The 288,358-nt window shown below is 39.0% G+C and overlaps 1 protein-coding gene across 2 annotated transcripts; it reads right to left on the bottom strand.

Moving 5' to 3' along the window:
- Nucleotides 1-73,667: 73,667 nt before the first annotated feature.
- On the bottom strand, nucleotides 73,668-234,105 carry EPC2 (enhancer of polycomb homolog 2). Of its 2 annotated transcripts, none has more exons than XM_049887166.1 (14): nucleotides 233,658-234,105; nucleotides 186,276-186,435; nucleotides 120,252-120,397; nucleotides 104,047-104,253; nucleotides 100,346-100,494; nucleotides 99,453-99,585; nucleotides 97,096-97,263; nucleotides 91,239-91,328; nucleotides 89,309-89,454; nucleotides 88,852-89,195; nucleotides 79,608-79,744; nucleotides 77,939-78,098; nucleotides 76,608-76,941; nucleotides 73,668-75,668 (listed from the first exon to the last, which is right to left on the bottom strand). In XM_049887166.1, exons 1-14 carry the CDS (start codon nucleotides 233,808-233,810, stop codon nucleotides 75,596-75,598), a joined length of 2,400 nt encoding a protein of 799 aa, XP_049743123.1. In that variant the 5' UTR covers nucleotides 233,811-234,105; the 3' UTR covers nucleotides 73,668-75,595. The 2 variants fall into 2 exon arrangements, with proteins under 2 accessions (XP_049743123.1, XP_049743121.1); XM_049887164.1 differs by having other exon boundaries at nucleotides 73,669-75,668; nucleotides 97,096-97,287.
- Nucleotides 234,106-288,358: the final 54,253 nt, after the last annotated feature.

The raw sequence follows: 288,358 nt of genomic DNA, 5'->3' as shown, positions 1-288,358 counted from the left end.
TAATCAATAAAACACAGGTGAACATCTGTCTGGTATTCCCTGCTTTCAGCCAGGATCCATCCGACATCAGCAATAATATCCCTGGTTCCACATCCTCAACGGAACCAGGCCTGAATTTCTGGCAGTTCCCTGTTGATATACTGCTGCAGCCACTTTTGAATGATCTTCAGCAAAATTTTGCTTGCATGTGATATTGATGATACGGTTTGATAATTTCTGCATCCGGTTGGATCATCTTTTTTGGGAATAGGCATAAATATGGATCTCTTCCAGTCAGTTGGCCAGGTAGTTGTCTTCCAAATTTCTTGGCATAGACAAGTGAGCACTTCGAGTGTTGCAGCCGTTTGTTCAATCATCTCAACTGGTACTCTGTCAATTCCTGGAGCCTTGTTTTTCACCAATGCCTTCAGTGCAGCTTGGACTTCTTCCTTCAATACCATCAGTTCCTGATCATATGTTACCTCCTGAAATGGTTGAACATCGGCCAATTCTTTTTGGTATAGTGACTTTGTGTATTTCTTCCATCTTCTTTTGATGCTTCCTGTGTCACTTAATATTTTCCCCTTAGAATCCTTCAGTATTGCAACTCGAGGCTTGAATTTTTTCTTTAGTTCTTTCAGCTTGAGAAATGCTGAGCATGTGCTTCCCTTTTGGTTTTTTATCTCCAGGTCCTTGCTAATGTCATCATAATACTTTGTCTTCTCAAGCTGCCCTTTGAACTCTTCTGTTCAGCTCTTTGACCTCATTTTTTCCTTTTGCTTTAGCTACTTGATGTTCAAGAGCAAGTTTCAGAGTCTCTTTTGCCATCCATTTTGGTCTTTTCTTTCTCTCCTGTCTCTTTAATGACCTCTTGCTTTCTTCATGCAAAATGTCCTTAATGTCATTCCACAACTCGTCTGGTCTTTGGTCATTAGTGTTCAATGCGTTAAATCTACTCTTGAGGTGGTCTCAATTCAGGTGGTATATATTCAAGGTTGTACTTTGCCTCTCGTCCATTTGTTCTAATATTCTCCAGTTTCAACTTGAACTTGCATATGAGTAATTGATGGTCTGATCCACAATCCCCCCCAGCCTTGTTCTCACTGATGATATTGAGCTTTCCCATCATCTCTTTCCACAGATGTAGTCAATTTGATTCCTGTGTATTCTACCTGGTGAAGTCTATAGATGCCATTTATGTTGGTGAAAAAAGGTATTTGCAGTGAAGAAGTTGTTGGTCTTGCGAAATTCTATCATGCAATCTCTGGCATTGTTTCTGTCACCAAGGCCATATTTTCCAGCTACCAATCCTTCTTAGCTTCCAACTTTCACAGTAATTATCAATGCATCTTGATTGCACATTTGATCAATTTCAGACTGCAGAAGCTGGTAAAAATCTTTAATTTCTTCATCTTTGGCATTAGTGGCTGGTGCATAAATTTGAATAATATTCATATTAACTGGTCTTCCTTGTAGGCATATGGATATTATCCTATCACTGACGGCATTGTACTTCAGGATAGATCTTGAAATGTTCTTTTTGACAATGAATGAAATGCCATTCCTTTTCAACTTGCTGTTCCCGGCATAGTAGACCAAATGATTGTCTGATTCAAAATGACCAATACCAGTCCATTTCAGCTCACTAATGCCTAGGATATTAATGTTTATGTGTTCCATTTCATTTTTCAAGATTTCCAATTTTCCTAGATTCATACTTTGTACATTCCAGGGTCCGATTATTAATGGATGTTTGCAGCTGTTTCTTCTCATTTTGAGTCGTGCTACATTAGCAGGATCCAAAAGCTTGACTCCATCCACATCGTTAAGGTCAACTCTATTTTGAGGAGGCATCTCTTCCCCAGTTGTATTTTGAGTGCCTTCCAAACTGAGGGGCTCATCTTCCGGCACTACATCAGACGATGTTCCACAAGGTTTTCACTGGCTAATTCTTTTCAGAATTAGACCGCCAGGTCCTTCTTCCTAGTGTGTCTTAGTCTGGAAGCTCAGCTGAAACATGTTTGCCATGGGTGACCCTACTGGTATTTGAGTATTGGTGGCATTGCTTCCAGAATCACAGCAACACACAAACCCCCACAGTACAACAAACTGACAGATGCATGGGGCAATCGATCTTAATTAGTTAAATTTAATTTGACCTGGATCATTGACTACATGATCAAGTCACTGTTAATTAATATTTAACTACATTTCAAAATTATTTGAAAACTTTTATGTTCACTTGGAATGGCTTGGGTATGTGAATCTACTTTTTTCAACTGTAATTTTATGAAATCTAAATACAGATTATTTCTGATGAAAATTTATTGTTCAAAACCAGATGTGCTGAGTGTAAAATACAAACAGAATTTTGAAGGCTTAGTATTAAAAAAAAAAGATATGTCGTTAATAATTCTTTTATACTGATTACATGTTGAAATGAAAATACTTTGGATATATTGAGTATATAAGATATGCTAAAAGGTTAAGTAAAATTAACATCACCTTTTTTTGGGGGGGGGTCTTACTTTTTTTTAATTGACTGCTGGAAAATTTCCACCACGTATCTGCCAATTCGTTGTGCTATGGTGTCTTGTGTGTTGCTGTGATTCTGCAAGCTATGCCACAGGCATGTCAAATATCAGCAGGGTCACCCTTGGTGGATGGGTTTCAGTGAAGATTGCCAACTAAGACAGGCTAGGAAGAAAGACCTGCAGATTTACTCCCAAAAATTAGTCAATAGAACCTTATGGGTCACAACAGAACATTGTCCAACTCACTTGCCTTGGACAAGTCATCAGAAGGGATCAATCACTGGAGAAGGACATCATATTTGGTAAAGCAGGGGGCCAGCAAAGGCAAGGGCAACTCTCAGTGAAGATACAGTGGGACAGTCACTACAACGATAGACTTGAACATGCTGGCAGTCATGACAATGACGAAGGACCAGGCAAGATTTTGTTCTGTTGTATGTAAGGTCTCCACGATTCAGGGTCGACATGACCGCAGCTACCTATCCAGTAGAAAATTTTTAATTATATATGTAGCTTGGATTATATTTTTATAATACAGCACAGGTCTAGATGCTACTGCCAGTTCAACTTGGTCAGTAAATCATATTCAGAACATGTACTGATGGAGATTATTGTGTCCTATGGATGGGCGTGGTCTCTTGGACTCTGGGAACAAAGTCGAATCTAGTTTTAAGGATTATCTCCATCAGAGAAGTCTCTGCATCCAGCAGTCTTGTGTCAATTGTGCTAGGGGGAATTACTGTGGGGAAGGGGAAGCAGAAAGGGACGAGAAGGGCCACCTGCCCCTCTGCTGAGGTCCCCGTGGCAGCAATATGTTGTAAGAAGTCAGGAATCCTGGAGGTGCAGGCCGTAATCAGAACAGAGAGAATGGAGACTCCACCACTGAGCTGAGGGGGGTTTAGGAGCCACAATCACTGAGAAGAGGTGGCCATCCCTCAGGGGAGGGTGTGAGTACGATATCCCTTTCCCCAAATATATCAGTGAAAAGTGACCTTGAAAGGGATTGGGAAGGATCAAGCCTGCTGTTGTACAAAGAAGATCCACGCGGTCACCCAACCTTACTGCTCAGTGCTTTCCTTCACAGACCCTCCACTCCTCACTACTGTCCTAACTCTCTGTATTCATAGTGTCAACTCTGACCCTTTACACATGCGTAATGGACTTCTTGTCTCCTGTCTGTCTCTCTAAATCATAAGCATCCCAACAAGTTTCTATAAAACCTTCCTGAACAGCGCTAGCTCATAGGGCTCTCTTGCTTCTCAAGCCTTCTGTCCATCTGACTTGGCATCTGATCACTCACTGCCTTGGAATAACTTTCGTATTGCTGTCTGGTCCTATTATTCACTTCTTTCTACTTCACAGCATTTTTCTTCATGTTAAGTGTCTTGCATGTACTTCTTCGTCCTTTATCTGTGTTGTGGAGATCATGTGTTGTTTACATGCTTGGTAAGTATTTTCTGAATGAGTAATCCATGTCCATAGTGATCTGATGATGGCAGGGACAAATGAGCAAAAACACGACCTGAAACTAATGATGCTGTATCATAGATGGAGTCTTGGACCCAGGAGCCTACATTTTTCTTTCTAGGCCTACTGTTAACAAGTTCTGTGATTCTGGAAAATTTATTCAACTATGTTGTTTTTGTTTTTGTTTTGGTACTAAAAATATGATCTGTCCTGAATAAGTGAAAACTGGAAGAGAAATATGTGAGAAAATGTTTTGGAAATAAAGGCTGGGAGAGGCTATGAAGAGATTAGAGGAATCACCCCTCCCAAGAAATTACAAGAAAAGCAAAGAAATGCCTGTATGAATATAAAGCTACATTATTATTTCAACGCTTAGCCCAAAATAGCAACTATAATGCCAGGCACAAAGTAGCAACTCAAGAAATGTCTTTCATTCATTCATTCATTTATTCAACAAATAGTGATTTTCAGTTACAGAAACGAATCCCAAGTTTCCATTTTATAAATGAACCCATTTGTTGTAGGAAATAATCGGTCCTGCTGCTCTGATTTTTGTTCCTGGTTAAATGAACTAGTGTAGTATGTTTTTCCAGAACAGCGCCTACCCTGCTGCTCTCCTTGCTGACTCAGCAAGGCCTTCTCCCAGCAAGGACTTACAGATCCTTGAAGGGACATTGGTGGTTCAGTGCTATAGTTCCAGCCTTCCATGTGGGAGGCATGGGTTCTATTCCAGCCAATGCACCAATCTGCAGCCACCACCCATCTGTCACTGGAGAACCGAGTATTGCTATAGTGCTACATGGAAACCCTGGTGGCGTAGTGGTTAAAGTGCTACGGCTGCTAACCAAAAGGTCAGCAGTTCAAATCCACCAGGCGCTCCTTGGAAACTCTGTGGGGCAGTTCCACTCTGTCCTATAGGGTCGCTATGAGTTGGAATCAACTCGACAGCAATGAGTTTTTTGGGTTTTTTATAATGCTGAACAGCATTCAGCAAAACTTGCAGACTAAGATGGACTAGGAAGAAAGGCCTGGCAATCTTTCTGAAAATCACCAATGAAAACCCAGTGGATCACAGCAGTCTGATCCACAGGACCAGGCAGCATTTAGTTCTATTGTGCATGGGGTCGCCATGAATCAGGGCCTATTTGGTGGCAGCTAACAACAATAATAAATGAACTGAGGAATCCACACCCCGGTACAGGGTAAGGGCCTCAAGCCAACTTGAAGTTCCTCAGCAGCAATCTCTTCCAACACCTCCACCAGTAACACTTTTGAGATGAAGCTTCACTGTTGAAATAAAACCAAAAAATGGGGAATTATCTGTGTCATTCAGGCAAAAAGAAGCAATCTCGCTTGGACTTGCTTGAACCTGGTAGAAATCAAGGCCAAAGCATGTGAAGTTTTTACCATCCTCTTCTCTCCCCTTAGTTATCAGAGTCGTGTTCTGAGCACTCTGTTTCTCTCTGTATCCAGCCCACTCCTAGAGAGCAGCTTCTGCCCAGGACTCCACTGCCAGTAAGAAGTGTAAATTGAAGCAATTATCTGGATTGTTCAAGGAAAAAAAGCCTCAGAAGTTCTTCTGCCTGAATGATCTAGATAATTGCTTCAATTTTCATGTCATCTCCCAGTCTTCAGCAGTCAGTGAGATAGCCATTTAACTCACACCCTGGTGTCTGCAGGTTACCGTGCGGTTTCATCATCTCTGGTTGCCTAGACCCAGCTCTATTCCTGCAAGTACAAAGGATATCTGGCCCTGAAGATTAAAAACCAAAAGAACAGTTGAAAATATTTTTAAAGAAGTTAAAAGTTTCCATTGAAATTTGCAAAATTAATCAATTGCCACAGGGTAGGAAATCTGGATATCTTTTAAAATGTATTGCCTCAGTTCAAGATGGTCAGATAGTCCAGCTCAGTGGGGAAGAAGCAAAGATGATCACACACCTTTAAAGTGGCGTCACTTGCTCTGAAGGAGAAAAGCCCTTTCTTTTCTAGGAGAGTTGACACCTTGACTGAGATTAATTTTACTAGATTGCACCTTTAGTGCAGAGTCCTGGGTGGTGTCAATGGTTAATGCTGTCAGCTGCTAACCAAAAGGTTGGAGGTTTGAGTCCACCCAGAGGCTCCTCAGAAGAAAGGCCTGGTTGAAAACCCTATGGAGCACAGTTCTACTCTGACACACATGGAGTTACCATGATTTGGAATTGTCTCCATGGCAACTAGTAGTAGAACACCTTTACTGCTAATCCTTATGGACAGGGTTTCAGGACTCTGGAAGAATAGGGCAAGGAACCATTGAATCTGAGGAGGGAAGTGAGAAAAAAGAGAAAGCCAAACTCTTGTGTCCTGCCCAGAGGGGAGACTTGTGAATGAGGATTGGGCAATCACAGGGCAGCCTGCAGCTACTAGGCACCTGGCCAGGTTAGGAGCCAAGGTGCAGGAAGTAAGGGAATGCCAAAGCCCCCTATCCTTTGCAGAGCTGACTCAGCACAAACCCACTGTCTTCTTTTCCTGGAATACCATAACAAAATCCCACAAACTGGGTGACTTACAAGAACAGAAATTAGTTTTCTCACATTTCTGGAGGCTAGAAGTCTAAATCAGGGTCTACTCAATGTCGATTCCCTCTGGCGGCTTTGAGAGAGGAACTGTTCCATGCCTGTCTCCTAGTTTCTGGTGGCTGAGGACAATCCTTTGCTTGATATAGATGCATCTGTCTCCACCGTCAAATGGTGTCTATCTTTCCCCTGTGTGTGACTCTCTTTCTTTGTTCTTCTCATTTATAAAATGCCACTCAGAAGGGATTAGGGTTAGGACTCGCCCTACTGTGGTATGAGTTTGTTAATTGAGCTGATAACATCTGCAAAGAAAAACCCCACTTCCCCCAAAAAGATCATATTCATCAATGCAGGGGTTAGGCCTTCCATATATCTTTGGGGTGGGGGACACAATTCAATCCATAGTACCCACTGTGACCTGGATGTCAGCTGTTCCACCATGTTCCAGTCCATGTGTCTAAATACATTCAGGCCCCACTTACATACAGACTCAGCATGGGTTGTTTTTGTTATTGTTGTTAGGTGCCATTGAGTCAGGAAGCAACCCTACGTACATCAGAAGAAAATACTGCCCGATACTGTGCCATCTTCACAATTATTGGTATGCTTGAGCCCATCATTGCAGACACTATGTCTTCCTCTTTTCTTCCTCTTATTCACTGACCCTCTACTTTACCAAGCATGATGTCCTTCTCCAGGGACTGCTCTCTCCTGATATTATGTCCAAAGTACATGAGATGAACTCTCACTATCCTTGTTTCTAAAGAGCATTCTGGCTGTACTTCTTCCAAAACAGATTTGCTCCTTCTGTCAGTCCATGCTATATCCAATATTCTTTACCAAAACCATAATAAAATGTCAATTATGGTGTGGAAAAGCAAATAGCCAACATTATACTTAATCGAGAAAGAATGAGAGCTTTCCGCCTAAAATTGGGAATAAGACAAGGGTGCCTGCTCTTGCCACTTCTAATTCAATATTGTGTTAGAAGTCCTAGCTGCAGCAACAAGACAAGGAAAAGAAATGAAAGGTATCCAGGTTGGAAGAGAAGAAATAAAATTATCTCTGTTCACAGATGATGTGATCCTATATATAGAAAATCCCAAAGAGTCCACAAGAAAAATTCTAGAGCTTATAGAGGAATTTAGCAAAGTTTTAGGGTACAAGGTCAACAAGCAAAAATCAGCTGTGTTTCTCTACACCTGCAATGAAAAACCTGAAGGGGAAATTAGAGAAACAATTTCATTTACAATAGCATCTAAGAGAATAAAATACCTGGAAATAAATCTAACCAGGGATGTGAAAGACTTATACAATGGAAACTATAAAACACTGCCGAAAGAGCCGAAAGAGACTAAAGAAGACAGAAATAAACGGAAAGCTGTTCCATGTTCATGAACTGGAAGACAATATTGTTAAGATGTCAGTACTACCCAAAGTGATCTATAGATTCAATGCAATCCTGATCAAAATTCTGGCAGCCTTCTTTACAAAAGTAGAAAAATGAATCCTCAACTTTATATGGAATGGCCACAGGTGCCGAATAGCTAAAGTGATGTTCAAAGAGATGAACAAAGTAGGAAGACTCACACCTCCTGATTTTAAAACACACTATACGGCTATAGTAATCAAAACAGCCTGGTACTGGCATAACAAGAGACATATAAACCAATGGAGTAGACTTGAGAGTCCACAAATAAACCCACACATGTATGGTTAACTGATTTTTGACAAAGGTACTAAGTCCATTTGATGGGGAAAGAAGAATCTCTTCAATAAATGGTGCTGGGAAAACTGGATTTCCACATGTGGAAAAATAAAACAGGATCCATGCCTTACACCTTCCACAAAAACAAATTCAAAATGGATTAAGGATCGAAATGTGCAAACTAAAACCATAAGAGTCTTGGAAGAACAAGGAAGGGAAATGTTGTCAGGCCTAGCTTTCAAAAATGAATTATCTGATATAATAACAAAAGCACAAACAGCAAAAGACAAAATAAATAAATGGGACCTTATAAAATTAAAAACTTTTGTTCATCAAAAGACTTTATAAAAAAAAACAAGATCCGTCTATACGCTGCCTACAAGGGACACACCTTAGACTTAGAGACACAAACAAACTAAAACTCAAAGGATGGAAAAAAATATATCAAGCAAACAACAATCCAAAAAGAGCAGGAGTAGCAATATTAATTTCTGACAAAATAGACTTCAAAGTTAAATCCATCAGAAAGGATAAGGAAGGGCACTATATAATGATTAAAGGGACAATACACCAAGAAGATATACCCATATTAAATATTTATGCACCCAGTGACAGGGCTGCAAGATACATAAAACACACTCTATCAGCATTGAAAAGTGAGATAGACAGCTCCACAATAATAGTAGGAGACTTCAACACACCACTTTCAGTGAAGGACAGGGCATTCAGAAAGAAGCTCAATAAAGACACGGAAGATCTAAATGCCACAATCAACCAACTTGACCTCATAGACATATACAGAACACTCCGCCCAACAGCAGCCAAGTATACTTTCTTTTCTAGCACACATGGAACATTCTCTAGAATAGACCACATATTAGGTCATAAAGCAAGCCTTAGCAGAATACAAAACATCAAAATATTACAAAAAATCTTCGCTGACCATAAGGCCATAAAAGTGGAAATCAGTAACAGGAAAAGCAGGGAAAAGAAATCAAACACTTGGAAACTGAACAAACAACACCCTGCTCAAAAAAGACTGGATTATAGAAGACATTAAGGATGGAATAAAGAAATTTGGAGAATCCAATGAGAATGAAAACACTTCCTATCAGAACCTTTGGGACACAGCAAAAGCGGTGCTCGGAGGCCAATTTATATCAATAAATGCACACATCCAAAAAGAAGAAAGGGCCAAAATCAAAGAACTATCCCTACAACTTGAATAAATAGAAAGAGAGCAATAAAAGAAACCCACAGGCACCAGGAGAAAACAAATAATAAAAATTAGAGCTGAACTAAATGAAATAGAAAACAGAAAAACAATTGAAAGAATTAACAAGACCAAAAGCTGGTGTTTTGAAAAACTCAACAAAATTGATCAACCATTGGCCAAACTGACAAAAGAAAAACAGGAGAGGAAGCAAATAACCTGAATAAGAAATGAGATGGGTGATATTACAACAGACCTAACTGAAATTAAAAGAATCATATCAGATTACTATGAAAAACTATACTCAAAATTGAAAACCTAGAAGAAATGGATGAATTCCTAGAAACACACTACCTACCTAAACTAACACAAACAGAGGTAGAACAACTAAATAGACCCATAACAAAAGAAGAGATTGAAAAGGTAATCAAAAAACTCCCAACAAAAAAAAGCCCTGGTCCTGATGGCTTCACTACAGAGTTCTACGAAACTTTCAGAGAAGAGTTAACACCACTACTACTAAAGGTATTTCAGAGCATAGAAAAGGATGGAATACTACCAAATTCATTCTATGAAGCCACCATATCCCTGATACCAAAACCAGGTAAAGACACCACAAGAAAAGAAAATTGTAGACCTATATCCCTCATGAATGTAGATGCAAAAATCCTCAGCAAAATTCTAGCCAATAGAATTCAACAACATATCAAAAAAATAATTCACCATGACCAAGTGGGATTCATACCAGCTATGGAGGGATGGTTCAATATTAGAAAAACAATTAATGTAATCCACCACATAAATAAAACAAAAGACAAGAATCACATGATTTTATCAATTGATGCAGAAAAGGCATTTGACAAAGTTCAACACTCATTCATGATAAAAACTCTCAGCAAAATAGGAATAGAAGGAAAATTTCTCAACATAATAAAGGGCATTTATACAAAGCCAACAGCCAACATCACCCTAAATGGAGAGAGCCTGAAAGCATTCCCACTGAGATCAGGAACCAGACAAGGATGCCCTTTATCACCACTTTTATTCAACATTGTGCTGGAAGTCCTAGCCAGAGCAACTACGCTAGATAAAGAAATAAAGGGCATCCAGATTGGCAAGGAAGAAGTAAAAGTATCTCTATTTGCAGATGACATGATCTTATACATGGAAGCCTCCAGAAAACTACTGAAACTAATAGAATAGTTCAGCAGAGTATCGGGATACAAGATAAACATACAAAAATCCGTTGGATTCCTCTACACCAACAAATAGAACATCGAAGAGGAAGTCACTAAATCAATGCCATTTTACAGTAGCCCCCAAGAAGATAAAATACTTAGGAATAAATCTTACCAGAGATGTAAAACACTTATACAAAGAAAACTAAAATACACTTCTGCAAGAAACCAAAAGAGACTTACATAAGTGGAAGAACATACCTTGCTCATGGATAGGAAGACTTAACATTATAAAAATGTCTATTCTAGCAAAAGTGATCTATACATTTAATGCAATTCCGATCCAAATCCCAAGGACATTCTTTAATGAGATGGAGAAACAAATCACCAATTTCATACGGAAGGGAAAGAGGCTCCGGATAAATAAGGCATTACTGAAAAAGAAGAACAAAGTAGGAGGCCTTACTTTACCTGATTTTAGAACCTATTATACCACCACAGAAGTCAAAACAGCCTGGTACTGGTACAACAGATACATGGACCAATGGAACAGAATTGAGAATCCGGACACAAATCCATCCACATATGAGCAGCTGATATTTGACAAAAGGCCCAAAACAGTTAAATGGGGAAAGGACAGTCTTTTTAACAAATGGTGCTGGCATAACTGGATATCCATCTGCAAAAAAATGAAACAAGACCCATACGTCACTCCATGCACAAAAAATAACTCAAAATGGATGAAGGACCTAAATATAAAATCTAAAACAGTAAAGATCATGGAAGAAAAAATAGGGACAATGTTAGGAGCCCTAATACATGGCATAAACAGTATACAAAACATTATAAAGAACATAGAAGAAAAACTAGATAACTGGGAGCTCCTAAAAATCAAACACCTATGCTCAACCAAAGACTTCACCAAAAGAATAAAAAGACTACCTATGGCCTGGGAAAAAGTTTTTAGCTGTGACATTTCTGATGAGCGCCTGATCTCTAAAATCTATATAATACTGCAAAAACTCAACTGCAAAAAGACAAATAACCCAATTAAAAAACGGGCAAAAGATATGAATAGACACTTCACTAAAGAAGACATTCAGGTAGCTAACAGATATATGAGGAATTGTTCACAATCATTAGCCATTAGAGAAATGCAGATCAAAACTACAATGAGATTTCATCTCACTCCAACAAGGCTGGCATTAATCCAAAAAACACAAAATAATGAATGTCGGAGAGGCTGTGGAGAGATTGGAACACTTCTACACTGCTGGTGGAATGTCAAATGGTACAACCACTTTGGAAATTGATTTGGTGCTTCCTTAAAAAGCTAGAAATAGAACTACCATACGATTCAGCAATCCCACTCCTTGGAATGTATCTTAGAGAAATAAGAGCCTTTACACAAACAGATATATGCACACCCATGTTTATTGCAGCACTATTTACAATAGCAAAAACATGGAAGCAACCAAGGTGCCCATCAACGGATGAATGGATAAATAAATTATCGTACAGTCACACAATGGAATACTACGCATCGATAAAGAACAATGAGGCATCTGTGAAACATTTCATAACATGGAGGAACCTGGAAGGCATTATGCTGAGTGAAATTAGTCAGTTGCAAAAGGACAAATATTGTGTAAGACCACTATTATAAGAACTTGAGAAATAGTTTAAACTGAGAAGAATACATTCTTTTGTGGTTATGAAAAGAGGGAGGGAGGGAGGGTGGAAGAGGGGTGTTCACTAATTAGATAGTAGATAAGAACTACTTTAGGTAAAGGGAAAGATAACACACAATACAGGGGAGGTCAGCACAACTGGACTAACCAAAAGCAAAGAAGTTTCCTGAATAAACTGAATGCTTCAAAGGCCAGCATCGCAGGGGCAGGAGTCTGGAGACCATGGTTTCAGGGGACATCTAAGTCAATTGGCATAATAAAATCTATTAAGAAAACATTCTGCATCCCACTCTGAAGAGTGGCGTCTGTGGTCTTAAACGTTAGCAAGCAGCCATCTAAGATGCATCAATTGGTCTCAACCCACCTGGATCAAAAGAGAATGAAGAACACCAAGGACACAAGGTAATTATGAGCCCAAGAGACAGAAAGGGCCACATGAACCAGAGACTACATCATCCTTAGACCAGAAGAACTAGATGGTACTCGACTACAATCAATGACTGCCCTGACAGGGAACACAACAGAGAACCCCTGAGGGAGCAGGAGAGCAGTGGGATGCAGACCCCAAATTCTCATTAAAAAACCATACTTAATGGTCTGACTGAGACTAGAAGGACCCCGGTGGTCATGGCCCCCAGACTTTCTGTTGACCCAGGACAGGAACCATTCCCAAAGTCAACTCTTCAGACATGGGTTGGACTGGACAATGGGTTAGAGAGGGATGCTGGTGGTTAGTGAGCTTCTTGGATTAGGTGGACACTTGAGACTATGTTGGCATCTCCTGCCTGAAGGGGAGATGAGAGGGTGGAGGGGGTTAGAGGCTGGCGAAAAGGACATGAAAAGAGAGAGCGGAGGGAGGGAGAGGGCTGTCTCATTAGGGGGAGAGTAATTGGGAGTGTGTAGCAAGGTGTATATGGGTTTTTCTGTGAGAGACTGACTTGATTTGTAAACTTTCACTTAAAGCAGAATAAAAATTATTAAAAAAAAAAGACTTTATAAAAAATGGAAAAAGACAAGCTACAGACTGGGAGAATATCTTCTGAAACCATATAACCCGACAAGAATCTAATAACCAAAATATATACAAAATTTGACAACTTAACAACAAAAAAGATAAACAATCCAATCACAAAATGGGCAAAGGATTTGAATAGATATTTCACCAATGAAGATATTCAAATGGCCACCAAACACATGAAAAGATGTTCAGCATCATTAGCCATCAGAGATATGCAAATTAAAACCACAGTGGGATACCATTTCACTCCCACTAGATAAAAAAAAAAAAACAGAAAATAACAAACGTTGGCAAGGATGTAGGGAAATTGGAACCCTTATGCATCACTGCTGGGAATGCAAAATGGTAAAACCATTGTGGAAAACGGTGTGGCAGTTCCTTAAAAAACTAAAAATAGAACTACCATATGACCCAGCAATTCCGCTGCTAGGCATATAGGAAAGTAGAGACTCAGAAAGAGACTTGTACACCAATGTTTTTTTTTTTTTTTCACAACAGCCAAAAGGTGGAAACAACCTAAATGTCCATCAACAGATAAATGGATAAATAAAATGTGATAAATACATACAATGGAATAATACTCAGCCAGTGGAAGAAATGAAGTCTTGATGCATGCTACAGTATGGACAGAGCTTGAAGATATTATGCTTGCTAAATAAGCCAATCACAAAAGGACAAATATTCTATGACCTCACTTATAAAAAGACCAGAAAATACAAATGGATAGAGACCAAAGTTTATTAGTGGTTACCAGGGGTGGGAGGGAGGGGAAAGAGAGAGCTTAATGGTGATGGAAAAATTGTATTGATTAAGGGTAAGGTTGCTTGCTCAGTGGATTATTACAATTGCTGTCAATAAGTTGTATATCTGTAAAAAGTTGAACTGGCAGAAGTTGTGTGATAGGCATATTTTATAACAATGACAAAAAAAAAAGCTGCTGAGGCTGCTTATGCACAACTAAACACCTCAGGAGATTTGCTTCTTTGGTTTGGAGGTTTAGGGTCATGGTTTCATGTGACATCTCAGTTAACTGACCTAATAAGAGTTTAGTGCTTCTGTTCTGTGTCCGGCTACATTACTAAACATTTTGATCAAAGATTCCATAGAAGAATCCTAATCAAAAGGGTGGAAACACAAAATGGAACTTCATATTCTCATGGACTACAGCCTTTCTGGAGCCAAAAGGGTGGATGAACCCCTGAATCTATTGCCCTGAGATAATCCTTAGACCTTAAACCTTAAACCAAAAATATCCACTGAAGTCATCTTAAAACTACAGTTTAGATTAACTAGGGAAAAATGTCCGCCTTGAGCATTAAGCTCTTTGAAGACCTGCCTACATGGGATCAAATTGACAGCAGCAACTCAAAAGATAAGAACGTTAGGGGACAGTGAATTTATGTTAATGAAGGAGGAATAACTCAGAAAAGGAGGATGAGAATGGTTGCACAACTCGAAGAATGTAGTCAATGTCACTAAATTGTACACGTAGAAACTTGAATTAGTGTATGTTTTGCTGTATATATTCTCAACAACAACCACAAAATAAATAAAATTTATAGAAAAAGTAAAAGAAGCAAAGTGAATTTTAGTAAAAGTGTACCAGGAAACATGGGCAAAAGATTTCTATTTCACACTCCACAGTAAATGACCTTAAATGCACTAAAGAGACTTCATTCCCCACGTGTCTGTCAGTTTGTCATACTGTGGGGCTTACATGTTGCTGTGATGCTGGAAGCTATGCCACTGGTATTCAGATACCAGCAGGGTCACCCATGACAGAAGGGTTTCAGCTGAGCTTCCAAACTAAGACAGACTAGGAAGAAGAACCCGGCAGTCTATTTCTGAAAAAAATTAGCCAGTGAAAACCTTATGAATAGCAGCAGAACATTGTCTGATATAGTGCTGGAAGATGAGTCCTCCAGGTGGAAGGCACTCAAAATATGAATGGGGAAAAGCTGTCTCCTCGAAGTAGAGCCAACCTTAATGGGATGGATGGAGTCAAGCTTTCGGGACCTTCATTTGCTGATGTGGTATGACTCAAAATGAGAAGAAACAACTGCAAATATCCGTTAATAATTGGAACCTGGAATGTATGAAGTATGACTCTAGGAAAATTGGAAATCATCAAAAATGGGATGCAGAAACATTGATATCCTAAGCATTAGTGAGATGAAATGGACTGGTATTGGTCATTTTGAATCAGACAATCATACAGTCTACTATGCTGGGAAAGACAATTTAAAGAGGAATGGCATTGCATTCATTGTCAAAAAGAACATTTCAAGATCTATCCTGAAGAACAATGTTGTCAGTGATAGGAAAATATCCATACACTTAGAAGGAAGACCAGCTAGTATGACTATCATTCAAATTTATGCACCAACCACTAAGGCCAAAGATAAAGAAATTGAAGAGTTTTACCAGTTTCTGCAGCCTGAAATTGATTGAACATGCAATCAGGATATGTTGATAATTAGTGGTGATTGGAAGGTGAAAGTTGAAACCAACAAGAAGGATCGGTAGTTGGAAAATATGGCCTTTTAGACAGAAATGATGCTGGAGATCTCATGATAGAATTTTGCAGGACCAACAACTTCTTCATTGCACATACGTTTTTTCACCAACATGAATGGTGACTATACACATGGACCTTACCAGATGGAATGCACAAGAATCAAAACAACTATATCTGTGGAAAGAGAAGATGGAAAAGCTCAATATCATCAGTCAGAACAAGGCCAGGGGCCATCTGTAGAACAGACCATCAATTGCTCTTATGCAAGGTCAAGTTGAAACTGAAGAAAACTAGAACAAGTCGATGAGAGCCAAAGTACGACCTTGAGTATATCCCACCTGAATTGAGACCATCTCAAGAATATATTTGAAGCATTGGACACTAATGACCAAAGACCAAACAAGTTGTGGAGTGACATCAAGGACATCATACATGAAGAAAGCAAGAGGTCATTTAAAAAGACAGGAGAGAAAGAAAAGACCAAAATGGACAGCAGAAGAGACTCAGAAACTTGCTCTTGAACCTTGAGCAAAAGAAAGAAGTGATGAAGTATAAGAACTGAACAGAAGATTTCAAAGAGCGGCTCGAGAAGACAAAGTATTATAATGACATGTGCAAAGAGCTGGAAATAGAAAACCAAAGAGAAGAACATGCTCAGCATTTCTCAAGTTGAAAGAACTAAAGAAAAAATTCAAGCCTTCAGTTGCAATAGTGAAGGATTCTACGGAAAAAAATTAAATGACACAGGAAGCATCAAAAAAAGATGGAAGGAATACACAGAGTCATTATACCAAAAAGAATTGGTCGACTTTGAACCATTTTAAGAGCTAGCATATGATCAGGAACCAATGGTACTGAAGGAAGAAGTCCAAGCTGTACTGAAGGCATTGTCAAAAAACAAGGCTCCAGGACTTGACAGAAAATCAATTGAGATGTTTCAACAAACGGATGCAGCTCTGGAAGTGCTCACTTGTCTATGCCAAGAAATTTGGAAGACAGCTACCCAACCAACCAACTGGAAGAGATCCATATTTATGACTATTCCCAAGAAAGGTGATTCAACTGAATGCAGAAATTATAAAGCAGTATCATTAATATCACACACAAGCAAAATTTTGCTAAAGATAATTCAAAAGTGGCTGCAGCAGTATATCAACAAGGAACTTCCAGAAATTCAAGCCAGATTCAGAGGAGGATGTGGAACCAGGGATATCATTGCTGATGTCAGATGGATCCTGGCTGAAAGTAGAGAATAACAGAAGGTTGTTTACCTGTGTTTTATTGACTATGAAAAGGCATTCAGCTTGTGGATCATAACAAATTATGGGTAACCTTACAAAGAATGGGAATTCCAGAACACTTGGTTGTGCTCATGAGGAACCTGTACATAGATCAAGAGGCAGTTGTTTGGACAGAACAAGGGGATACTGCATGGTTTAAAGTCAGGAAAGGTGTATGTCAGGGTTGTATCCTTTCACCATACCTATTCGATCTGTATGCTGAGCAAATAATCTGAGAACCCGGACTATGTGAAGAAGAAGGGGGCTTCAGGTTTGGAGGAAGACTCATTAACAACTTGCATTATGCAGATGACACAACCTTGCTTGCTGAAAGTGAAGAGGACTTGAAGCACTTACTAATGAAGATCAAAGACCACAGCCTTCACTATGGATTACACCTCAATATAAAGAAAACAAAAATCGTCACAACTGGACCAATAAGCAACATTATGATAAATGGAGAAAAGATTGAAGTTGTAAGGGATTTTGCTTTACTTGGATCCACAACCAACACCCATGGATGCAGCAGTCAAGAAATCAAAAGACAGATTGCATTGGACAAATCTGCTGCAAAGGACCTCTATGAAGGGTTGAAAAGCAAAGATGTCCCCTTGAAGACTAAAGTGCGCCTAACCCAAGCCATGGTGTTTTCATTCGCATAACATGCGTGTGAAAACTGGACAACGAATAAGAAGGCCAAAGAAAAATAAACGCCTTTGAATTGTGGTGTTGGTGAAGAATATTGAATATACCGTGGACTGCCAAAAGAATGAATAAATTTGTTTTGGAAGAAGTACAACCAGAATGCTCCTTGGATGCAAGGATGGCGAAACTGTGTCTTACATACTTTGGACATGTGTCAGGAGGGATCAGTCCCCGGAGAAGGACATCATGCGTGGTAATGTACAGGGTCAGCAGAAAAGAGGAACGCCTTCAAGGAGATGGATTGACAGAGTGGCTGCAACAACGGCCTCAAGCATAACAATGATTGTGAGTATGGCACAGGACTGGGCAGTGTTTTGTTCTATGGTACCTTGGGTCGCTATGAGTGAGAGCCGACTTGATGACACCTAACAACAACAGCAACAAAGAGACTTTATGCCTGCAAGTCCCATCTCCATCTCCATCAAGAACAAGGACAGATTAACCAGTAAGCAAAGTATGTACCAGTTTACAGTAAGCAAGGTATGCACAGGCTTAATTGTGTTTACTCACTAATCTGTAGCACACAATTGCAAATGAGTTTTCACCACATCTTTTAGACTCATCCGAAATTTTGCACTACAGATTAGTAAGTAGCGTGTACCTTGCTTATTGGGTAATCAATCCATCCCTGATCATGAAGCCACAAAGCATCCTTCATCCTCCCTGTGCTCCATTGTGACTTCTTTCTCCGTGTCTGGATTTCCTCTGCATGCTTCCTCCCTGAGGTAGCCCCAGGCCATGATGTCGAGACCCAAACCTTTCCCTGTGTTCAGCAAAACAAAGGAAGCATCATCCTTGTCAGAGACTGTGGGAACCAAAAAAAAACCGTTGCCGTCCAGTTGATTCCAGCTCATAGTGACCCTACAGGACAGAGCAGAATTGCCCCATAGAGTTTCCGAGGAACACCTGGTGGATTCAAGCTGCTGACCTTCTGGTTAGCAGCTGTAGCTTTTAACCACTACGCTGCCAGGGCTTCCAACTGTGGGCAGGGAGAGTAAATATAAACATGTTTTCTCTTACCCCACAATGGAGAAATATTGGTGCATCCTCAGCAAATCAGTTACTTGTAAATAATTAAATAAAGGCCTTGGGGAGACTTTCAAGATTGATACAGTTCCTTCTTCTTCTATTTTTTTTAATGATAAAATCAAACTTGTTGCCTTCCAGTCAATTTTGACTCATACTGACCCTTTAGGACAGAGTAGAACTGCCCCATAGGGTTTCCAAGAATATGATCATTAAGGGGAGTCCTGGTCGCACAGTGGTTAAGAGCTACAGCTGCCAACCAAAAGGTTGGCAGTTTGAATCCAACATCTGCTCCATGGAAACCCCATGGGGCAGTTCTACTCTGTCCCTGTGAGTTGCAATCAACTTGACGGCAATGGTTTTAATCTTTAAGGAAGCAGGCTGTCACATCTTCTGTGGAACAGCTGACCTTTTCATCAGTAACCACTTAACCATAAGGCTCTTTCTTTTCTAATAGCATTTTTTAACTCAGATATACAGGCAGTCCCCGACTTACAACAAATTCAAGTTACAACAAACTGCACTGACAACCATCTGGTTTTGTTTTTGTACATATTATCTTAGCAATATGTACTACATACAATGTTGCAGCATGTAATTTGCTGAATGTTATCATTCTCAAGCCAACCCCCAAAGAAAAATAAAGGTTAGATTTATAAAGATACTGATAATTAAAGGTAATAATAATGAGAACTAAAAAAAAATGAGGTATTGGACTTAACTTACATCAGAGCAGATTTACAACAGAGTTGTTGTAATATAATCCCATCATATATCAGGGACTACTTGTACTTAACATAAAATAAACATTTTGCAATGTATACTTCCGTGGTTTTTAGCATGTTAACTGTGTTGCGCAACCATCACTACTATCTAGTTCCAGAACATTTCCATCATGCCCCAAAAGAAAACCCCCCAATTTCCTCCTTCCTTGGCAACCACTAATCTACTTCCTGTCTCTATAGATTTGTCTAGTCTAGACATTTTATATAAATGGAACCATACAATATGTGGCCTTTTCTGTCTGGCTTCTTTCATTTAGTATAATGTTTTCAAGGTTTATCTGTGCCATAGCATGTATCAGAATTTTATTTCTCTTTGCGGCCAAATAATACTCCACCGTACGAGCATACCACATTTTGTCTATCCATCCATCAGTTGATGGACATTTGGGTTGTTTCAACTTTTTGGGCCATTGTGAATAATGCTGCTATGAACATTCCTGTACAAGGTTTTGGGTAGACTTATGTTCTCAGTTCTCTCTGGTACATACCTAGGAGTGGAACTGCTGGGCCATATGATAATTCTATGTTTAATTTTTTCAGAATCTGACAAACTGTTTTTCAAAGCAGCTGCTCCACTTAACATTCCCACTAGCAGTAGAAGAGTGTTCCAATTTCTCCATATTCTCTAACACTTGTTATTGTCCTTAAAAAAAAAATTACTATAACCACCTTAGGGGGTGTGATGTGCTATCTTACTGTGGTTTTGATTTGCCTGTCCCTAATGACTAATGATGTTGACCACTCTCCTTTTTTAAGCAGTAAATGAGATGAGGTTTTCTTCAACAGGTGGTCAAAGAGAAATACCCAAAGGACAGAAGCTTTTTTTTTTTAAACAATTGTGTAAGTTATCGGTTGCTGTATAACAAATGATCCCCAAACTTAGTGACTTAAAACAATAACATTAATTATTTCAGTTTCTGTGGGTCAGGAATATGGACACTGCTTAGCTGGGCACTGTGGTAGAGGTTTTCTTTCATGGCTTCAATCAAGGTACCAGCCAGGGTTGCCGTCATCTCAAGACTAAACTGAGGAAGGATCTCCTTCGCAGCTCATTCGGGTGGCTGTTGTCAAGACTAAGTTCCTTGCTGGTTGTTGGCCAGTGTCTCAGGCTGGGTTCTCTAGAGATGCAAAACCAGTATAAAGTATATGTTATACATACATATATCTATCTATCTCTATCTATATGGAGCCTGGTGGCACAGTGGATAATAGCTGTGGCTGCAAGTCAAAAGGTCAGCAGTTGAAATCCACCAGCCACTCCTTGGAAACCCTATGGGGCAGTTTTACATATAGGGTTACTAACAGTTGGAATTGACTTGACAGCAACGGGTTTGGAGTTTTTGGTTTTCATAGAGAAAAGGAGAGAGATTTATATCAAGGAAATGGCTCACATGGTTGTAGAGTTTGGAAAACCCAAGTCTGTGGGTCAGGTATAAATCTGAAGGCTTGTTCCGACTCGAGTAGCTGCAGGGGCTGATAAACCCAAGATTGTCAGGTCAGACAGGAGGCTGCTGGCTCAAGTCCCAAGAACCTGAGGTCAGATGATGACAAGCTGAATACAAAATCTAGAGCAAATTAAAAGCCGGCATACTTTGCCAGAGAGTCCATGTATATTAGATGCAGACCCTACCCCCAAGGAAATTTCCTTTCAACTGATTGGCTGCTCATGGTAGATCTCATCATGGAGGTGATTACATTATGTCAGATCCCATCATGGAGGTTTTGCCTCCTTACATAACTACCAAACTACATCATAACAGCCAAACCACTAAGAATTCATGGCTCAGCCAAGTTGACACACAACCCTAACCATCATGGCCAGAGATTTCCCTAAGATCTTTGTCACATGGGCCTCACAATAGCAGCTGGCATCTTCGGAGTGAGTGAGAGAGAGAGTGAAAGACAAGGACAAAACAGAAATCACAGTTTTTTAATAACATAATCTCATTTCACCATTTTTGCCATATTTCATTGATTAGAAACAAGTCACTAGATCAAGTGTGCATTCAAAGTGAGGGGATTACAGAAAGGTGTGAATACCAGGACACATGGATCACATCATCTTAGAAGGCTGCCCATCACAATAACAAACAAATTAATTAATAATTACTTAATGCGTGACACACACAGGTTGTCTCAGAGACAGTCCTCAGATCCAAAGTCACCACAAGACTACTAGGATGATGAAGAGTGAGCTACTTGTAACAGGTGGACACTTGAGACTGTGTTGACATCTCCTGTCTGGAGGGGAGATGGGAGGGTAGAGAGAGTTAGAAACTGGCAAAATTGTCATGAAAGGAGAGACTGGAAGGGCTGACTCATTAGGGGGAGAGTAAGTGGGAGTATGGAGTAAGGTGTATATAAGCTTATATGTGACAGACTGACTTGATTTGTAAAAGTTCACTTAAAGCTCAATAAAAATTACTAAAAAAAAAAAAAAAAGACTACTAGGATGAGAACCCCAATCAGTAGCATAAACCCCTCTAAGGGTGCTACATCCATTCTAGTCTGATTGGACCACAGACATGAGACAAAAAGTGTTTTGAAATGAAATGAAATGAAAGCCATTTTAATTACTCATAGACAGCACATAACAGGTATAATTCCATGATAAGCAGTCCCACTAGCTCAAAAAAAAAAAAAAAAAAAAAAAACCTGTCCAGGTGAGATGGAGACTCTTCTATGCATGCCCCAACTTTGTACCATAGGTGAGGAACTAGGAAGTCCCTCCTTCAGCCAGGTTTATATTCTAGGACACGTCACTCATGGCGTGGTACGCAATGTGGATTTTTCCTGACTAACCGCTCCAAGAGGGGGTATGATCAGACAACTGGGTGCCAGGTGGAATTGTATCTCGTTAGTCCTGCCAGTTATCAGGATTGGGGGTGGGAGTGGGGAGGCAGTGGTTCATTCCAAAACCTAAGGATTCTAGTAGGTGGAGGAACAGTGAAGATAATAATCACCGGACTTGCCAGAAGGACTACTTCCTCTCACTTTTTGATCACTTACACCAAAATAGGACAGACAGCAGAGTCAAGAGATACAACTTTAAAAACAAAATGGATGACTGCCTCAAAGAACTTCAGTCTAGTTGGGAGATAAGTTTTACAGAGATTACAAGAGAAGTAACAGCTGTACTAAGCAAATTACACAAGATAGCAACCATCAAAGGGAAATTTTTTTTTAATTTTTATTGTGCTTTAAGTGAAAGTTTACAAGTCAAGTCAGTCTCTCATACAAAAATTTATATACACCTTGCTATATACTCCTCGTCGTTCTCCCCCTAATGAGACAGCACACTCCTTCCTCCACCCTATATTTCTGTGTCATCAAAGGGAAAATTTAAGCTCATAAAAATAAATCCTATACACCAAAAGCCATACATAATAATAAAATAGAAACAATCGGCTAAGGAAGGTTTTTACAACATATATGACAAAGAGTCAGTAACTTTAATAAAGAATTCTTACAGATCAATGCGACAATTGTAAAGGTAAAAAAAAATTGCCTAGAGCATAAAAACACAACTCACAAAAGAATTCCCAATTATACTTAAATGCATGAAAAACTGTTCAGCCTCCATAATAACCAAAGGAATGCCTATTGGCAAAGATTACAAAGAATGATAACACTCAACATTGTAAAGTATACTAGGAAGGCAGGCTTCTCTTATCCTACTAGTGAGAACATAAAAAAGAAAATGTGTATAATTTTTCTTGGAGGACTGTGGTAGCGGGGAAGGTAATATAAATCAAAACCCTGAAAAGTATGCAGGTACAGACTTCCTGATGAAAGTGGCAGAGGTACTGACCATGCAAGCCCTTGCATCTTCAGCAAACAAGACTTGCAAAATTGTGTACGGACATGTGGGGACTAAGACTGGAAAGGCAGATTTATGCCAGGTCATTGGAAACCTTGGACAACAGGTCACGGTGCCTGGGTGGCATTCAAATGTCCATGGGAAACCACAGAAAGTTTTTAAGCTGGAGAGTAATGAGATGAATGAAGTGTTCCTTGCACAGTGAAAAATACCAACGAAATATTGCAAATCCCGGGACAGAATTGGAGAGGCTCGTCACTCTCCCCATAGTATCTCTGACCTTCTGCCTTTGACTTCACTGTCCAGCAGAGCCAAACAGATGGTCTTCCTTAATAAATGGAGATTCAGATGAATAGCTCCAACCCTTTGAGTTCTGTTGATCCCTAACATTTAAGGCTTTTCAACATGTGAATCAAACCTTATGTCCCACAAGGCATGGAAGTGGTCATACCATGGACGGCAGCAATGGAAGTGCATAATCCAGGGTGTGTTAGGGCACTTTAGGATGCACGCAACAGAAACCTCTTGAGCTAGCTCAAGCAAAAGCATAGGGGGTATTAATTACAATACTTGAGAAAATAAGGCTGGACTGAGACTGGGTTCAGAATCAAACTGGAATCAGGGACTTGAACACTGTAAGTTTTCTCTCTTTGTTTTATCTCTACTTCCTTCTCAGCATGTGCTTTCTTCCTTTACTCTCAGCATCTTAGGTTCCTTGGTTTCTCCAGCCCATGTCACAGAATATTCAGCTTCCGCCCACTTGAAAGGGTTTGTATGTCCAACCAGTTGGAGATTATGAAAGCCCTGATTTCAGTTACTGGAGGAGGATTCTGATTGGTCCAGCCCAGGTCAGGTGTACCTATTAGACAAATGAAATCTGACCAAGGGCATCCTCGCATTGAACAATCATAGTTGTCAGAAGTAATCCTTTAACCAACTGGTTGAAGGGGGTGTGGGGGAGGCAGCAAATCCCAGGGAAGGGGAGGCACTGGGAAAGTAACCATGGCATTGATGTCAATGGGACTTGGGGAATAAGGAGGACATGAGAGAGACTCTTATCATAGTCCACTCTCTTCCTATCTTCAGAATGTCAGGCATGCCTTAGGAAGAGATTATCTTTCTTTCTTCCTTTATTTTAAAGATTTCTTCCTATATGATACAGTTTGAGGATACCTATGGGCTTCCCTACACTAAAATATAAATATAAAATTGGCTCTAACTAGCAAACTCACTTGAACGTTCTTAACGCAAATAAGGCATTCCTTCTGTATTTGTTTCCGGCTTCTCTCTCCCCTTGCTAGGCACTCTCACCAGCGCTGCTGTGCCAATCCTCTTCCACATGTTGCTGTAAAAAAGTATTAGCACAGTGGCTTATGAAAATACCTCAAGGGGGTCTCTGCCGGCAAACAAATGCAGAAGATGGCCTTATTTTCATAAAAAGACGGCCATTTTTAAGCTCAAGATCCTATCAGAAAGAAAATACTCACTGATTAACTTGATAAGATTGATCACAAGACTGTTTCCTAAGAAATTGTCCCACGTACCTTCCAATTTAAGAAGAAAAATGTATATTCTTGCTACCATGAAAGCTATAAAGATAAGCAAAACTTGATTCTTGCCTTTCTGAAGTTTACCATCTAATGCAGGAGCAAAGGCTTGGGGGAAAAAAACACTCGTCTGTCAATTTGTCACACTGTGGTGACTTGCATGTTGATGTATGCTAAGCCACTGGTATTTCAAATATGAGCAGGGTCGCCCATGGTTTCAGGCAGGTTTCACCGGAGCTTCCAAACTAGGACAGACTGGAAAGAAGGACCTGGCAATCTACTTCTGAAAAAATTGGCCAGTGAAAACATTATGAATAGCAGTGGAACATTGTCTGATATAGTGCTGGAAGATGAGCCCCTCAGGTTGGAAGACACTCAAAATATGACTGGGAAAGGGCTGCCTCCTCAAAGTAGAGTCAGCATTAATGATGTAGAGTCAAGTCATTTGCTGATGTGGCATGACTCAAAATGAGAAGAAACAGCTGCAAACATCCATTAGTAATTGGAATGTAGAATGTATGAAGTATGAATCTAAGAAAATTGGAAGTTGTCAAAAATGAAATGCTTGAAGATCAACAACCTAGGCATTCATTTAAGAGCTGAAATGGATTGGTATCGGCCATTTTGCATCAGGCAGTCATGGTCTACTATGCTGCGAATGACAAATTGAAGAGGAACGGCATCACTTTCATTGTCAAAAAGAACATCTCAAGACCTATCCTGAAGTACAACACTGTCAGTGATAGGATATCCATACGCCTATAAGGCAGACCAGTTAATATGACTAGTATTCAAATTTACGCACCAGCCACTAATGCCTAAGATGAAGAAAGTGAAGAGTTTTAACAATTTCTGCAGTCTGAAAATTGATTGCACATATGATTGAGATGCATTAATAATTACTGGTGATTTGAATGTGAAAGTTGGAAGCAAAGAAGAATCAGTAGTTGGAAAAAATATGGCCTTGGTGATAGAAATGATGCCTGAGATAGCATGATAGAATTTTCAAGACCAGCAACCTATTCATTGGAAATAGGCTTTTTTGAACAACATAAATGGCAATTATACACGTGGAGTCACCAAGTGGAATGGACAGGAAGTAAATCCACTACATCTGTGGAACGAGACGATGGAGAAGCTCAATATCATCAGTTAGAACTAGGGCAGAATCCAACTAAGGAATAGACCATCAATTGCTTATACGTAAGTTCAAGGTGAAGCTGAAAAAAATTAAAACAAGTCCACAGGAGCCAAAGTACTACCTTCAGTATATTCCGCCTGAATTTTGAGATCATCTCAAGAATAGACTTGATGCATTGAACATTAACAAATGAAGGCCAGACAAGTTGTGGAGTGACATCAAGGACATCACAAATGAAGAAAGCAAAAGGTCATTAAAAAGACAGGAAAGAAAGAAAAGACCAAAATGGGTGTCAGAAGAGACTCTGAAACTTGCTCTTGAGCATAGAGTAGCTAAAGTGAACAGAAGAAATGATGACGTAAAAGAGCTGAACAGAAGATTTCAAAGGACAGCCAAGAAGACAAAATAACGTATTGTAACGATACATGCGCAAAGACCTGGAGTTAGAAAATCAAAAGGGAAGTACATGCTCGGCATTTCTCAAGAGGAAATAACTGAAGAAAAATTCAATCCTCGAATTGCAATATTGAAAGATAAGGATTCTATGAGCAAAATATTGAACAATGCCCAAAGCACCAAAAGAAGATGGAAAGAATACAGAGTCACTGTACCAAAAAGAATTGGTCACTGTTCACCCATTTCAGGAAGTAGCATATGATCAAGAATCAATGGTATTGAAGGAAGAAGTCCAAGCTGCACTGAAGGCATCGGCCAAAAACAAGCCTCCAGGAATTGCCGAAGTACCAGTTGAGAAGTTTCAACAAATGGATGTAATGCTGGAAGTACTCACTTGTCTATGCCAAGAAATTTGGAAAACAGCTACCTGGCCAACCAACTGGAAGAGATTCATATTTGTGCCCAACAGAATGTAGAAATTATCGAACAATATCATTAATACCACAGGAAAGTAAAATTTTGCTGAAGATATTCAAGCTGGACTCAGAAGAAGATGTGGAACCAGGGATATCATTGCTGGTGTCAGATGGATTTGGCCGAAAGCAGGGAATACCAGAAAGATGTTTATCTGTGTTTTATTGACTATGCAAAGGCATTTGATTTTGTGGATCATAACAAATGATGGGTAACTTTGCGAAGAATGGCAACTCCAGAACACTTAATTGAGCTCATAAGGAGCCTGTACAAAGACCAATTAGCTGTTGTCTGAACAGAACAAGGGGATACTGAATGGTTTAAAAAAAAAAAAAATGCGTGCATCAGGATTGTATCCTCCCACCACACTTATTCAATCTGAGCAAATAATCCGTGAAGCTGAACTATATGAAGAAGAACGTTGCATCAGGATCGGAGGAAGACTCGTTAACAACCTGTGATATGCAGATGACACAATCTTGTCTGCTGAAAGCCAAGAGGACTTGAAGCACTTACGGATGAAGATGAAAGACTACAGCCTTCAGTATGGATTACACCTCATTATAAAGAAAACAAAAATCCTCACAACTAGTCCAATAAGCAACCTCATGATAAAAGGAGAAAATACTGAAGTTGTCAAGGATTTCATTTTACTTGGATCTACAATCAACATCCATGGAACCAGCAGCAGTCAAGAAATCAAACGACACATTGCATTGGGCATATTTGCTGCAAAAGACCTCTTTAAAGTGTTAAAAAACAAAGATGTCACTTTGAGGACTAAGATGCACCTAACCCAAGCCATGGTATTTTTAATCACCTCATATGCACGCAAAAGCTGTATAGTGAGTAAGAAAGAGCAGAGAAGAACGCATGCCTTTGAATTATGGTGTTCGCAAAGAATATTGAACATACCATGGACTGCCAGAAGAACAAACTAATCTGTCTTGAAAGAAGTACAGCCAGAAGTTCCTTAGAAGGGAGGATGGCGAGACTTCGTCTCACATTCTTTGGACATGCTATTAGGAGGGACCAGTCCCTGGAGAAGGACATCATGCTTGGTAAAGTAGAGAGGCAATGAAAAAGAGGTCAACCTTCAATGAGATGGATTGACACAGTGGCTGTAACAATGGGCTCAAGAATAACAATGTGAGAATGGTGCAGGACCAGGCATTGTTTTGTTCTGTTGTGCATAGGGTTGCTATGAGTCGGAACTGACTTGACAGCCAAACCAAAAAACCAAACCTGTTGCCACTGAGTCAATTGCGACTCATTGCGACCCTATAGGACAGAGTAGAACTGCCCCATAGAGTTTCCAGGGAGCGCCTGGTGGATTCAAACTGCTGACCTCTCGGTTAGCAGCCATAGCTCTTAACCACTATGCACAGCACCTAAGAACAATAACAACATGTGTGTGTCTTGGAGATGAATTTTGGGCTTTCCTTCTTACATTCAGAGAAGTGGACCTGAGCGTACAGAGGGTAAAGCCATGCCCTTGGGGAAAAGAGGAAGGGTCTCTGCTGTAGGGGGAAGACATGCCTATTGTCAGCTCCATGGAAAAGGGAGGCAGGCTGAGACAGGTGGGAAAATGTTCCAGCTTCTCTCTGGGTCTGTCTGGATGTCAAGGAGTCCAGTAGTGGTGGGACTTGAGACAGTGAGCCCTGTTCTCATAATCCCCTGTGTATAACCCAAAGCCTCCTCTTCTTTCTTTTCCAGCAATAAAAGTGGGAGAAGTGTAGCTAAGGAGTTAGCATTACTTGTCTTTATGAGAGCCAACTCATCAAGGAATGAAGGCAGGTGCCTCAGTGCCTTAAAGAAAAACCAGTCGGAAAGACCAGACTTACAGGACTGACAGAGATTGGAGAAACCCCAAGAGTATGGCCCTCAGACACCCTTTTAGCTCTGTAATGAAGTCACTCCTCAGGTTCACCCTTCAGCCAAAGATTAGACAGGCCCATAAAACAAAAGGAGACTAAATGGGCACACCAGCCCAGGGACAAGGACTAGAAGGCAGGAGGCCACAGGAAAGCTTGTAACAGGGAACCCAAGGTTGAGAAGGGAGAGTGTCGACGTGTCATGGGGTTGGCAACCAATGTCACAGAACAATATATGTACTAATTGTTTGAGAAGATAATTTGTTCTGTAAAACTTCATCTAAAGTACATAAATAAATAAATAAACAGGTGGAGTTAATTCTGACTCACGGCATTTTCAGGGGCTGATTTTTGGAAGTGGATTGCCAGGCCTTTCTTCTGAGGCACTCCTGGGTAAACTTGAATCACCAACATTTCAGTTAGCAGCTGAGCACATTAACCTTTTGCACCATTCAAGGACTCCCCTCAGTCCCTTAGGGAAGCTCATTTCCTGGTTTTCTCAGCCCTGAGGGCTGGCTTGGTGACCACCATAAAGACTCGTCCCATAGAGATTCCTCCACATCTGCCAGTCTGCTGAGACTTACCTGACCTCTAGGGTGCCCTCTTTTTGTGGACTACGCTGTTTGCACTCACCAGTCTTACCCCTCCAGGAAAGAGGAAGGGTTTTCTCTGGTGGAAAAGCTTTGTAGGATGGATAGAAGTTTGTAAGGTGGACAGGCAGTCGTGTCTTATGTTGGGCTTCCTAGAAGCAGAGGCTGAGACTGGATTCTTGTGAAAGTGGTATGGGGAGTGAGGGAAGCAGGGAATGACGTGCAGGGCGGGCAGAAAAGCTAAGCAAGGCTGTGGCTCCCAGGAGATTGGCTTCAACCAGGTCCCATGAGGAAACCCTGGAGCACAAATTGCACCACAGAGTGGGTCCTACCTTGAGGCAAGGAAGTGGCCTTTGTAGCTGTGTCAGTCAGTCCATCCTCGGCTGTGTGCTGCCCCACCCAGGTGAAGCAACTCCATTCTTTGTTCTTCAGAGGAGAGCGATTCTCTAGAGAAGGGAGCATCTGTAAGCTGTTAACAGTCAACACTCCCAGCAGCTGGGAGAGTGTGGTAAGGGGAGTCTGGGTGGGGCACGATGGTGCTTCCACAGCAGGCGCACATGCTCAGCAGAGGGAAGGGCCTGCGTGTCAAAGATGGAGAATCTGAGAAAGCATGTTGTGCTCAGAGCCCTCAGTTCTGCTGGAGGGTGAGTTGCAAGGGCACGAATGAATACTCAGTGAAACGATGCAGGTGAAATATGGCACTACTGTAAGGTGCCAGCTAACTGCTCCCTATCTGTATTTCTTGCATGGTGGATGTGAAGACTCAATAGACATAAAATGTTACTTATAGAAAAGCACTATAAAAAGCAACAACATGGGGTCTTAAAAAGCTTGCCAGCAGCCATCTAAGGTACAACTATTGGCCTCTTACCATCTGGACCAAAGAGAGTAAAGGGGACCAAAGAGAGTAAAAGAAACCAAAGACACAAGAAAGAAATTAGTCCACAGGACTAATGGCCCAGGCAAACCACAGCCTCTTCTAGCCTGAGACCAGAAGAACTAGATGGTACCCAGCTACCACTACCGACTACTCTGACCAGGGACACAATACAAGGCCCTGGTTAGAATGGGAGAAAAACATGGAACAAAACTCAAATTCACAAAAAAAGAACGGATTTATTGGACTGATAGAGACTAGAGGACCCCCTGAGACTATTGTCCTAAGACATCCTTTTAACCTGGAACTGACGCCACTCCAGAGGTCACCTTTCAGGCAAATAATAGATTGGCCTAGAAAATAAACAACGACACCCATGAGGAATGTGCTCCTTTAAAAATCAACTATATGAGACAAACAATCAACATTTACTCAAAAGCAAAGAGATGTAAAGACAAGGAGGGGCAGGAAAACTGGGTGGATGGAAACGGGAAGGTGGGGTAAAAATGGTGAGAGTGCTCACACATTGCGCGGACTGTAACCAATGTCACAGAACAATTTGTATATGAATTGTTGAATGGGAATCTAATTTGCTGTGTAGACTTTCACCTAAAACACAGTAATATATTCAAGAAAAAATAACAACAAGCCAGTTGCTGTCAAATCCATTCCGACTCATGGAGACCCCAGTGTTGCAGAGTATAACTGCCCCATAGGGCTTTTAAGACAGTGGCCTTTCAGAAGCAGATCTTCAGGTCTTTCTTCTGAGGCACCTCTGGATGGGTTCAAACTACCAGTCTTTCAGTTAGTAGCATCCTCTACTCCAGCAATGTCAAACTGTTGGGCTTTGTCATGTCTCTAAAGCATGGAGAAAATACTTTTAGAGTAAAGGAGGGCCTTTTACGGTACAAATTCCCCTCTTACATAATAAAAAGAAAAGTCATAGAACAGACACTCAAATAAGGTGATAAAACTAAGATAAAAATATTTATTAAGTGGAATGGGAGAAGCTATGAAACTAGACCAAATGATAATCCGGGGACTTTAAGATACGATAACATGGTATTTACGAAAATAATGACTCATTGGGATAAGAGGTTGGAGTGAGTTTTTGTTTGTTTTTTCATTTTAAAATATATTCAGTGCCATAGAGGGTAAGCACCAACAACCTATGAGATGCGAAAATATCTAGGAATTGATTATCAACAAGAAACTGGTCCCAGAGTGATAAAAGATGAACCACTAAATAAAAGTGATTAAAGCACAAAAATCCAACTCTTGCAGAATTATAAAGGTCAATAAACTACAAGAAGCTTGGGAACCGCTTGAAAAAAGTCTTGTTGGAAGAACAGGAAAATGCCTGTCAAGGATCTGCAAAAACCCTCGTGCATTCAGAAGAGTTCAGTGTTTCGTTCTGTTGTACATAGGGTCACTCTGAGTTGGAACCGACTCAACAGCACCTAACACAACATGGTTCGTTGGCACCACTGGGAGGGTACTAGGAAAGGGGGGAGGACGAGGCATTATTTTAAGAAAGGAAAAGACAGCCCTGGTGAGGAAAATAGAAAAGCTTACCAAGTGAAGCTGTATATTCATTCATTCACAAAATGCTGGCTGAGATCTGCCGTAATCGACACTCTGTGGATACAGCAGTGCTTGAGAACATACTCTTATGGAACTTTCAGTCCACTAGGGGAAGACAGACACTGGACAGGTACACAAAGCACAAGATAAAACACCACTATAGTGATGAGTGCTATGGAAAATAAAGCCAGTCAATAAAATAAATCAGAGAGATGGTATAAATAAAGTACCTCTGGGTAGGTGGCGTTTGAGTTGAGATTTGGAAGACAACAATGTTTGAACCCTGTGATTATCCAGGGGAAGAGTATTTCAGGTAAAGGGGTTCCTGGAGGCAGCAAAGAGCTTGAGAGTTTGGGAAACAGCAAGAAGACCAATGTAGCTGAAGCACAGTACGCAGAGGGTGAACAGAGCTGGAGCCAAAGAGGTTGGCAGGGGCCAGAGCATCATTAGGGTCTTCTTGTTGTTAACTGCCGTGGAGTTGCCCCCAACTCATGGTGACCTCATGCACAATCCTACTGAACTGTTGTAATCCATAGAATTTTCATTAGCTGATATTTGGAAGTAGATTGCCTGTCTTAGTCTGGAACCCCTTCAGCATCAGAGCAACACGCAGGCCTCTACCAACAGACAGGTGGTGGCTGCACGTGAGCTGCCTTGCCATGAATGGAACCTGGGTCTCCTGCATGGAATGAGGAATTCTACCACCAGTGCCTCACATTAGGGTCTTAGGCCACAGTAAAGATGTGCAGTAAAAGTATGGAGTTTATTTGTATGCAATGGGAAGCCATGGGGAGGTTCTAAACAAGGGAGAGACATGATCTGATTGGCATTATAAAAAGATCTGGGTGGATGGCGAAGTGGTGTTGGGTAAGTATAGAAGCAGGGAAACCAATCAGGTGGTTTTTGCAGAGGCCCAAACAAGAGAAGCAGGTCCTGGGACAGGGAGGTGGCAAGACAGGGTCTGGTTCCTGGTATGTTTTGAAAGCAGAGCTGACAGGAGTTGCGAACACATTGGGTGTTGGAGACAGATGCAAAATAGGAATTAGTTGGCCGGGAACATCCTTGAGAAGCACTTTACAAGGAACTTCAAGACCAAGAAGACATTCGTGAATCTCAAAGGGAAGAGATCAATGGGATCCCTTGTTGGACTCGGGGCTGCACCAGAGAATAAACAACATAGGGATAACCAAGGTCACAAGTTCTTTGCTTCTGTTTCTACGGGGGGCAGCATCAAGAAACAGGTCAGTCTTTAATTTCCATTGAACCAGAGAGGCTGGAATACATTCTAAACCAAACTGACAAATTAGCCACATGGTATAAGGCATCATGCAACAAGTCTTGAAGACACTCAGGAGTACACTAGAGACAGAGTTGGTCAGAGTACAATTGAAGGTGCGGGTTGTTGTCTGACGGCAGCCACCACCCCTGTGCATGAGAGGGCCCCTGGGGGTAGGGAGGATTACTCCCATTAGCGGCATGGCAAGGGGCAACTCTGTCTCATTTTACTCAGGAGAAGGTAGCCCCTGAACCCAACGGGGGCAATTAATCCAAAGAAGCTTCAGGTACAACCTAAGTCTCTGTAGCAGTTCCAAAGATGCAAAGCCACCACCCATGCTGCCACAGCCATTTTCCCCTGAGAAGCTTTAGAAATTAATTAGGTTTTTATTTCTTGTTTTTTTTTGAGGGTGTAGATGTGGACGGGGTTCCAGGAAGGAGAAGCAGTTGGAGCATGTTGACTCTTGAGTACTTGCTACATGTCAACGTTTTGCTACGCATCTTACAAACACTATCTAATTCACCCCTCACCACAACCCACCACGGAGGGTAGTATTACCCCATTTTACAGATGAGGAAACTGAGGTTTGGAGTAGTTACAGAGCCTGTCCAAGATCACACAGTAATAGAGTTGGACTTCAAACCCACGACTATTTAACTAAAAGCCTTGGATCTTCCCACTACGTCAAGCGATGGGATCTTCCTCCTTGCTACTCAAAGAGTAGTCCTTGGACCAGCAGCATCAACATTACCCTGGACCCTTGGAGGTTGTTTGATATGCAGACTCAGAGTGCCCACTCAGACCTACTGGACCAGAATCTGAATTTTAATGAGGCCTCCTGGTGATTCAAATGCACATTATGCATTTGAGAAGCACTGCTCTAGTTAGTTTTTAAAAGTCTTTGACACATGCCTAGTGAGAAGTCCAACTGCCTCATTCTGCAGATGAGAAAACGAAGATTCAGAGAGGATTAGTGAGGTGCCCTCATGTTCTTGGCTCAAGGCCCCTTGTCCTATCCTAAGGACCCTGGCCCAATGTGCTGCGGTGACCAGAAAAGGCAGACACATGATGATGTTGTCAGTCAAGAATGGTATTGAAGTGGAAGGAAAAACACTGTCCCATTTGTCAAATGAGGGCAGGAGTAGGTCAGCTGCAGTGTTCAACTACCACCGGTTGCTGAGTCAACTCTGACTCATGGTGACTCCGTGTATGTCAGAGTTTAACTGTGCTCCATAGGATTTTCAATGGCTGAATTTTTCAGAAGTAGATTGCCAGGATTTTCTTCTGAGGCATCTCTGGGTGGACTCGAACCTGCAGCCTTTGTTAGTACCTGAGCTTGTTAACCATTTACACCACCCAGGGACTCCTGGCCCTGATCTAGGCTCTCTTGTAAGAGTTATATTGACTCCTCTCCTTCCCAGCTGTGCGCCCCTTCAGGGCAGGGCTATTCTCTCGTCTTTCTTTCTCTCCTCAGTGCCGCATCTATGCTTTGGCCACAGTTGTGTTCAGCCCACGTTTGCTGACATCACTGGTCATAGTGGATGGAAGAGATTTGCACAAGAAAGAAAGGCCCTGTAGAGAAAGGAAGAACTGAAGACAAAGCCTGAACATTTATCTGGGGCAGCCCTGCTTCAACTTCCCATTCACCTGCCTTTAAAATGTATTACACATTATTACACTGCTTCAGCAACTCCTGGACTTTTCCAAATTCTTTAGCAGGAGTGCTGATATGTGTGCCAGCACTTTACTTTCTTGCCTTGAGCCCATCTCCTCTTCAATACCATTATTACTGCTGAAACAGCCAAGGCAGTTTGGCTCAGAGTGCTAATGGACATTGGGCAGCTGAGCCCTAGGGGATCAGCAAAAACTTTCTGGAGCACAGCTGAGTGCCAGCTCCCAGCCCTCTCCTGCCTTCCTCCAGGTCTGCTCCCACCTGCTGCTTCCTACCAGCTGCCTTCTCATGAACTCTGCCTATCTCTGGAAAGAGGGTAGCCAACAGTAAGTGACTTTCCCAGGAAGAGCCTTCCCCTGGTAAGGGCTTTAGAAGGCCATACCAAGATGACTTAGTTACCTACTGCTGCTGTAACACAAATACCACGAGTGGGTGGCCTTAAAGAACAGAAATTTATTTTCTGAGTTCTGGAGGCTAGAAGTCCAAATCAGGGTCTCGGCCGTGTCATTCCTTCCTCGTAGGTAATCCTAGGCATTCCTTGGTTTGTAGACTATTCTCCTAATCCCTCCTTCACTCGCCACCATGTGTGGGTATCTCTGTGTCTAATCTGCTCTTTTTAGATTTAGGGTATGATTTAACTAACATAGCAAAGAAAACACTCTTTCCAAACAGAATTACATCCACAGGAATAGGGGTTAGCATTCCAACAGATAGTTCGGGGGTGCCCAAGGAGATGAAGAAGCCAAGAAGACCACAAGAGCTGTAGAGCTTCAGGCCCAGCCCAACCCTCACCTCTGCTGGAGTTGGGAATGTCCCAGAGCTCAGCCTCTGGCTGCCCCTCCACACCCCTCAAAGGAGGAGGAGGTTGGAGGGAGGCTTTGCCCTGGGCCTGGTGTGTACAGCCCCATTCCCTTATGTCATCCATGGTTAGCTGTCTCTGGGGTGCTGTTGGATTCTCAATCCAGCTACCAGTTGGAACCCTTGGTATGTTTCTTTTGCCTCCAGCCTGATCTCAGATTCTGGAATCAGCCCTTTGGACTTATGGAGCTTATAGATCTTTCTCTGGATCTCTGGGCTTTCCTATAGCAACCCTTTGTTTTCTCAGGTCCCTAGTGCTTCCCTTTAGCAACTAACTGCCCAAGGCCAAGCCCAATGGATGGTATAATCCCTGCCTGTTCACCTTGCTGCATGCATCCCCCAACCCACACACACTCACGTCTCACTGCTGGTCAGACTTCGAGGGATGGAAAACAAAAAGCAAATACATGGTCATTCATCTCCAGGAGCTAATAAAATAGATATAGCTTGGAAAAGTACCAAGAAACAGCCATGTCTACAAACTGATATCTAGTCACCTTTATTGAATGAAAATGCCCCCCATCCCTGTGATCCAACTCTGTCCACTCATTTTTTTATCTAACTAAGGAACTTTGCTCGGGTGCAGGATCCATCAGCAAAGCAGCTTTTCCTTTTAAGGTTGGCTGAAGAAAAACCATTAGGCCAAGGCCAGAATAGCCAATGAAGTATTGACACCACAGACAGGTGATCAGGGGTGTGTGTGTGTGGGTGGGTGGGTGGGAGGTAACAATATTAAACCAGTCTGGGAATTGACTAGGTGAGGCTGTGGATGTTCTACATGCAACCGGACTCACCCCAGCCTCTACGACCTATCCCCCAAGACAGGCAAACTGTACGGCATGAGTGGGACTGTCAGATGTTGTTTACTGGCTAGGAGACAGGGCTGGCTAAGGCAGGCTGGGTGCAACAAGGAGTACTTCAGGCACACAGTGTTTCTTTGAGGAGGCTCAAAAGGAAACGGAAGGGAGATAAATGAACCAGGAGGGCCTGTGCCAAGTAAGAAGGGACAGGCCAGGGCACGGGACCAGGGGAAATTACATCAAAGTGAGGGTATTGAATGTAGCCCATAAGGCACAAGTGAGGCCCAGTGTTTTGCTGCTGTTGTATGCCGTCAAGGTGACTCATAGTGACCCTATAGGACAGAGTAGAACTGCCCCATAGGGTTTCTTAGGCTATAATATTTTCGGGAGCATATTGCCAGATCTTTTCTCCTGCAGAACCACTGGTAGGTTCAAACTGCAGACCTTTCAGTTAGCAGCCAAGCGCTTAAACATTGAGCCAGCAGAGCTCCTTCAGCATTGCTTTAAGTGCAGTCAAAACAGTGGACAGACAAGCACATTGGTTAAAGATGTGGGCTGAATTAAAGACACAGCCTAAGTGACAATCTTGGCTGTACAATTTCCTAGCTGTGTGGCCTTAAAAAAAAAACCAGTGCCGTTGAGTTGATTCTGACTCATAGCGACCTCAGTGTGGCCTTAGATAAGTTGATTAAGCTCTCTAAGGTGTGGTTTCTCATTTGTAAAGAGGGATGATGCTGACAGCCCTGTTGTCAATGCGTTGGTACCTGGTTTTGGCCAGCTGAGGGTGGGGGGACAGTTCTGTGGGAGCTCAAGCTCTTTCGGACAGCCTTGAACTTGAGGAGAAGCCTGCCAGGGCTTCTTAGTGAGTAGGCCTTAGTCTTTGTGCCTCAGGGCCCTCTCTGAAGCAGAGGGGTGCCTACTTTGGAGGTACAGGGACGTTAACGCTCCACCAGCAACCCTCATCCAAAGGGGGATGGCACCCTTAGGTCAAAGACCTCCCCAGACTTGGGATGGACAATCTGGGGGGCACTACATTCCTCCTAAGAGGCGTTGGGGAGTCAAGCCTGTCTTTCCTACAGCAACAACCTTTATCACACACTCTGGAGTAACTCTTCCCTGTTCCCAGGTCACCTTCCCAATCAATAAGCTCCAAGCCAAGTCCTGGTTTCAGGCTCTGCCTCTAGGGGAATCAAACCACGACAAATATCTCCCTTACGAGGTGGTTGTAAGGATAAAAGGAGACAATTAAAGTAAAGCTCTTAGAAAAGGAAAAGAGCACCCAAGTGATCAAGAAGGAAAAAACCTGCTTTGACCCTCACGGGCTGACAACCACAACTGGCCTCATGTTAGGAGCTGGCCGATGCTCACAACTAGGGCGCATGATTCTCCTGTCTTACATAGTCTGGCAGGACAGCAGTATCAGATGCAGTCACTCTGAGACCATGATAAACTGAGACAAAAACAAGGTCACTGTGTGACTCCTGCCAACTGCATATGTGTCAGAGTAGGATTGTTCCACAGAGTTTTCAATGGGTGATTACTCAAAAGTGGATGACCAGACCTTTCTTCTGAGGTGCCTCTTGGTGAACTCAAACTTCCAAACTTTTGGTTAAAAGCCAAGCACCTTAACCATTTGTACCATCCAGGGACTCCATTCTCCTTATAGATAAGATTGATTGAGTTTCCCAGTGGTAGAATTGGCCCACTTCCTCACGCATCCAATCCAGAGCAAAGCCCCACTTCCTTAGACCCTCCCCTGAATTACCCATCCAAAGCCCACAGCCTGTCCTAGGTTCTTTCTAGCTCCCCCTTCCCGAGATGGCCCCGCCAGTGAAGATGTGCCTGGCCACGCAGGGAGGAAAGTCCAGGAGGAGGCCTGGCCAAGACACAGGTCCCCCCTCATACCAGACAACTAATTAAGCACTTGCTCAGCTCAGAAGCATGCATTGGTCATCTACTGTTCACAGAGTGCTGAGCTGCCTGGAGTTGGTGCTTGGTACAGATAAATCCTGCAAAGGCGCTGTCCTTGCCCTAGAGGATTTTATGACCTACTCGGGAAGGAGAACTCACATTTGTAGGAAAGAGCTTTATTCCATCTGCCTGATTACGGTGGCACAAATGGTTAAGCGCTCCACTACTAACTTGAGGGCTGGCAGTTCAAACCCACCCAGAGGTACCTTGGAAGGAAGCCCTGGTGATCTACTTCTGAAAGGTCACAGACTTCCAAACCCTGTAGAGGAGGGCTCTACTCGGACACACACAGGGTTTTCATGAGTTGGAATCGACTTGATGGCACTGGGTTTTTGTTGTTGTTGTTGTTATTGTGTCATGAACACAAAGTGTTTACAACTACCTATGATTTAATGGAATATCTTCTTATTACTTTTATCTTCTTGGTAAAACGATACCACTAACAAATATATTTAAGTATCCACCCTGGAAATCATTCAAAAACGGCTGCAGCAGTATATGGACAGGGAACTGCAGAAATTCAGGCCGGTTTCAGAAGAGGACGTGGGACCAGGGATATCATTGCTGATGTCAGATGGATTCTGGCTGAAAGCAGAGAATACCACAAGGATGTTTACCTGTGTTTTATTGACTATGCAAAGGCATTCGACTATGTGGATCATAACAAACTACGGATAACACTGCGAAGAATGGGAATTCCAGAACACTTACTTGTGCTCATGAGGGAACTTTACATAGATCGAGAGACAGTTGTTCGGACAGAACAAGGGGATACTGAGTGGTTTAAAGTTAGGAAAGGTGTGCGTCAAGGTTGTATTCTTTCACCATACCTATTCAATCTGTATGGTGAGCAAATAATCCGAGAAGCTGGACTATATGAAGAAGACCGGGGCATCAGGATTGGAGGAAGACTCATTAACAACCTGCGTTATGCAGATGACACAACCTTGCTTGCTGAAAGTGAAGAGGACTTGAAGCACCTACTAATGAAGATCAAAGACCATAGGCTTCAGTATGGATTGCACCTCAACATAAAGAAAACAAAAATCCTCACAACTGGACCAATGAGCAACATCAAGATAAACGGAGAAAAGATTGAAGTTGCCAAGGATTTCATTTTACTTGGATCCACAATCAACAGCCATGGAAGCAGCAGTCAAGAAATCAAAAGATGCATTGCATTGGGTAAATCTGCTGCAAAGGACCTCTTTAAAGTGTTGAAGAGCAAAGATGTCACCTTGAAGACTAAGATGTGCCTGACCCAAGCCATGGTATTTTCAATCTCATCATATGCATATGAAAGCTGGACAATGAATATAGGAAGGCAGAAGAAGAATTGATGGCTTTGAATTGTGGTGTTTGCGAAGAATATTGAATATACCATGGACTGCCAAAAGGACGAACAAATCTGTCTTGGAAGAAGTACAACCAGAATGCTTCTTGGAAGCAAGGGTGGCGAGACTGCGTCTTACATACTTTGGACATGTTGTCAGGAGGGATCAGTCCCCAGAGAAGGACATCATGCTTGGCAGAGTACAGGGTCAGCAGAAAAGAGGAAGACCCTCAATGAGGTGGATTGACACAGTGGCTGCAACAATGAGCTCAAGCGTAACAACGATTGTAAGGATGGCTCAGGACCGGGCAGTGTTTCATTCTGTTGTGCATAGGGTCACTATGAGTCGGAACCGACTCGACAGCACATAACAACAACAACAACCATATGAAAACATTGTCACGTGTGTACCTTATGAGTGAATGTGTATGTGTGTATGTGAGTGTATGTTTTTTAAAGGAAAATTACTGTACTTCGACTTTTTAAAAAAATCAGCCTAGCTGTGGTGATGGTCTCACAGGTGTACACGAAGCCGAATATCTCAAATTGTATACTTTAAACATGTGCAGTGTATTGTTTGCATATTATACATTGGTAAAGCTAAAAATAAAATTAGTCTAGTCCAAACTTTGATGCCAGAACAAGTAAAAACAGGAGAGCTCAAACTCAATTACTTATCAAAAGTCTTTGACCTAATACCTCAGAATTTATCTTAAAAAAAAGCCTTAGCATGGATCTTTCTCAAGAAAGCCTCGAGTTGGCCATCTAATTCAAGGGGAGTGAGCCTCAAACCCCAAATTATAGGCTTCAGAAAACCTCCCATAATCTTCTCATGTATGCGTGTTTTGTTCATTTTTTTTTTTAATTCCTGTGGTGAAATACATATAACAAAACATTTGCCATTTCAACTATTTTTACATGTACAATTCAGTGATAGTTATATTCACCAAATTGTGCAAACATTACAACTATCCCTCTATCAGTTTCCAAATTTTTTTATCACCCTTAACAGAAACTCAGTGCCCTGTGAGCAATGCCTCCCCACTTTCCATCCCACCCCCCAGTCCCTGGTAATCACTCATAAAGTCTGGGCTCTATTCATTTGCCTATTCTAGATATTTCTTCTAAGGGGGATCTTATAATTATCTGTCCTTTTGTGTCTGACTTCATTTCATTCAGCATAATGTTTTCAAGGTCCATCCATGTCATAGCCCCATAATCTTAATAAGGTCAATCATGGGAAGAATGATCCAAAGTCAGAGGAATTTTGGTTCCTTGTGTCACAGAGAGTTAAGAATTGGCTTCCTCATTCCTCTTTCTAGTCAATCCCCCTACCCCACTCAGAGGCAACCACTGATTTGTGTTCTATCACCGTAGATTAGATTTCTTTGTTTTAGACTTCACATGAATGGAATCATACAGAATAAATTCTTTAGTGTCTGGTTGCTTTCTCACAACATAATGTTTTTGAGATGTATCTGTGGTGTGGTATCAGTAGTTAAATGATTTCTAGTACTAGGTAGTACACTTGAATTTGTTAATCCTTTCACCACTTGATGGACATGATGGATGGAAGTAAAGAAGCTATAAACATTTATGTACAAGCCTCTTTGTAAACAAATGGTTTCATTTCTCCTGGGTTGCGATTGGGGTCATATTGAAAGTGTATGTTTAACTTTATAAGAAAATATCAAACACATTGACAAGATGATTGTACCATTTTACACCCCCACCTGCAATGTAGGAGAGAGAGTTCCAGTTGCTCCACATCCTCACCAACACTCGATATAGTCAATCTTTCTAAATTCCAGCTGTTGCAGTGGATGTGAAGAGACCACTCACTGTGATCTTAATTTGCATGTTCCTAGCAATCAATGATGTTGAGGAGCCCTTGTGGCAGAGTCGTTGAGAGCCCAGCTGCTAACCAAAAGTTCAGAAGTTCGAATCTACCAGCCACTCCTTGAAAACCCTACTCTGTCCTAGAGGGTCGCTATGATTGGAATCAACTCAACAGCAATGGGTTTGTTTTTTTGGTTTGATGTTGAACATATTTTCATGTGCTTCTTGTCCAATCTTATGTCTTGTGAAGTGTCTCTTTAAGTCTTTTGTCTATTTGTTATTGGATTGTTCATCTTTTTATCACTGATCTGTAGGAATTCTTTATACAGTCTAGGTACAAGTCTCTCATCAGATGTATGTATTGTGAATATTTTCTCTTAGTCTGTGGCTTGGGGTTTCATTTCTTCAGATTTTGATTTTAATTTTATTTCCTTACTCTAAGGTCTTCCCTCAATTGCCAACCCAGGCTCAAAAGAGAATATCCCATTTACTGAGCAGTTATTGTGGGCTTTCTACTGTGCTAAACTCTCTATACCCACTGACCTCTCCTGCTACTCACAACTCTGGGAGAGTGGTTAAGAGGTTGGCTGCTAACCAAAAGGTCAGCAGTTCGAATCCACCAGCCACTCCTTGGAAACTCTATAGGATAGTTCTGCTCTGTCCTAGAGGGTCACTATGAGTCAGAATTGACTCCAAGGCAATGGGTCGGGTTGACATTGAATTAATGGGGAAATTGAAGTTAAACAGCCTTCCGATACCACACAACCAGTAAGGGGCAGAGTCAATTTTAAATGGTTTTCAAGACTGGCTGCACATTAGAGTTACCTGGAGTGGGGATGGAAGTAGGGATGAAAAAATACTGATGCCCAGACCTCAACTTCAAGGATCACGATTTAATTGGGCTAGAGAGGAGCCCAGACACAGGTATATTTTTAAAGTTCCTCAGGAGATTCTAATGTTCAGAACCTCTGATTCCAAATGTACCATGGGCTCCTTGCTTCATTGCTGGGGCTTTGGCTCCTGAAGATTGTCCTGCCCACTAGTGCGGAAAGAGTTAAGTGACAGGCCGTCCCTGGGGCCATCTTTCAGCGTCATTTACTGGCTGTGCTTTGAGAAATCACGTCTGGCTGAACAGTTCTCACTGTGCAGACTGGAGATAATTTGGGCTTCAATTTAAGGAGCTCTTTAAAATCTGCCGTCTTCCACCCCCACCTCCCCAGGAGGCAGCATATCCAGACATCAGCTCACAACACCAGGCCCAGTTTTGGAGGCTGCAGCAATCTGGGGAGACATCCAAAGTGTCCTTGCAGACAAGCAGCCCAGCTGCAATTTGGAAATGACTGTTACACAGGGCTTTCAGTGGTGCCTGCAAATCGCCTCTCTCACTGACATTTCTCCACTTGCTGTCATTTAATGAGGTTTCCCCGCTCTCCAAGGAAAGCTGATACCAAGTGGGGGTCCCTGCTTTTCTTTTCAGTGTCCCACTGATGCTGCTTTGGGGCTCAGACATCTGGCTGGAGTTTCTGAAAAGCCAACATCTTTATCAGATAAGAAAGGAGAGAGAGATTTCCTTGAAGTAAGACCCTTCTTGATTTTTTCTCCCTGTGATGTTGACAGTTCATAGCAGTGAGCCTGAAAAATCCTTATTGTTCTAGGATCAGAACACTGGTCTCACTCATTTGGGGGCAGGGGAGAGGAGGAATTTAATGTAATACTTCGGTGGAGCTTTGCAAATTACCATCATTGCTTGAGTGTCAAAAAAAACACACAGTGTGCAAAACAATATTGGATGTTTGTTGCTAGCCAACAAGCTTTCACACTGAGAATATGTGAGACTTGCTGAGGAGAAACAAAATTTTCCACTTCAGGACAGAATCCCTCCCCAGAAAACTCAGGCAACATGCTTTGTAGAACAGGGACTCCTCAGGTTTCAGAAATGGAGGCAAAAGTTAGAGACAGCTCCCATAGCTGCTGATGCATGGAATACTGCATCGTGAACAGTGGTTTTAAAGTGAGGTCCTGGACAAGCAGTATCAGCATCACCTGGAGCTTGGCGGAAATACAGATTCACAGGCCTTCCCCAGACCCACTGAATCAAGAACTCTAGGGGTGCAGCTCCCATCTGGAGAAGAGACGAGAGGGCAGACAGGGTCAGAAGCTGGCCGAATGGACACAAAAATAGAGAGTGGAGGGAAGGAGTATACTGTCTCATTAGCGGGAGAGCAACTAGGAGTATATAGCAAGGTGTATGTAAGTTTTTGTAGGAGAGACTGAGTTGGATTGTAAACTTTCACTTAAAGCACAATAAAAATTAAAAAAAAAAAAAGAACTCCAGGGGTGAAGCCCAGGAACCTATGGTTTAACCAGCTCCCTGGTTGAGAACCAGTGATCTAGCCTAAACTCTAGAGAATAATTCTTGGAAAGTTTGAGCCCTACTAAATTACAGGAAAAACCTCTGTTATGGATTGAATTGTGTCCCCCCTCAAAATATGTATCGGAATCCTAATCTCTATACCTGTGGGTGTATTCCTGTTTGCAAATAGTGTTTTCTTTGTTATATTAGATCATGCCCAAGTAGGGTGGACCCAAAATATAATCACTTCTGAATTATAAAAAGAGCAGAGTAGATATAGAGATAGATACCTACACATGACGGGAAGACAGACGCTGTGTGAGGATTATTTACAAGCCAAAGGATCAAGCGATGCCTGGACAACCTACAAGGGAGGAATGAAACGACCAAGGCCCTGATTTGGACTTTTAGCATCCAGGACTCTGAGAAAATAAATTGATGTTCTTTAAAGCCACACACTTGTGAGATTTGTGTGACAGCAGTACTAGGAAACTAAGAGACCTTGGAAAGGGCCCTAGTGTAAATGGGGGTGGGAATGGAGTTGGCTGGGAGGGAGGTGAGATCTCCACCCCAGCAGCAGAGAGACTGAGAAGGCAGAGGAACATCTTTTCTGATTTCACACTGCAGCTTCAGGCAGCTCAAGTCAGGTGCCTACAGATTTCTCCCCGTGAAAGAAGATGCATTCTAGTGCAATAAAAAAGCAGCTACATGTGTAGGATCCCACCTTCAGTTTCAGGGGCGCAAGGTCTACAAACATATCTGGAAGGGCTACATGATGGTTTGGGGGTGGGGAGGCGGGAAGAGGAAAAGGATTTCAGTAACAGTCTTGCAAGTACATAGAAAAAGGTGTCTCTGGTGGGTATCAGCCCCAGCTGGCTGCTCTGTACAACCTGCGTAACTGTATATGGCGGCCCTGCTCAGAAAACAGGAGCTTAAACAAACAAGGCTTTATCCTCAGAACAAAGAGATGAGAAGGAAGACACCAGGGTTCAGAGATCCTGTGTATGGATGGGGAGGGTACGGGGCCATGAGGACTCTGAAAGCTGGCCTACATAATCAAACTTGCTCTTTGTTACCTACTATTTTTACCTGTGCTGTCCAATACGGTAGCCACTTGCTACATGTAACTTGAACTGAGGCTAGTGTGACTGAGAAACAGAGTTTTACATTTTTATTTAGTTTTACTTAACATTATGTAAAGTTAAAAACTGAAGCAAAGTAAACAGGCATAATAAGAGTATAAAATATCTTATTAACTATTTTTTATTGATTACATGTTGAAATTTATAATATTTTGGGCATATTGAGTTTAAAATACATTGCTAAAATTAATTTCACCTGTCTCCTTTTACATTTTTAATGTGGCTACTAGAAAATTTCAAATTACCTGCATGGTTTGCATTGTATTTTTATTGGACTACGCTGGCCTACATGCTTAGTGATTGAAAGTAAAACCCTTAAACAACAACAACAACAACAACAACAAAAGCAAGATATCCTGAGAGGTGGGTACTAACAATGCAAAGCACAGCCCCAGGCCTTGTCCTTATTGGAAGATGACACTTTTCTTCTCACTGGTGATTGGCATATGCTCATGAGGAGCTAGAAGAAAGGAGAATGGGTAGGCGGGAGATGTTGACATTGCCAAAAAAAATTCAAGTTCTCAAACAATTTCTGGAAAGAGAGAGCTCAACCTAAGTTCCTGAAACCCAGCAACAGTCATGAGACCCAGAAGCAATTTGCAACATTTCAGGGCTGCTGCAGTCCAAGAAAGTTGCACAGGCTGCCCAACACCCCAGGTTCCTCTTCTCTGCCCCAACGCACTGCTCCCTGCATGGAATAGCAAGGAGAAGGATCTAACAGCCTTGCGCCCACCATGCTGGGCACCACTCCCAAGCAGCCATCTTCCCTGGTTGTTCTTGTGGGACTGCCATCCCTGGAGAGTGTGTGATTCACTGACGTTCTCAAGGTTAGGCTTCTTGGGTATTGTGGTTATAAATGAGCACAAGAGGTTTCTTGGTGCCAGATCCTGGAGCCCTGGCCCTGCGTCAGCTATAGGAATGTTTCTCCTCTAACTCTGGGAGCATCAGGGACCAGGGCTCCCCTAGGTCAAAGATAGAGGCAACGCTACTGCCAGGCTCAGCAATGGAAACCTGATAGTCAGGGCAGGGCAGGGGTGGGGACTATGTATGGAAGAGTGGCCTGATGGGGCTCCAAAGGATGAGATGCCATAGCTAGCAGCGTCTCTACCTGAATGATTTTGTCAAGGACATAAGGAACAGTGGCCTCCGTGCAAATATAGCCTGAAATCCTGGGTCATATCCCCTAATGAGCTGAGGCTCGGCTTCCTTAGTGGAGAGTTCTCTTATGATGAGAGAAAGATCCGTCTATAGCATTCATGGCACATACTCTAAAAGCCTGAAGAATGAGTAAGGTGGTGACACTTCTCTCTGGCCCTTGCTTCCCACATTTCACCATTTGCAAAATACAAGTTCTACTTCCATATGGTCTCCTGTCTTGACCTTGTCTCCTCTGCCACTGCCAGCTCAATGTCCCATTAATAAGTGCCAAGACTAGAACAACATTCTAGTTTTAAGTCCTAATTAAAACCAGTGGAGCTCATTAAAACATAAAAATGGAAAAGTAGCACCAGGGCCCTGATGACAGACTGGCTAGTATGGTCACAGGTCAGTGTTGGCAGGATGGATGGTCAGTATGATGAGACGAATGATGTCTGTATCCATTTAGTAGTGGTAGTACACTGGAGGAGTGGGGGAGGGAACGACTTGGAGGTAAGTGCAAGGAGGAGAAAGGGGAGAAAGCAGAGCTCAGGATATTCCATTGATATAATGGAAAAAACAAGCAACTGATTAACATAGAAACCATCATTTTCCAACTAATTTACAATAGCAACAAAAACCATACCCAGCAGTAAGACTAATATGCAAAGATATTTATGGATATATTCCATCCAATTTGTCTAAAATCCAATTCAATTACCTACAGGGTTTTTCTTGGAAACTGATTCTGAAATTCATATGGAAAGAAGCTTCAAGAATAACCAACATTGTTTAGAAAACAATATCTTTGATCTTCTAGATATGAAAACAACAACAAAGCCAAATCCATTGTTTTCCGGTCAATTTTGACTTGTGGTAATCCATGTGTTACAGAGTAGAGCTACTCCATAGGATTTTCTTGGCTGTAATCTTTATTTATTTATTAATCTTTATAGAAGCAGATCGCCAGGCCTTTCTTTCGTGATGCCACTGGGTGGGTTTGAACCACCACCCTTTAGGTTAGTAGTAGACCGTAAACTGTTTGGGGCACCCAGGGACCTTACTAGGTATTAAGAACTTTAAAAAACTATGGTAATTAAAATAAAGATGGGAATAAGGGCTTAATGTTATGTGTTCTAATATTGTGTGTAATTATTTCTACTAGAAAAAATAAAATTAACAAAAATGGAGGAGGAAATGGGAAGCAGAATAAGCACAGTGAAAGCCTCATGTAAAATAGCTGGGAATCAAAGACTATCCCTTACAGTCTTAAGCATTTTTAGAATACAAAGGTAAAAATAATGAAAGTTAATACTATTGACCAAAATTGGATAATGGAAAAGAGCGGGACAATAGGGTTAGGAAGACACAGCTAAGTTGTTGCTTACATAGTTGGGAACCAATTGTTAGCTGCTGTCGCGTCGGCTCCAACTCGTGGTGACCCCATGCACAGCAGATCCAGTCCTGCTCCATTTGCACGATCGCTGGTATTTCTGAGCCCAAGGTTGCAGCAGCTCTGTATGGTGAATGCCTTCCAACCCAGGGGCTCATCATCCAGCACTGAGCCCATGGTTGCAGCCACTGTGTATGGTGAATGCCTTCCAACCCAGGGGCTCATCATCCAGCACTGAGGCCATGGTTGCAGCCGCTCTGTATGGTGAATGCCTTCCAACCCAGGGGCTCATCATCCAGCACTGAGCCCATGGTTGCAGCCGCTCTGTATGTGAATGCCTTCCAACCCGGGGGCTCACCATCCAGCACTGTACAGGGCAATGTTCTATCATAATCTGTGGAGTTTTCCTTTGCTACTTTTTGTGAGTAGATCACCAGCACGCTCTTCCTAGTCTGTCTCAGTTTGGAAGGTCTGCTGAAACCTGTTCACTGTGGCTCACCCTGCTGTTATTTGAAATACTGATGGCGTAGCCTCCAGTATCATAGCAACATACAAGCCACCACAGTACAACAAACTGACAGTAATGGAGGAAACCACTAGATGATGTTTTAAAAAAGAAGGAACTAAAGGTATTATAAAAAAATGTAAGTACAAAAAGAACCACTAAAACATAAACAGATTGTCTTACGCTGAGTTCTCCAGAGAAGCAAAACCACTAAAGCATATAAATATACATAGAGAGAGATTTATATCAAGGAAATGGCTCACATGGTTGTAGAGACTGTAATGTCCCAAGTCCAAGGGTTGGGATAGAGGCTTCTCCTGATTCATGTAGCTGCAGGGGCTGGCGAACCCAAGATCGGCAGGTCAGAGAGCAGGGGCTGTTGCTCACAGGCTGTGAAGATCGACGAATCCCAAGATTGGCAGGCAAGACTGCATGTAAGCTGCTAGCTCAAGTCCCAAGAACTAGAGGTCAGACGAACAGAAGCCAGGTGCAGGATCCAGAATGAGCAAAAGCCCCTGAGCCCGGCTAGAATGTCTGCCCACACTTGATGCAGGCTACACGCCCAAGGGAACTCCCTCTGAACCAACTGGCTACTCACAGCAGGTCCCATCATGGGGTTGATCACATATCGAATTTCAACAGGGAAGTGACCACAACATCACACTACTGCCAAAAGACTGAGAATCACGGTCCAGTAGAGTTGACACAAAATCTTAACCATCACACAGATACCTTCCCAAGTGCAAGGAAGAGAACAATAACATAGACAATGAAAATAGACCACATAATGAAATAAACACTTGTACAAATATACATAAATATTAATATAGATATTAAACATAAGATAACATGAAAGAACTAGACAAAACATATCTTTTATCAAAAAATGTAAATGTGCTTAACTGATCTATTAAAAGCAATACACAACGCTATGTTATATCAAGAGATACACCCAGAAAAATGTGAATCAGAAAGATTGCAAATTAAAAGATGGACCAAAGTGTATCTGGCAAATTCAAACATAAAGAAAGGAGTCCTTGTCTTAACCTTAGGTGGGGTAGTATTTAGACCAAAAATTATTGAACATGACAAAGAAGGACACTCTAAAATGCTAAAGACTACAATTCACAATGAATAGACACAGATATGAAAATCATACACAAAATAATACAACATAGAGTTAATAAATCAGGAAATACAAAAGATACAAGTAGAAATATGTATGAACAATGATAATTGGAGACTAATTCATTTCCACATTCCAAGGCAGATCAAGGAGTCAAAAAATAAAGGTATGGAAGATGTAAACAATATAACCAATTAGGTAGATCTTATGGGTATATATCAAGCATTATATTTTAATAGGAGAATATCCCTTCTATTCAAGTATCTAGAAAATTTACAAAAAATTATCATGTATAGTGTTGTAGAGAACAAAACAACTCAGTCCTTGACCTATGCTTAGGAGGATTTATTCAGGAAAGAAAGAAAAGGTAAATTCGAATGTAGAGAGACACCAGTTGGCATAAGTGAGAACTTATGTATGACTCCAGTGAGATGAGAGGGCTTTTAACAAGAGCAGATATAATCCAAGGAACAAAGAAATTATAACACAATCATCTGATTGATTAGTCTTTGGTTCAGGTCACAAGAAGGTTAGGTTAGGAGGTGGGGGACAGGCTTCTACTGGATAGTTGGGTACAGAGGCTTGCAGTGATTGATTTCAGGGACTAATTATAGAGGTTCTCAATCATGGTTACACATCCTTCAGGAGGAGTCATAGTCACTAGTGGATGTTAAACATCTCTGACCAGACATCTCAAGGATTTGTGATAACCATTTGGCACCAGGACCTCATTTTCCATAAACAGCTTTTTAATACAAAACACTTTTAAGTTGTTTGGGAAACTTTAGATATGGTTGGCTCCAGGACCCTTACAAAACAATTCTTTATTACATCCTTGTAGTAAAGAAACATTTCTTAGGCCATTTTACACAAAAAGACACCTGTGTGAAGATTCTCTTTTTGAGAGCGTATTTCTTTTACATCTTGTCTTGACCATAGAGAGAAAAACTCCCTCCGTTTTCACAACTACTAGCAATTAAGGAGCCAAATAGCAGGTGCCTGCAAAAAGTCTGTGTTGAATCTGCTGAGAGCTACTAGGCAAATAAAGAGTCCTGGGCAGGCATGTAAAAAGGACCAGTTTAATTCAGCAAAAACTGAGCTTAATTCAATCATTTAGTCCTGATCGAAAAGGCTTCATGAACTTCTCTTTTGCAATAGGCTGCAAGGTAACTTCAATACACTTTTTTAAAAGTAGAAGATGATATAGAGGACATTCTCTGAAGTCAATGCAATGTAACTAGAAATTAATAGCAAAATCAGAACACGGAAAGACTCTTCTTCCAACTGTGGAGGGGGAAACCCCAAAACCTCTATTTAACAACTTCCGGGTCAAAGAGGATGTGGGACAAAGAACTTAGTTTGGACTTTTGTCTCTGGTTTCTGAAAATAGCCCTTGGAATTTGCCAGCAGTCATGGGATATTTGTTTTATAAAATAGCCAGGCAACATTTAATGAGAGAGGGGCTCCATAGGCCCTGTCCTAGCAGCAGGTCTCAGGAAGGGAGGGAGACACAAAGAAATCAATCATGCATTTTCATTGATTCATGCATATGCATTAGGTCCCAATGACTACAAGACCCTGGGTCCTGGAGCTTCCTCTTTGGGGCTTCCTGGAGTGGTTAGAACATTTGTGCACAGGAAATGTGGCACGTCCTGGGAACAATGGAAGTCTTGTGCTGTGACCTCTCCCAGGCCTTGCCTGATTGGTCTCTTTACTTGTTTCCTTTCTGGTTATAATAAGTGGGCAACTGTAAATATATCAAAAACTCACTGCTGTTGAGACAATTCTGACTCATAGTGACCCTACAGGACAGGGTAGAACTGCCCCATAGGGTTTCCAAGGCTGTAAATCTTTATGGAAACAGACTGCCACATCCTTTTGCCACGGAGCAGCTGACAGGTCCGAATCACTGACATTTCAGTTAGCAGCCGTATGCTTAACTGCTGTGCCACCAGGGCTCCCTAGCTGTAAGCATAGGTAATAAAAGAAAAAATCCAAACCCACTGCCATTGAGTTGATCCTGATTTGTAGCAACCTTATAAAAAAATAAATAAATAAGGTTTCCAAGCTTTACAAGCGTAGACTGCCATATCTTTTCCTCACAGAGCAGCTGGTGGGTTTGAACCACTGACCTTTTGGTTAGGAGCCAAGCATTTTAACCACTGTGCCACCAGGGCTCCCAGTATGTCACTATGAATTTTGTGAGCTATTATGGAGAATTAATGAACCCAAAGGGGGTAATGAGCCAGCAGGAGCTGACAGGACAGAGCCTTTGACTTGTGACGATACCAGCTCTGTGTGGATGGTGGTCAGGGAAAGGCTTCATGGGCAGATGAAGGCCAGAGGCCTTCTAGCTTGTGACTTGGACCCAGGGGGCTAGGGATAGAGAAAGAATAAAAGGGTGGGGGGCTGGCTGGTCTGAAGTGCAGAGTTGTGCAGACTCCTGAGCCTAAGGCTGGCACCTGATGACCTGGTCCCAAGTGCTCAGGGATGAGATCTGACCTAATTCTGAGTGGTTAGGACCAGAGAGAGGAGGAAGTGCCATGGGAGTGGCTGGCAACAAGGAAGTGATAAAGGTGGGGTTTGCCCACTTTGCCCCTTTACAAAGTGCAGGGGAATATAAAAACGGAAGTTTCTAAAAATAACAACAATGGAACACTACATACTGAAATTTTTAGGCCACAGTTAAAGGAATGTTCAGAGGAAAATTCATAGCCTTAAATACTCTACCAATATAAATAAAATAAAAACAACAAAAAAAATAACTATGTGACTCAAAAAGTTTGCAGAAGAATAACAAAATAAACCAAAGGAAAGTAGAAAGGGGGGGAAGGAAGGAAGAAAAGAGGGAGGGAGGGAGGAAAGGAGGGAGAGAAGGAAAGGAGGAATGAAGGAAGGAGATAAAAGCGGAAATTAATGTCAGAAAACGAGAATTAATAAATTAAAAGCTGGCTTAAAAAGAAATCAATAGAACCTATATATACTACTAGCTAACCTAATAAAGAAAAAAAATAGCACAAATACACAAAATAAGAAATGACAGGGAGTGAAAATCATAGAAACAGAGGGAATTAAAAAAAAAACCATAAAAGACTACTTTGCACCAGTTTATGCAAATAAATTTTAAAAGATGGATGAAATAGAAGTGCTCTTGGAAAACTTAACAAGTGGTGATCCTCCAAAGAGACAGAAAGTCTAGATATATGAATTTCTATAGAATTGTAGAAGTTGTCAAAGATTACTACTCTTATTCAAAGCATTGTTGCTGTTGTTAGGTGCTGTTGAGTCAGTTCCTACTCACAGCAATCCCACGTAAAACAGAACGAAACACTGCCTGGTCCTGCACCATCCTCATAATTGTTCTTATGTTTGAGCCCATTGTTGCAACTACTGTGTCAATCCATCTCATTGAGGGTCCTTCCTCTTCTTCATTGACCCTCTACTTTAGTGAGCATGATGTCCTTCTCCAGCGACTGATCCTTCCTGATAACATGTCCAAAGTCCGTGAGATAATGTCTCACCATGCTAAAGAGCATCCTACCTGTACTTCTTCCAAGACAAATTCAAAGCATTAGGTCAAGACAATTTCGAGGGGAATCCTAAGAAACTTTCAAGGAACAGATAATGCCAATGTTATTTAAACTGCTCCAGCGCATAAACGAAAAATAATTCCAAATTCTTCTTATAGAGAAACATTGATAAAGCATCTGTATTGATAAAGATTGAACTAAAAAACTACAGACCAGTCTCATTTATGAATGAATTTCAATATAAAAACCCTAAATAATATATTATCAAACAGAATCCAGTAGCATATTGAAAGAATAATTTATCAACTTGTGGTATCCTGTGCCGTATTCCCTGGGCCGCCTGTGAATTTCAGCACAGCCACTATGGGCATTTCCTTGCACTTGGTCTGCTTTCTGCCTCTTTGCTTTTCTGCCTCAGGGCTTTCTCTGAGGCTGCAGAAGTCAGCTTAGCACACAGCTATAGCCTGGAAGTGGAGGTGGGGGCTTGAACTTAACATCCATGTGGGCAGCCCTAAACCAAAGGCCGTCAGTGAATAAATTCTCTAGCCTTCTCCATCAGTGGGTGAATTTTGAGACCCCAATGGGAATAAATTCTAGTTACCCACAGCAGTAACCAATGCACCCACATTGGCATTTCTTCTTTGCCTCAGTCTCCCTGCTTCCTCATTTCTGCTTCCTGGGATCACTTCCCAAACAAACTCCCTTCATCCAAGTTTTTTCTCAGCCTCTGTCTTGGAGAGAACCCAAAGTATAACAATTGTCATATGAGTTTATTCCAGGAATACAAGGATGATTCAATAGTCATGTTAATAGATTCAGGAAGAAAAATCATGCAATCATCTCCATAGATGCTTAAAAAACATTTGATAAAAATTTAACACCCATTCTTGATTCAAGAACTCAACAAAATAGGAATTGATATTTATTTCAATCCCAAATCCAGCATCTTATTTAATGGGAAAACATAAGCCATTGTCTCTAAACACAGGTACAATTATGCTACTGCTTATAATTGTATGGAAGATAGTACAGAAAAACTAAGGAAATTAGAGTTATAAAAAATGTGAAAAGAAGAGGTGCTACCAGCATTATTCACAGGTAACATGGTTGTACACTTGGTAACCAAGAGAATCAACTGAAAAACTACTACAAATATAAGGGGACTTAATAAGGTAGCGTAGAAGGTCAGCGGAAACGAGGAAGACGTTCAATGAGATGGATTTGACAAAGTGACTGGAACAACGGGCTCAAGCATAACCACCGTTGTGAGGATGGCGCAGGACTGGGCAGTGTTTCATTCATAGGTCACTATGAGTCGGAACTGACTAAATGTCACCTACCAAAAACAAAAATAAGATAGTAGGATAAAAAATTAATATATAGAAACAAATAGCCTTCATAAATAGAAACCATATGGAAAAAATATAAAGAAAGATAAGACTTCATTTGCAATAGGGACACAATATCTAGGAATAAACTTAAAACAGAAGTGTCAAACCCTATTTAAGGGAAATTTTAACACAAATGTAGAGACATACCAAGTTCTTGGACAGGTAGGCTGAGAAATCATAAAGATGTCAATTCTCCCTGAATTAATTTATAAATTTAATGCAATCTTAATAAAAATATCAACTTGGTTTTTCTAAAACTAGACAAGAGGATCTAAAGTTGATATTAAAAAATGAGATAGAAAAACTCTAAAAAAGAGGAATAATGATGGGAGACTATCTCAGATATTAAAAATAGTATAAAGTCCTATTATTAAAACAATGTGGTATTGGCACATGAATAGATAGCACTAATGGAACAGAATAAGAAATCCAGAAATACGTATATAGGGTTGCTATGAGTTGGAAATGACTCAATGGCACACAAAAACATATATAATCAGTGAAGGAATGATGGATTTATTAATACAAAGTTTTGAGACAACTTTGTATGAAGATAAATTGAATCCATGCCTCATATCATATGCCAGGACAAACTGCAAATGAATCAAAACAAATATAAAAAATGAAATAATGTAATCCTGGAAGACAACAAGGGATATCTCCTTCATGACTTCTGAATTGGAAAAGGCTTTTTAACCATGACTGTATCTATAACCAGAAGGCATAAAAAAATTGGTATATTTGACTACAAAAATATTTAAAGAACCAAATTGTACATGATAAAAAATACAATGAGCAAAGTCAGAAGATATATACTTGCAGCTCATATCATAGAAAAAAGATTAAATTTTCTTATAAATCATTTCTAGAAAATGAGAAGAAAAGATCCAACAATTCAATAGAAAAATTACAAAGAGACATAAAAGTGGCCCTTAAATATATGAAAAGACGCTCAATCTCTTTCATTATAAGAGAAATCTAAATTAAACCTACACCAAGATGCAATTTTTTACCTCACAGATTGATAAAAATCCACAAGTTTAGTCTCTATACCTTTGCCTATTCTAGATATTTCATATAAGTGGGATCATCCAACATTTGTCTTTTTGTGACTGACTTATTTCACTTAGCACAATGCTTTCAAGGTTCATCCACGTTGTAGCATGGGTCAAGACTTCATGTCCCTTTACCTGTGTTTAAAAACGTACTCTGTTGGTGAACCCATAGAGAATGGACACTCAAATACCATTGGTGAGAGTGTAAAATTCCACACCCCTCACCTGGTAAAACCTATCATCACTGCAAGTACATTTATCCTCTAACCCATGAATTCCATTTGGGGACTCTATCTCACAGATATGCATAGATATACATGGGAAGTGATAACTTGTTGTTCTTAAACTGGGGTTGGCAAATTACAGACCATGGGCCAGATTTGGGCTTGCTCCCTGCTTCTGTCTGGCCTGAAAGTTAAGAATGGTTTTTACATTTTTAAATGTTCAAAAAAAAAAACAACATCCAAATAAGAATATTTTGTGACATATGAGAATTACATGAAATTTAAACTTCAGCCTCCATAAATTTCATCAATAAAAAACTTGTGTAAATGTGTTTTCTCTGTTGTATAGTCAAAGCCCTAAAGGTCAGCGGTTCAAATCTGCCAGCCCTCCTTGGAAAACCCATAGGGCAGTTCTACACTGTTGTATAGGGTCGTTACAAGTCGGAATCGACTTGATGGCACCCAGCAACAACAACTTGTTATATAAGATAAGAATTATGTAAAATATCAAGATATCTATATTATCTACGTAATGTTGTTGTTGTTAGGTGCTGTCGAGTCGGTTCCGACTCATAGTGACCCCATGCACAATAGGACGAAACACTGCCTGGTCCTGCACCATCCTCACAATCGTTATTATGTTTGAGCCCATTGTTGCAGCCACATTGAGAACAATGATGGCTATTGGTTTTGTGTAGATGCCCTTTATTATGATGAGGAATTTCCCTTCTATTCCTATTTTGTTGGACATTTTTATCAGGAATAGGTGTTGGACTTTAACAAATACCATTTCTATGTCAATTGATATGATCCTGTGATTCTTTTCTTTTATTCTATTTATGTGGTGATTGATTGGTTTTCTAATGAATCATCCTTGCATACCTGATATGAATCCCACTTGGTTGTGGTGTATCGTTTTTATTAATCAACGTACCATGATGCTGAATTCCATTGGCTAGAATTTTGTTGAGGATCTTTCCGTCTTTTTTTTTTTTATTATTCATGAGAGATATTGGTCTGTAATTTTCTTTTTTTGTGGTGTCTTTTTGTTTGATATCAGGGTTATTCTGGCTTCACAGGATGAATTTGGGAGCATTCCTTCCTTTTCTGTGTTCTGAAATCATTTGACTAGTACTGGTGTAAGCTCTCCTCTGAATGTTTGATAGAATTCTCCAGTGAAGCCAACCAGGCCAAACTATTTTGTTGGAAGTTTTTTTTTTTTTCTTAAATTATCTCCTCAATCTCTTCTCTTGTAATGGGTCTGTTCAGATTTTCTATCTAAGTTTGTGTTACTTTAGGTAGGTAGTGTGTTTCTAGAAATTTGTCCATTTCCTCTAGGTTCTCAAATTTATTGGAGTACAAGTCTTTATCGTATTCTGTTATGATCCTTTTTATTTCAGTTAGGTCTGTTGTAATGTCCCCCATCATATTTCTTATTTGGGTTATTTGCTTCCTCTCCTGTTTTTCTTTTGTCAGTTTGGCCAATAGTTAGTAGATCTTTTCAAAGAACCGACTTTTGGTCTTATTGATTCTTTCTATTGTTTTTCTGTTCTCTATTTCATTCATTTCTGCTCTAATCTTTATTATTTCCTTTTTTCTGGTGGCTATGGGCTTCTTTTGCTGTTCTCTTTCTATTGGTCCAAGTTGTAGTGCTAAACTTTTTATTTTGGCCCATTCTTTTTTGATGTGTGTATTTGTTGCTATAAATTAACCTCTGAGCATTCCATTTGCTATGCCCCAAAAGTTTTGGTACAACGTGCTTTCTTTCTCATTTGATTCTGGGAATTTTTAAATTTCCTCTTTGATTTCTTCTATTATCCAGTTGTTTTTAAGCCAAGTGTTTTTGGGTATGATGTATTTGACTTTTTTTTCCCCCTTACTCTTTCTTTTATTCATTTCTACTTTTATGGCATTGTGATCATAGGGAATGCTTTGTATTTCAATGCTTTGGATTTTATCAAGGATTGCTTTGTGGTCTAAAATGTGGTCTATTCTGGAGAATGTTCCACATGCATGGGAGAAGAATGTATAGTCTTTTGCTCTTGGGTGGAGTGTTCTATATATGTCAATGAGGTCAAGTTAGTTGATTGTGGTCTTAGATCTTCTGTATCTTTGTTGATTTTCTTTCTAGCTGTTCTGTCCTTTACTGACAGTGGTGTGTTATTGTGGAACTGTCTATTTGCCTTTTCAGTGCTGTTAGAGCTTATGTATTTTGGAGCCCTGTCATTGAGTTCATAGATATTTAACGTTATGTCTTCTTTAATCATTATATAATGTTTTTCCTTGCCTTTTATGGTTGATTTTGCCATAAAGTCTGTTTTATCTGAGATTAGCATTGCCTCTTCTGGTGTTTTTTGGTTACTGTTTGCTTGATATTTTTTTTTTTAATTTTTTATTAAGCTTCAAGTGAACATTTACCATTCCAATCAGTCTGTCACATGTAGGTTTACATACATCTTACTCCCTTCTCCCACTTGCTCTCCCCCTATTGAGTCAGCCCCTACAGTCTCTCGTTTCGTGCCAATTTTGCCATCTTCCCTCTCTCTCTATCTTCCCATCCCCCCTCCAGTCAAGAGTTGCCAACACACTCTCCCGTGTCCACCTGATTTAATTAGCTCACTCTTCATCAGCATCTCTCTTCCCCCCACTGACCAGTCCTTTTCATGCCTGATGATTTGTCTTCGGGGATGGTTTCTGTCCTGTGCCATCAGAACTTCTGGGGAGCATTGTCTCTGGGATTCCTCTAGTCGCAATCATACCATTAGGTGTGTTCTTTTCATGAGAATTTGGGGTCTGTATCCCATTGGTCTCCTGCTCCCTCAGGAGTTGTCTGTTGTGCTCCCTGACAGGGCAGATATCGATTGTGGCCGGGCACCAACTAGTTCTTCTGGTCTCAGGATAATGTAGGTCTCTGGTTCATGTGGCCCTTTCTGTCTCTTGGGTTCTTAGTTGTCGTGTGACCTTGGTGTTCTTCCTTTGCCTTTGCTCCAGGTGGGTTGAGACCAATTGATGCATCTTAGATGGCTGCTTGTTGGCATTTAGGACCCCAGGCGCCACAATTCAAAGTGGGATACAGAGTGTTTTCATAATAGAATTATTTTGCCCATTGACTTAGAAGTCCCCTCAAACCAAGTTCCCCAGACCCCAGCCCCTGCTCCGCTGACCTTTGAAGCTTTCATTTTATCCCGGAAACCTCTTTGCTTTTAATCCAGTCCAATTAGGCTGACCTTCCTTGTATTGAGTGTTGTCTTTCCCTTCACCCAAAGCAGTTCTTATCTACAGATTGATCAATAAAAAGCCCTCTCCCTCCCTCCCTCCCTCCCCCCTTTGTAACCACATAAGTAAGTGTTCTTCTCCGTTTTTTCTATTTCTCAAGATCTTATAATAGTGGACTTATACAATATTTGTCCTTTTGCAACTGACTCATTTCGCTCAGCATAATGCCTTCCAGATTCCTCCATGTTATGAAATGTTTCAGAGATTCGTCACTGTTCTTTATCGATGTGTAGTATTCCATTGTGTGAATATACCACAATTTATTTACCCATTCATCCGTTGACGGACATCTTGGTTGCTTCCAACTTTTTGCTATTGTAAACAGAGCTGCAATAAACATGGGTGTGCATATATCTGTTTGTGTGAAGGCTCTTGTATCTCTAGGGTACATTCCGAGGAGTGGGATTTCTGGGTTGTATGGTAGTTCTATTTCTAACTGTTTAAGATAACGCCAGATGGATTTCCAAAGTGGTTGTACCATTTTACAATCCCACCAGCAGTGTATGAGAGTTCCAATCTCTCCGCAGCCTCTCCAACATTTATTATTTTGTGTTTTTTGGATTAATGCCAGTCTAGTTGGTGTGAGATGGAATCTCATCGTAGTTTTAATTTGCATTTCTCTAATGGCTAATGATCGAGAGCATTTTCTCATGTATCTGTTGGCTGCCTGAATATCTTCTTTAGTGAAATGTGTGTTCATATCCTTTGCCCACTTCTTGATTGGGTTGTTTGTCTTTTTGTGGTTGAGTTTTGACAGAATCATGTAGATTTTAGAGATCAGGCGCTGGTCTGAGATGTCATAGCTGAATATTCTTTCCCAGTCTGTAGGTCATCCTTTGATTTTTAATATGTCTTTGTTTCTAAAGTGTCTCTTTTAAACAGCATGTTGATGGGTCGTGCTTTGTCCATTCTGCCACTCTCTGTCTCTTTACAGGTGCATTTAAATTATTTACATTCAGTGTGATTATTGATAGGTAGGAGTTTATTGCTATCATATTGTTGTACTTTTTTTTTGTGTGTGGTGCTGATGTTTTCTTTGTTCCTCTTACTTTCCTGTGCTGTTTTCCTTTTGTTTGTGAAGTTTCTTTTTTTCTTTATTATAGATTTTGTGTTTAATGAGACTTTATGTTTTTCTTCTTTTTTATTCTGATGAGTGGGTTTGTTAGTTTTCTTTGCAGTTACCTTAAAACATACCCTTATCTTCCTAAGTTTGAACCAGTCTTACATCACTTGATATTGCCTTGACTTCACCGCTTAAAAATTCTATACCTACACTGTTTATTCCTCCTTTTATTGTTTTGATGTCATCTTTTACAGATTGATGTCTCTGCTTCCCTGTTTCAAGTCTTTAGTTTTGTTTTATTATTGAGAGTTCTTTACCTAGGTGGTATCTGGCTGATGCTGTCCTGTGTCCTAGACTCCAGTTTCTGTCTGATGTTGTTGGTTTTCTAACTGAAAGGCTCCTTTTAATATTTCTTATAAGTTTGGTTTGGTTTTTACAAATTCCCTTAGTTTCTGTTTATCTGGAAATGCCCTAAATATTAGTCTTTTGAATTCTATATCAGGTAGTTCTACTGACTTCTCTTCTACCAGAAGGTCATTGGATTTCTTTATTTTAATCACTTGCTCGAAATATCTTATCCTCCTTTTTAATTTTTTTCATATTGTTTGCTGTCTCTGAGACATTAAGGTATTATTTTCTGTATTTCTTGATTGTGTGTTCATTTGCTTTGTCTTGTTTCTTTGTTTTGTTTTGATATGTCAGGGTGGGCAGGCCAGACCTGCTTTGCTGATTGCTCATCTGTGGGCATGATAGCTTTGAACACCTTGTTTAGGTGGGCAGGGGACCAGCAGTCAGGGAGAGCCCGCTTTGCTGCACACTGGTTTGGTGAGGTGGCTGAGAGTGGACTGGGTGGGCACTGTCTGCTTCCTGATATTTGTCCAGCAGTATGGGAGGATTCACAGCCCCTCACCAGATAGGCAGGGGGTCTCGGACAGGGAGTTGTATGGGTTCGCATCCCTCTATCCAGCAGGGAGGGGAGGGTAGTGTGGGCTTAGTGTGGCAGCGGGCCTGAGGACTGTCTAGCCACGGCAGCATGGTGAGAGCCCGCGGGAAGGGGATGGGGTGGCATATGGGGCTAGGTAAGGGGAATTAAAAAAGAGAAAGAAAGAAAGAAAAAAAAAGGTGGCTGGCCAGTGGATGGGGTGGGGCAGAACTGGGTGCCGATCAGCAGGAGGGGGAGGTGGTAAAAGGGGGTAGATGGAAGGTAGAAAGCAGCAGGCTGGTGGCACTCTAGCTGTGGCAGTTTGGCATGGCCCAGTGGGAAGTTGAAGAGGTGGCATACAGGGCTAGATGGGAAGGAGAAAGAAAAGGAAGAAAGGGGGGAAAAATAACATGGTGGGAGCTGGTGGGTAGGGGTGGGAGAGACCCAGGTTGGTGATGGTTTGGTGGCTTTCTAGCCACCGTTGTGTAGCACGGCCTGGCAGAAAGGGGTAGAGGTGGCATACGGGGATAGGTGGGAGAAAGAAAAGGAAAAACAGAGGAAAAAGGAAAAGAAAAAAATGGCATGGTGGGAGGTGGCGAGTGGGGGCAGGGCAGGCCCAGGGTGGCAGTAGGCTGGTGGCTTTGTAGCTGAGTGGCACAGCATGGCATCTCAGGAAGGGGTGGGGATGTTGTATGAGGCAGAATGGTAAGGGGTGGGAAAGTGTGTTTTTCTGTTACTGGGTGCTCTGTCTCCTACTAGGAGCTCCATGAAGTTATCTGTCCATACTCCCTTCCTGGGTTGTTGCTGGCTATGCTCCAAGATGGTGATTCTGTGCTGCGTTAGTTGGCGAGGGACATCTACTCCATATCTGTCCTCATTCTCTGTTTTCCTTCAGTTTCTTCTATTCAGTGTTTGATTTAGTTCTTCATCCCTTCATTTGATGCTTAGGGTTCTAGGGTTGATGGTTGTATGTTTTACTTAGTTTTTCAGGTCTTTGCTGAGGGACAGCATGATGCATCTGTCTGTGGCAACAAGTTAGATCTGCCTCTGCCTGCTTTTTCTTTTTTAAAGCTTCTCAAGTAATTCTGATGTAATCAGCCTAGTACTATTCATTCATTTCTTTATTAGCAACTATTTGCTGAACCCCTATGCTATGCCAGGCTATTCTGCTAGATGATGAGGATACAGTCAAAAATAAGACAGGCAAAGTTGCTGCTTTAATGAGACCGGCAGTCTAGAGGGAGGAGAAACAGTCAACAAATAAGTAAATGAACAAATATACAAGATAATTTCAGTTAGTATTATATGATGTATGAGGCACTGATGGTTCAGTGGCAGAATTCTTGCCTTCCATGAGGGGGCCTGGTTTGATTTCTGGCCAAGGCACCTCATGCACAGCCACCACCTGTCAGTGGAGGCCTGTGTGTTGCTATGATGCTGAACAGGTTTCAGTGGAGCTTCCAGACTAAGACTAGGAAGAAAGGTATGATGATCTATTTCCAAATAATCAGCCAGTGAAGCCCTATGGATCACAATGGTCTGTTATCAGCCGATACTGTGGATGGTGCAGGACCAGGTAGCATTTGGTTCCATCGTGCGTGGGGTCACAGCTGACTTTATGGCAGCTAACAACATGGGGAAAATATTAAATGACGCAGGAAGCATCAAAAGAAGATGGAAGGAATACGCCGAGTCATTAGACCAAAAAGAATTAGTCGATATTCAACCACTTCAAGAGGTGGCATATGATCAGGAACCGATGGTACTGAAGGAAGAAGACCAAGCTGCTCCGAAAGCATTGGCGAAAACCAAGGCTCCAGGAATTGATGGAATATCAATTGAGATGTGTCGACAAACAGATGCAGTGCTGGAGGTGCTCACTCGTCTATGCCAAGAAATATGGAAGACAGCTTCCTAGCCAACTGACTGGAAGAGATCCATATTTATGCCTATTCCCAAGACAGGTGATCCAACTGAATATGGAAACTATAGAACATCATTAATATCACACACAAGCAAAATTTTGCTGAAGATGATTCAAAAATGGCTGCAGCAGTGTATGGACAGGGAACTGCCAGAAATTCAGGCCGGTTTCAGAAGAGGACATGGAACCAGGGATATCATTGCTGATGTCAGATGGATTCTGGCTGAAAGCAGAGAATACCACAAGGATGTTTACCTGTGTTTTATTGACTATGCAAAGGTATTCAACTGTGTGGATCATAACAAACTATGGATAATACTACGGAGAACGGGAATTCCAGAACACTTAATTGTGCTCATGAGGAACCTTTACATGGATCAAGAGGCAGTTGTTCGGACAGAACAAGGGGATACTGATTGGTTTAAAGTCAGGGAAGGTGTGCGCCAGGGTTGTATTCTTCCACCATGCCTATTTAATCTGTATGCTGAACAAATAATACAAGAAGCTGGACTATATGAAGAAGAATGGGGCATCAGGATTAGAGGAAGACTCATTAACAACCTGGATTATGCAGATGACACAACCTTGCTTGCTGAAAGTGAAGAAGATTTGAAGCACTTACTAATGAAGATCAAAAACCACAGCCTTCAGTATGGATTACACCTCAACAAAAAGAACATAAAAATCGTCACAACTGGCCCAATGAGCAACATCATGATAAACGGAGAAAAGATTGAATTTGTCAAGGATTTCATTTTACTTGGATCCACAATCAACAGCCATGGAAGCAGCAGTCAAGAAATCAAAAGACGCATTGCATTGGGTAAATCTGCTGCAAAGGACCTCTTTAAAGTGTTGAAGAGCAAAGATGTCACCCTGAAGACTAAGGTGCGCCTGACCCAAGCCATGGTACTTTCAATTGCATCATATGCATGTGAAAGCTGGACAATGAATAAAGAGGACCGAAGAAGAGTTGACGCCTTTGAATTGTGGTGTTGGTGAAGAATATTGAATATACCATGGACTGCCAAAAGAATGAACAAATCTGTCTTGGAAGAAGTGAAGCCAGAATGCTCCTTAGAAGCAAGGATGGCCAGACTGCTTCTTACATACGTTGGACATGTTGTCAGGAGGGATCAGTCCCTGGAGAAGGACATCATGCTTGGCAGAATACAGGGTCAGCGGAAAAGAGGAAGACCCTCAATGAGGTGGACTGACACAGTGGCTGCAGCAATGAGCTCAAGTGTAACGACGATTGTAATGATGGCACAGCACCAGGCAGTGTTTCGTTCTGTTGTGCATAGGGTCACTATGAGTCAGAACCGACTCCATGGCACCCAACAGCAACAACAACAAAGACAATAAAACAGGATGCAGTGATAGTTTACCTGGAAATTTTAGAAAAGGAGGTTGGGGAAGGTCCCCTGAGGAGGTATTTAAGCTGGGAACTGTATATTTTTTAGTCATGTGAAGATGTGAAGAGTGCTCCAGACAGAAGAAACAGCTGGTGCAAATGCTCTGTGGTAGGACAAAATTGGTGGGGAACAGGTAGATCAAGAAGGTCAATGGGGCCACTGGAGAGGAACAGAGATAATTTAGATCTAAGAGGTGGGCATGGACCAGGTTAAGAAGGTGTAAGTCAGAGTAGAAGTTTGGTTTTTATTTTAACAATAATATGAAGCCCTGGAGTTTGGGAACCGCCTTAAGGGGATTCAAACATTATGTCTGGCAGAAGCAGGGGTTGGGAGGAGGCTCCAGGTCAGCTGATTTCTATTCCCGTTCTCTTCTTTGGTATGTGTGTCTTTTTCCCAGAGGGTAAAAGGGTCTTAAATTTTTATCTCCAATAGTACATAACCAGGTTTCTTACGCACAGTGAGTGCTTGATAGATACTTGCTGTATAACAAGGTAATTGAGATATTTTGAAAACTCATTAAATAAAATCAGCAAAAGAAGACATCTGGTCCAAATTTCCATACAGTCTCTTTAAAGATTTCTTGAGGGTCATTAATGGGAGCTCCCTACTCCAGAGTTTAATGATTTCCACTTTCTAGTGAAATTTCCAGAAACCCTGGTAGCATAGTGGTTAAGAGCTACAGCTGCTAACCAAAAGGTTGGCAGTTTGAATCCACCAGGTGCTTCTTGGAAACTGTATGGGGCAGCTCTACTCTGTCCTGTAGGGTCGCTATGAGTCGGAATCGACTTGATGGCAATGGGTTTACAGGTTAGTGAAATTTCCAGTTTGAAAGATATATTTAATATGCTGCTGTTGTTGTTAGGTGCCATCGAGTTGGTTCTGATTCATAGCAACCATATGTACAAAAGAATGAAACACTGCCCGGTCCTGCACCATCCTCACAATGATTGTTATGCTTCAGACCATTGTTGCAGCCACTGTGTCAATCCATCTCATTGAGGGTATTCCTCATTTTCACTGACCCTCCACTTTACCAAGCATGATGTCTTTCTCCAGGTACAGGTCCCTCCTGATAGCATGTCCAGAGTACATGAGACAAAGTCTTGCCATCCTCGTTGCTTCTAAGGAGCATTCTGGCTGTATTTCTTCCAAGATAGATTTGTTCCTTCTTCTGGCAGTTCATAGTATATTCAGTATTCTTCACCAACACCATAATTCAAAGGCATCAATTCTTCTTTGGTCTTCTTTTTTCATTGTCCAGCTTTCACATGCACATGAGGTGATTGAAAATATCATTGCTCGGGTCAGGCGCACTTTTGTCCTCAAAGTGACATCTTTGCTTTTTAACACTTGAAAGAGGCCTTTTGCAGCAGATTTGTCCAATGCAATGTGTTGTTTGATTTCTTGACTGCTGCTTCCATGGGCATTAATTGTGGATTCAAGTAAAATGAAATCCTTGACAATTTCAATCTTTTCTTGCTTATCATGATGTTGCTTATTGGTCCAGTTGCGAGGATTTTTGCTTACTTTGTGTTAAGGTGTAATCCATACTGAAGGCTGTAGTGTTTAATCTTCATCCATAAGTGCTTTAAGCCTTCTTCACTTTCAGCAAGCAAGGTTGTGTCATCTGCATATCCTAGAATGTTAATGTGTCTTCCTCCAATCTCGATGCCATGCTCTTCTTCATATAGTCCAGCCTCTCAGATTATTTTCTCAGTATACAGATTGAATAAGTATGGTGAAAGGATACAACCCTGACGCACACTTTTCCTGATTTTATACCACGAGGTATCCCTTCTGTTTCAACGACTGCCTCTAGGTCTATTTACAGGTTCTACATGAGCACAATTAAGTGTTCTGGAACTCTCATTCTTTGCAATGTTATCCATAATTTGTTATGATCCACACAGTCAAATGCCTCTGTATAGTCAATAGATCACAGGTAAACATCTTTCTGGTATTTTCTGCTTTCAGCCAAGGTCCATTTGACATCAGTAATGATAGCTCTCATTCCAAGTCCTCTTCTGAATCTGGGCTGAATTTCTGGCAGATCCCTGTCAATGTACCGCTGCAACTGCTCTTGAATGCACTTCAGTTAATTTTACTTGTGTGTGATATTAATGATATTGTTCGATAATTTCCACATTCTATTGGGTCTCCTTTCTTTTAACGGGCACAAATACAGGTCTCTTCCAGTCGGTTGGCCAGATAGTTGTTTTCCAAATTTCTTGGCATAGATGAGTGAGCGCTTCCAGCGCTGCATCCATTTGTTGAAACATCTCAGTTGGTATTCGGTCAATTCCTGGGGCCTTTTCACTAATGTCTTCAGGGCAGCTTGAACCTCTTCCTTCAGTACGATCGGTTCTCGATCATATGCTACCTCTTGAAATGGTTGAACGTCAACTAATTCTTTTCGGTACACTGATTCTGTGCATTTCTTCCATCTTCTTTTGATGTTTCCTGCATCATTTAGTATTTACCCTGTAGAATTCTTCAATATTGCAACTTGAGGCTTGAATTTTCTCTTTTCTTTCAGCTTGAGAAATGCCAATTGTGTTCTTCCCTTCTGGTTTTCTAACTCAAGGTCTTTGCACATGTCATTACAGTACTTTGTCTTCTCGAGTTGCCCTTTGAAGTCTTCTGTTTGGTTCTTTTACTTCATCATTTCTTCCTTTTCGTTTTAGCCACTCTATGTACAAGAGCAAATTTCAGAGTCTCTTCTGGTATCCATCTTTTCTTTCTTTCCTGTCTTTTTAATGACCTCTTGCTTTTTTCATTTATCATGTCTTTGGTGTCATTCCACAACTCGTCTGGTCTTTAGTCATTAGTGTTTAATAAGCTAAATCTATTCTTGAGATGGTCTCTAAATTAGGTGGAATATACTCAAGGTCATACTTTGGCTCTTGTGGACTTGTTCTAATTTTCTTCAGCTTTAACTTGAACTTGCATATGAGCAATTGATGCTCTGTTCCACAGTTGGCCCCTGGCCTTGTTTTGACTAATGATATCGAGCTTTTCCATTATCTCTTTCCACAGATGTGTTCACTTTGATTCCTGTGTATTCCATCTGGGGAGGTTCACATATATAGTCACCGTTTACATTGTTGAAAAAAGGTATCTGCAATGAAGAAGTCGTTGGTCTTGCAAAATTCTATCATACCACCTCCAGCATCATTTCTATCAGCAAGGTCATATTTTCCAATTATTGTTTTTCTCTTTGTTTCCAACTTTTGCATCCCAATTATCAGTAATTATCAGTGCATCTTGATTGCATATTTGATCAATTTCAGACTGCAGAAGTTGGTAAAAATCTTCAATATCCTCATCTTTGGCCTAAGTGGTTGGTGTGCAAATTTGAAAAATAGTCATATTAACTAGCCTTCATTGCAGGTGTATGGTTATCATACAACCTTGACCACCGTATTATCCTATCGCTAACAGCATCATACTTCAGGATAGATCTTGAAATGTTCTTTTTGTTGAGAGAATGCAGCACCATTCCTTCAATTTGTTATTCCCAGCAAAATAGACCACGTGATTGTCTGATTCAAAATAGCCAGTACCAATCCATTTCAGATCACTAATGCTTAAGATATAGATGTTCGTGTATTCTATTTCATTTTTGATAATTTCCAATTTTCTTATATTCATACTTCCTACATTCCATGTTCATATTATTAATGGATGTTTGCAGCTGCTTTTTCTCATTTTGAGTCGTGCCACATCAACAAATGAAGTCAAGCCTGAAAGCTTGACCTTATCCATGTCATTAAGGCCGACTCTACTTTGAGTACTCTACTCTTCCCCACTTGCATTTTGAGTGCCTTCCAACACGAGGGGCTCATCTTCCAGCACTACATCAGGCAACGTTCTGCTACTATTTATAAGATTTTCACTGGCTAATATTTTCAATAGTAGACCACCAGCTCCTTCTTCCTATAGATACAAATAAGTATCTGTAATCTAATGAAATTAGGCTGAATTAATGAATACATACAAAATTTATGAACAGTTGGCTTGCAGTTTTTTTTAAGAATTGTATAATCTGATGAACCTCTATTTATATATAATAATCTTAAATATCACCCTTAATGCAAGTGGACGCTTAAAATACTAATTTCAAGGCACAGAGTATTTTACTTAAGAAGCGTCCCCAAAATATGCCTAATCTGAATATTAATTAGTAACTTCTCAGCTGACACTTTCAAAATTAGAATTTATAACTAAGAGCTGAAAACACTTAATCTACCATTGGCTGGACCAATGTCACATAATGGAAGCATATGGGAATTGGTATCCCTCTAGGATCAGTCCCAGATCAGGCACCATCCAGCTGTGAGTCTGGACAAGCTCCTTCACTCTCTGGGTCTTGGTTTCTTAACATGTAAAATGAGAAAGTTATACTAGATCATAAGTAGGGCTCCTTTTTTAGTTATAAAAAATTCCAAACAATGTGTTTTCCAGGATAGAATTGAGAAGGACGAAAGCCTTTGAGAAAGGAGTTGTTCCTCATTCATAAGCACCGAAGCAAATTCTACCCCCAGTGCTGGAGGTGGGATGAACAGCACTCTCCAAAGCAGTCAGGACAGAATTGTTTACGAATGAAAAACTAAACACACGCAAGATGCATCTTGGAGGAGAACTGATGTCAAACATTGACAGCCGCATGCAGATATCATTTGCATTTTTTTGTAAACATTTGATGTGGCTTTTGGTGTGAGAGTCATCAAACCTCCAAAACAGCTTACGTGGAAAGCTTTGCTAATTCACTTAACTGTGAGAACTGTGCTGAAATCCGATTTTTAAAAACAAAAACAGACCCTAAAAGCACAATGCAGAAGTAAGCAATGATCAGCCAGATGAGTCTTACAATAGTCATTGATAAAGAACTATCCCTAGCAGCTATCCAACCTGCTCCCAGGTTTCCTCACGCTTGAGGGCAACTGCTAATTCTGTCTCAGTATAAGCAGAAAAATAGCTTTTGGGAATCTTAAAACAAGGTATTTTCTGCCACTATACATCCACAACCACCTGTTAGGTTATGTATTAAAGTCATATATAGGATAATAACCACCTCATAAGGAAGCTTCACAAGGAAAAGCAATTTCTTAAGCTATAGGTCAAAAATTTGAAGCATAATTAAACCATTCTAGACCTCCAAACTTTTTTGCTAAGAAGTCCAAAAGAAATGAAACTATGTCCAGTGACCACATTTTTGCTTAAAATAAAAGAGGAATAAAATAAAAAGGAAATATCTTGACCCTGTTTAATAACACTAATTGTTATTCATTTATCCAACAAATATTTGAACAACTACCATGTACTAGGCTCTGTGTCAGGTACAAGGAATACAGCAGAGAGTAACTCCTTACCCTTATGAAGCCAGAGACAGATGAAATAATCAGTGAACAGACAAGTAATACAAATTATTTCCTTCACAGCACTCACAGACAAGGGACTGGGGCAGAGTGACAGAAGACTTTCTTTAGCTAGGATGGCCAAAGAGCATCTGTCTGATGAGGTGACCCTCATGCCTAGAAGATGAGAAGGAGCTGATAGAAAGAGGAGTGATTATCCTGTGCAATTGCATGTACAAAGGCACTGAGGCAGGAAATAGTTTGCTGATGTCAAGGACCAGGTAAACCAGTGGGCTCAAGTGTGGTGAGAGGCGGGAAACGGCATGGGATGAATTTGGAGAGGAAGACAGAGCAAGACCAAATGAGATCTTACAGTTATAGTAGAAACTCATTTTATGTGCAGTGGAAACCACTGGAGGGCTTCCATAAAGACCACAGCCTTGGCAGCTCTATGGGACAGTTCTATCCTGTCTTATAGGGTCACTATGAGTTGGGATCGACTTGACGGCAACGGGTTTGGGTTTGGTTGTACCTGACTTAATCAGGTGAGCCCTTTAAGAGGGTCCCAAGGCTTCCCTACGAGCACCAAGTAAGCACTCGGCTGCTAACTGAAAGGTCAGCGGTTGGAATCCACCAGCCACTCCATGAGAGAAAAAACCCGATGATCCGCTCCAGTAAAGATACCAGCCTAGGAACCTTCTGGGGCAGTTCTACTCTGTCCTACAGAGTCGCTACGAGTCGGGATCTATTCGACGGCATACAACAACTGGACTTCTCCCAAGTAAGAGACTCTAAGCAGCAGAAACTATCCACTGCTGGCTTTGAAGAAGTTTGCTGGCTGTGAATTCTACATCCTTGAGGAAATGAATTCTGCCAACCTGAGGGAGCTTGCAAGTGCAGCCTTATCTACTTGCACCTCCAGACAACAACACAGCCCAGCACAGACACCCTGATTTCAGCCTTCTGCCACAGAAACTGAGACAGTGTAATTATCGGGCTGCTATTTGTAGTAGTTTGTGACTCAACAACAGCTAATTAGATGCCCTTTCTGAATCTCAGTATGTTAAAAGCTGAAGTCCTGCACCTTGGCTATCCTTAATCTGGGCTCATGTGGCCACTGACCAAAACCTACCACATCAGAGAGAAAAGGACCCAAGAGACAAGCTTTATTAAGATCAGAACTGTGTGTGCCAGTGACCCCTGGAGGCCCTGAGACTGAGCAGAGGACGAACGCAGTGTCCTTCCACAATGTCTAAGTTTTCAACATCGGTAAGTGGAACATGTCATTGCTTTAAAACGCTCTTCCTCAACTGATAGTTTGTACACGAAGGTTTGTGTGTGTGTGTGTGTGTGTGTGTGTGACTGGAGTTAGCCTCTTTTGTTCTAGCATGAAAGATAACTGCAGAGTCCTAGGCTCTTCTGAGGATAACAGGCATTCATTCTGAGGGAAGGGTCAGTGTTGAGAGATATTTTATCATTTTTTTTGCCCTGCAATGTTACTGTGTCAGCCAGAGTACTAGGGATTTTATTTGAATATGCAGTAACGTTACAAGGGAGCATTCACGAGAATTTAACACGTCATCTTTAAATACAGAGAGGACTTCTAATTTTGATATGATGTAAGAGACCCCATTTTGAGGCGGCCCAAGCCTGAAATTCTGCACCAAATAAATCATTGCTGGGTAAGTACGTGGCCCAGTGTTACCTTCTTCTTCCCTATGTTAAAGTTTCTAGCTGTGCAGTAAGTCACAAACATCTTGAGCCCATGTTTGAAATAGTAATTGTCCTCCCTTCAGACAACAGGAAAAGGAGTGGTAGGAGGATATATAGGGTGTGACTTGTTACACTGATTTCTTTTCAATTGTGCTGGTAAGTCAGTGGACACTGACAATAGCAGGGAAGGTGATTTTTCTGGAAAGCTAAGAGAGCCACCTGGGCAATGGGGCGGGGTGGGGGGCAGGGTAGATTCTTATAGCATGAGAACTGGCCAAAAAAAGAAAAAGTTAATCTAATTCCACCCATTCATTCATTGTACACGTTCAGAGTACCAGGATGATGAAATCACCAACCAGTTAAACAGCAGAGATTAAAACCTTGCTTCCTCCAAATTCTCTGTATTGCTTCTTGCTTATTCCCCTCATTGTCCCTTCCTCTGGAAAATATGTGGTTCTGGTGCCCTTTTATAACTTGTAGTCACTGAAGTTGCTTAGCATTGTATATACTCAGTATAAGCTCATTACAATATGTCATAGAACTGTCCATACTTGATTCGGCCTTGACGACACTGACTTAAAGACCTCTAGACTAACTCAGCCTGAGACCACACATCATTTACTTCCTTGCTAAGAAGCCAGTGACACGTGGGCTATATGTACGCCCCCACCAAGACATACTTCAAGTAGTTTCAGGAACATGCTTAAACCAAGGTTCAGAGACAGGCCAACTCAGGCAGATCCTGGCTCACACCCAGGTAGCTCCCTTTGCCTTGTGCTGAGTGAGAGCTTTAACTTAGTGGCAAGGTGGGGCAGAGAGAGGATAAACTGATTGGTTTGGGTTTGCTTGGCAGATGGCTAAAAACCACAATCGGCTCTAACGGGCAAAGTTTGGGAATAAAGAAAACAACAAAAAACAAATATCAATTGCCTGGTGGTATAAGAGTAGGGGTGGTTGCTTTCTAAATGAAATTTAAAACCCTGCTATGGATGCTGCCAGTAAACGGACTGAGATGCATAATTACTTCTTTGAGGAGTAGTACTTTCATACTGAAGATGGAAGCAGTGGATACAAGTATGGTGGCTGGCTAGGTTTAACTCCTGGATTAGTAATTTATGTTACTATGTGACACAGGGCTAGTAACTTAATGTTCCTAAGCTTCGCTTTCCTGGTCTGTAACATGGTGGCATAGTGGTTGAATGCCACGGCTGCTAACCAAGAGGTCAGCAGTTCCAATCCACCAGGCGCTCCTTGGGCAGTTCTACTCTGTCCTATAGGGTCGCTATGAGTCTGAATCGACTCAATGCAGTGGGTTTGGTTTGGGTTTTTTGGTAACATGGGAAAAATAACAGTACTTTACAGAAGTGCTGTTAGGACTAAATGAAAAAGACAACTTCACATGTTCCATGATGTTAGCTATTTTTATGGTGCTTATTTTTTGCTGGTGACGGAAAATCATCTCTTGTCTTACGGGTTATAATATTCAGAATTACTTGAGACACCCTTATCTTTTCAAATGCAGTCATTTGCCAGGCTGCTTAAGGGAAAACAAAACGCTTGAGTTAAAAGTGTATTACTGATCAACAACATTTGTCTGAAGGTGTAGCATTACATTCAAATACTATGAGAGGCTTCTGAAATGTTAGTCCTCTTTACCACCATCCCTCTGTCCCCCCTCCCCCCACCAAAAAGCTTGATAATAAAAAAAACACTTAGGCACAGTTGAAAATACTGTATTCCTTATTTTTAAAAGACAGAAAAAATGTTATCTATATATCTCTGTGTTTTTATTCTTTTTAAATGTGCCCTCCAAACATTTTTATTTTTCCCTTGGTCTTTTGCAAAGAAAAGACTACGTATTACAACCTCTAATATACTTAGAGCTATGTCACAATAACTGGTCATAATGATGACCTGCAATTTCTGGGACAGGAAGGAGTACTCTCTTTAATACGAGTTACCCTGTTATTACACTCACACACACACCCTTACTACACTCACTCCCCCAAAAACCATTCTCCAAGGATTCTAGAAGCTTATTGGCTTACAAGTACAAATACTAGTTTCCTCAGAAAACCAAGAGATGGTACTTGTCAGTGTAGGGACAGTGCAAAATATTCAATTTAATAAGGTGAAAAGGATCTGCCCCTTAAGATGTTGAAAAACACTGGAAAAGCGTGCATGCAAGTAACTGAAATGCCATCTATGAAACAGTTACAACCACCAAAATAAGGAAGGCTTCTCTTTCTATTTTACTTCAAAAGGAACAAATAAATTAGTCACCAGTCTTTGGTAAGTTCTGAGTTTGCCACCACCTCCAGAAACTGTACAGAAGGATAATTCTTTTGTTTTACTTAAATTATTTAAAACATGTTTATCACATAAAGGCAAATTCACTTCATGCTTTACTTCAATAAAATGGAAAAAAAAAAATCTTTCTCCAAAATTGGCACTAAAGTTGTTTTGAGTTCTTAATAGCAAGAAGATACATCCAACTATAAGCAGAATGAACACATAATACATATCAAATCAAAATTATTTCCTTTATATAATCAGCAATGAGTAACTCCAGAGGTAGTATGGCAGAAACGAGCATGGATCCTATCAGGTCACAACCACTGAAGAAATTAAATTTATTATTTTTCCTATGGTTTTGGCCATAAATTGTTTTACACATCAGGACCTGAATAAAACCCCTCTCAGCAGAAATCTTGGCCCATTAATTCAACTGACATATCAATTTACAACTTTCAGGACTGCAGATATAAAAATGTAAAGTATAAAATTATGTAAGTTTGAAATGGTTTTAACTGTATTCATTAAAAATATTTACATTTCCCAGTACTTACTTGACAAAACCCCCTTGCAATATAATTCTACTCTAAACTTTTATTTATAAAATGAGGCTCATTTATGAGAGTTCAATGAATGTTATACTGCAAATTACATTCTGTAAAATATTTTAAGAGCTATTCATACCAAAGGTAGTTTATATTGGATTATCTGAAACCCAATAATGCCCATAGATGAGCTTCTTATAGTTCTTTTCATTAATGCTTGGAAAGCACTGTGAAAATGAAAAGTGCTGTTAAGTGCTATCATCTCCCTTAAATTTTCACTTACACTGTGTGCACATTGTGAAATAAACACATATGCAGCATGTCCATGTTTTGATATGTATTTTTATTTCCCTGCAGTTTTCACTTATCAAGAACAAGTAACAGGGAAAGTTGTCTGAACTAGTGCATAAACAAACATTCTGAAACACCACTACACGTATCTAATTTACAAGAACCGTATAAAAAAAGTCACTAAAACACTACACTATGAAGGTGTCCAACGCTTACAGTCAGACTTTTTCCAACCCGTTACTTGCCTTGTAGCCACAGGAAAACTCTCCAAAATTGAAAAGACAATCTTGCCACAACCCTCCCCCCCCCCAACACCTGGGATGGCTCGATATCTAGACTTCCAATAATTATTGCAATGATATAAAGCAATACATACCTGGTAAAATATTCTTTATGTGGTGTGTTACTGTTTTAAAGCCAGTTAAAATATGCAGTCTTCAGATAAAATGTAATCCTTGAAAAATTTTCATATCTGCACAGTTTAAATGTGCCAGATGCATAATTTTTCCTAGTCCGTTTTTTCTGTGTAATTACTTTTTTATAAACTGGTATTATAAATAGAAATATACATTCAAAATATATGGAAAAGTGAGTTACTACATTAAATTTGCATGTATCGATCCATCCCTTCCCCCTGCACAGTAATAGAAAATACTATTTTGCCTTGAACTTCATATTTGACAGTGAAATGCCACTAAAGTATTTACCAAAAAGTCCATCTAGTCAAATTGTGAAACAAAATGAACCAAGTGAAAACTTTACAGTTCCTTTAGAAAAAAATTACAAGAATTTCATTTCCTAGCTATGAATCTTTAAGTTTTTAGACACAAAGTTGGATTTTATTTTTTACAAGATACAAAATGTAAACATGGCAAAATAAATAGTTAAAACAAGTGATGCAGGATCCCATTTCATGCTCATGATCCCATTAAAGAATTATTTTTTTAAAATCCATTCAGTTGCAAATTCAAGTGCAAAAGCATGATGATGAATATCTACTATTCAAGTAACAGAAATAATATTGATGATACAAATAAACTATTTTACAAGGTAGTGATTTTCCCAATTTTACAAAATATACATTATATATCGACTTAACATCCGATATACTGTAGTCCATTTAGGTCCACTGTAACGCTCTGTGATCCACAGAGTGTCGCCTTTTGCATTCGGCTGGAATATGAATGACTGCATACCATCAGCACAGGTCAAAGCCACACAGTTTTAAGTTATGTCACTTCCATGGCTACTGTGGTCTCTGTTATTCCATTTAAACCCAATCTTTCTGGTTCATGGTTCTCTCTATAATAAGGCAAAGAGTAAAAGAAGCATTAACACTCTCTAGAACGTGAGATTTTCATTTAGTATTTACATAGATGTTTTTACGTAATTACAACTTAACATGTACTTCTCAAAAATATTTCCCATTTTTACAATTTCTAAACAGGGATGAGGAGGTTTTCGTCAGCTTAGAAATCCCATCAATTCCTCACGGCTTGACTGTAACTGTTTATTTAGGACAGATAATAATTTAATATAGCATTTCGGTAGAAGCCAATGATAATTATTTATTAAGTATTTAAGAGAGTAAGTTTTTTTGTTTTTTTACAATAGATGGAGCATAAGATACTCAAAAAGAATAATCATTAGGAGCATAATATTACTTAAATTCCTTCATGATTTAATTTTTATGGTTTTAAGGTCACGTACTTAGTAACACATACAAATTTTTTTTTCCTGATTCACTGTTCTCCTTGTATTAGTACCATGGAAAAAAAGTATAAAACCACACTTCAAAATACTTTAATCTCAGAAAATTCTCAACATTAATCTATTTATAGAATAATTTCTTTTAAATACTCCTTGTGTATAATGCTGAAGAAAACATAAATCTAACCCATGGCACAGAATTTAGTGATAATTCTAAACCTTTGAGACTGTCCAAACTAAACTACAAAAAAGCAATATAAAAGCTTCTAAAAAATAAGACTTTTTGATACGTTTATCAAAACTGATGTCTTTTTTTTTTTTTTACAATTCTGATTGGCACTTAAACACGCTACTAGCTACCTCAAGTAATCAGTCACAGAGCTTTACACTAAGAAGATCCTCAGTATCTGTCAACAGATGCCTATTACTTGAGCAGTGAACGACAACAACAAATGTCTTTTTCCTCCCACAGGGAAGCCACAATAAAGGGACAGAATAATACCTGAAACACACACACCCATACACACACACCTTGCTATGCTGCTGATGGCACTGCTGGGAGTAACCTTTGGCACTCTGTCCATACTGGCAGCCACTGTGGCAAGTTTTAAGGCTGTTGGCGATGGTGCTGAAGTCCTTGTGTTGATATGCACATTGACTGGAGAAACAACACTGACGTTATTGAGGTGCACTGCATTTGTCAGGCAGGAATTGTTCATGGGAAGTGTTTGAGGACTGCTTGTGCACAATGCTGGGATTAAGTGGTTTGTAGTGGTGTGGCCAACTGTCCTTACAAGTTGTACAGCTGAAATCCCTGGGCTGGATGATAAAGCCATATTGGTAGAGTATAATGTTTTAGAGGCTCCTGGAAAAAATAAAAAAATATCATTCAATTCATGCCATGGGACATTGATACAGCTCTTAAAATGTCAGAAGTTTAATAATAAAAACAAATATAAGCATTTTCATTCTAATTAAATACCAAGTTAAAATTTTCACACAATGGCCTCTCAAAAGAGAGCTTCTGCTCTGTAGGTATGATGTACTGATCTGTTACAACCCCAAAGACACCCTCCTTCTATTGGCCTGCACAAAACGGATTTGTAAATATTCTGCTACCTCCATTCCTGGGGAACTCTGGAGGCAAATATAATAGGCAGGGAAGCCCTGAAGTCAGAGTTTGTTTATGGAGGTTGAGGGCACATACAAGTGATAGGTGTATTTCCCAAAGAATCTGGAAGCTGCATAGACATTAGTAAGGGTGGGAAATTAGGATTACATGTGTATGTTAAAGGAACTGGGGAACTCTAGGGTCTGTGAGGTAGTTGAAAGATGACAGAAACAGCTATAGTCTTTGAGGACCCAGGGTGGCAAACAGCAGACATGGTTCCACAGCAACACTGTATCTGAAGAGCAAGAAGTCAGGGGCAGTATGCCTATTAATATTTAAGAGTGGGAAGGTAAATCCTGTTGCAAATTTATCAATAGACCATCTGGATTATATTTCACTATCTTCTCACTGCATGGATGATTCAGTGGTGATGGTTATTGATTAGCTCAATGAGTTTCCTAAGGTGTGAGGTAACTGACAGAATATGGACGACACTGGGAAGGGTGGAGAGTTACCCATGTAGGTATCAGTGGGTACAAGAGTAAACAGGGAGGAACAGGCTACATGTGAATTCTAGAAAAGACCTAGCCATTCCCCATACCTTCCAAAAGAAATTCCAAAGAGTATCAATTGATCTCTTTTGTTATATTTTCTTCTTGAATTTAAGAGAATTAAATGAACAAAAACCATACCCCAAATCAGTGAGTTACAACTTCAAGCTAGTAAGTGCCATGTGAAACCACGGCCTTACCTGAAGGCTGGACAACACCATTTATGTTGTTGTGACCAGTGTTCTGTTCCTTGGCTACCTCACTGCGACTTGGAACAGGTGCACTGACCACTGCAGATGCAGCAAAGTGGGCGCTGGCTGAGTCAAGTGTTTTAGACATACAGTCAGAGGTGCTTGAGCCCTACACAATGAACAAAGGGAAACTCTCAATTTTCTAGATGTGATTTCGGGAACATACTAATGAATGTGGCCAATGCAAGAGACTATTACTGCCTCTCTAATTTTTTTTTAGTGGTAACTTGAACAGTTGCAAGTGCTTAGATAAAGAGACCCAGGACTTCACAGACTCTTTCTGGCATATGAAGCACAGAAGTGACTAAAAACTGCGCAGCTACTATTTCTGAGAAAGAACTAGAAGATTTAAAAAACCCAAACCTTTAACGCTCTATAAATTTTTCCAGTGAGCGCTACTGAATGATTTTAAACGTACCTGACAATTTAGATACTCTGGGCTAACTGAAATCACACAGAGATAACGAACAGTCATTTTTGCCACAATGTAAAAATGCATCTTGGCCTAATCTTGCAGTAGCCTGAAAATACTTTAGGCTAACTAACCAAGAGACTCAGAAAAAGCAAACAGGTTGATTCTAATATAAAACAGGTTAACTGTTAACTAACAACCGATAGCCCTAGATTGTATAGGCCAGTCCAGATCCAGCTGGGTGTCACAGGAATGTCTGATGTATCCTAGGGTCCCTGAGATTTTCTTATTGCTGGACTCAATCTTTAAGGTCAGTGTTACGTCCTCCAAAGAAGTAACTGTGCTCAGATTTTTAGGCTTGTGGGGACAGAGATCAACCCTCTGAGGATGAGCTGAACAACTATGGGCGGATCCTGGCCTGACAGCTCATGGGACACAGCCACGATTGAGTTAATCTCAATTATTACTTTAGAATCTGATCAACCAATGTAGTGATAAACTGAGAATCAAAGTGAGAACATTTATATCAAAACATTTACAGAGCAACAACTTAAGACCTAAAATGCCAATTTTTCCAGCTACCGCAAATTTGAAATATACTTCCCAACTACAGTTTTATGAAGTTTTTTTTTTTTTTTTTCTTATCTCCAGTGCCTTCTCTTATGGTATCCATGGGAAAACTCTCCCAGTGGCAAGGTTTTCCTACAGGGAAAAGTGATTCAAAGAAGCAAGGGGCTATGTTATTTAGATTTATTGCATAATTCAAGAGAATTATCTTTCAGCACATGAGACATACCCACATGGCACTTAAACACACAGTTTAGAAAGGAGTTAGAAAATTACATCCCTGAAAAAAAACTTTTCAGGGGGCTGTGGGAGGGGGACAACGGCTCTAAGACTATATAACTACTTCTATGAATTCTCAATAGCCCACTCCCCAAAATGTAGCTACTTCTCTCCTAAATTAAAAATACATTTGACTCTAATGCTCTTCTTATAAAATATTATAAAACTCATAAAAGATTAAGTGACTAGTTTGTAAACTAGTCACTTAAGAAAATTAACTGGAAAGAAACTTAAGTGATATCCTCAAAATCAAAAGTGGCAACAGCAAGGTTATCTTCTGTGACTTGACTAAAACTGAACAAAAGTACATAATTATGGAACAAAGGAAGAGGCCTAACCACGGCTAAAAGACAGGTTTACCTGCGCTTTCGGATGCGTCTGCTGCGAGGAATGCTGGGACTGCTGTTTCTGCTGAAGCTGAGCAAGCTGCTGCCTTTGCATTTGAACTAACTGCTGCTGATGTGTCTGAAACTGCTCTTCTGTAATACCCCCTGTCACTGGGAGAGGGAATGCATTTCAGAAGTAAGGACATGTTCAAATATTTTTAGTAACATAAGTAGAATGCAGTATAAACTTATTTCACAATTAAGATGGAAAGCAATTATAAATCGCAATATACATCATCAGTAAAGAACCCAATACAAATGATAAAGTCTTTCAGCTGAAGTGCTTTATACCGATATCCAGGACATCCCTAATATCACAGCACAAAAACATTCCTAGATGGAGTTTTCCTGCATAACACAGTTTTAATATTCGGATTATTTTATTCAGACTTAGTATCTTTGAGATCACTCTTAAGACTCTCATGCTAACTATGTAATGAGAAAAACTTTGATTCACTGATGCAAATAATAATGATGACTAAGATATACCCTTAATAAGAAAACAGGACTATCTGCAAGACTAAATGATTCTTACTGTTGGTTTTCATACATGACAGTGAAGTGAATATACTTTTCCGATTACAAATCAGAGTAAAAGACAAAGGTATTCATCTAACAAAACCATTCATCATCGTTTAAGCCAGTATGTTCACTGTCTAAAATAAGTTCTACCTATAAAAACACCAGCTAAGAACTACAAAAGTGTTCTAGAAATTAAAGATATCTGTACATGTAATCAATTATGTTGTGTCCAAAAACAAGACATCTAGAACTTTTGCTTAAAAGACAAGCTAAAACTCTCCTGAGGTCACCTTTTAGTAAAATAACTGATTGGCACACAAAATAAAGGATATTATCCATGAGTAAAGGGTTCCATTAAAAAACCATCCATATGAGATCGATGGTTTTTATATGAGATCAAAAGGTCAACAATCACTCTGGAGCAAAGAGAGAGGGGAGATAAAGGGACAGCGAAGCTACAGTACTGGAAACCAAACAACCAGAACATAATTAAAGACAATGTTGACATATTATGAAAAATGTAACATGTCACTGAACAATTTGTATAGAAATTGTCAAATGGGAACCTAATTTGTTGTGTAAGTTTTCACCACAAACATAATAAAATATTATTTAAAAAAAAAGCAAGTTATATTAGGAAATACTTTTGTTGAAAAAATATAAACTTTCATTCACTGATATCTTAGTAGATCACTGATAAACTGATTTAGAGGACAGAAAGCTATTTCCATAGAAGTCAGTACATTATTAGAGTAAGGCAATACTAAATCACATCAGAATATATGCACTACTACAGTAATTTTTGCTTTATTTTTCTTTATTACCTTCTTACCTCTCTCCAGATTATTTTAGCCAACAAGTATTTACTAAATATCCACTATGGCACAGAGTGCTGCACCAACAGTTACAGTGGATACAGGGAAAATAAATGAGGTAGAGGGTCCCTGCCATAAAATCATATAGTATTAATTGGGAAGAAAAGACGACATACTAACATGAGCCAACCTTTACATGCAGCTGAGCAATCTATTCAATATTACCCGAAGGAGTTTAAAGTAGATTATACTCTCATCCTGGGGTACTTAACACCCCCAAAGTTTTCTACACAGAAGGGCCACAAATAAGAAACTTAAGAAAAAATATTTTTTATGAAATTAGACTTGTAACAAGTTATATGTTTAAAAAAAAAAAAATTCCATTGCAGTTGATTCCGACTCATGGCAAACTCATGTGTTACAGAGAGTTGCTCCACAGGATTTTCTTGACTGTAATCTTTGGAAGCATATTGCCAGCTCTTTCTTCTGTGGCACTGCTGGGTGGGGTAAACTGCCAAACTCTAGGTTAGCAGCGGATTGCAAACTGCTCGCACCGCCCATAACCAGTTACGCGTGGTATAATTTATATACTATGAAAAGGGAGCTGTGAGGCCCCAGGAATGGGCAAATCTTTACATTCTCTGTTCTGTTTCATTACCATTAAAATGTGAATTAAACTATGAGGGGAAACCTGTTCTCAGACAAGACAGTAATTTTATTTTTAGAAGATTCAAAAACTTGGGACATTACAATGCTCACTTGGAAGGTGCAGTATTACCTGTATTTGTGAAGTATACATTAGTTATCTTACTGAATTACCAACAAAATCAAATGTCTTTCTTTGCACATGTTAAATTCACTGAAAGTGTTCTATTTTTAAATGAAAAAAAGTTTTAATTCTAAATTTACGATCTTCAAAATCAAATAAAAATGTAAAGTGTTCATCAATTTCCAGCTGTTTGAAAACCTTGGGTCAAGAAAGAGATGAAAAAATAGTTTACTACATACAAAGGCAGGAAGAAAAATCTTAAATTAAACCCAAATAAAACTGTCTAAGTCCTATATATACAGAGTATACCGATTCAAAAGAAACGGACTTGGACTCTGGTGGTAGCAGTGCGTGCTCCCTAAAATCCAGTGCTAAGTTAGTCCAGGGTTAACGTTTACATTGAAGTGAAAAGGTGAGTAGTAACAGCCTTAAGTGAAAACCAAACCAAGTAAAGAGAACGCACCTTTAGTGCTTTTTTCAAAATTAAGAAAGAAATGATAATGAGAACCTTTTATCTTTCCAATACCTTTTAAGTCAGACAGGCAATAAAATCTTACTAATTCAGAATAAAGTACATATCTGAATTAGTGGAAAGATGAAATGCGTATTTTTGTCGTTGGTGGTGGTCCATGGCTGAGAAGTACTGTCAACATTCCAAAACCAAACCCATTGCTGATGAGTTGATTCTGACACATAACAACCCTATAAAGCAGGGTAGAACTTGCCCCATAGGGTTTCCAAGGAATGGCTGGTGAATGTGAGCTGCCAAGAGCGGCTGGTGGATTCTAATTGCCAACCTTTGGGTTAGCAGCTGAGCTCTTAACCATTGCGTAACTAGGGCTCCAAAGGCCCCAATTAGCGTCAAAGGAGTAGAGGTGTTCTACCTGCTTTTATGAACAGAAGATCATTTATATTATATGAAAAAAGGGATGATGATAAAGTTGCCTGTTTTTTAATATGTCTACATTTATTGGCCTGTCTTGTCAAGACCATTACTTTCTCCATAAAAAACTCATAATATTCTATACAGACTTAATCCACACTGTTCAAATCAATGAATCATAGTTCTCAACCTAAATTTAAGCTGATTTTGATACCAAAAATCTCACCAATGATCTCATTCCTGCTCGCGTTATCAATGATGCAGATATAACTTAATCAGATGGATACGCTTTGAAAAATTACATTCATTTTCTCTCTTCCCCTTCACCTCATGCCATCTAGCTCTTTAATGAGGTGTTTTGTGCTTGAAACAAGCTGATGTTCCTCTTCTGGAATATTCTAGAGCACTGTTTAGTATCACCTCAACTCTTTAGACAAAAACAGGGAACAGTAGTTGTGACACAAAATTGGAACACATTAAAAAAAACACCCTTTTCATTTGACCACTTTCACTATATTGGGGTGACGGGAAAGGAGTAAGAAGGTTGATTTTAATGACCTGGACATCAGTATTTAATTGCCATTTTCAGGGTTCTCAGGGTTGACATACTAGAAGGTGAAGGGTGGTATTTGACTGAAAGTAACTTCTCTGCTAATTATTTTTCCTTTCATCAGTTACCGAAAAAGTTCCATGAGATGATTTATTTCTTCACTGTTTTTTCATCAAAAGGCATGTATTAACACATATATCAGGAAAAGCCTGTAGTGATACAGTAAACAAATCTTTCCAGAAACGAAATCCATAATAGAGGCCCAGCTTTGTGTAGGGTACCAAAACCCGCTGCTGCTGAGTCAATTCTGACTCACAGAGACCCCATCTGTGTCAGAGTAGAACTGTGCTTCACGGGGTTTTCAATGGCTGATTTTTCGAAAGTAGATCGCCAGGCCTTTCTTCCAAGGTGTGCCTCTGGATGGACTCAAATCACCAACCTTTCAGTTAGCAGCTGAGTGTGTTAACCATTTGCACCATTCAGGGACTCCCCCATTCTGCTATAGGCACACAGAAATGCTAGATGAAATATTTTTAAAATTATAAGAGTTAATATTTAAACCCTTCTAAGTCCTACCAGTTTAAACATAACCATAAAACTGGCTCTTTTGTGAAGGTGGCAATATTTCACTATTCCAGATAGATGGGAAGTATCCCTATTCCTAACTTAGAAGTTCTGCAAATTTCTCTGGGTAAGCACATTCTAACAAATGGATATAACTAGCATGAAATTTTTCCTTTCATATAACACAAATACGTCATTCTGAACACCAGTAACATTACTGCATTTCTAAATACAGAAATACATAAACGACAGTCTGGTTTTGACTACAACCCCTAACTTTTCTGGCTATTTTCTAAATATCTGGCTCATTACTTATCCTGGATTTAACGGTCTGCTTTTACTCCAGAGATAAATTCATACACTTTTTCTTAGAACACGTCACCATCCTTGGAATGTTAAACTTGTTTCCAAAGATCCCTCATTTCATCCTTTAGCTTTCAGGTATGTGATTCCCAGTTGACCCTGGTAGTCTGCCCAGGCTGACCTCTTATCACCTTTCCCTCTCATATTCTGACAGCAAGCCACCAGACACATACATTTTACAAATTCAATAATTAAAAGCCCCAAATCACTGTTTCTTAAACTTAGCCCCACAAGTGTCCTCAGGTAAAGATTTCATTCCTGGGTAAAATATTTATTAACTTTGTATTTGTTTCATTTATAAACTAAAAAGAGAAATCGAATAGAAACACATCCTGGACCTTCTGGATGATCATCCTGTAACAGAGTACTGAGATATAATTTTTGTTTGTACCTGCCTTTATTTTTCATAATCTTTTAACTTTTAATGTTGTGTCTTTCAAACTGGGCTAAAAAGACGTATTTTTGGGAAGTTGGGAATTTTTCAAATTTGAGAAATGCTGGCCTAGACCATGTTTTCAGAGTTTAATGAAGAGCATCCAATGTGGTGATCACAAAGTTAAAATGAATATATTATCCAGCACTTCTCCATCTACTAGGTAGGTCTTTGTTATAAGAGTTTTAATATATGCTTTTACTGAAGTAATGCTGATTATATGCAAATTTGTTTGAAAGGACAGATATGGGGCTTTATCTTTTGGGGGGACGGAGATCCAACCATCAGTGGGATTCCAAACCATCAGCTGAAAGGGAATCAGATGAAAGTTCACATACAACCACTGGAGCTATTCTGAAGACAAATCTAATTCTTGAAAATTGGCACTATCTGCCCAGGACTGTATAAACATAACTCTCATAGCTAAGGACAAACTAAGGAATAAACTGTGATAATGAGGTGAGGAGATGAGGAACAAACGGGATGAGAGGATAATGAAAACAGACTAAGGACCCATTTAAACTTCTGACACACAAACTTAATAGTTACAACTGAAATTTCATTATTATGTCCTTCAGCAGCCAAACAAATTGTTTAATCCCTGAAATCTGAATTCATTTCTCACCTTTGGAAGCAACTCTAAACCAAAAATAATTGTGAGTACCTTAGCTGGTTGCCTATCATAAGTGACACGCACAGTGTTGCCTCTCATAAAACTTTTATGCTTGTAAACATTTACGGCAATTTAATAAGGAACAGGAAAAGGAAATGGATAAATTAAAAATCAGAAATTTCTCTTGAAACATTGTACAAAATATTAATGACTTTATAAACTGGCGATATTAAGATATTTGGAGCTGGTTAAAAAGGTACTGTATCTATGCAATATATCAAGAGAGTCAGAAAAGGAAAAAGACACTGTATTAATTTGCAACCACGCATTAGTCAAAACCAAGATACATGTGAAAGAACCTGGCCCTTCAAGTCTGAATAAGGAAAGCTATTTTTAGATGTGAAACACATTTTCTTGAGTTTTGAATTTAAGAACATCATCTCAAGAATAAGTAATATTGCACTTTCAAAGGACTAAAAACTTTATCTTCTATTTACATAAAGATGTAATATTTGCCATGGACTAGAAACTCTTTGAAGGTAAGGATTATTGTCTTGTGAAACTTTTAAACACTTAGCACAGCGCTTTTCATATAAAAGATCCCAAGTAATCATGTATGGAATTAATTTTTCCTGGTCATTCACTTGCCATGGTCAACACAATCTTTCCTTTCTCTGTCTTCCCTTATTTTACTTAAAAGTTAACATCTTGTTAGAATGAAAAGCCTTTAGCTGTAGCTAATTCTAATGCCTAGGAACACAGATTTCAATTTTAGTTTTAAGTCCTTTGAGTATGATATAGAAAATAATACACTTAGGATACAGGAATTATGGCCTGATTTACTAAAATTTTATTTATTTAAAAATACTTAAAAAAATAAATTTAAAATATAATTTATTTTATTTAAATTTAATAAAATTTAATTTATTAAAATTACCACATAAAAGAAAGGAAATTCTTAACCTTCAAGTTCACATAAGATGCAGTCCCCATTCCCTCTCTTTCTAAAGAAATAAGGAATTTGTGATATAAATAAACATTACTCCCAAGTGCATAGGGCTTCTATTTCTGATTAAGCCCTTCATTTGTTTAGTATCATCAATTTTGCAGCTATGAAACAGAAGTCAGTATTTATAACTTGTCTAACTGGGTAATCTCAGCTGGTAAATACGTAGTTGTCTATGTCAGTATTGTTACTTTTAAAGAAACACATACTCTAATCACCAAGCCCACTAAGAAGGCAAAAACATTAAACTAAAAAAGACAAAAACACAGACTAAAAGAAATACACATATAGAAGGATTTAATTATTTTGCATATGTTCATCAAATTTAAAAATACAACTTTCTAAAAACACCTAAATCCTTCTCTTTAGGTAGCTGAAGGAAATTTCTCGGTACTTACTAAACCGTAACAGAATCCACATAAAACTATCTAACCAAAGCTTAGAAAATGATTTAAAAAATATAATTAGTATAATGGATACTCAAAACTTCATACAAAATTCTTCATTCTAATAAGTGATTAAAATACATTAAATAAGTGATTAAATATATATATATACATATATATATATATAGAAAGACTTGATTAAAAATATTGCCTTCTAATACAGCTCAGCTGTTGCTTATGCATTAAGTTTTTTCAAAGGAAGAAAGATATGGTACTATGTTGAGGATATTAAAATATGTAAGACAGGAAGTTATACAGACCAAGCAGACTACTTTTCTGATGGGGGGAAAGCAAAAAATAAAAATTTATAGTCTATGTTATCAGATTTAAAAAAAAGGTAACATTGTATGTTTGCGATTTAAGTCCTTTGAGAAATGCATGCATACCTCAAGATAATACTTTAAATTCTTATTTTATGTTGATCTATGGCAGAATCACAGAATTCTGGAGCTGATTATTATACATGTATTTAAGTTACATCGTTGCTGTTGACAGGTGCCCTCACGTTGATTTTTAACTCATAGCAACCCCATACAACAAAGAAGAACTGCTCCATAGGTTTTTTAGGCTATAATCTTTATGGAAGTAGATCACCAGATGTTTCTCTGGTGGGAGCCTCTGGGTGCATTCAAATTGCCAACCTTTGGATTAGCAGCTGAGTGCTTAACCATTGTGCCACCAGGGCATTAAGTTGTATCAAAATAAACATAGTGTTGATGACACAATAACATACACATAAATACATTTTCTGGAAAACAGAAAAGTTAACTTAAGAACATCATCTCAAAGAAGAGTTGATCAGAACTTTATAGCAGAAAGCTGCAAATATCTGGTCATGTCTAAGTTGAGTAGGAACATATTAAAATCATTCTTTGATACAGAATATACATTGATAGAGATGAAGTTCAGCCTAATCAATCAAATATAATCATAAGTGGCTGTATGGCTCATTTTAAAACTCACTGTCCAAAATTATTTTGAGTAATGTTTGGCACAGGACTTCTTAGTTCAGCTGAACAAACGAAACAATTTCTTGGAGTTGGCTGAAAAACATCTGACCTAGTATTTGTCAACTTTCTACTATCTTCAGATTTCTAAGAATCTTGCCGCCTTAAATCATATTAGGTGTTCATCCATTTCAGCTTCAAAACCTCATTAAACTTCACAGACTCATAATGGATGCCATTTTCCTTACCTAAGTTCATTTAGGAGAAAATTAACCAACTAATTTGGAGAAATGCTATGCCAACTTCCAATCATTCAAACAAATCCAGTTTTCCATTACAACCTTCAAATAAACGTCTAAGTCAAGTCTGAAAATAAGCAGTTCAGTAACTAAGAAAGACTGAACACTACTGAGGCCAAATTTCAAGCTGGAATGATTCAGAACCACTTTAAAATGGTTTAATATAATTTTGCATATTAAAATGCAACATTCAGGACATAATTTAGAAATGCACACATTTTACTGAAAGAAAGGATATAAACAGTGTAAGTCACATTGCCTGTATTTTTGTCTCTGAATACCATGCATTTACAATGTTTATATTATAAGGATATTTACAAAGCATAAATACTTGTACACATGTCATAAAGACTGTCCACAGAAGTCAAATCAAAATGACATTTTAGGTTCTCTAGATATTACACATTATTTACAATGTACAGATCATAAAAATATTAAATGAACACGGGCACAATGACTCTTAAAATGAAAAAAAATCTTTCGGGTTTCAACTCGAGAGAGAAACTATCAGACAAAGCTTACAACTCTTCATAGTGAACCTCCTAACAAATCATGTTTGAGAAGGGGTTTTCAATGGTGCTCTCAAAGAGCAATGGTTACATTCAAGCAAAGTTAGTAAACAAAAATAAAAAATTTCTTTACTAAAAGCAGCAGTGGACAGTATAGTGCTATGCTGATCTGGTGGCAGCTTATAACCAGTTTTCCCATTAGGGCTCCTTACCCACTCTGCCTCCATAATCACCATACCAGGCAGACACACTGAAAACGCATGTTGGTGGTTTATAGATATTAGGACATTTTGGTTAAAAAGTGAAACGTAATAATAAAACTCTTAAGTTAGGAAAAAAAATGAAGCAAATATAAAATTCCTTTCCTGAGTGGAATTAGGAAAATAAACCCTCAAAATTTATCCTGAGAGTTAATTTAGTGGATAAGGAAATGAAAATTAAGAGGAAAAAAAAAAAAAAAAAAACAGCACGACACACTCTTAACAAAGTGTTAGCCTACCTGATATGCCATTCTTGCTGGTGTTCAATAACGCTACAGATGCTGCAGAAATTCTTTTGTTGTTCACAGTCTGCCCTGGTTTCCTTGAGGTACGTTCTTCACTATCACTGTCCTGTAAATTCAGTAGCCTTGGCTGGAAACACTGTAGTCGACATGATCTAATATTGCTTAGTATTTCAGAAAGGGACAGTCTATTTTCACAATGTTTACTGGAAGCATTGGTCCGAGAGAAATTAGAAGAAAAGTCTACAGTTTGAGAAGGGCTTGAAAAACCATTCAGCATTTCAGGGTCTATCTGTTTCAGGACTGGGTCATGTTCTGTGGCTATTCGGTCCATTATAACTCTGAAAAAGAACATAAAACCAAATACTAACTGAAGGAATTTTCCCCCAATTTTCCTACCCATTCATTCCCTTCCAGCTTGTAAAGAAAACCCAGCTCAAAACAAATAGTTTACCTGCCACCTCTGCCAACTCGTCTCCTTGCAAATCCTATACATCTGCTTGGAACTGTAAGCGTTGTAAGGCAATGCCTATACCTCAGCTTATCCAAATCTGCCAACTCCGAATTTTCAAATGAATGGTTAGTTTGGTCCAAACGAGGCTGCGAAGAAAAAAGACCAAAACAAAAAAACTCATAGATTAAAGGTGAAATGAAAACCAAACCCACTGCCATCCAGTCGATTCTGACTCACAGCGACCCTATAGGACAGAGTAGAACTGCCCGATAGATTTTCAAGGCAGCGCCTGGTAGATTCGAACTGCCGACCTCTTGGTTAGCAGCCATAGCACTTAACCACTACACCACCAGGGTTTCCAAAATCTGAAATGAAGAAAAGTTAAATCATAATAAAGTGACTACAGCATTAGCAGAACAATTAAAACCTAAATCCCCTTGTAAAACTGGGATTTAAAATATACAACTGTAAAATTTTGCAAAATCAAATCAAAAGTTCACTTCACTTCAAAAGGAAGTATTTTAAAATAAACATATCTTTAAAGAATAACATGGCTTTTAATAGGTATATAGAAAAGCAGAGATAGTGAAGTTAGTAATTCATAGGCTTCCTATTGAGATAAACCAGAAGGAATTTTTTTTTGGAACTAAAAACTGTTCAAGTTGAAGCTTTCTCTTTACTTTTAAGAAACATACAGCCCATTTCTTTGCCTTCTCATTCCATCATCCTATTGTTCTATGCCTTACTACCTCTGACCCTTTCATAATTTTCTCTTCTCTCCTTTGCATAGCTCATAAACAGCTCTATACTTCTTCCACATTAAACATATACATACACACACCCCCAAAAAAGCTGCCAGTTTATGTTTACGATAATTCAACAAGACAGTCTCTACAAACCTTTCATGAAATCCAGTCTCATTACTCTATAGTTACTCTGAGCATTTGAAAGTGAGTGTCATTCCTTGATGTAATGTTCCACCAAAACTTGACTTAATAGCATAAAGCAATTTCTAAGTATGTCAAAAAGTTATAATTATTAGGCAAAATACTGCCATGAGGGAAGTTAAAAAAAAAAATTATGACTTTACATTTGATACTTACTGGGTATGTATGCACAAGATGGACTTGAATAACAAGGTATTTCAATAAACACTCAGCAGCCACTTAAGGAGATTCTGGGCTTACTTAACTTTAGCAAGGACACAACGAATGATTTTCAGCACCCGCGGAAGCTATAGGTAAGCCCAAAATTAAACTAGATCTCTAAAAAGTGAGGAAATATCAATTTCTTAATAAAGAATTTTGAAACCTTTTGGAGGACTTCAGTATCTTTTTGCATCTTTTATTGGTATCAATGTAAAAAAAAAAAAAAAAACCAGTTGCTATCAAATTGATTCTGACTCATGACTACTCCATGTATGTCAGAACAGAACTGTGCTCCACAGGATTTTCAAGGGCTGATTTTTCAGATGTAAACTGCCAGGCCTTTCTTCCAAGGTGCCTCTGAGCTGACTCGAGCCACCGAATGTTTAGTTAGCTGCCAAGCATGTTAATCATTTACACCAACCAGGGACTCCAGTATTTACATCTAAACCAAACCAAACCAAACCGGCTGCTGTTGTGTTGATTCGACTCACAGCTACCTTATGTGACAGAGTAGACCTGCCCCATAGGGTTTCCAAGGCTGTAAATCTTTACAGCAGCAGACTGCCACATCTTTCTTCTGCGGAGGGGCTGGGGGGTTCAAACCACTGGGCAGTTTGGTTAGCAGCCAAGTGTATTAATCATTTGCACCAACCACGGACTCCAGTATCCACATATGGGAAGTCTGATGGGCTTCCCACTTTTAGATCAACGCTAAGGCATCTTTACTTGAGTTACCTATTTATTCCAGTTAACAAAAACATCACAAAAAATAGAGTCCTTACAGCATAATACTGGCATCCTGCCCGCCTTCTGAAAGCACAGGGACCATCAGGATCATTTTCTTCTTCCGGTTCTGATACTGGGGACGGTACCTAGACAAAAGAGGCATTCCATTTATGGGTTATCAAAAGTCCATAGATCAATCCTTATAATGATCTAAAATTAAAATCCTGATGACAAACAGTAAATCACTCCTACCTTATACATACCCAAACCTACCAATCCCAATGCCATCAAATTGATTCGGACTCATAGCAACCCTACTAGACAGAGTAGAACTGCCCCATAGTGTTTCCAGGGCCATAAATGTTTACGAAAGCAGGCTGCCACATCTTTCTCCTGTAGAATAACCGGCGGGTTCAAACCACTGACTTTTCAGTTAGCAACTGAATGCTTAACCACCATGCCACCAGGGTGCCTACATTACACATACTATGCAGTAAATTTCCAAAAGCATTTAAAGACTAGTAAAATTTTTTTAAATATGTTAAAAATAATTAATTTCAATGGACTAATTCTTGCAGGTAAGTATACATGGTATTGCTTAACTGCTTCTGAACATGTGTTACGGACTTAAAAAGAATTATATATACGCTTTTTATATATACCATTTATATTTTGTAAATAATGTGGCCATACTTGATTATGACAGTTATACTTCATCTATAGGTAGGTGTGTTTATATCCAGTAACTCTCTCTGTGTAATAAAGCTGAAAATGAAATAAAAAAAGCTTATGAATAGCCAAAAAAAAAAAAAAAAAAAAGCCATACAGACCATGCATCTTACTCAAAGGGAAACCCCTTACTTCCTACTCATTTATTTTTAAATCGTTTTTCAAACTTAGCAGATCAGAAGCAGAAAATTAGAAAAAGAGAGAAGACTTGCTAAAGGTAAGGAGACTGGGCTCCAGAAAGAACAGCGAAGCCCACAATCTGACAGCAAAAGAATTAAAAGCACTTTAAAAAGCTATCACATGTTAAAAAGCATTCTGTTTAGCTTACTAGTAAAGAATGTCTGCCTTGAGCATTGTGCTCTTTTAAGATCTATCTATATGGGATCAAACTGACAACAACATGAAAGATTAGATAAGAAACTTAGAGCGTACTGAGTTTATGTTAATAGGGGAGGAACGATCAGAAAAGGAGGGTGAGAATGATTGTACAACTCAAAGAACGCAATCAATGTCACTGAACTGTGTATGTAGAAAATGTTGAATTGGTGTATAGTCTGCTGTGTGTGCTATCAACCACAACAAAAATAAATTTTACATATATATGTGTGTGTGTGTATATATGTAAACCCTGGTGGCAGAGTGGTTAAGTGCCACCGCTGTTAACCAAAAAGTTGGCAGTTCAAATCTGCCGGGTGCTCCCTGGAAACTCTATGGGGCAGTTCTACTCTGTCCTATAGGGTCGCTATGAGTCGGAATAGACTCAACGGCAGTGGGTTTGGTTTTGGTTTTTTATATACACATATGTTGTTGTTAGGTACTATGAGGTTGGTTCTGACTCATAGTGACCCTATGTACAACAGAACGAAACAATGCCTGGTCCTGTGACATCCTCACAATCATTGTTATACTTGAGCCCACTGTCGTAGCCACTGTGTCAAACCATCTCATTGATGGGTCTTCTTCTTTTTCACCGACCCTCTACTTTTTGAAGCATGATGTCCTTCTCCAGGGATGGGTCCCTTCTGATAAAATGTCCATAGTACATGAGACAAAGTCTTACCACCCTCGCTTCTGAGGAGCATTCTAGCTGTATTTCTTCCAAGACGGATTTGTTCATCCTTCTGGCAGTCCATGGTATATTCGATACTCCTCGCCAACACCATAAAATTCAAATGCATTCATTCGTCTTCGGTCTTCATTATTCATTGTGAAGATTTCACATGTGTATGAGGTAACTGAAAATATCATGGCCTGGGTCAGGCGCACCTTAGTTCTCAAGGTGACATCTTTGCTTTTAAACACTTTAAAGAGGTCTTTTGCAGCATATTTGCCCAACGCAATATGTCATTTGATTTCTTGACTGCTGGTGGATTCATGGGCATTGATTGTGGATCCAAGTAAAATGAAATCATGACAACTTCAATCTTTTCTCCATTTATCACGATGCTGCTTATTGGTCCAGTTGTGAGGATTTTTGTTTTATGTTGAGGTGTAATCCATATTGAAAGCTACAATGCCACCTCTCTTTTGGCAAGCAAGTTGTGTCACCTGCATATCACAGGCTGTTAATCAGTCTTCCTCCAATCCTGATGCCATCTTCTTCACACAGTCTAGCCTCTCAGATTATTTGTTCAGCATACAGACTGAATAAGTATGGTGAAAGGATACAACCCTGATGCATACCTTTCTTGATTTTTAACCACGCAGTATACCTTTGTCCTGTTCGAACAACTGCCTCTTGATCTATGTACAGGTTCCCCATGAACACAATTAAGCATCCTGGAATTCTCATTCTTCACAATGTTATTCATAATTTGTTATGATTCACACAGCCAAATGCATTTGCATAGTCAATAAAACACAGGTAAACATCCTTCTGGTATTCTCTGCTTTCAGCCAGGATCCATCTGACATCAGCAATGATATCCCTCGTTCCATGTCCTCTTCTGAATCCAGATTGGATTTCTGGCACTTCCCTGTCGATGTGCTGCTGCAATCATTTTTAAATTACCTTCAGCATAATTTTACTTGCATGTGATATTAATGATACTGATAATTCCATCAGATCACCCTTCTTTGGAATGGGCATGTATATGGATCTCTTCCATGTACACACACAGACACACAAATAAAGCATTCTGTGTGGGGTCATGTGACAACAGGTCAAATATCCCTATAAAATGAGGGCATTTAAAGGGCACTGATACAACACACTCTAAATGTGCCATCAGAAAGATTAAACGATATTCAAGTATACTCTGATACAGCAGAGAGAGATGCTTTAGTACTTAATTTTCAGTTGTCTCACAATCTCACTCTGTGGTACATCTCATTTTCTAACAATGCTGGCTCAACTATAGTTACTTGCAAAATTTCGAACCTCACAAATTCCTTTCTTCCAATTTTGAGAGGAAAAATGTCTTCTCCACAGTATTTCCAAACTGTGGTAATTACCACTGTGAAGGGTCATCCAGGGGAGAAAGGCATTTGTTTGAGGTTTCAATATACCTCTACCAACCCAACGGAGGAGACATAGAAACAGTAAGCTGGGGCTGCTGCTGCTTCTTGGGGAACCTAGCTCCCAACCTGAAATCTGAAAGGAAATCCCAAATGTGAATTTTACACTTCGGTTCCTTTGCAAATCATCTACTTCTTCTAAAATATACACAAGAAGCATCACAAGGTCTCAGAAATTCTCTGCATAAAGTGTATCATCCCTTCTCCTCCCTACCACCATCCCTGAGAAGCAGATTCCAGGGCTTAGTCTGGGACACAGGAAGAGAGCGCTTATGTTAAAATCAGAAGTATGATGAAGAAGAGACAGTGTTTAGTTCTGCTTTGTTACAAATCAGTTGGATAAATCTAGTTAAAATGTTTGTTCTCTTAAGGCTCCCTATTCTCTTGTTCCTTGTTTATTGGACAAAGAAGAAGTATATAGTTACTTTGACAATGGTTTTGTAAGAGTTACATTCTAAACAGGTGCACTGAATGATACCCAACTATAACCAAAAAAACCCGTTGCCATTGAGTCGATTCCAACTCACAGCGACCCTACCGGACAAAGTAGAACTGCCCCATAAAGTTTCCAAGGAGCACGTGGCAGATTTGAACTGCCGACCTTTAGGTTAGCAGCCCGTAGCACTTAACCACTACGCCACCAGGGTTTCCACCCAACTATAGTACAGGTAAATGTTTACTTACTCTTTAGCAACATGGGGATATCATTATAAAAATTAATGAGGGTTTGCCAAAGGCATACCACAAGGACTCGGAGGAACCTAAAAGTTTCAAAATGCAATTTTCATGTAGGAATGGGGGTTAAGGATATATGAATAAACGTAAGAATTTAGAACAGAAATGAAGATTCCTTAATCTATGAGGAATATATAACTAGCACGTTGAGTCAGCCCTGCTATTAGGTTGGAAGTATTGATTCTAACAAGGGAAAAGTTTCTACGGGTCATGGTTTCCCAAGGCACTATTCTTCAAGGGTTGGGAATGTATAACAAAACATTCCAGGCTCGCATTAGTACTAGCGATGTAAGGCTATTATGCATATGTTTCTCTAACCATGTCACTTTCTTACTTGAATTCTTTAATATTTCCCCGTATGTACAGAGTAGATACAGGCCATTCACCATCTGGCTACTACTCTAGCCAGCATTCCTTTCACTCCCACTTTCCTCTTCTCTTTCTGTGTTATGTGTTTCAGAGGTGCCAAACTGCTAGAGTTCCCTCTACTGTGCTGTTTTCTCTACTAAGAGAAGTCCTTTCCTGTACTTTCTATCTAGAAAACTAGCATTAATTAGGGCACTACTTCCCTCATTTCTTGAAAATGGTTACCTGATTTAATATGCTATGGCTATTCAAAGGCCTGCCAGAGTCAAACTGGATGATACTTTGACAAAAGTAATAAATGATTTTGTTAAGTACTTTTCAAGAGCATAATAAATAAGATACATCTTAGTTACTATGCATATGAGTACCAAAATATTACCTGATTTAGTAAAACTAAATCAGTGAAAAAAGTAAACATAATACGTTGTAGTGTGCTGTCGAACTGATTCCAACTCATAGCAACCCTATGGGACAGTGCAGAACTGCCCCACGGGGTTTCCTAGGCTGTAATCTTTACGGGAGCAGATTGCCATGTCTTTTCACCTGAGGAGCTACTGATGGGGCCAACCTTCAGTGAGCAGCTGAGCTCTTAACCACTGCACCACCAGGGCTCCTTAAAAATAATATAACCTAATTGACGCAACGACACTGGGTTTTTTGTTGGGTTCAGTCAAAAAGGATAGATTTTCTGTAAACTCTAGATTTTAAATAATTACAGCAATAAAGTGTTTTATAAACAGTCCTGCTTCCAAACATAACTGTGCTCTAAAAAAATTTTTTTAAGTAGGTCAAAATGTTAAAATATGTTGAAGGAAGTGGTTGGTACAAGGTCTTCGTTATAGTATTCACTGTAAATTTCCTATACCATACTGAAAAAAAGAAAAATGAAGGTATTGCTACACCAGCTGCTAAACAATATTATTAAAAAAACAATAACAAAAAGATCCTTTTAAATGTAAGACAAAGGTCTTGTTTTAAAAATAGTGCTTATAAAGATAAAACTAAGATTTTTAAATTGCAAACATTTTGGTATAATACTGTTGCAACATAATACAAAGAATTATCTTCACAATTAAAACATGAACAGTCCTTCTAAATTTTAAGATAAGTAGTTATTGCCTCAGTGACAAAATTTACATTAAAAGTTGCAAAAAATACAATGCTGGTGAAATGTTGTGAAAAAGGCAATTATTGTTGGTGGCAATATAAAACTTGTAATTATGTATTAAATGTCTTAGAATATTGATTATCTTTGTTTCAGTAATTCTATTTCTAAAAATCTATTTTAATACAGAGGGAAAAGGTAAAGATGTTTATTTTTATCAAAGGGAAAACCCGAAAACCATGTAAATGCCCCACAATAGAATAAATTCTATCAACTAATGGAAAATATGAAACAGTAAGTACTAATTCAGTGGTTATATAAATAATATGAGAAATATTTATGCTATAACATTAACTGAACAAAGCAGGAATAAAAACTCTAAGATGTCAATTATGTTTTTAAACTATAGCAATATAAAAGACTAGAAGAAAATGTCTTTAAAATAGTTTTAAAACAAGCACCTGTGGAAATTCATCTTCATCTGAGCTGTGAAAGTCATATTGCTTAATGTCACTCTTATTGATCACAGGCAATGCCTCAGGAGTGGGTTGCTGAGATGTAATCAAAGTCTCTGCTTTAGGCTTCTTTGGGTACTTCTTCTTTTGACGAACCACATCAGAAGCCTCTTCCTTCAAAGATAAATGATGAGGGTGCTGTTTACATGAGGATTTTTCCCCCAAAAGGAAGAAATGAAAATCATTTAGAAATCATGAAAACTATACTGCTCTTTGAAAAACATACATCTTTGCCCAGGAAGTGATTTTATGTACTGTTGTTAATATGCAAAAATTATTCTGCCATCCTAAGTTGAAGTGTTTTACTTTCTCCAAGTTATAATGAAAAATAACCATAGTGCTTAAATTTACTTTTTATACTGCTTTAATACTTAAAAGTTAGTGATTTTAAAAATTATTACTTATACAATCCAACATTTAAAAAGTATTTAAATTCAATTCTTATTTTATTTAAATCCACTGTATTAAAGATGAAAATTAATAACCTTTTATTTTTTACATAACTTGAACTGGATTATGAATTCAGTAGTTCATTTATACACTTATTTACCAACTTAGAAAATTTTTCTATGGGTGGTAATTTTTTTGGGAAAAAAAAAAGCTTACAAACTAGAAAAAAAAACCTCCACTTTTTAGAATGCATAATTACTGCCTCAACCAAATAATTATCAAATTGTTCTCAAGTGCCCCAGGGTTCTGTAGAGATTCCTGAACAGCCATCTGGAAAAGGAAAGGGCTGAAGGGGTGGGTTTTCAGCCCTAGTCCCCCTCCCCCATTTAGTAGAGCAGCTGTTTCTATCTGTTTAACATACTGGCATCCCTTATTATAAAAGGGATCTACCACTTTTAAAAGTTTGAAAATGACTGCTCTAAATGCCAAAGTAGAAGAAATATCAAGGTATAAAAATATTTAATAAGTTATATACATTTCCCCACGTAGTCCAGATGTTAAAACTAGAGTGGTACACACAATGAAAATGTTTTTAACTGCCAAATTATTTAGTAAGACACTGTTTCATATAATGGGTACAGACTCTGTATCTTAAAATAAAAAGTTCAACTTCTTAGAAACTATTCATATTTTAAGGTGTGATGTGTGACAAAGCAAATATAGTCAACTATGTGTCAGTGGGGTAGGACAACAGTGCATGCAACCGTATCTCTAAAATTAGTATCTGAATAGGCTGAGCATTTATTCCTATTAAAAAAAAAAAAAAGATCTAAATTAAGAATCACTATAATAAAGGTTGATTGTCATTAATTTTGGGTTAGGATTATCGTATTCTATGCTTACAAATCATAAACCTTGGACAATTAATAATTTATATAAAATGGATTTTAAAAAACAGCTTATAAACTGACACTTTTTGGGCTATAGAGGGAGGTGTGATTTAAAGTAGGTCAGCTAGATGCCTGTGATTAATAAGAACTCTGGTGTTTTGGTGTCTGAATTGACTTGAGTTGAATAAAGGAGGAGTCACCCTGCTCCACATTTTCCTTGACCTTTAAGAATGAATCCATGAAAAATGAGGACTAGTGTACATTTTTAAAAGATGAATTTTCCACAAACACCCTAAGTCACGTTTTAAATTTTACTGCAATTCAAGCTCTATTGTTAAGATGCTTCAGTAAATATGTTCCTTATTTAAACCTACGTTCCTTAAAATTAAATATTATTTTCTTGTATCTCCCAGTTATTTTATATACCAAGTGAGTATGTGTATACAAATATATATATACATATATAACTACTTAGTCTAAGAGACCAAAGTAATCCCTTAGTTTGGCTCTTTATTAGGAAGAAATGGTGGTTCAAAAGTCGGAGGACTTTCTCAAGTCACTCAGCTAGATAGCAGCTGATAAAAATTCTGGTTCTGGCAATGATGATGACAAAAATAACTTTCAATACTCTCAGTGAAGAAAGTTTGCGTTTTAGATTTCAATGCCTGTCACTACAACACAGGGTTTGCTAATAAGGCTAGTGGTAACTAAACTGTAATTATCCTAATCTCTAGGGAAGCAAATAGTATAGTGAAAAATACATGAACTTTGGTGTCAGACCTGGATTCAAACCTTGACTCTACCACTTATTAGCTGTATGATCTAGAAGTCACAGGTAAAGGACTGTAAGGAGTATTATTGGGTCAATACGTACGTAAAAATTCTTAGGAAAGTGCTCGGGAAATAGAAAGAACTAAATCCACATTAACTACTTTCTTCCTTAACCAAACTATATTAACGCAACTGCAGGAATCGATAATTGATCAGTATTACCACACATGCTTCTCCCCAGGGGGTATTCACCTTAGTTTTACATTCTTGGACTTTGTGATGATTTCCATTATGAAGAGTTGCTGGAGTGGCATATAACTCTTTTTCTGATCTACTGATTTTCACTTCATTAAGGATTTCACCACCATAGTCTCCCAAATGGTATCTTAAAAAGGTAAGAATATGTTGCATAGTTTAAGAATAAAGAAGAAAAATCAGTGATGCCTCAATAATTGGAATACAACCAATCCAACAGAGCCTACAATTAATCAGGTCATTTTAAAGAGAAAATTTACAGGAATAATGAAACTCGTTTTTGGAATTAGTAAAGACAAAACACCAAAAACCAAAAAAACTTCTAAGGTACACAGAAGACAAGTTTTCCCTATCTTTTATATTATCAAGCCCTAGGAAATTATGTTGAGAATACTTACCTCACAATTCTGTTAGATTTAGTACAGTTTTACTTAATTATGCAGTAAAATGACTATTACACTTGAGAACACATTTCCAAAACAGTTGAAACAAAAATTGTTTTCTACCTAGTTAGAAAATGAAATCAATTAAACATTCGCTTCTCTCAAATTCTTTTTAAACAGAACTTTGATATAGAGAATTGGGCAAAATGATATTTAGATTTTTTTCTAAATAAAAATCTAGGATTCCACACACACACGTAAAAATTAAGGGTATTACAGCATCTATGCTACACACAAATATAAAAATTTGCAATCCCATGTTGATAACTTAGATTAATCTGATTTTTAAAAGCAGGAACACAAGTAATCTTCATAAACACAAATTCTGTTAGAGAATCAGAATCATCACACAGTTGAGAGAAAAACAAAAAAAAAAAATCTGGTTACATTTTGCCTACCATTTGTATAAAGTAAGCTACCATTAGTATGTAATAGTAGCAATGTTACCTTTTTTCCACAACTTCTAAGGTTAAGTGCAATAATTCTCGTTTTGTTTTCTCTCTTCTCTTAATCATTTCCAAAATGGTTATGGCTCTACTAAACTCTCGTCTCAATTTCAACATCTTTTCATAAGAGGCTTCATCATTCTTACGATTCTATTGAAAACAACATTAGAAGAATAATCAGTGAACCCAATTATCCAGATTTTCACTTTCACTCAACAAAACCTTAATACACCCAAATTCATCCTATATAAGTAAAAATATTAACAAATCATCTAAACAGCAATTACACAAAGAATCTACTTAACTCAAAATATAAGCACATTCTCTCAATAAGTATTCATTAAAAAAATGTTGTCAGTTGTTAGAAAAGATGGAATGGCATAGGAGATATTAATGTCTGTGCACACAAATTTAAAAAAAGTCCACCTGAAATAAAAACCTAGTGTATCAGAAAATGTAGCCCATTCCTATTGCTGCAAGACATTTTCCCAATAACACAGCGGAACAGTTCCGTCAAGATCAAGTACCTAGAAAAAGCCAAATGAGTCTCCATCCATCCATCTCTGTAACTGCAGGTTGGCAGTTTCAATGTACTACAATGCAAACAGTAACAACGGCAAGAGAATCTTCACTTCAGAAACTTGGATATAAACCTGAAAGTGGGTGTCAAGCATCTCAAGAAATGGGGTAATCATGATTCAGTGTCATAACACCCCATTGCAGAGGAGAAAAAGAGATTGAGTGAAAATTCTGAACTTCAGATATCATTAGGAAGTTCTTACTTTCAAGCATAAGAACTAACTTACAAGGTAGAAGTTTTGTTTAATAACTAGAGAAGACTCAGCTGTAATTAGCTGCATCCACTTGTATGTAAAAATTACCATTATTTTATTCAATCATATATATATATATATATACACACACATGCACACATACATAGAGACAGAGAGTAATTAAACATTATATTAGGTACTGAACTATTTAGTTAAAAATATACCATTATTACCCCTCAATCTACGTGTCCAGACAGAACTGCAATTGTTCATCCTTGAGTTAATAAGAATCTGAAGAAAGCCAGCAGTTTCACATTGGAGGATTACAGAAGACAAAATACAAATTGAAAAAGATTCAAAGTTCTACTCTTTTTTCTTTTGTGTACAACTTCTTGCATTTGAAAGTCACTAAATCCAATTTATTCAAACATGCTATATTAAAAAGTCATTCTTTTATCTTCTAAAAAATTAATATTTTTTTTCTCCAGCACTAAGTGACAAAAGGCAAACCTAAAGCATTGTTTAAAATTTTTTTTTTAAGGTAAACAGGCAGCAATACCTCCAAATTAAAAAAAAAAAAAAATTAGATCACCAACAGCAAATATTAAGGTGCCAATTTTGTGCAGGGTATTGCACATGACCCTTACCCTCAAATCACTGTGCCACCAGGGCTCCTTAAAGTACTCAAGCACTCCTGAATGAAACATTAGTGTAGAGAATTGTAATTAAATCCTTGAGTGCCAATCCAATAGTTCAGGAGTCCCTTACCTTTGCATCAGCTATATAAGTATTTTTAAGTTTATGGACATAGAAAAGGAAGCATAGAGTCTTTGTTAGCTGTATTCATTTTTGCATATTCCAGCGACTGCCCACCTCTCAAAGACCTAGGGGGTATACAGTGTCTGCTGTTTTCCTATTGTTCGTACTGTACAACATATAGACATTTCTTACTAGCGACAGCAGGCACAATGGGGAATAGTTTTCAGTCTCACAGCTGAAAACAGAGAGGAATAAAAAGTAAAGAATACTGAAGAAGAAAATGAACCACACTACAGAGGATGATAAAAATAACAGATAAGAAAAAGGGTAGAAATCAAGAGTGTCAGAAAAAAGCCTGGAAACCCTGGTGGTGTAGTGGTTAAGTGCTAACCAAAGGGCCGGCAGTTCGAATCTGCCAGGCACTCCTTGGAAACTCTATGGGGCAGTTCTACTCTGTCCTATAGGGTTGCCATGAGTCGGAATCGACTTGACGGCACTGGGTTTGGTTTTTTTTTATAGTTATTCCACGAAGTCTTGGTGGTGCAGTGGTTAAGAGCTCAGGCTGTTAATCAAAAGGTTGGCAGTCCAAATCCACCTGCTGCTCCTTGGAAACCCTATGCAGCAGTTCTATTCTGTTATATGGGGTAGCTATGAGTTTTTATGAGTAGGAATCGACTTGACAGCAACAGGTTTTGTTTTTGTTTTTATAATTATTGGACAGTGGTGAAGGGCCTAAGCACAGGAATCAGTTATAGTAATTAGCAACATAAGCTGGTCAGGAAACAGTGACTTAACCTATTTAAGACTAAAATATATTTAAACTTTTACAATATTGTCTACATGCCCCCAAACATTGCTAGTTATAAGTACTTCAAACCTATTCATTAGAGGCCCAACTACTTTTATTTACAAAGACATTGCTAAGAATCTATGTTTCACTTTTTTTAAAAAGCACTTGGTAATTCAGATTTTTCAATGGTTCAAACGTCTTCCTTATGCTCAACAGTGCACATTTGTAAAGTTTTACTGCATTCACAAGCTTATTTCATGCAAGTCTTTTCTAAGCAAGGCTCTAAGCTGTCATGAAGTATCCCAGATTTCCTTAGCTGAGAACTAGAACACCATATTGAAAATTCAGCCAGGGCTAAGGAATGTCATCTATACTCGGGAAATCCATCATATAACGTTTTAAGAAAATCATGCCCGTAAGAAAGAGCTGGAGAAACTCTGGTTACTAACCATTGGGAAAGTTTTTCCTAAAATATACTGTCTCTGGCAGCTGTTCTGCTTCACAGCTGTTCTACTAACAGCTGACAAGGACAATCTTTCCATGTTTGGAGATAAAAGAATCCATGGAAAATGTCTTGCCTCCAATTATAATTCCTCATGGTTTTAACACTTATAATTTTTCCTGATACTTTGCAATGTTAGAGGCCGTGTCACCGTGTGTAGTGTTTACTCTTAATTATGAGAAACAGAAGGCAGTGATGGTGTGATTTTTCTAACCCCTCTGAAATAATGTACTCCTCTATACTACATCATTTCACAGCATGAGACCTATTTCTCTTACTTAAAATTTTGCCTCACATTGCATCTGAAAGCCAGGGTTCATCGACTTGAAATCTGACACAACTGACAACTTAGAAAAGGAGAGAAAAGATTCCACTGAGTTGCTTTGGATTATTGGTAGAACAGGCTTAAAAATGAACCTTTCATTACTTCCCATGGCTCCACAGAAGCTAGAAGCAGCAGGGTCCATTTTTACCTGCAAGAATTAGAATCTCATCCAAGGCAACTGTGAGCTCTTAAGCATCCAACAAAGAAAAGTAGTAGTGTTTCAAACTATCAGCTTCCCAAAAAGGGCAGAGGCACAAGAGTAAGGTGTACTTTACTGAAGAACTCAAAACTTCAAGGACACTTAATTCCTCATATCACTTCAGTGGCCACGTCTAAAACTGTATGATCGGTAGATTTATAAAGGGTGTGGGTATTAAATAAACACTGTAAACAACTGCCAACAGAAGCTACTGAACAGCAGGATTTCTAACATGAAGTTAATCAATGTCAGTAAGCCCCCCACTGTGTTCAGATTATTTAAATTATCAGCAGAAAAACTATTGGTCTTAAATACTATCAAGCTACATTCCAATTAAATCAGTTTGCACATTACCTTTCGAGTTTGCATTTTCTCTGTTCTCCTCCGAAAGGCAACATAGGGGTCATTGTTTGTAGAGCCATCCCTTTTCTCTTGTTTGATCTGAGGAATGAGCGATGGCCCCCTGCAGTTTTTACGTTTTCTCACCCAGTAGTCATATACAGCTTTAATAAGGTAATCATCCTCATTTAGCAGCAGTTTTGCTTCCTGAAGTGTTACAAGCTAGATGAAAAATACAAAATGTTATCAACCAAAATACTTGAAAAAGTTAAACTGCAGCTATAGGAAACAGTGTGAACAGTTCCAACACTTATGATCAGGTATGACGATAGTAGAAGACACATTTCAATTCTACCTAACAAAGGACTTACAAGGAGACTTAGCCAAAAATGTAATATTTTGTCCTGAGAGGTAGTGAATTCTACACTGAAAATATTTAAGAAGCCTGGATGAACAACAGTTTGGAAGACAATAGATCTATGCCTCAGTAAGACCTGCATGAGAAAGACATCCAGGATCCTTCCCAATTCTGAATTCCTATGATTCTACACATTTGTATATCTACTAGTTTTTAATTCTCTACTACTTCTATGTTTTTCTGTCAACAAAAAACAGGAGATACAGAAGTATCTTTTCACCTGCCTCCAAAAGAAAAGATGAAGAGATACTCTCTTATAACGCATGGCAACTTAACACAGCATGCCTCTTTCGGAACTAACAAAGGAAAGGACAAACTTGGCATGTTTCCAGAAGTTTCAACACTATGCAATTTTGCATTCCTTGTATCAATTACATATAAAAGTAATTCCTCTACTCAAGCTGATACAGTGTTAGGAATGAATGTTCCCATGACTCACTCTGCTAATGCCACTGTCACGTCTGGGTGCAGTAGTCTTAGGATGATTCCCCTAGAAGCTCTGACATTGGTATCTCAGGGTACCTACTGCTCCTTTTATCGATACAGCCAGCATAATGTTGACCTATCGCAAACTGAGGTTCATAAAATTTTGTCACATCTGTTACCCTGTTTCTTTTGAAGATCAGGTAGGCCAATCAGACATGAAATAGGGGTTAAACATTTATTCACAGTGAACTTCAGAAAAAGGTCATGTAGTTTTAGGGCTGGAAAGCCTTGTAGAAGTGATGTTACTGCAATCTTTTTACATTTTCCATTTTAGAGATGAAGACTGATTTTCAAAAGAAGTTGAGAAACATTTCTCTAGAACATGAAAATAAAGGGAGAAACTTTCTCTCCTTGAAACTAAGATCAACATATAAATTGATCTGTTTGTTAGTTGAAGTCATCTGAAACAGACATGGACTTAACCAAATAATTTCTGATTATGATTTGCCTTCTCACGTTGGGATAACTGCACTGATCACTGGATTTCAAGCCACGTGAGGGTGATTTCTAGGGTTAATTAGTTGGTTTACTGTAATTTAATTGTCCAGATAACTGGACCACTGGACAAGAATACCCTGACAATGCCAATTCAAGTATTCTAGTCCATCTGACTGGTTTACCCAATGTCTCAGCAGAGTCAGCTTTACTGCATATGAGAGACTGAGTAACTTAGTCTTTAAAGTAGAGGGCAAGAGTCTGGAACATGAAACCAAACCAAAAGAACCAGTACTTTCAAATATCACCTTGAAATGGATGCCTTCCTACTCTTAGATGAAGTTCTTTCAGAATGATGAGATATAGCCCAAAGTCCACAAGGACAGTGGTGGAACAGAATTGAGCTTTCTGGATCTGTAAAAGTCTACCTCATGCTGACAGCATCACTGGCAGCTCTCAGGTACTCTAGGGCCGAAAGAAACAATGCTGTGATATGTACTAAAACTCTGTTTGGTTGTTCTGCTTCTGATAACATTTTGTACCCTTCACTAATTAAATTGAGAACTTAATCTAACCTTAGAATCTGCAGGAAGGGAAGATCTCTTTCCACCAATCAGCAAAGCAGTAGTGAGTTTCTTACGTACCAATACTATCAAATCAACACTGCTTCTTAATCTCCTGCATGACCTATCAGAGGATTAAAACACCTGCTCAGATATCTTTCCATGGTGCTTCTTGCTCCTGCTTGCAATGCCCTTCTACTTTGCTGTTAAGCATCCTCTTTCTATCTCAGGTAATGAGAATTCAATCCACAGTTTATAGTTAAACATGATGACATGTCTTTCTAGTGCTAACTGTATTTTCTCAGTTAACTGCTGTTTTTATGTTGCTATGCAGCAAATTTTTATTTTACGGGATAATCTTGGTTTCAATCCATTCTGTAAAAAATTATATTTAGCTTTTTATACTAAGGCAACTAGTATCAATGGATCTCTGTTATCAGGGTGATGGCATTAATTTAAGTGTGCAGAACTATTTGCACATAAGTAGTCATAAATTCACATGATTAAAAATCCAGATAGCCAGAATCCTACTACATTTACACCCCACAAAACAATGTTCGGCCATTCAGCACTTTAGCCACTTAAAAATCCTAGAAACCAGTATTTAACTGGCAAAAGAGTCTGTGGTAGACTTATTATTTCCAAGTCAGCTGAGTTGGTCGAATTACCTCATTTAATTATTTTGGGGACTTGAAGAAGGGGAGATAAAAATTATTCTACCATAAGAACTCTTCTTATAGACTGCTATTTGCTCCTCAAAGACAAGGACCATTTAGTCTACTATAATAACCATATCTCATAGTCTAGCCATTTCAATAAATATAAATATATTTGAATACACAAATGAATAAATTACACGTAAAAATCAATGTTTTTAATTTATAAAGTCAATGAATCAATAAATATTTATCGACTACTACATGCCATCATTTCCCATGTGGAGAAAATAAGAAAACAACTTTAAGATGAATTTACTATCTAAACAAACATACAATATGGCAATAAAGGTAAGACAAATACAAATTGAATAATAAATGAATATGAGAATGTTAGTACTGAGTATTAGTGCAATAAGACACAGGACAGAGTCAGAAAAAACTCCATTTACGAGTGCCTGCATTTGTTTTCCATGTCAGTAAGTCATCTCCTCTTTGCCGTACACCTTCCTTTTACACTTTTTTCAAAACAAACAAACAAAAAAAAACAAACAAACCCATTGCCGCTGAGCCGATTCTGACTCGTAGCAACCCTACAGCAGAGAGCAGAGCTGCCCCGTACAGTTTCTAAGGAATGCCTCGTGGATTCAAACTGCTGACCTTTCAGTTAGCAGCTGCAGCTCTTCACCACTATGCCACCAGGGTTTCCACTTCTTTCAAACCTGATGTTTTTATTATTTGTGTAATAGACCAAATATTACTGAAGTCAGGTTTCCAAATAACTACAACCATTTACATAAATTCAAAAGGGGTCAAAATAATCATTTTTCACCTTCTTTCTCCAGGAACAAGTGACTACAGTTCAAAATCAATACAGTGAAATAGTGCTACGATTCTAAGTATATAACACTGAAAACATTCTAACTTATCATGACCCCTAATTTATGCAATGCCACAAAATTATGGAAAAGCTAATCTGAGAAGAAATATCAGCACTTCAGTGATGTCAAAATTTAGTTATACACTGAGTATCCTATAAAGACCTAAGTTAAGGAAATGCATTATCTTCACCAAAGATCCAGAAAAAGGAAAAAGTCTTCCACTACAACCACAAACATTTAGAAAACTATAAAGCCCTTGTCTAAACACAAGCACCTGAATACAAACCACGTAACAATTTTTCAAGGGACAGCTCACCGCCCAAAAGAAAAACAAAAAACTAAGACTGCTAAATAAAATCAAACCCATGGCTGTCCACTTGATTCTGACTCATAGCGACCCTACAAGACACAGTAGAGCTGACCCATTGTCTGCTACAGCTAAATAAAATAGTACACCAATGCACGCCAACTTCACTGCAGCATTTTTCATAGTAGCCAAAAGGTGGAAACAATGTAATGTCCATCAACAGATGAATGGATAAACAAAATGTAGTACACACATACAATGAAATATTACTCGGCCATAAAGAGAAATGATGTACTGATACACACTACGACATGGATGAACCTTGAAAACATGTGAGTGAAATAAGTCAGCTACAGACAACTATTGTATCACACTTCTATGAAATATCTAGAACATGCAAATGCATAGAGACAAAGTTTATTAGTGGTTACCAGAAGCTGGGGGAGGGGGTAGAGGAAATGGGGAGTTGTTATTTAAGGGCAGTTGAGTTTCTGTTTAGGGTGAGGGAAACATTTGAAAATGGATAGTGGTGATGATTGCACAACATGGTGAATGCATGTAATTATCACTGAACTGTACACCTACCTAAAAATGGTTAAAATAATGTTTTGTTAAATATATTTTATTGCAATACAAAAAAAAAGGCTTTGGATAGCTCAAAATTGTCAGGAGAGCTGCAGGCCTGGAGCCCACAATTCCTAAAATCAGGTCACAGAACTGATTCAGTGAGGAAACCAGTGCTGCTTACACTAGAAACACCACTGGCATGAGACTGCAGCTAAAACAGAAGCTATCTCCGTCTGGGCTCTTAAGAGCTAGCAAGAGGCTACCTAAGATCTAACAATGGGTCTCCACCCACCTGGAGCAAAGGAGAATGAAGAACAGCAAAAGACACGAGGAAAATATGAGCCCAAGAGACAGAAAGGGCCACATAAACCAGAGACTTCATCAGCCAGAGACTGGAAGAACTAGGTGGTGCCCGGCTACCACCAATGACTGCCCTGACGGAGCAGGAGGAAAGTGGGATGCAGAACTCAAATTCTAGTAAAAAGACCAGACTTAATGGTCTGATTGAGACTGGAGAGACCCCAGAGGACATGCCCCCCAAATGCTCTGTTACCCAAAACTATACATTCCTGAAGCCAACTCTTCAGACTAAGGTTAGACTGGACTATAAGACATAAAATAATACTGGTATGGAGTGTGCTCCTTAGCTCAAGTAGGCACGTGAGACTATGTGGCAGCTCCTGTCTGGAGGCGAGACGAGAAGGCAGAAGGGGACAGGAGCCAGCTGAATGGACACGAGAAATACAGGATGGAGAGGACTGTACAGTCACATCATAGGGAGAACTAGGGTCACATAATAATGTGTGTATAAGAACACATTGTATGAGAAACGCACTTGAACTGTAAACTTTCACTTAAAGCAGATGCCATCTCTACTTCCAACACAGACTTCCCCATGGTCCCTGCTTCTTTGCCTTATTACCTCTTTATTCAAATTCAGGAAGTTTAGATGGCAGAGCCTAAGCCATGTGACAATGCCCCGGAAGCAAAAGGACTGGAAAGAATATTTAGCATTTTTTGTTCTTATGGAAACAGAGAGGTAGCCTCTCCTTTTACCAAGATTAAGTGGGGGGTTCTCCAAATACAGAATGGGGTCTCAAGTGAAGGGCAGCCTAAAAGAATATTAAATATCTATCTTTTTGGCTGTCCAATATCACCCTATATCCTTCTACCCAAAGGAACTGTTTAAGTGTCAGAATGCCTCAGGAGCCCTCCTGCTCTCTTAGATGCTCTCCTAAGAAGAATCCGCAGACTTGGCTTCCCATCTACTTCCAGTCTCCAAGGCTCTAGCAGGAATATGGCACCGAGAGACAGAAGTGCTGGAAGTCAAAGGGTCATAGGCCCTGAAATATGTAGAAAACTTGGCTGAGTAGAAGAAGCAGGGTAGAGGGTATTAAGAACCTCCCGTTTTAGTCTGGAAGACTCTTTCAGTGTGAAAGCCTACTAGAAGAATGTGAAATATTTAGTAAAATTGTCACCCGTGGGGTCTTGCAGGAGCCCTGGAGATACTGTGGTTAAAGCAATCTACTGGTAACCGAAAGGCTGGTGGCTCGAAACTACCAGTCACTCTGCAGGACAAAGATGCAGCAATCTGCTTCCGCAGAGTATTTACAGCCTTGGAAACCATATAGGGCTGCTTGCTATGAGTCGGAATCCACTCAATGGCGGTGGGTTTGGTTTTTGGTTTGATGGGGCCTTGGGATGTAGACTACATGTTTACTAAGACCACAGTATTAGAAAAAATGTAGGACTTGGTGTTCTAGGCAGAACAAACAGCACAGAGCTATAAATAGGCATGGCACATAACAGGGTAAGTTCAGTATGGCTGTAGTGCAGGGGATATAATGCAGAGTAAAATATGGCATAACTGCAAAGGTAGGCTGAGGTTAGGTGGAATAAAGGTTTTATTTTATAGGTATTTTAATAAGGAGATGACTAATTTAAAAAAAAGGTGGTGGTAGAATAGCTATTTAGGTGACAGATAATAAAAATGGGATAGAGGGTACAGGCAACAAAGATAAGATATTTTTGAACGAAAAATTGGTTTGACTTATTGATTTTTAGATATGGAAAGTTAGAAAAAAAGTCAAATGTTAAAGTGCCAAGTTTGATCAACAGAGTAGAAAATGATGTGATTAACTGAGATAAAAGTAAAAGCAAATCTGGTAGATGAGAAAGGGGTCTGAATATGCTGAATTTGAAATACTTGCAGGATACTCAGGTGGAAAGGTTCCATATGAAACAAAGTTCTGGAGCTTAGGTGGAAGAGGCATGGATTTGGGAAACAGCAGCAAATTGTCGTTAGCTTTAAGATACAAGAATAGATGCCAAGGACTGAAACCAAAGGAAATGTCAACATATAAGATCCTGAAGAGCAATGGAAGGGGAGATGAAGTAAGAAGAATTAGGAAAATGTGGTAGTCAACAACATCCAACACTACAGGGATATTAAGTAGGATAAAGACTGAAAAAAGGCCCCTGGAAAACAATTAAGAGGCCACTGGTGACCTCTAACAGTGCAGTCTCAGTAAGCCAAAATGGACTGTAGTGTGAGTAAAAGTTAAAAGCACCGAGTATGACTTTCAAAAGGTTCACTGTGGAAAAAAAGGAGAGACAAAGTGGTAGTCTGGTGAGAAAGACAGGGTCAACAGAGAGGGTTCTTTTGGAAGTAGTGGCCCCTGGGCATATTTTTAGACAAAGAGAGAATGAAGATATAAGAAACAATTAAAGATGAAATGTTCAAGGAATATATAAATACATAAGAAGAGATAGAATTGGAAAGGATTTAGTATTACCCTTTCTGTTAAGAGGAAAAAAGATGGCATAGAGGAATGGGGAAGAAAAATGATGAAAATCATGGCTGATGCTGGAGACAAGGGGTGTTCTGTTTTGGGCAGGCATAGTAGAAGGCAGGAAGTAATGACAAAGTCTAGTTCTACGGAATGTGTACTTTAAGTGGTGGGCAGTGCAAAGTCAATGAAGTGAGAAGGTTAAATAACTGAAAATAGGGTGATGCCTATTTTAGGAAGGAGATAAGGGTTTATAAAACATTGAGGGTTTTATAAAGAAAACTTTAAAAAATTATTTCTTGGGAAGTGTTTTATTATTTATTTTAGAGGAAATTCTATGAAAGAAAATATCATTTAAGGTAGTTTGTGACTGTCAAAAAAATTAAACTTTTTATTTAAATGTAATCTCAAAATGCAGAAAATTTGCCAGAATAAAACATTTCAAAGAATACCTGTACAACCAAAAAAATACATGCAGGAATACATGTGTGTATATATATGTGTATTTATATGCATGCATGTGTGCACACATATAAATCCATATATGTAACAAAGCACATAGGGGCACAATTACAGGTATTTCTTGTTTGTTAAGACACCGTCGAGTCGGTTCCAAAGTACAACAGAAGAAAACACTGCCCCGTCCTGTACCATCCTCACAATTGTTATGTTTGAGCCCATTGTTGCAGCCACTGTGTCAGTCCATCTCCTTGAGGGTCTTCCTCTTGTTGTTTGTTAAGATACTGTCGAGTCAGTTCCAACTCACAGCAACCCAAAGTACAACACAACAGCCACTGTGTCAGTTCATCTTCTTGAGGGTCTTCCTCTTTTTCGCTGACCCTCTACTTTACCTTGCATGATATCCTTCTTCAGGTAACGGTCCTTCCTGAAAACATGTCCAAAGTACACGAGATCAAGTCTTGCCATCCTCGTCTCTAAGGAGTGCTCTGGCTATACTTCTTCCAATACAGATTTGTTCATTCTTCTGGCAGTCCACAGTATAGGCAATATTCTTTAACATCACCATAATTCAAAGGCATTGATTCTTCTTCAGTCTTCCTTATTCATTGCCAGCTTTTGTTTGCATATGAGGTGACCGAAAATACCATGGCTTGGGTCAGGTGTTCCTCAGTCCTCAAAGTGACATCTCTGCTTTTTAACACTTTCAAGAGGTCTTTTGCAGCAGATCTGCTGAATGTAATATGTCATTTAATTGACTGATTCCATGGGTTGTTGACTGTAAAGTAAAATGAAATCCTTGACAACTTGAATCTTTTCTCCGTTTATCATGATGTTACTTACTGGTCCAGTTGTGAGGATTTTGTTTTCTTAAGGTTGAGGTATAATCCATACTTTATTTCATCATTTCTTATGTTTACTTTAGCTGCTCTACATTCAAGAGCAAGTTTCAGAGTCTCTTCTGACATCCATTTTGGTCTTTTCTTTCTTTCCTTTTTTTTTTTTTAATTAACTTTTACTGAGCTTCAAGTGAACGTTTACAAATCAAGTCAGACTGTCACATGTAAGTTTATATACACCTTACTCCATACTCCCATTTGCTCTCCCCCTAATGAGTCTGCCCTTCCAGTCTCTCCTTTCGGGACAATTTTGCCAGCTTCCAACTCTCTCTATCCTCCCATCCCCCCTCCAGACAGGAGATACCAACGCAGTCTCAAGTGTCCACCTGATATAATTAGCTCACTCTTCATTCAGCATCTCTCTCCTACCCACTGTCCAGTCCCTTCCATGTCTGATGAGTTGTCTTCGGGAATGGTTCCTGTCCTGGGCCAACAGAAGGTTTGGGGACCATGACCGCCAGGATTCCTCTAGTCTCAGTCAGACCATTAAGTATGGTCTTTTTGTGAGAATTTGGGGTCTGTATCCCACTGATCTCCTGCTCCCTCAGGGGTTCTCTGTTGTGCTCCCTGTCAGGGCAGTCATCGATTGTGGCCGGGCACCAACTAGTTCTTCTGGTCTCAGGATGATGTAGGTCTCTGGTTCATGTGGCCCTTTCTGTCTCTTGGGCTCTTAGTTATCGTGTGACCTTGGTGTTCTTCATTCTCCTTTGACCCAGGTGGGTTGAGACCAACTGATGCATCTTAGATGGCCGCTTGTTAGCATTTAAGACCCCAGATGCCACATTTCAAAGTGGGATGCAGAATATTTTCATAATAGAATTATTTTGCCAATTGACTTAGAAGTCCCCTTAAACCATGGTCCCCAAAGCCCCGCCCTTGCTCCGCTGACCTTTGAAGCATTCAGTTTATCCCGGAAACTTCTTCTTTCCTATCTTTTTAATGACCTTTTGCTTTCTTCATGTACGATGCCCTTGATGTCATCCCACAACCTGTCTCGTCTTCGGTCAATGGTGTTCAATGCATCAAATCTATTCTTGTGGTGGTTTCTAAATTCAAGTGGGATATACTCAAGGTTGTATTTTGGCTCTTGTGGGCTTGCTCTAGTTTTCTTCAGTTTCAACTTGAACTTATATATGAGCAACTGATGGTCTGGTTCCACAGCTGGCCCCTCACCTTGTTCTGACTGATGATATTGAGCTTCTCACTTGTCTCCATAAATGTAGTCTCTTTGAATCCTGTGTATTCCATCTGGTGAGGTCCATGTACATAGTGGCTGTTTATGTTGTTGAAAAAAGGTGTTTACAATGAAGAATTTGTTGGTCTTGCAAAATTCTATTGGGTGATCTCCAGGTCCTCTCTATCATATTGTCCAACTACTCATCCTTCTTGTTTCCAACTTTCAGATTTCAATCAATAGTAAAGATATATGCATTCCCAGAAAAATGCTCACTGAGGCAATGATATCACCTAAAAATACTTGGATAACAACCCTAGGAACAGATTTGAGTGAAACTCTGATGTTCACATGATTTGAATGAAAAGGAACCAGCAAAGGAAAGTGAGAAGATATAAGTCATGAGAATAAGAAAACCAGTGGGGAATGAACTGTATTCAAGAAAGCAAAGGTGAAGACCCACAGTTTCAAGAAATAAAGAACACTCAAATAAAATAAACAGATGGCGACTGAAAATAATCATGGATGGCATTTGGCAGAGGTTTTCAATAATGACTTCACTGCAATAGTCTCCACAGGCTGATGGGGGCAGAAGCTTTGCCTCACTCTATCTTTTATGTCTTTCTATATCAACTTGATAAGTACCAGTTAAACCACAACTTCATTCCTTTCCCTGTGAATGCTGGCCCCGAAACAAGAAAAATAAGAGATCTGTCAGTCCACAGATTAGACACTTGAATAAGGAGAGCCCCTTGGTGTCTTTAACCCTTGGTTCTAATAATAGGACCATTATCTTATTCCCATGACCAGGGACTGAGTACCCAATAAGCAAGATATGCAAGGGCTTACCTGCGCTTACTTACTAACCTGTAGTGCACAATTTCACCATAGCCCATGTATGTATTACTTGCTAATCTGCCCATCTAGGACAAAACTTCCAACTTTATTGCTCAAAGTGGGTGCTATATTGCTGAGTCTAACCAGTTGTTTTAGGGCCTAGGAATTTGTCCCTGAGCAAACAGAACTAAAATTAAAAAAAAAAAAATTTTTTTTTTTTTTTAAATAGGAAGGCTAAAACTGGATGGTGCTTGTTATGGACTTAATTGTATCCCCCAAAATATGTGTCAACTTGGCTAAGTGTGACTGTCCACCATTTTGTCATCTGATGTGATTTTCCTACGTGTTGTAAATTCCACCTCTATGATGTTAATGAGGCAGGATTAGAGGCAATTATGTTAATGAGGCAGAACTCAATCTACAAGATTAGGCTGTATCTTGAGTCAATGTCTTTTGAGATATGAGAGAGCATAGAGACAGGGGGACCTCATACCAAGAAAGAAGCTGCATGAGCACAGCAAGTCCTTTGGACCTGGGATCCCTGTGCTGAGAAGCTCCTAGACCAGAAGAAGATTGAAGACAAGGACATTCCCCCAGAACCCACAAAGAAAGCCTTCCCCTGGAGCTGGTATCCTGAATTCAGACTTTTAGCATCCTAGGTTATGAGAGAATAAAATTTCTGTTTGCTAAAGCCGTCCACTTGTGGTATTTCTGTTATAGCAGCACTAGATAAGTAGTGCCGATTATATGTAAAATATTAACTGTATTGTTTATATTTTATGTTGCTCTTGAACATAGAGTAGCTAAAGCTAATAGAAAAAAATGATGAAGTAAAAGACCTGAACAGAAGATTTCAAAGGGCAGCTCAAGAAGACAAAGTAAAGTATTATAATGAAATGTGCAAGGTCCCGGAGTTAGAAAACCAAAAGGGAAGAACATGCTCGACATTTCTCAAGTTGAAAAAAAATTTCAAGAGAATTGAAGAGAAAATTCAAGCCTCAAGTTGCAATACTGAAGGATTCTATGGCCAAGATATTGAATGATGCAGGAGGAATCAAAAGATGATGAAAGGAATATACAGAGTCACTGTACCAAAAAGAATTGGTTGATGCTCACCCATTTCAGGAGGTAGCATATGATCAACAGATGATACTGAAGGAAGAAGTCCAGGCTGCACTGAATGTACTGGTGAAAGACAACGCTTCAGGAACTGACAGAATACCAATTGAGATATTTCAACAAATGGATGCAATGCTGGGAGTGCTTACTCATCTATGCAAAGAAATTTGGAAAACAGCTACCTGGCCAAATGACTGAAACAGATCCATATCTGTGCCCATTCCAAAGGAAGGTGATTCAACAGAATGTGGAAATTATCGAACAGTATCATTAATGTCACACGCAAGTAAAATTTTGCTGAAGGTTAATCCAAAAATGATTGCAGCAGTACATCGACAGGGAACTGCCAGAAATTCACAAGCTGGAATCAGAAGAGGATGTGGAAATAGGGAAAGATGTGATATATGTCAGGGTTGTATCCTTTCACCCTATTTATTCAATCTGTATGCTGAGCAAATAATCAGAGAAGCTGGACTATATGAAGAAGAATGCAGCATCAGGACTGGAAGCAGACTGATTAACAACCAGCAATATGCAGATGACACAACCTTGCCTGCTAAAAGTGAACAGGACTTGAAGCACTTACTGATGAAGATCACTTACAGCCTTCAGTATGGATTACACTGAAACATAAAGAAAACAAAAGTCCTCACAATTGAACCAATAAGTAACATCATTATAAATGTAGAAAATATTAAAGTTGTCATGGATTTCACTTTACATGGATCCACAACCAATGCCCATGGAATCAGCAGTCAAAAAATCAAATGACATACTGCACTGGGCAAATCTGCTGCAAAAGACCTCTTTAAAGTGTTAAAAAAGCAAAGATGTCACTTTGAGGACTAAGGCGCGCCAGACTCAAGCCATGGTATTTTCAATCACCTCATATGCAAGCGAAAGCTGACAATGAATAAGGAAGACTGAAGAAGAATGGATGTCTTTGAATTATGGTGTTATTGAAGGATACTGCCTATACCATGGACTGCCAGAAGAACAAATAAATCTATCTTGGAAAAAGCACAGCCAGAATGCTCCTTAGAAGTGAGGATGGCAAGGCTTAGTACCTTGGACATGTCATCAGGTGGGACCATTACCTGTAGAAGGACATCATGCAAGGTAAACTAGAGAGTCAGCAAAAAAGAAGACCCTCAAGGAGATGGACTGACACAGAGGCTGCAACAATGGGCTCAAACATAACAATGATCGTGAGGATGGTGCAGGACGGGGCTGTATTTTATTCTGTTGTATGCAGGGTCACTTTGTGTTGGAACTGACTCGAAGGTACTTAACAACCACAAACCCAAACCAGACCCATTGCCGTTGAGTTGAATCCGACTTCATAGAAATCCTATAGGACAGAGTATAACCATCTCATAGGGTTTGCAAGGAGCGGCTGGTAGGTTCGAACTGATTCAAACCGCCAACCTTTTGGTTAGCAGCCATAGCTCTTAACCATTGTGCCACGAGGGCTCTCACCTAATAACTACATGTTTATCCTGCCCCCACTTAGATAATAAGCTCCATAAGGGCATGACATTTTGTCACCTGTGTTTTCACCTGGACACTGAACAGATAATACTGACTGAATGAAAAGAAAGTAAACTGCAGAAAATAGAGCTGAAGGCTTTTGATGATGTACTAATCTCAGTCATCATGGTTAATTTCTAAGCCATCATGGAAAATAGTAAAATACTAGAAGATTGAAAACAGCAAATAAATATCCCAGTTTCCCCTCAACGAACATGCATAAACACAGTAATGTGGGAAGAGAGAGAGGAAAAAAGGTGGATCCTACAAAGTAAAGACTTACAAGTTAAGGTCATCTCCTCTTAATATTATTAAAATAGAACATTAAACAGACTCACGATGTTTAGTAGGAAGAAATCACTACAGGTTCACATGGCTCTGTCATTACCAAGTCAAGAGGAACAAGGTATCACTTACTATGGGAGCTATTAAATAGGGGGAGCAAGAAAATTCTGTAAACTAACGCAGCTTGATTTCTTATCACAAAGTGTACATATCCTTATGGCTGAGAGAATGACATGTGGGTTAAACACTGTTGCTGAAAGCATTTGAAAACATACCTAAAACTGCTGATTAACAATTCTTTGTCCACCAGGAAAGGAGTCTCTAGTAGAAGGTCGTAAGACTCTGACTTGGAGCCTTGTTTCTTTGACATAACCAATGACTTCCAAGGTATACTTATGAAATGATGATAAAATCATAGTAGGCAGAGAATCACAGATGATAAAATTTAAGAATCAAAGCTATCTCAATAGTTTGATACTAGTTCAAAACAAAGAGTGGAATTTTATGAAGAAAAAGAAAAGCTTATTCACTATTCAGCCTAAAAAAAAATTACAAAAATATAGTTTATTTTAGGTGAATACAAACCTAGTGTGAATCAATATAGTGAGGTGGCTGGTTACCAAAATACCACATTAACCATAAGGAGATTCTACAAAATAAGAGTATACAAACCCAGAAAAACCCAGTGCCCTCAAGTATACGACATTTGGGAACAACAGTTCCATTGTACTCTGCATATATCAGACTGTATCAGAAGTTCTGTATTAAATTCTAAGCATCATTATTGAAGTAGAAATAACAACAAACTAGGTTTTCAGGAAGGTAACTGGGATCAGAAGAGAACAGGAAACTAGTGGCGCAGTGGTCAAAAGTTCAGCTGATAACAAAAGGTCAGCAATTCAAACCCACCAGCCCCTCCTTAGAAACCCTGAGGCGCAGTTCTGTTCTGCCCTCTGGGGTCGCTATGAGTTGGAATTGACTCAATGGCAATGAGTTAAGAAGGTGCGCTTTATTTTTCACTAAATGGGCTTTGTGACCCAGTCACATTTTACTTAACATGTTTAAAATGTTTTTGTGACTGATATTAATTAACATGTTTTTCATCTGCTTTAATATTTAAATACTTAATCTAGTACTTAAATCTATTAAATCTTCCTATGGAATAGGAAACCAGAGGCAAAAGGAGAAGGAAGGAATTATTCTCTAGGCTGAAGCAGTAGTGATCAGAATAATATTCCCACGGAACAATATTCCCTGGTTGGATCCAATGTAGGATTACTAGGAAAATTTGCATCTAAAAAAGAAAAACTGAAACTCTATGAAAACTATGAGCACTCATTACAATGAATATCATATCAAATTTGAGAATCAAAACTAATTTCCAATAAATAAAAACAAGACAATCAATCAAAAAACCAATAGGTTGTATATTACAAAACTCAGTTTTCAATGTATTTCTTTCAATAGTACATTGGATATTATCTTCCATCAAAAGAGGGAGTAGGAAGGGAAGACTGAGAGTAAAGCTAAATATGCAGCAAAATCATTCTACAGTGGAAAAGTCTGGGACATTTTCCAAAGAGCTGGTAATACATCAGAGATTTAAAGGACTTCAATTGGGGGATGAGGGAAAATAACAGATGGGCATGGGTAAAGTCGAAAATTTTAACAGTCGAGTGTAAAAAGGTTATTTGCAACTCTATTACATCTGTAACTTCTTAGTACATTAATAATAATTGGCATCTTAATATTATTACACAGTACATTAATAATAATTAACATATTAATATTCTACACAGTTAAACTATTTTTACTTTTTAAAAATCTGATTAAAAATATCAACATATGATCATTATAATAAATTTGGAAAACAAAGCAAAAAGAATAAAAATCACCAATATTCCCAGTACCCAACTAGAACCATTGTTGGCATTTTGTTGCACTCTCTTGGTCTTTTTTTCTAGGCACATATATAAATATAAGTGTTTTAAACAAACCTCTTATGTTTCTACATAAATAATTCTGTGCTCTTGTTTTTGAAATCTAACATTATATAGCAAGCAATTTCCCATGGCATTAGATAGTCTGCAAAATAATGATTTTTAATGGCTACGTGATATTCCATGCTACAGATAACTTAAAATTTATTCTGAACATCCCTGTTCAAAGGCTTTTGACATTGTCACTAATTACTTTTTTCTTAAGAACAATTCCTAGAGGTGAGATTACTAGATCAAAGGTTATAAACATTTTAAGGCTCCTGTCATATACTGCCTAAATGTTTTCCATAAAGTCTGTACCATTTTAAATTTCCAATACCATGTATGAGAACACCCCACTAAAGAAAATTCATCAGTATATTTTTTTCTTCACTTGAAAATATAAATTCTATATAAATAATAAAAACTAAAATCCATTTCAAGTGATAGTAAGAGTACCTTAATATAAACTTGAGCAATTGAGCATATCTGATTTGATATGGCTGTTGTAGGGAGCCAACCAAGCAAGTTTAATTACTAAAGCACCAAAAAGACAGTCCTAAGAAAAGAACCAAGGAGTTATCATAACATTGTACCTAGTATTGCTTATATGAAAAAGTCAGAACAGTACTACTCTTCATACTCCAATTCAAAGAAATTATGCTTAAGTATACAGTTTAATGGATGTTGTAAACAGAAATTCTAGGGTAGCCCAAAAAAATTCAAGAGACAGTAAGTACTATGTACTCAGGTCTAAAGAAAATGAAATACATAAATAAATAAAGTTGTTAATTGCATTAATTGTAAGGCAAGAGGCATTTTATGTGGTACAGTACCTGATTAGAACTGGCTTTTTCAAGTCTGTCGATCATAATTTCAAATTGCAAAGGCTTAATTTCCATCTTTCTGTTAAGTCTGTTTAATAAAGTCTCATCTTCTGAATCCATATCATAATCTGGTTGCTCGTTGTCTAGATTAAAGGCTAGAAAAGAAAAAAAAAATTTCTTCAAACTGAGAAAAATTATGAAGTTAGTGTTTTTCATATTTAACCATAGAATACTTCTAAATTATAATGCAATGACCAAAGAGGAACACATACGCAGACATCTAAAGACTGGTTTCAGAGTTAATTTCACAGTGGAAGATGTAATAAAACTCGAATTCATATATAATTTAAAGTTTAATACAACAGTAAAAATAATTAAAAATTAATCTTTATTTTAAAAATAAAGCATAAATTTATGATAAAATGTAAAATATAAAGTAGCAATTATTAAGGAGCTGATATATACCAATGTGGTGGTTTGGTACCACAATGAGAATATACGGAACAAAACCAAGAATTCAGAAATAAATTCATCTACACAGTAGATGATGTAAGTGGCATTTTAAATCAGATTATTAAAAAAAAAAAAAAAAGAAAAAAAAATGGCAGGGGGTTTGCTGGTACAAGACTAGACATCCAAATACAACTGGATTCCTACCTCACTCCTAATACCAAGAAACGATGTATTCGACAAAATTTCGTAATAAAAATATAAAACCCACAAAAGTACTAGAAGAAAATACAGGGTAAAATTTTTTGTATAGGTAGATACAAACTCAGAAGGCATAAACCTGATCAAAAATATATTAATTTGGCTATATAAAAATTAACAAATTCTATACAGAAAATTTAATAAACGAGGTCAAAAGACAAGAAACTGAGAAAAAAAAGTAACTCATAAAAAAAGTAGCTCAGAAACAAAAGACTGATTTTCTTAAAGATCTCTTATAAATTATTAAGGAAAAAACCCAGTAACTCAACTGAAAAATTGGCTAAGGATATAAACAGGAATTTTATGGGAGAAGAAATACCAATGACTTTTAAACATTAATAAAATGCTTAAGCTCATTCATAATTAAATAAATGCAAATATAATAATGAGATCTGTTTCTTCCATCAGCTCAACAAAGGTCAAAATATGGTAATATGCTATTTTCGAACAAATAGGGGAAGGAAGTCCTCCCAAACACTGGAGCAGGAGGTTATAAACTGGTATTTAGTTTAATTAAAAATACATGCTTTTCAACTATCTATATGGGATCAAACTGACAACAGCAACTCCAAAGATCACAGTTGCCCTTAGGTGGAAGTGAGTTTATGTTAACGGTGTGGGGGCAGGGGGAACAATTTGGAAAAGGTGAGAATGGCTGTACAACTGGAAGAATGTACTTAATGTCACTAGATGGTACATGTAGAAACTGTTGAATTGCTATGTATATTCTCAACTACAACAAAAAAATACAATTAAAAATATATATATGCTCTTCGATTTGGCAATTCTAATTCTAGGAATTTATTCTACAGACATACAGAGACAAAGATACACGCAAGGATAATTTTTGTGACATTGTTTAAAGAAGCAAAAAAATGTTAAATAAGCAATGTATGGGGGATTAATTAAATAAATGAGGTTTATACATAAACGGAATACACTGAAGCCCTGAAAAAGAATGACATCATACTGATAATGTAATGAAACCTATCCCAAAGAATATTAAGTGCAAAAAGCTCAAGTGCAGAACAGTGTATATAGTGCACTAAGACTTGTTTTTAAAAAGGGCAAAGATTACATACACATACATGTAAGTGCACAGAATATTTTAGAAGAATACACAAGGAACCGGCAATAGTTGTCCACTTCAGGATAAGGGGACCGTGTTCCTTTAATAATTAATTCTTAAAATATAAATAAAAATGGGGGAAAAAATACTGCAATTTATGTGCTGAAATCACATGATGAGATCTAGTGCCAGGCAATCAAAGAGGTAGCAGTTACTAACAGGATGGTTATTTAATTTTTGTCTATCAAAGTGTAAATGAATAGTCTATATTCATGTCTTGTAAAATGTCCTGTTATTCTCAGATTCAGCACGACATTCTTAAAGGTAGTTCATAACACACTAATGAGCTGTGTATATCTGTACCATTTTAGTAAAATCAGCCCCCTACTACAGACATAATGATGGACTTAAAATATTTAAAGGCAAAAATAACTGATTATAAAGCCAATGATTATATCTCAAAAATCTGTACTCCGGTTGATTAAAAAAACTACACCACTGTATAAGAATAACAAAAATAATACATTATTAACACTTATACACTTATATAGCATTTATGGGCCAGGCACTGCTCACTTACTATGGACCAGGCAGTGTCCCAAGTGCTTTATACATACTAATTTTCACAAGCACCCTATGTGGTAGGTAGTATTTTATCTCTCAACAAATTTTAAATTTGAAGGCTTAAATTTTTTAAATCGCATTTAACTTGTATCACATACTACACAATAAAGTTAATCGAAGGAGTTATAGCTATATGTGAACTAATCACACAAATTTTAAAAAGCTGATTCTTTTAAATTATTACTGAAAATAATTTATTTCTTCCTTATTTGTATGCATTGTTTTTATCACATGATTATTAATAATTCACAATTAATCTTTTAAAAAGTCAATCAAATCTGTATCAAACTCAATTAAGAAATGATGTAGATCCCAAAACTCTACTGATTTCTAAAATTTACTCTTCCTTCCACAAAGGATGTTGTATTTGTAAAAGCACATAAACGACAGTGCGACGATCTGCCTTTAGTCACAGTCTAACAACAGACAGTCAATAAAACCAGGTAGTTCATACAACTAAAAGACTTTTCAGAGAAAGAGAGACTTTAAAAGTATTGAGTTAGCCCAATATATGAATTTCTATGTTAATAAGTTTCAAAAGTTCAAGGGCAAGGTATAAGTTTTACATGACCATCTTTCACACACCTACATAATCTTACTCACCTCTCGTTCCTCCATCTCCTATCTGCTCTATCTTCTTATTCTATTCTTATAAAAGCCAGCACCCCAGCTTGTGAGGCAGGGGAAGGGGCAAGAAAAGCTGGGAAATAGTTTAGAAAAATTAACAGTGAGAATTTATAGGAGATGTGACAATGTGTTAAATCAGAACCAGGGCAAAGACTTGCACTACAACTGTAAGTATTCTACTATTACCATTTCTCTTTTCATTCAAGAACTATACAAAGAGTATCATTATAAATTTAATGACCCTTAAATCATTATAGATTCCCTCCAACCCCTAAAGTGTTTTATCTGTACCTCTTTTTACCTCATATTATAATTATCATCTCTTCTGCCAGACAAAAAAGACAAATCCCTTAAAAGCAGTGATCATTTTACTCGTACTTGTATACCCCCTGCACAGCACTTAAGGAAAAGAGAGTGGATACTAAAAGCTGAGTAAAAATAGCATTAAAAAACATATACATACATGAATAGATTCTCTGAAGCTACAAACAGAATGCTTTCTGTAAGTTTACTGGCACTTCATTTTTGAAATCCAGAAAGCTTTTTTCTATTAAAAAAAAAAAATCTTACACGGAGTGGGTTATTTCACAGGCAGTACACCAAATAAAACATCCTCTTCTCCCCAAAAAAGAGGGGAAGAGGCAGGCAGTAGAGATGACAATGACTTGGTGTAGCTGATCAACAGAATGAACAAGTTATTAAGGACATGTGTCTGTGTGTATGTGTAGATGATTTCCTGTGGTAAGGTTAACTGAGCAATAAAAGAGAAACAATGAGGGAACTTAAGAGTGTGCATGATTAATATGAGAAAGAAAAAGGAAACAGAAGGAAAGTAGAATATAAAGTTCTCTCTACTAGCCTCCAGGCAGCCAACATTGCACAGATGCACCAGCTTCTGTGTAGGTAGGAAAGTGAGTATAACCTACAGTTTGCATACATAGTGACATTCACAAATTGACTGGTAATAAAAAACAAACCCGCTACTGTTGAGTTGATTCCAACTCATAGTGACCCTATAGGACAGAGGAGCACTAACTGCCCCACAGGATTTCCAAGGAACGCCTGGTGGTTTCGAACTGCCGACCTTTTGGTTAGCAGGCATAGCTCTTCACCATTACACCACCAGCTTAGAAAATATACAGTCCATCTAAAATTAGCTATTAAAGCAATATTAATTCTAGTTAAAAGTACCCTTCGAAGTTCCTTAAAGTCCCTACAGTGCCATTTACTTGGCCACATTCACATACGACTAATAGGCACAGCCAACTAATAGAAGGAAAAAACACAGAATCCAGCAGAAGAAATAATAAAAGAAAATTTCCCACAACCAAAAAATGGGAAGAAGTTTTTGGATTAAAAAGGGTTTACAAAGTGCGGTGCAAAATGAGTGGCAAACAATTCAAAGCTGCACATATGCACGGACTGGCTGCTGAGACTTTGATATTATGCCTATTACATAATGTATGTTAAGGGGAAACATTTACTACCCACGTTTCCACTCCACTCTCCAGGAGGGAAAAGTATAAGAAAAACACCTTCACCTTCTCTCCATCCCTTCGTTCTCTCCTCAGCCAAAGAAGTGAATTGAACTGACTGGTGAACTTTAGAGGAGGACCTGATTGATCCAATACCTTTGGGGTGCATATTTTCTCTTGGATCTTCCTTCCTTTGGATGGGCTGTATTTTATCTGTCCTCTACTGTGTGGTAAGCACAGGGACAGAATCTGCTCCTGTAGGATGAGATCTGCTCTGTCAATGACTAGCCAACAGAAAGTAAGTGTGTTTAATTTAGGGGTTAAATATTAGAAAGTCCTTCTAATACCACTTTTATTAGTAATAAATCTGAAATTTTGTATGTCTATTTCTCAATTAGTTTCAAAATAGAAAAGGAGAAAGAATCTTATTTTTTGGTCACCTACAGCCCCAACATTGTAAACTATACTTAACAATTTATTTTATAAGTGGCTATACTTTTTAGACTCCAGAATATTCAACTTTTATACATTGGTCTCCATCAGATAGCTCCTAGGACTATATATATTCAACACTCAGAGTTTATTTCATTCATCCTCTTTCTCCAGTTATTTATAAAACTGGGATGCAACAGCACATGTGGCACAAGCATTATCTAACACTGAATGTAAACCAATTGAAAGATTCTCTAAATTCAAGGCTTTGCAATAATAAAAATTATTAATTACTGTGCCTGCCTGTTCCTGGGCCCTGCTCAGCCATATCTGACATCATGTGATATTCCATCCCACAAGGAACTATATCAGAGATGAGCAACTGACCCTCGAACAGTCAAACCACAGGTGAGCAGTGACCTATGAAATGGTCCAGTGCTTAAAGCATATCTGGGTCAGATTCCCTATCAGAAATTTGAACAGAGAGACAACCTTAGTTAAATAAGGCAGAATAAATAAGTATTTATTTCTCCTCCTGGAATCCCATTACAACAAAGCAAAGGAATTCTATCAGGCTCCCGCCAAATGGCAAAAATCCTCAGAGGTAAAGAGAATGAGCAGATGGAAATTATCAATCAAATATTCAGATTAGCAGACAAGAGAAAGCTGAAATGTAAAATGTCTTGGGGTTGAGGGTGAAGACAACAAGCAACAGGAAACTCCTTCTTCCCATCCTAAGTGCTGAGAAATAAACAGGTACTCTCTGGAAAGGTGAAGAGGGGCACTTCTGGAAATAGGAAGCCAGGTTGAAAACCTTTACGTGGATAATTAGCCCCTTACCTCATCCAGGGTAGCTAGGCAACTACCTTTCTCAAGAAATGGTAAAAGACTGAAGGGCTAACGTGGAAAGGTTGATCCACAGCCTACAGACTCTGGAGCAGTAGGTATGCAGAGGGCAAGTATAAGGCTCAGTACCAAAGAAGCAAGTACATTATGTGAAAGTTTACATATTGAACCATAAAACCTCCCACCACTGCCATTCCCTACCCAGTCCCCATTCTCCAGTTTAACTGTAACAACCATCAGCAATGAGATGGAAGAATTTCTCTGTGGAAAAAAATCTCCAAAAAAATACCAACCGATAACTATCACAGCTCAAATATAAACGGGCCGTAAAGTAATCCAGATATTTGAGAAAAGACAGAGAATAAAACAAAACAAAAAGAACTCACAGGAAACAAAAACAATGCAAGAGGAAGACAAAAAAAATTTCCTGAGAGACAGGTATTGAATCGATGAAACAAGAACAGAAACAGGATAACATATAAAAGGAATACACGGATGACAAAAAATTAACTGTTTAAGAGCAAAATATAAAGAATAACATTAGAAGCAACACTGAACATCAGAAGACAATGTTCAAAATCCTGAAGGATGAAGATTTCCAACCTGAAATCCTTTACTCAAATTATCAATCAAGTATGAAGTTAGAATAAAAATTTCAGACACGGAAGACCTCAAAAAAAAATCCACCTTCTGTGCGCCCTTTCTGAGGAAGCCACTAGAAGGCGTGCTCCACTAGAATGAAGGAGTGAATTCAAAGGAAGAAAGCATGGAATCCAGGAAACTGGCCAACATGAAAGGAGCATGGTAATTCCCAAGACGACGGGCGACAACCACACAGCAAACACATGAGCGACCAGTCCAGAGTACCGCAGAAAAATGAATGGCTCCAGAAAAAATGTCCAAGAAGAAATGAAACTGATAAATCAGTTGAATGATTGAACATATTAAGAGAGTTATACTTCTGCTGGAGAGTTTGGGTGAATTAATGAAAGGTAGTTTTTTAGCAAATATAAAGAAAATTATCTCCTTTGAAAATGAATACCTAAATAAGAAAATGTAATCACGTAACACTGGCTCAGCTGTTAATATTTACATAATGATAATATACACTGAAAGCTGATTTAACAAAATAAGTATAGTAGAAAAATGGGGCAGGGAAAGTGTGTTGAGTAGAGAAGAAAAAGAAGTGAGAAAATAAAATTATCTCAAACAGTAAAAAGTCCAGAGAAAACATTTAAAAAGTTCTTAAAAAGTAATAAAAGCCCATTATTTAGAAATATAAAGATAAAAAAAAAAAGTAAAGGATTTGAATTTGAAGTTGCAGGCTCTGGGAGTGTGGAGACTGCCCTTTTTAGGAAAAAAAAATTAAACCTAATGATATAGGTATTTATTTGATAAAAATATAATGAGCAAAATAAAAACTAAAAAACAAAACACTATGACAGTAAGAAAGTTAATGATGGTAGCAGAGATGACAAGACGCCATTTATTACAACATGGCCATGGAAGACCACAGCTGAATAGCAGGAACTAGGAAGAAAAATGAAATGTTAAGAATTCCAGTTCACAAGTATCCTAACAATTTTAAATCCTTATAGTAAGTCTACTTTTTTTTTTTTTAAACTTTAGTTATTGAGTGATATCCAACACTGAAATCAAAAGTGCCTATTTAAAACATGTCACCCTTTGCAAGTAAGTTTCCATGAGGGTCAATAATGTTTATTTCAAGGTTTTTATGGGTTCTCTAACACAGAACTTCCTTTTTTCTTTGATTTGTTTGCAGCCCTAAACATTTCCAGTTAGTTTTAAGAAGCTTAATAAAATCTTAATAAAAGGCAGCTGTTGCTTGTAAGTACTATAAATTACTATTATTTATTTATAACAATGGTTACTATTTATACAGTTCCTACTATTCCTAAATGTATGTTTTACATACATTTCCTCTAAACCTCACAAAACCATGAAATTAACGTATTTGTATCTTCATTTTGCGTACACAGAAATGTAATTAATTTGCATCAGGTCACGTTAAACAGAATTGGAACCTAGGTTTGTTGGATCCAAAGCCCATACTATTTTCCCTGTACTCCACATTGCCTAAAAGGAGTACACGTTCATATCTCCTCCTACGCTCTCTGTTGTTTTTGTTTGTCTTTTGTTGTATACCAAAACAAAAAACCCATTGCTGTAGAGTCGATTACAAGTCACAGCGACCCTACAAGACAGAGTAGAACGGCCCACAAAGTTACCAGGGAGCAGCCGGTGGATTCAAACTGCTGGCCTTTTTGGTTAGCTGCGGCAGCACTTGACCACTACGCCGCAAGGGTTCTGCTGTATAGAAATTTTAAATTTTAATAAATCTCTTTTATAGTTTCTGCTTTTTGACTGAACAATTGTTCACCTTTAGGTCATAAAGGTATCTTCACGTATTTTCTTATAAAAAGATAAAGATTTGCTATTCATATTTATTCTTTTTTTTCCATATGGATAACAACTGCCTTGCACTATTTATTAAATATTTCTATCCTTTCCCCACTGATCTGTAATGCCTCTTTGATCATATATTAAATTTCCATAAGCATGTGTTTTTAGCCTTTTTTTCCTGTTCCATTGGTTTATTTATTGATTTTTGACTAAAGGATTATATTCCAAGTCACAAATTTTAAGAAAGAGTTAACTATAAAGGAGAAGGAAAGAACAGAATGGGAGGGGCCGGGGATAGCAACTAGGCTTCTTTGACTATACCTCATTTTATAGATATGACTTTGGAACCATGTAAATATTTTACATAATTATGAAGCAAAATAAAATTCTGAAAAGAAACTCCTAAAAATAAAAGCTAAATAGAACAAACAAACTCATTTATTCATTTGGCTTCTATTTCAAGTATCTTTAAAATACAGTAAAGTGACTATACGTTTCTAGTAGAATATAGCCTAAAGATAAAAAGCAGAAACTAATCAATCAACAAACAATAAAACCTTAGCCTGTTTTCGGTAATTATATTGTTGGTGGAAGTGTCGGCATAATGATTGTAAGATTGTTGTGTATGTCATGTGGGATAACACATATGGCCATTATGTGTATGTTGCTGAGAACTAATAAGTTAGACGTGGAAGACAGCTGTAGGTATATTACGTTAACTTAAACCTTGTTAATCTTGAACTTGAGTAAGAAATGTTAGTATGAACTCATATTTTCTTTAAAGATTTAAAAGTAGGTATTTCCCATCTCAGGACCATGAAAAAAACTCGGAAACAAACGGTCAACCCATTAATAATGAGTACCCCTAGTGCCCAAATGGTAGTCTCTAAATATGATTTCCCACTAAAAGGAATTAGGGTTTGCTGGAAAATGACTGATTTCAGATCTGGGGCAGAAAATGTACAATGTGAGCATGGAACATCTCACCTTCCTTGCTTTCTGGTAGAGTCATGTCAAAAGGACTCAGGAGTTAACCAGAAAAATGAGTGAATCTGAGTATCAATAATAATGCAACGCATTGAAACACAAGAAAAATATATGTAAACCCATGATTCATAATGATTCTAAAACAAATACCCTCATACTCACTCACCTTTGGAGGGTACTAAGAAACTAATCCCCATCAGACATAAAGTACATAATTTTTGGTTGTCTTTCCTTTTGTGATGTTAGCAACTATTAATGATCACTGCCTTGCTTGATCCTATTCACTAGGGATTGCAAAATAGTGACATTTTTTCATTCCTTCTTCATTTGCTTTAGCTGAACTACTTCAATAAAGAGAAGCTTCCCCCCGGCCCCAACTATTTAGAGACCCTGGCGTACAGTTCCTAGAAAAGGCAGAATAAGTGCTTGATTCCTGATTAATTAAGAGTCTTAAGAAACTTACTAACCAACTGCAACATACTAAGTTTTCCGGATCCCAGTTCAAAACAATTCTGAGTTCTTGTGTGAGTCAAACTGCTCTATTTCCTCGATCTCAATTCAAAACAACCAACACTTTTTTTTTTTTTTAAAAAGAAGAGCTAAAAGAGTTCACATTTATAGGACAGACAAGAAATGTGTACATGGACTAAATACTTGATATTAAAGAAATGCTGTTTTTTCTTTTAAAGAGTGGTTATGATAACGGTATTGTGATTATGTTGAAAAAGGGAGGTCCTCGTCCTTTAGAGCTATACAATGAAATATTCCCAGAGAAAATGATGTTGGATTGACCACAAAATCACGGGGGTGGGAGAAATAGGTGCACGTATAAAGGAAGAATATTGGTCATGTGTTTGTAATTACTGAAATTGAGTAATGAGTACATGGGATTTCATTACATTATTCTTTCTGCTTTTTTTATTGTGGTAAAATATACCAGCTGTTGAACTGATTCCAACTCAGCAATCCCATGTGTGTCAGAGTAGAACTGTGCTACATAGGGTTATATTTTTCTTTTTTAAATTGTTGTAAATATATATAACAACACAACACTTGCCAGTTCAACACTTTTCAGGTATACAATTTGCACAGGGTTTTCAAAGACTGATTTTTCAGATGTAGATTGCCAGGCCTTTCTTCCAAGGCACCTCTAAGTGAACCTGGACCTCCAACCTTTTGGTCAGTAGTTAAGCACATTAACTGTTCGCACCACTCAGGGAATCCATGGTAAAACATACTTTTAATAATTTTTAAGTGCACAATTCACGGCATTAAGTACATTCACAATGTTCAATAACCACCACTATTGTCTATTTCCAGAACACTTTCATTATCCCAAACAAACTATACCCATTAAGCAGTAACTCCCCATTCTCCCTGCCCTGTAGCCCCTAGTAACCACTATTCTACTTTCTCTATAAATTTGCCAATTCTAGACATCTAAGTGAAATCATATATTTGTCACTTGTCCTTTTTGTTTGACTTCTTTCACTTAGCATGTTTTAAAGGTTCATCCCAGTTGTGACATGTATCAGAATTTCATTCCTTTTTATGGCTGGATAATATTCTACTTTGTATGTGTACCACATTTTGCTTATCCATTCATCTGTTGATGGGCACGTGGGTTGTTTCCACCTTTTAGCTACTATGAACAGTGGCATACTACTATGACCATAGCTACTATGAGTCCCAGCTTTTGGAAATGTTCCAAAACAAAAGTTTTTAAAAAGTAAGTATCTAGAATATATAAAGAACCTCTTCAAAAAAATCACTAAGAAAATCGCTCAAAGAAAAATGAACGAAAGCCTGAGGCAGCTCACATAAAAAGGTATTTAACCTCATTTGTTATCTGTAAAAGATAAATCAACAACTATCATTTTATACAATCAGATTGAGAAAAATCATAAAGTTTAACAATTACAAGTGTTGGTAAAAACATGAGAAAACAAGAACTCTGGAGGCGGGGCCAAGATGGCAGAGTAGCCAAACGCTTCCGGTGACCCTTCGTAAAACAAAGACCCAAAAAACAAGTGAAATGATTATATTTATGACAAGCTACGAGCCCTGAACATCAAAGGCAAAGTAAGAAAACGGACTGAGTGGCAGGGGGAGGGAGAGATGGTTCAGAAGCAGAGAGGGGTTGCAGGGCCTAAATTGCGGGCATCCCTCAGTCACCATTCCTGGGAATGGCTGCGGCAGGATGGTGGTAGCTTTCAGCCGCAGTTTCCTCAGGGAGACACGGCCAGCCACACAGCCTACTCACACCTCCGGAACCAGAGAAGATCGGCGCTCTCAGCAAAAGCTAAGTACTTGCATGTATTTTACCGCACCCCCTGCCAAGCCAGCTTCAGTGGCTGTTGATTTCCCCGGGCCTGAGATAGGTCCTGCTGAGTGCCCTGAGCCATTCTCTCCGCCTTGGAGAAGGAATAAATTTACAATTGGGGAAAAGATAATTTGTAGCTCCACTAACCTGGGGACAGGACAGAAGTGGCTCTTGTCCAAGCATAAATGGTCATGGACTCTAAATAACTTTCCCTCCTGCACAGACCTGTGTCAAACTATTTCAGAAGAACAGGACCTGGTTGGCAGACTGCAACTGTTTCACCACTGCAGTGGAGAGATGGGTATTTGATGGTTGACACTGCTTTGCCTATTAAACAGGGTCCTCACTTAACCACATCAGGAGCTGAAGAACTGGTGGTGCCACTCAGGTCACCCAGCCACCCATGACAGAGGTCCAAGGATAACTGATAACTCCCAGTCCTTACAATCAAAAGCATTGGGTGCCCATGGTCCATCTGGTGAACCCACCCACCAGTGCGCTCTAGGGAAAAGGGACATGCTTTCCTCACAGGCACTTGGGGGATGGTTGTCAGCCCCGTGCCTTGTTCAGAGCGTGACACCCTGCTGCAACCAGAAACCTGTACCTACACTAATCACCCCTGCCTCTCTAAGACTGTAGGACAGAGCCTGTATCACACACTTGATGACCAGCTACCTGGACACTTGAGCTGAATCCAAACAAGTGAATGGACTCCTAGGTTGATATACCTGATAATAGCTCTAGCCATCCGGTGACAGGACGTCAAAGCTTCAAAGCCAAAAATAATCAAGCTAGCCTACTCAAGCCACCTATGGGCATATCAAAACCAAACAAAGCAAGAAGCTAGGATACAGTAAGCAAACATAAAATAAATTACTACAATAATTTATAGATGGCTGGGGGACAACAATCAATATCAAATCACATAAAGCAGCAGACCACGATCACGTCAACGAGCTCTCAAAACAAAGAAGCAAGGGATCTTCTGGATGAAGTTGCCTTCCTGGAATTACCAGATGCAGACTACAAAAGATTAATATACAGAACTCTTCAGGACATCAGAAGGAGATCAGGCAGTATGCAGAACAAGCCAAGGAATATACAAATAAAGCAGTTCAAAAAATTAAAAAGGTTATTCAAGAACATAATGAAAAATTCCAAAAGCTGCAAGAATCCATAAAGAGACAGCAATCAGAAATTCAGAAGATTGATAATAAAATCACAGAATCAGACAACTCCATAGATACTCAGAGGAGCAGAACTGAGGAAGTGGAAGGCAGAATTGGTGACTCTGAAGATAAAGCACTTGGTACCAATATATTTGAAGAAAAATAAGATAGAAGAATTAAAAAAAAGGAAGAAACCCTAAGAATCATGTGGGACTATATCAAGAGAAATAACCTATGAGTGATTGGAGTACTAGGACAGGGAGGGATAACAGAAAATACAGAGAGAATCGTTGAAGATTTGTTGGCAGAAAACTTCCCTGACATCGTGAAACATGAGAAGATATCTATCAAGGTGCTCATCAAATTCCACATAAGGTAGATCTTAAAAGAAAGTCACCAAGACACTTTATAATCAAACTTGCCAAACCAGAGATAAAGAGAATTTTAAGAGCAGCTAGGGATAAATTTTTATTTTTTTTAGGGATAAATAAAAAGTCACCTACAGAGTAGAGTAAATAAGAATGAACTCAGAGTACTCAGCAGAAACCATGCAGGCAAAAAGGCAATGGGATGATTTTACATAAAATTGCCAGCCAAGAATCATACATCCAGCAAAACTGTCTCTCAAATATGAAGGCAAAATTAGCACATTTCCAGATAAAGAGAAGCTTAGGGAATTTGTAAAAACCGAACCAAAACTAACCGAAATACTAAAGGGAGCTCTCTGGTTAGAAAATCAATAACATCAGATATCAACCCAAGACTAGAACGCTGGACAGAACAATCAGATGTCAACCCAGATAGAGAAATCACAAAAATAAATCAAGATTAAAAAACACTCAAAACAGGGAACAGCGATGTTATTACGTAAAAGAAGACAACATTAAAATAATAAACAGGGAATAAGAAATGTAGTACAGATCTTTCACATGGAGAGGAAGACAAGGCAATATAAAGAAATAAAAGTTAGGTTTAAACTTAGAAAAATAGGGGTAAATACTAAGGTAACCACAAAGGAGACTAACAATCCTACTTATGAAAATAAAATACAAGAAAACAAGAGAGACTCCCAGAAACAAAATCAACAATGAATAAGAGGAAAAGACAATATATAAACAACTTGGCACAAAAAATTAAGCGGGAAAAAGAAACTGTCAACAACACACATAAAAAGACATCAAAACTCATACCTGCCCGTCATACCTGCCCGTAATTATGCTGAATGCAAATAGACTAAATATACCAATAAAGAGACAGGGAGTTGCAGAATGGATTAAAAAACACGATCCATCTATACGCTGCCCGTAAGAGACACACACAAACTAAAACTCAAAGGATGGAAAAAAATAAATCAAGCAAACAACAATCAGAAAAGAGCAGGGGTGACAATATTAATTTCTGCAAAAATAGACTTTGAAGTTAAATCCACCACAAAGGATAAGGAAGGACATTATATAATAATTAAAGGGACAATATACCTTGAGCATAAAATCATATTATATATTTATGCACCCAATGACAGGGCTGCAAGATACATGAAACAAACTAATAGCATTGAAAAGTGACATCGAGTGTCACAATTACAGTAGGAGACTTCAACACACCACTTTCAGTGAAGGACAGAACATCCACAAAGAAGCTCAATAAAGAGATGGAAGGTCTAAATGCCACAATCAATCAACCAACTTTACCTCATAGACATATACAACACTGTACCCAATACCAGCCAAGTATACTTTCTTTTCTGGTGCACATGGAACATTCTCCATAATAGATCACATATTAGGTCATAAAGCAAGCCTTAGCAGAATCCAAAACATCAAAATATTACAAAGCATCTTCTCTGACCATAAGGCCATAACAATAGAAATCAGTAACAGAAAAAGTAGGGCAAAGAAATCAAACACTTGGAAACGGAACAATACCATGCTTGAAAATGACTGGGTAACTGAAGACATTAAGGATGGAATAAAGAAATTCATAAACTCCAATGAGAATGAAAACACTTCCTATCAGAACCTTTGGGACACAGCAAAAGCAGTGCTCAGAGGTCAATATATATCCATAAATGCACACACACAAAAAGAAGGGCCAGAGGCGGAGCCAAGATGGCGGACTAGGCAGACGCTACCTCGGATCCCTCTTACAACAAAGACACGGAAAAACAAGTGAATCGATCACATACATAACAATCTACGAACCCTGAACAACAAACACAGATTTAGAGACGGAGAACGAACTAATACGGGGAAGCAGCGATTGTTTCCAGAGCCTGGAGCCAGCATACCAGTCAGGTACGGCACAAGCACAGAGACCTGCTCCACCCCCCTGAACTAACCCCGGGAGGGGGACTAGCCGGTTCCACGGGCGGCGTGGGACGCAGCCGTTAGGAGAAGTCCCCGGGAGGCAGTGACTGATCTTGGAGCAGAAAGAGTAGCATCCGAGCCGGGGAACCGTCCCACAGGGATTTGGACTGCACGCAGGTACGCCATAAACACGGAGAGTTGCTCCACCCCCTGAACTAACCCCGGGAAGGTGACCATCCGGGTCGTGCGGGCGGCGTGGGACGCAGCCGGTAGGAGAAGTCCCCGGGAGGCAGCGACTGGTATTGGAGCGGGGAGAACAGCGTTCCAGCCGGGACACTCGGTCGCGGCACAAGCACGGGGAGCTACTCCACCCATCTGAACTAACCCCGGGAGGGGGCCCACCTGGTTCACGGGGGCGGCACGGCCACGCGGCTGGAGGGACGAGAAGTCCCCGGGAGGCAGCGACTGATTTTGGAGTCGAGAGTGCACCGTCCCAGTAGGGGAGCCTTGACGCTGGGCGTGGGGCTGGAAGCGGAGGATCTGACCGTGACTCCAGCGGGCCAGACCCCCCGGGGGCAATCTCCACACAGACAGCACACATAGGCGACGCGCCCGCGGGAATCTCAGATATAAGAGTCATTCCAAGCAAGACAAGCAACTCTGGCTATATTCTGAGGTGCTACTCTCCTATCTCTCTGTTCCCTCCCCCACCCTCCCCAGGCGGCTTCATTAACATCTGAATAGCCTGAGCCAGAGGGAGAACTCTGATAGGGATCTGACTGCAGTTTTTTTTTAGCGGATTTTCTGGAAAAACTAGTTTCCCAGTGATGGCTCGGAGACAACAATCCATATCAAACCACTTAAAGAAGCAGACCGTGACAGCTTCTCCAACTCCCCAAACAAAAGAATCAAAATCTTTCCCAAATGAAGATACAATTTTGGAATTATCAGATACAGAATATAAAAAACTAATTTACAGAATGCTTAATGATATCACAAATGAAATTAGGATATCTGCAGAAAAAGCCAAGGAACACACTGATAAAACTGTTGAAGAACTCAAAAAGATTATTCAAGAACATAGTGGAAAAATTAATAAGTTGCAAGAATCCATAGAGAGACAACATGTAGAAATCCAAAAGATTAACAATAAAATAACAGAATTAGACAACACACTAGGAAGTCAGAGGAGCAGACTCGAGCAATTAGAATGCAGACTGGGACATCTGGAGGACCAGGGAATCAACACCAACATAGCTGAAAAAAAATCAGATAAAAGAATTAAAAAAAATGAAGAAACCCTAAGAATTATGTGGGACTCTATCAAGAAGGATAACCTGCGGGTGATTGGAGTCCCAGAACAGGGAGGGGGGACAGAAAACACAGAGAAAATAGTTGAAGAACTTCTGACAGAAAACTTCCCTGACATCATGAAAGACGAAAGGATATCTATCCAAGATGCTCATCGAACCCCATTTAAGATTGATCCAAAAAGAAAAACACCAAGACATATTATCATCAAACTCACCAAAACCAAAGATAAACAGAAAATTTTAAAAGCAGCCAGGGAGAAAAGAAAGGTTTCCTTCAAGGGAGAATCAATAAGAATATGTTCTGACTACTCAGCAGAAACCATGCAGGCAAGAAGGGAATGGGACGACATATACAGAACACTGAAGGAGAAGAACTGCCAACCAAGGATCATATATCCAGCAAAACTCTCTCTGAAATATGAAGGCGAAATTAAGATATTTACAGACAAACACAAGTTTAGAGAATTTGCAAAAACCAAACCAAAGCTACAAGAAATACTAAAGGATATTGTTTGGTCAGAGAACCAATAATATCAGATATCAGCACAACACAAGGTCACAAAACAGAACGTCCTGATATCAACTCAAATAGGGAAATCACAAAAACAAACAAATTAAGATTAATTAAAAAAAAAATACACATAACAGGGAATCATGGAAGTCAATAGGTAAAAGATCACAATAATCAAAAAGAGGGACTAAATACAGGAGGCATTGAACTGCCATATGGAGAGTGATACAAGGCGATATAGAACAATACAAGTTAGGTTTTTACTTAGAAAAATAGGGGTATATAATGAGGTAACCACAAAAAGGTATAACAACTCTATAACTCAAGACAAAAACCAAGAAAAACGTAACGACTCAACTAACATAAAGTCAAACACTATGAAAGTGAGGATCTCACAATTTACTAAGAAAAACGCCTCAGCACAAAAAAGTATGTGGAAAAATGAAATTGTCAACAACACACATAAAAAGGCATGAAAATGACAGCACTAAAAACTTATTTATCTATAATTACCCTGAATGTAAATGGACTAAATGCACCAATAAAGAGACAGAGAGTCACAGACTGGATAAAGAAACACGATCCATCTATATGCTGCCTACAAGAGACACACCTTAGACTTAGAGACACAAACAAACTAAAACTCAAAGGATGGAAAAAAGTATATCAAGCAAACAATAAGCAAAAAAGAAGAGGAGTAGCAATATTAATTTCTGACAAAATAGACTTTAGACTTAAATCCACCACAAAGGATAAAGAAGGACACTATATAATGATAAAAGGGACAATTGATCAGGAAGACATAACCATATTAAATATTTACGCACCCAATGACAGGGCTGCAAGATTTATAAATCAAATTTTAACAGAACTGAAAAGCGAGATAGATACCTCCACAATTATAGTAGGAGACTTCAACACACCCCTTTCGGAGAAGGACAGGACATCCAGTAAGAAGCTCAACAGAGACACGGAAGATCTAATTACAACAATCAACCAACTTGACCTCATTGACTTATACAGAACTCTCCACCCAACTGCTGCAAAATATACTTTTTTTTCTAGCGCACATGGAACATTCTCTAGAATAGACCACATATTAGGTCATAAAACAAACCTTTGCAGAGTCCAAAACATCGAAATATTACAAAGCATCTTCTCAGACCACAAGGCAATAAAACTAGAGATCAATAACAGAAGAACGAGGGAAAAGAAATCAAATACTTGGAAAATGAACAATACCCTCCTGAAAAAAGACTGGGTTATAGAAGACATCAAGGAGGGAATAAGAAAATTCATAGAAAGCAACGAGAATGAAAATACTTCCTATCAAAACCTCTGGGACACAGCAAAAGCAGTGCTCAGAGGTCAATTTATATCAATAAATGCACACATACAAAAAGAAGAAAGAGCCAAAATCAGAGAACTGTCCCTACAACTTGAACAAATAGAAAGTGAGCAACAAAAGAATCCATCAGGCACCCGAAGAAAACAAATAATAAAAATTAGAGCTGAACTAAATGAATTAGAGAACAGAAAAACAATTGAAAGAATTAACAAAGCCAAAAGCTGGTTCTTTGAAAAAATTAACAAAATTGATAAACCATTGGCTAGACTGACTAAAGAAATACAGGAAAGGAAACAAATAACCCGAATAAGAAATGAGAAGGACCACATCACAACAGAACCAAATGAAATTAAAAGAATCATTTCAGATTATTATGAAAAATTGTACTCTAACAAATTTGAAAACCTAGAAGAAATGGATGAATTCCTTGAAAAACACTACCTACCTAAACTAACACATTCAGAAGCAGAACAACTAAATAGACCCATAACAAAAAAAGAGATTGAAACGGTAATCAAAAAACTCCCAACAAAAAAAAGTCCTGGCCCGGACGGCTTCACTGCAGAGTTCTACCAAATTTTCAGAGAAGAGTTAACACCACTACTACTAAAGGTATTCCAAAGCATAGAAAATGACGGAATACTACCCAACTCATTCTATGAAGCCACCATCTCCCTGATACCAAAACCAGGTAAAGACATTACAAAAAAAGAAAATTATAGACCTATATCCCTCATGAACATTGATGCAAAAATCCTCAACAAAATTCTAGCCAATAGAATCCAACAACACATCAAAAAAATAATTCACCCTGATCAAGTGGGATTTATACCAGGTATGCAAGGCTGGTTTAATATCAGAAAAACCATTAATGTAATCCATCACATAAATAAAACAAAAGACAAAAACCACATGATCTTATCAATTGATGCAGAAAAGGCATTTGACAAAGTCCAACACCCATTTATGATAAAAACTCTTACCAAAATAGGAATTGAAGGAAAATTCCTCAACATAATAAAGGGCATCTATGCAAAGCCAACAGCCAATATCACTCTAAATGGAGAGAACCTGAAAGCATTTCCCTTGAGAACGGGAACCAGACAAGGATGCCCTTTATCACCGCTCTTATTCAACATCGTGTTGGAAGTCTTAGCCAGGGCAATCAGGCTAGACAAAGAAATAAAAGGTATCCGGATTGGCAAGGAAGAAGTAAAGTTATCACTATTTGCAGATGACATGATTATATACACAGAAAACCCTAAGGAATCCTCCAGAAAACTACTGAAACTAATAGAAGAGTTTGGCAGAGTCTCAGGTTATAAAATAAACATACAAAAATCACTTGGATTCCTCTACATCAACAAAAAGAACACCGAAGAGGAAATAACCAAATCAATACCATTCACGGTAGCCCCCAAGAAGATAAGATACTTAGGAATAAATCTTACCAAGGATGTAAAAGACCTATACAAAGAAAACTACAAAGCTCTACTACAAGAAATTCAAAAGGACATACTTAAGTGGAAAAACATACCTTGCTCATGGATAGGAAGACTTAACATAGTAAAAATGTCTATTCTACCAAAAGCCATCTATACATTTAACGCACTTCCGATCCAAATTCCAATGTCATATTTTAAGGGGATAGAGAAACAAATCACCAATTTCATATGGAAGGGAAAGAAGCCCCGGATAAGCAAAGCACTACTGAAAAAGAAGAAGAAAGTGGGAGGCCTCACCTTACCTGACTTCAGAACCTATTATACAGCCACAGTAGTCAAAACAGCCTGGTATTGGTACAACAACAGACTCATAGACCAATGGAACAGAATTGAGAACCCAGACATAGATCCATCCACGTATGAGCAGCTGATATTTGACAAAGGACCAGTGTCAATTAACTGGGGAAAAGACAGCCTTTTTAACAAATGGTGCTGGCATAACTGGATATCCATTTGCAAAAAAATGAAACAGGACCCATACCTCACACCATGCACAAAAACTAACTCCAAGTGGATCAAAGACCTAAACATAAAGACTAAAACGATAAAGATCATGGAAGAAAAAATTGGGACAACCCTAGGAGCCCTAATACAAGGTATAAACAGAATACAAAACATTACCAAAAATGATGAAGAGAAACCCGATAACTGGGAGCTCCTAAAAATCAAACACCTATGCTCATCTAAAGACTTCACCAAAAGAGTAAAAAGACCACCTACAGATTGGGAAAGAATTTTCAGCTATGACATCTCCGACCAGCGCCTGATCTCTAAAATCTACATGATTCTGTCAAAACTCAACCACAAAAAGACAAACAACCCAATCAAGAAGTGGGCAAAGGATATGAACACACATTTCTCTAAAGAAGATATTCAGGCAGCCAACAGATACATGAGAAAATGCTCTCGATCATTAGCCATTAGAGAAATGCAAATTAAAACTACGATGAGATTCCATCTCACACCAGCAAGGCTGGCATTAATCCAAAAAACACAAAATAATAAATGTTGGAGAGGCTGCGGAGAGATTGGAACTCTCATACACTGCTGGTGGGAATGTAAAATGGTACAACCACTTTGGAAATCTATCTGGCGTTATCTTAAACAGTTAGAAATAGAACTACCATACAACCCAGAAATCCCACTCCTAGGAATATACCCTAGAGATACAAGAGCCTTCATACAAACAGATATATGCACACCCATGTTTATTGCAGCTCTGTTTACAATAGCAAAAAGTTGGAAGCAACCAAGGTGTCCATCAACGGATGAATGGGTAAATAAATTGTGGTATATTCACACAATGGAATACTACGCATCGATAAAGAACAGTGACGAATCTCTGAAACATTTCATAACATGGAGGAACCTGGAAGGCATTATGCTGAGCGAAATGAGTCAGAGGCAAAAGGACAAATACTGTATAAGACCACTATTATAAGATCTTGAGAAATAGTAAACCTGAGAAGAACACATACTTTTGTGGTTACGAGGGGGGGAGGGAGGGAGGGTGGGAGAGGGTTTTTTATTGATTAATCAGTAGATAAGAACTGCTTTAGGTGAAGGGAAAGACAACACTCAATACATGGAAGGTCAGCTCAATTGGACTGGACCAAAAGCAAAGAAGTTTCCGGGATAAAATGAATGCTTCAAAGGTCAGCGGAGCAAGCGCGGGGGTCTGGGGAACATGGTTTGCGGGGACTTCTAAGTCAATTGGCAAAATAATTCTATTATGAAATCATTCTGCATCCCACTTTGAAATGTGGCGTCTGGGGTCTTAAATGCTAACAAGCAGCCATCTAAGATGCAGCAATTGGTCTCAACCCACCTGGAGCAAAGGAAAATGAAGAACACCAAGCCCACATGACAACTAAGAGCCCAAGAGACAGAAAGGGCCACATGAACAAGAGACCTACATCATCCTGAGACCAGAAGAACTAGTTGGTGCCCGGCCACAATCGATGACTGCCCTGACAGGGAGCTCAGCAGAGGACCCCAGAGGGAGCAGGAGAGCAGTGGGATGCAGACCCCAAATTCTCATAAGAAGACCAAACTTAATGGTCTGACTGAGACTGGAGGAATCCCGGCGGCCATGCTCTCCAGACCTTCTGTTGACACAGGACAGGAACCATCCCTGAAGACAACTCATCAGACATGAAAGGGACTGGTCAGCGGGTGGGAGAGAGACGCTGATGAAGAGTGAGCTAATTATATCAGGTGTACACTTGAGATTGTGTTGGCAACTCTTGTCTGGAGGGGGGATGGGAGGATAGAGAGAGAGGGAAGCCGGCAAAATTGTCAAGAAAGGAGAGACTGAAAGGGCTGACTCAAGACAGGGAGAGTAAGTGGGAGTAGGGAGTGAGATGTATGTAAACTTATATGTGACAGACTGATTGGATTTGTAAACGTTCACTTGAAGCTTAATAAAAGTTATTATAAAAAAAAAAAAAAAAAAAAAAGAAGGGCCAAAATCAAAGAATTATTCCAACAACTTGAATAGAAAGAGAGCAACAAAAGAAATCCTCAGGCACCAGAAGAAAGCAAATAATAATACCCAGAGCAGAACTAAATGAAATAGAAAACAGAAAAACAACTGAAAGAATTAACAAGACTAAAAGCTGGTTCTTTGAAAAAATTAACAAAATTGATAAACCATTGGCAAAACTGACCAAAAAAAAAAAAAAAAGAGGGAGAGGAAGCAAATAACCTGAATAAGAAATGAGATGGGCGATACTACAACAGGCCCAAATGAAATTAAAAGAATCATATCAGATTACTATGAAAATTCTACTCTAACAAATTTGAAAACCTAGAAGAAATGGATAAATTCCTAAAAACACACTACCTAGTTAAACTAACACAAACAGAGGTAGAACAACTAAATTAACCTGTAACGAAAGAAGAGACTGAAAAGGTAATCAAAATAGTCCAAACAAAAAAAAAACCTCTGGCCCGGATGGCTTCATTGCAGAGCTCTACCAAGCTTTTAGGGAAGAGTTAACACCAATACTACTAAAGGTATTTTGGAGCATAGAAAAGGGCAGAATACGCCCAAATTCATTCTGTGAAGCCAGCATATCCCTGATACCAAAAGCAGGTAAAGGCACCACACACACAAAAAAGAAAATCACAGACCTATATCCCTCATGAACTTAGATGCAAAAATCCTCAACAAAATTCTAGCCAATAGAATTTGACAACATAGCGAAAAAAAAAAAAACTCATTCACCGTGACTAAGCGGGATTCATACTAGGTACGCACGGATGGGAAACCCTGGTGGTATACTGGTTCTGTGCTACAGCTGCTAACCAAGAGGTCAGCAGTTCAAATCTGCCAGGCGCTCCTTGGAAACTCCATGGGACAGCTCTACTCTGTCCTATAGGGTTGCTATGAGTCGGAATCGACTGGACGGCAGTGGGTGGTGGTGGGATGCAGGGTAGTTCAACATTAGAAAAACAATGTAATCCACCACATAAATAAAACAAAAGACAAGAATCACATGATTTTATCAATTGATGCAGAAAACCCATTTGACAAAGTTCAACACCTATTCATGATAAAAACTTTCAGCAAAATAGGAATAGAAGGAAAATTTCTCAACATAATAAAAGCCAACAGCCAACATCACCCTAAATGGAGAGAGCCTGAATGCATTCCCATTGAGATCGGGAACCAGATAAGGATGCCCTTTATCACTGCTCTTATTCAATATTGTGTTGAAGGTCCTAGCCAGAGCAATTAGGCTAGATAAAGAAAAAAAGCCCATCCAGATTGGCAAGGAAAAAGTAAAAGTATCTTTATTTGCAGATGACATGATCATATACACAGAAAACCCTAAGGAATCCTCCAGAAAACTACTGAAACTAATAGAAGAGTTCAGCAGAGTATTGGGAAACAAGAAAAACATACAAAAATCAGCTGGGATCCTCCACAGCAACAAAAAGAATATCGAAGAGGAAATCACCAAATCAATGCCAATTACATTTGCCTCCAAGAAGACAAAATACATAGGAATAAATCTTACCAGAGATGTAAAACACTTATACAAAGAAAATTACAGTACACTTCTGCAAGAAACCAAAAAAGACTTACTTAAGTGGAAAAACGTACCTTGCTCACGGATAGGAAGACTTAACATTATAAAAATGTTTAATCTATCAAAAGCAATCTATACATTTAATGCAATTCCGATCCAACTTCTAAAGACATTCTTTAATGAGATGGAGAAACAAATCACCAACTTCATATGGAAGGGAAAGAGGCCCTGGATAAATAAGGCATTACTGAAAAAGAAGAACAAAGTGGGAGGCCTTACTCTACCTGATTTTAGAACCTATTACACTGCCACAGTAGTCAAAACAGCCTGATACTGGTATAACAACAGATAAATAGACCAATGGAACAGAATTGAGAATCCATACATAAATCCATCCACATATGAGCAGCTGGTATTTGACAAAGGCCCCAAAACTGTTAAATGGGGGAAAAGACAGTCTTTTTAACAAATGGTGCCATCTGCAAAAAAATGAAACAAGACCCGTACTTCACTCCATGCACAAAAATGAGCTCAAAATGGATCAAAGGCCTAAATATAAAATCTAAAACGATAAAGATCATGGAAGAAAAAACAGGGACAACGTTAGGAGCCCTAATACATGGCATATACAGTATACAAAACATTATCAAGAATGCAGAAGAAAAACTAGATAACTGGGAGCTCCTAAAAATCAAAAGCCTATGCTCATCCAAAGACTTCACCAAAAGACTAAAAAGACTACCTACAGACTGGAAAAAAGTTTTTAGCTATGACATTTTCGATCAGCGCCCGATCTCTAAAATCTACATGATACTACAAAAACTCAACTACAAAAAGATAAATAACCCAATTAAAAAATGGGCAAACAATATGAACAGACACGTCACTAAAGAAGGCATTCAGGTAGCTAAGAGATATATGAGGAAATGTTCACGATCATTAGTCATTAGAGAAATGCAGATCAAAACTACAATGAGATTTCATCTCACTCCAACAAGGCTGGCATTCGCCCAAAAAAACACAAAATAATAAATGTTGGAGAGGCTGTGTAGAGATTGGAACACTTCTATACTGCTGGTGGGAATGTCAAATGGTACAACCCCTCTGAAATTGATCTGCTGCTTCCTTAAAAAGCTAGAAATAGAACTACCGTACGATCCAGCAATCCCACTCCTGGGAATATATCCTAGAGAAATAAGAGCCTTTACATGAACAGATATATGCACACCCATGTTTATTGCAGCACTGTTTACAATAGCAAAAAGATGGAAGCAACCAAGGTGCCCATCAACGGATGAATGGATAAATAAATTATGGTATATTCACACATTGGAATACTACGCATCGATAAAGAACCGTGAGGAATCTGTGAAACATTTCATAGCATGAAGGAACCTGGAAGGCATTACACCGAGTGAAATTCGTCAGTTGCAAAAGGACAAATATTGTATAAGACCACTATTATAAGAACTTGAGAAACAGTTTAAACTGAGAAGAAAACATTCTTTTGTGGTTACGAGAGGGGAGACAGAGGGAGGGAGGGTGGGAGAGGGGTATTCACTAATTAGATAGCAGATAAGAACTACTTTAGGTGAAGGGAAAGATAAGAGACAATACAGGGGAGGTCAGCACAGCTGGACTAAACCAAAAGCAAAGAAGTTTCCTGAATAAACTGAATGCTTCGAAGGCCAGTGTAGCAGGGGCAGGGGTTTGGGGACCATGATTTCAGGGGACATCTAAGTCAACTGGCATAATAAAATCTATTAAGAAAACTTTCTGCATCCCACTTTGAAGAGTGGTGTCTCGGGTCTTAAATGCTAGCAAGCAGCCATCTAAGATGCATCAATTGGTCTGAACCCACCTGGATCAAAGGAAAATGAAGAACATCAAGGACACAAGGTGATTACGAGCCCAAGAGACAGAACAGGCCACATGAAACAGCGACTACATCATCCGGAGACCAGAAGAACTAGATGGTGCCCGGCTACAATCGATGACTGCCCTGACAGGGAACACAACAGGGAGCAGGAGAGCAGTGGGATGCAGACCCCAAATTCTTTTAAAAAGACCAGACTTAATAGTCTGACTGAGACTAGAAGGACCCCAGTAGTCAGGGCCCCCAGACCCTCTGTTGGCCCAGGACAGGAACCATTTCTGAAGCCAACTCTCCAGACATGGATTGGACTGGACAATGGGTTGTAGAGGGATGCTGGTGAGGAGTGAGCTTCTTGGATCAGGTGGACACTTGAGACTATGCTGGCACCTCCTGCATGGTGGGTAGATGAGAGGGTAGAGGGGGTTGGAGCTGACGAAATGGATATAAAAAGAGAGAGTGGAGGGAGAGAGCAGACTGTCTCATTAGGGGGAGAGTAATTGGGAGTATATAGCAAGGTGTACATAAGTTTTTATGTGAGAGACTGACTTGATTTGTAAACTTTCACTTAAAGCACAATAAAAATTACATATATATATATATATATATAAAAGAACATCAAACAGGAAATCACCAAATTCATACCATTTACAATAGCCCGCAGGAAGAGAAAACACTTAGGAATAAATCTCACCAGGGACGTAAAAGACCTATACAAAGAATACTACAAGACACTACCGCAAGAAACCAAGGGACCTACATAAGCGGAAAAACATATCTTGCTCATGGATAGGAAGACTTAACATTGTAAAAACATCTATTCTGCCAAAAGCCATCTGTAGGTAGAATGCAATTCCGATTTGAATTCCAAAGATATTTTTTAATGAGATGCAGAATTAAATCACCAACTTCTTATGGAAGAGAAAGAGGCCCGGATAAGTAAAGCATTACTGAAAAAGAAGAACAAAGTGGGAGGCCTCGCTCTACCTGATTTTATAACCTGTTATATCGCTACAGTAGTTAAAACAGCCTGGTACTGATAAAACAACAGATACATAGACCGATGGAACAGAATTGAGAATCCATGCATAAATCCATCCACATATGAGCAGCTGATATTTGACAAAGTCCCAAAGTCAGTTAAATGGGGAAAAGGCAGTCTCTTTAAAAAATGGTGCTGGTATAACTGGATAGTCATCTGCAAAAAAATGAAATAAGACCCATACCTCACACCATGCATAAAAACTAACTCAAAATGGATCAAAGACCTAATTATAAAATCTAAAACAATAAAGACCATGGAAGAAAAAATAGGGACAATGCTTAGAGCCCCAATACATGGCACAAACAGTATATAAAACATTACTGACAATGCAGAAGAGAAACTAGACAACTCAGAGCTCCTAAAAATCAAACACCTATGCTCATCCAAAGACTTCACCAAAAGATTAAAAAGATGACCTACAGACTGGGAAAAAGTTTTTAGCTATGACATTTCCATCAGCATCTGATCTCTAAAATCTACGTGACACTGCAAACACTCAACTACAAAAAGATAAATAACCCAGTTAAAACATGGGCAAAGGATATGAACAGACACTCCACTAAAGAAGATGTTCAGGTAGCTAACAGATAACATGAGGAAACGCTCACGATCATTAGCCATTAGAGAAACATAAATCAAAACTTCAACGAGATTCCACCTCACTCCAACAAGGCTGACATTAATCCAAAAAACACAAAATAATAAATGTTGGAGAGGTTGTAGAGAGACTGGAACACTTATATGCTGCTGGGGGGAATGTAAAATGGTACATCCACTTTGGAAATTGATTTAGCGCTACCTTAAAAAGCTAGAAATAGAACTACCATACAATCCAGCAATTCCACTCCTGGGAATATATCCTAGAGAAATAAGAGCCTTTACACAAACAGATATATGCACACCCATGTTCATTGCAGCAATGTTTACAATAAAATGGAAGCAACCAAGGTGCCCATCAATGGAGGAATGAATAAATTATGGTATATTTATACAATGGACTACTACATGTCAATAAAGAACAATGATGAATCCATGAAACATTTCATAACATGGAGGAATCTGGAAGGCATTATGCTGAGTGAAATTAGTCAGCTGCAAAAGGACAAATATTGCATAAGACCACTATTGTAAGAACTTCAAAAACAGTTTAAACCAAGAAGAAAAATATTCTTTGATGGTTATGAGACTGTGGAGGGAGGGAGGGAGGGAGGGAGGGAGGGAGGGAGGGAGGGAGGGAGGGGGGGAGGGAGGGAGGGAGAGGGGTTTTCACTAATTAGACAATAGATAAGTACTATTTTAGGTGAAGGGAAAGGTAACAGATAATACAGGAGAGGTCAGCACAGCTGGACTAAACCAAAAGCAAAGCAGTTTCCTGAATAAACTGAATGCTTCAAAGGCCAGTGTAGCAGGGGCAGGGGTCTGGGGACCATGGTTTTAGAAGACATCTAAGTCAATTGGCATAATAAAATCTATTAAGAAAACATTCTGCATCCCACTTTGGAGAATGGTGTCTGGGGTCTTAAACGCTAGCGAGTGGCTATCTAAGATGCATTAACTGGTCTCATCCCACCTGGACCAAAGGAGAATGAAGAACACCAAAGATGCAAGGTAATTACGAGCCCAAGAGACAGTAAGGGCCACATACATCAGAGACTACATCAGCATGAGACCAGAAGAACTAGATGGTGCCCGGCTACAACCCATGACTGCCCTGACAGAGAACACAACAGAGAACCCCTGAGGGAGCAGGAGAGCAGCGGGACGCAGATCCTAAATTCTCATAAAAAGACCATACTTGGTCATGGTTCCCAGATCTTCTGTTAGCCCAAGACAGGAGCTATTCCCAAAGCCAATTCTTGGGATTGGACTGGACTATGGGATTGAAAATGATCCTGGTGAAGAGTGAGCTTCTTGGATCAAGTAAACACATGAGACTATGTGGGCAGCTCCTGTCTGGAGGGGAGATGAGAGGGCAGAGGTGGTCAGAAGCTGGCCAAATGGACACAAAAATAGAGAGTGGAAGGAAGGCGTGTGCTGTCTTATTAGGGGGAGAGCAACTAGGAATATATAGCAAGGTGTATATAAATTTTTGTATGAGAGACTGAATTGATTTGTAAACTTCCACCTAAATTACAATAAAAATTAAAAAAAAAAAAACAAAACTCTCACACACTCCTGGTGAAAATATGAACTGTCAAAATTAGTCTGGAGAGAAATTCTGTAATATCTAGTAAAGTTAAACATGCACCTTCTATGAGACTGAGCAATTCTACTTTAATGCCTATATCACAGAGAAGTTTTCACACGTGTGGGCAAGGAGACATGTATAAGGCCATTCATCGTAGCATTATTCATAAAAGCAAAAAATTAGAACACCAAATATCCATCTATAAACTGACATATAGTTACACAAAATCATATATATGAAACACAAACATCGAAAACACGCACCAAAATGTTCAAAACAGCTTATTCATAATAAAAAACCCAGAAACAACCTAAATGTCCTTTAACAGACGAATGGTTAAAGAAACTGGAGTCCATCCACGCCACGGAATATTCGTCTCAGCAATAAAAAGAATCAGACTATCGAAATACGTAATAACATGAACAGACCCCAAGGGAATTATGCTAAGTGAAAAAATGTTAATCCCAAAGATGACACGCTATAGATTCCAGTTATATAAATAACATTCTTGAAAAGACAAAATTACAGAGTAAGTGATGGATAAAGGTAGGCTGTTATTGTTCAACTCTACTCCATTAGTTGATTGAGAATATTCTGTAATTTAGCGGAAGTAAAAGTAAAGTACAATGCAACTTCACAGCTCTTTTTAGAATTAATGCCCTTAATAATCGGAGTATATAGCAATCACAGTTTTTATTTAACTAAAGAAGTATGAACAAACAAGTAGAAACTGTAACAGTATATTGCCAAAAAATAAATAAATAAATAAATAAAGTGCTTTTTTCTGTCTTTCTCTGAAGGCTAACACATCCCATTTAGGAGATGCCACATTGTATTTCTTAGGACTGATTTGTACCCAATGTGCCTTTGATTTATAAAACTTGAAGTCACAAAGGTTTCACTGAAATCTAGGGAAACCTTTCAAATTACTCATAGTAAAAAAAAAAAAGCAATAACCATAATCCAGTCACAGTTATACTTAGAAATAATTATTTCTATTATTCCACGGGTCGATACATATGCAATTCTAATTTAAACCAAAAAAGTTATAAACGGCAGGGGAGAGGTGCTTGTTAAATAACAATGATGTCAAGAATGATTTCTTTTCCTATATGTCTTATCCACCTGAGAAAAGAAAATTATTCTAAGCAAGCCACCAATGGATTGTTTAGTTAAAATAGCCTGCAGCTTGTTTCTGGTAAGGTTCGTAAAAATGTAAAAAATCATTTTTTACAATTTTCAGGGTTATAAAAAACAAAACACAGAAGAAGAGGAGGAAGATGGAGAAGAATATGTGATAGAGACCACGTATAGTCCCCAGAGCCTAAAATATTTACTATCTGGCCCACAGAAAAAATTTACTGGCCTCTGGTCTACATTAAGAAAAAAAGAAGCGCAAACCTGTTGCCATCTAGCGACCCTATAGGACAAGGCAGAACTGCCCCAGAGGGTTTCCAAGGACCACCTGGTAGATTCAAACTGCCAACCTTTTAGTTAGCAGCCGTACCTCTTTATTACTACGCCACTAAGGAAAAAAGGATTGTTTCTGAAAAATTGAGAGTATGAAAGGTAAATGAAGACTGGTAGAAACCACCACTTCAAAATTTCCCTCTTGGCTACATCACCTATTCACGAAGAAAACAATCTACAAGGCAGGTTATCAAGAGATACTGTCTGAAATACATTTAGGGATGTGGGCTAAGGCCAAAAGATTCACTGTTGTTTTTTTGAAAATGAAACCATCCTTAATGATTGTCCAGTTCTGAAAACCTCAGGTCTGAATGTGGCCGGAAATCCATTTCTGGGCTTCTGAAGCCACTTATGTGTTTTATGAATTGAATTAAAAATTAAAAAGAACTACTCACTGATATTTAAAATTGATCACTATAATTTGACTTGTATTAATATCATCAGAAAGTACAGATGTTTCTGCTCTAACATATGAATTCCTAAAAAAATCCTTTATATGCAAAAGTGTAATAAAAAATAACAGGCTTATTAGAGAAAAATAAGTGACCAAAATCTATGTAACTTTGTTATCAGAGACCAAACAAACCAAAAATGCTATCTAAGATGGCTCAGAACGGCTGCCTTACTACCTGAGGAGATACTAACATGCACACAAATAACAGAATAGAATTGCTAGCTTGTAGGCCCTGAGACTACAAAGACTGTAATAGAGCTCTGGGGCTGCTGTTAAGGCGGGCCCAGGCAGAATGCAACCTGCCACTAGTTAAGAGCTGTCCACTATACCACCAGGGTTTCCAGAGCTAGGTACTATAAATGAAAAGCAGAATCCTTGGCCTGGAGGCCTCACAGTCGCTCATTTTGAGGATAATAGTATTTACCCTTACTTACAAAACACACTTGGATAGAATTTTGTGTCCATCAAGGTTTTTCTCACACTGGCATACCTTGTGGTCACTGGACTTACAACACTTTTTGTTCATCTTCCAACAAAGTGTTATACTGTATTCTTTTAATTACTTGACCGTACTCAGTTTTTACTCAGTTTAGGTTTCTCCTGTCTCCTGATTTAGAGGAGCAGTCTGGCTACGTATGTCACCCTTCTTTGGGTTATCTGCAGTAAAGAGGTTAACTTGGATACACAGGTTACAGTCTTTCTGAATTTTAGTTATTCGAAAGGAAACTTTACTACTGATGGACACTGTGTGCTACTGATGAGTACAATTCAAACTCCCTTCCAAAAGAACAAACCCCTTTAAAACAATCCCGGCAATAATCCCTGATGTTCTTTCTTTCCTAACAGGTCCCAGGCAAAATGGCTTAGCAAAGGAAGAGAAAAAGAAAGGCCATTCTGCCATCAAAAAGAGAATGAGTAGAGAATATACTACCAATATCCACAAACACATCCATGGAATATGCACCTTACATACCGAAAGATCTGAAAAACTGACCACAAAGGAGATGGAAATACCAGATGTCTAGATTGCTAACAGGCTCTACGCTGTCTGGAACAAAGGGTAGGAATGCTCCTACCATATTTGGGTATGGTTGTTCAGAAAACATAATTAGTATCAACATACGGTGAGAAAGCTCTATACATTGGTCATCTATGTACGTATCCTGATTTTTAAAAACGTGCGGAGGGACAGCACAACAGATTACAAATTCAAAGACCATGGGGCTTTGTATTTCCTCTTTCCACCAAGCATAGAGTGAGAGGCATCTTTTAAAACAATGGGCAAAGCTAGGGTCATCAGTGTGACCTGTAATGCATCTAGTAATGAGCTGGCTACAACAAGATCCTAGTGAAAAACTGCATCATGCCCATCAACAACATACAAAACACAGCAGTGGTACAAGTCACACTATGTACTGTTTCCAAGTCACAAGGGCAAAGCTTACTTCTGAGGAAGAAATTTTCAACAAAGAGTAGTCAAAAAAAATTAAAAAAAAAAAAAAGATTAAAAATAAAAATTTCTGGAGGTGGTGCTCTAGGAGTACAGCAAGCTTCTTGAGAGCACAGCTTCAAGGCCTGGCCTGTGTGGCCAAGTGGCCAAGCGGCCAAGCAGAGAGCAAGAAGTTAGAGTCGCATAAAATGAAGATCATAGGGGCAAATCTTCCTCCCTCCCATCTTAGGTCATGCAATAAAGTTGTCTATTGCTTTTTTAAAAACAACCAAACAAAAACCTAACAGTCAATACAATAAAAAAAGGCTGGCAGATCCAGCTTGAGTACTTCTAGTTAAGGAAGGCTGACAGCTGTATTGTTTGACAGCTGTTTCTTACACTGAGACAAAATCTGCCTCAAATACTTTCTTTTCCCACATCTCTCTTTAATAATTATGTTCACTCTGAAATTAAGAAAAGTAAACCAAAAAACCTGCCCTTACGCACATCCCACCTCCAAATACGAAATGGCAACACAACAGAAAGCAAAACTGAGACATTTAAAAATTTCACAATTGGATAAACGAAACTGACAACTTCTGATCTTAAATGTTTTTATTATATATATAAAAAAAAACAAACTATTTTCAGTTTTTGTTAACCCCAAACTAAACTCATTGCCATCAAGTTGATTCCAACTCATGGTGACCCTATAGGACAGAGCAGAACTGCACCACTGAGTTTCCAAGGCTGTTATCCTTACGGATAGAGCCCTAGTGGTGTAGTGGTTAAGAGCTCAGCTGCTAACCAAAAGAATGGCTGTTCAAATCTACCAGCTGCTTCTCAGAAATCCTATGGGTCAGTTCTACTCTGTCCTGTAGAGTCGCTATGAGTCAGAACTGACATATAAATTAAAGAGGCTCTAAACAATAAACCCTGGTGGGGCACTGGTTAAGAGCTACGTATGCTAACCAAAAAGGTCAGCGGTTCAAATCCACCAGGCACACCTTGGAAACTATGGGGCAGTTCTACTCTGTCCTATAGGGTCGCTATGAGTCAGAATAGACTCATGGCAATGAGTCTGGTTTTGGGTTTCTAACAATAAAGGCAGTAAGGATGAAGATGATATTTACTACTATACTTTCAGGGTCCTTCCCTCATAAGTGAATTTTTCTCTTAAGTTCAAAATACATCATTGAGAGTCTATAATACATTAAACCTTATGCGGCAGTTCTACTTTGTCCTACAGGGTCTCTATGAGTCAGAATTGACTCAACAGCAATGGGCTTGGGTTTTTTTTTTTTTTAAATAATATGATAGGTACTAGCGAAAGAAGGATGAAGAGGGTAGGGGGAATGTATCCAGAATAAGAGCTTCCTGGGTCTTTAAAGACATTTCGAATGTATGTACAACTTGTCAAGAAGACTAGAATAAACAAAGATGTGCTGGGAGATCTAGACTCAATTAGCTTTACCCAAATTACGTAACAGTTACTCTTCCCTAGAAAACGAGAGGGGGCACAGGGGTTAAAAAAAACTTTTAATTCCCTTTCCTCATGTTTTGGTGGAAAAAACAGCAGGTACAGGGGAAAATTACATAATCAAATATGGTTACTCAAGCAATATTTAAAAGTCAAAGCCTATGTCATAAAATAAAATTTGGATAGTTCTCATTTTTAGGAAGTATTTCCTTACTCTTGGCATCCATTTTTATATTTTCCTCATCTTTCAAATATCCTTCTCTCCTTCCCCCTCCCCCCTTTCCTCTTTCTAGTACACTACCACTGGAATCACATTAAAAAAAAAAAAAGGCAAGTTAGGGTGAAGATCAAACGTTAATTTACATATTAATACAAATAATCAAAAGTTACATAATTTAGAGCTAGAAACACCTTATCTTACAGTTAGGCAACTGAAAGGTTAAGAACCTTGACAGCTTTCAGGATCTTGACTCACAGAGATCAGTACTTTTCCCACTACACCTGACGGGAGCTGAATTAAACACTTCTAACCATGACAGCAGTAATGAAAAATTCTTTGCACTGTCAAAGGGAGCAAAGGTATACATAAATAAAAGATTGTTTTTGTTTGACTTTGGACTTACATATTTAAGATTATAATTTACATTTAATAACCAAAGATAATAAAAATGATTAATCTACAAATCAAAGGAATAATTACAAATTGACTAAAACGCATCTAAAAACAAGATACCACATGCCTGGTGCATCAGACATTCAAGGATTTGTTTTTAAAAAATTATAAGAGAGAACAAACTCTAACGTATTTTCCCACTTAAAGTTATTTCAGATCAAGAAGGTTTCTACCATTTAGCTATGAATTACCAGTGGTAATTTTTTTTTTTTAAATGTAAAAAGAAACCACATCTATCTTTATACAAAAGCCCCTAATTCCATGTATCTTTAAATTTCTTAAATGTTTACTTCTGGAAACTATATGCCAATATCCAGTCCCTTTGATTGCAGGCAATAAAGAAGAGAGAAGTATATGCACAACTTGTTTCTAAAGGCTCTTCTTTCAAAGTATTAATAATAGCACTTTCTAAGAGTGACACTTAAAAACTCGCTGTTCTATCCCCTCTTCCAACTCTGTATTTCCTCTCTTATACAACCTTCCAAAACTATGTTTGCTACTCCAGTGAACCCAGTAACAACAAACACTGGCTGTACCTCAAGTACAACATGTTTAATAGACTCTGTTCTAAATTAGGCTATGTATCAATACCACGAACTTTTCTCAAAATTACACAAGTATGCTGGACTGTTTTTCCCCTCATTTTCCACTGAATTTTGCCTACCAACTCTTAATTAACCCACAGGTATATGTGCTCTACAATATTGGTTGGCTTTTTTAAGCTACAAGGTCGCTATGAGTTGGAATCGACTCAATGGCACGGTTTTTTTTTTTTTTTCCTAAGAAACAAAGGATAATAATCACTGAGTAAAACTAAGACCTTAAAATTCATTACTAGGTCCCAGATACCTAAGGGGTTTTGATCCCTCACCCCATATCTACTTCATCACAGGGGGAGGCTCCCACTTGGCTATAGGTGATTAATTTACAAACAAGCATTGACTCAAGCTGCGCAATAGTCTCTCTCTTTCCTTTCTTGATTTGGGACTAAATTTGAGGTGATCTCTTCACCATGGGAGATGTAAAAACACACTTGGAACTGTGGCTTCAGCTGTGTTTCCCACCTTGTAGTACAGGGCTAAAAAAAGAAAGCTGGGGAAAAGAGAAGGGGACAGAGGACAGAGAAAAACAGAATAGAGAAAACTGCCTGGGTTTCCAGTTCCTGCTTCCATCCCTTCCTGAAGGCCTCCTGCATTCTTCTCAGGTTCCATGAAATATTTCTGTAACCTTTCAATAAGTCCCCCATCCCTTTTTTTCCTTAGGGTAGCTCAAATAGGTAACTGTTACTTACAAGTAAGATTCCTGATATATTTTCACCCCTATCTCAAAAACTATGGCAATTCACTACTCAGTGATAAAGAAAAATGAATTCCTGGAACATCTGACAACATGGATGAACCTGGAGGACATTATATTGAGTGAAGTAAGTCAATCACACAAAAAACACTGTATGTTCTCACTTTTGTACAATCACGTGAATAAGTAAATATACAGAAACTAATATTCATTAGCAGTTACCAGAGGTAAGTGTTGGGAGGAAGAGGATGAAGCACTCCTCAGGTAGTAGTAACTTTTTTTTTTTTTTTCCTGGTGGAAGTACAGATAGCAAGTTAAGTTCACATTTGACAATTTCCACACAAATTGTTCATGGACACATTCTCTTTGTGTTCAGTTTGTTCCCTTTCCAGTACTCTAGTTTCCCTGCCCTCTTATCTTCTCATCTTTGCTGCTGAGTAAATGTTGACCTTTTGGTCTGATTTTGATGGTTTTTATGCAGTCACCCTTGGTTTACAGAAACAGGAAAGGTGGCAACAAATATGGATGAAGTTTGTGCAGCATAACCAAAATAACTGATGTCAATAAACCATACATACAGAAAAGGGATGAATGGACAAATGCTACGTTGCATAGGGTTTTGCAACAATAACAACCAAAAAGAAAACCAAAAAAGTGTGTGTGGGTGTGGGTGTTGGGTGCTGTCTACAGATGCTAATACTAATCAGACATAACCAGTCGCCTCATGGGAATTAGTTCTCTTGGTTTGGGGGCTTAGGGCTGTAGTCTTACAGGACAATCCAGTCAATCCGCATAATATAGTTCTTAAAGTTTACGTTCTACCACCCAATATGGTAAGTAGCGTCCAGGGTCTTAAAGATTACAAGTGGCCATCTAAGATACAACTGGTCTTTACTCATCTGGAACAAAAGAGAATGAGGAAAACCCAAACATCAGAGAAAGAACTGGACTACAGTATTAACTGTTTACATGAACCATTGCCTCCTCCACCTTGACATGAGAAGAACTAGATGGTACCTGGCTATCACTACTGAACATCCTGGTCAGGAACATAATAGAAAAATTCTGATAAAAAAAGAGAAAAATGTGGAAAAGAACTTCAAATTCTTAAAGAATCCAGCTTACTGGACCTACTGAAGCTGGAGAAGTCCCAAGAATATGGCCCTGAGTTCCTCTTCAAATCTTGAATTGAAACTATCCCCTGAAGTCACTTTTAAACTAAGTAGCAGTTTATCCCAAGAGTAAATGATTGTTATTCTTGAGTACTGTGTTAAAAAAAAAAAAAAAAAATCACTCTTTATAAGACCAAAGAGTCAACAACTATTTTAAAGCAAAAATGAAAAGGCTGGGAAGCAGAGAGATTAAGTAAATGGGAGTCAAACAACTAGAACAGAAATAATTAGAATACTGACACTCTGTGCAGAATATAACCAGCATCACTGATCATTATGTCTAGAAATTATGGAATGGGAGTGGATTTTACTGTGCATATTTACACCAAAAATAAAATTAAAAAACAACTACGGCAATCCAGTTCCTCCAGGCTTAGATGACTCTCAGTAACCTCATCTTATTCTACATTTCTAATCATATATCCTAGTATTTCCTAGCATATACCAAAATTCTAACCAAAACCCATTGCCATCGGGCTGATTCTGACTCATACTGACCCTATAAGACAAAGCAAAACTACCCTATAGGATTTCCCAGGCTGTAAATCTTTACAGAAGCAGACTGTCACATTTTTCTCCTGCAGAGCAGTTGGTGGGTTCAAATCAACGATCTTTTGGTTAGCAGCCAAGTGCTTAACCACTGCGCCACCAGGTTCCTTTCCCAACATATACCCATTACTTAATGAGACTATTTCCTTTCTGATCTATGAATAGTTACTCATTCAGGCTCCCATGCCTTTACTTACTTATGCTCTTTCCCACATGGAGACTGCTTTTCCCCTTCTTTTCCACCCTTATAAGCCCTCCAAGGCCTACCTAGCTCAAGTCCCAAGAGTCTAAGGAAGCCTTTCCTAAATACTTCACTCAACTTTTAGTATTTACAAGCTAGATAACCTATAAAATGTATTACTTAACTGAGCACTCAATTACATACTCACCTGTACTACATATCATGTTGCTTCATGTATGTTAAACCTGTAGCCCCTAACTACATGATAAGCTGCTTTTTCCAACATCTCTTCCCACACCCATTCCACCACCCAGGTGCCTTGTATGGCTTGAGGCCCTTATTTTAATTCAGAGTGAGCTATTATAGGATGCTGATATCTTACTTTTTTGTACTTAAAGCTCACAACATAAATCATTTGTGCTCCTAGTGGTTAAGAGCAATGTCTGCTAACCAAAAGGTCAGCAGTTTGAATCCACCAGGAGTTCCTTGGAAACCCTATGGGGCAATTCCACCTTGTCCTATAGGGTTGCTATGAGTGGATGGCAACGGGTTTGGTTTTTTTTGTTTTTAAAACATGGAGTAGAAAAGTTGTCTAAGCAACAAGTAAAATAAGAATAAAATATTAAGACTGAGCTGAATACTAACAACAACTTTATTAACTGAGAATGGATCCTAATGAAAGACTGATTTGCCATTTAAACAAAGAGAATAAAAAAGGTGGCATATGGCTAGCTGGATGACAAAACATGAGATAAAAGAAGTATAAAAAAAGTTTTAGTAATAACAATATAAAATCCATTTATCAAAAAATATAGAACAAAATTCAAATTCACAAAAAAAGACCAGACTTACTAGTCTGACAGAGACTGGAGGAACCCTGAGACTGTGGCCCCTGAATACCCTGCTTACTTAGAACTGAAGCAACTCCTGAAGTCCACCTTTCAGCCGAGGATTAGACAGGGCTGTAAGATAAACAATAATACACACAAGGAATGTTTTTTTTAAAAAAATCCAATCAAGTATACAAAACCAAATGGGCAACACCTGCCCAAAAGCAAAGACTCTCAAGAAGGCAGGAAGGGACAGGAAAACTAGATGAAGGGACACAGGGAACCTAGGGTGGAAACAGAAAGGGGGAGAGTACTGACATTGCGGGGATTGCAACCAATGTCACAAAACAACCTGTGTATAAATTTTTGAATGAAAAACTAATTTGTATTGTAAGCTTTCTTTCACCTAAAACACAATAAAATTAAATAATATTTTAGACATTTAAAAAATCCATTTAACAGAAAATGTATTAGATGACATGAGGCAGGTTGTGGGTGGGTAGGGAGTTGAGAAGGAGACAGCAATTAAGATAACATTAGGGACTGCATTACAAACTACAAAATATTGCAGAGAGGATTTAAAGATGAACAATATATCAAGTTCACGGACTGAAAAACTCAGTGATGTTAAGATGTCAATTCTATTCAAATTATAGATTCAGTGCAATTCTGATGAAAATCCCAGCAGGTTTTGTTTGTTTGTTTGTTTGTTTGAGAAAATGATAAGCTAACTCTGAAATTTGTACAGCAGAGGAAAGGAAAACAATCTTGTACAAGAATAAAGTTAGAAGCCTTACACTATTTGATTTTAAGACTTTTTTTGGTATCTTGGTTTGGGTTACATCCTAAATCTGGGCTAATCTCTTCGACAAAGGAGATGTAAAAGCTCTGGAACTGTGGCTTTTACAGTCATAAAGATAACGTGGTATTGGCATGTAGATAGATCAAAGGAACACAAGAGTCCAAAATTAGATTCATACATTTACAGTCAGAAAGAGCAATAGGAACAAAGACAGGAAAGCGGAGGAGATACGCTTAATTATGAGAGAGATAAATTACCAACCATGAGAATGTGTAGGAGGCTATATGATTCAGATCTGTCTTTGAACAGTAGAATATTCATAATCATTAAACCACTGAAGTTGTATGCACAAATCTCTCTTATTTTTAAAATGCAGAGCTACATAGTTTGAATAAGTCTAGCATCAATAAAGCTACTGCCTACCTAAATCTCAGTTAAAGGGAACCTAGTGAATACTAAAATGAACTCTGACTAGGCAGACCTATAGACTAGAATCGCCTGGTGGGCTTGTTAAAACACAGATTATTGCGCTTGATCTCCCAGAGTTTCTGATTCAGGAAGTCTGCGGGTGATCCTTGTGAATCTGCATTTCTGGCAAGTTCCCAAGTGATGCAGGACCATATTTTGAGAACCTTTGTGAGTTTAGAGCAAAGAACAGGCACTAAACTCACAATGTTTGCTCTAAAATATTATAAACTCTACTTGTGCCTAATGTGAAATACACTGAACTTTTAAAATTTAAATAATTTTAAGATCCTCAAACTTCAAATACCTTTCAAAGATGGCTAATGACAAGCTAACCCCCACAAAAAACCCAGTGCCGTCGAGTCAATTCCAACTCATAGCGACCCTATAGGACAGATGACAAGCTAAGGTACCTCAAAGTTCAGAGGCAACCCAGGCACCATCCCCTGGTCTGCTTGGAGCTCTCCAAGGTTCTGACTTAGCCTCTAAGCCTAGCAGTTCTCAACGTTGCACCAAGAGTCCCTGAATTTTGATTCTCCTAGATTTCCTAGAATCCTAAGATTTGGCCAGTGACCTTGTTCAGAGCCACCCCCCTCCCCCCATTTTACAAATAAAGAAAGTGAGGTGCAGAACAGTTCAAAGCTATCTTCTACAAGGTCATGTAGTGATCTAATAAGTCCCTCTAACTACTAACTTCCAAAAAAGCTCAAGGTTTATACCATAGACAAGAGTACTCCTTCTCTTTTTTACTCACTAGCCAAATAATTACATTCCTCTCCCGCCTTGAAAAATTCACATTTTTATATAAATAACAATTAATACTGGCCAAAATTAGTGACAATGATGACAACTATGGAAACCACACACCATGAGAATGGGCAAATGGGTTCTTGTAATCTTTTAGGTGGAAATTTTCATAATTAAAGAGAAGACAGAGTCTAATAATATTACAGGACTTCGGGGATTCAATAAACCAAACCAAACCAAACCTACTGCTGTGGAGTTGATCCTGAGTCATAGCAACCCCATAGGGTTCCAAGGCTGTAAATGTCTATGGAAGCACACCACCTCATCTTTCGTCTGTGGAGCAGCTGGTGGTTTCAAACCACCAGGATTCAATAGTGATCAAAAAAGTGAGATGAATAAATAGTCCTATTATTCTCCCTCTATTTATGCTTTTTCTTAGTTTTCTCTCTCCTCCAGAACCACCCCCCACCCCCATTTTCTTCCTAACAAGCAAAAAAAAAAAAAAAACAAAAAAACACCTGGGCAAAAAGAGCAGTAACAGACATTTCAAGGATATAAAATACAAATGGTGCTCAACATATGAAAAGATACTCAACTTCATTTATAATAAAAAATCCAAATTAAAACTACACTGAGAGGAATCTGAGTTAATATCTGGGGTTTAGTTAATAGCAAACCAATGTTGGTTTCCTAGTTTTGACAAAGGAACCACACTAATGTAAGGTGGTAACACCAGGGTTAACTTAAACTAGGTGATATACAGGAACTCTCTGTATTACCTTTGCAACTTTTCTATAAATCTAAAATTATTCCAAAATAAAAAGTTTATTAAAAAAAAAAGTACTATACCAAAGTGCCTAATTTCTCACCTATCGGAATGACAAAATCCCCAAAATGCAAAAAATACTCTTTTGATCAAGCTGTAGGGAAATGGCACTCTCACATAGTCCTAGTGGAAGTAGAAAATGGCGTAATTCCTATACAGTGCAGTCTCTATCAGAAATACAAATCATTTGACTGGAAATCCACACTTGTGGAATTTATCCTACAGATATAGTAACTACACCTTTTATGAAACTGCATATGCTTATGGTTATTCACTGAAGCACTACTTATAATCACAAAAGACTAAAAAAATCCAAGTTTCCTTCTATCAGAAAATGGATAACTGGCACATCTACAAAATGGAATATTATGCAGCAGTAAAAAAGTATGAACACACGCTCTACATGCTAGTATGCAATGATTTCCAGAATATATTATTAAGCAAAAAAAAAAAAAAAAAAAAGGGCAAGATGCAGAAAAGAACATAGAGTATGCTACTTTTTGTGAAAGAGGGTGAGGTATAAACATAAATTCCTATGTGTTGGAATTTACATAATAAAACTCAGAGTACGTGAACTGATAAAAATGGTATAAGTAGAGTAAGTGTAAGAGGAGGGTGGTTGAAGTGGAGGCTATATAAGGATAAGGTTTTTTAATACAATTCTTATTTTGGAATCATTTGGAGGCATATTTATTTAAAAATAAAATAATCTGTTACTCTGTGGATCTAAAAACAACTTCGTGTTTTAAAAAGATATTCTGGGTCAGTGGTTGGTATGTACCACATGAGACTCTCACATACTTTCCGTTCAAACCTAGTATCTTTCTTGTTTAACTCTCAACCAGTATAGAATAGAATGAAGGCAAAAAGCTTTACCTAGACACCAGGTTTTAGGCAGTACCTTAGTTTAATTAACACAAACTAATTTAAAATAATTTATTTACATATGAATATAAATTCTATTAGGAATATCTAATAGCATAAATATCTAATAGCATAAAATAATAAATATATCATAGAAAAAAACACAGCCCTGCAGACTACTAAATGGTCAGGAACTTGAGAAGTTAAAATAGCAGTATTCTTTCGAACAGATTTGTTGTTTTAATGGTAGCAACATAATGAATGAGCAAGGAAATAAACTCTGTATACAGATGATAGCAGAATGACTTGAAACAGAAGTCTTAATAGATCTGAAAAACCCCAAATTTATAAAATATAAATCAAGGGCAATGAATAATTTCCTTTACTATAGTGACTCTTTGGTAAGGAAGATTCTACCAAATGTTCTTTTCACCAGATCATCTTTTATGCCCTACTGGGGATATAAAGAAACCCTGGTGGAACAGTGATTAAGAGCTCAGGCTACTAACCAAAAGGTTGGCAGTTCAAATCCACTATCTGCTCTGAGTCGGAATGGACTTGATGGCAACAGGTTTTTTTTGGGGGGCGGGGGTTGGATATAAAACATCTCATTTAAAAACAAATATTTTAACCTGTATCAAGTCATGAGGGAACATCAGGCAAACTCAAATTGAGGTAGATTCTCCAAAGTAACTGACCTGTACTCTGCAAAAATGAAAAACATCAGTGGCAAGAAGCATAAAAAGACTACAGTTAGTCTAAAGAGACACGACAACTGAATGCAATGAATGATCTGGGATTTTCCTTTGCTGTAATGATATTTTTGGGACAAATATTAAAACCTGAATGAGGTCAAGAGATTAGATAACTGTATTTTGTCAATGCTAATTTCCTGATTTTGACAACTGTGCTCTGATTAAGAGAATGTCTGTAGTTTTAAGAAACACACACTGAGTATTCAGAGGTAAAAGACCATGGTGTCTGTAACTTACTCTTACAGAATCAGAACAAAGATAATGTGAGAGAGCAGGAGGGAGAGCATGGAGAGACAAAGCGTGAAAGAGAAAGCAAATATTGTTAAACGGTAACATTTAGTGAATCATGGAGAAGGATATAAGAGAATTCTTTGTACCACCGCAACTTTTCTCTAAATTGGAAATTAGGTCGAATTAAAAAATTCAGAATTATATCAAAATAAAAAATGCATAAATGCTTAATTAAGTCTCCTCAGAACCCATCCTGTATTCTAATATAAATCCAAACCAGTTCTAAAACACAGGTACTCCTAATGTACGTAGCTGTTTCATTAGAGATTAAATTCTATACTCCTGAAAATTAGAAAAGTTCATGAATATTTGTTTCTTTTGCTTAACACTATATATTAGGCACTACTAACACGCTGCCATAATAATCAAAGAGGAAAGTAACTGTCTAATAAAGTAATATAGTTAACTAACAAACTCAGTGCTTAGGAAGAAGGGATGAATTCGGAGCTAGCTTCTCACTCATTAACTCTGCTCTCACTCTCCCGTACCATCCACATTCTCTTCAAAACAACCTATCTGACATCACAATTCCAGATCCTTCAGAAATGGTTCCAACAGTCAGCAATAAGATTCCTGAATTCCTAACATAACACCCTGGTCAACAGTTCTGTTTCAGTATCTTCATATCTTCAATGCCTAAAAATTTACTACCGATACCACTAGAAAGAGCAGCCAAATGACTAGTTACCACACAGAAACGGACATTCTCGCCTGGGGGTGGAATAAAAAATTGACTTTCTTTGTATATTCAAAAGTGGGCCTATACATAGTGGTCCAATCAACACTGATAAATGAATTATAAAATAAGCTGCAACAAAATATTCTCCAATTCTGTAAACTATTATCTTAAAATTACTACATTTCAGAGCACAGTATAAAACCTCAGATATTTTGCTTTGAGGTAGAGATAAAATAAAACTAGACTTTTTTCGTAAAAAGAGGTTTGATGACTCACAAATCAGGATCCTCAAGATAGGAACCCTGGTAGCACAGCGGTTAAGCACTAGCTGCTAACTGAAAGGTTGGAGATTTGTACCCACCCAGCAGCTCTGCAGGAGAAAAGACCTGGCGATCTGCTCCCATAAATATTAGACTAGGAAACCCTATGTAACAGTTCTACTCTGTCCTATAGGGTCGCTGTGAGTTGGAATTGACTCAAGAGCACACAACAACAACAACAACCCTTAAGGGGCATAAATTCTAACAGAAATTAAAAAAAAAACAAAACCATTTGGGGAACTCTTCTCTGAAACTGCCTTTAAAACTATGAGAAAAAAACAGTCTAACATCTTTACACTCAAAAATCTCTTTTAAACCAAACTATTGTCAAAATTATTGACCAGACTTGGCTCAGAATGGGCTTTCCAAAATTAAATAAAGTCCATTCTATCAAAACTTCAGATATTTTACCTTACTGGAGGTAAAGATAAAATAAAATTACGCCTTTTCAAATATTTACGACTATTGAAAGATGTAAAACAAGAATGGGCCATAAAAAAATTCCAAAGAGCAATAGATTTTTAAAGCTTTTAAAAAGACAAAATCGCAGATGCAAGTAGTGTTAGCAATAATAAAAACCAGTCCAAGAAAAAAAAAATCATTGCCAATGAGTAAATCCCATGGCAACCTCATGTGTGTCAGCGTAGAGCTGTGATCCACAGTGCTTTTCATGACTGATTTTTCAGAAGCAGATCAACAGGTCTTTCTTCCTAGGTGCTTCCGGGTGGACTCGAACGTCTCATCTCTTGATTAGTAGCGAAGTGTATAATCTGTACCACCTAACTGTTTCAGTTAGATGAAATTTGCTACTGTATATCAACACCAAAAAATAAATAACCAATAAAAAATTATGAGGACTATGTCATGGAAAGAAGTCTAAGCACTAAGTGAAAAAAAGCTGAAAACAGAATTACACGCACACTTTGACAATACCCAAAAACCAAACCCACTGCCATCAAGTCAATTCTGAGTCATAGCGACCCTAAAGGACAGAGTAGAACTGTTGCCCCACAGTTTCCAAGGAGCACCTGGTGGATCTGAACTGCCGACCTTTTGGTTAGCAGCCATAGCTCTTAACCACTATGCCACCAAGGTTTGACAATAAGTATATATAAATGAATGTATTTGGGCAAAAAATGCAAATTTTGAAAATTTTAATCTTTTAAATTAAAAAAATTAAAAAATATCCTGATAACGAAGGTAAATTAGAACGAAAAAATTTCCATCGTTTGACTAAGTATATATCTTTCGTAAGACATTACTTTTACAATGCTTTTCAACCCAGAAGCTCAGTGATACTACTTTGAAAGAAATAACACTCACCTGAAGAAACAACATCTGAGATATGTCTTATAAAATATCAGCTCTGAAATCTCATTGTTAACTTTGATACTGTAACTTCATATATTAGTATAACAAACCAAAAACCCAAACCTATTGCCATCAAATCAATTCCGACTCATAGCGACTCTACAGGACAGAGCAGAACTGCCCCATAGGGTTTCCAAGGAGCAGCTAGTGGATTAGAACTGCCAACCTTTCGGTTAGAAGCCAAGCTCTTAACCACTGCACCCCCAGGGCTCTGTATTAGTATAGTTCAGTACAATTAACATAATTAGTTTAAACCGCAGTCTTTTTTTTAAAACATGATTTCTGGTTGAAGCTACTTTCAGGGGCCAGGCAGGCTCTAGGTTGGTAAATATTAACAAGGTAAACTCATTAATGATTGATCACCTTTGCTACATTCCTATCTTCAGGAAGACACTTGAGTTTTATTTATCCAAAACTTGTCATTACTAAACTACTGCTTGTAGGGAAGTGCTTTGAGAGTTTTTAAATGATAACTAAACCAAAAAAGAAAATGAAACCCATTGCTGTCAGGTCGATTCCAAGTCATAGCGACCCTACAGGACAGAGTAGAACTGCCCCATGGAGTTTCCAAGGAGTGCTTGGTAGATGCGAGCTGCCGACCTTTTGGTTAGCAGCCAAGCTCTTAACCACTACACCACCAGGGTTTCCAAATGACAACCATTGCGTGGGAAATCTATATAGAGTACCAACCTACTTGAGGATTAGTATCTAAGCTAGAAATTGTATTTGGTCAAAAGAGCCCCTATGTTAGAAGATGTAAAAAACATTAATTCTGTTGTTATAATGGTATTGTGATTATGCTTGTTTCTTTAAAAAGAAACAAGTCCTTTTCTCTTAGAGATGCACACCACAGTATTAATGGGTAAAATTAAATGATATCTGAGATTTGTTTTAAAATACACTTTTTTTTTTCTTAAAGGTGTGGGGGACAAAAAAAACAAGTTGGTTGAGACTACATTATGGGTACAAGTGTTCCTTATATAGTCTCTTCATCTTGAGAAAAAGAAAACTATGAAGCAAAATAAAACAACAAGGGAAAACACATTAAAAATTCTTAAGAACACTTAGAAGCCTATGGCTAAGTTCAGAAGTTTAAGGCTTTCCCTGGCCACAACGTGCAATTCTGGGCTTAATTACAGCACCTACTCCAGTTCCTGAAAGTGGCCAAACACCAATTCTACAGGTGGTTATGAGAACAAACAAACAACAAACACCAAACCCATTGCCTTCGAGTCAATTCTGACTCATAGCGACTGTACAGGACAGAGGAGAACTGCTCCACAGGGTTTCCAAGGCTGTAAATCTTTACAGAAGCAGACTGCCACATCTTTCTCTCGCGGAGTGCCTGGTAGGTTTGAACCGCCGGATTTGCAGCCAAGCACTTAACCACTGCACCACAATGGCTCCTCACAGGAGGTTAGAAAAGCCCATTGCCGTTGAGTCGATTCCGACTCATAGCAACCCTAAAGGACAGAGTAGAACTGCCTCATAGAATTTCCAAGGAGTGCCCAGTGGATCTGAACTACCAACCTTTTGGTGAGAAGCCGTAGCACTTACCACTACGCCACCAGGGTTTCCTCTATATGAGGTTAGAGCTGTCACATAATCATTGTGATTCATTAGGAACAGGGATTCTCAAATTTGAGTGAATACCTATGATATATGTTTTAAAAGCTAGCTGAGCAAGAATCAACTGGAGAGCAGCTAACAACCTCCACAGACAAGAATCTCGAATCTTCTTTAAAAACGAACAAAACCATAACTGTAACTCCAATGCAATACAGCCAAGAATAAGGCTTTGAGAATTTGCGCCACCATCCCAGAGAGTATCAAGGTGACCAGAGCTCCCCAAAAGATACTTTAAAAGACAATGCTCTGTAATCTAACAAACTGACATTAACTGACAGAAATGGAAGGAAAACATGTTGCTGAGAGAAAACCGGGACAGGCTTTCCATGACTAAAGATCAATCTCTAATTAAAACTTTAGGAAACATTGAGGGCTCACAATTAATACAGCCACCACAGACACTGTTCTAAAAACAGATAACAAGTAAAATGTATTTTCAGTTTCTTAAAAATAGGGACTGTGCTTAATAAATGTGCCACACACAGGGTCTTGCACCATTAACTGATTAAATGCATGGGAAGTATGCTATAGTGGGAAGACTTCAAGAAATCAGCAAACTTGGGGTAGTTAAAAATTCAGATTACTGAGCTCTAATTCCAGAGATGCTGAATCATTAGCTCTCAGATCGGGGTGGAGGAGCCCTGTACATGACCCCTTAATTTTGAGTTTGGGTTAGACTAGACAATTTCTAAGGTCTCTACCAGCTTTGAAATTTCCTGAATCTTGGACGAAAACAGGGCAAGAAAAAAAATGAAATCTTCTTCTTCTTCTCACCCCAAGAAAAAGCTATTTTTATATTAGATAATAGCACAAGGGTTTGATTTTCTACTTTGCTGCAGTAATGATAAAACTTTAAGAGCAGTTAGGATGGTACAATTTTAACACTCTAAAAATGAAGTTAAGGTTGGAATGCACTGAACACATTCCCTCTCATTACCAAAGCAAAAATTCTTCTATAGCTTTCAAATTTCTAAAATAATACAATTAACCAAGCAAAAACCAAACCCAGAGCCATCGAGTCGATTCCGACTCACAGCGACCCTAAAGGACAGAGTAGAACTGCCCCATAGAGTTTCCAAGGAGCACCTGACAGATTTGAACTGCTGACCCTTTGGTTAGCAGCTGTAGCCACTTAACCACTATACCACCAGGGTTTCCAATAATACGATAGTTTATAAAAATAAGTCAGCTGGTTCTTTGAAAGAAAAAAATCAATATAATTGATAAACATCTAGCCAGGCTAACCAAGAAAAAAAGAGAGAAGATACAAATTACTAATATCAGAAATGAAAGAGGGGTCATCTCATGGACATTAAAAGGATAATAAAGTAATATGAACAACTCTATACCCACAAATTTGACAACTTAGGTAAAACAGACAAATTCCTACAAACTACCGAAACTGACAAAAAAAAGAAATAGAAAAGATGAATAGACCTATAACAAGTAAAAGAACGAATCAATAAAAAGAAATCTCAGAGGATTTCACTAGTAGACTCTACCAAACGTGTAAAGAAGAAATAATATCAATTCTGTACAATCTCTCCCAGAAAACAGAAATAGAGGAAACACTTCCTAATTCATTGTATGAGGCCAGAATAAATAAGTAGGATTTATTCCAGGGATGCAAGGCTGGTTCATCATTCAAAAATTAATTAATGTAATCCACCATGGCAACAGGCTAAGGAATGGAAATCATATATTATCAACAGACGCAGAAAATGCATTTGACAAAATCCAACACCCATTCATGATAAAAACTCTCAGCAACAGAGCAACTTCCTCAGCTTGATAACATCTACAAAAAACCTACAGGTAACCTCATACTTAATTGTGAGAAGCTAGATGCTTTCCCTCTATGATGGGGAACAAGGTAAGGTTGGGCCTCTCTCACTATTCCTCAACAACATTGTACTGGAAGTTCTATGTAATGCAATATGGAAAAAAAAATGCAAGGTTTACAGGTTGGGAAGGAAGAAATAAAACTCTCTGTTCACAGATGATATGACTGTCTGGTATGTAGACAATCCCCAAGAATTCACCAAAGGCGGGGGGGAACCCTCTTGGAACTACTGATTACCATAAAGTTACAGTATGCAAGGTTAATATACAAAAGTTAATTGTTCGCCAATATACCAGCAATGAACAACTGGAATTTGAAATAAAAAACACAACACCATTTACATTAGCACCAAAATAAACAAAACCCTTAAGGATAAATCTCACAAAATACGTACAAAATCTATTTGAAGAAAAATACAGAACTGTGATGAAAAAAATGAAAGATCCAAATAAACAAAGAGATATGCTGTGTTCACTGACAGAAAGACAGTATTATTAAGATGTCAATTCTTTCCAACTCGATATATAGATTCAGTGCAACTCCTGTCAAAATCACAAAAAGTTATTGTGTGAATATTGACAAACTGCTTCCAAAGTTTATATGGAAAGGCGAAAGATCCAGACTGCTGTTGTACATAAGGTTACTGTGAGTCGGAACAGACTCAACGACACCTAACAACAACAGTCAACACAATACTGAAGAAGAATAAAGTTGAATGACTGACACTATCTGACTTCCAAACTTACCATACCAGACTGGAACTGGAGGGACCCCCAAGGCCATGGTCCCCAGACCTTCTGTTAGCCCAGAACAGGAACCATTACCAAAGCTAACTCTTCAGACAGGGATTAGACTGGAAGAGGGGATGGAAAATGATACTGGTGAAGAATGAGCTTCTTGGATTAAGAGGACACATGAGGCTATGCTGGCATCTCCTGTGTGGAGGGGGGATGAGGGGGCAGAGAGGGCCAGAAGCTACCCGAATGGACAAGAGGAGAGAGAGTGGAGGAAGAACTCTGCTGTCTCATTGGAGGGAGAGCAATCAGGAGTGTATGGCAAGGTGTATGTAAATTTTTATATGAGAGACTGACCTAATTTGTAAACTTTCACTTAAAGCACAATAAAAATTGATTAAAAAAAAAAAAAAGACTTACCATAAAGACAGTGTGGTACTGGCAAAAGATAAGACTAATAGATCAATGGAACAGAATAGACAGCCCAGAAATAGACCCACACAAACACAATCAATTGATCTGACAAAAGTGCAAAAGCAATTTCAATGGAGAAAGGACAGTCTTTTCAACAAAAGGTGCTGGACATCCACAGGCAACAAAAATGAATCTACACACAGACGTGACATCTTTCACAAAAATTAACTCAAAATGGATCATAAACCTAAATGTAAAACGCAAAACTATAAAGCTTCTAAAAGAAGACAGCATAGGAAAAAATCTAGGTGGTATTCAGTTTGGCAATGAGTTTTCAGATAAATACCAAAACCATGATCCATGAAAAAAATACAGATGATTTGAACTTTCTTACAATTAAAAACTTCTGTTCTGTGAAAGACACTGTTAAGAGAATGAAGAGAAGCCACAGACTGGGAAAAAATATTTGCTAAATACATGTCTGATAAAGGACTTGTATCCAAAATGTACAAAGAACTCCTAAAATACTCAACAATAAAAAAGTAAACAACCCAATTAGAAAATGGGCAAAAGATCTGAACAGACACATCACCAAAGAAGATATACAGATGGCAAATAATCATATGAAAAGATGCTCAACGTCATATGTCATTCGGGAACTACAAATTAAAACAACGAGATACCACACTACACATAAGAGAATGGCTAAAATCCAAAAAAACGGGCAATATACCAAGAACCAGTGAGGATGTGGAGCAACAGTAACTCATCCTTATCACTGCGAGGAATGCAAAACAGAAGTCAATTTGCGCAAGACTGGGAATTTCTTACAAAGCGAAACAGTCTTATCATACGATCCAGCAATCTAGTGCTCCCTAGATACCTACTCAAGTAAGTTGAAAACTCATGTCCACACAAAAACCTGCAAACAAATGCTTATAGCAGCTTTATTCATAATCATCAAAACCTGGAAACCATGTCCTACAATAGGTGTATGGATAAACAAAATTCAGTATACCCATACCAAACCAGAAACCAAACCCATTGCCCTCAAGTTGATTCCGACTCATGGTGACCCTATAGGACAGAATAGAACTGCCCCACAGGGTTTCCAAGGAGTGGCTGGTAGATTTGAACTGCCTATCTTTTGGTTAGCAGCTAAGTAAGCTCTTAACCACTGCACCACAGGGCTCCACAACGGTCTGTTATTCAGCAAGAAAAGGAAATGTGCTATCAAGGCATATAAAAACAGGAAGGAACCTTAAATGCACACTGCTAAGGGAAAGAAGCCAGTCTGAAAAGACTACATACTGTCATGACATTCTGGAAAAGACAAAACTACAGCAAGTATAAAAAGACCAGTGATGGCCAAGGGCTTGAGGGAGGGACCAAGGGAAGGATGAAGAGGTAAATCACAGGGGATTTTTTAGATGGTGAAATTCCTGTTTGATACTGTAATGGTGGAAACATGACACTACACATTAGTTAAAATCCATGAACTTATATATAGTTCATTCACTGAGAGTGAATGTTAATGTAAACTATGGATGTTAGTTAATAGTAAGATACAGAGCACCAATGTTGGTTCATCAATTGTAACAAATGTTATCACACTAATGCAAGATGTTAGTAACTTGGGAAACTGTGTGTGTATGGGGGGAGGGGATATCTGGGAATTCTCTGCACTGTCTACTCAGTTTTTCTGTAAACATACAACTGTTTTAAAAAATAAGTCAACTAATTAAAAAAAAAAAAAGCCCAAAATCCTTTTTTATTCCCTTAAAATGCGAATTCATATTTTAGTAACGTAGCAAAATCATAAATAATCTGGGTCTAAAACTCCCTCTTAAATGAAAATAACAAAAATCTTCAGTACTGGCTTTCCTTCTTATATATTCTCGCCAACTACGGAGGGACACAAAACTAATTTCTTGTTTTATGTGAAAACTTTCAAAAATTATATAATGACATGGGAAATGCTGAGCAAAACAAGCAAAAGCCATGAATACACATACACACACACACAGATATATACAGCATAACTGTAAATCTATAAATGCACATGCACGGAAAAAGAGGAAACAACTTTTATCTCTGTTGCTTATCTTTGTGAGATGAAATTATTAAAAATTTTTTTTTGCAGTGAGCGTTTCGCTTTTCTTTATAATCTGAATATAAATACCAACTTCTTCAAAAAAAAAAAACCTACTTTCTTAATTTCTATCAGAGAAAGACAACAGAGATTTTTTTTGGGGGGAGGGGGACATTTTATTGTCCTTTAGGTGAAAGTTTATATAGTAAATTAGTTTCCCGTTCAGTAATTCACACACAAGCTGTTCATGACATTAGCTGCAATCCCTACCATGTGTCAGCACTCTCCCCATTTTCACCCTTGGTTCTCCATTTCTAACAGTCCCCTTTCCCTGCCCCTCCATCTTCTCATCTTTGCTTTTGGGCAGTGTTGCTCTTTGGGTCTCATATAGTTGACTGTTCTAAGGAGCACTTGTCACATGGGTGTCACTGTTTATTTTATAGGCCTGTTTATTATTTGGCTGAAAAATGATCTCCCAGAGTGTCTTCAGTTCCATGTTAGAAGGGTCTCTTAAGGCTATAGTCTCAGTGGTTCCTCTGGTAAGTATGGTCTTTTTTACGAATCTTGATTTTGTTCTACATTTTTCTTCCAGTCTAACCAGGACCTTTTATTGTGTTCCTGGTCAGAGCGGTAGGTAGTGGCTACCAGACACCATCTAGTCTTTCTGGTCTCAGTCTAGTACAAAGGAGATTCTTAAGCCAGCGATGAGAAACAAGTAATTTTGAACAATGCCCATTTTAAGAAAAAAGTGGCTTCACTCAACCACGTTGGGTTGTTATTGTATCATTAGGTGCCATCAAGTTACCTTCAACTCATAGTGATCCTACGTACTACAGAACGAAACACTGCTGAGTCCTGCACCATCCTCACAATGATTGCTATTTTTGAGCCCAAAATTGCAGCCACTGTGTTAATTCATCTCCTTGAGAGAAGTCTTCTTTTTCACTGACCTTCTACTTTACCTTGTATGATGTCTTTCTCCAGGGACTTGTCCCTCCTGATAAGATGTCCAAAGCACGTGAGATGAAGTCTTGCCATCCTCACTTCTAAGGAGCATTCTGGCTGTATTTCTTCCAAGACAGGCTTGTTCATTCTCTGGTAGTCCATGGTGTAGTCAATATTCTTCAACAACACCATAATTCAAAGGCATCAAATCCTCTTCAGTCTTCCTTATTCCTTGTCCAGTTTTTCCGTGCACGGGACACTTGAAAATATCATGGCTTGGGTCAGGCTTGCCTTAGTCCTCAAAGTGACATCTTTGCTTTTGAACACGTTAAAAGAAGTCTTTTGTGGATCTGCTGAATGTAATACATTGTTTGATTTCCTGACTGCTGCTTCCATGGGTGTCGATTGTGGGTCTGAATAAAATGAAATCCTTGGCAACTTCAATATTTCTCCATTTTCATCATGTTGCTTATCACTCCAGCTGTGAGGATTTTTGTTTTCTTTATGTTGAGGTGCAATCCATACTGAAGGCTATAGTCTCTGATCTTCATCAGTGTTTCAAGTCCTCTTCGTTTTCAGCAAGCAAGGTTGTGCCAGCTGCATATCACAGGTTGTTAATGAGTCTTCTTCCAGCATCGATGCCACGTTTTTTCATATAGTCCAGCTTCTTGGATTATATGCTGAGCATATAAGATTGAATAAGTACGATAAAAGGACACAACCCTGACACACACTTTTCCTGATTTTAAACCACACTATCTCCTGGTTCTGTCCCAACGACTGCCTCTTGGTCTATGTACAGGTTCCGCATGAGTACAATTAAAGTGTTCTGGAATTTCCACTCTTCACAATGTTATGATCCACAGTCGAATGCCCCTGCATAGTCAATAAAACACAGGTAAACATCTTTCTGGTATTCTCTGCACTCAGCCAAGATTCATTTGACATCAGTGATGACATCCCTCATTCCACATCCTTTTCTGAATCTGGCTTGAACTTCTGGCAGTTCTCTGTCAATGTACCGCTGCAACTATTTCTGAATTATCTTCTGCAAAATTTTACTTGCACGTGCTGCCCATGGATAGGTAGACTCAACACTGTGAAAATGACAATTCTACCCAAAGCAATCTACGAATACAATGCAATTCTGATCCAAATACCAACAACATTCTTTAAAGAGATGGAAAAACTAATCATTAACTTTATATGGAAAGGGGAGAGGCCCTGGATAAGTAAAGCACTACTGAAGAAAAATAAAGTAGGGGCTTGCACTACCTGACCACAGAACCTCCTATACAGCTACAGTAGTCAAAACAGCCTGGTACTGGTATGATGACAAATACTTGACCAATGGAACAGAATTGAGAACCCAGGTGTAAATCCATCCACCTACAGTCACCCGATCTTTGACAAGGGCCCAAAGTCCATCAAATGGGGAAAAGACAGTCTTTTTAACAAATGGTGCTGGCAAAACTGCATGTCCATCTGCAAAAAAAAATGAAGCAGGAGCCATACTTCACACCATACACACAAACTAATTCAAAATGAATCAAAGACCTAAATATAAAACCAAAAACTATAAAGAACATAGAAGAAAAAACAGAACGAATGCTAGAGGTCCCTGATACACAGCATTAACAGGATAAAACCATAACTAACAACTGTCTAGAAGATAAGCTAGATAACCGGGATCTTTCAAAAATTAAACACTTAAGGTCATCCAAAGACTTCACAAAAGGGGTAAAAAGAGAACCTACAGACTGGGAAAAAACTTTTGGCTAAGACAAAATCCAACAAAGGTCTAATCTCTAAAATCTACAGGAAAATCCAACACCTCTACCACAAAAACACAAATAATTCAATTACAAAATGGGCAAAGGAAATGAACAGACATTTCACTAAAGACAACATTCAAGCAGTTAACAGGCGCAGGAGGAAATGCTCATGTTCACTAGCCATTAAAGAAATTCAAATCAAAACTCAATGAGATACCATCTTACCCTGGCATTACTGGCACGAGTCAAAAAAACAGGAAATAACAAATGTTGGAGAGGCTACAGGGAGACTAGAGCACTTATGCACTGCTGGTGGGAATACAAAATGGTACAACCATTTTGGAAAGCGATATGGTGCTTCCTTAGAAAGCTAGAAATAGAAATACCCTTTGATCCAGCAATCCCACTTCTAGGAATATATCCTAGAGAAAGAAGAGCCATCACAGGAATAGACATATGCATACCCACGTTCACTGTAGCATTGCCCACAGTGGCAAAAAGATGGAAACAACCTAGATGCCCATTAATAGATGAATGGATGAACAAACTATGGTACATACACACAACAGAGTACTATGCAACAATACAGAACAATGATGAATCTATGAAGCATCTCACAACATGAATCAATCTGGAGGGGATTATGCTGAGTGAAAGGACAAATATTGCACGAGACCACTACTAGAAAAACTCATGAAAAGGTTTACACACAACAAGAAATAATCTTTGATGGTTATGAAGGAGGGGAGGGGTGGGGACAGAAAAACACTAAACACACAGTAGACAAGTGGTAACTTTGGTGAAGGGTAAGACAGTACACACTGCTGGGGAAGCCAGCACAACTTGTACAAGGCAGGGTCATGGACGCTCCATAGATACAACCAGACTCCCTAAAAGCCTGAATTGCTGGACTGGGTGCTATGGGGCCCATGGTCTCGAGGAACATCTAGCTCAGTTGGTGTAACATAGTTGATAAAGAAAATGTTCTACATTCCACTTTGGTGAGTAGTGTCCGGGGTCTAAAAATCTTGTAAGTGGCCAGCCACTGGTTTCATCCTGTAGGAAGGGAGAATGAAGAAAACAAAAGACACAAGGGAAAGACTGGTCCAAAGGATTAATGGACCACAACTACCACAGCCTCCACCAGACTGAGTCCAGTACAACTAGATGGTGGCTGGCTACCACTGACAACTGCTCTGATCTCGTGGTGCAGTGTTCTGGACAGAGCTGGAGAAAAATGTGGAAAAAATTCTAACTCACAAAAAAAAGACCAGACTTAACTCGCCTGACAGAGACTGGAGAAGCTTCGAGAGTATGGCCCCCAGAACCCTTTTAGCTCGGCAAAGAAGTCACTCCCGGGGTTCACCCTTCAGCCGAAGATTAGACAGGCTCAAAAACCAAAACAAGGCTACAGGGGCACACCAGCCCAGGGATAAGGACTAGAAGGCAGGAGGGAACAGGAAAGTTGGTAATAGGGAACCCAAGGTTGAGAAGGAAGCGTGTTGTCATGTTGTGGAGTTGGTAACCAACGTCCCAGAACAATATATGTACTGTTTATGGGGCGCTAAAGTACAAAAAAAAATTTTTTACTTGCATGTAATATTATATTGTTTGATAATTTCTGCATTCTATTGAATCACCTTTCTTTGGAATGGGCACTATATAGATTTCTTCCAGTCAGTTGGCCAGCTAGCTGTATCCCAAATTTCATGGCATAGGTGGGTGAGTGCTCCCAATATTACATCCATTTGTTGAAACATTTCATTTGGTGTTCTGTCAATCCCCGGAGCTTTGTTTTTTTGTCAACACCTTCAGTGCAGCTTGGACTTCTTTCTCAATCAGTTCTTGATCCTATTTTAGCTCCTGAAATGGCTGAACATCGACCAATTCTTTTTGGTACAGTAACTGTGTATTCCATCTTCTTTGTGTGTGTGTGTGCAGTGTTGTAGCAAAAATTTATTATTTTTTTTATAAAAATATCCCTGTAGTTTCAACCAAAAAATTTTTTGTAAGCCCAGCTTACATGTAACAATATACCTACAAGGCTAACACTACACAATTTTTTCTAAATTTATTTTGTTGTTGATAATATATACAGCAAAATATACACCAATTTAACATTTTCTACGTGTATGATCTAGTGACACTAATTACACTGAGTTCATTCTATCCAAAGCAAACTTTATTCTCACCCTTCTTTTCTGAGTTGTTCCTCCTTTACTAACATAAACCCGCTGCCACCGAAGGTCTGTAACTACTTCCGTTTTCTTTTGATGCTTCCTGAGTCATTCAATATTTTGCTCCTAGAATCCTTTAATATTGCAACTCGGGCTTGAATTTTTCTTTAGTTCTTTCAGCCTGAGAAATGCCGAGTGTGTTCTTCCCTTCTGGTTTTCTAACTCCAGGTCTCTGCACATTTCATTATAATACTTTACAGTTTGTCTTCTCAAGCCACTCTGAAATCTTCTATTCACATTGGGTGGGAGGTTGTATTTTCCTGTGGCTTTGGTTATTTTACTCACAGTGAGAATACCAATGAGAAAACAATTATCAAAGCACTATAATCACCAAAATATTATTTTGGACTATTTGGGAACACCACAAAGGCTGCCTTTTAATCTTTCATCGCTTAAACCACTTCTATTATCCATTTTAGTCTCTTCTAGATAGCCATGAGAGGTTTTGTAACCATGTCTTTTAAAACAAAAAAAGATGGAGAATATGAAGCCACTTGACCAAGGTCCTACACAGTCCAATTCATTCCATCCAAAGCAAACTTTACTATGTGCCAAGCATAGCGCTTCGGTTGGGGTTTTAGAAATGAATGCCACACAGCCCTTTATCAACTCGGGCCTCCTTTTATTAGGGTTGCAAGATTATCTTCAAAGATGGGTTGGACTTGGAGTAAGCCAGGGCACCCACACTAGAAGGGGTTCTCTAATTGTGCCCTGTTACTTCCAAGAATCCAAAGGTCCTGGATGATCTTATTTCATGTGTGTTTGAGCAAGCAGCAGCCATTTTTTTTTTTTTTTTTTTTCAGAAAGCTCAGCCTACATTGTTGCCTTAGTGGCTTTTCCCCTAATGTCTTTAATTTGTAAAACTTAAAAGGCTCTTTTAAAAACTGGCCTTGGACCTTTCCCAAAGCTAGACTTGACCCCCTTTCAACAGAGCTCCTCACTTCTCTAAGCAAAATCATGAAATGTTAAGCACTTCTTTTTATTACTCTCATGGTTCCAAGTTTTTCTCTCTTCCTTGGTAACTGCCTTCATCCCCATGCATACTGTCCTTTTATTTATTACTCCTCTGCCAGGCTAAACCAGAAAAGTATCTCATAACAGTCGTTTGCCTCTGCCTTTTACTTGCAGGAGTCCCTTTTCTGTCAGCCAGCAGCCTACCCTCTACTCTGAGAAATTCCATCAAAAAAAAAAAAAGACAAACATTTACCCCATTGTTGATTTTATTATCAACCACATTTGAATGGTAATGGATTTCTATCAACGTATAATGTGCATCAAACGTACACCAGTATTTCCATTTTATACTGAGCCATGACCTAGAGACAGTATAATACAGGTTAGGGGGGCAGACTCTGGAGCCAGAAGAGTCTGCATTCGAATTCTGAATCTTCCACTTACTAGCTGTATTACCTTGGGCTATTTACTTAATCTATTATCTTTAAAATGAGGATAAACACATTAGTTGCCCCATAGGGTTCCTCTGAAGAGTAACTGACCTAAAATATGCAAAGCACTAACAGAATCTGGGCACAGAGACCAGTAAATGTTAGCTACTTACTTTATTATGCCTTTACCCATCACTGTGGAAGGAAATTTCACTCTTCTATTAAAATTTTCAAAAAATAAGCATATGAAAAAAATATTTTTTTATGTAGATGGGTCCACGAAATTACTGGGGTAAGATGGGAAGGCAAATTTCCTGTAGTCCGTTATGGTCCACAGGGAGACAGACAAGACGCTGAAAGGTGCCAACTCTCAGAAAGATGCAGAATTTTCCAAACGGATGCTAGCTGCTTGGTGAATATGCTGAAGACCTATTCCTATTAACTCCTACTAGTACAATCAGGTGTGCGGGGTTACATCACAGATCTTTTTGATGAAGCTGCACAGGAGAGAGTTCTAAAAGCATCAGGGTCATATGCACCTGCAAGATATGCACCTATGACCCATCCTGCTTTTTTGCTTTGTCTATTCATTATACTGCACCTAAATATGCACACCTATGCTCAAATTTACCTCTTACTTTTTTTTTATGGTGTCTTTATCTTCTCCCTGATTTCTTTAACCCTGGTCTTTTGTTTTTTGTTTGTTTGTTTATTTATGGTGTCTTTATCTTCTTCCTGATTTCTTTAACCCTGGTCTTCTACGTGCTGCATTTTATTCCAAGTTATCTCAAATGGTAACTTTTTTCTTTTAAATAGTGAACATAAGTAAATGCACACAGGCCCAAGGGGCACTCCTTTAACTCAGACTTCTCTTTCGTCTCTGACCCAGACTGCTAAATAATTATTTTGCTTTTCCCCCAAAACACCTGGCATTACTTTAATATTTAGTATCTTCTGGGTTTTAGGCCTCCTCCTCCTTCCTGGAGTAGCAGCCACCCATACTGTTCCAACCTCTCCAGCCCCAGACTGACAGCTTTAACCAAGGATAGAGGCAGTTAGATTGGCACAATCTTGAGAGGTGAGACCCTTAAAGCCAGTTGACTTGAATATGGTTAGCCCTCAGGATCTGGCCTTGCTCACTGGACCCTAACCTGAGACCCAACTTTACCTGGAATTTTTTTTTTTTTAATATAAATGTGATACAATCTCTTTCTATAAAGGAGCCTTCAAACGTGCTCATCTAGTTGTGGCACTGTTTTTCCAGTGTTTTAGTTATTTATTTAAATCGGTGATGTCATTTCATGGGATTTGAGCTCAAAATAACATCATACACATCCACGAAAATTTTTTTAAGAAAATGATGGTTCTGAAATGCCTTCTTTTCATCAAGGTTTACTACATAAACAGAACAATGTTCTTTATTTGGGATCTTTTCCAATTCTTTCTAATCAAAACATGTTTGCCCTTACCAAAGAAAAGGGTTAATTATCAACATCTGTTTAATGGGAAAAATATAAAATATTAATGACATTGCAAGGACAGAGACTGGAGTTGGATGTTACGCCAGCATCTATCTCACTCTTGTTGAAAACTTAAGAGGAATACACAGGTCTACTTTATACAGAATAATTTTTCCTGTTTCCAGTGCAGCCTTGACAATAGTCAGCTTTATCGGACTGAGAAGGATCCACCTTAAAGTGTAATGAGGTGTACAGCACTGTAACAAACACAAAGTAATTTTTCCAGTGCTTAAGATCTTGGGAGGAGACACAAATGGCAGAATTCAATCTCCTTTGAGTTCGTTCCTCTCCCTGCCTGACAATAAGGAACTACCACACAGTGGTTAAGCCTCTGCTGCTAACCAAAAGGTCTGTGGTTCAAACCCACCATTTGTTTCATAGGAGAAAGATGTTGCTGTCGGCTTCTGTAAGGATTTACAGCCTTCGAAACCCTAAGGAGAGATTCTACTCTGGCCTATAGAGTCACTATAAGTCAGAATTGACTCGATAGCAATGGTTTTTTTTTTTTTTTAAAGCATACCTACAGGAGTCCTAGAAAACCCTGGTGGCGTAGTGGTTAAATGCTACAGCTGCTAACCAAAAGGTCAGCAGTTCAAATCCACCAACCGCTCCCTGGAAACTCTACAGGGCAGTTCTACTCTGTTCTACAGGGTCACTATTAGTTGGAATTGACTTGAGGGCAACAAGTTTAGTTTTGTTTGGTTATAGGAGTCCTGGTTAAGTGCTTGGCTGCTAACTGAAAGGTCGGTGGTTCGAAGCCACCAACCACTGCTCATGGGAGAAGGATGAGGCAGTCCACTCCCATCAATGATTACAGCCTTGGAAATGCTATGGGGAGGGGGGGATAGTTCTATTCTGTCCTATAGGGTCACTATGAGTCTAAATCAGCTTGACACCAACAGGTCTTTACCATACCTATCCCCTTCTCCTTAACTCTCCTTTCTTTCAGCCAAGAAGCAGGTGAGATGATTTTTGTAGGTGTAATACACTGAGAAGAGGAGCCAAACCTTCACTTCAAAATAAAAAAGAGTCCTGCTTCCAATAACCATTTCACTGAAAACTAAAAAAATAACTGAGTTCACAACTATATACAAACTAACTTCAGAATATTTATGAAACAATATCTCAAAGTCCTTCATGTTCTAAAATTCTGAGATATTTAATGTCAACTGTAAACTACTATCATATTAAATAAATGAGGTAAGAGGAGATCAAATAAAGAATTCATTGCAATATAAACGAAGTTGATCCCTGAAGGAGAAGCATTTAGGTCCTGAATTTAATGATGCTATTGAACTCTAAAAGGAATGGTAACATCTGGGCTGAGGTACCAAAGGAAATGTGTTTTAACAGCAAGTAAAATGGAAGTGGCACTTTCTGCATGTGTTTCACAACTACCAGCATGTAGAATCAGACTAAATGAGGAATAGTTCGAGTATCTTGGATTATCAAAGACTAAATGCCTTCAAGATACTTCTAGCCTGGTAAGAATACTCCAATGCGTTGTGATTAAGTTTTCCAGAATACCAACATGGATGACTGGTACTGCAAGAAACAGGAAGAAACAAGGATGTTTACCTCACATCAATACCAGTCTGCAGTTACTCCACTCTTTGTTGGCAGACACTCTTTGCCCAAAAATGACACTGTTGCTAAATAAAAGAGATCAGCTTTTAATTTCAAACTGGGATGTCACACAGCCATTCTCTTGAATCATTTCATTGTATGCACTAATAATGTGTCTTATATTTGATTCTCTGTAGAATTTTGAATCCTGTAAGACTCATGTCTCAGAAATGCCAATGATCAATGGTGTATGTTTTTATCTTCCATCATTCACTCATCAATTCATTCATTTATTCAGCAAATATTTAACTGCACACCTAACCATATAGTAGGTGCTACACAGGCAGTGAAGTTAAAAAAAAAATGTCTCTGCTCTCACCGAGTTTTATAGCATAGTAAAGCAACAGTAGGCAAGCAATCACAACTGAAGGTGGTCAATGCTACAATAAAGGCATGCATGGTAGGGCTTAAGGCAAACAGCACTAAGAATTTGGCTTACAGGAATCAGAAAAAGTCTCCTAAAGGTAATCCTGGAGGTGAGACTTGGAGAACAAGTTGTATTTTGACAAGCAGAGAAGTAAACGGTTGTGGTATGGAAGCATGAGAAAATTTGGCATATGTCACTGAACTGCAAGAAGCTCATTAATATTGTAGCTTAAAGTGTGAAGGGTTGTAGGAATTCGGGGGAAAAGTTTACTGAGACTGTAGTCTGGGTCTGCACTGGGTAATGAAAACACTACAGTATACCAGATGCAGTGCCTGCTTCTGAGGAACTTACAGTCTGAAGTAGGAAAAAGACCCTTAAGCTGAATTTTAATAAGGTGAGTGTCACAGTAGAAGAACACACAGGAAAACATGGCTCTAGAGGCACAAAGGAAGGCCTTATACTTCATACAAAGGTGTTAAAATTTTATCCTATAAGCAACAGAAAGTCTCTGAAAAATTCTGAAATGGGTAATAATCGCCAATAGTGGCAATGTGAATGACGGACTGGAAGGCATCAAGACTAGAGCACAGAGACCAATAAGGAGGCTCCGCCAAAGTCCAGGCAAGCAAAGTAACAGGCCTGAATTATGCTATTCTACTGTAAAGCCCCATGGCAATTTTACAATCTTTTCCCCAGCCAGGTAAATGGAGATTCTTTCAAATCTATGATTAAAAGGAAAAATTCAGAGTGGTATTTTTCTGAAATTCCTTATATTTAAGGAGTTGGCAATAAGTTATATGTAAGTTTAAAAAGAGAGGGGAAAAAAGAGCCTTCTTGAAAAAAACTCATTAATAACATAAGTTTAAAAATTTAGTACAGACAGCCTTAAGTCCAATAATAGGCATATTAAAAAAAAAAAAAACCATTTCCATCGAGTCAATTCTGACTCATAGTGACCTTACAGGACAGAGCAGAACTGCCCCATAGGGTTTCCAAGGAACGCCTGGTGGATTCGAACTGCCGACCTTTTGGTTAGTAGCCATAGCACTTAACCACTACACCACCAGGGTTTCCAACAGGCATATAGGTATGCAAAACATGGAATATCAATTTGATTAAAAATTATATAATCATTTAAAATGATAATTTGAGACCTGAGAAACTTAAAATGTTAAATAGAAAAGACAGAATAAAAACCTGTTACGTGTAATTACAATACTGTATAGTATAACATGCAGAGTATATGTGTTGACAGCTAAAAGAAATGAAAATAGTTAAAATAATTCTGTATTATTTTTATTCCATTTTTTACAGTAATAAAGTAAAATGAAAAAGCCAACACTAGGTATTTATTGTATCCAGTGGGCCTGACCCCAAAATCTAATTTCTGGTGTTTGGTTTCAAAGAATGGTTTTTTAAATGGTCCTGTTGTCCAGCTATATTGTTATTAAAACATAAAAATATGATTAATTTGGCTAAGAGGAATCATTAAAATTCCTATCATGAACAATTGTTTCCCTCCTAACTGATACAAAAAGGTAAGGCAAATTCAATAAGCTAAAGAAACTCAAAGTCAGAGAACACAGAGGATACAAATCAAAAATAATTATGTGTGTTTTTCTTGAATTCTTCAGGGAAATGAATCCCCGGGAAATGATTCTAACACCTAAGAGCTTTCAAAAAAAGCCATTTAAAAACAATTCAGTCAGTCAACAAACATGCATTTATTAAGCATCTATAGACCAAGTACTTTTCTCTGAAGATACAAAAAAATAAAATACAGTTCCTGCCCTCAAGGAGCTCACAGTCTAAAAGGAGAGAAAGAATGGTTACAAAAATAATTGCAAATAAAGTATGGTGAGTGCAATTAAGTGTGGAATGTGAAATAACAAGGCAAATGTGGCTACTTTTAAGTAGTCTCCATGACACAGAAAGTGAGGAAAGAGCAATAGGAAATGAGGTTAGAGGAGTAGATGGAACAAATCAAGAAGGGCTTTGTAAATCATACTACAGTCATGCATTGCTTAATGTTCACAATGCATTCTGTGAAATAGGAATTAACGTGATCTGGACGTTGTGTGAACACCATGTTACAGAGAAAGGTCCTTTCAGGCATTTGTTTCCAGGATGAGGAGACTTTGTCTGTATTCAAAATTTGCTGGGGCAAAAAATCGCCCTCTACGATTAGTTTATCTAAGGTTTCAAAAAATTCTGCTGCTGCCTTGGCAGCAGTACTCGCAGACTCACCGCTCACTTTCACACTATGCAGTGAAAAATGTTCGAAGCGCCTGAATCACCCATCTAGCACTAAACTCAGTATCGTTCCTGCTTTTCTTTATGCATCTCAAACAAGCTTACTGCCTTAGCAGTGATCACTAACGTGCTGAGCGAGGGATTCGCTTTTGTGTTTGGTCCTCAATCCGTATCATCTGCAATCTCTCCATATCTGATACAGGTTCCTGTCGCGTTTTCGTTAGCCTTTTAGTTTTCAGTGGAGCCAATCCTTTAACAGTTTGGAGAGTTCTTTGTTTTTTGAAGATCGTTGCGATTATCCAGTGCAATGTGACTAAATCCACTACATCTTGTTCTCCATTGGGATTTCTGGACTCTAGTATAACGTTATGGGACCACAGACGTGTATGTGGTGGGATGCTGCCCAAACGGACATTACGCAGTGTGTCACTGCACAGAATTTGGGTGTTACTGAAGTCTATCGAATATAAACTGTCATCAGTTTTGTAATGGATGCACCATTATTTTATGTATACTAAGAAAAGCAGCTTTATGTTGGGGCCTTTTGAAATAGAATACTCCTGAAAGATAAAGAAGAAATAAACCAGCCATGCAGAAAGGGACAGCAAGGGGGGGGAAAAAATCTCCCCATGAGAACTAACCACAAGCAGGTCTGAACCTGAATTAGAGCTACCAGTGTGGTCCAAAAACAAACAAACAAAACAAAATAAGCAATGACTTTAAAGTGGTCTCAGGTTGGTGGTGTCCCCAGATGATGACTGGCAGAAACAAATGCTAATTTTCTTTAAAAGAACTAGACTTCAATCCAGGACCACAGTAATTTAAGGCACAATCTCATTTCAAAGATGAAAAATGTACATCTTAGAATCAATAAAAACAAAAGCAGATCTTACATTCAGTCTCAAATCTGGTGGAAATTCAGAATTACTTAGAGAACTTTTTAAAAAATGCCAGGCTGTATACTCAGACACTCTCAGACAGGAAGGCCTTTATGGGAGCCTTGGTATCTCTACTTTCACAAGCTTCCCAAGTTTTTTTTTATGCCATCAGACAAGATACCAAGATACTAGCACATGTCTGCAGAATCTGCTGAAAACTCCTAACGTAGACAATGAAGAACTACAGGAGGATTTTAAGCAAGAGCATAATCTGAGCAGAACGACACTTAAAGAAGACCACTCTGGTGCTGGTGAACTTTGTGAAGAAGACAGAAGAGAGGAAGCGCAAGAGGTGGGGTGAAGGAGCAGTAAATATAATACGAAGTTACTGAAACAGTAAAAATCTAAAAATCTAAAATAGTTAACAGTGGAATAAAGAAAAGACAGTATTGAGGCGGCAAAATTAGATTTTTATAAAAACTGGATGATGGCAGAGGTGTGGAATCTGATTCTGAAAATTTTCACAAAACTCACTGCTGCTCCTGGCCATTACAACCACTGGGCCTTTAAAAATAAACTCTATTTCGGTATAGTAACATGTGGCCTTTAGCTGTATAATAAAGTATAAGTGCTACAGAAAATTCCATACTACATAAACATCAAATATTCCAAATGTTACTAACACTCAAAATAATCTCCAAGTTCAGACATAAGCATAGAGGGATTTAATTCTTTAATGTTTTACATTTCTATTAATCAGTGTGTATAAATCGAAAAATTAAAATAAAATCTCTTTGTGCAAAAAAAAGATTTTTACTGGTTGAAAAATTCAAATTACAAACAGAAAACAATAAATTAACAAACTTACGCTGAATATGAATGAACTGTTTTGGCTGTTTAAACTCTCCTTTGTACAAGCGATTGTAATAGTTGACGTTGCTCTCTGCCTCAGGAACTGGAATGACCATGCTCTCTTTTTTTTCTCTAAACACTTGCTGTGCTGAAATAGCTCGCTGTAAATGATGTTCCTGGAAAATGTAAAGTAGGCAACATAAGTTGTTGTAACAATACTAATTCAATGCATAATTCTATTTAAAAGTTACCAAAAGACTGCAAGAAAACATTGCCATTGCTCTCCCTTGATAACTTGTGCTTTTATTGCTATCCCCTTAGATGATTATATTTTTAATAAGTAGAATTAAAAAAATTAATATACATATTCACAAATAAGAATTTTAAATCTTGATTAAAAAAGTCAGCCTCATTTTCTAAATTAATTGAAGTGTTCGTCACAACTTCCAGATTAAGTGAAAATGTGCAAATCACAGGAGAAGAATTTCAAGTTCTTCTACATTTATATACTTGAAACTTCAGCACTACAAAATTCTGAATAATTCAAAGAAAGACAAAATGATGTTCAACAGATTATATTATCATAGCAGGATTTTTTTTTTTTTTTAAATAAAGGTTAAACAAACCAAAAAAAAACTCTATAAAATACATGGAAGCTCTAATCACTTTTCATTACCTCCATCATTCACTGTAATTAGTCTCTAAATGTTTTCCCAACTTCTTCCTTTACCTTTTAGAAGGTAAATTAGGTCATGTCACTTCCCTAGTGGATCTGGTATTCAGAATAAAAATTAAAATTGCTCTACAGTCTATAAGGCCCTATACCTCTATGACCTCATCTCCTACCCTTCTCCCCTCCCAACCTTCACTCTAGTCATACTATCTCTCCTTGCTGTTTATAAATATTCAAATGACTTGCTTCCAAACTATCTCCAAGTCTCATCAGAGAGGCCTTCTGTGACTTCCCTATCTAAAAGAGCACCCCCGCTCCAGCACTCTATATGCTCCTTCCCAACTTGACTTTTCTTCATACTATTTAGCACCATATACTAGAGATCTTATTTGTTTATTGCCCATCTCCTCCAAGTCTAACTTAAGTTCCAAGAGGGCAAGGATTTTCGCTGGTTTTGTTTGCTTCTATGTCCCTAGTGCAGGAACTACACTACCTAGTGGTCGAAACACAGAAGCCGCTTAATATACATTAACTATATATATATTATATATGTAATTATTCATTATAATTAATGAATAAATGAAATCTTTATTGAATTCTTACTATATGCCAGACTATGCAAAAGTTTACACATAGAGAAACTGAGGCATAAAGATGTTTAGCAACTTGTTCAAAGTCACACAGGTGTAAGTGACAAAACAGATATGAACACCAGCTATGTGTATACAAAGCCAAAATTCTTAATTCTACCGTATTATACCGATATATTTTTTTGAAGCTCTACAGAGTCTAAGAAATTAAAAGATCTTTAATTTCATTCAAGCCTTTAGGATATGTGAAAAATTACTGTTCAAAATAAATTAGTACAATGATCTAAAAGAATCAGTACAATGATCTAAGAAGAAAAGTTTTGATACAGCAATAAATAAAACTGGGGTTCCATTCTATGAAAAGCACACAGTAGGTCAAAAAAAAAACCAAAAAAACCCAATGCGGTCAAGTCAATTCTGACTTATAGCGACCCTACAGGTCAGTATGACTAAAAGTACGTTCTAAATGGAAGACAGGATGACAGAAGAGGATAGATATCAAACAATGATGGCAAAAGAATGACATTAATTTCACTAACTCCTGACATTCGTTATTAATAAAGCAAGAAGAGAGAGGATATAAAAACAAAGAAAAATTAATGAGTAAATAAATAAACATAACAGGAAGTAAGGAAACAAGTTTCTTATGATACAGACAAGATAACAATAAGCCAGGAGAGCTACTGAGATTCTCACGAGCAGCATCAAGTTTCATCAAAACCAAGGTATACCTACTTCCCCCAAATGTCACAAAAATAATCACCTATACTATCACCATAGTCAGCAATTTTATGGCATTTTGTAAGACTAATTTAAATTTAAAAAGCATAAGCATATTAAAAAAAAATACTCTGAATTTTAAATGAATAAGCAAAAGTCCAGGGATTAAGTCAACCTTTAAAAAGAAATGCAAAATGTGGCATGGGAAAGAAGACCTACCTACTAGAAATTACAGAATATTTATAGAGTCATAGCAATTTTTTAAAAAAGCATCAAAAGAACAAATAGTTTCCATTTATGTATGTATGTGCTTACTGTGTGCTAGGTACTTTAAAACCTTAACTCATTTAATCCTCACAACAACCTTATGAGATACGTAACATTATTCCCATTTTTTAGATGAGGAAACTAAGATACAGAGGCAAAACTAAGTGATTTGACCTTATGCCCACATACAAAAGTGGGTAAAAGATGGATTATATATCTGAATATGGAAGGTAACGCCATAAAGTTAACAGAAGAAAATATCTTTGTGCTGTAGGAGTAGATGACGATTTCTTAAAAAATGTCATAAGTACAAACCATAAGGCAAAAAAAATTGATATTATCAAAGTTAAAGATCTCTGTTCAATGAAGGACAGCACATAGTTATTAATAAATTTCTTAGAACGGCAGAAGGTATTTTCAATGTCTAAAACCTGTAAGTGAGTAATACCTAGAATATATAAGGAACTGGTGCAAATCAACAAGAAAAAGACAGCAACCTGAAGAGAAAAATGGATAAAGGACATAAACAGGCAACTTACAAAAAAGGAAACCCAGTAAGCTAATAAGCACATAAAGAGATGCTCAAATTTATTAGTAATCAGATACATACACATTAAAACAAGATAATTTACATCAGACTGGCAAAAATTAGAAATGAGGGTAATGCCAAGTGTTGGGAAAGATGTGAGGACACAGATTCCACATGCATGACTGTGGAATGCAGACTGTTGCTACTATCATAAAAAGCAACCTGACATTATCAGTCAAATTAAACATGCTACTCTATGACCTGGCAGTCACACAGATTGGTAAGTGGACATATTCAGTGAAATGGCATTTGTTGTGAAGGAAAGAAGCAGTGTGGTTATCTGTCACTGGGAGAGTAAAGAAGTAAAATGTGGTAAGATACACAACATGAATATTATGCAGCAGTTAGTATCAACAGTCCAGATGTTGATACTGCACCATGATGGATCTTAAAAGCAGTGCTGAGTGAAGAAAAGTTGTAAGAAACAGAATATAACATATTTATATAAATTAAAAATAAATGCACACAAAACAGTATACGTTTTGCCAGAAGAGACACATTAAACATATTAGAGTGGTTGCTTAAAGGGGCAGGGAAGGGAATGGGAGTGGGGAACAGGGATAAAAAAGAATAAATAAATGAGAGAGGACTTACAATTCCCTTTAAAATCTTGGCTGCAGTGGAGGTGTGGTGTCAGAGATGAGATAAGACTGGTCACATGTTACCAATTGTAGAAAATGAGTGAATGGGGATTAATTATATTATTTTCTCTACTTCTGTGTATGTCTATTTCCATAATTAAAAAATATATATACACAGAAAGACAGACTGACAAGGGGAGAAGGGAGAGAAGGCCCTTGCAAGAGCCAGAACAATGTACCATAAAGTGAAGCATATGAATAACTCAACCCTTTGCAAATGAGCTTCCCTTCTAAATTAAAAAACAAACAATAAATGGATGAAATGCACCTTTATATGATAACTCTCTGTATTATGGTTGTTGTTGTCATTAGCAACCGCAGATCCTGACTCATGGCAACCCCATGTGCACAGAGTATAACTGCTCCATAGGGTTTTCGAGGTTGTGTAACCTCTTGGAAGCAGGTCACCAGGCCTTTCTTTCAAGGCACCTTTAGGTAGGTGTCAACTGCCAACCTTCTGGCTAGTAGTACTTAACTGTTTGTGCCACCCAGGGACTCCAACTACATGTTACAGACGTCTGTAAAACATATTCAGTTTTAAGGTTGAACAAGGATTAGTTTGCTTGTGCACTTCATGCATTCTAATGACCACAGATTAAAAATAACCCGTTGCCGTCGAGTCGATTCCAACCCATTAGCGTCCCTGTATGGGTGGGAGAGTAGAACTGCACCTTCCACAGGGTTTCCCAGCTGTAATCTTTACGGAAGCAGACTGCCACATCTTTCTCCTGCAGAGCAGCTGGTTGGTTTGAACCCCCGATCTTTTGGTTAGCAGCCAAGGCTTAACCACTGCATTACCAGGGCTCCTAGATCAAAAATACACCTCACTAATTAACCGTGAAGGTAGACTTACGAATACTGGTAATAATTTTATAAACATAACAAGCTGGGCAGTAACCTTTTAGGTCATCTAATCCTATGTTTTTCAAACTGCGGTCATCATCTATTAATAGAGTATAGCCCTTGAATTTTTAAAACGAAAGCATAAAACTGAAAACTATCAGAAGATACTGTGTGTAGTGAGGATAAGTATTATTTTATGAAACATTTATACGTTTCACAGGAAACTTAGGGGACGATGAGTTTATGTTAATGGGGGAGGAACTATTTGGAAAGGGAAGGTGAGAATGGCTGCACAACTTGAAGAATGTGATCCATGTCCCTGAATTGCACATGAAGAAATTGTTGAATTGGTTTATGTTCTCCACAACAAAAATAAAATAAATTATGTCTAAGGCTGCTAACCTAAAGGTCAGCAGTTCAAGTCCACCAGGCGCTCCCTGGAAACTCTATGGGGCAATTCTACTCTGTCCTATAGGGTCGCTATGAGTAGGAATCAACTGGATGGCAACGGGGTTTTTTTTTTTTTTTAATACGTAAAAAAGAAAACCCTATGGCTGTAAAAAAAATTTTTTTAGTGAAACATTTATTTCAGTTACATATGTATAAAATGTACTTTTTACTGTCTGTCCCTGATAAAGTCTTACTGCCTGTAGCAAAATTAAACTAATGTAGCCTTCAAGAGATTTGTAAACTCTGAAATAGTAACATGAATCACTATTCCCCCTGACCAAACCACTCTCCCTACCCCCTGAACAACCGCCTACTTTTAGATTATAACACCTTTCAGGTCCATATTTTAAAAGGTCACTTCCTCAGTAAAACCTTCTCTGGCCATCCTAAGTGTTAAAAAAATAAAAAAACCCTTTTATCCGTTCTCCAAGAACCATATACCTTTCCAATGTAAGGCTTTCCAGACTTGTAGTTTCACGTTTGTTTCTGTACTTCTGACTGATGCTCATTCCCCTACTGGGCTGTAGGCAAAAACTGGATCTGTTTTGTATCCACCACTCTGTCCCCAATGCCTGGCACACAGTGAACTCAAGAGTTTCTAGCTTATACTGGAATAAACACAGGGAGGGTGCCCCTAAGCTGCAGGATGAAGTCCCATTTTTTTGAGCTTGACAAACACGTCTCTTAAGTTGTTTAGGCCCTTACTTATTTTTTGACCAGTTGATTTGTCTTGTGTTGAGAATAGTATATTAGAGTTTATTATCAGTGTGTTTTTATGTATGAGTCCTTGTACATCCTGTAGCTTTTGCTTCCCAAAATGGCTGCTGGATTATTTGATGCACAGATTGCTTATAATATGAAGTGACAGATTCTAGACTAGTTGAGAGAAGACACGTTTGTCAACTGGACAAAAAATATTTTGGGGCCTAAACAACTTAATGAAGTATATCTTATAGATATATATTAAATTTTATACCCAATGCCCCTTTAAGCACCCATAGAACGTTAATAAAAATTCTCCATTTATCAGCTAAAAATTGAAAGAATATGGTCCTGCAAATAAAGTGGAAGGGATTGGGGGAGGTGACAATTCTGAGTACACCCTTTGTATAGTTCTGAATTCTAGAGGCATGCTAATGTTTCACATGCTTAAAAAATAAATGATGGGGGAGGGAGAGGAAGAAGTACTCTCTAGGTTGTTATTTTTGTTTACAAAAATGGGAAAGGTGGTACCAAATATGGGGGAAGTTTACAAAGCATGATTCATGTAACTGATGACAATAAGCTGTACACAGGGAAAAGGGATGGATGGGCAAATGCTAGGTTGTGTATAGTTTTCCAACAATTTCATACCAAAAAATAAAATAAAATAAAAATAAAGAGGGGGAAAGGTTACAGATGCTGATAATAATTAAACATAACCAATCACCTCATGGGATTAATTCTCTTGGTTTGGAGGCTGTCATGGATTGAATTATGATCCCCCAAAAACGTGCATATCAGCTTGGTTAGGCCATGATTCCCAGTCTTCTGTGGTTGTCTTCAATTTTATGATTGTAATTTTGTGTTAAAAGGATTAGGGTGGGATTGTAACACCCTTACCAGGTCACATCCCTGATCCAATGTAACAAGAGTTTCTCTGAAGAGATAAAAAGAAAAGGAAGCAAGCAGGGAGTTGGGGACCTCATGCCACCCAGAAAGCAGCCCTGGAAGCAGAGTGTGTCCTCTGGACCTGAGGTCCCTACACTGAGATGCTCCCAGACCACACAAAGACTGATGCATCCCAAAGACCTTCCTCCAGACCTGAGAGAGAGAGAAAGCCTTCTCCTGGAGCTGATGGCCTAGACTTGGACTTGAAGCCTACTAGACTGTGAGAGAATACATTTTCTTTGTTAAAGTCATCCACTCTGGCATCTCTGTAATTGCAGCACTAGATGACTAGGACAGAGGCTTAGGGCCGTGGATTCACAGGGCAATCCTGTCAACTGGCATAACATATAGCTCTTAAAGTTTATGTTCTTCCTCCCAGGATGGTGAGTAGAGTCTAGGGTCTTAAAAGCTTCCGAGTGCGTATCTAAGATACAACTAATGGTCTTTACTCATCTGGAACAAAAGAGAAAAAAGGAAACCCAAGAATCAGAAGAAATTAGACTATAGAACTAACTGTATACATAAACCACTGCCTCCTCCACCTTGACACCGGAAGAACTAAATGGTGCCCAGCTACCATAATGAATGCTTTGATCTGGAACACAATAGATAAATCCTGATAAAAGAGGAGAAAAACGTGGAACAGAACTTCAAATTCTTAAAGAGTTACTGGATCTACTGATGCTGGAGAAGTCCCGAGACTATGGCTCTTAGTCGCTCTTCGAACCATGAATAACAGTTTAGCTCAGAGAGTAAAGACTGCTACCCCTGAGTACTGCGTTTATATTTATATATACGGAAAGCTCTGGTGGCACAGTAGTTAAGACCGTGGCTGCTAACCAAAAGGTCAGTAGTTCAAATCCACTAGCACTCCTTAGAAACCCTACGGGGCAGTTCTACTCTGTCCTATATAGTCACTATGAGTCAGAATTGACTCAGCAGTAACGGGTTTTGGTTGTGTGTATATGTATACGTGTGTGTGTGTGTATATATATATGCTTCTTTTTTTCCTATAAATAAGACCAAAGGGTTAACAACTATTTTAAAGCATAGATTAGAAAGGGGGGGGGGGGGGCGGCAGGGAAGTTAAGTAAACCGAAGTAAATGGAAGTGAAATAACCAGAACAGAAATAATGAGATGTTGGCACAATGTAAGCAATGTCACTGATCATTATATCTAGACACTGTGGAACGGGAGTGGGTTTTGCTGTGCACATTTTCACCAAAAAAAAAAAAAAAACTAAATAAAGAAATGATTAAATCAACAAAGAATAACAACAACAAATAAACCTAACTTATAACAAATGGGAAACCCTGGTGGCATAGTGGTTAAGTGCTATGGCTGCTAACCAAAAGGTTGGCAGTTCAAATCCACCAAGTGCTCCTTGGAAACTCTATGGGGCAGTTCTACTCTGTCCTGTAGGGTAGCTATGACGCAGAATCGACTCGATGGCAACGGGTTTTGTTTGTTTTTTTTTTTTTTAATAACAAATGAATACAGTCACGTGCTGCTTAACATCCATGATACATTCTCTAAGAGTCACGTCACATCCGTGATACATTCTGTAATAGGACATTATGTAATTTGTACGTTGTGTGAACACCACTATTATATGCTTAGCAGAGCTATATGGGATACCTTTGGTTTCACTTCCAAATCAATACTTCTCCTTTGCTTCCTTCTGCTGCTATCATTAGCATTGGTTTGCTGCGTTTGGGAGCCATGATGCGCTTCACAGTAATATTTTCTCAAGAAAATTAAACAGAGATAATGCTACAACACTCAAGAGACGTGCAATACATGAGATTGGCTGCTGCTGCCTATGAGTTGAAGCATACACCTATATACAGTAAACTTTTTATTTTAAGTAGAGAAACTTCATATTAAAATAATGATAAAAAATACAGTACAATACATACACAAGCCAGTAACGTAGACATTATGACTGTCAAAACATACGTGCTATAGGTTATATGGAGTCCTGGTGGAGCAATGGTTAAGAGTCTGGCTGCTAACCAAAATGTCGGCAGTATGAATCCACCAGCGGCTCCTTGGAAATGCTACGGGGCAATTCTACTCTGTCTTATGTGTTGCAATGAGCCAGAATCAACTCGACGACAATTTTGTTTTGTTTTGCTTACAGGTTATACATATATATTATACCATTATATGCCTGGCAGTGCAATTGCTTTGTATGCAAGAGACATAAGATGCATGTGTTGCTTGCAGGAAGCTGTCGCCTTAAATATGCCCAGTTACAACCTCTACATTCCGTAACATCCACTACCTCCTGTTCTCTGATCAGCATTTCTGAACTCTATTATAACCTTATGGGACCACAGACTTGTATGCATCAGATGTTCACTGAATGAACGCTACGCGTGCAGTGCATAACTGTATTCACATAACCACACTGAAAGAAGCAGGGAAGAAAAGAATTTAAGTTCTTTTGGAAAACAGTGATTTGAGGTTTATCTGTAAAACTTAAATAACATACTTAATAGAGTTGTGATGATTATTTATGTTAATAAAGTATTCGGAATGGCCCGTGGCACATAAGAAGGGATGATTAGTATTATTTTTATTAAAACATAAAGGTACAATAAGCAAAATAGTGAAAATTTAAAAACAAAAGAAAATTCAAAATTGTTATAATTAAAAACCTTCTTTCAACACCCATTCGTAATAAAATAATAGAACTCCCAAAATGCAAGGAATAGAAACTCCATCAACCTGACACAAGGGCAGGCACCTGTAGAAAACCTATAGCTAACATCATACTTAATGGTCAAAAATGGAGCACTTTCCCCATAATGTCAAGAATAAGACTATGAGGTTGGATCTCACTACTTCTAGCCAACATTTTAGTGGAGATCCCAGCCTGTGCAGTAAGGGAAGAGAAAGAAACAAAGGCATGCGTATTGGAAAAGTAAAGGAAAACTGTCATTACTTGCAGATGACATAATCATGTAGAGAGAAAACTGCCAGGCCATTTCTTATAAAATAAATATGTACTTATCACAGGACCCAGCAACTCTACTGCTAGGTATTTACTCAAGAGAAGTGAAATTCATGTCCATAAGCCACTTGTACATAAATGTCAACTGCCATTTTACCTATAATAGCCAAACACTAGAAACAATACACACGTCCATCAACATGTGAGCAGACAAAAATTGTAATACTCATTCAACGGAATACTAATCAGCAAAAACAAAGAAAGGGGGACAAACTACTGATATACACAACATGGATGAATCTCAAAAGTATGCTGAGCAACAGTCAGACACATGCAGCTACATATGGTATGGTTCCCTTTCTATGAGGTTCCAGAAGAGACAAAACTAATCTATAATGATAAAAATTGGATCAGTGGTTACCCAAAATGAGGGTGGGACAACTCACTGCAAAGGGGTAAACTTTTGGGGAAAATGAAAATGTTTTATTCCTTGATGTGGTGGTGGTTACATAGTTGTATTTGTTTACTAAAACACATAGGACTATACATAAAATAAATGTATTGTGTGTATATTTAAATTAAGTCAATTTTTAAAATCTAGAAAAAACAACTTGTGATATAAACAAAAATTTAACTTAAACACGTTGGTAAGGTAGTATTTACAATACTGGTGAGAGCGTGATGAGTAAGACAGGCACTTTCATAAATTAGTGCCAGTGAACACACAAAAGTGTAAAGTGGTACGTTTTAAGCCATAAAAACAAACAAAAATCTTCTAACAGTTAACTTATTACTCATATGCTAATTGTAAGTATTATATAATTATATAATAATTATAATAGGAAAAACTAGAAATGACCTAATTGTCCTCAAATACTAGAGTAATTAAAAAAAATTTTTTTTTTTTTATATCTTACTATATCCATATGACGGAGCCCTTGTGGGGTCAGTAGTGAAACGTTTGGCTGCTAAACAAAAGGTCAGCAGTTCAAATCCACCAGCCACACCTCAGAAACCCTATGGGAGAGTTCTGCTGTCGTATAAGGTCGTTATGAGTTGGAATCGACTGGACGGCAATGGGTTTAGTTTTGTTTTTTTTATATCCATATGATAGACTTTTATAATATCTTCTAAAGCTTCATGAAAAATTGTTTAACAACTCTTGAAAATGCTTAAATATTAAGCAGAAATAGCTTTGTTAGGTGCCGTCGAGTCGGTTCCGACTCATAGCGACCCTATGCACGACAGAACAAAACACTGCCCAGTCCTAAGCCATCATTACAATCGTTGTTATGCTTGAGTTCATTGTTGCAGGGTCTTCCTCTTTTCCACTGACCCTGTCTGTACTCTGCCAAGCATGATGTCCTTCTCCAGGGACTCATCCCTCCTGACAACATGTCCAAAGTATGTAAGACGCAGTCTTGCCATCCTGGCTTCTAAGAAGCATTCTGGTTGTAGTTCTTCTAAGACAGATTTGTTCGTTCTTTTGGCAGTCCATGGTATATTCGATATTCTTCACCAACACCACAATTCAAAGGCATCAATTCTTCTTCGGTCTTCCTTATTCATTGTCCAGCTTTCACATGCACATGATGTGACTGAAAATACCATGGCTTGGGTCAGGCGCACCTTAGTCTTCAAGGTAACCTCTTTGCTCTTCAACACTTTAAAGAGGTCCTTTGCAGCAGATTTACCCAATGCAATGAGTCTTTTCATTTCTTGACTGCTGCTTCTTATTGATTGTGGATTCAAGTAAAATGAAATCCTTGACAACTTCAGTCTTTTCTCCATTTATCATGATGGTGCTCACTAGTACAGTTGTGAGGATTTTTGTTTTCTTTATGCTGAGGTGCGAGCCATACTGAAGGCTATGGTCTTTGATCTTCATTAGTAAGTGCTTCAAGTCCTCTTCACTTTCAGCAAGCAACGCTGTGTCATCTGCATAACGCAGGTTGTTAATGAGTCTTCCTCTAATCCTGATGCCCTATTCTTTTTCATATAGTCCAGCTTCTCAGATTATTTGCTCAGCATACAGATTGAATAGGTATGGTGAAAGAATACAACCCTGACGCACACCTTTCCTGACTTTAAACCAATCAGTATCCCCTCGTTCTGTCCGAACCACCACCTCTTGATCTATGTAAAGGTTCCTCATGAGCACAATTAAGTGTTCTGGAATTCTCATTCTTCGCAGTGTTACCCACAGTTTGTTATGATCCACACAGTCGAATGCCTTTGCATAGTCAATAAAACACAGGTAAACATCCTTCTGGTATTCTCTGCTTTCAGCCGGGATCCATCTGACATCAGCGATGATATCCCTGGTCCCACGTCCTCTTCTGAAACCGGGCTGAATTTCTGGCAGTTCCCTGTCCATATACTGCTGCAGCCGTTTTTGAATGATCTTCAGCAAAATTTTGCTTGCGTGCGATATTAATGATATTGTTCTATAATTTCCACATTCGGTTGGATCACCTTTCTTGGGAATAGGCAGAAATAGCAGGAAACTAAAAATCATACCCATGATAATCTCAAGTACAATGATACATTATAGTATGCACAGATGCAGAATTAAAAAAAAAAACTTCTAAGTTGGAAAGAAATGCACCAAAGTATTAGATAAGAAATCATAGGTTGTTTCTATTTTCTTCTCTACACCATTCTACATTTTCTACAATTTACTCAAAGGAATGTATTACAAAAAAGTCAACCAATGCCAATCTTCAAAGACATTTAAATTGATCTGGTGTCCCTTACAGAATCAATGAAAGGAAAAGGTAGAGAAAGATGGGGGAGGGGAAAAAAATCTTTAGGTAAGTCTCTATTCTAATTAAATCTGCATCCCTTCTAACTTTCTAAATGTTGACTCTCCGCTCTGGCAGCATACTAAGATCACCTGGAGAGGTCAAATATGGACTATACGGAAGACAAAAGTGCGTACCTTGCTTACTAGATCATCTGTAGTGAGAGATTTCACATTTTTTCACCACACTGAAGACTCTGCTTCTAGGTATGGCTGGCCTGTCTCTCCCCCAACCCTACAGCACCCTTCCTGTAGAATCAAAGCCTCTTTTCAAATTTACAATCCTTGACAGGGACGGATGACCCCGTAAGCAACGTAAGCACGGGGTTACTTGTGCTTACTAACCCGTACTGGACAATTTCACATGAGTGTCACCATATCAAACATGGTGACACTGATGTAAAACTGTTCACTACAGATGATATGGTAAGCAAGGTAAGCACCATGCTTACCTTGCCTATTAGATAATCTGCCCCTGATGCTAAGTGAAAGATGCCAGACACAAAAGGCCACATATGGTATGCCTCCACTTACATGAAATGTCTAGAATAGGCAAATCCACAGAGACATGAAGTATATTAGTGGTTGCCAAGGGCTGGGGGAAAAGGGGATGCAAGTGACTGCTAATATGTATGGAGTTTCTTTTTGGGTGACAGAAATGTTCTATAACTAGATAGTGGTGACAGTTGCACATCGTGAATATACTAAAAACCACTGACCTGTAGACTTTAAAATGATGAATTTTATCTCAATTTTTAAAAATTATTAAAAAATAAAAAGGTGAAGTGACAGAGACTAAATTTACCCTTCCGCCTGAAGCAACTAAAAAAACCTACGTAAAAAAAAAAAAAAATGTGAAGCAATGATTTTCAAGACACTGGACATTAGGCAATAAAGAACAATGATCCTGAGAGAAGGAGAATAAGGCAAGCCCTACGACTGCCTCTATTTACTGCCAACCTACTGCCATCAAGTGGATTCCAACTCACAGTGGCCCTGTAAGACAGAGCAGAACCGCCCCCCAGGGTTTCCAAGGAGCAGCTGGTAGATTCAAATTGCTGATCTTTTGGTTAGCAGCTACAGCTCTTCACCACTGTGCCACCGTACAGCAGAAGGGTAAACTGAGACAGAGCCCAGAAGACTTCATGACAGGGCCTCGAGCCTGTTCATTCCAGTTCGAACTCCTGCTGAGAATCTGTATTTCCATCCCAGATATACTGAATCAGAGCCTACATTTTAACAAGATTTCCAGGTTTCTTATTTACCATAAATTTTGAGAACCACTGTTCTACCAATGGTTCTCAGAATTGGTCCCTAACCAGCAGCATTAGCATGGGCTGGGAACTCGTTAGAAAGGCAAATTCTCAGCAGGGGTTCAAACCTGAATGAAGCAGTTCAAAGCCCACATTCATGAGTTGATGAGTCAGAGCTGGGAGTCCAAAGAGACAGAGGCAGTAGAGTCCACTGGACAGAGTACCAGAGAGGAAAGAGCTGAACGGAGAGAGAACACTGAAGATCTGCAGAGGGTTCCCTTAAGTGTTTGGGGGAGTACTGATTAGCACGCGTGCGCAAAGAAACTACCTGAGGCTGGGGAAAGAACCACCTAAAAGGATTAGAAGAACAGTGCCCAGCACACAGCACCAAGGAAGAGTGCCTGTTCCCACCAGACTGGAAAATCTAAAAATTAACACAGCAATGGATAGAGTATTCAAGAAAAGCCTTGATTCAGTAGTGTAATTAACCCCAAACTAACCACTACTTCAGATTATCTAACAAATCATAAAAGCAAGAACCAAAAGGATCAAACTGTTTATAATTAACTGCATCCCAGAACAAAGCTCAAGGGAATTTACAGGCATACAAAAATATCCAGAACCCAAGGAAGTAAAATTCAAAATATTTGGCATCCAACCAAGGATTACCACAGCAGGCATACAAAGGCAGGAAAATACAATCCATCTGAGGAGATTAATCAATCAATAGAATCAACCCAGAACTGACATAGATGTGAGAATTAGCAGAGGAGTTTAAAAGAGTTGTTATAATGCTATTCCGTACGTTCAAAAAGTTAAGTAAACGCATGGGATATAAAAGACCTAAATAGAACTTAAAAAGATGAAAACTACAATGTATGAGATGAAAACTAAATTGGATGAGATTAAAAGCAGATCAGACAGTGCAGAAGATTAATACACTTGAATGCACAGCAATAGAAAGTTTTAAAATGACAAACAGAAAAAAAGAATCCGGGGGGGGGAGGGGAAAGAAGAAAGGAGCGGCGGTGAAATGTGGGAATTCAAGCAGTCTTAAAGAAGGTGGGAGGAAAAAATAATGGCCCCAAATTTTCCAAATGTGATGAAAACTATATACTGACAGAAGAATCCCAAAGAAACCAAGTACAAGAAATAAGAAAACTACACCAAGACACAGCATAACTGAACTGCTCAAAACCAGTGGTAAGAGTACCTAAAAGGGGGGGGAGGGGAGTTGATGTGGGAGGGGGAAGACATGTTATACACAGAACAAAGATAAAGATGACATCAAACTTCTCATCAGAAACAATGCAAATGAAAAGACTGAGGAACGACATCTTTAAAGAACCAAAAAGAAAATGGTAAACCTAGAATTCTACATTCAGCCAAAATATCTTAAAAAAAAACAAAGACAAAATAAAGACACTTCCAGAGATACAAAAGCTAACAGTATTCATCACCTGCAGACCCACACTGTAAAAAATGTTCATGGACGTCCTTCAAGATGGAAAATGCCACACAGGTATCTTGATCTAAGACAAAGTAATGAAGAGCGCCAGTAACAATAACTGTAAAGGTAAATATAACTTTTTTCCTTATTATCTAAAACTATTTGAAAGATAACTGGCAGTTTTAACAAAAATAACCATATACTGTAGCAATTATTACATATGTAAAAGTACAATGTATGAAAGCGGCATAAGGACTGGGCAGGAAAAAATGGAAGCATACTACTGTAAGGTTCTTATACTACACATGAAGTGGTACATCACTTGAAGGTAGAACGTGATGTTTAAAATGCACATTATAGATCCTAAGCAGAGCTTCTCAAATTTATCCATTCTGGGCTGGATAATTCTTTGTTGTGGAAGGCTGTCCTGTGCAATGTAGGGTGTCTAGTAACATCTCTGGTCTCTACCCACTAGATGTCAGCAGCACCCTCCTAGTTGTGAACAGCAAAAATGTTTCCAGACATTGGCAAGTTATCCCTGGGAGAGAGAAATCATTCCCCATTGAGAAACACACCCCTAATCACTGAACTAGCAAAAAAAAAAAAAAAAAGGGGGGGGGTTCATCTAATAAACTAACAACAGAGGTAGAAGAAAAATCATATAAAATACTCAATCCAAAAGTAGGCAGGAAAAGGGACCAAAAAAACAGAAGGAACAGAAAAGAAATAGCAAGGTGACAGAGTCAAATCTAACCATAGCAAAAATCATATTACATGTAAATGGTCTAAATACCACAAGTAAGAGGCAGAGATTTCCTGACCAGGTTAAAAAAAAAAGTGAGACTCAATGATAAGCTGTGCATAATAACTCTACTTTAAATATAAAAACACAATTAGGTTAAAAGTAAAAGGATGGAAAAAGATACACTATACTAACATTAGTCAAAAGAAACTCAGAGTGGTGATATTAATATCAGACATAGATTTCACAGCAAAGAGTATCACCAGGGGTAAAGAAGTTTAGTTCATAATGATTAATGGGATACATAATCAAGAGGATAAAACAATCCAAAACATTCATACACCTACTGACAGAGCTTCAAAATACATGATGTAAAAACTGGTATTACTTAAAGGAGAAATAGTGAAACCTAAAATTATAGTCAAGAGATTTCAAACACTGCTCTCTCAGTAACAGAACAAGTAGACAGAAATTCAGCAAGGATATAGGAGACATTCAACCATTTCACGAGATAGTATATGATCAAGAATCGATGGTAGAGAAGGAAGAAGTCCAAATTGCACTGAATGCATTGACGAAAAGCAAGGCTCCAGGAATTGACAGCAAACAACTGAAATGTTTCAACAAACAGGATGCAATGCTGGAAGCGCAGACTCATCTATGCCAAGAAATCTGGAAGACAGCTACCTGGCCAACCAACTCATACATGTGACTATTCCAATACATGTGACTATTCCATAGAAAGGTGATCCAACAGAATGTGGAAATTATTGAACAATATCATTAATATCACGTTGTTGTTATTGTTAGGTGCCGTTGAGTCGATTCCGACTCATAGCAACCCTACGCACAACAGAACGAAACACTGCCTAGTCCTGAGCCATTCCTACAACCGTTGTTATGCTTGAGCTCGTTGTTGTCACTACTGGGTCAATCCACCTCATTGAGGGTCTTCCTCTTTTCCACTGACCCTGTACTCTGCCAAGCATAATATCCTTCTCCACGGACTGATCCCTCCCGACAACATGTCCAAAGTACGTAAGACACAGTCTCACCATCCTTGCTTCTAAGAAGCATTCTGGTTATACTTCTTCTAAGACAAATTTCTTCCTTCTTTTGGCAGTCCATGGAAACCCTGATGGCATAGTGGTTAATTGCTGCAGCTGCTAACCAAAGGGCCAGCAGTTCGAATACACCAGGCACTCCTTGGAAATTCTGTGGGGCAGTTCTACTCTGTCCTACAAGGTCGCTATGAGTCGGAATCGACTCAACGGCACTGGGTTTGGTGTTTTGGTTTGGCAGTCCATGGTATAGTCAATATTCTTCGCCAACACCACAATTCAAAGGTGTCAACTCTTCTTCGGTCTTCCTTATTCATTGTCCAGCTTTCATATGCATATGATGTGATTGAAAATACCGTGGCTTGAGTCAGGCGCACTTTAGTCTTCAGGGTGACATCTTTGCTCTTCAACACTTTAAAGAGGTCCTTTGCAGCAGATTTACCCAATGCAAAGCGTCTTTTCATTTCTTGACTGCTGCTTCCACAGCTGTTGATTGTGGATCCAGGTAAAATGAAATCCCTGACAACTTCAATCTTTTCTCCGTTTATCACGATGCTGCTCACTGGTCCAGTTGTGAGGATTTTTGTTTTCTTCATGTTGAGGTGCAATCCAAACTGAAGGCTATGGTCTTTGATCTTCATTAGGAAGTGCTTCAAGTCATCTTCACTTTCAGCAAGCAAGGTTGTGTCATCTGCATAACGCAAGTCGTTAATGAGTCTTCCTCCAATCCTGATATTCCGTTCTTCCTCATATAGTCCAGCTTCTCGGATTATTTGCTCAGCATACAGATTGAATAGGTATGAATATCACATCCAAGTAAAATTATGCTGAAGGTAACTCAGAAACGGTTGCAGCAGTACATCCACAGGGGACTGTCAGAAATTCAAGCCAGATTCAGAAGAGGACGTAGAACGACGCATATCACTGCTGATCTAGATAGATCTTCAACCCAGATTCAGAAGAGGACGTGGAACGACGCATATCACTGCTGATGTAGATGGACCTTGGCTGAAAGGAGAGAGTACCAGAAAGACGTTTATCTGTGTTTTATTGACTACGCAAAGGCATTCGACCGTGGATCATAACAAATTGTGGATAACATTGTAAAGAATGGGAATTCCAAAACACTAAATTGTGATCATGCAAAACCTACACATGAGCCAAAAGTCAGTCGTTCGAACACAACATTGGGTTACTGCATGGTTTAAAATCAGGAAAGGTGTGAGTCAGGGTTGTACCATTTCACCCTACTTATTCAATCTATATGCTGAGCAAATAACCCGAGAGGCTGGATTGCATGAAGAAGAACAGGGCATCAGGATTGGAGGGAGGCTCATTAACAACCTGCGATATGCAGATAACACAACTTTGCTTGTTTAAACAGAGAAGGAATTAAGCGCTTACTGATGAAAATCAAAGACTGCAGCCTTCAATATGGATTACACCTCAACATGAAGAAAACGAAAATTCTCACAACTGTATCAATAAGCGACATCACGATAAACAGATAAAAAGACTGAAGTTGTCAAGGTTTTCCTTTTACTTGGAGCCACAATCAACACCTATGGATCCAGTGACAGTGAAGAAATCAAACGATGTATTTACTGCATTAGGCCAATCTGCTGTAAAAGACCTCTTTGAAGTGTTAAAAAGCAAAGATGTCATACTTCCTAGATACAACCAAACACCTCATAGGAGTGGTTTACTGGGTCTGAGGGCTTAGGACCATAGTTTCATGCAGCCACTCAGTCAGTTGGCATAATATAGTCCATAAAGACAATGTCCTACATCCTAGTTTGCGAAGTAGCATCTGAGGTCTTAAAAGCTTGCAAGCAGCTATCTAAGATAAGCTATTGGTCTCTACTCTTCCAGAGCTAAAGAGAAAGAAGAAAACCAAAGACTCAAAGAAGAATCTAGTCTACAGAACCAACAGGCTACATGAACAATGACATCACCTACCTTAAGTCCAGAAGAACTAGATGGTGCCTGGCTACCACTACCGACCATTCTGACCAGAGACTCAATATATGGTCCCAGATAGAATGGGAGAAAAGTGTAGAACAAAACTCAAATTCCTTAAAAAAAAAAAAAAAGGCCAGACTTACTGAACCAGTAGAGACTGGACGAACCCACAAGACTATAGTCCTGAGATACTCTTTAAGCTTGGAACTTAAACCACTCCCAGAGGTCACCTTTCAGTCAAATGAAAGACTGGCCTATGAAATAAATTACATCAGCTGTGAGTTCTGTGCTCCTCAAAATAACTGTCTAGATGAAACCATATGGTAAACGTTTACCCTAGACCAAAGATGAGAAGGCAAAGGGGGACAGGGAAGCTAGATTAATGGAAACAGAACCAAAAGGGAAATTACGAGAATGCTGATATGCTGTAAAGAACATGACCAATGTCACTGAACAATACATATAGAAATTGCTAAATGAGAAGTTAATTTCCTGTGTAAACTTTCACCAAAAACACAGTTAAAAAAAAGATGTCAGCCATGGTACATTCAATTGCCTCACGTGCATGCAAAAGGCGGGCAATGAATAAAGAAGACTGAAGAAGAATTGATGCCTTTCAATTACAGTGTTGTTGAAGAATATTGACTACACCATGGACTGCCAAAAGAACAAATCTGCCTTGGAAGAAGTACAGCTGGAATCCTCCTTAGAAGCGAGGATAGTGAAACTTTGTCTTGCTCACTTTGGACGTGTTATCAGGAAGGACCAGTCCCTTTGAAGAACATCATGCTTTTGTAAAGCAGAGGGTCAGCAAAAAAGAGGAAGACCCTCAAAGACATGTATAGCACAGTGGCTGCAACACTGGGTTCAAACATAGCAATAATTGTGAGGATGGCACAGGACTGGGCAGTGTTTTGTTCTGTTGTACATGGGGTAACTATGAGTCAGAACCAACTTGATGGCATCTAACAACAACATAGTAGACTTTAACAACACTACCACCTACCTTGACCTGAGTGACATTTACAGAATACTCTAAAGCAGTATTCACATTCTTTTCACATGCACACGGAACATTTACCAAGATAGAACATAGTCTGAACCACCACAGAAACCGCCACCTAGTCAATTCTGAGTCACAGCAACCCTATACGACAGAGGAGAACTGTCCCACGGGGTTTCCAAGGAGCAGCTAGTGGATTCAAACTGCTGACCTTTTGGTTAGCAGCCAAGCTCTTAACCACTATGTCACCTGGGCTCCACAGTAAAAGTTTCATTATATTTAAAAGGATTCAAGTCATAGAAAGTATGTTCTTAAACCACAATAGAATCAAATTAGACATCTGTAACAGGAAGATTTCTGTAAGACCACTAAATATCTGGAAACCAAATAGCTTACTTCTAAATAAAAACCAAACAAGTTGCCATCAAATCGATTCTTACTCATGGTAACCTCATGTTTCAGGTTAGAAATGTGCTCCTTAGAATTTTCAATGGCTGTGCTCTTTCAGAAGTAGATCACCTGGCCTGTCTTCTGAGGCACTTCTAGTGGATTCAAACCACCAACCTTTTAGTTAGTAGCTAAGACCTAATCATCTGTGCCACCCAGGGACTCCTACTTCTAAAATAATCCATGGATTAAAGAAAAAGGGAAATTAGAAAGTGTTTTGAGCTGAATAAAAATGAAAATACAAAACACCAGAATTTGTGAGATATTGCTGAAGCAGTATGTATGGAGAAATTTACAGCACTAAACACCTATATTAAAATAGGTCTCAAACCAATAATCTCAGCTTCCCCCCTAAAAAATCAAAAAAAAGAAGAGCAAATTAGAGCCAAAGTAAGTAGAAGAAAGAAAATAATAAAGATCAAAGTAGAAATCAAGGAAACAGAAAATCAATAAAGAAAATCAACGAAACCAAAAGCTGATTCTTTAAGAAGATCCATCAAATTGATAAAGCCAGATTGATCAGGGAAAAAAGTGAGAAGACACAAATGATCAATGTCAGGAACAAGAGAGGTGACATCACCCCAGAGAATATTATGAACAACTTCATAACAATAAATTTGACAACTTAAATGAAGAAGACAAATTCGTTGAAAGAAATAAACTATCAAAACACACTTGGGAAAAACAGATAATCTGAATAACCCTGTATCTATTAAAGAACTTGAACTGTAGTTAAACACCTTCATACAAAGAACACCAAAGGGACAGAGAGCCTCATTGGTGAATTCTACCAAATACTTAAGGAAGAAACAACACCAATTCTATATAAACTCTTCCAAAATACTGAAGAAGAAATGCTGCCCAACTCATTCCATGAGGCCAGCAATACCAAAATTAGAAAAAGACATTATAAGAAAACTACAGGCAAATATTCCTCATGAATATAGACACATATATTCTAAACAAAAATTTAGCAAATGGAATACAACAATATATTAAAAGGATAATAAAATGTGACCAAGTAGCATTTATCCTGGGGAATGCAGAATTGGTTTTACATTCAAAAATCAATGTAATTCACCATATTAACAAATTTTAAAAAATAATAAAACTATTTGATCATGTCTATAGACCCAGAGTGAACCCCGGTGGTGCAGAGGTTAAGAGCTTGGGTGCTAACCAAAAGACTGCCTGTTTGAATCTACCAGCCACTGCTATGGGGCAGTTCTATTCTGTTCTGTAGGGTTGCTATGAGTCAGCAACAGGTTTGGTTTTTCGGTTTAAAGGCCCAGAGGAGGAGCCCAGATGGCTCAGTGGTAAAGTGCATGGCTGCTAACCAAAAGGCCGGCGGTTCGAACCCACTAGCTGCTCCACAGGAGAAAGATGTGGCAGTATGCTTCCATAAAGATTACAGCCAATAAAGCCCTATGGCGCAGTTTTACTCTGTCCTATAGGGTTGCTATGAGTTGGAATCAATGGCACAGAACAACAACATAAACCCCAAAAAAGCACTTGACAAAATCCAACATCAATTCCTGATTAAAACTGTCAGAAAACTAGGAATAAAAGGGAACTTCCCTCAACCTGATATACCGTATCTACCAAAAAAAAAACCCTATAACTGCATCATACTTAATAGTGAAATACTGATTACTTCCCCCCTAAGATCAAGAACAAAAAAGGCAGGCAGGCAGAAAGAAAGACCAAGTAACCACATTGGGAAAGACAGAAGTAAAACTACCTTTATTCACAAATGACATACTCATCTAAGTAGAAAACCTGATGGAATCTACAAAAAACTACTAGAACAAGTGAGTTTAGCAATATTGCAGGGTGCAAGATAAATACACAAAACCAACTGTATTTCTATATACTAGCTACGAGTAACAGGACATTGAAGTTAAAAACAAAAACTATAATCATCAAGACAAATCTCTGAAAAGATCCTATTTCAGTCTCAAGTGGTTTGAAATACAACAGTGTGCTAGTTTCATTTAATGTGTACTGAAACAATCTGCCACACAGTCAACTTAGAGCTGTCTATGAATCAGTTGCTATGGAGCCCCAAGGTGTTGCAACTGTGCAGAGCTTTTTTTTCCCCTCAGGTTTTTTTTTTTTTTTATTATTGTGCTTTAAGTTTTTTTTTAAAGTTGAAGTCTACAAGTCAGTCTCTCATACAAAAATGTATATACACCTGCCATATACTCCTAACTGCTCTCCCCCTAATGAGACAGCACATTTCCCTCCCTCCACTCTCTCCCTTCGTGTCCATTCCGCCAGCCTCTGACCCCCTTGCCCTCTCAACTCCCCTCCAGACAGGAGATGCCAACATAGTCTCATGTGTCTACTCAATCTAAGAAGCTCATTCTTTTTTTTTTTTTTCTTAATAGATTTTATCACGCCAATTGACTTAGATGTCCCCTGAAACCATGGTACCCGAACCCTCACCCCTGCTACGCTGGCCTTCAAAGCAGTTTATTCAGGAAACTTCTTTGCTTTTGGTTTAGTCCAGTTGTGCTGACCTCGTCTGTATTGTGTGTTATCTTTCCTGTCACCTAAAGTAGTTCTTATTTACCATCTAATTAGTGAATACGCCTTTCCCACCTTCCCTCCCTCCCCACTCTCGTAACCATCAAAGAATATTTTCTTCTCTGTTTAAGCTATATTTTGAGTTCTTATAATAGTGGCCTTATACAATATTTGTTCTTTTGCAACTGACTAAATTCACTTAGCATAATGCCTTCCAGATTCCTCCATGTTATGAAATGTTTCAAATTCCTCACTGTTCTTTATCGATGCGTAGTATTCCATTGTGTGAATGTACCATAATTTATTTATCCATTCATCCATTGACGGGCACCCTGGTGGCTTCCATCTTTTCGCTATCGTAAACAGTGCTGCAATGAACATGGGTGTGTACATATCTGTTCGTGTAAAGGCTCTTATTTCCCTAGGATATATTCCCAGGAGTGGGGTTGCTGGATCGTATGGCAGTTCTATTTCTAGCTTTTTAAGGCAGTGCCAAATCGATTTCCAAAGTGGTTGTACCATTTTACATTCCCACCAGCAGTGTAGAAGTGTTCCAGTCTCTCCACAGCCTCTCCAACATTTACTGTTTCATGTTTTTTGGATTAATGGCAGCCTTGTTGGAATGAGATGAAATCTCATTGTAGTTCTGATTTGGATTTTTCTAATGGCTAATGATCATGAGCATTTCCTCATGTATCTGTTAGCTACCTGAATGTCTTCTTTAGTGAAGTGTCTGTTCGTATCTTTTGCCCATTTTTTAACTGGGTTATCTGTCTTTTTGCAGTTGAGTTTTTGCAGTATCATGTAGATTTCAAAGATCAGGTGCTGATCGGAAATGTCATAGTTAAAAACTTCCTTTCAGTCTGTAGGAAGTCTTTTTAATCTTTTGGTGAAGTCTTTGGATGAGCATAGGTGTTTGGTTTTTAGGAGCTCCCACTTATCTAGCTTTTCTTCTGCATTGTTAGTAATGTTTTGTACACTGTTTAAGTCATGTATTAGGACTCCAAGCATTGTCCCTATTTTTTCTTCCGTGAACTTTATCATTTTAGATTTTATATTTAGGTTTTTGATCCATTTTCATCTCGTTTTTGTGCATGGAGGTATGGGTCTTGTTTCATTTTTTTGCAGGTGGATATCCAGTTATGCCAGCACCATTTGTTAAAAAGACTGTCTTTGCACCATTTAACTGTTTTGCTCATATGTGGACGGAGTTACATCTGGATTCTCAATTCTGTTCCATTGGTCTATGTATCTGTTGTTGCCAACAGGCAATTTTGACTACTGTGGCGGTATAACAGGTTCTAAAATCAGGTAAAGTAAGGCCTCCCACTTTGTTCTTCTTTTTCAGCAGTGCTTTACTTATCCGGGCCTCTTTCCCTTCCGTATGAAGTTGGTGATTTGTTTCTCCATCTCAATTAAAGAATGTCATTGGAATTTGGATCGGAATTGCATTAAATGTATAGATCACTTTTGGTAGAATAGACATTTTTATAATGTTAAGTCTTTCCTATCCATGAGCAAGGTATGTTTTTCCACTTACGTAGGTCACTTTTGGTTTCTTGCAGAAGTATATTGTAGTCTTCTTTGCATAAGACTTTTACATCTCTGGTAAGATTTATTCCTAAGTATTTTATCTTCTTGGGGGCTACTGTAAATGGTATTGATTTGGTGATTTCCTCTTCCATGTTCTTTTTGTTGGTGTAGAAGAATTCAACTGATTTTTGTACACTTATCTTGTATTCCAATACTCTGCTGAACTCTTCTATTAGTTTCAGTAGTTTTCTTGATGATTCCTTAGGGTTTTCTCTGTATAAGATCACGTCGTCTGCAAACAGAGATAATTTTACTTCTTCCTTGCCAAGAGAAGCTCATTCTTCAGCAGCATCATTTTCTATCCCACTGTCCAGTCCAACCCATCTGAAGAGTTGGCTTTGGGAATGGTTCCTGTCTTGGGCTAACAGAAGGTCCGGGGACCATGACCACTGGGGTCCCCATAGTCTCAGTCAGACCACCAAGCCTGGTCTTTTTACAAGAATTTGGGGTCCGCATCCCACTGCTCTCCTGCTCCATCAGGGGCTCTCTGCTGCATTCCCCACCAGCGCAGCCATTGGTTGTAGCTGGGCACCATCTAGTTCTTCTGGTCTCAGGCTGATGCAGGCTCTGGTTTATGTGGCCCTTTCTGTCTCTTGGGATCATAATTACCTTGTGTCTTTGGTGTTCTTCATTGTCCTTTGCTCCAGGTGGGCTGAGACCACTTGATGCATCTTAGATGGCCACCTGTCAGCGTCCAAGACCCCAGACACCTCTCTCCAAAGTGGGATGCAGAATGTTTTCTTAACAGATTTTATTATGCCAACTGACTTAGATGTCCCCTGAGACCATGGTACCCAAAACCCCACCCTTGCTACGCTGGCCTCCAAAGAATTCAGTTTATTTGCTTTTGGTTTAGGCAACTGTGAAGGGTTTTGATGGGCAAAGTCTTCACATAGATGACAGCAGTCATGTATCTCAACTCTATCAACAGAATTTTAATTATCTGACCCACACACCTAGTACCTCAATACTTTCCTTTTTCATTTAGCACATGTATTTTCAAACATCTAAATCTTTCCCCTCCATCACATGTATTATTTGCTATTTAACTTTATAAGCAATTATGTCTTTCAGTCTTTCACTTACACAGCTGGCACTCAAAGAGAGTTTAGACTTTACACGAGCTTATACTAAAAAAAGCCCGGATAATAAATACAACATTTTAAAAAGGCTACGGCAGTGGCTCTCAAACTTTACTGTGCATCGAATTACCTGGAGGTCTTGTTTCAACACAGATTGCTGGACCCAACCCCAGGGTTTCTGATTCAGTAGATCTGGGGTAGAATCAGTCAACTCACATTTCTAACAAATTCCTTAGTGATGGCTGATGCTGCTATAACCAGTGGTCTAGTGCAGTGCTACTAAGGCTATGTTCCTCTAGAGGTAAAGTTTCAGAGTAAGCATTTAGAAAGTTTTAAAGCAGTGTGACATTATAATTTCATATCTATTGAACAAATAAAAAAATGTGGACTTGTATTATCTACATTTTCTAAATTTAATTTTTCTAGTAATTCATTTTTACTGTACTTTACAAATTAGTATGCAATAAATTAAAAATTTATAAAACACTTGTCTTTCACCCAGATTATTTGAGAAACACTAAACTGAAGACCATGTTATCCATCCATTTCTCTAATATTCTATGAATACAGTCTCTGCAGGTAAAGTCCCATGTATCTCATTAACTTAATGCCCCAAGGAAGGATGTTGGCTTTAGCTGAAAAATCAACAAAATGAATAGTCACATTATTAAGGTTTCTGCTTTTCTGTAAAACTGAACCTGACAATATTGATCAACTAAACAGATAAGTGATCATTTGCAATAAACTCCTTTTGAGCTTAAAAACAGGGTAAAGATTTTTCTTTCCAGACAAACAGCTATGTTAAATTTTAAATGAGTAAAAACTGAAGAACCCATGTTGTTGTTAGGTTCATCAAGTCGGTTCTGACTCATAATGACCCCATGTACAGCAGAACAAACACACCGCCCAGTCCTGTGCCATTCTCACTGTTGCTATTATGCCTGAGCCCACTATTGCAGCCACTGTGTCAATTCATTTCCTTCAGGGTCTTCCTCTTTTTCACTGACCCTCCACTTTACCAAGCAAGATGTCCTCCAGGGACTGATCTCTACAGATAACATGTCCAAAGTATGTGAGATGTAGTATTGCCATGCTTGCTTCTGCCATCTTTGCTTCTAAAGAGCATTCTGGTTCCACTTCTTCCAACACAGATGTGTTCATTCCTCTGGCAGTCCACGGTACATTCAATATCCGGTATATTCAATATCCTTCGCCAACACCACAATTCAAAGGCATCAACTATTCTTCAGTCTTCTTTACTCACTGTCCAGCTTTCACATGCATATGAGGCAACTGAAAACACTATGGCTTCAGTCAGGCGCACCTTAATCTTCAAGTGACATCTTTGCATTTGAACACTTTAAAAGAGGTCTTTTGCCCAATGCAATGCAATGCAATGCAATGCAATACAATGCAATGATTTCTTGACTGCAGCTTCTATGGGCCTTGGTTGTGGATCCAAGCAAAATGAAATTCTGGACAACATCAATCTTTTCTCCATTTATGAAGATGTTTCTTACTGGTCCAGTTGTGAGGATTTTTGTTTTCTTTATGCTAAAGTATAATCCATACCCAAGGCTGTGGTCTTTGATCTTCATTAGTAAGTGCTTCAAGTCCTCTTCACTTTTAGCAAGCAAGACTGTGTCATTTGCGATCTCCGGTTTGTTCCTCCAATCCTGATGCCGTGTTTTTCTTCATATAGTCCAGCTTTTCAGATTATTTGCTCAGCATACAGGCTGAATAAGTATGGTGAAAGAACACAACCCTGATGTACACCTTTCCTTACTTTAAACCACGCAGTATATCCTCCTTGTTCTGTTTGAACGACTGCCTCTTGATACATGTACAGATTCCTCACGAGCACCATTAAGTGTTCTGGAATTCCCATTCTTCACAATGTTATCCATAATTTCTTATGATCCACATAGTCGAATGCCTTTGCACAGTCAATAAAACACAGGTAAACATCTTTCTGGTATTCTCTGCTTTCAGCCAGGATCCATCTGACATCAGCAATGATGTACCTGATTCCACGTCCTCTTCTGAATCTGGCTTGAATTTCTGGCAGTTCCCTGTCGATATAATGCTGCAATGCACATGGAACCCATATTTCTGTTTCTCTCTTAACTGCCTGTGAGGAATGTGAGAAAGGAATGAGGAGAGGACGTGTGCCTTCTGCACTGGTTTGCCCTCACTCCTCCCCACCCCATTCTAGAAAGTGCTATGCTAACCTCTCTTCACAGCAACATATTAGAAAAAAAAAAAAAACTGGCAAAGCAGTACCGATGGAAATACCTCCAAGGAGAGGGCATAGTCAGTAACTACAGAAGGCACAGTCATTTGCATAAAATACAGTAACTGATAATGTTCTTAAATAGAAATGTAAAAGTGAAAATGATCTTACTATGTAGAATATTGGATCACTAAGTATTATAATTCTGGAATACCACACATACCAATCAACTTCTGGAAAACAACTCTAAGTTGTATAACACGAACTTGTTCCACTGAGCTTGATAAAGTTAATAAATGTTTACTTCTTTGTTCCCATATCTAATGGTTGGACTTTTAGAACTTTGTTCTAAATGAAATTTTTGTGTTTAAGACCACCATCTTCAATATTAACATAACCTACTGATTTAGGAAGGAGATGCTAACATTGATGTGACTCACTCTTAAATATTCACACAACAGTGGAAATGAACAGTAGCAAAGAAAACTCAAAACAGTGGGCAAAATAAATGACTGATATTTGGCATTAAAAAGCATTATTTTGAAATTCTGCTACCTATTGATTTGTAAAATCACTTCTGAAATTATTGCACAGTCCCTGAAAACTAAGGAAGACCTAGATAACCCACTCATATAATACACAAAAATGGTTAAGTGCTTGGCTGATAACCAAAGCATGGCTTATGAGAGAAAAGGCCTGGCAATTGCAAAAAGATTTCAGCCCAGGAAATCCTATGGGGCAGTTCTACTCTGTCCTACAGGGTTGCTATGAGTCAAAAATCAACTCAAGGGCACCTAACAACAACAGTCTACGATGTCAGCAGGTAAGTGTCTGAGAAACAAGGGTGAAGAGTACTTATAAAGTACAATGAGCAAACAAATTTTAAGGGTGATGGATACTGAGTTTATCTTGACTTTCAGAAGTGTACATATACGTAACACTTATCAAACTGCACATTTTAAATATGTGCAGTTTACACATACGCTCACCAGAGTCAGAATCAACTCAACGGCAACCAACGTCTGCCAAATACAGCCCAATAAAACTATTTTTAATCAAAACATATCTTTCAAACACAAAATTCTGGTTGAAATAATATTACCATATGTAACCAAAAAACCAAACCAAACCCGTTGCCATTGATTCCAACTAATAACGATTCTATAGGTAACATATGTGCTAATTCTTTGAGAATTTCATGTAGTACACAACATTATACCCACACAGTCTCATTATACTACTAAGACTTTTTCTGGGAAGCTGTGGCTTTGAGTGATTCAGAGTGCCCTTTCAGGTCTTAGTTCCAATTACCCTGGAAACCCATACTGAGAGGTAGGTAAGGAAGCTGACGGTGATCCAGGTGATAGAACGTCACTTACCAAAAAAAAAATCTGTACAGTAAATCTGGAATTTTGCTAGCTTTAACTGTAAATTCTGTATTATGAAATACAAAAATTAGAATAGATACCTTTTCAGGTATCTGTCCCACTCACACCAATGTCCACTTTCTAAGAACTACCAACCCATTCTCTCCCTCAGGAGTGAGCTGCCATCAACCAAGCTGTCAAATCACCTCACCCTACCCTAAACCACAGTTGCTTGAACCAGGCAAGATACCTGAATACGCCAATCATACTCCGTTGGCTGGAAATCTAGAAATTACAGTGACTCTCACTCAGAGCTGGTTGCTTAAATAAAGACGTAAAGTTAGAAGCTGGGGGTGGCCGCCGTTGGCCAAGAGGAGACCAAAGTTCTGGAAATCCTTTTGAAGGGGAAAAAAAATAACATTAAAAACATTTTTTAAAATAATATCTCATTACAAAATGGAGTTCATTCCAGGCATTTTAGGATGCTTCAATATTACAACATTCATCAATAATGAATATATCTAAAGGGAAAATCACAGATGCAAAAAAAAGCAGTTAAGAAATTTTCACTCATTCATGATAAAACACTGAAGATTTTACACACGCACACACACTCACGTACGCACCAGGTTAAGTTAAAAAGCATTGCTACAAAACCACAAAAACCTTTATTAAACAAAAATATCAAAATGTGAAGCCACTGTCTCTCAATGTATCCTCCATCTAGGTCTATACACCTCCGAAGGCAGTGTTTCCACCTCTCTAACCCTTCCCTGAAGAATTCTGCGCTCTCTGACTTACACCATGTCAAAACAGCAGTTCTGGCATCCTCTAGGGACTCAAATCACATCCCTTTTAAATATTCTTCTGAATTTGAAGAACAAAAAGAAGTCTGAAGGGGCAAGATCGGGGCTGCAGGGTGGATAGGGTAAGGCTTCTCAACAAAATTCTTGGACAGAAGAATGAGCAGGTGCATTGTCGTGATGGAAAAAAATTCCTCAGCACAACTTTCCTGGCCTTTTTCTCACCAATGCAGTTTTTGACTTTCTCAAAACTTCTTCATAATAAGCCCCTGTGATCATTCTGTGGCCTTCAGAAAATTTATCAAGATTACCCCTTTAGAATCCCAAAACACAGCTGCCATAACCTTCTGACTGGTCTTCCCTCTCCTGACTCCTATTTGAAGTCTTCCCGGCCTTCCTTAAACCACTTGATCCATTCTAAAAACTGCTGTTTTATGTGGGGCAGCATTCCCATAAACTTGTTGCAAAGCTTCAATGATTTGGGAAGATGTCCACTTCAGTTTTCTTAAAAATTTGATATTAGCCCTAACCTCAGAATCGTTTTTTTCCATGGCACAAAAAGGATCCTTTTTTTTTCCTTTGAAGGCACCCCAACGAGACTAAGACAAGTGTATTACTGAGAGAAGTTGTCTCTAACCATCCACTGATCACAGAAATGTTTTGTTTGGAATAAACCCATGCATGTATGAACCTATGTATGAACCGAAACCCTAGCAGCAATACTTTCTGATTTACCCTCATGTACATATATTTGTGTGTGTATATACATATACACACACACACATTACAAAAAAGAAAACCAAACCTATTGCTGCTAAGTGGATTCCGACTTATAGCAACCCTACAGTACAGAGCAGAACTGCCCCATAGGGTTTCCAAAGAGCAGCTGGTGGATTCAAACTGCTGACCTTTCAGTTAGTAGCCCAATGCTTAAGCAATGGTGCCACCAGGGCTCCACATACTTACATATACACACAGGCATGTATCTTATTACATATATATGTACTGCTACATTATACATTATTTATTTTCTACATCTATATATCAGTCCCACCACCCAGCTGTCAGTCTGTCATACTGTGGTGGCTTGTGTTTTGCTATGATGCTGAAAGCTATGCCACTGATATTTCAAATACTAGCAGAGTAATCCATGGTGGACAAATTTCAGTGAAGCTTCCAGACTAAGACAGACCAGGGAAAAAAGCCTGGGGATCTACTCCTGAAAACTGAAAACCTTATGGATCACAACAGAACACTGTCCAACTCACTTGCTCTGGACACCTCATCAGAAGGGATCAATCACTACAGAAGGACATCATGTTTGGTGAAGCAGAGGGCTGACAACAGTGTGGGAGACCTTTGGTGAGACTGATTGGCACAGCAGCCACAATAATGGTCCTGAACAAGCTGGCAAGTGTGAGGATGATGCAGGAAGAGCCAGGAGTCCAAGTCAACTCAGAGGCAGCTAATAACAACAACATATAATCAGTCTGAAAAAAATTAAAAATCAACATCTAGAGGCATTAAAGTAAAAAAACAAAACAAAGATACTCGTTATTTCCACTACTATTTAACATGGAGTTAAAGTATTTGTATTTGCTAACAGAATTAGATAGGGGAAGACAATGAGAAACATACTAATGGAAAAGCAGAGGTAAAACTACCTCTATTAACAGATGATATGGTACCTGCCTCAACAGCCCAACAGAATCAATGCAAAAAGTAGAACAAACAATAATTCAGTAAAGATGGAAGACAAAAAAATATACAGAATCAAAAGCTTTAGTAAATATAAACAATAACAAGCTATATGGAAAAATGGAAGAGGAGATGCCATTTATAACCACCACCAAATAAAATTCCTTGTAATAAGCTTAACAGAAAATGTGCAAAACCAATATAAGAAAGATGCTCCAGAAGGATATATAAGTGACTTCAACAAATGAAGAGCCAAACATATATTCTCAGAGAGAAAGTCAACATTATGAAGATGCCATTCTCCAAAATTTAGTTTATAAATGTAAGGTGAATCTCAATAAAAAGACCAACATTTTTTTCTGGGGGTAGATAAAATAATTATAAAGCTCATACAAAAAAAGAAACAAGCAAGAATGGTCAAGAAACACCCTGCTAAGTCAGAACTGAAGCCACTCCCGAAAGTCCACCTTTCACTCAAAAATTATATAAAACAGACAATAACAACACGTGAGGAATGTCCCTCTTAGTTCAATCAAGTATACGAGATCAAATGGGCAACACCTGCCCAAAAGGCAAAGACGAGAAGGCAGAAAAGGATAGGAAACCAGGAGAAACAGACACAGGGAGCCCAGAGTGTAAAAGAGGGAGCGTGCTGACACATTGTGGGGATAACAACCAATGACACAAAACAATTTGTGTCTAAATTTTTGAATGAGAAATTAATTTGCACTATAAGCTTTAACCTAAAACACACACACACACACACACACAAAAAGATACTCAAGGAAACTCTTTTAAAAAAGAGCAATGAGAATGGGAGGAAAGGATCCGCCCCACAAGATATAAACACAAAGAATAAAATAAAAAGACAAAATAATAAAATTAAAAGATCGATGGCTAAAATAATAAAATTTTTGCACAAAAACAGACTGAATGTCAATGAAACAAAATAGAAAGCTAAGAAATAGACCCAATTGTCTAAGGAAGGTGGTATCTCAAACCGGGGAGAAAAGACGACTCTTTAAAAACTGTTTAGATAACTAAATATCCACTTGGATGAGAAAATTGGGTCTATAGAGCAGTGCTAACTAGAATAAACCACAGACGTTCTAGAAGAAAACTTGAGATAATTAGTAACCTAGGACGGGAGAAAAATCTTCCGAACTTTAATTCAGAAGTCAAAAGCATTTTTCATTAAGAACTAAAAACTCTGACTACTTGACAATGTGAATCAACCAGGAGCTAATTAAGTTACAGTAAGTATACACAATAAAATATCACCTAGTTATACTAATAACAAATCAGGATCAATGCCCAGCCCTCAAGAATTTCTCTAATTACCCTATCTATGCTTTACATTCCCTTGTTTTGGGGAATCACTATGTCTTCCTCCCAAGCTCCACTACAGACTGATGATCCAAAGGCAAGCTGCCAGTCTCTTACAATATCCACCTTCCAGGCTACTGTAACAAGGACTAGTCTAATAACTGACTAGATGATGCAAGCTGGGCTAAATAGATTTTTTTCCTAAGATTTTTCAATCTGAAGGAACAGATGACAAAACAAATCACACACACACACACACACACACACACACACACACACACACACACCCCTAAGCCAGTTCCCATCGAGTTGATTCCAACTCATGGTGACCCCACACGTGGTTAGAGTAGAAGTGTGCTACACAGGGTTTTTAATGACTGCTATTTCAGCAGATCATCAGGCCTTTCTTCCGAGGCACCTCTGGTAGACTCGAACAGCCTAATTTTTGGCTAGCAGCCAAGTCTATTAACCATTTGCACCATGTAGGGGCTCCACAAATTTAACAAAACAAAACAAAAAAAACGATTGCTGTAGAGTCAACTTTGACTCATAGTAGCGGCCTTACAGCACATAAAACTGCCCCCAAGGGTTTCCAAGGCTGTAATCTTTACGGAAGCAGACTGCCATATGTTTTTCCTGCAGAGCATGGCTGGTGGGTTCAAACTGCTGATCTTTATATTGGTAGCAAAGCGCTTAACCACTGAACCACCAGGACTCCTTATATATAAATACACAGAAAACAGCATGAAATGATGTACACTTGCTCACCTGAATGTCAACCACGGATATCTTAGTGATAGGACTGAGAATGCTCTGTTTTCTATATAGTTTTCCTGCATATTGTTTTTTTTTTTAGAAAAATAAACATATGATACTATTATAATTGGAGTGAGGGGGTTATTTCCAAAAACAGTGAGTTTGGATGTTTCAACGTTTTGTTCTTCCAAGTTACAGAGAAATTATCTATCTCAAGATATGCTCAGATGGCTGCACACACTTCCAATGATCACTGGGTACTGCTTTACTCATCCTTCTTCCATCCTATATAACCCTTCCACAGACAATGAATATCTATCTTCCTTACGCTATGTTCATATCAGGCAACTTTCAATTATGCTCCTGTTTCTAGATGATTCTACCACAATACAGGAAAGCAATATTTAAATGAATTTACTTTAGTGCTTACAAGGAAGAATCTCCCTTTATACTCCATTTACAATATTTGCACTCTTCAGTGATGTGTTTCCACTTGAAAGAATCTAAGAGTAAATAAAATTCTGTATTTTACAATAGTTTAAACTCAAGAGTCTAAAGTCTAAATATCTCCTTAGACTCTTCGGAAATTTTAGAACTTTGTGATTCATACACAATGAAAATTAACAACAAAAAAGTAAACTATATCATCTACTAAAATGTGATTCTTAACCTCCTCTAAGCCATTTACTCCATTAATAATCTGAAGATTCTGTTGGGGGTGGGGGAGGGAACACATACATATAAAACTGTGTGGGGAAGAAAATCAGGAAATTCAGAGACTCCATTAAGTCTATCTATGCACCAGGGACTCAGTTAAGAAACCCTGATATGCAACGGAGACAACTGATATGTCTTAATCCAGAAGATATCCAAATATTTTTTCTCAGTCATAAATTTGCTGAAAATACACAGCTAGATATCACATTCTTAATGCACCAGCCTCCTAATCTTTTGCCACCACCACCATCCATATACTGCCTCCATGATCAATCCTACAAATAAAAACTTGATGACATACCCTACAGAACCCTAGCTCCCATCAAGATTAAACCCTGTAACTCTAGCGTAAAGGAAATACCTAAACGTACATGGCTTAATATAATTTACTTATCATTGTATATAGTAAATGATGTATTATCCACATTTGCTGAATTAATTAGAGCAGTTGTTTTTCAAACTGTGGGTTAAACCATTAGCCAATCATGAAATCAATTTAGCAGCTTGTGACCAAAATAATTTTTGATAAAACTGAACTGAAAAGGAAAAAAACATGTGTATATAAGTGTGTTTCTGTATGCATGCATATCGAAATGTATTTTGTTTCAGTTACACATACACAATGAGTTAGTCAAAAAGTCTGAATGCCAATGAATTAGAACAAAAAGAAAGAAACCTGGAAAGGAGTGGCAAAATGGTGAGGCAGACAGGCACCTGACATGGGCGCACATGCCAACATTTTTTTTCTACCTAGACAAATCACCCATAAACTATGATTTGGTTGGTAGATGTAGAGTAAAGCCTACTTATGCATTTTATAAAAGCATCTCACCACTATGCTACTTCCTAAACTGGTGGTTCTCCAAGTGGAGTTCCCAAGAAACAGTGTCAGGATCGCCTGGGAACTCGCCAAAAGTGCAAATTCTCTGGTCTCACCCATGACCCACTAAATCAGATACTCTGGGGATGGGGCCCAGTGATCTGGGTTTTAACAAGCCCTCTTCCAGGTGATTCTGATGCACACCAAAGTTTAAGAATCACTGTCTTAAATCTTTTGTATTTCTTTTGCGGATATTTTGAAAAGTTCTTAAGAACTCTGTCAAGGTTCTTGAACTATTTCAAGTAAAACTGAAGAGTAACTGCTACTGACTGAAGCGCCTATAAAGTAGAGACAATCCTATTCCACGTACTTCCTTTATGGAAAGTGGGCCCTGAGCTTTAAGCTAAAGTAAGTAAATCTTATGCATTGCTTGTATAGTAAATAATCAAGCAGCACTCTCTTTGGATCATTCTCCGTAACACAATGGTTCTTTTACTCAGAACTCTTTTGACAGACACTGTTTGTAATAGGATTTTGTTTGTCTTAAAAGGTGCATATGGAGGACAATGGTGGTCCAGTGGTAGAATTCTCACCTTCCGTGTGGGAGACCTGAGTTCAATTCCCAGCTAATGCATCTCATGCCACCATCCCTGCCAATGCAATTCACAGCCACCATCCCTCAGTAAGTGGAGGCCTGAATGTTCAGCAGAGCTTCTAGACCAAAAGGAACTAGGAAGAAAGGCCTGACAATCTACTTCCAAAAATCAGCCAATGAAAACCCTATCAATCACAAAGGTTTGATCTACAAATGATCATGGGATGGTAGAGGACCACGCAGCATTTTGTTGTTGTGCGTGGGGTTGCCAAAAGTCGGGAGCTAACTTGATGACAGTTAACAAAAACAAAAAGGTGGATCTACACTAGACCACAAAAACTGTTTCAATCCTCCAATAACTATAATGGTATATATCGCACACGTCCCTATGACATGTGTCTAATTCATGGCATTCTGGCATAGAGGAGTAATTTCAACACTGATCTGTAAAAATTAATTCAATAATACACTAAACTAACTATTACATGAACTCACACACTGGTTCAAATCATGACACTAATTTCTACAATATCGTTTTTATCTTTCAAATACACTGAACTTCATACTGAATCACCCGTATACTATTCTTTCCTCTCATACTTACAACAGTCATAAGCTGCTTGAAGACAAGTACTACACCTTGTCTCTCTTTTTTTTAATTGTACTTTAGATGAACGTTTACAGAACAAACTAGTTTCTTATTAAACTGTTAGTATACATATTGTATGACATTGGTTAACAACCCCACGACATGTCAACACTCTCCCTTCTCGACCTTGGGTTCCCTATTACCAGCTTTCCTGTCGTCTCCTGCCTGCTAGTCCTTGCCCTCTAGGCTATGCCCCTTTTGTCTCGTTTTGTTTTATGGGCCTGTCTAATCTTTGGCTGAAGGGTGAGCCTCGGGGGTGACTTTATTACTGAGTTAAAATGGTGGCCGGGGGACAGCTAGTCTCTTTCTGTGTCTGAAGCACAAAGCAAGTGTTTTTCATTCAGTCAACAAATGTTTAATGAACAGCTACCACGTGCATTCACTGTGCCAGATGATGGGAGGCACAAAGGTGATACAGACAGTCCTTGTGTTCATGGAGCCATTTACTGAATGAACAGACATCACAAACAAATACAATGAAAAATTGAGAGAGTGCAGTCTGTATGAAAGATCCGGCTTGCCAACATGATACCTGAAATATCTTTCTTCAAAGGGGTACCTTATCATTCCCTCTCTGACCCAAGGCCATAAATGTTAGAAAAAACATATTGGCAAGCCATTTAATCAACAGTTAATCTGATTTTAATATTCTCTATATACAGTAATACAAACAAAAGTCCTATGCATAATGCAAGGCTTTGCATTCCCTCATGGAAATGACAGGTTTGATATCCAAACCCCAAATAGCCAACAGAAAACCTGCAAATTGCCAATTCTCAATTACAGATATTTTATTCTCTGACTTTATGACTGTCGATTAAGAAAGAAACTTTAAAGGCACCTATTACTCACTTGTAAAATGAGTACAGCAAGAGAAGCAACTGCCCACTTTACCAAGTAAAAAGCATTTGTCTAGAAACTTTCTAGAACACACACACAAACTGGTAATAGTAGCTGCCTCTGTACAGTGGGAATCTGGGGACAGAAGGGCACTTATTTTTCAAGTATATCCTTCTGTACTGTTAAATTTTTATTTTTAAATTATGTGGATATATTATTTTTCAATTTTAAAAAGTTAGTATAAAAATAACATAATTCTGTCTACAGTAGCATCTCCTTCATAACAGTGGGAATAAAATCTGTAGCCTGCCTATGTATTTGGGACTAGGATGACACAGGAATGGGAGTGCTGTTTGGGTCACAGAAATGCTCCTGAGGGGTCAGGGAACCCCCAAAACATCCACAGAAAGAACTCAGGAGTCCATGAACTTGGCTAATAATTATTTCTCTAATTTCATTAACTTCTAACTTAAGTTTAACATTTCCTTCAGTTACTAATGCAGGCAACGGTCTACAGCAGTACTAGCATTACCTGCTGTCTTTGTCACCAAAAGAAATCACAGATCTTTTCACATTCTATTACAGTGACTGCAGTTGTCAAAATATTTACACTCATCACTAGTTCAAATTTAAGACAATTAGATTCACCTCTAAATCTTGTCTTTTTACTGTGTTAACAATGTACCTATATATTACATATTTTAATATTTTGATAACTGTATTTCAATATAACTGGTTTCTCTGATTTTATTTTATGCATTTAAAACATCATGCTGAAGAGTTTCACCAGACTACAAAAAGATCTATAGCACAAAAAAGTTAAGAATCCCTGGATAATGATTCTCAAATCAGGTGCGATAATCCCCATTTGGAAATTGAAGGAGGAAGCATTTTCAGGTAATCCCAATTGGAATGCTACAAAAAATTAGTAGGCAGGGGATAGATGTGATAAAATTCCTGTTATGCCTGCAAAAGTTCCATGCAACCAAGTAGAAACTGAATGCTAATAGTGTCCCAGTTTTGATCCTCAAGGATCAAATAAACGGCATGACTGCCCTCATCCATACCATGCTTTCCCAAGTTTCCAAACTTAAGTGTTCATCCTAAAGAGTTCACTGGTATATTAATAATTTCTCTTCTCATTCTCTTCCCTTCCACTGAAGAGATTTGCATCACAAAATCTATTTTTTCCCCAATGACCACCTCAGCTGTCCGATCCAAAAAGAATCATTTCTGAAAAACAAATACAATATTTTACCATCAATTATTCAGGACCCATTTATTACTCTGAGTTTCAGCTAATGATTTAGTTCTCTTGGCTGCTAATTTTCAAAGTTTTTAATTTTTTTAATCAATTTGATTGTTAACTCCTCTGCCGGAAACTGGAGAAGAAAGAAGGAAAATACGCTGATCAATTTGTTAATGCTTGATGGCTATAAAAATATATTTAATTGGCAGGAGAAAAAAAAAGTGAAACTATACCACAGAATAACACATGGGAATACTCTGTATATTTTACTCTTCCATACTCCTCCCTAGTTCTTATTATCGTGTATAAGTGAAAATTGTTAATAAAAAATTGCAGTTGCCTGTACAAGCACTAATTTTAAGCCTACAAAAATTTAATCTTTAAAAGTACTGTTTGTGATGTTTCCCACTGAACAGATGAAGAAATGTAGCTAAATAAAATTAAGTAATTCACCTTACCCAGAGGGAAAGTGGCAGAGGCCGGAATTGAAACCTAAATTACAATTTCAAAGTTCCAACCACTTTATCAAATCAGTAGTACAATTTAGTGTCAACTCTCCAATCAACACTCTCTCATCCTTTGCTCAAAAAGAAAAGAAAGCTGCAAGCAAAGCTAGCAGGCAGGCTGACACTTCCACTTTGCATCCCTCTCACTTCAGTGCAATGCTAGCTGACAGGAAAAAAGTAACATAAAAGCACATATAAGGAAATGGTGCTGAGGAGACTCTAAGTGACCATCAATTTCCTCCACAGTATGAATTCCAGAAGAAACTGTCCTGCATGGTGGAATATGCAAATTTGAAGTTCTGTTCATTAAAGTAATGTAGACAAGCCAAATAATCAAGTGTCAGCTTTAAAATAAAATCAAATAATGATGATGAACATTCTGCTACTTTGGTCTCCTTCAATGGCTCATTCCTACCTTTTCTCATGCTCTCCCCTATGTACCCATTACCGTTTTCTACCTCAACTCTACTTGAAATGAAATGGACTTAAACTGAAATGAAGATACAGAGCTGTATATGTAGTAATACAACCAAACTCAATCCTAGCACCCAGGGTCATGGCCAACAATTATTACAAACTTTCTACTACTTAAGTGCCAAGCTAGGTATCTAGCCTGTCTTTTAAAAAAAACAAAAACTGCTGTCAAGTCAATTCTGGCTCATGGTGACCCCATGTGTGTCAGAATAGAACTGTGCTCCACGGAGTTTTCAACGGCTGATTTTTTGGATGTACACTGCCAGGGCTTTCTTCTGAGGCTTCTCTGGGTGGACTCAAACCTCCAACCTTTCAGTTAGCAGCCCAGTGCACTATTTGCACTACTCAAGGACCCCCACAGCCTGTTTTAGATACTGTACTGAATAAAATACAGTATAAGATGTGATACTTAAGGCATTGAGCTAGTTAGGAGAGTATCTATTTTCTATTCTCTCTGTCTCTCTTACACACACACACACACACACACACTCTCTCTCTCTCAAACCTCAAGTGAGAAACATGAGATATAAAATTAAAATAGACCCAAGTGGTATGGAATAAATGTACTACCAAAATCCAAAAAATTTACAGTGATGACTAAGAGTGGTAAAAATGGTGAAAGAAAATGTCATAAAACCCAGGGAGCTGATCACAACCAAAACATACAGATGTTGTGTTGTTGTTTTTAGTTGCTGTCTAGTCGATTCTGACTCACTGGCAACCCTATGCGTAGATTTTTGTAAGATACATCTTCATATTAGAATGAATTTAAGTCTACGTGAATCATGTGAAGTAGTTTTTGTCTTATTCATCTCGAGGAAAAATCACTACCAGATAATGGAGAAATTAATTAATCCCCATTTAAAAAGAAAAAGAAAAATCTTAAATAAAATTGACAGCATCTCAGTAGTGTTAAGTTTTAATGTATTAATATCTTCCTAATATTAAGTTTCCCGTTTGTTAGTTCTTTTCATCTGATTAACATTCTGGACAATATGCCCAGTAGGCAGACATGTGGGTTCACAAATGCAAGTTAATTTCTAGAGCCAAAAGTACCTTAAAGGTCACTTAGTCCAATTCTATTCCACAAATGAGGAAACTCAGGGCCAGGAAGGTTAAATAATTTCTTTGAGGTCACCTAAAACTCATCCTTTGCTACTTTGAAAATAAGTATGAAGTGCTTTCTTTAAAAGGATTTTGGAGACTTCTTTTATAGTTCTTGATTTAACAAAATATTCTAGTCTCATTAAAACACCTTACAAACTTAAGGTTTGTGAAAAACACACTAAGCATACTAACTCATCTTAGGACAAACTATGGATTAAAATATTTTAACTTCCTAACTTTTGGTCATGATGTAATTTACCCATGAGGAGATCTCTCAGGGCAGCTCCCTGGCTAATGCCTCATTCTCAGGATGGCAGCCCCAACCAGTACATGCATACTAACTTCACTGACCCCCTGACCGACAGACTTAGACACCTGATGCAAGCCAGACCAATCAAACTCTCCATTTTAGGAACCTGGAATTCCGAACCCAAAGAAACATAATAACAATGATGATAATAATGGCTAATATTTATTAAAAGCTAGTGCTGCATGCCACAAACCATTCATGCATGCTGAAATTCATGTAATCCTCCCAACAACCTCAGGAGATTTTACAGATAAGGTTAACCTGTCCAAGGACTCAAACCCGTATAGTCTGACTCCACAACACTGGCACACAGGCACTTTACTGTCTATGCTGCTTCTCAAAAGATTGGGAATTGTTAGCATTGAGTGACATCAGTGTCACCTGCTGCTTAAAGGCCATAGTTGCCCTGGTTCCTGCTCTTCCTAAGCCTTGACTGTTCAACACTTCCCTGGAGTCTGAAAAACATCCTCCAGGATCCTTAAAATAACCAGATTTGGTTCCTTTTACTTGACACCAACCTAACCATTCCACCTATCAAATATTTATAAGCCTCACCTTCAGAAAGCAGATACTGAAGAAATAGAAACATACACCACAGATAAATCATTCCTCTAAATTTTTTTGATAAGAATGTGTTTACAAAAGGATTCGCAAGTTGCTTTCAAAATATCAGTCCCTTAGGCTGAAATCTTTAATGACTCCTCCACGGGATAAGAAGGTACAGAACAAGAGAGCTGTAACTGGACCTTAGCTATCATTTAGTTCCAAATCAGCAAGTTCTCAAAGCACTCACTTCGTGGATGAAGCAGTGCAACCCTGTGTTGACAATCAGACCCTGGAGTCAACTGCCCATTGGGCCTAAATTCAAATCCTGGTTCTACCAAGTTCTAGTCTAAGTAGATAACCTTGAGCAATTCAGTTAATCTCTAAAGCCTTAGGTTCTTTCTCTGGAAGAAATAACAGCACCTACACATCCTAGGGTTTAAAATGAGCTCTAAATCATGTACTGAGTTTTTCAAGTACCTAGCACATGCTCAACACATTCACCAACACACTCTCAATAAATGTTAGCTACAACGGTAGTGATGAACAAACAACCTGAGGCTCAGAGAAGTAGTAACTTTCCTAGATAATATGGGTACTTATGGACAGAACCGGAACTAGAAACAAGGCCCCCAGATTTCACCTCAATGTTCTTTTCTTCTACACCACCCCACAAACTCATAGGGCGTAACATTCAAAACTATCTATCATCTGATATAATACTACCTCTTTCAATCTAATCTCACCCTCAACTTTTATTCATTCATCGGCCAAATATTTCATTGAATGCCTTCATGTTCTGAACAGTCTCTAGTGCTGAAGAAACAAAAGAGAACAAAATCTCTACCCTTGGGAAATTTCTATCAGCTGGGGGAGAAAGAATAGGCAAGGACACACAAACATATAACATGGATGGAGCTTCCTTTAGTTTTTTCTTAAGATCCACAGAACTTGCTTTAAACATTCCTGCACTCTTGTATTTGCTTCAACATGCGCTACATCTGGAAAGCCTCCTGCCTTTTCTCCATACAACCAAAGCTCAAAGCTCAAACTGCTATCTCTCTCTAAGAAGTCTTCTCTGCATATATCCCAGTAACAGTTTTTTCTCACTCCTCTCAACTGCACTGACATTTAACTTTTTCTAGTGCTCTCTTGATGTCTGATGCCCTGGTAGTTTTTGCTGATTTTCCAGATACATGTTTTTCAGCTCAATGACTCATTCAAGCTTGCTAGAGTCAAGGTCTGTATCTTACTGTTCTTTTACTCCTAACAACACTTTAGCACACAGTTTTACGCATACATTTTAACACAGAGACCCTCTCCCCTTTAGTTTCTCAGTGTCTTATTTAGCTAACACCTGGCATTGAGATAATAACTGTCACATAGCATTTTACTTTAATTGAAAGAAAAAATGCTTAATGTTTTCACAATATTTACAAAATTGTATTTTATATCTTTTTTTGAACGCTTGATTATGAAACACGTAGTTATCAGTGCCAACAATAATTCTGAAAGGTAGAAAGACTGAACATATTCCTACCCTATCTTTCAAAACACTGCTTAAAATATTAATGGCAAAAAATTAGACAACATGAAGGCAGAAATGGCAATAAAATCGGTCAGAGTCCCCCCCTTTAAAAAAAAAAAAAAAAAAAAACCTAAAACTAAAGCACATGCTTCATGTTGACTTAGGTTCATTCTAATAAGAAAATATATCTTACAAAAATCTGTACACAGGGTTGCCAATGAGTCACAATCGACTAGACAGCAACTAAAAACAACAACCCAACATCACCACACACACCTATGAGAGAGCTAATTAGCACAAGACAAAGACTAATATTGCAGCCATACCTATGTGTAGAAAATTTCATATTTAAAGAGGTCTCTGGCCAAAGGGGGAAAAAAGATGCAATATTTATGAATATACAGTAATAAAAAGGCAACCAAAAGAATTCCTGGAAATTTTACCAAATTCTGCTAATAAATTATATATTAGTGTCCCATAAAAGCACAGCTCTTGGTATAAAAAAAGAAACAGAAGTTCATTAAACACTCAACAAACATTTATCAAGCATATACTATGTGCTACGCACAGTTCTGGGCAATCGGAAGACAATGAACAAAACAAGAAGATTCTTGAGCTTATAGAGATTACATTCTAGCACGAGAAAATCTAAATAACAAATTAGGATCGTTTCCTACAAATTTCTCATATGCTTAACATAACATAATGGTGCCAATACAGTGAGAAGCAACTACAAAGAAAAAAAAAAAGACAAAATTTGAAAAGCCAAAAGCAAATGTCAGAAACAGTTCAATGATGAAAAAAACTACACTTCCTAACAATTTAATATTCTGACCAAATCAAGATCATCTTTTTAAGTTGCCAAAATTAGAAAAAGCAAAAATATTACATACTAAAACTGTAATAAATTTAATATTTATGTAGTAGTTCAGAAGATAATTCAGGGTTCTGTACAAGGTCAATACGGAAGCATAGTGGTTAGGAGAATGGGATTTTGTGACATTAAAAGCAAGGACTTGAATGCCAGCTCTGCCACTTGCTAGCTGTGAGGCCCTTCAGTTTCTTCATCTATAAAATAGGAATCAAAATACCTCATACGGCTGTGACAAGGATTAAATAATAAAAACTGGAAACAATCCAAATATCCAACAAAAAATAAATGGATGAATATAGTGCATCAGTTCAATGAAATACTACTTAGCAGTAAAACGAATGGATCGACACACACACAACACAGATGACTCTCAAATGCATCATCATGAGCAAAAGATGCCAGACACAAAATAGTATAATTCCATGTATATGAAATTTTTGAAAAGGTAAAACTAATCTATAAAGAAAGAAAATCAGAGGTTGCTTGAACTAGGGTGGAGGGGGACTGACTACAAAGGAACACAAAGGAACTTGCTGGGGTGTTGGAAAAGTTCTGTATCTTGACGGTCGTGAGGTTCCCATGGGTGCATACATCTGTCCAAACTCATCAAAACATATGCTTAAAATGAATACATTTTATTGTATGTAACTTATACCTCAAAGGACTGAATGAGATAATACACATGAAGCCCTTAAAACAGTAACAAGGACATAGAAAGTATTCAATAAATGGTAGCTTTTTCAAAAAAAAAAAAAATTTTTTTTTTTTTTTTTTTTTAATTTAAAACATCAACACTTACAGGGAGGTGGCAAAATGGCTGATCAAAATCTGGTTGTTTAGATTCCAAATAAATAAAAGTTTATAGTATCTGACTGAGGCCAAGTGCCATGACCTAGACTACAAAGACCAAGCTATAGGAAGATCCCAACTGGCAAATGTCAGACAAAAGATGATGAAAATAAGGACAGGGAAGAAAAGAAGTAAAAGATGCCTGCTTGCCAAAAGAAAAGGATCAAAGGAACAATATTCTCAGCAATGATAAGAGTGCCACCAATGTCAAGGAACACCTAGATTACCTCAATCAGGCACTGTCTGAATGTAATTCCAAACCGAGTCAAGGACTTTATAAAGTCTAACGATAGTCCAGAAGCTACGCACAAAGGAGAGAGTCCTTAATTTTATTGTTGGGGGTGGGATGTAAAGGAGGATGAACATCCATGAACGCTAATATTAATCAAAGGATTTTGCCAAGCCAAAGAGAGAAGGGGTCACTTTGTGGACATTTTTTAAAATGCCAAGCAAAAATTAGTACATTCATAAGCCCTCCCCCACCCCCCAATTCTACATGATTTTAAAAAATGCTTATGAAGGTAACTAATTACAACATGTAGATTCTGGAAGTTGGGTTGAAACACAACTCAAGTGAAACACAAAACAAAACATCTGTGAAATTTATATCAAGGCAGAACTTTTTTTGTTTTGTTTTTTGTTTTTAAACAAATAGTGCTGCTTAAAGTCCTGTAAACAAGACCAGAAGAACTAAACGGAATGCCACTCAAAAAAGCGCAAGTCTTCTTACATGTTAATTTAAGAAAAAAAGAAGAGATGGGAAAAAATATCCCAATTGGACACTCTGGGAAGCAAGACTTTCAACTATAAATCTCAACTGTCAGGGTTTGTTTTGATTTTAAGGACCTCCACTTGTCACTTTAAAGAGGCAGAAAAGACAGAGAAAAAGGTTAGAAGCCCTGGGTTTCAACTATGGTTCTATCGGAATTTGGATTTCTTCTTTCTTAAAACTGGGGAGTTGAGGCAGGAGACTGAAAAGAATCCAACTTTGGCACTCATGTTCTAGATTGAAAATCACAAGTTTTACTGAAAAGGTTAATAGTACCGTGCTGTGACAGGAGTTAAGCACTTATTTTCAACACAACATGAAAAAAACTGCAAATTTTCTTCCTAAATTCAGATAAAATACCAAGACAACTAAGGACCAAATTTTGCTGATCATTGTACACATCATACATACCTTCCAGAGTTTAACTCTTCATTCTGGACAGGTTTCTTGACTCTTACCAAACCAAAATAATAAAATCCAAGTAATTACACACCTAATTGATACTTAGATTCCTAAGCTACCTTTTTTTTGGATCAAAACCCATAAAATAACACTAACAGAAATTTAACTTTGTGGAAACCCAAAGCTGTGTTTTTAAGCGTTATTAAAGAAAATTCAACCCATTATGTACACACACTATAATTATTCTATTTTAATTATCCTTTCAACGGAAAACTGAGCGAAGCTGGGAACAAATTTTCTTTAAAAAAAATCAAAATGTCATTCAACATTAAACTTCAGGCATATATGCTGGATTTTCATTTTATTTATTTTAAAAACGTTGAGCGCTCATCCCGCTATTACGGCTATATTCATTTCCCACTGAAAAGGTTGTCTTTCAAAAAATCAAACACCAAAGAAAAATGTGATTAAATCACAGTTGAAAATAGTAATAACGGGGTAATATAATGAGATCAGAACCTGAGTAGCCAATGAAAAGCATAAAAGCATTTCCTTCAATATTAATAGACAAAAGAGAAAACCAATCACAGAAACCTCGTGCCGTTTTTTGACAGTCACAGAAGCAAGAGAACCAATCCACACACGCCCGGGGTTGACAATAAGGCGGGACCGTAGGTTCATTGAAGAAATTCTTGAGGGTGCAGTTACTATTAACTTCGCATGCAAGGAACACCACTAGAGAGTCACAAACACTGTCAAGTCAGACGAAATTTAACTGTATGTAAAATTCAAGCCACTACCATGGGAGGGGGGGAAGCATCATTTCTGCTAAAAGGCATTGTAACATCAAATAAACAACGGCCAATTCATATGCACGAGGTCTTCAACTTCTAAATGACCACCATCCACTACTGACAATTCTCAGGGACAGAGCGTGGGCACCGCGCACGCCGACTGCTCTTCCCAAACATCCGTCGTTCATTCCTAACGCTACGCGCCGAGCGGGCGCCGTCCTAGCGAGGCCGGCAGAGCCGTCCCGCGCGGGGCCGGGGTGCGAGCCCTTCGCGTCTCCCTAACGCTACCTACACCGTGGTAGTCGCGGCCCCCGCCCTCCCCCGCCGCAGTGCTGCACCACTCACCCCGCTGCAACATCCCGGACGAGGGAGCGACGAGCGAACATTACCTTGCTAGGAGAAAAACGATGTTTGTTTTTTAAAGCACTTTACTTTTCATAAGTCATTTCAAAGAGAACCCAATGCAAAAGCAAATTTAAAAGTCGGTAGAAAAAAAAGTCTTTCCTAGCCGAAAGATCCCGCGCTCATTAATCAACCCGGCACCGGGGTGGAAAAAAAAGGTAAACAGAGACCGTACGCCAAGTGCGGCTAAAGCATCCCCTGCGCCATTCCCGGCCGCCGCTTACGGCAAGGCCCCCTTACGGCAGCGTAAGCAGCGCTGCGAGCTAATCACAACACTGGGACGCAACAACATGGCGGCCGCGGGCGGGCGCTGCGCCGGCCGAGAGGGTTTACGCTACTCCGCCGGCGTAAGGTCCCATCCATTGGAGCGGCAGCGGCGCCCTCCAGCGAGCGTAAAGCGCTCTGTGAATGGCGAGGCCCGACTGACAAAGGGGAGGGGGGAGGAGGGAAGGGGGGGTAATAAACACTCGAGTCCCTACCGATTCCTCCTCCTTCTCCATCCCGGTGGGCATCTGGGGCACGGCCCGGTTGATGGAGACGCAGTCGTTGAGATCAGGCATGTCCTTGCCGCGGTAGATAGGCAGCGGTTTGGCGGCGTCCAGCGCCCGCGCTCGGAAGGAGAGTTTACTCATTGTCTCCCCGCCTTACAGGAACAGCCCGGGCGGCGGCGTCGGGGCGGGCGGGGAGGGGGGGAGGACTCCCGCCGCCTCCTCCACCTCCTTCCTCAGTGCAGCGCGGCCGGCCCGCTCCTCCTCCTCCTCCTCACTGGCCCCGGCCACAGCATGGGCGCCCACCCCACCCGAAAACAGCCCCCCGCCGCCCGCGGCCGCTTCCACACACTAGATCCGCCGCTCGCCCGCCCGATCCGCTCCCTGCGCCATGGCCAACATGGCGGACATTACCACAGCGGCGGCGAGCGATCCCGGCAGCCCGCGCGAGAGCGCGCCCCCGCCGCGGGGACGCGCCTCGCCCTCTCCCTCCCTCCTTCCTCTCCCTTCCCCTCCCTTGCCTACCCACCCATTCTCTCCGCGGCGCTGCCGGCCCGCGGGAGCGTGCTCAGCCTCCGGCCGCCGGGAGGAGAGTGGGCGACGGCGCCCCTCCGCTGGCCGGCCGCTGCTGTTGCGGCGTGGCAGGTGCCAGGTGCGCAAGTTAACCCGTGCCCCAGAACCTGCGCCTCTGCCTCCGCGGCCGCAGCATCCCGCTCCTTGGGTGCCCGGGAGGAAGGCGCCGGTCAAAACGCCGCGGCGCCTAACAGCGCGTACGGGCTGAAGTCTGTGAGCGGGAAAGGAAGATGCCGATTACCCGAGCATGTATTTATAAAGCGCCCGTCTCCAAGGCGCGCCTAGGGCAGGCTAACGCATCTTCCAAATCGCACATCCCGGGAAGGTGCAAACGGTCCATTCCGTCTGCCCTGCCACAGGCGAGCCGACCTGCGGGGTCTCACCCACCCCGAAGCGCGCGCTCGCCCCAGCCCACTTCCCCGCGTCCTTTCGTCAGTACCTGACCGGTAGAGCGCTCCCAGATAAGGCACCGTCGCTCATCTTCGCCTTCGCTGGGAGGACGCTAATGGGAGCAGAAGGGGTTAATGGTTTGAGGCTGCTGGATGCAACAAGTGTACTGGAACCTGTCCCTCAAACTTCTGTAGAGTTATTTGGAAGATGGCAGGTATTTCTCAGATTTCAAAAAAAAAATAAGTTTTTAGAAATTAAAATTACAAAATTTGACCAAGACCGCACACATTTCCAAAGAGGCAGATAGATGTGCAAGATATTGGGTGCTGTGGAAGATGCAAAGAAGTTAGAGATAAAGTCTCTGCCCTCCTGCAGCTTTCACATTAATGGAATGACAGAAGAAGTCGGAAAGGTGATAACAGTGAGAGATGTAAATAGATGAACAGCTGGAAAAAATAAATGACAGCAAAAGATAAAAGTACTTGAAGAAAACTTTACAGGAGATGACACAAGGCACATGATTCATTATCAAATGAGTTGTACAGGTAATAAATGCCATGAAAGTTCAGAGAAAGGAGACATTACTTTAACCTGAGCTGGTCAGAGAAAGCCCTAAAAAAAAAAAAAAAAGGAGGGGAAATCAAGTAATTGATATTGCTGACATCAACTTCGCATAGCCAAGAGTTTCTTAGTTAAAGCGTTACAGGTTTCTCACAATATCCCTAGGATGAGTGCACAGATTTTATCAATTCTTAATAATTGGTAAACTCCCTAGCTGAGAGAAGGGTTTGCTGAAGTCTAGCAGGGAAAAAATTGATTCATAGTCATTTGTACGTGACATCGAAATGGTATCTCTCCATCCATTATGGAAACCCTGGTGGTATAGCGGTTAAGAGCTATGGCTGCTAACCGAAAGGTTGGCAGTTTAAATTCATCAGGCGCTCCTTGGAAGCCATATGGGGCAGTTCTACCCTGTCGTATAGCGTTGCTATGAGTCGGAATTGACTGGACCGCAAGGGGTTCGTTTTTTTAGTTTTCCATCCATTATCTCCTTCTTCCTACCCCCACTTCTTTCCCTCTTTTTCTCCCTCTTTCTCCCTCTTTTTCCCCTTCTTTTGAAGGCAGAATGGTGGATAAGGATTTCATAGTAGCTTCTAAACAATTTAACCAGTTTGGCCCAGCAAGACTCCAAGCGTTGTTTAGTGGAGCTTGAGTGTTTTCCATCACTTTGTTGTTGGAAACAATGGAGATGCTGTGACTCATTTCTTCTTGTAAGCAATACCTTCCTCAAGCTCATGGGCATGTCCCGCTCTGAGTGCTACCCTCTGAAGGAGTTTCAGTCCTCTGCAAGGAAGAATAAGAAGTTGTTGGGAGGCAGAAAGAGAAAAAAAGAAAGCAATTTAGTAAAGGAAATAAGTGAGTCATCTGTATTCCTAGCACTTCTCAGGTTCAAAAAGGATAGCTTTTTTCTATTCCCTATATTCATTGTTACTCTCAGGAAAGGAAGTTTTGAGTACCTGTGATATACCAGACTTTATAATGGTAAACCAAAAAAAAAAAAAACCAGTTGCCATCAAGTTGGTGCCAACTTATGGAGACACTGTATGTTTTTATTTATTTATTTATATTGTGCTTTAGGTAAAAATTTACAGCTCAAGTTAACTTCTCATTCAAAAATGTGTGCACATACTGTTTTGTAATATTATTGCAATTCCCACAATTTGACAGCACACTCCCCCTTTCTACCACAGGTTCTCGGTGTCCATTCATCCAGTTCCTGTCCCTCCCTGCCTTCTCGTCCTGCATTTGGTCTCATACATTTGATTGAACTAAGAAGCACGTTCCTCGTGTGTGTTGCCTGTCTAATCTTTGTCTGAAAAGTGGGCTTCGTGAATGGTTTCAGTTCTGAGTTAGCAGAGTGTCTGGGGGCCGTAGTTTTGGGGGTTCCTCCAGTCTTTGTCAGACCAGTAAGTCTGGTGTTTTTACATGAATGTGTCCATGTGTTTTAGAGTAGAACTGTGCATTATGGGGTTTTCAATGACTGTGATCTTTCAAAAGTAAATCACCAGGCCTTTCTTTTGAAGCACCTCTAGGTGGATTTGAACTGCCAACCTCTCAGTTAGTAGCTGAGCACCGCTTTGGTCACCCAGGGACTTTATATATATTATAACGGTACGTCATATATATTATCTCAATTAATTAAATTCCACTTAATTCTCATTATAACCCTGCAAAGAAATGTTATCATTTTACCACTAAGGAAACTAAGGCTCAGATAGATAATTTGTCTACACAAATAAGTGGTAGTTAATAACTAGGTTCAAATCCAGGTCTAGCCTGACTCCAAAACACATACTTTGTCAGCAATGCTACGCTGCTACCCAAGTTCCTCTCTTCTTATTGACCATTCAACATTCCAAAGTTGCTGATCCAAGGTGAACTACTGAAACTCTTCTATCAGGTTCCAGAGCCTAAAGATGTAATACCTCCAAGGAGGGCAGGAGCAATGGCTGCTCTGTTAAGCACTATATTTCCAGTTCTGTGCCTCACAATACATAGCAGGCACCTAGTATATATATTTGTTGACAGATGTTCCACCAGGAAATTCATTTATACTGACCCTATTCCACTCCATTTTAGGGTTCGGATACCTTCCTGGCCTGTCACCTGAACTAGCCATCATTGCCAATAGTTGCTCTTGTTGTGGCCTACACTGCTCTCCAGCTTCCTGCCTTTGGGTTTAGGAATTTTAGAACCAGTTAAAACAATTCAAACAAACTTTTTGAAACCTAAAATTTAATTACAAGAATGGGTTTTTGCTGTAGTAGTTCTTGTTTTTGTCGTTGTTTTGTTCTTTTACTTTAGAATCGATTTCTTCCCCAAATCTCCATTTTCTCCTTGCCCTGTAGGCAGTGATTATAGAGCTGGGAATAAAACAGTTTGAGGCAAATAACACAATACACTTTTCAAGTGAGACACAGCCTGTGTTTTCTTGCCTTCCAATTCAGTGCTCAAAGTAGAATGTGCCTATGTTTCACATTTGGAAAGTAGCTTTTATTTGGATATAAATATTATTTCTCATAAAGTAACGTTTATTTGTAATCTAGTTCTTGAACACCCATTTAATTGTTAGTGCCAAACACAAAATATCTTTTCAACTTTTGAAGTAGATCCTCTTATGAAATGTCTTTATCAAAACATGTTTTGAATGGCTGTGCAGCCTAATAGCCTATTTTAATTTCATTGTAAGGCAGTGAGTATAGTCATTCTAAAATTGGTCCACTTCAGATATCCTCTGGACCAATTCCAAATGAAATGCACTTAGCCCAGCAAGTGTAATATATATAAACACCGAGAATTAGAACCAGTTTTAAAGCGATATCGAAAATAAAGCCAGTATCTAAATGTAGTCTAAATTAGAATTAATATCAAGTAACCATAAGAATTGAACTTACATTTCCAGTTTCCATTTCCTGTACTACAATCAGGGCAGGCAGCTTCCAAATAATGGACAAATTACTTTTTGAAAGGAGCCTTAAAACTAGTAAACACAGTTGCTTTTCAACTATTTCAGAGTTTTGTAAATGTCACGTTCCTTTTAACTGGCTCCCTATTTCGGCAAACTCAGTTGAAAGTTAATTGGGTTGGTATGTGAGCTGCTTTCCCTACTCCTCCCCCTTATGTTCCCAGGAATGAGCCCAGTACCCGTAAAGCTTTGCTGCTTTCCATATGTAACCTGAATGTGGGGTTGGTTTGCTTTCATTACAATTAACCAGAGTCACTTTGCTGCTTCCAGTGCCCTTTACTGAGGCGGGCCTGAATCTTTGGGACTTAGGGAGCAAGACTGTATTCAAGTGACATGCCAGACATCTACGTCCACTTCTATATTCACCAGAGTGGGAATAAAAAAAAAATACCAGATGGTAAATAAAAATGTGTAGCTGTGGCTCAGTCTCTTAAAAGCATCACTCCTCAGACCTGGTTGGGATCACAGGGTGCCACCTTGTGTATAAGCCGACGATTTACTTCCCAGTTCCACAAAGGATGCAGATAGACTCAAAAATAATCAGTCCAAAAGCTCCGTGTTTTATTTACCAAGGCAAAATGAGACAGATGTAATTGAGGGAAACAGGTTTGAAAACACACAGCTCCTGAGGGTCCACAACACTCAATTTTAAATCACACCAACAGTCTGCCCCACCCCTGACCGGAAAACACACCCACTAGTCCACACATGAAACAGATTGATAGAGCTCACTCAGGCTTTTGGACGGGGATGCTAAAAATAAGCAAAGCTCTTGTGACAGAGCTAATGAATCTGACAGGGACGATTGTCCGTGTCCAAACAGTAAGCAAGCTACCTAGATGTAATTTCAGTACTTTGGATTTCTGAGAGGCAGTAATTCCATTGAGGTTATGAATATGATTCTACCTGTTTTAGTAAAGTGTATGATAGTCAGGTTTAAAATATGTCTGCACTTGCAACAGGGAAACACACTTCATTGGGGCAAGGCCAACCCAGCTACATTGCCCTTGAGAAATCTCACATTTGGAGAAAACCAGCTATAAATTCAGCACAGCTGCCATTCAGCTGTAGCCACTGTAACATTCATAGAAATGGGTAGGCCTTTCACAGTATTTTCAAAAGGGAGTTGGAGGGGGAGATCCTAGGACTTTGAGGGCTAAGGTGAGTATCTGCCATTGGTCTAGGTCTTCTGTAATGTCTGTTCTTCTCAGCTGCCTACCCTGACCTCCTCCACTCACCCATCTTTTTCTCCTCAAGTGTCTCTGACAGGTAACTTGGAAGGTGGTTTCTCTCTTTCTGTGAAGGCAGCTTAGTCCCAATGACTTCCTGGCACATTTCAGACAACTGAAGCAGGCTTACAGTGCACAGCTAGCTAAGGTCCCACGGTGTTAGCTGAGAGGATTCCATTTTAGGAAACCTGGGTTGCTATTCCAAATGTGACTTCCCTCACTTTTGTTGTGTCTCTCTTGCCACCAAAGGACTATTGTTCATAAGCACAGATTTGCAAATGGAGTATGCAGTTGGAATCCTGAATTAAAACTGGTGAACTGATTTAGTAATAGCCATGCCCTATTGATCTTATCATTATCCCCTGAACTCAAGAGTGACTGGATAGGAGGCAGAAAGGAAAGCAACTTTATGTCTCTAAATTAGAAAACAGGCCTACCTCCTTTTCATTGGCTATTACTCGTGACTTTGGCAGGGGAAGAAACAGAAACCGTTGGGATAAAACGCTAATTACCTGAATGTTTGTTGGTTTACCCACAACTCCACACTTGCCTGGCTTCAGAAAACATTTAAAATAGCTTCTACACATTTCATAACATGGAGGAATCCGGAAGGCATTCTGCTGAGTGAAATTAGTCAGTTGCAAAAGGACAAATATTATATAAGACCACTATTACAAGAACTCGAGAAACAGTTTAAACAGAGAAGAAAATATTCTTTGAAGGTTATGAGAGGGGGGAAGGAGGGAAGGTGGGAGAGGAGTATTCACTAATTAGATGGTAGATAAGAACTACTTTAGGTGATGGGAAAGACAACACACAATACAGGTGAGGTCAGCACAACTGGACTAAACCAAAAGCAAATAAGTTTCCTGAATGAACTGAATGCTTCGAAAGCCAGAGTAGCAGGAGCAGGGGTTTGGGGACCATGGTTTCAGGGGATATCTAAGTCAATTGGCATAATAAAATCTATTAAGAAAATATTCTGCATCCCACTTTGGCGAGTGGCATCTGGGATCTTAAACACTAGCAAGTGGCCATCCAAGATGCATCAATTGGTCTCTACCCACCTGGATCAAAGGAAAATGAAGAACACCAAGGACACAAGGTAATTACAAGCCCAAGAGACAGAAAGGGCCACGTAAACCAGAGACTACATCAGCCTGAAACCAGAAGAACTAGATGCTATAACCAATGACTGCCCTGACAGGGAACACAACAGAGAACCCCTGAGGGAACAGGAGAACAGTGGGATGCAAACCCCAAATTCTTTTAAAAAGACCAGACTTAATAGTCTGACTGAGACTAGAAGGACCCCAGTGGTCATGGCCCCCCAGACCGTCTGTTGGCCCAGGACAGGAACCATTCCCAAAGCCAACTCTTCAGACAGGGATTGAACTGGACAGTAGGTTGGAGAGGGATGCTGGTGAGGAGTGAGCTTCTTGGACCAGGTGGACACTTGAGATGATGTTGGCATCTCTTGCCTGGAGGGGAGATAAGAGGGTAGAGGGAGTTAGGAGCTGGCGAAATGGACACGAAAAGAGTGAGAGGAGGGAGGGAGAGGGCTGTCCTATTAGGGGGAGAGCAATTGGGAGTATGTAGCAAGGTGTATATAAGTTTTTGTGTGAGAGACTGACTTGATTTGTAAACTTTCACTTAAAGCACAATAAAAAAAATTTTAAGAAAAATAATAAAGTAGCTTTTGCAAGTAGCTAAAATATGCTAGGATAGCATTTGGGCTGTAAATATCCTAGTAATGAATGTGAAAATAGGAAACCTTGTCAGCACCACAGTTCACAATGTCCATTAGATAAAATGATTGCTCAGGAGATTTATAACTATTCCTGGTCCTAATCAGAACACCCAAGAGTCTTCATAATAGGGCAACTGGGTGATGTAATGGACAACTCAACAGTATTCTTACAATAAACACAGAATGGACATGCTAGGGGCTATTTCTTATTTAAAAACAAAAAACCCCCGTTGCCATCAAGACGATTCCAACTCATAGCGACCCTATAGGACAGAGTAGAACTGCCGCATAGGGTTTTCAAGGAGCGCCTGGTGAATTCAAACTGCTGACCTTTTTGTTAGTAGCCATAGCAGGGTTTCCAAACTGTTTCTTACAGTGACCCTCAGCATGAGCTGATGGCATTTTACGCAACCCAGCACAAACAATTCTGCAGGGGTTTGAATGGACCTGGATGTCTGAGGCCATACGCTCCACCCCAGCAGACCTAAGAGTGTGAATGGGGCACCATGGCCTCCAGGCAATCCTTCCTCAATAGTGAGTGCTTCTCTTAACTATCTCCTGATAAAAACTGTGTAACTGTGAGCTCAAAATTGAGCTCTATCATAATTGCCTAAAGTGTGGCTTTTGTAAGTGCCCAATTAAGGACACTAATGCCTTAAATGACCACGGCAAGGAAGGTAAAGTTAGAGCCCTTTTCTGGAAAGACAGGCACTTAGCAAAGACCAGTGCCTGAATAGAAAGCTGTCCCTCCTGCTCTTGTGACCAGCTAAGGATGTATCCACTGGCAAGGCCAAGAGGTAATTTGACCTTTACATAAACAAGGTGTGCATTGCTATTTTGGCTTGGATGGCGTTGCTAATGGTGCAGTTACCCAGATGTTCAACTGTGGCAAGAGAGAGAGGTCAAGAAAGAGGTATTCTTGCATACTGCATCCACATGAAGGTTGTTTTCTAGTTAGAGGCAATAGCTATTGTTTGTCAGCTTTGTTTTCTAGCTCCAGGGCTTACATTATACCTTAGAAAGACAGCACCCCCATCTCTTGCTGCTACTCACCACAGGTGGCTTTTGTTAGCCAGCAGGTTGTGCCAAGGCTGGTTTTGAAGGAAACGGAGCTTTACGGTGTCTTCTTTGCACACATTAAGTCTTCCTACTCAAAGCCACACAGGGGACACCTGTGCACCAAGTCCCCCACCTTCCCCACTTACCCACTCCAGCCATCTTCTGCAGCACTGCGCGTTCTTCCCTGGGGCTGGTACATAGGCTAGTACTTACAGATGATGCTGACCTGCCATTTTAGGATAATTCAAGAGGATCTGCATGGACAAAGTGACTCCAGAAGGTGGACATTGGTTTGAAAGCCAATTTTCACCATCACAGTGATGCCCTTTACTAAGTTTTGGAGCAGCTATAGCTTGGTCAGGGCCCTGCTGGCACAGTGGTTAACAGCTCGGCTGCTAACAAAAAGGTCGGTAGGTTGAATCCACCAGCTGTTCCTTGGAAACCCAAGGGGGCAGTTCTACTCTGCTCTATAGGGTCACTATGAGTTGGAATGACTCAACAGGAATGGGTTTGGTTTGGTTAGTATAGCCTGGTCAGGAGCTTGCTGCTTGAAGTTTCTAATGACTTTCTTGGTTCTTTCTTTCTCTTACTACTTCTCTACTTCATGGTGATGAAATGGCCTAAGTAGTACGCTTCAACTCATGGATGAAAAAGTTCTAGTCATTTAAAATGAGTCTGAAAACAGCATTTGAAACATATTTTAGGAATAGAACTAAGCTGCCAAGGGTACACATCAAAACATAGAAATGAGATTACAGGGAAAGGGGTGGTAAAAGGACTTCCTTACTTTTCACTCTATAAGCCTCTATGTGTGTGTGTGTGTGTGCATGCACACTCATTCCTGACAGGAGTTTTTAAAAACTCATTTTAAAGAATTAAAGTCAGATAACGGAACACATTTGGGCTTTGCAAACAGACAAGGCTGATCTCCATGTATTCTATGACCCTTGTTACATTGCTTAAACTCTGTGACTTGATTAGTGGAATGGATACAATGTGCCTATCTCACAGGCTCCCTGTGAGAACTAAATGAAATAACGTGATACAAATTGGCTAACACCAAACCAAAAACCAAACCCAGTGCTTTGGAGTCAGTTCCAACCCATAGCAACCCTATAGGGCAGAATAGAACTGCCCCATAGAGTTTCCAAAGAGCGCCTGGCAGACTTGAACTGCCAGCCCTTTGGTTAGCAGCCACAGCATTTAACCACTACACCACCAGGGTTTCTTTGGCTAACATAAAAAAAAAAAACAAATAATAGAGGTTAGAGGTCCCATTAACATTAAAACTAATGTTTCTTTTCTCTTTCCTCTGCCTTCTTATTTACATGGCTTGAGGTGATTAAAATTAAAACTGTAGCACATATAAGATGAAACCTTAAGTTTCTACTCTGGTTCGTGATTTAAATTCTTTAATTTAAAACTAAACTAAGCTTTTTCTTCTCTGTTATTGTTAGGTGCCATTGAGTCAATTTCTACTCACAGTGACCCCATGTGACAGAGTAAAACTGCCCCATAGGGTTTTCTAGGCTGTAGTTTTTATGGGGACCGATTGCCAGGTCTTTCTCTTGCAGAGTCACTAGGTGGGTTTGAACCACCAACCTTAGCCATTGTGCCACCCTACTCATTGCTGTTGAGTTGATCCCGACTCATAGCAACCCTATCCCATTGATGTTGAGTCTTTTCCGACTCATGGCGACCCTATAGGACCAAGCAGAACTGCCCCATAGGGTTTTCAAGGCTGTAATCTTTATGGAAGCAGACTGCCACATCTTTCTTCCATGGAATGGCTGGTGGGTTTGAACTGCCAACCTTTTGGTTAGCATCCAAGCATTTAACCATTGTACTACGAGGGCTCCTTAATTAACACCCTATTCTGTGGCCCTGTCTGGATCTCATTTACTACTCAGGCATGGAGTAGTAATTATTCAAGTCATCATAATTATAGGACCCTGCTAAAGAGACAACATTCGATCCTTCAAAATGGAAAAATGATGTCTTTCTTAAAAATGCGCACACATATCTAAATGCTTAATCACATTCCCTGAAAAGTCAGATTTGTTTTTGCAATTTCTGAAAGTTTTCTTCAATAAGTATGATGTAATCAATCACATGTCCTAGAGATCATATTTGAGTGGAGAGATCCTGCTTTTCTTTCTTTCTTTCCTTCCTTTCTTCCTCCCTCCCTCTTTTTTACTTTCCTTCTCTCTCCCGCTCTCTCCCTCTCTTTCTCCTTCCTTTCCTTTCTCTTCTTATTTTAGGAAATTCTAAAGCTAATTTTAAAAGCCTAAATTTCTATCTGAACAGCAACATGGTTAGTTGAGAAAGAGATGAGTTGCTTACCCATGAAAAATCCCATCATAATCCATGAGCCAGCTTATGTCTGAGCTTATGACCATCTGGAAAATAATGCTCCTATGTTCACAGGTGGTATTATAAAGGATATTAGCAAAAGTCATAATATAACATCTTAGAACATACTCAGAGTATTTCCATAAGAGTTTACAAATGATGTTTGCAAATAATGTATGTCTATTTGTTTCCAACACATCTGTCAGAATATAGCCACCCTAATGTATGCCCTTCCACACAGCCATCCTGGTTTTGTAAAGAGCCAGAAATCCCTCAAAGCCAAACCTGGTGAGTAAAGTAAGTAAGTCATTTGAGTAGATTGTTTTGTTGTGTTATGGGTCATGAAGGAAGGAAGTAATGACACTGGTTTATAAACCAACTCTGAAGGTTTGACAAAAAATAGAGTTCCAAAAATGCAACAAGCTCGCCAAGTCTCCACTTAGAAGGTCCACAAGAATTTGGATGTACATATTGAAGTACTTTCTAAGCTACACCCATTAATTACTGGCCTTTTCTTCTCTTTATTATCCACTGATATAATTTAATTTAGAAGAAAATACTAGAACATAAGGCTGGTAGCCTTGGTTTTACTAACCTCTCTTGACGTCTGAGCAATGAGAGAATTCTCCAGACAAGAGTTTAGCCAAAAAAAGACAATAAACATCCAGTTTGGCACTGTGTTCTCAGGTAAGGTATTTATTCTTTAGTATTTTCATAAATTTCTGAGCAGCCCTAAAGGCGTTCTATTTGAACAAGATATGTAGTGTTCAAGCTTGATTTTTATTAATTATAATATAACCTTTAGCACAGATTTCATCACTGTGCTTATCCCAAGAATTTGCTATTACATGAAATAGCAAGAAGAGAGGAACTAGCCCCCAAATATTTAGAATTGAGAATGTCAACTTCATTTCCATCTCCAAACCAAGGATTTTCTTCCCGTATCAGAAGTTGATGCTTGTCTCCGTTGTACAGCTAATAGCCCAGAAGAGGCACAATTATTGGCTTATCCTCTGCCCTGTCGCCTGATCTATAGCAATAAATTCCCAGCGTGGCTGTGCAATTACACACAACATGATCACTATCACAGCAGGCCCAGCTAGATGTGGATACACAACATGATCACTTACCCAGTAGGCACCGTTCAATATGGTTAGACAACATGATCACTACACAGCAGGCCCTTTTCAATATGGATTCCTAACATGGCCATGACGAATACACTAGGCAACTTGCACGCATCTCGAGTGCAGCTACCATCCCTGCAGGAACAGCTTGAGGGGGACACATCATATAATACCTAACTCCTCATGTGTACTCAGGTGCAGACATCCTGCACAAGGTCATTTAGCACAGCGTGTTCTGCTATAGAGAGATTTGACCATAGACACAGCAGAAACAGATTTCGCTCTGCAGACAAGATGTGGTAAGACCTCCCAATGGGACTGCTAAGGTGGCAGGTGATATTTTGACTTTAGCCAAGTGCTAATATGAAAAACCTTAATGACGATCAAAAGATCTGTCATTTAGAAAAACATCTTAACCAATGGACCAGAAGGAAAAGACCAAGAGCAAGCTGCCTAGCATGGAGTGTAGATTTTCCAACACTCAAAACACCAGTGTCTCCAGCAGAAGAGAATGTGCTTGACATTATCCTGCTACTCTCATTAGAGCAAGTTCTTTTGATGGAAGGTGCTGTGTCTCTAAGCTGTTTTGATACATGTGAAAATACACCAGTTTCTTCCCCTTGGTATTTTACTTGTAAGGTAACGTTATCAATATTCATGTAGAATAAAAAAAAAAAAAAAAAGCTTTTAAGGCAAATAAATGGAATACTTATTTTTTTTTGCCAGCATTAAAGAAACAAATGGATTTACAAATTTAAAATAAAGATAAAATTTGAAATCAAATTAACAAAAAAGGGAGCAATTATTTTATCAAAAAGCTTTTCATTTACTTTTAAATGATGTTACTCCCATACATTCAAATTTGGTTCATCTGGAATGTGGCCCAGAAATGTACATTTAACAAATATTCCGGGTGACTCTGCATCAGAATACTTCGCCTGGCTCCATTCCATCAGTTCTTCTTTTCTTCCTCATCTTTTCCTCTTCATAATTTTTATCTTCCTCTCTGTAACTCCTCTTCTATTTTCTAGTCTCCTGTCTCTCCTTGACTCTACCCATCCCTTCCTTAAGTGTGTGTATATATATATATATATACATACACACACATACATGTTTTTTGCTAGGAGCCCTGGTGGCACAGTGGTTAAGAACTATGACTGCTAAGCAAAATTTTGCAGTTCAAACCCACCAGCTGGTCCTTGGAAACCTTATGAACCAGTTCTATTCTGTCCTATAGGGTTGCTATGAGTGGGAATCCACTCAGTGGCAGCAAATTTTTCTTTTTGGTTTGTGGGCAGGAAGATGCTGGGAGGGGGTGTTGGCAGGGATGCAGAAGTTAGTTGGAGAGTCATGAGGAAAAGAGAAAAAGGAAAACCTTGCCAATTTCATAAGCCTCGAGCTGTGTTCCAAAAAGTACAAGGCTTGCTGTATTCTGTCCACTGAATTCTGTCCATGCAACTCATGCCACCTGATTTTCTATATTCATGGTTAATAGAGGGAAGTCACCAGAGCCAAAAGAAGATAGACAGAGATCTTGGACTGAGCCTGCAATTGTCCAAGTTTGGTTTCCCCAACTAAGAAACACTATATTTAAAATAACAAACCTGGAATTGTAGCAAATATTGTGTTAATTTCCCACCAAAGGTCTTTGTAAATAATGAGGGTCCAGTATTCACTGTCATCTCTTCCCTCTGCCCCCTACCCCTGTTCTCCATCTACTTACTGGCTGTTTGGTTTTGTTCACTTCTGCCATGGTTAGTTTTTCAACATGGCTGAAGCAATATCATTTGAAGAACCCTAAATTAGGGGTCAGAAGACCTGTGTCTTCATCTGGGCCTGGCGCTAGTTAACCTTGTGATCTTAGTCAGATTGTAAAATGTCTTCAGTCTCATTGTCCTCATCTGTAAAGTGAAGAGATAGTCTGAAATACCCATTGTAGTTCTCAAGTTATCCAGAATAAGGGGTCATATTACTCTTCTATAAGGTTTCAAGATGAGTATGGCTAGGTGTCAATTATAACAAAGTTTTTAGCATCCAGAGTATGTGATATTTTTATCCTTAAAAAATTTGAATGAACAGTACCTTATCTAGAGTCACGATTAAATGACTGTTTTTGTTAGAGTATAATCAAAGGTATCTGAATGGTAAAACATAAACTTAAAAAGAGGTTAATGTTTTTAATTAAATTACTGCTTTCTTAAAATTCCTTACTACTAAGGCTATAGCTTATTCTTAAAATCATGATTGTCTGTTAAAGCAACTACTAGAAAGCTTTTAAAAAACTAAACTCAAATGGCTTAAAACATTGGTTTATCATTATTATAAGCCATGTTTAGATGCCCCTTAAACAATTTGAAGAAATTTTTTTTTTTCTAAGCACTTATAAAAAAGATAAGAATATGATACAGAATTAAAACATATGGAGTCCTTAGGACAGAAAACCTTTTTGCTTGGGCAAAAAGTATCAGCTTTTATGGTAATATTCTATAGAAGCAAGAAAAGAAAGGGCAGGAGGGATACAAGGAGAGATGGAGGAAATTTATAGAACAATATGATTTACCAGGTACTATACTGGAAACCCTGGTGGCATAGTAGTTAAGTGCTACAGCTGCTGGTGGAAACCCTGGTGGCATAGTAGTTAAGTGCTACAGCTGCTAACCAAAGGGTTGGTAGTTCAAATCCACCAGGCGCTCCTTGGAAACCCTATGGGGCAGTTCTACTCTATCCTATAGGGGTGCTATAAGTTAGAATCAACTGGAAGGCAATGGGTTTGATTTTTTTTATATACTAGGCATTTTTCTTTCTTTAATGGACTATTTTTTAGAGGAGTTTTAGATTTACAGAAAATATGAGCAGAAAGTACGGAGTTCCCATATACCTCTTCTTCTGCCTGAGCAATGTGTCTGTTATTGTTAACATCTTGCATTCATGTGGTGCATTTGTTACAGATGATGAACATTGCTATGTTATTATTAACTAAAGTCTGTAGTTCGCACTTAATTGTGCTCATGAGGAACCTTTACATAGATCAAGAGGCAGCTGTTCGGATAGAACAAGGGGATACTGATTGGTTTAAAGTTAGGAAAGGTGTGCACCAGGGTTGTATTCTTTCACCATACCTATTCAATCTGTATGCTGAGCAAATAATCCGAGGAGCTGGACCATATGAAGAAGAACGGGGCATCAGGATTAGAGGAAGACTCATTAACAACCCGCGTTATACAGATGACACAACCTTGCTTGCTGAAAGTGAAGAGGACTTGACGCGCTAATGAAGATCAAAGACTACAGCCCTCAGTTTGGATTGCACCGCAACATAAAGAAAACAAAAATCCTCACAACTGGACCAATGAGCAGCATCGTGATAAATGGAGAAAAGACTGAAGTTGTCAAGGATTTCATTTTACTTGTATCCACAATCAACAGCCATGGAAGCAGCAGTCAAGAAATGAAAAGACGCATTGCATTGGGCAAATCTGCTGCAAAGGACCTCTTTAAAGTGTTGAAGAGCAAAGATGTCACCTTGAAGACTAAGGTGCACCTGACCCAAGCCATGGTATTTTCAATCGCATCATATGCATGTGAAAGCTGGACAATGAGTAAGGAAGACCAAAGAAAAATTGATGCCTTTGAACTGCGGTGTTGGCAAAGAATATTGAATATATCATGGACTGCCAGAAGAACAAATAAATCTGTCTTGGAAGGCGTACAACCAGAATGCTCCTTAGAAGCAAGGATGGTGAGACTGCGTCTTACATACTTTGGACATGTTGTCAGGAGCGATCAGTCTCTGGAGAAGGACATCGTGCTTGGCAAAGTACAGGGTCAGTAGAAAAGAGGAAGACCCTCAATGAGGTGGATTGACACAGTGGCTGCAAGAATGGGCTCAAGCATAACAACGATTCTAAGGATGGTGTGGGACCGGGTAGTGTTTCGTTCTGTTGTGCATGGGGTTGCTATGAGTCAGAACTGACTCGATGGCATCTAACAACAACACAGTTCACATTAACCCAGTGCAGTATACCAAAATCCCATTGCCATGGAGTTGATTCCAATCCATAGGGAACCTATAGAACAGAGTAGACTGCCCCATAGGATTTCCAAGGAGTGGCTGGTGGGTTTCAATGACGGACATTTTGGTTAGCAGCCATGTCACTTAACCACTGCACCACCAGGACTCCTCACATTAGTATAGTAGACATTTTTTAAATTCATTTAATAAATGATTATTGAGTGCCTTCTATGCCGAACCTAGTAGCTGTGCCTGGGACGATAAACAAGAAAGACATGCCTTTGCCCTCATTCAATCCGACAACTATCTTTTAAAAGTCGGTATTATTGACCTATGTACTGCTCACCTCGTATTTTATAGCGATTCATGAAGTTTAGAATGTTCCCTCCCTTTCCTCACTAGAGATAAACATACCTCTGCTTTTCTATCCCAGACTGGTATCGGTGATGAATTAAGTGCTGCTCAGTAGAAGGCTATTCAGGAACTACAAAGCAGGTTTTACCACCTTTTACTCAATAAATTAAATTATAAGAATATTAGCCTCTAACTTCTATCATCTTCCCGGAGCCCTGGTGGCACAGTGGTTAAAGTGCTTGACTGCTGAATGAAAGGTCACAACTTGAAACAACCATCCACTCCACAGGAGAAAGATGTGGCGATCTGCCTCCACAGAGATTTAAAAAAACAAACCAAAACCCTTTCATTTTCAGTTTTTGTTATTGTAAATGACAAAATATCTATCTGCCAATAAAAAAAAAATAGCACAGAGTTATTGTGAACATAACATATAGAAGAATGTGTGAAAATGTTTTGTAAATCATAAAAAGCTAAATGTAAGGAGTTTTCATTGATAGAAGAAAAAAAAACTTTTTTTTTTTTTTTAATTGATAGCTTGGGGTAAAATGATAGAAGACCTGAAGCCCAGGCTAAGGGATTTGCACGAGCCACCCTGCAACAGATTGAGAAGTTCCTTCACTGAAAGTTCCCATTGCTTCCCAGGTAAAGTCCAGGTATCTTCTTTTTAAATTGTGATTTAGGTGAGAGTTTACAGAATAAACTAGTTTCTCATTAAACAGTTAACACACAAATTGTTTGTGACAGTGGTTGCCAACCCCAGGATGATATCAGTTAAAGGCCCCCGAGACTCCTAAACATAACACAAGTTTATATATGTATATATATACCATACATTTTTTAAAATTTTTTATCCTATTGTGCTGTAGGTAGAAGTTTACAGAGCAAATTAGGTTCTCATTAAAAAATTTACACACAATTGTTTTGTGACATTGGTTGCAATCCTCACATTTTGTCAGCACTCTGCCCCTTTGCCTGTACACACCGGGTTCCCCGTGTCCATTTGTTCAGTTTTCTGTCCCTTCCTGCATTCTTTGCTTTTGGCAGGTGTCCATTTGGCCTCTTTTCATATACTTGATTGACCTAAGAAGCACGTTCCTCATGTGTGTTATCATTTGTTTTATAGGCCTGTCCGATCTTTGGCTGAAAAGTGGACTTTGGGAGTAGCTTCAGTTCTGAATTAAGTTAGCAGGGTAACTGGGGGCCATAGTCTTGAGGGTTCTTCCAGTCTTTTCAGACCAGTGAGGTCTGGTCTTCTTTTGTGAATTTCAATTTTGTTCTACATTTTTCTCCTGCTCTGTCCAGAACCCTCTATTGTGATCCACCTCAGAGCCATTGGTGGTGGTAGCCTAGCACCATCTAGTTCTTCTTGTCTCAGGCTGGTGAAGGCTGTGGTTCATATGGTCCATTAGTCTTTTGGACTAATATTTTCCTTGTGTCTTTGGTTTTCTTCATTCCCCTTTGTTTTGGACAGGATGGGACCAATAAATGTATCTTAGATGGCTGCTCAAAAGCTTTTAAGACCCCGGATGCTACTCACCAAAGCAGGATGTAGAACATTTTCTTTATGGACTATGTTATGCCAATTGACCTAGATGTTCCCTGAGACTGTGGTCCCCAGCCCTCAGCCCCAGTAACTCAATCCCCTCAAGGTGCTTGGATGTGTCTAGGGAGCTTCTATGACTTTGCCTTGGTCAAGTTGTTTTGACTTCCCAACACATAGTGTGTTGTCTTTCCCCTCACCAAAGTTAATACTCGTCTGCTATCTAATTAGCAATTTCCCTTCCCCACTCCCCCACCCCTCCCTTGTAACCATCAAAGATAATTTTTTTCTATGTGTAAACTTTTTCTTGGGTTTTTATAATAGTGGTCTCATACAATATTTGTCCTTTTGCGAGTGATTTATTTTGCTTAGCTTAGTACTCTCCAGATTCATCCATGTAGGGAGATGTTTCATGGATTCATCATTGTTCTTTATTGTTGCATAATGTTCCATTGTCTGTATGTGCCATAATTTATCTATTCATCTGTTGATGAGCATTTAGATTGTTTCCATCGTTTAGCTGTTGTGAATAATGCTGCAGTGAACATGAGCGTACATATGTCTGTGTGATGCTCTTATTTCTCTAGGTTATATTTCTAGGTGTGGGATTGCTGGATTGTTTGATATTTCTATTTCTAGCTTTTTAAGGAAGTGCCATCTTGTTTTCCAAAATGGTTATATTATTTTGCTTTCCCACCAGCAGTGCATAAGAGTTCCAATCTCTCCTCAACCTCTCCAACATTTTTTATTTTCAGTTTCTTTTTAATCAGTGCCAGTATTGTCAGGGCATCACTGTATCTTGACCTAAGTTTGTGTAGTGTAACCTCTCTAAAGAAATTAAATCAAAGGTTTGCTGGCTGGGCATCTTTCAACTTTCTAGAGTAAATTTCTGCTCTTAACCTGGGAATAAAGAGGAGAAATTGGGGAGGGAAGAAGGCGTCAGAAACAGTTTTTTTTTTTTTCCAAAGACCATGTCCCTGGAACTTTTCACTTTTTACTTCCTTCATTCATTCAAACATTCAGTAATGCCTACAATGCCCTAAGCTTTCTGCTAAGTGCTATCAGGATATAAAGATGAGAAAGATGAAGTATCTGCCATTGGTGCTAACTGCCTAGGAGACAAGACATATACAGTGCAACATAGAAAGTGATAGGCATCTTAAGAGAATCCTACACAAAACTGCTAGGAGAGAGAGACCAGAGAGAAGAAGATGTGAACAGGTGAAAATGGGGCAAGAAGTTCATTCTTGGTAGAAAGAAATGTGTGAACAAAGGAGTGTGAACCTGAAGATGAAAGGATACGATGCATTCCAGGATCAGGAACAAGAAGGATAGAACCCTGGTCCTGCCTGTTAATGGCTACTTGGTCAAAGTACTTTGCTTCTTTCATTTTCAGTCTTAGTTATTGCAAATGAGAAAATATCTATCTGCCAATAGCACAGAGTTGAATATAAAATATAGAAGAATGAGTGACAATGCTTTGTAAATCATAAAAAGCTAAATGTAAGGAGTTTTTATTGATAGGTTAGAGTGAAATAATGGAAGGCCTGAACCTCAGGCTAAGGGGTTTACATGAGCCACCCTGTAACAGACTAAGAAGGTCCTTCACCGAGAGTTCCCCTTGCTTCCCAGGTAAAGTCCAGGTATCTTTTTTTTTTTTTTTTTTAATTGTGATTTAGGTGAAAGTTTACATAGCAAATTAGCTTCTCATTAAACAGTTAACACACAAATTGTTTGGAGACATTGGTTGCCAACCCTGCCATATGTCAACACTCTTGCCTTTTCCACCTCAGCTTGCTGTTTCCATTCATATAGTTTTCCTGTCCCTTCCCGCCTTCTCATCTTTGCTTTAGGGCTGGTGTGCCCATTAGTCTTGTATACATGATTAAACTATGAAGCATGTCCCTCATGTGTGTTATTGTTAACCTATAGACCTGTCTAATCTTTGGGTAAAGGGTGAACCTCAGGAGTGACTTCAGTACTGAATTAAAAAGGTATCTGTGGGCCATACTCTGGGGGTTTCCCCAGTCTCTGTCAGAGCAGCAGGCCTGGTCTTTTTCTTTTCTTTTTTTGTGAATCCCGGACCCTCTATTGTGATCCCTGCCAGAGCAGTCAGTGGTGGTAACCAGGAACCATCTAGTTGTTCTGGGCTCAGTCTGGTGGAGGTTGTGGTAGTTGTGGTCCGTAGTCTTTTGGACTAATCTTTCCCTCCTATCTTTGATCTTCTTCATTCTCCTTTGCTCCAGCTGAAAAGGGGCCAGTAAATGTATCTTAGATGGCCACTTGCAAGCTTTTAAGACCCCAGTAGTCACCACAGTTGGATGTAGAACATTTTCTTTATAGAATGTTATGCCAGTTGAGCTAGATGTGCCCCAGGACCATGGTCCCCAGCCCTCAGCCCAGTAGCTCAGACTCTCAGGGCATTTGGATGTGTCTGTGAAGCTTCTATGCCTTTGCCCTGGTCAGGTTGTGCTAACTTCCCCAGCATTGTGTACTGTCTCACCCTTTTCCCGAGCTACCACTTATCTACTATCTAGTTAGTATTTTTCCCTCCCCATCCCTCCCTTCCCTTATAACCATCAAAGATTGTCTCTTTCTGTGTAGAAACATTTTCATGTGTTTTTATAATAGTGGTCTAATGCAGTATTTGCCCTTTTTGTGACTGACTTATTTCACTCAACATAGTGTCCTCCAGATTCATCCGTGTTGTCGAATATTTCAAAAATTCATCATTGTTCTTTACCTTTGTGTAGTGTTCCATTGTGTGTATACACCATAGCCTGTTTACCCTTTTATCTGTTGATGGGCACTTAAGTTGTTTCCATCTTTTTGCTATTGTGAATAATTCTGCAATGAACATGGGTGTGTGTCTTAATAATCTAGTGCTGCTATAACAGAAATACCACCAGTCGATGGCTTTAACAAAGAGAAGTTTATTCTCTCACAGTCTAGTAGGCTACAAGTCCAAATTCAGGCTCCAGGGGAATGCTTTGTCTGTCAGCTCTAGAGGAAGGTCTGTGTCATCAATCTTCCCTTGGTCCAGAAGCTCCTCTGTGCGGGAATCTCAGGTCAAAATGACACGCTCTGATCCGGCATTGTTTTCTTGGTAGTATGGAGTTCCCATGTCTCTCTACTCAATTTTCATTTATATGTCAAAAGAGATTGGCTTAAGACACTATCTAATCTTGTAGAGCTCATCAACATAACTGCCACTAATCCATTTTATTACATCATAGTGATAGAATTTGTAACACATAGGGAAACTACATCAGATGATAAAATGTTAGGCAATCATACAATACTAGGAATCATGACCTAGCCAAGTTGATGGATATTTTGGGGGTGTACAATTCAATCCACGACAGTGTGCATATGTCTATTTGTGTGACTGCATATGTCTATTTGTGTGACAGTTCTTATTTCTCCAGTGTATATTCCTAGGAGTGGGATTGCTAGAATATATGGTATTTCTATGTCTACTTTTTTAGGGAAGCATCACATTATTTTCCAAAATGGTTCTATCATTTTGCTTTCCCACTAGCAGTGCATAAGAATTCCAATCTCCCCATAACCTCTCCAACATTTGTTATTTTCTGTTCTTTTGATTTGTGCCAGTAGTGAGATGGTATCTCATTATAGTTTTGATTTGCATTTCATTAATGGCTAGTGGTTATGAGCATTTCCTCATTAGCCACCTGAATGTCTTCTTTGGTGAAGTGTCTATTCATATTTTTTGCCCATTTTTTAATTGGATTACTTTTTTTTATTGTAGAGTTTTTGCATTTTTCCTATAGATTTTAGAGATCAGACCTATGTTGGATACGCCACGAGGTACTTTCTTTACACAGTATAATATAATCCCTACTCCAGCTCTGTACACACACTTAGTAGATACACTTGTAACTCACTGAATTAAATTAACTTGGGCAGATTCAGAGTTTAAAGCACATCTGTTCAGGTTTTCCCATTCTGTAGGCTAATAGGTTTGTCCTCTGGCTTGGACAGTGAGGCCACTATTTTTTTATTTCTTGTTCTTAAAACTACCAATTTCAGGGCCATGCTAGGGCATTACTCTTGGCTCTCCTGATACCTGAAGGTCCCATTAGGCTCAATCTGGTCTGAGGCCCAGAATACACTACCTGCCTCAGATTGAAATTAATGCCCTCTTCACACAGGTAAAAACAATTTAAATTCATTAGGGTGAGTATATTTATACTTCCTTCCTTCATTCAAACATTCAATAATGCCTACAATGCCCTAAGGCTTTCTACTAAGTGCTATTAGGATACAAAGATAAGAAAGATGAAATATTTGCCATTGGTACTAACTGCCTAGTAGAGGAGACAAGACATATATGGTACAACATAGAAAGTGATAGGCATCTTAAGAAAGCCTAACAGAAAAATGCCATGAGAGAGAGACCAAAGAGAGATTCCCCACGATCAGATAATTTCGCCTGGACTCCTAATGGTCTCCCAGCTCTAGTGGTCTCCTAAATAGACTCTCTTTTCCAGTCTTGCCTCCCTCCCATCCAGTCTCTACAATGGTGCCAGAGTGGGCATTCTGGCCGTGCAGATCTGTTTGTGCCTTTCCCCTGCTGCCTTAGCATGGCATACCACCCTCCTCGATCTCACCCCTGACACTTCTCCTTGGCGCTCACTCCCCAAGCTCCAATATCCACATCCTTTACATGATACCATATACTGATTGTACCCCAAGAGGAACATGCTCTTTCACAATTTTCTTCCTTTACCATGTGCTGTCTTAGTTACCAGGTGCTGCTATGACAGAAATACCACAGTTGGATGGCTTTAACAAACAGAAATTTATTCTTTCACAGTCTAGGAGGCCAGAAGTCTGAATTCAGGGAACCAGATCCGGGGAAAGGCTCTCTTTCTCTCTGTTAGCTCTGGGGGAAGGTCCTTGTCATCAATCTTCCCCTGATCTTGGAGCTTCTTAGCACAGGGACCCTGGGGCCAAAGGACACGCTCCCCTCCTGGTTCTTCATTGCTGGTGGCATGAGTGCACCCTGCCTCTCTGCTGGCTTCTCTCTTTTATATCTCAAAAGAGTTTGACTCAAGATACAACCTAATCTTATAGATTGAGTCCTGCCTTATTAACATAACTGCCTTTAATCTTGTCCCATTAACATCATAGAGGTAGGATTTACAACACATAGGAAAATCACATCAGATGACAAAATGGTACACAGTTGCACAATACTGGAAATCATGGCCTAGCCAAGTTGACGCACACTTTCGGGGGACACAATTCAATCCATAACATGTGCTATTAAATTTTCGCTCAGTATCCTCATATTCTACCTTCAGGTCTCATATGTACCAACTCCTTCTCCATGAAGACACCCCTGATGAGGGTACCCTCCACCTCAGCCTTCAATGACTCAGGCCTACACTCAGCAATTTGTGCAGAATTAGCTCTGTTAGGGCACTCTTCATGTTGCGTTACTGTTGTTTCTTTGCTCATCTGTTTCTTCACTAGATCCTCAGTCTTTTATTTTTCCATGCATTGGCATCTAAGACAAGTGAGCCCGATAAATAACTGTTAAGTGAATGAATAATACACCCACATGCCTTAACTATAAAAAGTACTCAACAAATCTTAGTTCCTGTTCACCCTTTCTCTTATCTTCTATTCTCTTTAGTTCTTAAGAAACCATAACTTTCATTTTAGCACCACCAATATAGAGACCCAACCACAAAGGTCCACTTTAGGGAGTCATATCATTAGTTGTGTAAAGAGGCCCCTTTCTATTTTCCAGCAACATTAGTCTAGATTGAAAGCAAAAATCCTCACATCCCTCAACTCTATTTCACTCTCTTTCTTGAGTTAAGCTCTCATTCACGCCTGCATTTTGGAGAGAAATGGTTTTCTCATGTTCATTCCTACTCCCACGAGGTGCCTTGTAAAACAGAATTTACCCAAGAGAAGTAATGACAGAAAAGAAAAATGGAGGTGATAGCTCTCAACCGGAAACCCTGGTGGTGTAGTGGTTAAGTGCTACAGCTGCTAACCAAAAGGTCAGCAGTTCAAATCCACCAGGTGCTCCTTGGAAACTCTATGGGGGCAGTTCTACTCTGTCCTGTAGGTTCGCTATGAGTCAGAATCAACTCAACGGCAATGGGTTAGCTCTCAACCAATTTAAACCATAAATTCAGTTCAATGTTGTATGCCTTCTCTGTGCCAGGCTCAGTGTGAGGCTAGGTCTTTGCATATTTTCTTCCCTCTGGCTGGAATCCTTTGCCTAGTTCAGGTTTCTCAACCTCAGCACCATTGACATTTTAGGAGAGACAATTCTTTGTTGTGAGGGGCATTCCAGAGCACTGTATTACGTTTAGGAGCATTCCTGGCCTCTATCCACTGGATGCCATCAACACCCTCCCCCACAGCTGTGACAACCAGAAATGTCTCCAGACATGGCCAAATGTCCCCTGGTGGCTAAAATCACTTTCAGTTGAGAACTGACCTTCAAATTTTAACTAACGTGTCGCTATATCTTGGGAGCCTTCCTTGACCTCTTTGAGTGGATCAAATGGCCCATTACAGGTTCTTATAACATTGTAAACCATTCCTTCATAGCGTGTGTCAAGGTTTGAGATTATACATTTATCAGCATGCTTATTTGCTTATTATTTTTCTCTTAAGCTATAAGACCTATAATAGTAGGAAGTGGGTCTGCTTTCTTATCATTATATGCCCTGCCCGTAGCATAGTGCCTGGCTCATATTAGGTTTGTCATAAACAAAGCATGTGTAAAAGAATGAATGGGGATGCAGAGGTAAAAGATATCCTGGCCTCAATAGCAAATTAAAAAAAAATCTAGAAGGACACATAGGTGTGAACCACTGGCCAGAGATCACTAAGAAGCAACGCAGTTCAAGAGAGATGGGAGCTTTTAAACATTATTCCTCCAGTACAATTGGAAGACAGGGGAGAGCCAGCTATGAAGCTAATGTGGTGGAGAAGTCTCTGATGAGACTCTATGAAGGGAATGAAGGAACGGACATATATACATGTGGAGTTTGCATCTGCAAGAATTGTGTCATGGAGGCTAATGCCCAGAAGGAGCTGAGGCTCACATAATGCCCTGGACCATGGAAAGAGCTTTAGAATACCACGTTTAGCTTTGAAAGGACTCTCCCTGCATAAAAGTGTCATCAGCCTCTGTGGTCCTCAAGGGCAGGGGAAAAGTTAGGGGAACATCTGAAAAAAATCTCTTCCTAGCTTTTGTTACATTCTATATCCATGACCAGATTTGAATAAATATTTTTTCTTTCCTTTAATAAATGAGTAACAGAGCATTCTCCTCCACAAAGATGTAAGCAAAATGAGGACTAACCTATTTAGTCTTATTTTATCTATTGTTAGTGGAAACCCTGGTGGCATAGTGGTTAAGTGCTATGGCTGCTAACCAAAGGGTTGGCAGTTAGAATCCACCAGGCGCTCCTTGGAAACTCTATGGGGCAGTTCTACCCTGTCCTATAGGGTTGCTACGAGTCAGAATGGACTCGACTGCACTGGGTTTGGTTTATTTTTGGTATCTGCTGTTAGGAAGCCCTGGTGGCATAGTGATTAAGTGCTACAGCAGCTAACCAAAAGGCCTGCAGTTCAAATCCACCAGGTGCTCCTTGGAAACTCTATGGGGCAGTACAACTCTGTCCTATAAGGTCGCTAGGAGTTGGAATCAACTCAACAGCAATGGGTTTTTTTTGGGGGGGGGTTATCTGCTGTTAACACCTTTTCCAAATGAGGACTCTTCAATTGTTCTCATCTTTTCTTGCTCTAAACTGTTTTTGTTTCAATTTGCTTGCTGTTTTTTTCATTTGAGGAGTGTTAAAGCCAGGGTGTTGTCAGGAAAGAGACGGACTTGATAAAGAGATTATTTACAGAATGTGTTAGAAAACAACAAGGGACAGTGCCATGTTAGAGGTCTAATAACAGTGGAGCACTCTTGCTACCTCTAGGCTGGAAGGAGTAAAGGGGAGAGAGTGGTTACAGAAATAGAGAAGAACTGTATAGAGAGGGCCACCTGCAAGGAGCTGCAGCCTTTAAAAGAGGGATGCCAGCAACCTGCAGTGACTCTGTGGGGAGGCAGCCAGAAAATAAATCAATACCTAACTTTATTCTCCCTTTCTTTTTCTTCTCCTTTCTCTTCTTCTTCTTGTTTCTTCTCTCCCTTTCTCTCTCTCATCTTCTATTGCTCCTCATTGAAGGTGATCAAGGCCTAAAGCTATAGGACAAAACCACCTGCTAATTTAGTCCACAAAGGTGAGTCTCCTAGGGTTTGGGCAGGGAGAAGGGTGCAGAGAGAGCCTGGAGGGGTGGCAGAAAATATCCAGCACAGGGTATCATTATACACCATTTCCAGAGGGTGGACCATAACAGTATTTTGACTTTACAGCAATGATTTGTAAGATAGCATTGATTTTCTGACATAGATTTTTACTGGGAGATGGAGTATACTTTCAAGTGTGTATATACTTTGAAAGCAGGTACAACAGAGAAATCCTGCATAACTGTCCCTGAGGCCTGACAGTTTTCATCGTCATTCAGGGCTAGCACCAGCTTCCAAGTCCCATTACACTCTTGAACATGGCTGCATAAAAGAGGGTGAATAAAACTTAACCTACCATCTGACTTCTGCCTGTCACCTTTAGGGGTGTGATAACACCGGGTGCTTAACCCTTAGCATTTCCCTGTGAAGGAAGTAGAAGGGGCAGAGGTGAGAAGAGCCATCATGGACTGAGATACAAGGGAGAGTTTGAGAAAATTTGGAGATGAATAGGACTGCGGTGCAATAGATGAGTAAAAAGAAATGTTAGGATGTTTGCTTGTGTGTCAACTCCCCTGTGAATTTTCTGAGAGACTGAAGTAAAGATTTACATTAGTTCCCAAATGTAAAGCTGATGATATAGAGACCTCATGTCATCCCAGCCTTGTGTTGATTATAGAGGTAAAGAACAGAAGACCTTCCGGACAGGGGTCCTAGAACCAGGGGGAAAATACAAAGAGCACAGGAACTCAGAGGTGCCAGTCTTGAGGTGATGCCCTGGTGAACTCTCCCCTACCCTGTCCTCATGCACCGGGAAGAGAGAACACTTTCGTCAAGGGCGATGTGGAGGGTTCATGGATGAAGAAAAGTACAACTCAGCCCAACATTCTACAGGCCAGAACATTTAACAAATGGGTCAGCAGCCACACATGTGAAAAGTCTCCTTTTCAGGATAATGAAGTCTATTAGGGATGATTCTAGATGCTGTCTGAGACCAAGCCTTGTCTTCTACCTGTCCCTTCTCTTGAGTCGTGGTCTGGGCTTGTTGCCTATGCTTCCATCTGCCCTGCCTGGCACTCTACCCTGTCCATAACCTCAGTTTCCACAGGTCTGTACCTTTGATGAGTCCCCTCTGCAAACCCCAGCCCTAAGATGCATGTGAATTATGAGTTTTGATAGCTGTTTTTTTCAACAATATGTTTCTTCCAATCTTGTTTTTGGTTCTTGACACTGTCTTCACTCTAGCTATAAACTTTTCCTGTATCATAACCAGGATCAGCTGGGATGTGACACTAAACCTAGCTCATGACATTCTGTCCTTAGGACATTTCAGCCTGGCCAAGGCCAACTATCATAAGTTTCTGCAAAACAATCATGTGTTGCTAATATTTTTTTCTATAAACCTTTGCATGGATTATCTAATTTAGCCCACAGGATTTAATCCAGTTTTAAAGATGAGATAAACAAAAAAACAGGACAAAAAAAGATCGAGTATCTTCTCTAAGGTCAGGCAGCCAGCTAGTGGTAGAGCTGGGTTTGGAACCCAGGCAGTCAGACTTCTGAGGCTGTGCTTTCAACCACTGTGCTACTAGGTGCCTAGGATATTTCCAACCCTTCAGAAGAGGAATGACTCAGGACCTTCACATAAACTGTGCTTTCCAGCCTGGACCCTTCCTCATTCTGTACATGGTGGGCTCTTCTTACTCTTCAAGTCTCAGTTTATATATTATGTCCTCAAAGAGGTCATCCCTCTTCATCAGTGTAAAGATGGTCTCCCTGCTTGTATTCTCTCATGGCATCCTGTTCTTTGTTGCATTTATCCCAACAGGCATTTCTCTATGTGTTTACTTGTCTAATATGTTATCTTGTTCTGCACGGGCAGGGTCTGGGTCTGTTTTGCTCAGCACTGTATCCCTACCACTCTGCTCAGCAATGGACCCATAGTCATTACTCAGTCAGTATCATCTGAATAAGAGAATAAATGATTAGTCTCCCTTCTGGCTTTCTTCCCACCTTAGAACTTTCCAAAGTTCCATGTACTGTCTAAATTGTTTGGTCTGTGGCATGCTCTTTACTATTTGCTTACTGCTAAGAAGGCATTCATCCTGTGAGGGTACATGTAATTTTAAGAGACTGTTAAAACTCTTTTGAGGTCAAATTCTCAGCAAGCAAGTTTGTCACAATGAGATAGTTGAACTTGGGTTCAAAATGCTGCGTGAATATAAGGTGGTAAGATTGTGTGTGTCCTATTGTCAGGGGTGGATTATCCAATAGACAAGGTAAGCACAGTGCTTACCTTGCTTACCAAATCATCTACAGTGAACAATCTCACCACAGATTAGTAAGTAAACACAAGTAAGCCCATGCTTATTTTGCTTACTGGGTCATTCACCCCTGTCAGGGATTGTAAACTTGAAAAGAGACTTTGATTCTGTAGGAAGGTGCCGTGGGGTTGGAAGGGAGTCAGATGCCAGCCATACCTAGAAGCAGAATCTTTGATATGGTGAAAAACAAACAAACAAACAAACAAACTGTTCACTACAGATGATCTGGTAAGTAAGGCAAGCACCCTGCTTACCTTGCCTATTGGATAATCTGCCCCTGCCTATTGTTTGATAGGTTGCAGAAGAGGGATTCTAATGGTTGCCTAACGGCATCATCCTTGAGAAAAAAAAACTCATCGCCACCGAGTCAATTTCGACTCGACTCCTATAGTGACCCTATAGGACAGAGTAAAACTGCCCTATACGGTTTCCAAGGAGTGCCTGGTGGATTTGAACTGTGGACCGTTTAGTTAGCAGCTGTAGCACTTAACCACTATGCCACCAGGGTTTCCATATCATCCTAGTAGTGTACAATCTACAGGGAATAACAATCATCAGGTTTTGTAAGCTCTAGCACATCTGTTTAAGGTTAGTTTTATTTCTTCCTGATTAGATCTCCTATGTGCCTAGTTTAGCCCAGGGTTCTCAAACTTTTTGGACTCAGGACTGCCTTATACTCTTAAAAATTATTGAGAACCCCAAAGTGCTTTAAAAAAAAAATAGAGTTATAGCTATCAATACTTACCTTATGGAAATTAAACTAGTAAATTTAAAATTAGAATAAAACATTTATTTATTAAACCATTTAAAAACAGCAATATCTCTTTCAATATGCTGTTTTGGTTCAAGTATATGAAAAATACCCAGTATCACTCAGATATGTGGTTGGAGAAGTATTTTAATCACCTTTTCAGATAACTATGGATATTCTTTGATACTGTATCAACACTCAACAATTGGTAGTTTCTTAAAGATGATTAGTTGAATATGCAGTATGAAACCATATCAGTGAAATTTTTATTCTTTGTTACATTAAAATCTATTAGCCTATCTTGCACTTTCAATGGACTTGTATGATTTTGTAATATCACGTATTTGATTTCTCGGAAAATATTGTTTCACTGAGTTACACACATCTTCCAAATGTTGATACATTTTAGTATATGATATAAAAAAAATCAATATCACTATTGAGATCCTAAAAAAAAAACTTAAGTACTGTGAAGCTGTCAAGTTCATGGTGGCAGATACATGTTTTTCAGAATTAGTAATTTTTGTTTGAAAGGTTGAATTTTACCATTGGCAATAAATACTGCCAGTTATTTTCACTGACAATGACAGGTCCACTTTGTTCATTTTCTAGAAAATGCATGCCAAATATCCATGAAAAAGTGATAGTTGAGCTTGCAATTCAAAAAATCACACAAGTACTTTTCTTGGAGCTACTTCATACATATGGAAGAAATGCTTTATGCATACTTCCCATTTGTCAGGCAGAATATCAAAAAGACAGGAACTCAAGGATGAATAATAAATAAAACTTTCCAAAACTATCACCTTAAGAAAATCTTCAAATCTTAAACCAAAATTATTCCCTGAAAACGGAACAACCAAAACGGAAATAATGAGAATGTTCACACATTGTGAAGAAAGTAACCAATGTCACTGAATAACTTATGTAGAAATTGTTGAATGGGAACCACAACTGCTGGGTAAACCTTCACTGAAAACACAATGAAATATTATTAAAATAAAAAATATCCCCTGAAGTCTTTTTAAAACCAAACAATATTTTAACTTACTGGTAAAGAACATCTGCCTTGAGCATTATACTCTTTTAAGATCTATCTATATGGGATCAAAATGACAACAGCAACTCAAAAGATTAGATAGGAACCTTAGGGGACAGTGAGTTTATGTTAATGTGGGAGGAACGACTCAGAAAAGGAGAGTGACAATGGTTGAAAAACTTGAAGAATATAATCAATGTCACTGAATTGTACACTTAGAAACTTGAATTGGTGTATTTTTTGCTGTGTATATTCTCAACAAAAACAAAAACCTAAAATCATTTTTAAAAAGAACAAATGAAATTAATAATTTTTACTGCCCCATCAAGGAAGTTTTTAACTGAAACTGCTTGTCTTTCTTTCTTTTTTTTAATGAGAAGAGATTCATTTTTAAAATATTATTTATTTTGTTGTTATTGTTGTTGAGAATATATGAGAATATACACAGCAAAACATACACCAATTTAACAGTTTCAACATGTACAATTCAGTGATGCTGACTACATTTTTTGAGTTGTACAATCATTCTCACCCTCCTTTTCTAACTTGTTCCTTCCCCATTAATATCAACTCACTGTCCCCTAAGGTTCCTATCTAATCTTTCAAGTTGTTCCTGTCAATTTGATCACATATAAATAGTTCTTAAAATAGCATAATGCTCAAGGCAGACATTTTTTACTAGTTAAGCTTAATTATTGTTTTTAAAAAGACTTCGGGGGATATTTTTGGTTAAAAGTTTAAAGATTATCTCAGGGCAATAGTTCCAGGGGTTCATCCCCTTGGCTCCAGGAAGTCTGGAACCCATGAATATTTTAAATTCTGTTCTACATTTTCCCCCTTTTGATAAGGATTCTTCTACAGAATCAAAATGCTTAGTAATGGTATCTGGGCACCATCCAGTTCTGATCTCAAGGCAAATGAGGCAGTTGTTCATGGAGGCAATTAGCCACACATTCCACACCCTCCTCCTGTTCCTGACTCTCCTTATTCCTCTGTCACTTCAGGTAGAGACCAATTGTTGTGCCTGGGATGGCCACTTGCAAGCTTTTAAGACCTCAGCCCCTACGTAACAAATTAGGAGGTAATCAGAGGCACAAAATACGTTATTAGGCCAATTAACTGGGATATCCCATGAAACCATGACCTTAAACCTCCAAAGCAAGGAACCAAATCCCATGAGGTGTTTGGTTGTACATAAGCCTCCTCAGCTACTCTTTTTTTTTTTTTTTGGTCATTGTTGTTAATGTGTCCATTACACAACTTTTGCCAATTCAACTTTTTACAATTCAACTTTGTACAACTTATTGACAGCAATTACATTAATCAGCTGTGCAACCCTACCCTTAATCAACGTGATTTTTCCATCACTATAAACCAAATCTCACTACTCCATAAACAATATCACCCCCTTTGTCCCTTCCTCTTGCCCTGGTATCCACTAAGAAACTGGTCTCTGTATATTTGCCTGTTCTTGTTTCTTTATACGAGTGAGGTCATAAAATATTTTTCCTTTTGTAATTGACTTATTTAACTCAACATAATGTCTTCAAGCTCCATGATATTGTAGCATGTATCAAGATTTCTCTTTTTTTCTTACGGTGAGGTACTGGTGGTAAATGATACAATGACTATTACCTGGTCCTGCTATCTTGACTCATGCTAAGGCACCAGCAGGCTTGATCACCATTATTTTTATGCCAACAGTGTAGATATCAACACAGCAACAAAAGCAAATAATAACTTAGTATTGTAATGAAAGTTCCCTAGGTGGTGCAAATAGTTTGTACTCAGCTGCTAACCTAAAGGATGGCAGTTCATACATACCCAACAACACCATGGATGAAAGTCCTGGTGATCTGCTTCTGTAAAGATTACAGCCAAGAAAACCCTATGGAGGTCAGTTCTATTCTATAACACATAGGGTCGCCTGAAGTCGGAATTGACCTGACGGTGATGGGTTTGGTTTTGATTTTATTTTTATTAATTAATTTTTTGTTGTACTTTAGATAAACGTTTAAGAGCAAATTAGTTTCTCATTAAACAATACACATACAGTTTTGTGACATTCTTTCTAATCCCTCAACATGTCAACACTCTCCCATTCTTGACCTTGGGTTCCCTGTTACCAGCTTTCTTGTCCCCTCCTGCCTTCTTGTCCTTGCCCCTGAGCTGGTATATCCATTTAGCCTCATTTTATTTTATGGGCCTGTCTAATCTTTGGCTGAAGGGTGAACCTCATGAGTGACTTCAGTACTGAATTAAAAGGGTGTTTGGGGGCCATACTCTCAGGGTTTCTCCAGTTCCTGTCAGATCGGTAAGTCTGGGATCCCCAGATATTAATGATTTTACCTGGCTTTTGTTTTTTTTACCAAACAAATACTTATTAGTAGAAACATGTGCACTGTCAACTTTTAATGTCCTTGCAGTAACAAAGACTAAGGTAAACTGAAAGTCACTAGAAATGTTATTCTTCTTTTGAAAAAAGAAAAACGTAAAGATCTCATAGGAAACTTCCAAAACAGAATACAGTTGGCCCTCCGTATCTACAGTTTTAGCATCCACAAATTCAACCAACCATGGATAGAAAATATCCAGAAAAAAAAAAGGAAGCTCCCAAAATCAAAACTTGAACTTGCTGCTCACCAAGAACTACACTGAATCCATGCAAACGAAGTTATGTGCAGGCTTCCCCTGCTGTAGCCTCCCACCATTTCACAGATCCTCAGTTCTCTCCAGCACTTGGTGTTTGAGCACTGTTTGCCTCCTGTCTCATTGTTATTGCCTAAACAATACAGCACAACAAAGATTTACATAACATTTACATTGTATTAGGTATTATAAGTAATCTAGAAAAAATTTTTTTTTTTTTTTTAATCTAGAGATGATTTAAAGTATACAGGAGGACGTATGTAGGTTATATGCAAATACTATGCCATTTTATGTAAGGAATTTCAGCATCTGTGGATTTTGGTGTATGGGGGGTATCCTGGAACCAATCCCTTTCAGATACCAAAGGCCAACTAACTGTACCTTCTGTTCTCATTGTGAATGTTCTACATTTGAGAGAAAAGGTTAGGCCCTTCTTGTTTTTCTAACAGCAAAAAGAAAAACTTCCCAAAGACCTCATATTGGCATTCATTCCTATCTTTAACTTTCCACCAAATATCAGCCTCTTCAATGGCTCAGATGTATAGGCGACTTTCACAATGTGTACACATGGGCTTGCTATAATTCGAAATCAACTCAATGGCACCTAACAACAACAACAATAGTATTTCCTTATTTTAGAAATATTTCCCAGTATGGTTTAAACCACAATTAAGTTTTTCTGTTACTTGCAGCCAAAAGCATTCCTATCTGATACAGTGAGAGAAATATATTACCTGCAGAGGTGTCTTTTCGAAGTTCTCCAGATTATATTTTGTATTTCCTGCCTATTCACAAAGCCCACCCTGGCTCTAATCTCACAGAGCACAGGACTTGGAGTGAGAGGGTACCGTATCGTGGGAAGGAGGAGATAGGTATAGCATAGGGAGAAAAGATATTGATGGTTGGGAGACTTCTCCCTGGACAGGTGTGGATTTGTCCAGCTATTAATAAATGGGTCAAGCATGGATGGATATTACTGTGAAGTGATATCTAGGCATGATATCATTAGTTGTTAGGACTATTTTGTTATTTTGAAAGCTTACCAGGAAAGATATCTGGGAAATTCACTCACAGCTGGCAAAACAGTGTAAGAGGTTTTAAGGGATTGAGGAAGAAGATGGTGGGACTCTCTAAAAGCTATACCAATTACTCTTTCAAAGAGAGAAACAAAATTCAAAAGGAACCCGTCATCACGCATGAGAAAATAAGAATCCAAAAAGGATGAAGCTTTTTGGGCAGAGGAAAGGATAAACTGACGCACGCTATAGTGGCCAGGTATCAGCTACAACCCTCCCCCCAAAAAACTGAGGGTTCTTGTAGCCAAGCCAGTAGAATACCAGCAGCAATAGAGTAGCAAGGAGGACATTTTAAAGAAGTAGTCAATTTAATTCTTGTTCCTGGAGGCAACCTGGAGGCAGAGCTAGAGAAATCCCTGCCTGCCTGGATGGGTTCCCGGGGTGCCTCACAGCAGGGGTTTTCCAGTCTTAGTATAGGAGCACCGGGCACAGGAGACAGGAAATGTGATTCTGGGGGTGAAAATAGCCATAGTTCTTCATCTCTCTACTGCAACAGTTCTTGGCCCATCTCTTTCTCTGCATAGTCTGTAATCATGCCTGATGGCAACTTCTTTCCATACCCCAAAGGCTACAACCCTCAGAGAGCTCAGCTGCTAGGCTACTACTGCCTAGGAGGGACAATGATGATAGTGAGAAGCCACATTCAGGGACATTAGCCCTGGGAAATGGCAGAGAATGCTAGGAAGTCCATGAATGGCCTCTGAGGCTGTTCAGAGCTCATAAAGTCCTCCTTTCTCCTTTTTTCTGAAAACTCCCATGAAAGTGAAAGGAATCTCTGTCTCATTTATTTCAAAGGGGGTTTGTAAAAAAAAATACTCAACACTATCCAAGTAGCTCCTTATTGGCAAAATTTCAGAGCTAAATATCTCAGCTGCTCCAAAACATTTTTTTTTCATATTACTCAAAGGGACTGGCGACGGAATCTGCCATGAGATGCGTTTTCCATTTAGGCATTCTGTTTCTTTTTCTTTGGGGAGGTAACCAATGCTTAAGCCTTTTCAGAAACTCTTTTTAGGAAACAACTGCTCACTGATAAGAACTCATCAGAATAAAGTCAACTTCAGGAAGAAGAGGAGTTACTGCAAAGTATTCTTGTTATGGGGGATCAACGAACTCCAAATCTCTTAAAGCTGTTGCAGCCCCATGGAAGAAGCCTGCCCTGTGTTCACTTACCAGGTAGAAAAGTAGGAAAGAATGTGCCAGAGGCACTTGAGAGTCGTGACCATTATTTGGGGAGTGTGAGTGGAATCCCAGAAGTGGCGTGTGTGTGTATGGGTTTTAAAGCAATAATCATATTACAGTTACATCATTCAAAATAAAGCTACTAGTTTTTCTTCAACTTTCAGGACCTCAGAGATCTTAAAAAGAGGCTCACACCTTTAGTTTGTTGTTTTTGTTGTTGTTGTTGTTGCTGTTTGATGCCATCCAGTCAATTCCGACTCATGGCAACCCCATGTGTGCAGAGTACGACTGCTATATAGGGTTTTCAAGGCTGTGATCTTTCAGAAGCAGATCACCGGGCCTGTCTTCTGAGGCACCTCTGGGTGGGTTCAAACCACCAAACTTTTGGCTAGTAGTTGAGCACTTAACCATTTGCTCCACCCAGGGATTACCCCTTTTGGCTAGTAGATGAGAAAACTGAAGGGCCAAATGAGTAAAAATCAAATTGAATTTTATACATAAAGAACTGAGGTCCTGACAAGCCCAGTGACATGGCTAAGGCCCCACAGCTCATAGTGTAAGAATTGAGATTAAAACACAGACCCTAGTGCAGACCTTTCCTCACCAAAGCTACTAACTTATCATATAAATACATTTTACAACGTAAGTCACTTTGTTGTCTTGGTGCAAATTTTTTAGACCCCAAGACCTTGATGGGGTGTCAACAAAAACCCGCAACAGAGCTCCATAATTTTTTGTCTACAAGGATTATGTGCTGTGACTTCTGTGTGGTCTGGCTCTAAAGCTGAACAGATCATTTCTGATCAGGAAAGTCAACTTCTCTTTGGAGAATGGCAGGAGTGTCTTCTTGGCCATTGCTAGACATCCCCTTTCAACTCCTCCTTCTTGCTTAAAGTCACTGCCACAAAAACTGGCCATTTAGTTGCCTATGTCACCTTTGAGGCCCAAGAGACTATTAGGAGGTTGTGTGGACTTTCCTTAATGCCGTACCTAGGTCATTATCTTAGGTGTATGCAGACACCAAACAAAGATTTTTAATAAAAGGGTTCAGCAATTGCCTTGTCATTCTCATTCTGTTATTCATACTAGAGTGCGATAATGCATATTTGATTGTGTGTGTCTATATATGTATACCACATGCTCTCTACTGATTAACTGATCCATGCTAACCTACCAAGCTACTGTTTTACTCTTTTAAATAATGTCATTACATTTTAAAAGATACTTCTGAAAGACATGTTTAGAAAGAAAGTGCTGGAATTGGGAGGAGATACTATGGTAGGATTCTTTCAGTTTCACAAGGTTGTAACACCACTCAAACCACCATAAAAAGAAGAGGAAACAGATAGTCTCTTATAATTGATAAGTCCAGAATCAAGGTGTTCAAATAATGCCATCAAGAATGTGTCTCTTTCCGGGGCACACCAGCCCAGGGGCAAGGACTAGAAGGCAAGAGGGAACAGGAAAGCTGGTAAAAGGGAACCCAAGGTCGAATGTTGACATGTCATAGGGTTGTTAACCAATGTCATAAAATGATATGTGTGCTAACTGTTTAATGATAAACTAGTTCTGTAAATCTTCATCTAAAGTACAACTAAAAAAAAAAAAAAAAAAAGAACGTGTCTTTTTCTCTCTCTCGTGTCTTCTTTCTTTACCGTTGGCTTCAGTCTCAGAGAAGCTCTCACCTCATGGTGGCAAGATGGCCATCAACAGGTCCAGCTTTAGCAACCCTAGCAGAAAGAGTGCATTTATTTCCTTCTAACCCCAGCCCAAATCCCAAGCCTAACTCTCATTAGACCTCTGTGGCCATGGAGAATAGAATCTTCTGAATAGCCAAGGTTGGGCTATGAGCCTACCACTGAAACCCTAAGAACTGAGAGTAGGAGGGGGTGGTTCCCAAAAGGGAAACTGGACGGCTTTTACCAGAAGAAAGAGGAATGGATGCAGGGCAAGCATAAACAACAGATGTTCACTACAAATGTCTTGGCCAGATAACATCACTCCCAAACTTCCTTGCATGGCATAGGAGCCATTTTGTGACCTGATCCCTGATGACCTGCCCAGCCACACCTGTCACTATTAACCAATCTCACTATTTAATAGCAGATGTTCTTTATCACCTCTGGGGAGTGGTGTGTTGGTAAATGTTTATGAACTGGCTCTTTAGGAGCAAAAAGACCTGATTTGTAGTGTTTGCCAGTTTCTGGGGTGTAAATACTCCCACCATGACTGATTTCAAGCAATCAAAGTGACATCACCGAATGTGGAATTGGGAAATGAAGCACACAATCAGCTCATCAGAATCAGTAAGAGCAAGCTCCAGCACACCACCCCCTCAGGGTCTTCACACACTGATTCCATCCTTTTGTGGCTATTTCCTACAGGTCTTCAAGCCATGGCCTAGCTGTTACCACCTTGTCTGGGACCAGCACTCCTCCTACCTGGGTGCACGCCCCCTGAGTTATCCTGGCTGTTTACTCATCAGTGTCTCCCATTAGACCACCAGCTTGTGGCATCCACCACACTATACACAGTACATGGCACGTAGCAAGTACTCAAAAAATGTTTATTGAATGAAAGAATGCACTCCTTGTGTCTCTTAAAACCGCTTTATGTGAGTAGCAGTTTACCTAGGTCCAGACCAGACAGAATATATTTACTAAAGATGTAAACAATGCAACTTTGAATTGACTTTCTAAGGGCTGGGCTAGTCACTGGCTCCTCACTTCATTAAGATGCTTGTGCCCAAGAGATCAATAATTCACTTCAGGTCCCCAGTCCTGCATTTGCTTTCCTTGCCCTTGAAGCCTGAGGGAGGCATTTATTAGTCATTGAGAACTTCAGGCAAAGATGACAGATGTCTGTGTCAGCTGAGTGCATTCCTTGTTTTTGTTTGTAAAAATGCTTACCTGAGGAACAATGAAGCTGTCAGAATGGTGTGTGTGTGTGTGTGTGTGCGTGTGTGTGAGGGGATGCTGTGGGAATGGTGGGAGGGAGAGAACGGGGAGGAGGGACACCTAGGAGGAAAATTTGAGTGATACTAATTCTTTCCCAACATATTTCCCGAGCTTGGAGGGAGTGAACATTCTACATTAAGGTGCTTTGAAGGTTGGTATAATGTTGTTGTTAGCCACAGGCAAGTGAGCTCCCAACTTGTGGTGGCTCCATGCACAACAGGACGAAATGCTGCCTGGTCCATTGAGATCCATATAGTATTCACTGGCTGATTTTCAGCAGTAGATCACCAGGCCTGTCTTCCTAGTCTGCCTGAGCCTGGAAGTGCCACTGAAACCTGTTCAGCATCATAGGAACACGCAAGCCACCACTGACAGATGAGTGGTGGCTGCACATGAGGTGCATTGGCTGAGAATTCAAACCAAGGTCTCCCTTGTGGAAGGTGAGAACTTCACAACTGCCCGGTTGATATAATATTGTACCCTTTTCTAGTAAACTAGAGAAAACAACAAATCCATCTGACTTCCAGCAAAAAAAAAAAAAAAAAAAGACACTGGAGAAACCCCAAGAGTATGGTCCCTGGACACCCTTTTAACTCAGTACTGAAGTCACTCCTGAGGTTCACCCTTCAGCCAAAGATTAGACAGGTCCATAAAATAAACAATAATACACATAGCTCAACCATGTGTATAAGACTAAATGGGCACACCAGCCCAGGGGCAAGGATAAGAAGGCAGGAAAGAACAGGAAAGCTGGACGAATGGAAATGGATACCCCAAGGTTGAGAAGGGGAGAGTGTTGACACGTTGCAGTGCTGGCAATCAGTATCACAAAGCAACATGTGTATTAATTGTTTAATGAGGAACTAATTTGGGCTGTAAACCTTCAACTAAAGCACAATAAAAAAATACTTATTTTAAAAAGTTAAAAAAAAAAAAGACCTCACAAAAATGGCTAGCAGCTCAAAGCAGGGGTCAATTTCTACTTGTTTGGGGGATAGAAAATAAAGCCTTCAGGTTTCCTGGGTACTCCATGAAAGAGACCCATATACACATATCCCTGTCCTCCCCTTTACCTTCTCCCATAAGGAACAGGTGGGGTTAAAATGCATGCGTAGTATTTGTTCAATCTCCAGACACCTTTTCAGATTAAGAACTTCTAAATCTTAAAGCAATGAGTCCAATTATTCAACAGAAAAAGTATAGCTAGCACTTATTTTTTCTATGTTTCCAGACTTTCTTGAACCCTCTCTAGTGTACAGAAATTTATAAGAGGAATTTTGCCTGAAGAGGTGACTAGAGGTCGAAGAAAATTAACATTGAGCACATTAATTGAAAATATAGTACCCTACTGTTTAAAGGTAGGCCTATACTGTGCTTCCATGCTTTTTAGAACCATCTAGTTACAGTTTTATTGAGACACCATCTTATTTTATTTTTCCTTTGGAAGAAACAGAAGTCATATGAATCCTGAAGATATTAGCAGGAACCACAGCTAGAGGTTCTCTTGATTCTTGGTCTACATTCTGTCGACTCTTCACCACCAGCATTTGAATGTACAGCTGTCCACAATCCCTGTCCATCTATCCCTCTGTCCTTCTCAACGCCAGTGGCATTGAGGTGTCTAGCAGTTCTGCTGTGTGATCTCATTCCTGGCAGATAACTTGCCCTGTGTCTGGCCTGAGGCTGTTGGTCAGAGAGGGGCCTAGACACATCTGTTCATATGAAAGTGGTTTTTAAAAAAATGATGGTTAGAGAATAAGAAGCCTAGAGGAATCTTTATTACTCCCTCACCAGATTAGGTGTCCCTGCTGTGTGTTCCCAGAAGTCCCTCTACTTTCCCTCTCTCAGCACTTAGCATCCTGCTTTAGTATTGCTTGTTTCACGGTCTGCTGTCCTTGCTTGCTTGTGTCCATTGCTCACCGTCACATCATAGTGCCTGGTACACAGCATGTGCTCAACAAGTATTTTTCAAAGAATCATCTCTTAAACAACGAAACTAAATGTCTTCCTGAAAATATAAGGGAGTTGTTACTTGAGATTATTAAGCTACATTTGGAGATAATTTCACAAATAAAAGTAAATCTTGTTGGGATCATCTTTATGGATGCAGAAAAAGCATTTGATAAAATTCAACACACTTTCTTGATGAAAACCCTAAAGAAGATTGGAATAGAAGGGAAATTCCTCAATATGATACAAGGCATATATGAAAAGTCAACAGCCAACATTATACCCAGTGGAGAAAGACCGAGAGCTTTCCCCCTGAAATCAGGAACAAGGGTGCCTGCTCTCACCACCTTTTTGGTATTGTATTAGAAGTCCTAGCCAGAGCAACAAGACAAGAAAAAGAAATAAAAAGTATCCAGATTGGAAAAGAAGAAGTAAAATTATCTTTATTCGTGGATGATATGATCCCATATATAGAAAATTTCAAAAAGTCCACAAGAAAACTTCCAGAGCTAATAGAGGAATTTAGCAAAGTTGCAAGGTACAAGGTGAACAAACAAAAATCAGTTGGGTTTCTAAACATCAGCGATGAGAAATCTGAGTGGGAAATTAGGGAAACAATTGCATTTACAATAGCATCTAAGAAAATAAAATACCTAGGAATAAATCTAACCAGGGATGTGAAGGACTTATACAATGAAAACTATAAAACTCTGTGGAAAGAAATTGAAGAAGACTTAAATAAATGGGAAAATGTTCCATGTTCATGGATTGGAAGACTTAATATTGTTAAGATGTCAGTACTACCCAAAGTGATCTATAGAGTCAACACAATCCCGAACAAAATTCCAACAGCCTTCTTTACAGATAGAAAAACCAATCTTCAACTCTGTATAGAAAGGCAAGAGGCCTCAAATAGCTAAAACAATCCTGAAGGAGAAGAACAAAGTAGGAAGACTCACACTTCCTGATTTTAAAACATCCTATACAGCTATAGGAAACCCTGGTTGTGCAGTGGTTAAGAGCTACAGCTGCTAACCAAAAGATCAGCAGTTTGTATCCACCAGGTGCTCCTTGGAAACTCTATGGGGCAGTTCTATTCTGTCTGGTAGGGTCACTATGAGTCGGAATTGACTCGATGGCACCGGGTTTGGTTTTTATACAGCTATAGTAATGAAAACAACCTGGTACTGGTATAAGAATAGACACACAGATCAATGGAATAGAATTGAGAGACTGGAAATAAACCCACACATCTGTGGTCAACTAGTTTTTGGCAAGGGGGCTAAGTCCACTTGATGGGGAAAGAGGAGTCTTTTTAATAAATGGAGCTGGGAAAATTGGATTTCCACATGCAGAAAAATGAAACCGGATCCATGCCTCACACCACACACAAAAACAAATTGAAAATGGATTAGGATCTAAATGTGCAAACTAAAAACCATAAAATTCTTAGAAGAATGAGAAGGGGCAACACTGTCAGGCCTAGCATTCAATAATGGACTACTTAATGTAATACCAAAAGCACAAACAGCAAAAGACAAACTAAATAAAAGGGACCTCATAAAAATTAAAAACTTTTATTCATCAAAAGACTTTACCAAAAAAGTAAAAAGACAAGCTACTGACCGGGAGAATATCTTCAGAAAGCATATATCTAAAAAGAATCTAATAACCAAAATATATAAAAAACTTCAACAACTTAACAACAAAAAGACAAATATCCTCATAAAATGGGCAAAGGACTTGAACCGACATTTCACCAAAGAGGACATTTAAATGGCCATTAAACACGTAAAAAGATGTTCAGCATCGTTAGCCATCAGAGAGATGCATACCAGAACCACGAGATACAATTTCACTCCCACTAGGATGGCTAAGACAAAAAAAAAAAAAAACAGAAAACAACAATTGTTGGTGAGGATGTGGAGAAATTGGAACTCTTATCCATTGCTGGTAGGAACACAAAATGATACAGTCTTGGAAAACAGTTTGCTGGTTCCTCAAAAAATTAAAAATAGAACCACCATATGACTCACCAATTCTGCTTCTGGGTATATGCCCAAAAGACTTGAAAACAGAGATTCAAATGGAGACTTGTATACCAATGTTCACTGCAGCACTATTCACAATAGCCAAAATGTGGAAACAACTTAAATGCCCAACAACAGATTAATGGATAAATAAAATGTGGTACATACATACAATGGAATGCTACTCAGCCAGTAGGAGAAATGACGTCTTGATACATGTTACAGTGTGGATGGAGCTTGACAACATTATGCAGAGTAAAATAAGCCAATCACAAAAGGACAAATATTGTATGACCTATACTTATATAAAAAGACAAGAAAAGGCAAACGCATGGAGACCAAAGTTTATTAGTTGTTACCAAGGGTGGGGGGAGGAGAGGGGCTAATGGTGATGGAAAAATCACATTGATTAAGGGTAGGGTTTCACAGCCAATTATTGTAATTGCTGTCAATAAGTTGTACACCTGTAAAAAACTGAATTGGCAAAAGTTGTGTGATAGATACATTTACGACAATGACAACAAAAAAGTAGCTGCTGAGGCTGCTTATGTACAACCAAAGACCTCATGGGGTTTGGTTCCTTGATTTGGAGGTTTAGATCCATGATTTCATGGGACTTCCCAGTTAGTTGCTCCAATAATGTGTTTAGAGCACCTGTTCTACCTCCTAGTTCACTGCATAGTGCCTGAGGTCTTAAAAGCTTGCAAGCAGTCTTCTGAGGCACAACAATTGGTCTCTCTTTGCCTGGAGCAACAGAGGAAAAAAGAAAGTCAGCAATAAGAGGAGGTTACGGAATGTGTAGCTAATTGCCTCCGTGAACAACTGTTTCTTTTACCATGAGACCAGAAGAATTGGATGGTGTCCGGCTGCCATCACTGAACATTTTGATCAAGGATTCCATAGAAGAATCCTGATCAAAAGGGGGAAATGCAGAACAGAATTTCAAATTCTCATGGACTGTACACTTTATGGATCCAAGTAGGGTCAATGAACCCCCAAAACTATTGCCCCAAAATAATCTTTAAGTCTTAAACCAAAAAAAAAAAAATCCCCTGAAATCTTCTTAAAACTGAAAAATAGCTTAGCTTAACTAGAAAAAAAAGTCTGCCTTGGGCATCATGTTCTTTCAGGAACTATCTATATGGGATCAAATCGAAAACAACTCAAAAGATTAGATAGGAACCTTAGGGGCCAGTGAGTTTATGCTAATGGGAGGGTAACATCTCAGAAAAGGAGGGCGAGGATGGTTGTACAACTTGTAGAATGTAATCAATGTCACTGAATCGTACAAGTAGAGATGGTTGAATAACTGTATGCTTTGCTGTGTATATTTTCAACAACAACAACAAAATGAATAAAATTTAGGGGGAAAAAATTAAGTTTTGTTAGCAAAGCTAAACATTTGAGTCACAATCCCCCAGCTTCTCATCTGCCATGAAGCTGAGTCATTAAAAGGTACACAGGAAGCAAAGAAGCGCCTCAATGTGCTACCAGATTTTAATGAAGCCAGGGTTGCTATGGTGCCATCTCTGAGTCCTAGCACCACTTCCTAGAGTGTGTCTTAGTATGAGTAGCACATTGAAGATACTTTTAGGTCTAGAAGCATTGCGGGCAGTGGTTTTCAAACCCAGCGGATTAAAGGATCACCTAGAGGACTTTTGGAAAATACTAGTTCCCAAGGAGTCAATACCAAGTTATGGTGACCGCATGTGTGTCAGAGTAGAACTGTGCTCAGTAGGGTTTTAAATAGCTGATTTTTCAGAAGCGGATTACCACGCCTTTCTTCTGAAGCACCTCTAGGTTGACTTGAACTGCCAAACTTTTCAGAAGTAGCCGAGCGTGTCGACCTTTTGCACCACCCAGGCACTCCAAATTATACTTCTGGGGATCCTGTTAAAAAAAATCTGTTTTTAACAAATGTCACCTGTGATTTGGCTGATCAGATAGGTTTGGGGGCTTACTTTTGAGGGACCTGTAACGAGACCTGGGTAGTCTTGTACAGTTTCTCTGTGACTTCTATAAAGCAGTGGTTGAATATGTATAAGAATCACCCTCAGAGCTCATTACAAATTCAGATCATACACCGAATAGAGCGGCTAAACTGACAAAGATAGACGAGAACAAAATGGAGGGAAGCCTGGAGTAGTTGGAATGCTCACTCCACACTCCATTGCTGTTGGGAGTGTAAAACTGTGAAATCACTTTGGAAAACTGGTACTTTCTTATAAAGTTAAACATACACCTACCCTGTGATCAAACAATTCTACTTCTAGGTATTTGCCCAAGAGATATGAAAGCATATGTTCACGCAAAGACTTGTACACATATTCACAGCTGCTTCAATTCAAAATAGTGCAAAACTAGAAGCAACACGTCCTCAGGTGACCTCCAGTGTTCCACGTCCTTGTATAATTCCCACTCCCTTGAGTGTGGGGGAAACTTATGAAGTGATTCTAACCAATACAGCAAAATCGATGAGCTATCACTCCCGTGATTATGTTACATTATATAAGACTTTGTCTTATATAAAGTAGAAGGGGAAGAATGGTGTCCTAAAACAAAAAATACAGGCAAGGCTTCCCTGGCAAGGTGGACCAAGTTGCTGCTTGAGGCTTTGAGGTTGATAAATCTGGCCCCCACTGGGACTCTAGCTCCATATGCCAGACTAGGAGCCCTATCTTAGTCATCTAGTGCTGCTGTAACAGAAATACCACAAGTGGATGGCTTTAACAAAGAGAAATTCACTCTCTGTATAGTACTACAAATCCAAATTCAGGGTGTTTGCTCCAGGTGAAGGCTTTCTCTCTGTCGGCTTTGGAGGAAGGTCCTTGCTATCAGTCTTCCCTTAGTCTGGGAGCATCTCAGCACAGAAACCTCAGGTCCAAAGGACACACTCTGCTCCCGGTGCTGCTTTCTTGGTGGTATGAAGTCCCCACGTCTCTCTGCTCAATTCTCTCTTTTATATCTCAAAAGAGATTGGCTTAAGACACAATCTAATCTTATAGATCTCATCAATATAGCTGCCACTAATCCATCTCACTACATCATAGTGATAGGATTTACAACACCTAGGGAAATTGCATCAGATGACAAAATGATAGACAATCATACAATACTGGGAATCATGACCTAGCCAGGTTGACAGATATTTTTGGGGGACACAGTTCAATCCATGACAAGCCTTGAGTGACCCTCCAAAAAAGACATGAGTGACATCACAGGCTCTGGAAGCATATCCACCAAAATTGTTACTGGAACAAAACAGCGTGATCCTCCAGACTCCTCAGGACTTGGTGCGGGGAAGTTGTACCACCTATTGACACCTGCTGTGAGTTACCCCACCGGAGTGGATTGGTATCTTCATTCCTCTGGAGGCAGAGGAATTGATAGGCCTAATGTGTTTAATGTGGCAGCCCACCAACCTACTGCACAGAGAAAGGAACAATGGCTGTATCGTGAGGCATGGAAGTTGGTCTCCTTTTCTGGCATACAGCAAAATGGGTGACTTTACTCACAACCCCTCAAGCAACCTCCCTAGGGCAGCATGTATGGCACACTCAGGCTGGAAAAATTCCTAAAGCAGCTGCTATTCTCACCACCTCAGGGGAAGCCACTAGTGTGACTCTGCTCCAATAAAATAGAGGGGGAAAATTTACCTCTCTTGGTGCCTACTAAACACCTGTCTTTCTGACCTTAGGTGTGGTCTACTCTGCTTTCTTCCCTTCAGGCCTGCCACTCTCATCCCAGAGTGAGCTCACAGCTTTGCCATAGTCTGCAACAAAAGCAGCTGCAGGGTCTGTGGACAACTTCCCTTCTCAAGTGCCCAAGGCATGACTTGGAGCCCCTGACTAGAACCACCTCTGGGAGACATGGGGGGTATTAAAGCCTTTTTAACTAATTGGGGTATAACAGGAAAGGGGGAGAACAACATCACCTTTTCCTGCACTCGATTGTCATGGACACCCACATCTTGGTAAGAGACTGCAATGCTTCTTAGTTGCGGCCCTGAGAGGGTGTTTACCACCTTTGGGATGGTTTCAGTCATTTGGTATCCAAACAGGATGTGTTAGGAAAACCTGTTTCTGTCTGTTTTGAGCTGAGTTAAAACCCCATGAGTTCCCCTGTCTCACCCCAATTCCTCCAACATAGTGAACTGGACTGTGTCCCACTGCTGACAGGTGATAACACCTAATACCACTGAATGGTTCCAGTATAAAACCCCAACAGGACTGCGGGAGCGTACCTTGCTCTCAACGGCACTTGATGGCTGTGTGGCCAATACTTGTGACCCTAGCTACCATACGATTGGATAGGGCACTACACTTTGGGGTTATCCTCTGCTGCAGGAACCATTTGAAAAACTATACCAAAACCTCTGAATTACCCCATGGTAAAAACCAGGTGCACCAAGTGTAGTCTTTTCCAGTGGTATGATTTCCTTTTAATTGTTTTTGTTCCTTCCATTGGCTCCTTAGAATTAATGAGACAAATTGAAGCTCTAATTTTGCTAAACAGCCCCTGGATGATAGCAGAGAAAGATTGTGGCTATTAATGCCAAAACCACCGAAAAGAGGAAGGTAGTCCCTCAGAACTGAATGACTCTAGACATTCTAACCGCTCCTGAAGGTGGGACATGTGCCATAGTAAAAACTGAATATCCTACCTCTATACCAGACTACCACGAGAACATAGCTGATTTGTTAGGCCAAATTAAGAAACAGAATTCTTGAACATACTTGGTGGCTTTTCTGCTGTGGCCACCTAGTTTTCCTCTTTCCCCTCTGTCTGGCGAGGTTTTTTGTTGGGTCTTGGTCTTTTCCTGGGTATAGGGTTTTTCTGCTGTGTTTGTCTATATTGCTGATGTGGTCTGTGCCTCCAACTACAGCAACACTGTCTGTCCCTACCTGCAAAGGTGTAACATCTTCTCTCGGCACCTCAGGGACCTTGTGGAAGAGGGAGAATGTACCAGATTGTAAGAGTCAGCCTCAAGGGGTGGAATGAAGGGAAAACAGGCTTTGTGAGGCCTAGCATGCCCGCCCTCATGCTTTCTGCTAGTTCACTGTCTTTGCTAAGTCCTTATGTAATTTTTGCTGAGGTGGCCTTATATAAGTCTAGAGGCACTGGCATGTAGCCACTATTGGTCACCACCACTATAAAAATCCCTGTCTCCCACTGTGGGGCGTGGAGATCTGCTTGGTCCTGCTGCTTCCCAGGACCTACCTAGTTTGTAAGTCTCCCTCATAAACTCCTTTGCTGCCACCCTGGAGTTGCCTGCCTCTTTCTTCGACCTCTCAGCGCCCTCCATTTTTGGAGGCACGTTTCATGTTACTGGTCCATGCTGAGACACAGACTGAAGAAAGGAACTCTTCCTGCTGGCCTCAAGGAAGCAAATGGCCAGGTTGTAGACTGCCTGTGGAGATAGCCACATGGTAGGGAACTGCTGAGGGTGGCCTCCAGCCAACAGTGACTAAGAAGCCGAAGCCAGCAAGAATTGAACTCTATCAATGACCATGTGAACTTGGAAGAGGTCCCCAAGAGCCAGACAGCAATGCAGCCTGGCTGACACCTTGATGCAGCTTTGTGAGACCCCAAGCAGAGGACCCAGCTAAGCTGGGCTTGGTCTCCTGACTCACAGAAATTGTGAGATAATACGTGTGTGCTGTTTAAAGCTGCTAAATTTATGGTAATTTGTTACACGGCATAGATAACTAATACGTAGCACAAATGTCCATCAAGTGGTGACTGTATAACAAAATGTGGCATATTCCTGCAACGAAATGTCACTTGATAATAAAAAGGAACTAGCTATTGATGAGGGGCAGTGGTGCAGTGGTGCACCTCAAGTGCAGCCACCACCTGTCTGTCAGTAGAGGGTTTCCATGTTGCTATGATGCTGAAGTGACTTCAGCAAAGCTTCCAGACTAAGATGGATCAGGACGAAAGGTCTGGAGATATACTTCAGAAAAATCAGCCAATGAAAACCCTATGGATCACAAGGGTCTGACCTTGTGCATCGAGTTGCCATGAGTCAGGAGCCGACTTGATGGCAGCTAACAAGAATAATGACTGATATGTGTAACAACATGGGTGAATGTCGAAAACATATTGAGTAAAAGAAGCCTGACTCAAAAGAGTACATTGCAACCAGAACAGTGATTTCTTTGTGGGTGAGAGGGAGTATGATTGATTGGAAAGGGGTCTAAGGAAACTTTCTGGAATGACGGAAGTCTTGATTGGTGTGGTAGTAACACAGGGTGTATAAATTTGTGAAATCTCATTGACCAGTGCACTTAAAACCTGTGCATCTAATTGTATGTAAATTATACTTCGGTTTTAGAAAATCACAAACACCTCTCCTTCCCAGAATCTCATTCATGGGTCTAAGGCAGTGGAGTGTAAGATTCTTCAGTTTTTAACAAGCATCCTCAGACAATGCTAATGCAGAAGTCTTTGGACCACCCTCTGAAAAACACTCCAGAGCAGTAGTTCATTTAAGGAGGAAGGATAGAGGAATCAGGAGCATATGGTTTCTTCTGGATTGATATAGCTTTCTGCCAAGGGAAGTGGATTCTAATTAGGACAACAACAATGTCTCCATTTGTTATTCAGCCAATCAACAGGCAATTTCTTCAGTTCAGTTAATTATTTTCTGCGCACTTGCTATTTATCTTATTCAGGAAACCATAAGATATAGCCTTTTCTTCCAAAAGAGCTGGAAACTTAATTGAGGAAAGACACCTACATATGCATGAAACTGGAAACTGTTCAACTGCGATACCAAGCCAACAGGATCATCATCCACTCTCTCTAGTTATCGAGTCTAGTTTTTCTTGGTGGCTTTCCAAAATATTCTCAATAGCCCTGAGTCCCTCGCATCGGTGTGTCCTTAAAGTCACCTTTTTAATGGAATAGCTGATCATCATAATGATCTTTCAGATGCTGTTCCCCCATTAGGTTTCCTCCATTTTTCCAATATTAAGGTTTTTTCCTGATTTTATCTATTTTTATTCTGGTTGGTCATGAGCCATGCCACTGGAAGATTTCAGGAGCCCTTAGTCAAGGGTCATGGCAATAATCAGCCCCACCTGCCTCTCCTGATGTCTTGACAGAGCTCTTGGTACTGATCCAAGAACCAAGAAAAGGACCTTAATAGAAGCTCAGCGGGACAGATGAAATACAAATCCTAATTCCCAGATGAAGCTTTTCATTGAGCTTGTTTCCGTTGAAGAAATTTCTGTTAACTACCTAAGCATTGAATTTTAAACCTAATGAAGTATTTTTTTTACCTAAGCATTGAACTTTAAACCTAATGAAGTACCACAAACTAGAATGCTCACACAGATTCCTACTTTTGAAAACTTCCTGAAAATTTTCCACCCCATTTTCCTTGATTCCAGGTCATTCTAAATGATGCTTTTTTTATTACGGACAATAAAGTGTTCAACAGTCCAGAAAAGGATTATCTTTGGTGATAAAGATAGAAAATTTCCTCTATATAATAGAAGAGTAAGATACTCCACATCAACAAAGGCTTTTCAAATTTATTTTTGCTATTATACTGTATTTCCATTTATCTAGAAAGTAAATCTAAGGACCCAAACAAAGCACAATACATTTAGAGAAAAGTAACCAGCTGCTAACCAAAAGCTTGCCTCAGAAGAAAGGTCTGGCAATCTACTTCCAAAAAATCAGCCATTGAAAAACCCTCTGGAGCAGTTCTTCTGTGACACATATGGGGTCACCATGAGTCAGAATCAGCTGGATGGCAACTGGTAACCAGGATGCAGAAGGGACAGGGAATCGTTGGTCCAAAGAAGGGAAGGTTCAGATGAGCTGTCTATATGACTCTGAGAGATAAAATTAAGTCTAGTGGTGGAAGGAATGGAGAAACAGATTTTGGTGCAATAAGTAAGGAAATATCTCCTTACAATAATGAGTACCATTCAAAGCTTCTTGGTAGGGGTGGCGGGTGGAGTGGTGCATTAGTTTTCTGTTGCTATCATAACAAATCACTAAAATGTAGCAGCTCAAAACAAAACTCATTTATTATCTCACAGTTCTGTAAGTCAGAAGTCCAGGTAGTGTTGTTCAGCTGGGTTCTCACTCAGAGTCTCACGAGGCTGAAATTGAAGTGTCAGCGGGGGCCATGTTCCATTTTGGAGGCTCTGGGGATGAATTTGTTTCCAAGCTCATTCAGGTTGTTGACTGAATTCAGTTCTTTGTGGTTATAGGAAGGAACCAACAAATGTAGGTCCCTGTTTTCTTGCTGACTGACAGCCAGGGGCCAGCCTTTTCTTCTAGAGGCTGCCTGCATTCCTTCTCATGGTTTCCACATGCGCCATCACCCTCTTCAGCAATGACACGTTAAGTACCTCTCATGTTTCAAATCTCTCTGACTCTTCTACTGTCTTCTGCAGCTTTTAAGGGTTCCTGTAATTACGCTGGGTCCACCTGGGTAATCCAGGCTAATCTGCCTATTTTAAGGCCAGGCAATTAGCAACCTTAATTACATCTGCAAAGTCCTTTCGCAGTAGTACCTAGATTAGTGTTGGATTAATAACCAGGGGATGGGAATCTTGGAGGACATCTTTAGAATTTTTCCTACCACAGTGGGTAATGATTTCCCTGTTCTCAGAGGAAAAAATAATGTGGAGGAGAGAGGATCGATCATATCAAAAGAGAGGTTAGCAGGACTATGTAGGAAAGAGCAGGGGAGCTTTCACTAGTCACAATGACTGGTGGAGGCTACTCGTACTTTGGTGGGAGCAGATCAGGGATATTAAATGTCTGGCAGTGTGTGGGACAGTCCTACACAGTGAAGAAATATGCTGCCCAAATTGCTAATAGAGTTCCCACAGAAAAAACATTGGGCCTTTCAGAACAAACATGTGGATTGGCACACACCCCTGAGCACATGCTCCAAATCACTGGCGTTGAATGTTGATCTGTACAGTCTTGCTCAAGTCCAGACGTCCACGTGCCTTGTTCCTATCACTCTCCTTTTGATAAGATGCAAGAAAAGAAGGAGCACAATGTGGCTGTCAGGACCAAACCTAGCCAGAACACCTTTTTGGATATTTGTAACCTTGAATTAAGCAATGGTTTCTTAGATATGACACCAAAAGCACAAGCAACCAAAAAGCAGACAAATTGGACTTCTTTAAAATTAAGAACTTTTAGGTGTCAATGGACACTATCGAGGAAGTCAAGAGACAACCCATGGAATGGGAGAAATTATTTGCAAATCACATATCTCATAAGGGTCTAGTGTCCAGGATATATTAAGAACTCCTATAATTAAAAAATAAAAAGACAAATAACCCAGTTGAAAATGGGCTAGGGACTTGAATAGACATCTCTCCAAAGGAGATATACAAATGACCAATAAGCACATGAAAAGATGTTCAACACATTTAGTCACTAGGGAAAAACAAATCAAAACCACAATAAGACACCACTTCACACCCACTAGGATAGTTACAATAATTTAAAAAGAAAGAATATGGTAATAGGGAGCCCAGGGTTGAGAAGGGAGAATATTGACAGCGTGGGGTTGTTAACCAATGTCATAGAGCGATGTGTGTACTGTTTGTTGAAAAACTAGTTTGTTCTGTAAACCTTCACCTAAAGTACAACAAAACATAAATAAATAAATAAGAAAGAATAAAACCAGCATTAGAGAATGTGGAGAAATTCAAACTCTCGTATATTGCTGGTGGGAAGGTAAAATGGTACAGCCAAGTTGGAAAAGAGTTGACAGGTTTTCAAAAGTTAAATATAGAATTATCATATGACTCAGCAATTCACTCCTAGGTATATATCCAAGAAAAATGAAAACATATGTCCAAACAACAACTTACATGTAAGTGTTCTAAGCAGTGTAACTGATAATAGCCAAAAAGTAGAAATAACCCACATGTCCATCAACGGATGGATAGATAAACAAAACGTGGTATAGTCAGATAATGGACTATTATTTCACCATAAAAAGGAATGAAATATTGATACCTGCTCCAATGTGGATGAACCTTGAAAATATTATGCTAAGTGAAAGGAGCCAGACACAAAAGGTCACGTATCATATGATTCCATTTATATGACATGTCCAGAATAGAAAAATCCATAGAGACAGCAAACAGATTAGTGGTTGCCAGGGGCTGAGGGAAGAAATGCATGGGGGGATGACTGCTGATGGGCATGAGGTTTCGTTTTGGGGTGATGAAAATGTTCTGGAATTAGATAGTGGTGACGGTTGTACAACCCTGTGAATATACTAAAATCCATTGAATTGTATGCTTTAAAAACGGTGAATTTCATTGTACGTGAATTATATTTGAATAGAAAAATAATGAAAAAATGCCAATAAACAGGGGAATAGATACTCAAACTCACCAGCAATCTTGAATATTCACATTACAACAATAATCAGAAATCATTTTCCCACCTAAGTGCCAACCAACAGATGAATGGATAAACAAACTATGTTATACACATACAGTGAAGTACTATGCACTGATAAAGAACAATGATGAATCTTTGAAACATCTCACAACAGGAGTGAATCTGGAGGACATTATGCTGAGTGAAATAAGTCAATCACAAAAGGACAAATACTGTATAAGACCACTATTATAAAAACTCATGAAAAGGCTTACGCACAGAAAGAAACAATCTTTGATAGTTACTACAGAGAATGGGGGCGGGGAGAGAAAAGCATTAACTAGACAATAGATAAGAGGTAATTTTGGTGAAGGGTAAGACAGTACACAGTGCTGGGGAAGTCAGCACAATTTGAGCAAGGCAAGGTCGTGAAAGCTTCATAGGCACATCCAAACTCCCGGAGGGAATGAATTACTGGGCTGAGGGCTGGGGACTATGGTCGCAGGGGACATCTAACTCAGTTGGCATAATAAAGTTTATAAAGAAAATATTCTACAGCCTAGTTTGGTGAGTAGTGTCTGAGGAGTCTTAAAAGCTTTTTGTGAGAGGTCATCTAAGTTACTCCACTGGGCCCACCCGTTAGGGAGCAAGGAAGGATAAAGAAAAACAAAGACACAAGGGAAAGATTAGTCCAAGGGACTAACAGACCACACCTACTGCAACCTTCACCAGACTGAGCCCAGCACAACTAGATGGTAGCTGGCTACCACCACCAACTGCTCTGACAGGGATCACAATAGAGGGTGCTGGACAGAGCTGGAGAAAAACGTAGAACAAAATTCTAACTCACAAAAAAAGACCAGATTTACTGGTCCGGCAGAGGCTGGAGAAACTTCAAGAGTATGGCCCACGTATACCCTTTTAACTCAATAATGAAATCACTCCTGAGGTTCACCCTTCAGCCAAAGCTCAGACAGGCTCATAAAACAAAACAAGACTAAATGGGTACACCAATGGGTTCAGAGGCAAGAACGAGAAGGCAGCAGGGGACAGGAAACCTCATTATGGGGAACCTGAGTTTGAGAAGGGGAGAGTGTTGACATGTCATGGACTTGGCAACCAGTGTCACAAAACAATATGTGTATTGTTTAATGAGAAACTAATTTGCTCTGTAAACCTTCATCTAAAGGGGAATAAAAAAAGCATGTCCCATCATTAGACAGGCAAAAATTGAAAAATAAATAACATACACAGTATACTATGGTTGTAGAGAAACTCTTAGTTGGTTGAAGAATAAACTGGCATAACACGTAAATTCCCTTCAGATAAATTACTTCTAAGAATTTACCCTGCACCTATACCTGCACACATATGTAAACATAGATGCTTAAAGTAGTTCACTGCAGTGTCACTGAGTGAAAAATTGGAAACAGTTTAATTATGTAGTCATACGTGGAATGCTAAGCTACTGCTAAAACAATAATAGGTTTTATGAGGAAAGATGTCCAGAATATATTGCAACATTTTTAAAAAGGTTATTGAAATTATATTTGCATGTGTATTCCATTTTTGAGGAGCCCTGGTGGTACAGTGGTTAAAGTGCTTGGCTGTTAAACAAAAGGTTGGCGGTTCAAACGAACCAGGTGCTCTGCGGGAGAAAGAAGTGGTAGCCTGCTTCCGTAAAGGTAACAGTCTTGGAAGCCCTATGGGGCAGTTCTACCCTGTCCTATAGGGTCGCTATGAGTCAGAATCGATTTGGTGTGGTTTTTTGTTGTTTAGGGCCTAGTCAGTCTTCAAAATTTAGCTGAGTTATAGCAGAGTTTGCTCTTTGAAACTGACATACTTCAAATGCTGGTGACAAACATGGCTATAATGCAAATGATCCTAAATCTTCTTCAAAACTGCCAAGCTTGAGGTTTCAGGCTGGGGCTTGCAGTGGCTTTAAATTCTCTCTTTGCTCTGAATTCTGATCATTTCAAATGAAATTCATGTCTCGCCCATCAAGAAAGATAGGGAGCCATCTGAAATTTCCTGAAACACCTGGTGCTGGGCAGGTTGAGGCAGGCAAGGCTGTCATGCTGCCCTTGACAGGTTGGTGATAGCATCTTTTTTTGGTCTTTATGTTACTTACTATCAAATTCCAAAT

This window comes from Elephas maximus, chromosome 6 (genome assembly GCF_024166365.1).
Source record: "Elephas maximus indicus isolate mEleMax1 chromosome 6, mEleMax1 primary haplotype, whole genome shotgun sequence".
NCBI classification, from domain to species: domain Eukaryota; kingdom Metazoa; phylum Chordata; class Mammalia; order Proboscidea; family Elephantidae; genus Elephas; species Elephas maximus.
The sequence above is the reverse complement of the archived record's forward strand: the minus strand, read 5'-3'. Positions and strand labels throughout refer to the sequence as shown.

Coding starts and splice junctions, on each gene's coding strand:
- EPC2 (XM_049887164.1), bottom strand. CDS start 233,810: ATGAGTAAACTCTCCTTCCGAGCGCGGGCGCTGGACGCCGCCAAACCG. Junction 100,495..104,046: donor AGAAAATGCAAACTCGAAAG/GTAATGTGCAAA, acceptor TGTTTTCAATAG/AATCGTAAGAATGATGAAGC. Junction 99,586..100,345: donor TTAGAAGTTGTGGAAAAAAG/GTAACATTGCTA, acceptor TACCTTTTTAAG/ATACCATTTGGGAGACTATG.